Source organism: Balaenoptera ricei, chromosome 4 (genome assembly GCF_028023285.1).
Source record: "Balaenoptera ricei isolate mBalRic1 chromosome 4, mBalRic1.hap2, whole genome shotgun sequence".
Classification (NCBI taxonomy): Eukaryota; Metazoa; Chordata; class Mammalia; order Artiodactyla; family Balaenopteridae; genus Balaenoptera; species Balaenoptera ricei.
Window position 1 is genome coordinate 157,407,111 of NC_082642.1, and position 252,304 is coordinate 157,659,414.

Sequence of the window (252,304 nt, forward strand, 5' to 3'; positions counted from 1 at the left end):
CAAACATAAGTTTCAGGTTCAAATATGGCAGCAACCTGTGCCCTTGGGGCAGAGATATTAGCATTAAAACGAGGCAACGCTTACTCCAGGTTGGTGCCATCCAGGTACCTAGTTGAGTGACATCATAAGGGTCAGCAAAGGTCAGCGTCATCAATCCTTAGGCTCCAGTTAGCATGGTGGTTGAGCACTTAAGGGGGTCTGGATCCTGAAAAACAGCTCAAGAACATGCATCAGGCTGATCTTCACCTTTGGAACAGAACTGGGAGTCTTCGAGACTGATTCACTGTATCCGCTATGGTGACTTCTCTTGCCTGATAATAGTCATTTCTTTCTACGTTCATTGTTCCTTTAAAATCATTAATTACTGAGACCTACCCTTTGTTCCACGTGAAGACCTAGGAGGCCATGGTTTGTCTTTCTCCCAGTCATCAGTAAAAAGAACTCAAAAGGGTTCTGAAATACACTCTCTGGTTCTTAACTTCAGCTTGTGCAGCACAATGTTATTTAATTTCTCTTATCACCCGGTATTCACACACCCTGGTTTAACCCAACCCTCCCTTAACACTGTCCCACTAACACCAGCACTCCTGTTTTCACCTGCAGTTCCTACCTGAGCTAACCCTGCTGGGCTCCGGAGCGCAGGTGCCCCGACATGGGTTCCTGTGCCCCCTGGGGCTCCCCATCTGCTGAGCCTACGGCGGGGCAAGCCCCCCACCCCAGGGCCCCATCCCTCCTCCGGGAACTCACAGTACATGGGCCCTGTGGCGCTCTGAGTGGACAAGACACGATCGGTGACCACTGTTCAGTAAAAGGGCTGTATTGTTGAGACAATCCACCACGTCTTCAGGTAGGAAAAGCTGTGGTGAGGATTTGCTTCAATCGCAGAATTACGTGGCTGCTCACTTTTATTCATCAGGAAAATTGTCCAGAAACCCTCCTTTTGCAGGTCATGAGGCGAGTCTAGCCAGGCCACATTCTGCAAACTTTGGGCAGCAGCAGCTGTGTCCCCAGCACGATGCCAGGGATAGTGGGGCCATCCAGGACTGTGTGTGTTGATGTGTCAGCTTCCATGGAGAAACTGGAGGAAAAAAAGCGTGAAAAACGACTGAAAGGTGTGTGTGTGGAGGGTCGGCGACGGGCCTGTGTTCTGTAGGTCATCGGAAAAACAGGCAGAGAAGGAACATCTCTGAATGGCTGCATTTGGTGTTGGGAGAATACGCACACGTGCACCCACACTTGTTTTTGGTGTCTGTACCCAGAAGCCGTAATTCTAGGGAGGAATTTGAGGTCTACAGTAGAAAAAAGTCAGAAAATCTAAAATCAAATCAAAATCTACTAGTTATTGGTGACTCCAAACAACTCATCAAGTATATAAGCCTCGGTTTCCTCAAAATGTAAACCAGGAATAATCATTCTTGCCCCTGACCCCTGGAAAGATTGCTGAGACAATCCAATTGAATGAGGATTTTTTTAAACGTAAATCACTGTAAAAACGCAAGGTACTTATTCTTCCCCTGAAATAAAGAGAACATTAGCATACTTGGAGTCATGATATTCACTCTCTACTCCTAGGTTTTGTGATGGTGATGATATGCTGTAGATTGTATAGCCCCCTACAAAGCTTCATTAGACACTGATCAACGACCAAAAAACCTTTTTTCAAATATGTGATGTCTGAAAACAGCAAACTGTTTATTATAAAACCTAATAAATGCCTCTTTAGAAAGATAATCCAGAGTCTACCCATTTTCACGTGGCTATCGTGAGGCGCAGAGGACGTGGTGAAGCTGAGACCTTCTTTGAACTCTGGAAAGTTGTTGCTGGTGTCACTGGCCATGTGAACTGGGAAGTAGCACGTGGCCAGTTCTGAGTGCCACCGAAGGGAGATTCCAACGCCGCTGGAGGCTAAGGAATGACGAGGGGTGGGGGGACGGGATGATAGCCATGAGAAGGAGGAAGGTGGAAAGGAACGACGGGGGCAGAGAGCACAGAGGTTCCCTGGGCAGGAGAGGGCCTCTCCCCAGCCCCTGATGGATACCATTACCCTCGCCCCAACAGGACTCCAGCTGCACCTGAGCAGGGCACCCCTGGGCATCGGACAGGAGCATCTGGCCCCCCTGGCCCAGTGAAGGTCATGAAACATAGCATGTTCTGAGACACGTGTCCATCCTCAGCGGACACTGTCCAGCCATTAGGTCAGGGTCCTGAGGCTAGATGTTTGCCCGACTTCCTTCCTGATCTTTGAGACCAAAGCAGCTGCCAAACCTTGTCCTGGTTCTCACGTCTGCTTTCCATGGATGTGACTCTGCTGGCTGCACGCAGTGTCCCCTTTATGTCCTGGAGCACCTCATCAGGAGAGGATTGTGAAGCAGGTGACACCTGAGAGGGTGGGAGGGACAGCTGACACGCCCCCCGCCCCAGGAGCGGAGGACTTGTGGACACATTCCTGGGCGGGGGGTGGGAAGGGCCGCTGGGGCTCCCCAGAGCGGGTGTCTCTCCTGAAAGCACCCTTATTCTTCTTCTCCATCGTGGTCCCGCCGAGCAGGGAGGCCACAGCCCTGGATTATTAATTAATTAGTGTGGTAAAACTGGTATTTCCAGATGGCTCTGAGCCAGGTGTTAAACCAAGCAAATGAGGTCTCTGGGAGCAGGGTGTGGACAACACTGGCCTGACGGACCTCATTCCTGCGAACTGTGCTAGGGAACGGCCCCCCAGGGCTGTCCCGTCCCAACTGGCTCCATCCTGAGACGATCTGGAAGTCCATCTCCTCCAGAAGCAGGTCTCTGAGGACAGAAATTGACCCTGGTAATGAGGAGCTTGGTAGGTCACCGTTTGGGGAAAAAAGAAAATAAGCAGCTAAATAAGAGGTGTGGTTTCTTCAACTCCACTCCATTCTACAGCATTCACTTCCTCAGCCACTTGCTTCTGGGAATGTACTCACTAGTCTGGAAATACCCCCTCTCTGTTGTTCCTTGAAAACAAAGAACGGAAACACAAGAAAAACCCTTTCATTACCTGGTACAGTGTTACACACGGACACGAGACAGGGGGAGATCAAAGCGGGGTTTGTAGCAGCGAACAAAGAGGGATTCATTGACTCAGCTGCAAACAGGCAGGCACACAGCAGACAGACCAACCTGGGCCTTTTCTTTCTTCTTTTTTTTTTTTTTTCAAAATATTCTAGACAGGAAAAAAAAAGTTTGATTCAGGGAGAGGAAAAAGCAACCAGGGACTGAACGGATTCCAATGGATCTGAAATCCACATTTATATTCTTAAAAGGAACGCCGGGCACAGTCTCCCTGCCCACATAAGCAGGGGGCCCTGGAGAAAGTGAGCATTTGCCCCCAAGGGATTTCCCAAGAGGGACCTGATTATCAACTGGCCCAGGTGTTACTTGAACTGTTTTCAACGATTTCTTCAGCTGTGAAAGTGGATTGCAGACAAGACCCAGGCTAATCCCTTCCGCCCTGGAGCCCAAACCTACATGCTTAAGAGAAGGTGCTGGTGATGGCTGAGAACTGCCAAGCTCGCCGGATCTTCCAAACCTCTGTCCATTGATTAGGAAAGAGAACTATTTGCAGACGCAATGTGCTCCCAGGTGTATAAATTCCTATCATGGGATAAGCAACACCGTTCATTTTCCTCACACACAGGGCATTTCACGCGAGTTCCCTGACTGAGCTGCCTTGGCTGGAAGGGGGTGTGTGGAGAGGGGACAGGGGACAGGGCACAGAGGGGCCTGTGACCAAACCCCTCATCTGCAGGGCAAATGCACGGCTTCTCAGGTAGGGGACTGTCCCCCTGGAGAGCCTGCAGAGTCCCCCAAGATTAGGACCCTTGGGTTCCAAACCACATCCCCAGTGCCCGGAGACATTCACAGCAGCCCGTCTCAGCTGATGCTCTGGGCAGAACCCTCTTTTCTTTGTTCTAGAGGACTCTGTGCTGGGAAGGCCCAGGAGAAACCTTCGCCCACGAGAGCAGATGCCCAGGCGCTTGTGGCTTATGAGCCATCAATAGGTGGTCTGTTTGCTTGTGTGTGTGTGTGTGTGTGTGTGTGTGTGTGTGTGTAGGGTGTGTGTGTGTGTGCGTGTGTGCCGTATGCGGTGTGTGTGATGGCAGAGGGCAGGGGTCACTGTGGACTGGGGTGGTCGGGGAGCCTTCCAAGTGTGTTAGGACTTGTTGGCGCTCCCCAAACAGGAGGATGGGCAGAGCGCTGTCTGAACTGCTGTCAGGAAAGCCCACCCAGATCACTCTGGGCAACCAGATGCAGGGAGGTGAGTACTGGTTGGTGGGTAACTGACCCCGGATCCCAGATCTCCTCACCATAAGACACGATGATGTGAGAGTTAGGATGTGTGTAAAGCTCCTGTCAGGCAGCCAGAGCTCCAAAGAGTTGCAGAGAAGCCCTTAATGATATCGTTAACTGTGCCCTGCAATATTCTTATTTTAATATTGTAAAATATTCTTGCAGTAAAATATTGTATTCAGGCATTGGAATAATCTATCCTTCCTCTCCTCTAGAGACGTACAAGTAACAAAGCCCTGAGGCTTCCTTTAGGTTTGTATAGGGTTTTACGTTTTGCAAAATACCCTCAAATGAAAAATCATCTCATCCCAGTTACCTACCCACCACTTACTCTCCAGGCTCCTGCCCTAACCGTTTTGCACCCTAGTTTCTTCTTCTGTGAAACAGGGTTGATTGTTTATAAACAACTTAATAAAAGTAAAGCGTCTATACCTGTGTACACAGTGAGTTCCCAATAAATGTTAACCAGCCTCCCAAGCTGGTCTCCTGGGCAGGTTCTCTGCTCTACTTCAGATGCTTGGTCCTGAGGTTCCAGAGTCAGTCGGCCTGGTTGATAGAAGATACCCATGAAAGTGAACCTCAGAAAGCGACAAGTTCAAAAGGAAGAAGGAAGGGAGGGAGGAAGAGAGAGAGACAAAGAGAGAAAGGGAGGGAGGAAGATAGAGAAAGAGAGAAAGAGAGAAAGGAAGGAAGGGAGGGAGGGAGGGAGGGAGGAATGAAGAGAGAAAAAGAAAGAGAGAAGGAAAGAAGGAAAGAGAGGGGACCAGCCAGACCATGTATGGGAAAGGTAACCAGACCACAGATGGCTCCAAGTACAATGTAACATGTTTCCATTTTCCTCTTTGATTTCCTCCCCAGCAGAATTTCCCAGCATATAGAGTTGGGGCCAAATCCAACATCTTACTGTGTTGTCTCTGGCTAGAAGTATAATTGAAAACCATTTACTATGTCCACATCCAGATCTACTCACATTAACATATTTCAGAGTTTATGAATCTGAACTCCAAAACAACACAGTGACTTTTTTTTTTTACTGAAGTATAATTGACTTACAATATTATATTAGTTTCACATGTACAACATAGTGATTCAAAGTCTTTATAGATTATACTCCATTTAAAGTTGTTATCAAATATTGGCTATGTTCCCTGTGCTGTACAACATACACTTGTAGTTTATTTATTTTATACATAGTATTTTGTACCTCTTAATCCCCTACCCCTATCTTGCCCCTCCTCTCTTCCCTCTCTCCACTGGGAGCCACCAGTTTGTTCTCTATATCTGTGTCTGCCTCTGTTTTGTTATATTCATTTGTTTGTGTTTTTTTTTTTAGATTCCATATGTGGTAACATAAGGTATTTGTCTTTCTCTGTCTGACTTATTTTACTAAGTATAATACCCTCTAGGTCCATCCACGTTGTTGTAAATGGCAGAATTTCATTCATTTTTATGGCTGAGTTATATTCCATTGTATATATATATATATTTATTCCAGGGATGCAAAGATGGTTCAATATCTGCAAATCAATCAATGTGATACACCACATTAACAAAAGGAAAGATAAAAACCACATGATCATTTCAATGGACATGGAAAAAGCATTTGACAAAATTCAACATCCATTCATGATAAAAACTCTCATTAAAGTTGGTATAGAGGGAACATATCACAATGACTTTTTTAAAGGCATTTTAGCGCAAAACTATATAACATGGGAAATAGGTGTAGTAAGAAATAAATGGACTTAAAAGAATCATGCCTTAGAAAAGTGTTTAACATACATATATTCTGGGAATCAACTGGGTTTACATGACATGTGTAAGATAAGTTATATATATCCTAAATATTTAGTGACAGAAATGATGAAAAATTATCTCATCAATCTTTTGCCAAAAATTAGAAGCTTCAGTGCCCACTCACTTGAAAATGACTTAAACCCCCATGACATCATTTTTAATCAAAGTTTTATTTACTAGGATATTCTTGTTAATATCAGCAGAAACCAAACAAGAATTTTGATGTCCTCAGCTTGTTCTTCTAGCCTTTCCTTTAATATTTATTTTTATTGAAGTCTAGTTGATTTACAGTGTTGTGTTAGTTTCTGGTGTGCCGCAAAGTGATTGTTATACATAGTTTCCATTATAGTTTATTACAAGATATTGAATATAGTTCCCTGTGCCATACAGTAGGACTTTGTTATTTACTTCTAGCCTTTCCTTGATAGATGTTTCTCTTGGTCTGCACCCGGAGCGTCTCCCGCCCAGGAGAAGATGAAGAGTGGGTTACGACCACATGTCTTGGGCCCAAGGCACCGCCATTTTCATAGCTTAGTAGACAATTCAGCTCAACTAAGAACTAACACAGCCTCCCACTCACGAGAGCAATATCACTGGAGAGTGGTCAGCAGAGGTGACCCCAGCAGTGCCCCGAGTGCAGCCCACGGCGGCAGGAACCACATCAGCCAGGAGAATTTTTAAGGGCTACCCAGGCTGTAGGACATGCTGGGACTCTAGGAAGGAAGAGGGGCCCTGGGGGCAATTGTGGGACTCCTTCAATTCTTTCCTTCCCTCCTTTCTTCCTTCCCTCCTTCCTGCCTTCCCTCCTTCCTGCCTTCCCTCCTTCCTTCCTTCCTTCCTCCCTCCCTCCCCCCCCCTCCCTTCCTTCCTTCCTTCCTCCCGCAAATATGCACTGAGTACTTACAGCATGCGAACCTCTGTCCTAGGCATTTGAGATGTGTTAACAAACAAAATAGGCAAAGATTGCTGCCCATGTGGAGTTTATGAGCGGTGGGAGGGGGGTACGCAGGGAGATAGACAGTGAGCAGTAAAGAGCAAACAGAATGAGTGATTCATTTGTCTGGTTTGTTATAAAGTGGCAAGTGCTATGGGAAGAGAGAAAGAAGGAGGAAGGCAGGAAGGAGGGAGGGAGGAAGGAAGGGAGGGAAGGAGGGAGGAAGGAAGGAACTGAAGGAGGGATGGAGGGGAGGGAGAGAGGAAGGGGAGGGGAGGGAGGGAAAAGAAAGGAAGGCTGGAAGACAAAAAAGCAGAGGCAGGCAAGGGTCAGGGAGCACCTGGGCCAGTCTGGGGAGAAGGGGCTGGTTGTGACTAGGAATAGAGAGGTAGCCTCTGAGCAAGGGCTTGAAGGAAGTGAGGGCGTGCAGTGTGAAGCTGTCCAGAGGGAGAACACTCCAGAAGGAACAGGCAACAAAGAGCCCTAAGTGTGCAGCACATCTGAGCATTCCCTGGAATAGCAATGAGGCTGGATGCCCCGAGGTTTCCAGGAGGAGGGGCCTCCCCAGAGGGCCTCCCAAGTCAACTGCAAGACGTGAGCCCCTGGGAACCATTGCAGAGGTTTAAACAGAGGAGTGACACGATGTGACATATTTTAACAAGGTCACTGTGGCAGCTGGGCAGAGAACAGACTACGAGGACAGGTGTGACAGCCAGGAGACCAGCTGGGAGGCTAGGGCAGGTGGGAGATGATGGTGGCCCAGACCAGGGAGAAGTGGAGGAATGCGAAGTGGGTGGTCAGTTTCTCATAAATTTGGAAGGTGGAGTCAGATGATTCCTGATGTGTGCACGTGGGGTGCGAGGGAAAGAAAAATCAAGGGTGTCTCCTGAATTTGTGTTCTGAGCAACTAGAAGAATGGGTGGGGTATTAACTGAGGTGGAGAACACAGCATGTAGATGGTTTGGGGGAGGGGTGGAGGGGAAGGGTAATAAAGCAGAAGTTCGTTTTGATCATGTTGAACTTGGGATGTCTATTAAAAATCCCAGTGGATTGTCAAGGAGGCAGAGGCTCTAGGACCCTAGTGTTGGGAGTCAAGGAGAGGGCTGAGCTGGTACTGAAAACTGACGTGATATTTCAAGCCATGATCTGGGTGAGACCCCAAGGGCACAGGAGTGGACCAAGGACGGTACCCCGGGATCTCCAACACTAAAGGGTTGGGGAGGGAGGAACCAGAACCTGAGAAGGAGAGAACAGGGAGAATAGAGGAAAAGCAGGGGAGAGATGGCAGAGAGATCAGTAGGAGTGAAGGTGGAAAGGTCAGCCCTGAATCAAACGCTTCTGAGGGCCCAGGTCAGATGGGACCTGAGAACTCACCAACTCCCTGCTGGGGCTCAGAGCCAAAGATCATTTTCATACCCTTGATTGTCCTTCCTGGGTTGTGCAAGATCGTCCCTAGGGTTCATGCTTGGTTTTCATCAAGGGACTCCATGAAGTTCAATGTCCAATGTGGTGAAAACAAGACTCAAGGATAGGAGCTTATTTATTTAGCCTTGAGCTTCGAGTACAAAATGCCCCAGCCCAAGGTTATCGCAAAGAGCTCGAAAAAGAAAACCGTTGCAGCCATCACATCCCCAAGCAGAAAGGCAAGTTCACCACCCTCATTCGTAAATAGAAAGCCACCAGCCTTCAAGACCCGATAAGGCAAGGGTGCTTCCATTTCACGGGGTGGAGGTGGGGAGAGCTTGGCGCCACGACACCCTGATAAACTGCAGATGCGTTAAGAGTAGTTTCTTTCAAAACCAAATAAAAGCTTCACTCAGATGGAACTAATCTACAGGTATTGATGAAAGAAAAGCCTAAGGAAATATATTGCCCTCAAATTCTTCCTGAAGCTATGCAGTGAATCTGTTACTCCAGCCCGGGGGCCAACATCCTCTCCACCTTCCATGTGGCGAGTTCCTTAACTTGTCGGGGTCTCCATTGCCTCACCTGTAAACTGGGGGTGATAATGTTCACTGCCCACTGTTGCTTAAGGATTCAATGAGATAAAGTGTGTAAAAGCCTGGCATATGGCGGCTGATGAATAGTAACTATTATAATGGTGATTGTCTGGCTTTAAACACTTCCCAAGAAGACAAGTTTCGCCAGAGGTCCTCATCCCCCAAGCCCCCAGGAAGCCCCGAAGTCCAGTACTGACAGCTCTGGATCCACCCTCCCTGACCAAGACCCCTGAGTGACTCTTACGGGAGGGTAACCCGGGTGAGAACACCTGGCCCCCAGGTGTGTGGGAGAGGTCGCTCTTGACCTTTTCTCCTCTTCATGCAGGGAAGTAAGGCCCTTTGCAGGAGTTTGGCCGGCTGAAGGGAGCTCCTGAGTGCACTGTTGGCTTGTGATTCAAATCCTATTCTTGTGGTTTAAAAACGAATAGTTACCATCTCACTCTGTACACAGATCTACATCCTGCTTTTTGCCGGGAGGCAGAAGTCTCTTGTGACTTTCTTTTTCAGGTGCTTTCTTGTTGGCTGTAGGCTTGGCCCCCAGCCACCTGAGGGGGAGAGGCCCCAACTTCCCAGAAAAAAGCAAACAAACTCCATCCTCCAGACCCAACCCAAGCCAGTCAGCCTGGCCAGGTCCACCTGCCTGGCTCACTCAGGGACAGGGCACCACACCCGCCTGCCCCAGGTCTTTAGAAAGGGATTTCCTCCACAGGACGCCATGGGGCACAGGTTTGTCACCAGGGCAGGAGTGTCAATATTCCAAACCCAGAGTATACGTTGAAAGGGTTTCTGGTAAGTTTTTATAATGGCATAAATGAAGTTCTACGTTTTTAAATTAAAAAAAAAAAAGTTTAAACATGGTTGAACCTGTATTTTTCTATCACATCAATAATAATAATCATTGTTATTCATTAAAATAAAAGCTAGTGACTATCAAGCAATTAAAATGTGCTAGCTCGGATGAAGTGATTGGCATTTGTTATGTACTAATTTCATCGTCTCCAGTGAAGTGGGTTTTCTCTCCCATTTTACAGATAAGGAAGGTAAGGCAGTGTGAAGATGGGACACAGTAGTGGATCCAGGATTCAGTCCTTGTTGTGGGACCCAGGGCATCTCCCCTCTCTCCTCAAGTAACCCTTCCCACACCCCCTCCCACCATCTCCACCCTAACCCAGGCTAGACCCCTTCCCCCTCATCCCCGCCCTACCCCTCCCCGCCTAAATGAAAGAGCTTGGCGAAATAATCAGGACACTGGGTTCTCGGTTTCTGAGCGGTTTTATTTTTTCACATCCTGCCTCCTCTGCTTCAAGAATCCTTCCTCAACAATTGCGTTAAGCCTTTCAGTCCTATTCTCAACAGCTGTTCAGATTCAGCTCTGAGTTTTACTGTATCACTGGTCACTGTCTCTTATACACTGCGCCTTCCTTTTCTTGAATTCCTCCTTCTAATTCATTTTTTCCGTTTGGTTGATGTATTTCATGAGTAAGATCTTTTTCAGAAATGGCACAGGAAGGCACACCGCACTCCCCGCTCCCTCCCAAAGGAAAGAGAATCCTGGTGTTACCAACAGGTCCCGCTGCTTACCACTCAAACATCAATCCTCGAGAGAGGCAAAAGTAGGTAGAAAGGGAGGTTGCTTTTAATCAGAAAGACAGCAATCTGGGGGGACGGTAGACTCAGTGTCTCCCAAAAAGCACCCCCGAAGATTCTGCTCGGCCATGAAAGCTTTTAAAGGGAAGCAAGGGGGGACTTCCCTGGTGGTCCAGTGGTTAATACTTTGCCTTCCAATGCAGGGGGTGCGGGTTTGACCCCTGGTCGGGGAGCTAAGATCCCACATGCCTCGTGGCCAAAACACCAAAACATAAACCAGAAGCAGTATTGTAACAAATTCAATAAAGACTTTAAAGAATGGTCCACATCAGAAAACAATCTTTAAAAAAAGCGGGGCCGGGTGGGGGGTGCTGCCCTGGTGGTGCAGTGGTTAAGAATCTGCCTGCCAGTGCAGGGGACACGGGTTCGAGCCCTGGTCCGGGAAGATCCCACATGCCGCGGAGCAACTAAGCCCGTGAGCCACAACTACTGAAGCCCGTGAGCCACAACTACTGAAGCCCACGTGCCTAGAGCCTGTGCTCCGCAACAAGAGAAGCCACCGCAATGAGAAGCCAGTGCACCTCAGTGAAGAGTAGACCCCACTCACCGCAACTAGAGAAAAGCCTGCGCGCAGCAACGAAGACCCAACGCAGCCAAAAATAAATAAATAAATAAATAAATAAATTAATTAATTAATTAAAAAGCAGGGGAAACGGAAGGAATCTCAGTTAATCATTGAGATGGGGGGTCAGAGCGATCGCCATCCCCCACGGTGCGCAGGCTTGTTGACTCCTTGTGGTCTTTCTTTAGATGCTGTCTTGTTCCTACAGTTTGTTCCTGAGACTACTGAAGGGGCAGCTAGGAAGAGATCTGGCCACCTGTTAATTACTTATTCTTCATTTCTACTTCTCTGATCTACAGAAAGAATCCAAGAGTTAGGCAAAGTATTGCGTGAGCAAAAGATCTGAAAAGTGCGCTCCAGTCTAAGATGAGTAGAGTATGGGGGTGCCTAGTTTAAGGTTAGTGACAAGACAGAGGGGCCTGGAGCAGAGAGCTCTTTCCTGACAAAAGCTGCTCACACTGGGACCAGCCCCGTGCACCTCGGATTGGTTGTTCTACCACCATTCAGTCTTCGGGAGACACTCCCCTGCCAGCCAGACACACAGTTTAAACAATTTCCTCTTTATCATTGAAATTCCTGAGTGTCCTTTTCAATAATTGCACCCAGTATTTGGTGAGGATTTTTGATCTGATGTCTTTAGCTCAAGGAATGTTTGTATCTTTAGTCTTTGCTTCTCCTCCATCATTTCAGTTCTACCTTCCTGAAACTTGTGACATGACAGTGAAAGTCCCCTAGATCCCCTTCCCCATAAATCTATCCTTTCGTGGTCCGCACCTCTTCATCTCTTTACTCTGGGGCTGCCAATCATTACCTGACCTACACTGAGCCGCTCATTTACACCTCAGATTTCAGCTCTGCCCCTTTTGCCATGTACTGCCTCTCTGAGTTTTTCTTTTATTCTCAAAAATTATGTTTTTATCTCCAAGAATTCTTTTTTGAGCTCCACTTGCATTTTTTTTTTTTTTTAAACAGTTAAAGCTCTTATTTCCTTCTTAGAATAGCTCCTGAAATTTCCCTCAGGAAAAAAGCCTTAGAATTCTGTGTTAAGTTCTCCACTGCCCCCTCCGATCAGTGGCTCCCCTTCAGTTGCTGGCTCTCCTCGTGTGTCTGGGAACTTCTCACTGTCTGCACGTATTGGGAAGTGAAAGCTAAGACTGATGAATCTTGGTAGTAGCGCAGGCTCTCTGTAGCCAGTTTAGTGGGAGTCCTTGGAAGAGGAGAGAATGGGATGGGGGCCGGGTGTCAGCTGATGTGCTTCCTCTTGGGGATGGAGCAGGGGCAGGATGGGCGCAGGTGCCCAGACCTAAGAACCAGGGTGCAGGGGGTGGTGCCATTTTGAGCCGGGGATGGGGGATGGGCAGTGCCGAGGGGGTCCTTGAGCCTGCAGGCCACAGCTGGACAGTCACCCTATATGTGACGCTCTGGTGGAGTTTCTGAGATTTTTAATGAGTTCTCCCATAACTGCTCTGGGTTTGCCCACCCCATTTCCAGCGTCTCTGCTGGTGGGATTTTATTGGTGTCTCTGCAGTGTCAAGACAAGGGCCTGGGAGCTCAGGGCAGGGGCGGGCATGCTTGGGCACTCCACTGCTGCCTGGAGCCCTGCTCCCACCTTTGACAATGGCATCCTACAAGGAAATGCAGCACTGCCCTCCGGGTCCCCACTGTCTGCTAGGACCTTGCCAGACCAGGTGTCCCACATCACACAGCAGGCCACCCATGGGGGCAATCTGAGGTCAAGTGCCAGGGTTAGCTGCTGTTTGGAGACGAAGGGCCTTTCTGATTATTTGCCTCTTGGGGTCCTTTGCCTTCACTCCTCCAGCCCCACCCCAATGTCTCACATGGGCTGCTGCACCCTGGGCTTGCGGGGAAGGGCAGTAGGGAGGGCATTCTGTGCCCCGAGCTTGAGAGAGAGGGTGGTTTCTGGGGCCCATGTTGCTTTTTTCTCCTGTGCGAGATGAAGCTGATCTGATTTAAACTGGACCAGCCAGGGGCTCTGAAACTCCACTGGGCACGGGAATCTGCTGGGAGGGGGAGGGGTAGATGATGCGGTTTCCCAGCCGTTCCCCACACCCACTGCAGTCTGACTCACATTTTCTCCTGCCCTTTCTTCCTTATTCTTTCTCCTTCACTCCCTCCCTTCTTCATGCTTTTACTTTTTTCCTCCCACAAACTCATAAATCCACATAAAAGACAGCCCCATTCTCTAAATGGCCCCTGTCAAAACAGATGCTTTTGCAGGCGCTAGCTTGAATTTGTCTTCCTCCAGACTTCTACCAGGAAAGGGAAGCGATTAAGTCTTTCAGACGGTGACCGAAGTAAAAACAGCACATTAAAGAAGACATTCGTGCAGAGAATGAGTCGGTCTGTGGCCGGCAACCCACTTCTGATTTCACCACTCAAGGACTCTGCCTGCATTGGCACGAATATTAATTAATTACGATGATGTAAAAGTCACCGAACTTGAAGGACCTCTGAACTCCAGAGCTTCGCTGAATGCGGCGAAGATTCCACCCTCTCACCTGTGCCATCATAACCAAAGGAGTCCCGGTCTCTTGAATGAGAAATGGAAACCGTTCCTAGTGCAATGGGAAAGAGCAGCGAAGTTGCAGAGGGGGAGAAAGGGCATCCCAACCACACCTTAGAGCCGAGTGACAGTGAAGGTGGGCACTCCCCCAAATCCCAGATACACACAGCCAAGGGGACCCAGTCTTGAAATCCAAGACAACATTTTCGGGAAAGGTACAGCATCTCTTGAGTGGCTACTGTGTAGCAAAGACTTCCACAAGTGTTGTCAATTTCACCAAGTCTAATCATAGTAAGATGCACACCTCAGCGGAAACAACCACTATTTCATGCAACACTGAGGAAAAAAAAAATGTTACCCTTAAATCATTATACGATACTTTCTTAGCACTTAGGTATTTTGTGTAATGCCTAGAAAAGAGGTTTTCGGCCCAATTTAGGTATTGCTGTATAGACATAAAATATAGGTGAAATAAGTTGGTAAGTTATTCTTAAAATTTTTCATACTCCAGCCAACTCTCCTGAATCCTTTTTGGACTCACAGTCATCAATATCTGCGTTTTTCCCTACAATATCAATCTCTGTGCCATTAAAGTATGAAGTGATACAGTTTCCTAAGAGTGGTGTGTTGGTTTCCTACTGCTGCTGTAACAAATGACCACAAACTTGGTGGCTTAAAACAGCATGAATTTTATTATCTTAAACTTCTAAAGGTCACAGAGTCTGACTTGGATCTCACTGGGCTAGAATCAAAGTGCCAACAGGGCTGCTTTCCTTTCTGGTGCCTCTGAAGGAGAATATCTCCTTGCCTTTACAACTTTCTCAGGTCACCTGAATTCCTTGGCTTGTGGCCCCCCCTCCTCCGTCTTCCAAGCTAGCAACATTGCATCTTTCTGACAGTTCTTCTGTAATCATGGCTCCCTCTGACCACAGCTAGGAAATTGGGATAATCCAGGCTGTTCCCCCAAGCTCAAGGGCCTTAATTTAATCAGGTTTGCAAAGTCCCTTCTGTCATATAAGGTAACTTATTCACAGGTTCCAGGGACAAGGACATGGACATCTTTAGGGGACCATTATCCTGCCACCACAGGGGTTTCCTACTGTGGTCCCCAGGAATCCCCCAGCCCCTGACACCTTTTTGCAAGCACTTATGCTGGGCTTTCTGGACGTTAACAGCAGAAAGTTTTAGACAATCCCAAGACTCATACACCTTTCTCAAATGATCCTTAAGTGGTTTGGCAACTGAAATGCCAAGGACAGTGGTTTCCACTCGTGGCATAGGAATCATAACCAAATGCATGCCTTTTCAGGCGACTAGCATCTGCATCCTGGCTTTGGAGCAGTTACAATGTGAACAAAGAGAATCAAGGGAGCCTAATAAAGCAAGCAAAACCACACTGATACACAACTCCAGGGGGCGCCATTCATGCTGATTTGATGAAAACACGCCCCTGGAGGAGGGTGTTTCCTTAGAAACCAAGGCTCAGAGAGCAGAAGAAAGTTGTCTGAGGACGTTCCAGTGGTCTGTGGCAGAAGTTGATCCCAGGTCTCTGGGCTCAGAGTCTTTGTGCCTTCCTTTGGCTGTTACCTCTGCACTCATTCAAAGAGCAGGGCTGGCAGTGGACAAACATTTGGAATCCTCCACGAGTCTGGCAGCCTACTTTTCTAGGTAGAGCCTTGCCTAGGCGGAACCCAGCTGATGTAATATAATACTGATGGGCCTTATTTATCCAAGTGATGTGTTCCTGAAAGTGTACATGGCTTTCTGTAAAGCCATGACCTGTTTTAAATGCATGAGGGAAGGTTGGTATAAGGAAGTCGGAAGTGAGCCCTTACTTCCCTGTGTCCCAAGATCTGCCTGATGAGTCATTTTAAGAAGACAATGTATAAAATAATGACATTTGCAGCAACATGGATGGACCTAGAGATGATCATACTAAGCGAAGTAAGTCAGAAAGAGAAAAGCAAATACCGTATGATATCACTTATATGTGGAATCTAAAATATGACACAAATGAGCATATCTACAAAACAGAAACAGACTCACAGACATAGAGAACAGACTTGTGGTTGCCAAGGGGGGGGGGGGGAGGGGGAGGGAAGGATTGGGAGTTTGGGATCAGCAGATGCAAACTAGTATATATAGAATGGATAAACAACAAGGGCCTACTGTAGAGCACAGGGAACTATATTCAATATCCTGTGATAAACCATAATGGAAAAGAATATTTTTTAAAAATGTATATATATGTATAACTGAATCACTTTGCTGTACGGCAGAAATTAACACAACCTTGTAAATCAATTATACTTCAATAAAATTAAAAAAAATAAAGAAGGCAACATGGTTTAGGAAAAAGAACACAGGCTTGGGCAGTTTATGGACCGGATTCATATCAGGTTGGCTATTTACTGGCCGTGATCTCAGGCTGACCTTCGACTCTGCCTGGGTGCCCTCCTCCATGGCCTGAGCACAGGATGCCCACCTCGGAGAATAAGTCAGAGGATGTGAATTAGAGCTAAGAGCGTCCAGGATGTGGTGGGAGCTCAGTGCTCCTGTCCCTCAACGTCCCCTCATAAACAGGGACATCCGCCACCCCCGCCTCCCACTGTTTGAGGATCAAGGTGAGATGGGATTTGTGGCTCAGCTCTGAAAGTTGACGGGCACCAGCCGCGGGCAGACAGAAGCAATGATAACACAGATGTCTGTATACTGTGTCCTAACGTGAGCCCTATCATCCTTCTTCCCTATGTGGCGCAGGTTTAACTTCTCAACATGAAACGCTAAACCCTCCTTTTCAGCGCCCATTGCCATCTTCCTCATGGACTCCTGCCATGACCTCCAAATTGGTCTCCGTCTCCAGGCTCACCACCCCCAACTCTCCTCCACCCAGAAGCGGGAGTGGTGTCTCCAAAAAAGAAGTATACTTACAGTCTGTCTGTGGTCTCTGATGGAAGGGGCTGTCTGGTCTTATTGGTCCATGTGGCTCTGGCTGTAATGTGGCATCTGACACAGAGGGGCACTCAACATATGTCTTTTAAAGGAGCGATGTGGATCTGTGGACGCTGTTGGTAGGCTCTCCCCGGCAGGTGTTCCTCTGGAGGTCCTTCCCAGCTCGACCATCCTGTGATCTTCAGAAAATCCACATCAAAGGGGTGGCCCAAGCCCCGTGACGAACAGCACAGGATCTGAAATCAGAGCTCAGATTTTGAATCTGTGCCTCGGCTGTCATCTGTAAAATGGCAATAATAATGATGCCTGTGGATACGGTTAGTTATTAGGATTATCTGTTTCACTGAGAACCCTGCCTGGTACTTTCCCCACCAACCCATATTATTTTGAAACAAACCTCATTTCTTTCGTAAACACTGCAGCATATGCCCCCACTAGATGAGAACTCTACACACACACACACATACACACACACACACACACACATGCCATTATTACATCTAAAATGTTAATAATTCCACAACATCATCCAACTAGTGTTCAAATATCTCTGTCTCATAAGTAACTTTTTCAATATGTTCAAATCAGGATCCAAATAAAGTCCCTAAATTGCAGTTGATTGATAAGGGTCTTGGGACTCTTGTGATCTAGAGCAGGGTTGGCAGACTTTGTCTATAAAGGGTTAGGCAGTAAATATTTTAGGTTTTAAGGGCCATACAGTCTCTGTTGCAACTACTTCAGCAAATAGGTGTGGCTGTGTTTCAACAAAGCCTTATTTACCGAAACAGGCAGCAGGCCAGATCTGGCTCCCAGGATATGGTTTGCCAACCTGTGGTCTAGAGGCTTAATCAGATTCAGGTTTGATGTTTTGACCAGAACATTTCACAGGCAGCATGGTGGCCTTCCATCAGGAGGCACCGAATGCTGTGTGGTGTTACCAGCTGTGTACGCTCAGTGCCTCGATCCATTAATTCTTTAGGGGCTGCAGAATGACAACAGTCTAATTCAATCATTCCTTCACTTCTTAGCTGCAATATTTCTATAAAGAGAAATTTCCCTTCATCAGTTATTTGGTTCCACTGAGGCATGGTTTGTACAAGAAAGTCAAGATAATAAATGCTTGATTCTTCTCCTTTCTCTGCCAGTTTTTAAAAACAATGAATTGGGTTCCTTAGCATTCTTCAAAGATAAACAATGGACTTTTTAAAAGAACATTATGAACGAATAAGTTTCAAGATAATTGAAGTGTTCTGAGCCATTGCAATTACTACTTTTAATGATGTTTAAATTGTTGCAGCTCTGCCCCAGCTCTTGATAGGACCTCAGGAATCTTTGATAACATCCTTAACTTTCTGGTATGACAAAATGTCCCAGGGTCATGTTGTTGGGTTTCTGTTCCAAGCCTGGAGTCAGCCTTCTCCAAGGAGGCCTGGTGTAGAGGGAAATGATATTTAGAAACCCTAATTCAGGCACTGGGGATGCTCACTTTTTCTAGGTCTTTTCAGTCAACACAGCAAGGAATCGTTTTTTTTAAATATGAAAGACCTCAGGGATGCATGCTGAAATTTCCAAATCAATTCAGGATTATGAGGGCACTGAGCCTCTTCAATCTGACATTTTATCCCATTTCTCCCAGGCTCAAATTCCAGATTCTCCTGGAAGCTTTGAAAACTAGCAATTCTGGAGCCCTGCCTCAAGGCGCAGGCAGGAAGAGTCAGGCTTGAAAATGCCAGGCGTGGATGAAGAGCCCAGTGTGCAATGCTGCCAAGGGGGTGGGTAGGGATAAGGATGGAGAATTGTCCACAGGGACAGAGCCTGTCAATGCGTGGGCAGAGAGTTGTAGGTGAGGAGTGAGTGGGGGAGGGGAGGAAGTTGGGATGAGGGGTGCAGGCAGCAGTTTCAGTGGGAGGGGCGTCAGAAGCAGTAGCCGCAGAAGGGCAGGATCAGGACAGGTTTAAAAAGCGAGAGAAGAGGAGCCTTAAACTTTCATAAGTTGCTGAGAAGGAGCCTGGGGGCAGGTGGGAAATGAAGCTGCAGGAGAATGAAGAGATAAATCCACAAGCTTCCTCTGGGCTGCAGGTGGCCTGGGTCCCCCTCCTGCTAAGTCTGGGGGGGGGGGGCTGCCGCTAGGATAAAAGAAAAGTGCCCCTCGATCTAGTGTGCAAACTTAAGGACCAGCTCTTATTTTGCCTTTTCCTCCCAGTTGACACAGTGCCTGGTACAAAGGACTCTTTGTATGTTGAAAAGGACTTAAGATGCAAACATAGAAACCAAAGAAAGCTAGTGCAAAACAACAGTTCTCAAAGTGTGGTCTGACCCTTCAGGGGGTCCTTTAGCTCAAAACTCTTTTTATGATAATACAAAAATGTTATTTGCCTTGTTCACGCTCATTCTCTCCTGTCTGTTGGTAGAATTTTCTAGAGACTTCGTAATAGACTGAATGTACCGTAGAAGCGGATATGAGAATCCAGCTGCCTCCTATTAAGGCAGAGAGAAATGTGCAAAAGTGCAAAATAATGTCACTCCTAATTTTTCTCAGAAGTTAGTTGTCATTAAAATGTTATTGATGTTGCTGTGTGATGGGTTTGTTATTATGATTTTTACATGAATTACTACATATTGTTAAAATGTCTCAGTTCTGTTTCCTTATTTGGTGACTATTGATAGATATGATCCACATAAACAAAAGCTCTTTGGGGGTCCTCAATTTTTAAGAGTGTAAAGGGGGTCTGAGACCAAAAAGTCTGAGAACTGCTGGTATAAAAGGAACTCAGAGCTAGTCGTCAGAGCCAGGGAACATCAACATAAGCATCAATGACAAGCTTTCTGGCCAAGCGTGCCTCGTATTCCTGGAAGGAATCCCTGGTGAGCTCCCTGGGCTGGAGGGTGAGACCCTTCCTCACCTCCTGCTGTCCAGGGACACGATGATGGTGTTTGCTCTTTGCAAGGAGGGAGGGCCCATCTCACTGTAGGGCTTTGGTTTTCCTGAATGGACCAAGGGAGTGTATGGCTGAAAATGGAGGTGCTCAGTCTGGAGGGAGGAAGGGGAGGAGGAGGAGAAGGGGGGAGAAGGAGGGGGAGGGGAGGAGGGGGGTAGGCTATGGGTGTGGTGAGGGAGCATGGGCCAGTCTGGAGAGGATGCGGGGCTGCTATCAAGGAGTGAGGGGGTCACCTCCTCCCTCCCCACTGCATTGGTCACCAACACCATGGAAAGTGGCTTCTTTCTTGGAGAAGCCCTTCAAGGATGCTGTAAAAGAAACCCGAAGCCGGCCAACGGGAAGACTGCCACATATGATTTCAGTTAAAACACCTGGGAGGCAAAATGATTGTTTCCCAAATCCAGCCAGCACCATAGTTCTGAGTAGGGATCAAGAACTCTAAGACCATTCATAAAAACAGAGACCACAATGGGTCATCAGATGGTGTCCCTTCTGCCTGCATCATTTTCTGATGCGGCAGCTCTGCCCTCCATTAAAACTGCACAAGTTTCTCTGTGACTATACCTTACTGCACTTGTTTACTCACAAACCTAAACTAGCCCTCTTAAAATGAAAAGCTCATGAACACTCATACTAGATGGGGTCAGGAGTTTCCTGAAGGACAAACCTTAATTAGACTGGATTTTTAAAAACTTCTCTTGTGCTGTTTAATTACTAGAGCAAATGTCTCTAATGTTGCAACTTATATGTCATGTAGCCCATATGTCAATGTCCTTAATAAATTTCATGGGCTTTTTACAAGGTTACAATCTTCTGAGAGCTGTCAGATGTCTTTGGAAACCCCTCAAGACTGGACACTGAGGAGTATAAATAACCATTTAAAAAAAAAATTACACTTCTTCTACAACCTTGAATTCGAAATGTGAATATATGAATGTAATAGTTCTGGCATAACTATGCAGATTTATGGGGAATATCAGCTGAGGTTATATCACGGGACCCAACCAGGCCTTCCTCTGTGTGGCTGGGGATTTGTTAAAGTTGGGATATAGTTTGGGGAAATGTGATTTATAGTTAAAGCCATCTGAAAATCAATACAGCTGAAGATCTCTGACATAAGGGTCCCTTGCAGAGCTAGACCTGATTCTAAAATTGGGAAGACAGCAATAAAAATCAAATCTTGAGTAGAAGTAACTGGAAACTGCAAGGAGGAGGGAAGCTTTCCTCCAGCCTCCCCGCTGTTTGAAGATGGGCTTGTTTTTTTTTTTTTAAACAGCCAACGCAATTCAGCTGGAGGAGGTAGAGTTTTCTACTCCTTGTTTCCGTAGAAATCGATGGACTTTAGCTTATGGAATTGTCCCCCCTGCGTTTCGTATCTAAAATAAAATAATAACCCTCGTGGCTCGCATTACTGAATGCATTTCTGGGTCTTGGTGTCTGTGGCTAAACAAGTATTAATTAGATAATCCGCGGAGAGCCCGGGGGAAGCGGGAAGGGGTGAGGGGTGGGGGGTGGGGTGGGGGGAATGGAGGCAGAGCTGTAAATTCTATGGCCCTGATTTTGGATGATGACTGCAACTTGCTGGGTGGACTGAGGGAGTCCTGGGGCAGGTGAAGGAGCAGCTACTGGCAGCATCGCATCTGCATTACGATCGAGCAGGGGGCGGAGAAGCCCAGGCTCAATGCCAGCTGCGGATGCCACCTCCCCGGCTCAAACGGTGGGCGCAAAGGGAGAACCGAGGCTGGTGCAGCTACAGCAGCCAAGCCCCCTACCTCCCCCAGATTTCTAGAGAGAAGTCTCCAAGGCTCTCGCGTCCTCCCCGGGCTTCCCGCAACCCTTGCCTCTCCCAGCCTCCACTCAGACCTCTTCAAAATCACTCAGGGGCCCCCGAAGTGGGGACGGGGAATGGGCAGGAACGGGGGTTTGGGGGGGGGGTGGGCACAGGAGAGGCCCCGAGAAGCAGAAGGACCCCAGCGGGGGTGGGGGGGGCTGCAGGGCTGTAGGGACGTACTTGGCGAGGGGAGGCGCAGACTCTTTCACTCCTAGAGATGCTCGCGGCTTTTCTGCGTTTCCCTACGCTTCCCGCTGACCCCCACGTCACCCCTGGAAGTCCCCGCCACTAGGGGGCCAGGGAGCACCGGCGGGGCAGCCGGGCGCGCGCGGCCAGGGAGCCGGTTCAGGCCCTCGCTGCCCCTTTAAGGGTTCCCGAAACTTTCCCCCCTGGTATCCGATGAGTCTCGTCACATCCGTTGGCCGTGGCAGCCGGGGCGCGTTCCGAGGAAACTGGGGACTCGAGTTTCCCGGGGAAGAGGCGCGGCCCGAGACGAGCGAGGGTGAACAGGGGAGGCCTGGGTGGACCCGGGCGGACCCCGCGCCTCGCTTTGACCTTGGCCGGGGAGGAGGGAGGGGCCCGGCCCTTGCGGGGCAGCCGCTGCCCGCCAGAGGGGGCAGCGGCGACCAACTTGCTTAACTTGGCGCGGGCTGGAGCGGCTCCGGCGCCTCCTCCTCCTGCCGCACCTCCTCCCCGGTCCTCCTCCCGCCCGCCGCCGCCGCCGGCGGCCCCGCTGCGCGCCCAGCCCGACCCCGCAGCCCAGCGCGCCGCAGAGTCGCTGAGCCGCTGTCGCCGGACGGGACGGGCCCGGCCAGGCGCGCCCCCCGAGCCCCGCCGCGGGCATGGGCGCGCTGGCCCGGGCGCTGCTGCTGCCGCTGCTGGCCCAGTGGCTGCTGCGCGCGGCCCCGGCGCCGGCCCCCGCGCCCTTCACGCTGCCTCTCCGGGTGGCATCGGCCAGCAGCCGCGGGGCGGCGCCCACCCCTGGGCCCGGACCCCCCGCCGAGCCCCGCGCGGACGGCCTGGCGCTCGCCCTGGAGCCCGCCGGGGGTGCAGCCAACTTCTTGGCCATGGTGGATAACCTGCAGGGGGACTCTGGCCGCGGCTACTACCTGGAGATGCTGATCGGGACGCCCCCGCAGAAGGTAGGTCGGTGCGCGCTCGCCAGCCCTCTCGGACCGGGCGCCCTGCAGCCGGGGGCTCTTGGGGTCACCCAGCTGTGCCTCCACGCAGCTTAGCGTCGCCCCCAAAACAGCAGCTGTCCCCGGAGAGCAGATCTTGGGGACGCAGAGGGGCTCCGGGCCGGGAGCCGGGGCGCGCGCACTCGGGGCGCGGAGCGGTGGCAGTCCTGCCCCGGGCGCAGCCGGGGGTGTGTGCAAGCGCTTCGGAACTTGTTAAGCTCTCCCTCTCCGTGTGGCTGCGAGGCGAGAGACCTGTAACTTGCCTCTAATGGGATTGCCTTCTGGCGAGCGACGCGTCTTCTCAGCGAGGAGACCTGGCGGTGGGCCCAGGGAGCGGTACTGCTGTTACCGGGGGAATCACTGAGCGTTAATACTCCCGCCCGTACCCCCGCGCTGTCTCGTCGCTAAGGAGGCTCGTGGACGGCCTCCACAGGCGTAGTACCCTTTCAAAGGGATTCTTGCTTTATCTCAGCTCAAAGCAACCCTGTCCAAGGAGGCTCGCTCGCCGGCCGCCCGCGGAGGGAGCAGCGTCTCCCCAGCTCCACTTTCCTCTCTCGGAGTTGGCTGGTCAGCTTCCTCCGGGCTGGCCCTGCTGCTCAGCCCCTCTGCGCCGATCAAAGAGTCTACACACGTGTGGCGAACGTGTTAAATGCAGTAAAAGGACTGGGAAAAAAAAAAAAATACGCTGAGCCAGGCTTCCGGGGACCAAGAGGTCTCCCGGTGACAAAATAAAAATAAAATCAAACAGCGATCTTACCCTCATTTTCAATTATTAGCACTTTTTGTAGCAAGAAACAAATGTGCCCAGGTCCGGTCATCTTAAGAAAAACAAAATCCCAGGAGTTGGTTTGGCCTCCCTCCTCCTTCCAAACTGCCTAATCTGTGCGTTGAAGTCAAGTTTCTCTTATCCATTGAATACGGTGTCTGAAGATACTTTATTTTTAACATTGTCATTTGGGTTTTAACTCAGCCATGATTCCCCCATAAATAGCACATACTCATGACTTTGGTGTAATTCTAATTAAATTATTCAAGACTTTCTTAAGAGGAAAGACATGCCATGCTAATCTCTTTAAAAAAAGAAACTCTACTGACTAACTTCTATACTTGTTTAATTAGTTTAAAAAAGAAAAGCCTTCAAAAATGTATTTCGGCTCAAAACTTTGATTCTGGTTGCCTTTCATCTAAGCGCTGTCTTTGGCATCTCCTCGGGTGGATAGTGGCTGGAGAGCAGGGGGGAGGGCCGGGGGGAGAGAGTCAGCTGAGGAAGCTTAACTTGACAAGAGGTTGGAGCTGGTAAAAGCCACCACGTGAGAACACGCGCTGGGTGGTGAGAACCTGGTGCATTTCACTTTTCACAAGATTTCATGAGATAGTATGAACCTCTTTTTGTGGCCTAAGGATAATCTTTTGGAACAGGCCTTAAATCATTCACCACTTGGGAAATGTGTGCCTGGATGTTTTGAGTGGAAGGGAATTCTCTCAACTAAAGTAAATTTGGGCAGTTTGGGTCCTGACGCCTGTCTTCCTCCAGAGAAGAGGGGAAGGGAAAAAAGCATCTAGAAGAATGAGAAAATATTTCTCTTGGGCTTGCAAAAAAACAAACAACTTTCCTAAATAATAGTTTGTCTTTATTAATTAATCCAATGACCTTTACTCTAAAATAATGAAGTTTAATGAATTAACAAGAATGTATTGAGTATCTTATGCTGATATCTTTACCTTGGCCAAGGAAATAGTTCATTCAAGGTTAGTTCTCAGTTACACAGTCGCATGTTTCCAGGGAGGGCTGTTTTTAACAATCCAGATTTAATTTTTACTTTTGACGGGAAGTGAAATATTCTGTGCCTCCTTCTTGACCTGATTTAGTAATAAGCTGCTTTATAGCAGAATTCATGTGTGCGCTTTCCAAATGCCTACTGTAAACTCTCAGGTGTTAATGACGAGTGCATCAGGATTCATTTCTTGCCTACCTCCCCCTGAAACATCTCCGACCACCGGCCAGGTATTTGCAGCAGGCAAGAGGGGACAGTCATAGGGTGACTTCTGAACTTGAAGGAAGTTTTTTCCTGCTCTGTTAATCGCCAAGAGTCATGCATATGTTCTCTGCTGATTCTCTGAAGCCTAAAATAAAACTTGCTTAGGTGGAGAGAAAAATGGAATTGTACATTCAAGCAGTAAATAATCAAGAATCTTTTGAAAATTAAATAATAGTCATAGCTAGTGTGGAGGGCTCCCCTTTTGGCTAGCACTGTGCCGTGTGCCTTACATGTGCCATTGCAGGAAATCCTCACAACAGCTCCAAGTTCTTACCCCGATTTAGGGGATGGGACAACTGAAACTTGGAGAGGTTGAATGACTTTCCCAGGGCAACGGGACAAGAAAAAAGGAAAGCACCAGAAGTTGAACCCAGGCAGCTGGACTCCAGAACCCAAGTTCTCAATGACCTGGCAGATACCTGGTCCCTTCCCTTCCTCCCTTCTGACTTCTTTTCTTTGGTTTTTGGCCTCCTATCACCCTTTTCAGCCAGAGATCCCTGAACCGTACACCCCAAGGTATTAGGAACTTAACACGTGACACAAACTGGACTCTCCCAGCCCCTGCCGTTCCCTCCATTGGGTCCCCTTCCTTCCAGGCAAAGCTGAAGGCTCAGCATCATGAATAATTGGATCAGAGCCCCACCATCCCTGCTCTCCCATGGGAAAGGCAACTCTTGGAAATGTGGTCATTCCCTGAAGGCTTTAATCAAGAACGGGAGTCCTGAGCTTTGGAGCAATAATCCAACATCAAAGGCTTTATTATGGAGGACTGTGAAAGGCCAAGCCAAGGAATCCGCTCCAAACAACTTGGAGAGACAGAGTCTGAGAAATCGTTAACAACTGTGTATTAATAGCTATAACCTTGATTTCAGGCTTATCGGGTTCTGGACACCATGCTAAGCATTTTGCCTGGATCACTTCATTTTCTCTTCACCACAGCATGTACATGCTGAAGTACGTACGGTTATTTGACTTAGTTTTCAGATGGGGAAACTGAGGCTCAGAGAGGCCAAGTCATTTGTCCCAAGTCACACTGATGAGTGCCTGAGCGGGCTTATCCATCAGGTCTGCCCCAGTCCACAGTCTAAGCACTTCACCGCTCTGCATGCTGCTATTTGAGTCGCAGTGACTTTTTTTCTTAAAGAACCATCTTTATTTATCTGTGAATGACTTGGGGGTAGTGGGAAGCGTCCTGGACCCACTGCAGGGTCCCAGATCCTAGTGGCATTACATACTTGACGATGGGCAGGTGACAACCTCCCCATGCTTCCTTTTCCCCATTGGTTGAAGATCTTTTAAGTTCTTCTTAGTTTCCTGCAGCTGATGTAATGAATGACCACAAACTAGGTGACTTAAAACAATAGAAACATACTCTGTCACAGTTCTGGACGCCAGGAGTCCAAAGCCAAGGTGTCTGTGGGGCTGCGCTCCCTCTGAAGGCTCTCGTATCAAGACAGGAACTGGGGTTTAGGACTTCAGCATCCCTTTTTTTTTGGCAGGGTTCGGGGGGACACAATTAACCCATAACAAGTTCATTCTAAGTTTATCATTCTGTGGATTTTTTTTCTTTCATTCTATCCCATCTTTTAATTGCCGATAATTTTAATTTGGAATTCAAGTGTAGTTTTCATCAAAGGCAGCAGCACATGGTGGTTTTGGTGTTGTGTGACACAGAGTCTGTGACAAGATATTGTGCTGGGGACAGGGCCGGGGGTCGGGGAGGGGAGGGTTTGGGTTATTTTCTGTATTTCGGTACCGGTTTCCTCACTAGAGAGTAATCACTTAAATTTTTAAAATGTCTTTTGTCGTGCTGCATTCATTCTAGAATTGCTGCAATTATTGCATAACTTGGGAAAAGCCCACTTAGACAAGCTCAGATCACTGATATTTAAATACCTATGACTCACAAATACTCATGTTGAAAGCTTGTTTCATGTTTTAAAGACTTTGTAAGGCATCTGTCACCCCTTTTCAATGGAATCTGTTTGATATGAAACACACGCCTTTTCCCCTCAAGCATCTCCAGCATTTTCTTGACTTCTGCCTGACTTCCTTTGTTGTCGGTAGGTGGCTTGACCTCCTCTGGGCTTCCTGTTTCCTCCTAGAATGATTGCTGACCCCGTTCTAACTAAAACCAAAAGGGAAAGGTCAAGGTGAGCCATTGCGAGAGGGATTTCTCCTCCAGGGTGGGCTGTGTCAGAGCTGAGGAGAGGAATTCAGAGGCGGCATTTTCCCTTCCTCGGGGTGTGGGACAGCACGCCCTGGGGTTTATTTTATATCCCAGACGCTGAATGGAGCAGGTCAAGCCTCTGGCCCTGGATTCAGGGTCCACCTGGGCTGAGGACCGGGGTTGGTGGCTTTGGACTCTCGCCCCAGCCCCAAGCAGAGGGCAGCAGGGGTAGGCGCTGGGTCCCGTCTGATGGTGAGCAAGGCACTTCTCCCTCGAGCCTAAGAGCCTCCTTTTAGGACTAACAAAGGGCCTTCTCCTTACACTTGGCTCCCCTGCCATCTGTCACAGGTTTCTCCTTGCACTCCCTCTGTTCTGCTTGCCCAGCCCAGGCTGAATGTTGACAGAGGACCTCATTGTTTGTTAGTGACAACGGATACCACCTGGAAAACAGAACCCACCTGTGAGGCAGGTGGATGGCCCACCTCGGCTTCTGTGCCTCGTGCATGGATACTGAGGGGTACGGTGTGAGTTAGGGTGTGTGTCCCATATTCTGGGCCAGTTTCCCGGGCTGTGGAGAATGTGTGTGTGATGCCTGGTTGGACCGGCTTTCATGGGGCTCCCCTTCATCCTCTCCTGGCCCAGATGGACTATTTGATTTTTTTTGCCTATCGTACTCAATAAAAAAGTCGCTTTTTTGCTCTTGGAATTCTCAAAGAGGTAAAGCGACTCTTGGAGAGCCGACATCACCACAGGAAGGAAACAAAACTCGTAGGTTTGTTTCTGAGATAATGCTTGCTACCCCGCACAGGTCTCGGGTTGGACGTTTCCTAGTTTTATTATACGGCGCATCATATACCAGTACCTAGAAACACACAGTCTCAGCCCTGCCATTTTAGGAAGATGAAGAGGACTGCCTTCAGTGTAAAGGGGTGATGCCCTGGGACGGCTTCATCGTGCCCGCGAGCCGTAAAGGGCAGTGGAAAACCTCTCCCTCCATTTCACACTAGACTGAGGACACACGGGGGGAGGATTTATACCCGGCCCCCCCAAGGACCCTGCGCACCTCCAGCCCTCCCCAGCCCCGTGCCGGATAAATGCACTTCTTGGCAGTGGGCTGAGAACTACTTCAGTTTGTCTGCCCTGCAAACCCCCTGCCAGAAACCCAAGAGAACTACCCACAAGGCAGCCACCTCAGAAAGGGGCACCGTGGGGAAAAAGGGTGGAAAGCACTGAATCAAAAGGTTTTCCAGGTAGCCTAGGGAGGGCGGGATAATCAGGTCTGACCCCCTTTCAAGGCAGGATACACTGCCAGAAGGGAAGCTGCTGCTTTGTGAAGGGGGGCGTGGACTCCAAGCCCCAGAGGGGCATCCAGAGCCCTTTTCGCTACATCAAGCTGCCTCCTGGGGAAACTCATTAGCTTTCCCCAATCAGACAAGCCACCAAGGAGCAGGCAGGTCTGCGCGTTTGTCACAGCCTTTGGGAATTCGGCATTTCTGGTGCTGATCCCAGATGGGCTGCTTGCCAGATATTGATGTGGGCGAGCAAGTTCTTCAGCCTTTCGGGGCCTCAGTTTCCTCATCTGTAAACTGGGGATTTCACCGGGTAACCTGAGATGCTTCCTAGAAGCTCTGACACTCAGTGATTCTAATCCATTTTGTTGGTGAGAGCTTCCGATAGCCCTAATTTTCAGCAGCGGCATGCAGGTGCGTCACCCGGGGGTCTATTAAGATGCAGAATCTGGTTCAGGCTCTGGGGAGCCGGGGGAGGGGGGGGCGGGGGGGCTGGATGCTGCCGGCTCCGAGGGCAGAACTGGAGTCCTTGCTCCGCAAACCAGCTGGCTGCGGGGAGGACCGAGAACACCTTGTAGGGTTGGTTAAAAATACAGATTCCCAAGACCCGGGCCAGACTGACAGGGCGAGAGAGCCTGCACCGGGGCCTGAGAATCTGCATTTTATCACGTCTCTCAACTCCCTCCCCCACTTAAGCAGCAAGCCTGGCCCCGTCCCTTGGACACTATTTGAGGCCACGAAGAGGCCAGAGTCTCCTCTGCTGGGTGGTTTCCTGAACGCAATCGGTAGGTTCTTTCATCTTCCTAAAGGCTGTTGTCTGATTAAGTGTTAACTCTGCCCGTTTAGGAAATCCCTACCTCGAGCAGATTGGGTTCCAGAAGCTTCCTTGCACTTGGCAGGTTGGAAAGGTGGAGTGCGCATTCTCCAGAGCAAGAGCTCTAGGGCCGTGCTGTTCAAAGTCTCTGTGCTGATTGTGTCCTTTTGAAATTTCCAGTCTGTCCCGATCAGTCGTTTGTAAATCAATGAAAATGAATTACTAGGAAAAGGAAAGTTTAAAAGACATACACGTACAAGAGCCATATTTTAAATTATGAGCTTCAGCGGACGTCCCGTTTTCTGTTTGCGCTGATCTCAAAGTATCCAGGGCTTCCTCCCCCATCCTGTGGTTACCTTATTGCTGACACGTAACCATTTGTTTGTGGATGGGTGCCACCAGCGGGGCATTCGTGGAGTGCAAGTTAGAAGTTGTTACAAATGGTTCCAGTTACATTTGTTTTGCCACCTCCTGTCTTTAGCGGGACAGTGGTCATTTTCACTAAAGCAAACAGGAAATGTGAGTGTTGGGTTCTCGGCTTTCAGCCCTCTCAAGGGGGGGTGGGTATAGAGCTTTATCCTAGGGGTAGCAAGTAAGTCTAACTCAGCGGTTCCCGATCCAGGGAAATTGTATCCTCCAGGGGACATTGGGCACTCTCTGGAGACATTTTTGGTGTCACAGTTTGGGTGGTACCACTGGCATCTGGTGGGTGGATGTCCAGGGACATCCTACAATGCACAGGACAGAGCCCCTCACCCAACCAAAGATTACCTGCTCCCAAATGTCAGCAGTACCAGGGATCTGAAATCCTGCCCAGAGCAGGGAGGGAGGCTGTCCGTCACAAGCATCTGTGTGGGCACCAGTGGGGAGTGGCAGCAGGCCCACACCTGTGGGTCTCCGGATCTTTGCAATCCTGTCTTGTTCCAGTGCCGTGGTTCTTCTTGCCAGATGCAGTAAGGCACTTCTAACTCGAGTGATTGGGGATGAAAGAGGTGAAAGAATTTTGAACTAGACTCAAAGGATGAGCATGCTTTACTCCTTCATTCGGTGTATTTATTAAGCACCTGCTGTATGCCACGCCCTATCCTAAGCCCAGGGATGCAACAGTCAACTAGACGAAGATGGCCCTAGCTTTTCTAGAACCTGCGTGTTTGTTGGGAAGACAGATTGTAAAGAAAGTAAACAGATGTTTTGATGGGTACCGAGAGACAGTACAGCCTAGTGATGGGCGTGGGTAAAGACCCCTTTAGAAAGGGGGACCCATGTTCCAGGATGAAGCCAGGCAGGCAAAGCCTATACCAGGAGGGCATACAGCACCAGCACAGTGGGCCGCGGGGAGCCGCTGTGACATGCCCGGCTTTTGGAGCAGTTCCTTATTCATCTGCTTTAAAATTGTGCTTTGAGGTTCGATTTTATTAGAACCAAGGCCTTGCAAAGTGTGAAAACATTATGCTACATGCTTCTAGGTCACGTGTGTGCAGGGTGTGAGGAGTTGGGGGAGGGGAGTTAAGTATGGTTGTCAGGGGGAGTTTCTGAATAAGGAAGGAAAGTTAAACTCGGGGTGCCGGGGCAGGTGGGGTGCAGGAGACCACTTAGACTTGTGTCTTGGTTTGGGTTTCCCCAGAAACAGACTGAGACAAGGATGTGAGTTGGACAGTTCACTTGGAAGGGGATGGGGAAGTGTGGGTGAGGAAGAGGTTGCAGGCGTGGGCAGTGGGCTCAGTACCCTGGGATCTCTGAGAGGGAATGTCACCTAGACTCATCTGTCCCAGCGGAAGGGCAGAGGAGCTGGACATTTACCATCCACTCCGGTTGGTCCTGGGTGAGGGCTAAAGGGGGCACGTTTGTGGTCCTGCAGCTGCTGGCAAGAGAAGCCTGCAGGCAGAGTCCCAGGAGACTTTAGGGTCAGGGGCACAGAATTATTGGCATCAGCACAATGTACTGCGGCCATGGCATCCCTCCTGCCTGGAGCCATGGCTGGCCCAGGCTGGGCTAATATTTGAGGAATAAAAGAATGATTACTCTCTGCCACTGAATGTATTTGAGAGCATCATTTTGGCCCACGAGTCACAAAGCAGAGTTTTAAAGCTCTGCTTTAAAATCCTAACTTCCTGGAGTGTTCTAGAATCTAACTCACGAAAGCCTCTGTGAGTCAGTCCGGAGCGAGCCTCTCATTGCTGCGTGTACTTTGAACTTTTTTCTGGAAAAGGAAGATGTGATGTGTAAGCACTGGGAGAAAATGGTTGGGGGGCAAAGAGAGATTTCGTTTGAGGTTAAAAACAACCACAAAACCTCCTTTGAAAATCGAATGCTCTGAACATAAGGATTTTCAAAACCTTTTGAGTGGCTGGCGCCTTGTGATGTGGAAGAGCAGGCATGCAAAGGTCACAAAACTGCCAAGTTCCTGATCCAGGGACACTGACATGTCATCTAATCCATAACCACATTCACCCAAGTGTAGCTCCCCTGTGTGCGTAAGAATTTACTACCTAATAGTTTGCTTATAGTCTCCATAACATCAATTCTTCAGTATACACAAATTTCAAAAATATATAAAACACTTTTTGTTGTCCTTTGATCAGTAAGTGTATGTACATTTTGGCTCATTCACCCTGTAGGACGTGGGTGACTTCCATTTCCCCGCCTCCTTGGTTGCTTCACCCAGATAGGAGATGCTGCAGTGCCCATTCAGGCTGGGCTGGTGGTGGGGGTGGAGTCCTCACCTTCCTCTCCACGTCTGAGCAGGTCGTTCACTCGGAGCCTGCTCACCTCTGCGTCTTAGAATGCACGCCTTGTTGTCCTGGGTTTATGAACCGTGAGGCTGGCCGGAGAACTGAGAAATCCCAGTATTTGTGTTCAGGCTTCCGGCAGAGGCAGGGACCTGCTGAACCTCAAATCCGAGCCTCATGCCCCAGCCCAGCTTCACCAGAGCTCCGTGGGGGGCTCCTGGGGGTCAGTGGTGCCCTCTTCCCGTTTCCTGCCGGTCCTTCAGTCCGCACCACCTCCGATCCCCACCCAAGAGTGAGTGGAGACACAGGAACCGGGCGGTCCCGGCTCCTCTGGCCAACAGCACCTTGATGTATCCCTCAGAGACTTTTTTCTTTATTATTGAAGTATAGTTGATTTACAATACTATATTAGTTTCAGGTGTACAGCATAGTGATTCGGTAGTTTTATAGATTACACTCCGTTAAAAGTTACTACAAGAGAATGGCTATAATTCCCGGTGCTGTACAATATATCCTGTTGCTTATCTATTTTATGCATAGTAGTTTGTATCTCTTAATCCCCTCGCCGGATCTTGCCCCTCCCCCTTTCCTCTCTCCAACTGTATATACGCTTACTGCATCTTCTTTATCCATTACTATTGATGGACAGTTGGATTGCTTCCACATCTTGGCTATTGTAAATAGGGCTGCTATGAACATTGGGGTGCATGTGTTTTCTTATTCTTTGGCTATATACTCAGGAGTGGGATTGCTGGATCATATGGCAATCCTATTTTTAGTTTTCTGAGGAACCTCCATACTGTTCTCCATAGTGACTTCACCAATTTACATTTCCACCAACAGTGTAGGAACCTCAAAGCACAATTTTAAAGCAGATGAATAAGGAACTGCTCCAAAAGCCGGGCATGTCAGAGCAGCTCCTTTTCTCCTCATCCTCACCAGTGTTTGTTATTTGTAGACTTTTTGATAATGGCCATTCTAGCAGGTATGAGTTGATATCTCATTGTGGTTTTGATTTGTGTTTCTCTGATGATTAATGATGTTGAGCATCTTTTCATGTGCCTATTGGCCATCTATATCACTTCTTTGGAAAAATTTCTATTCAAGTCTCCTTCCAATTTTTTGATTGGGTTGTTTTTTTTGATATTGTGTTGTATGAGCTGTTTATGTATTTTGGATATTACCCCTTGTCAGTCATATCATTTGCAAACATTTTCTCCTATTCCAAGGGTTGTCTTTTCATTTTCTCAGTGGTTTCCTTTGCTGTGCAAAAGCTTTTAAGTTTAATTAGGCCCCATTTGTTTATTTTTTTGCCTTAGGAAACAGCCAAAAAAATATTGCTACGATTTATGTCAAAGAGTGTTTTGCCTATGTTCTCTTCTAGGAGTTTTCTGGTTTTAGGTCTTACATTTAAGTCTTTAAACCATTTTGACTTTATTTTTGTATATGGTAGGAGAAAATGTTCTAATTTCATTGTTTTACATGTAGCTGTCCAGTTTTCCCAACACCACTTGTTAGAGGCTGTCTTTCCTCCATTGTATTTTCTTGCCTCCTTTGTTATAGATTAATTGACCATAGGTGTGTGGGTTTATTTCTGGCTCTCTATTCTGTTCCATTGATCTATGTGTCTGTTTTTGTGTCAGTACCATGCTGTTTTTATTCCTGTAGCTTTGTAGTATAGTCTGAAGTCTGGGAGGGTGATACCTCCAGCTTTGTTCTTCTTTCTCAAGATTGCTTTGGCAATTCAGGGTCTTTTCTGGTTCCATATGAACTTTAGGATTATTTGTCCTAGTTTTGTGAAAAATGCCATGGGTATTTTGAGAGATTGCATTAAATCTGTAGATTGCTTTGGGTAGTATGGCCATTTTAACAATATTAATTCTTCCACTCCAAGAGCACAAGATATCTTTATATTTCTTAGTATCATCTTCAGTATCCTTCATCAATATTTATAGTTTTCAGAGTATTAAGTCTGAAAGGTGAGGTTAAGTTTGTTCCTAAGTATTTTATTCTTTTTAATGTGATTTAAAAACTTTCTCTTTCTGATAGTTCATTATTAGTATATAAAAGAGCAACAGATAACCAAATATTAATCCTGTATCCTGCAACTTTGCTGAATTTATTTATTAGTTCTAATAGTTTTTTGGTGGAGACTTTAGGGTTTTCTATGTAGAGTACCCTCAGTCTTGAAGCTAGTTTTACATTGTCATCTGCCTTCATGCTGTTGATAAGCCCAATGCCATTGTGATTTCTGATTTTTGTCTATGAACTGTATATGAACTATACATGAGATATTGTAAATGTGTTATTATTAGACCTGGTATTCTGAAACTTCATGATGATGTCTTTTTTTTTTTTTTTTTTATGCTGGTTGCTTGGTGAGTCTTTTCAGTCTAGAATTTCAAGACATTCAGTTCTGAGAAATTTTTTAGTAACTGTTCTCTCCTTTGGACCTCCTATTATCCAGATGCTGGGGCCATCCTGTGTGGTCTCTCCTATTTCCCATCTCTTTGTCTTTTGGTTCTACTTTCCATATTCATTTCTGCTATCTTAATTCTAATTTTCAAGAACACTTCTCTGAATGTTTCTCTTTTGATTGTGCCTTATTCTTGTTTCAAAGTTGCATACCTTCTATTACTCTGAGAAAATTATGACTTTTTTTTGAAGTTTTCTTTCAGCTTCCTGCCTTATCTTCTGAGTTCCTTTCCTCAGGGTGTTTGTCATGGTCTCTGTGTCTCACCTAGAGGCTTTTCTCAAATAGCTGGTGATTGTGGCTGTCTTTTTGTATTTAAAAGAGAAACATTACAAGGCTGATTGGAAGTTCAAGGCTGTATGTACACAGGGTATGGAGTATGTTCTCATTATGTGTGTCCATGTCTAGTTTTTGAAACATGGCAATGGTAATGATTCTGTTACCTGACCTGTGGCAGCTATTTTCAGTTGAGTGACCAGACTAAAACACCTTCTCCAGTCTCTTCTCTCCAGCCTGAATCTGTTCACTGGCGCATCCTTTGCGACTAAGGACGTAGCTGTGGACAATGGGATCTAAATGGGATCTCCTGCGGGATTTCAGGGAAAGTGTATGTTTTCCTGATAAAGGTGGCAGGTGTGGCTGGGATTATAATTTCTCCTCCCTCCTGTGTTTGATGCAAATGCAAGGCCTTCCACAGGGGCAACCAACTTCTGACCTTGAACAAGAGGTCAGGGGGAACAGCAGAGATCTGACACTGACTTTCCCTGAGATGTTTATCTAATACCAACTTTCTCAAGAGACTTCTTGATATGGAGAAAAATAAACCCCTACTTGTTTGGGCTACTCTAAATCTATAGTTTTCTGTTTACTTGCAGCCAAAAGCATTCCAAATGATGCATCATCATATCTTTGGGGAGAAATAATAGCTTAATAATAATTAAAAAATAGTTTAGGGCAATTTGTCCTTCTTTTCCTCTCCTTGAACTCTCCAAAGAAGAGAAGAACACGTCTAAAAATCTTGTCACTATTGTCTTTGTTGCTGTTATGGACAAGGCGCTTATTTCCAGTGATCAAGGTGTGTCCCTGTTACAGGAATCTAGGCTTTGGTCACCACAGAAGGAACCCCACAAGAGAGGACCACCAGAGGGAGTTTGTATGGGGTAGACCAGAGATCAGCCAACTAAGGCCTGTGGGCCACGTCTGCCCGTTTCCTTAATAAGGTTTTATTGGAACACAGCCATATGATTTGTTCACATGTCATGTGGGGCTGCTTTTGTGCTACAGTGGCGGAGTTGAGTGCATGAGACAGACACCATTTGCCAAAGTCTAAGATACTGACTATCTGGCTTTATACAAAAAAGTTGGCTGACCTCTGGGTTGGACTGTCAGGCGCTAGAGACTAAGGAGGGAGTAGAAAGGGCCAACTGACTAGCAGTGGGTTTCTGCCCACCGCAGGAAGCTGCAGGTGGGAGCCATCCGTGGTGGGGATGGGGAGGAGGAGACAGTGGTTCTAAGGAGCCCCCTGCATGTAGACATCAGCCACATCCAGAATCTACCATCCGTGAAGTCAAATAACAACGTTCCTGCCCCTTACCTTTCCACTCCCCCTGTTTCAGTCCTGGAGAAATCTGGGGCATCATTGTGATCAAGGTGGGGAAATAGAAATAAATCCAACCACACCTCCCCTTCCTCTCTGTATCTCTGAGCCTCAGGCAGGCCCATTATATTGGATGCCAGAAAGAAGCTTCGACGTTAAAGAGGACGGGACTTATAATACCTAAAAATAAATTTATTGCCAAAAAGCTATTAGAAAAATATAGCTTTGGCCAAGATTTCATTAAAGCATGGGGAAGAGCGATTTGCAGAGCTTGTTTGAAGGCATTTGTATGACAAGAGAAATGTCTATTAAAATGTTATCCCATCCTACAAAGGCTATGGAGGGGAGTTTAGAAATGTCTGGGCAAATTCATATGCATTTATCCTTTGGCTCAGAAAGCCACTCCTAGGAAATTACACAAAAGTTACATTGGGCAAAAATAGGAAAAGTAATTCACAAGGCTATTCTTTGGAATGTTACTTGTAATACCAAACGATTGGAAACAACCCAAATGCTCATGGGAAGGGGACTGGGGGTGTGAACCACGGCACATCTGTCCCGTGGAATGGGAGGCAGCTGCAAAGAAACGAGGATGCTCTTCAAAAGCTTCAAGTGAGGACAGCAAGGTGGAGAAAAGGGAGGACAGTGTGCATCTAAGAAAGTGGATCCAGCGCGTGCAGGTGCCTCTCTCTCGAGATTGTCCAGGGCAGAAGTCTCCAACATTGCGCAGATTCTGCAGCCATGTGAGCCCAGCCTCTGTTCCCGCGCACACTCCCCTTCTTACAGAGGCTGCCGTAGTTTTCAGGCTTCAGCACATCATTGGTCTGGTTTGTTTTTAAAGACAAGACCTCTGAAGATGAGTTACATGCCTTTGTTCCCCGGGAAGCCACAGTTCCAGATTTGCTGACCTTTATCGCAACTGCAAGTGGCCGTCAGCAGCATGCTACTTCATAGGTATTGAAAAAAAATAACAAATATAATTAAAACATGTCCTTTAAGGTGATACTTTATTTTATTTTTTTAAATATTTTAAAAAATTTATCTTGTTTATTCTTTTCTTTTTTTTTTTTTTTTTTGGCTGTGTTAGGCCTTCGTTGCTGCAAGCGGGCTTTCTGTAGTTGAGGCGAGCAGAGGCTACTCTTCATTGTGGTGCGCGGGCTTCTCACTGTGGTGGCTTCTCTTGTTGCAGAGCTTGGGCTCTAGGCGCACGGGCTTCAGTAGTTGTGGCACGCAGGCTCAGCACTTGTGGCTCATGGGCTCTAGAGCGCAGGCTCAGTAGTTGTGGCACACAGACTTAGTTGCTCCGGGGCATGTGGGATCTTCCCGGACCAGGGCTCGAACCCATGTACCCTGCATTGGCAGGTGGATTCTTAACCACTGTGCCACCAGGGAAGTCTTTAAGGTGATGTTTTAACCCTGAGCTGAGAACAGCTTTTCAACAGAAAAGCTATGGAGAGTCTTTTGAAGATGATATCTTTAAATGTCTCCATCATGATTTGGTTTCTACTACCAAAAATGATATAAGTTTGCTACCTATAAAAATAGTTTTGAACCCTTGACCTGGAAACTGAATTTTCTACCTGGGTAAAAATCTTCCAGAGAATTTCAGCTGTTCAAGAAAAATAACAACCTAGAGATAAGTTGTACCTTATGGTTGGTTTGCTGGAGCTACTTATTGACATTCGGGAAGATGAAAGGTTACCATCCACTGTCCCCATTTTACAGATGAGTATGCAGAGGCGCAGACAGTCACAGTGTTGAGGCAACACACTGCATGAGGCCAGAGCCAGGATTTCAAGATGAGTGAGCTGGTCCCAGACCGTGTGCTCTGAACCACTTCGCCAAGCTGCCTCTTAGCACATAAGTTATGGATAGACACACATTTAGAGACTGAATACTCAGATATATTTTCCTTGATGGAGCAGTTTATCCAAAAATTTCACTAGTCTATGGGAATTCAGGAGCCTTGTAAGGGAGGGTGGACCTGGTTTGATTCAAGAGAAACTGCCCATTGCTGAACTGAGCCAATGTGTCTGGTCCTCAGGCCAGTCCTTGGAAAAGCACAGATGCTCGGAAAATAGCCATTCATTTGTTCACTCTCCGGTCTGTCCCTGACACTTGGCCTTCTGGAGGATGGACCGGCTGCCTTCTTTAGTAAGCTCCTCCGCCAGAGCAGTCCCAGAATAGAATTAGACAATTGAAAGCTTTATCTAAACCATAAATATCAACTCCCAGCGGTGGTTGGTTACCAGGCGGTGCCTGTGTGTGCGTACTTACCCCTCTTTCCAACTAGCCTCTAGGAGTTACACGCCTGGAGTTTTAGCAGTGCCCACTTTTTTACGAGGCAGTCTCAGAAGTCAAGGTGGCATCTGCTCCGCTTTTTCCGCCTGTGTGTGTCGGGGGGAGGTGGGTTGGCTTCCAGTGGGAAGCAGAGGCCGGAGGAGGCCGGAGGAGGCCGGCGAGGAACAAGGTGCTGGAGACGCCTCTGTGGGTGGCGGGGGCCCTGCCGAGTGCACAGCAGGAGGCATCTGATCTGGGTGCCCGGATGAAAGCGGCATCACCCAGGGACTCGAGGGGTAGGGAGTTTTCCTGGGACGGCCCTTCTGTCCTCCATCAGGGTGGCCAGCTTCCGTAACTGGACCGCTCAAGCTCCCTTCTCTTCTGGCTTGGGATTGGGCTCCCGACCTGCCCTTCAAGCCAGGATGGGAAGGTTCCCACGGCTGCTGTTGGGTCCGGTGCAGGCCCATGCTGACCCTCGCCCCTGCCCCCCACTCCACGAGGGCCCTGCGTCCAGCCTCCTCCCATGGAGCCTGGAGCAGTGTCCCCTCTCCTGCTGGGCTCTGGTGGCGAGGACATCAGCGCAGCTGGTGATGACAGTGAGAGTGACACTTGTTTATGAGTCTGTCCTAATCTGTTGAGCCTTTATATTCAGGCCTCAGTTTATTTGGTTTGTACAGTTTATTTCAATAGACTGAGCTGCACACACTTAGCCAAGTGTCCAATCCGTCTTCACCGCCATCTCCTCCTGCTCTGGATTTGGACGTCAGTGTTCCCGTGCCCACAGGGTCTCGGATCGAAACTGCGTGGTCTGCAGGGTCTCAGGGCCTCATCCCCGCACTGTGCTGGCCTGGCCCCTGTTATGAGCTGAATTGTGTCCCCAAGATCCATACGTTGAAGCCCTGACCCCCAGTAACCTCAGACTGTGACTGCATTTGGGGGTACAGGGCCTCTGAAGAGTAATAAAATGAGGCTGTCAGGGTGGCCCTAATCCCGTCTGACTGGTGTCCTTTCAAAAAGAAGAGATGAGGATACACAGAGAGACCCTGGGGAGCCCGTGCACAGAGGGATGAGCGCATGAAGGGGCAGCAAGAGGGCTGACGTCTGCAAGCCAAGGAGAGCGGCTGCAGGAGAAACCAGCCCTGCTGACACCTTGATCTTGGACTTCCAGCCTCCAGAGCTGTGAGAAGATGAATTTCCGTCGCTTCAGCACCCAAGCCTGTCGTGTTTTCTTCTGGCCATCCCAGCAAACGAACACCTCCTGCTTATGTGCAGCTCCTCATGGGGGCGGAATGCACACGGCCGTTCCAGCCCTGGCCCCCGACCCCTCACTCAGATTCCACAGGTTTCCAGTGTCCCAGGCCCCCCACCCTTCCCGTCCCAACATCTCGGATCATTTTATGTTGGCAGGAATGAGGAGGGGAGGACCTTCCGGGCAAGAATCGTCCCTATGCTGTAAGATCCCATCTGGACCATAAAAAATACTTGTCCTGGAGGAGAGAAGATGGCGGAAGAGTAAGATGCGGAGATCACCTTCCTTCCCACAGATACAGTAGAAATACATCTACACGTGGAACTGCTCCTATAGAACACCCACTGAACGCTGGCAGAAAACGTCAGGCCTCCCAAAAGGCAAGAAACTCCCCCCGTACTTGGGTAGGGCAAAAGAAAAAAGAAATAACAGAGACAAAAGAATAGGGACGGCACCTGCACCAGTGGGAGGGAGCTGTGAAGGAGGAAAGGTTTCCACGCACTAGGAGCCCCTTCGCGGGCAGAGACTGCGGGTGGCAGAGGGGGGAAGCTTCGGAGCTACGGAGGAGAGCGCAGCCACAGAGGTGCGGAGGGCAAAGCGGAGAGATTCCCGCACTTCCCGCACGGAGGCTCGGCGCTGACCAGCACTCACCAGCCCGAGAGGCTTGTCTGCTCAGCCGCCGGGGCGGGCGGGGCTGGGAGCTGAGGCTCGGGCTTCGGTCGGATCGCAGGGAGAGGACTGGGGTTGGCGGCGTGAACACAGCCTGAAGGGGCTAGTGCACCACAGCTGGCCGGGAGGGAGTCTGGGAAAAAGACTGGAGCTGCCGAAGAGGCAAGAGACTTTTTCTTCCCTATTTCCTGGTGCGCGAGGAGAGGGGATTCAGAGCACTGCCTAAACGAACTTCAGAGACGGGCGCGAGCCGCAGCTAACAGCGCGGATCCCATAGCAACAGGGGCGCAGAGGGAAAAACGGAGAGACTCCCGCACAGAGGCTCGGCGCCGAACAGCGCTCACCAGCCCGAGAGGCTTGTCTGCTCAGCCGCCGGGGCAGGCGGGGCTGGGAGCGGAGGCTCGGGCTTCGGTCGGATCGCAGGGAGAGGACTGGGGTTGGCGGCAGGGAGAGGACTGGGGTTGGCGGCGTGAACACAGCCTGAAGGGGTTGGCGCACCACAGCTGGCTGGGAGGGAGACCGGGAAAAAGTCTGCAGCTGCCGAAGAGGCAAGAGACTTTTTCTTGCCTCTTTGTTTCGCGGCGCGCAAGGAGAGGGGATTCAGAGCGCCGCCTAAACGAACTCCAGAAACTGGCGCGAGCCGCGGCGATCAGCGCGGACCCCAGAGACGGGCGTGAGACGCTGGGGCTGCTGCTGCCGCCTCCAAGAAGCCTGTGTGCGAGCACAGGTCACTCTTCACACCGCCCCTCCCGGGAGCCCGTGAAGCCCGCCACTGCCAGGGTCCCGTGATCCAGGGACAACATCCCCCGGGAGAACGCACTGCGCGCCTCAGGCTGCTGCAACGTCACGCCGGCCTCTGACGCCGCAGGCTCGCCCCGCCTCCTCTGTACCCCTCCCTCCCCGCGGCCTGGGTGAGCCAGAGTCCCCGAAGCAGCTGCTCCTTTAACCCCGTCCTGTCTGGGCGGGGAACAGACGCCCTCAGGCGACCTACACGCAGAGGCGGGTCCAAATCCAAAGCTGATCCCCAGGAGCTGTGCGAACAGAGAAGAGGAGGGGAAATCTGTCCCAGCAGCCTCAGAAGAAGCGGATTAAAACTCCACAAACAACTTGATGTGCCTGCATCTGTTGAATACCTGAATAGACAACGAATCATCCCAAATTCAGGAGGTGGACTTTGGGAGCAGGATATATTAATTTTTCCCCTTTTCCTTTTTTTTTGTGAGTGTATATGTATATGCTTCTGGGGGAGATTTTGTCTGTATAGCTTTGCTTTACAATAGCTTTATTTTACTTCACTATATTATAGCTTCTTTCTTTCTTTCCTTTCTTTCTTTCTTTCCTTCCTTCCTTCCTTCCTTCCTTCCTCCTTCCTTCCTTCCTTCCTTCCTTCCTTTCTTTCTTTCTATTTTTTCTCCCTCTTACTCTGAGCCGTGTGGACGAAAGGCTCTTGGTGCTTCAGCCAGGCATCAGGGCCGTACCTCGGAGGTGGGAGAGCCAACTTCAGGACACTGGTCCACAAGAGACCTCCCAGCTCCACGTAATACCAAACGGCAAAAATCTCTCAGAGATCTCCATCTCAACATCAAGACCCAGCATCACTCAATGACCAGCAAGCTACAGTGCTGAACACCCTATGCCAAACAACTAGCAAGACAGGAACACAGCCTCATCCATTAGCAGAGAGGCTGCCTAAAATCATAATAAGGCCACAGACACCCCAAAATACACCACCAGACGTGGACGTGCCCACCAGAAAGACAAGATCCAGCCTCATCCACCAGAGCTCAGGCACTAGTTCCCTCCACCAGGAAGCCTACACAACCCACTGAACCAACCTTAGCCACTGGGGACAGATACCAAAAACAACGGGAACTACAAACCTGCAACCTGTGATAAGGAGACCCCAAACACAGTAAGATAAGCAAAATGAGACGACAGAAAAACACACAGCAGATGAAGGAGCAGGGTCAAAACACACTAGACTTAACAAATGAAGAGGAAATAGGTAGTCTACCTGAAAAAGAATTCAGAATAATGATAGTAAGGATGATCCAAAATCTTGGAAATAGAATAGACAAAATGCAAGAAGCATTTAACAAGGACGTAGAAGAACTAAAGAGGAATCAAGCAATGATGAAAAACACAATAAATGAAATTAAAAATACTCTAGATGGGATCAATAGCAGAATAACTGAGGCAGAAGAAAGGATAAGTGACCTGGAAGATAAAATGGTGGAAATAACTACTGCAGAGCAGGATAAAGAAAAAAGAATGAAAAGAACTGAGGACAGTCTCAGAGACCTCTGGGACAGCATTAAACGCACCAACATTCGAATTATAGGGGTCCCAGAAGAAGAAGAGAAAAAGAAAGGGACTGAGAAAATATTTGAAGAGATTATAGTTGAAAACTTCCCTAATATGGGAAAGGAAATAGTTAATCAAGTCCTGGAAGCACAGAGAGTCCCATACAGGATAAACCCAAGGAGAAACACGCCAAGACACATATTAATCAAACTGTCAAAAATTAAATATAAGGAAAACATATTAAAGGCAGCAAGGGAAAAAAAACAAATAACACACAAGGGAATCCCCATAAGGTTAACATCTGATCTTTCAGCAGAAACTCTGCAAGCCAGAAGGGAGTGGCAAGATATACTTAAAGTCATGAAGGAGAAGAACCTACAACCAAGATTACTCTACCCAGCAAGGATCTCATTCAAATGTGATGGCGAAATTAAAACCTTTACAGACAAGCAAAAGCTGAGAGAGTTCAGCACTACCAAACCAGCTTTACAACAAATGCTAAAGGAACTTCTCTAGGCAAGAAACACAAGAGAAGGAAAACACCTACAATAACAAACCCAAAACATTTAAGAAAATGGGAATAGGAACATACATATCGATAATTACCTTGAATGTAAATGGATTAAATGCTCCCACCAAAAGACACAGGCTGGCTGAATGGATACAAAAACAAGACCCATATATATGCTGTCTACAAGAGACCCACTTCAGACCTAGAGACACATACAGACTGAAAGTGAAGGGATGGAAAAAGATATTCCATGCAAATGGAAATCAAAAGAAAGCTGGAGTAGCAATTCTCATATCAGACAAAATAGACTTTAAAATAAAGACTATTACAAGAGACAAAGAAGGACACTATATAATGATCAAGGGATCGATCCAAGAGGAAGGTATAACAATTGTAAATATTTATGCACCCAACATAGGAGCACCTCAATACATAAGGCAAGTACTAACAGCCATAAAAGGGGAAATCGACAGCAACACAATCATAGTAGGGGACTTTAACACCCCACTTTCACCAATGGACAGATCATCCAAAATGAAAATAAATAAGGAAACACAAGCTTTAAATGATACATTAAACAAGATGGACTTAATTGATATTTATAGGACATTCCACCCAAAAACAACAGAATACACATTTTTCTCAAGTGCTCATGGAACATTCTCCAGGATAGATCATATCTTGGGTCACAAATCAAACCTTGGTAAATTTAAGAAAATTGAAATCGTATCAAGTATCTTTTCCGACCACAACGCTATGAGACTAGATATCAATTACAGGAAAAGATCTGTAAAAAATACAAACACATGGAGGCTACACAATACATTACTTAATAATGAAGTGATTACTGAAGAAATCAAAGGGGAAATCAAAAAATACCTAGAAATAAATGACAATGGAGATACGACGACCCAAAACCTATGGGACGCAGCAAAAGCAGTGCTAAGAGGGAAGTTTATAGCAATACAAGCCTACCTCAAGAAACAGGAAACATCTCGAATAAACAACCTAACCTTGCACCTAAAGCAATTAGAGAAAGAAGAACAAAAAAACCCCAAAGCCAGCAGAAGGAAAGAAATTATAAAGATCAGGTCAGAAATAAATGAAAAAGAAATGAAGGAAACAATAGCAAAAATCAATGAAACTAAAAGCTGGTTCTTTGAGAAGATAAACAAAATTGATAAACCATTAGCCAGACTCATCAAGAGAAAAAGGGAGAAGACTCAGATCAATAGAATTAGAAATGAAAAAGGAGAAATAACCACTGACACTGCAGAAATACAAACGATCATGAGAGATTACTACAAGCAACTCTATGCCAATAAAACGGACAACCTGGAAGAAATGGACAGATTCTTAGAAATGCACAAACTGCCGAGACTGAACCAGGAAGAAATAGAAAATATGAACAGACCAATCACAAGCACTGAAATTGAAACTGTGATTAAAAACCTTCCAACAAACAAAAGCCCAGGACCAGATGGCTTCACAGGTGAATTCTATCAAACATTTAGAGAAGAGCTAACACCTATCCTTCTCAAACTCTTCCAAAATATTGCAGAGGGAGGAACACTCCCAAACTCATTCTACGAGGCCACCATCACCCTGATACCAAAACCAGACAAAGATGTCACAAAGAAAGAAAACTACAGGCCAATATCACTGATGAACATAGATGCAAAAATCCTCAACAAAATACTAGCAAACAGAATCCAACAGCACATTAAAAGGATCATACACCATGATCAAGTGGGGTTTATCCCAGGAATGCAAGGATTCTTCAATATACGCAAATCAATCAATGTGATACACCATATTAACAAATTGAAGGAGAAAAACCATATGATCATCTCAATAGATGCAGAGAAAGCTTTCGACAAAATTCAACACCCATTTATGATAAAAGCCCTGCAGAAAGTAGGCATAGAGGGAACTTTCCTCAACATAATAAAGGCCATATATGACAAACCCACAGCCAACATTGTCCTCAATGGTGAAAAACTGAAACCATTTCCACTAAGATCAGGAACAAGACAAGGTTGCCCACTCTCACCACTATTATTCAACATAGTTTTGGAAGTGTTAGCCACAGCAATCAGAGAAGACAAAGAAATAAAAGGAATCCAAATCGGAAAAGAAGAAGTAAAGCTGTCACTATTTGCAGATGACATGATACTATACATAGAGAATCCTAAAGAGGCTACCAGAAAACTCCTAGAGCTAATCAATGAATTTGGTAAAGTAGCAGGATACAAAATTAATGCACAGAAATCGCTTGCATTTCTATACACTAATGACGAAAAATCTGAAAGGGAAATTAAGAAAACACTCCCGTTTACCATTGCAACAAAAAGAATAAGATATCTAGGAATAAACCTACCTAAGGAGACAAAAGACCTGTATGCAGAAAATTATAAGACACTGATGAAAGAAATTAAAGATGATACAAATAGATGGAGAGATATACCATGTTCCTGGATTGGAAGAATCAACATTGTGAAAATGACTCTACTACCCAAAGCAATCTACAGATTCAATGCAATCCCTATCAAACTACCACTGGCATTTTTCACAGAACTAGAACAAAAAATTTCACAATTTGTATGGAAACACAAAAGACCCCGAATAGCCAAAGCAATCTTGAGAACGAAAAATGGAGCTGGGGGAATCAGGCTCCCTGACTTCAGACTATACTACAAAGCTTCAGTAATCAAGACAGTTTGGTACTGGCACAAAAACAGAAATATAGATCAATGGAACAGGATAGAAAGCCCAGAGATAAACCCACACACATATGGTCACCTTATCTTTGATAAAGGAGGCAAGCATATACAGTGGAGAAAAGACAGCCTCTTCAATAAGTGGTGCTGGGAAAATTGGACAGGTACATGTAAAAGTATGAAATTAGAACACTCCCTGACACCATGCACAAAAATAAACTCCAAATGGATTAAAGACCTAAGTGTAAGGCCAGACACTATCAAACTCTTAGAGGAAAACATAGGCAGAACACTCTATGACATACATCACAGCAAGATTCTTTTTGACCCAGCTCCCAGAGAAATGGAAATAAGAACACAAATAAACAAATATGACCTAATGAAACTTAAAAGCTTTTGCACAGCAAAGGAAACCATAAACAAGACCAAAAGACAACCCTTAGAATGGGAGAAAATATTTGCAAATGAAGCAACTGACAAAGGATTAATCTCCAAGATTTACAAGCAGCTCATGCAGCTCAATAACAAAAAAACGAACAACCCAATCCAAAAATGGGCAGAAGACCTAAATAGACATTTCTCCAAAGAAGATATACAGATGGCCTACAGACACATGAAAGAATGCTCAACATCATTAATCATTAGAGAAATGCAAATCAAAACTACAATGAGATATCATCTCACACCAGTCAGAATGGCCATCATCAAAAAATCTAGAAACAATAAATGCTGGAGAGGGTGTGGAGGAAAGGGAACACTCTTGCACTGTTGGTGGGAATGTAAATTGATACAGCCACTATGGAGAACAGTATGGAGGTTCCTTAAAAAACTACAAATAGAACTACCATACGACCCAGCAATTCCACTACTGGGCATATACCCTGAGAAAACCATAGGTCAAAAAGTGTCATGTACCACAATGTTCATTGCAGCTCTATTTACAATAGCCAGGACATGGAAGCAACCTAAATGTCCATCGACAGACGAATGGATAAAGAAGATGTGGCACATATATACAATGGAATATTACTCAGCCATAAAAAGAAATGAAATGGAGGTATTTGTAATGAGGTGGATGGAGTTAGAGTCTGTCATACAGAGTGAAGTAAGTCAGAAAGAGAAAAACAAATACAGTATGCTAACACATATATACGGAATCTAAGGAAAAAAAAAAAGGCCATGAAGAACCTAGTGGCAAGACGGGAATAAAGACACAGACCTACTAGAGAATGGACTTGAGGATATGGGGAGGGGGTGGGGTGAGATGTGACAGGGTAAGAGAGTGTCATGGACATATATACACTACCAAATGTAAAATAGATAGCTAGTGGGAAGCAGCCGCATAGCCCAGGGAGATCAGCTCAGTGCTTTGTGACCACCTAGAGGGGTGGGATGGGGAGGGTGGGAGGGAGGGAGATGCAAGAGGGAAGAGAAATGGGAACATATTGTATATGTATAACTGATTCACTTTGTTATAAAGCAGAAGCTAACACACTATTGTAAGGCAATTATACTTCAATAAAGATGTTTAAAAAAAAAAAAAAAAATACTTGTCCTATTAAGTCTTATGTTCTTCAGTAAATGAATGTTAATATGACACAAACACACTGAACACCTACTGTGTGCCGGGCACTGTTCAGCTCTCTTCTTGCACTGAAGGTAGACCTACGAGAAACACATTTCATAGAGTTAAGTTTATTTGTTTTTCACAAATCAAGACACATCCAGTTGGGGCAAAATCGTGACATTTGGGTGAATCAGAAAATTGTGGCTTCTTTTATAGCCAGTTTTCCAAAGGCTAAGACCATCTCGCTGCCTGCCTTCTGAGCACTTGAAACCAAAAGGATTGGGATGTTTTGTACAAAACCTGGCACTTAAGCATCTGAGGCTTTCAGCTGTGACTCTTATGGTCTCATCTCCATCTGGGCAGTTCATTGATCTCCAAACCTGGCAGCCTCCTCCAGGGAGAGAAGATTTAAGACTGAGCAGCTCCAATCTCCCTTTTGTCCAGAAACCAAGAGGTGTGGCGGGTGCACTCGTTAGGCGCATATTAACGTTCGGTGGTAAGGCTGCGAGACTCTTCTTATAAATCAGAGTTCAGGAAATGGCGTGGGGAAATTTCTTTCCAAAGTCTGCACTCACACTCATTTCTGCAGGAAATCTATTTTGTCAGTGAAGGAGATAAAGTTTGAGGTAATTTTGGCAGTTTCAGACAGTAATCTATATTTTCCAAACTTGCAAGCCCAGCCTTTTTTAGGATTGTTGTCAAGGATTAAAACTTGATTGTTTTAAAACTTCAGTTGGCTGCTAACAGAGGCCCTGATTGGACAGAGCAGGGTGTATTGGAGCTCTAAAAGAATCTTTATCAAGTTCACATCCCACCTTTGTCCAATGTCGGCCTTTCTATAGTTTTTAACGTATTAGGGAACTGTGAAATCATGTAATACAAGTTTTCCTATGAATTATTTTCACAGGTCTTTGTGCTAAGTGGGCAGGTGTGACTGCAATTCAGTGTTTGTTGTGTGTATCACGGCGTGGGTAATGTTGAGTTGACATGTACGGAAATTGATCATTAGATGATTGATTAGTGGATTGTTGGAAGTTCGTGTGGAGGCTGGATGTTAGCTTTCAACGGGACCCTGAGAAGCTACCATGGTGGGGAAGGGGCAGGGAGTCAGGTCATGTGACCAAGGCTTGGAAGATTCCAGGGAGATAAACCTCCTGCCCACCCACCATCCCAGAGGAGGGGCGCCATAGGCTCTATGTAGGGCACGCTCCACCGCACTTCAGATATTCAACAAGCTGCTTCATGGAAGAGGGCATTGCTGCAGAGGGCAGGCCAGGTCTCCTGGGAAGCAGTGGGGACCGTGAACTATTTAGCTGACTGGAAACTCCCTGAGGACAGGCACCGAGTCCCTCTTGCTACCCCTTCATCCCAGGATGGGGTATCATGCCTGGCACAGGGTAGGGCCTTAAAAAAATATTTGCTGAATTAAACTGAGCAAGGAAGAGCGTTCCAAAATGAATACCCTGAACCTGTGACAAGTTAGGGCATAAGGTAATGAGCTTCCCATCTCTGAGGCATCCAGCAGAAACCTGACCACCTGTCAGGGTGGTTCTAGACAGCAGTGCTACGTTACGGGGAGGCTGGACCACATCGGTGGTCCCCATACCTGGCTGATCATTAGTCATCTTGTTAAGTGCATGAACTCCAGGCTTCATTCTCTGGATTGGAAATTCCGTATATTTTTTAATTCCTGGAGTGATTCCAGTGGACAAAACAATGACCCCCTAGGGTTCATTTCAATTCTTCAATTTTTGTGTTTCGTAATATCTAATCTAGTGGTTGAGTTTGGTTATTGTTTTGTTAAGGCAGTTACTATAATTCAGAAGTGACTAAACACATTCAATAAATATTTGATGTGCACTGAATACTTGCCTGGCCCTCTTCTAGGCACAGAGGCTACAGCAGTGAGACATGGTAACAAGAAATCCTGCTGCTTCGACTCTTACAACTTAGTGAGGAAAGACAGATCAAGTAAATGTACTGTATTTGGATGGTGGTAGAGGCTATGAAAAATATTAAAACATGGGCAAAGTCACGCTGAGAGTGTGACTAATTTGTATAGGATAGCTGGGGAAGGCACCTTTGACTTGGGAGCTGAGACCTAGAGAAAGAGGGAGTGAGGTACGTGGGGAAGGGTGTTCCCGTCAGGAGGAACAGCCAGTGCAAAGGCCCTTCTTGGGAAGAGGGTGTGCTTGTGTTAGGAGGAGCCCCAAGGAGTTTCCAGCGGCTTGTAGGAGAGGGGGTAAGAGAAAAGCGGGGGGTGGGATTGTTGTGGATGAGTGTGACATGCTTTACTAGGTAAATTAGGAGTTTAGTTTTGGAAAAGCCAAATTGAGATGCCTTTTGTAACATCCAAGGTGAGTGGTCCAGGAGCAGCTGAATCTGCGTCTGGAGTTCAAGCAAGAGGTCCCAGATGGAGACCTAAATTTGAGAGTCACTTGGGTAGAGGAGATGTGTACAGTCTTGAGATTGGATGCAATCCCCGTGGGGTGGGTCTAGACAGAGGAGGTGGGCTCCAAGGATGGGGACTGAGACACCCCAAAACCTAGAGGCTGGGGAGGGGAAGAGGGATCGGCCAGGGCCCTGAGAAGCCACAGGGATGGGAGGAGACTAGAAGATGGTGTGTCCGGAAGCCGAGGGAAGCAGAGTCGTGATCAGTGACAGATCCCACAACGGCCCCAGGGAGGGGGGGTCTAAGGGTTGACTTAGGCATGTGAGGATCATCGTGGTTGATGTAGGGAAGACCTGTTCCCACCGGGTGGTGGGTCCCAGTGGGAACAGGAGGAGAAGATTCGCCGTCAACTCTTTTAGGGGCTTTATTGTAAAAGGAGTGCAGAGAGATGGGGCCGAGGTGGGAGGAAGATGTGGGGTGAAGAAAGTTGTGTGTCATCTTTCTTAAGATGGGAAATATCACAACCTGCTTGTAAGGTGGATGTGGTCCTGGTAGAGGAGGGAAAAACTGACGATGTGGAGGAGGGATGGGGGAGTTGGGGGTGTGGGTCCACTGTCCATGGAAAAGGCTGGAATTAGGAAGAGGTGGATCTGTCTCTACTTCTTCAGCATCTGTCATATTTGATGGTGATACCCAAGGGCAGTCACATGTTTGTTGGAGATTTTGCCAAGGTTAATACATTGCAGGGTTTTTTTTGCTAGGTCTTAGTTTCTCCCATCTCCAAAATGTTCTGGAAGGTTTCCGTGTGGCTGTTCTGTACCCTAATTAGGAAAACATCTGTATTTTGCTGGCATAGACGCAAAAGAGAGATGCATCCATCATTTCTCTTCTGGGCTAGCATTCTTTCAAAATATCTGGATGCCATAAATAATGTGGAGATTTAATGTCTTTCCTGAGAGGAATTTACTTGGAAGGGCTTTTAAAAATCTTTCCAGCAGAGAATGATATCTTTGATCGCCATATGCCTATTAAAATATTTTTTTTTCCTCGTGGGTTTAATAAGAAGAAAAAAATACCAAAACCTTTTACGAACCACATAGAAATGTCTGTTTCTTAAATGGCTGGACTGAAATTAGCGAAGGGTAGCAAATCTGAAAACAATGGTACTTTTGTGTTATACATTCCAAGTTTGGGCCTATCAGATCAGCATGCAAAGAGGTTCTGTAAAATGGAGATGCCATTTTAGATTTTAAGAAGATGTCGTCCTAAAGGCTAGGTCACAGCATTTCACACAGAGGTGCACATGAGGAATCTTAGATTGTCCATCATTACCATTAACATACCCACGTACAGTCATGGCTGCTGCTAGAAGGTGTTTGTACCCTTGTGATACTTAGGACTTACATCACAATTTCTGCTTTCAAAGCACTTAATGATAGTATTGTACGTGTATTTTCACTACACGTACATGGAGTTTATTTCAAATAAACGCCGAGAGGCTAACCTCGAAAAGCTATTTGGCCAGGTCAGATTCAGTGCTGTTATGATGCAGTCATTTGTATGCTCAAATGTGAAATAATATGATTGGCAGTCCATTTCCCTATTAGGATATTTACTTTCCTAATTCTTTTGTGTTTTACACAGTGTTAAAATCGATTATAGTACCTTGATAAATATCATCATAAGCAGGGGGAGTTTTTTTTCTTTAAGAGTGTTGATTGGAGTGAGAAAGGGCTTAGAAATTAAACTTTTAATTCAGTGGAAAAACCTCAAATAAGTCAACTACAGTTATTTGTGCTTTATTCCTCACCAGTCCTATAGCCAATTCAACAGAGACTGAAACCCATTACAGAAGAGAAGGCTGGTCTTGGGTCTGAATGGTAGGTGATAAATTCCATAAGGGGCCCATATCTTCTGTCTCCATGGCCCCGGCATGTGGTCACCACTCACTAAATATTCACTGAAAAAAAATGAATCTTCCGAAGAAAACTGAAACAGGATTCCGAAGAGATATTTGTACACCTACATTCATAACAGCATTATTTACAGTAGCCAAAGTTGGAAGCAACCCAAGTGTCCATTGATGGATAAATGGACCAAAAACAAAGTGGAATATACATACAACGGAATGTTATTCAACCTTAGAAGGGAAGGAAATTCTGACACCTGCTACAACATGAATGAAACTTGAGGACATTTTGCAAAGTGAAATAAGCCAGGACAAATATTGGATTCCAGTTACATGAGGTCTGTAGAGGAGTCAAATCTATAGAGACAGAAAGTTGAATGGTGGTTGCCAGGGGCTGAGGGAGTGGGGAATAGAGAATTAGTTGTTTAGTGGGTACAGAGTTTCTTTTTTTCTTTTGATTTTATTTATTTATTTTTGGCTGCACCGCATAGGATGCGGGATCTTAGTTTCCCCACCAGGGATCGAACCCAGGTCCCCTGCAGTGGAAGAGCGGAATCTTAACCACTGGACCATCAGGGAAGTCCCTAGTGGGTACAGAGTTTCTGTTTGAGATGATGCAAAATTCTGGAGATGGATGGTGGTGATGGTTGTACAATAATGTGAATGTCTTAACTCTGCTGAACTGTACACTTAAAAGTGGTTAAGATGCTAAATTTCATGTTTTGTGTATTTTACTACAATTTACAAAATGAATCTTGATACCTAGAATAATAGTGAGGAGTAACCATTTTATAGTAATAGTAACTTGAAAATCTTGCCTGTTGCTGCAGTGAGTATATATGCTTTATCTTTATTTTTTTTCACATTTACTGAAAGTTGTAACAATATTTGAATGTTGGGAGCCAGGATGAAGTTAATCCCATGTCTTTTTTTCTGCAAGTTCAAATCTGAAATGGCTTTCCATTCAAAGTTATCAACTCTTGAGCAAAAGGGAAAATGTATTGCAACTCCAGAAAGGTCTTGAGGGTTAAGACATTACGCCTTTGTTGAGAATCTGTTTAACCTCTTTTGAAAAATGTGCATGAAGAACCGATTTTTAGCTAAAGTGATGTCTCCTAAAATCCCTGGAAATGTGTAGTGGGTTTTGGAGGGAGCGGCTGTAGTCATCTCTTTGGGGAAGAAAAGGTTGACTTGCCCTCTGTTAATAGCACTTTCCCTATTTAGCCCTTCCCCCCACAATCACCAAAATAAGGAGACAGACCTGCTTTTGTCCTTTTTAATAGTGCTTTCTGAGAAGTAGTTCGGCGCGAATTTTCCTTTCTGTGGGAAAAAGGATCATGTTTATTGGCATCAGTGAATGAGGTCCATCCAGCCTTGTGACTCTCATCCGTGTCTGTTTAAATATCAGCTTTCATTCTTCAATCGGTGGGATTGCATCCTGCCAGCAGGCAGACTGTGTAACCTCAGAGGCTGAGGGGAACTCCGCAGCCCAGGGAGGTCCCTGGGGCCCTGACATCCTCCATAGGAAGGGCGCCCCTTGTGTTCTTTCTCCGCCTCCCTAGCCCCCTCCCGAGTTTGCCTGCAAAGAGGGAGGGGCTGGCCAAGCAAGTGGAAGCATCCAGCCTACCTGTCTCTGAATTTCCCCTTGCAAACATCGAGGTACTTTCTGGCTTCCAGCTCTCACTTCCAGAAGCTTGGTGGACGCGAGGCTGCTTAGAGCAGACCCCCTTTAGTCCGTGATCCCTGGAGACTGTGCTGCCATGTGTAGCCCTTGGCAGACACCCAAATACCTTCTTCAGGTGTGATGGCAGCTACTCTGTGAGCTCTGAGCCCAGAGGTGAAGTGGCTCTGGGTTCTGGCCCTGGCTCTGCTGGACCAAGGGCAGCCCTGGATGTGTGATCACACCCTTGGACTTGAGTGCAGATGTTGTCTCTAATTCTCAGCAGCCTGAACGGATGGCTGGAGCCTTGGAATATTAAGGGAAACAAACCCAGGGTCAACTCTCACATGTAAGGATGAGACCTGACAATGGAGACCCCCAGGTGCAGCTTTGTTAGGGCAGTGGCCTTAGAGTATTGTTTTCTTTCTCAAGTGTACTCTAATGCTATTGCTAAACCACTGTTAAAAATTGTCCTCAGAGCCCAGGAGTCGCTGCGATTGGGAGACCCTGGAACTCACTAAAACCCCGGGGAGGGCTTGGACCCTGAGAAAACCCAGGCCGGAGAGAGCAGAAACTAACTGGACTTACGTCTCTTGCGACAGGGTGCCCTCAGTGATGTTTGGGCGCCATTCATTCATTCAGCAAGCTTTATTGAGCACTTACTGTGTGCCAGGCGCTGTGCTCAGAGCTAGCGACACAAAGACACTGGGGTGAGCCAGAGAGGTGGAAGGGGAGAGAGGAGCATGAACAGTTTTAGAAACATTCTGGAAGTAGAATAGATAGGACATACTGACTCCATGGTGGGGAAGAAAAGACAGGGTGAGTGAAAACTGCATTCCTGGCTTTGGGATTAGAGCGTTCCCGGATGGATCTGTGCCTAGTTCCGGCCAAGTGCAGGTGCTGCTGACACAGGGCACCCCCAAAGGTTTCAGTGCATGGCCACGCCCATCTCAGCATCACCTGCAGCAGGACCAGCCACGGTGCACGGGGAAAGGCTGCTAAACACACAGGGGTGCCAGTTCTGGAGCTTATGCACGTTACTTCTGGGCTGCGTCCACACTAGCTGCAGTGCGGAGACTTGGCGTGAAAGTCTGTTGGGGAGTTGGATGCATGTGATGTTTGGCACAGTGATGTATTTGAGAAGTCAGCCCTGTAGCAAGAGGAAAACAAGTCACGCTGCCCCTCTCCGAGGAATTGAAACACCCCAATGTGCCAGGCGCTGTTCTGGGTGTACCACACATACATGAGGGGCATCTCATGTGCCCCTTAAGGTTCCATGGCCAATAGGAGTGTCAACTGCAAAAAAAAAAAAAAAAAGCATAACATAAAAGTTGAGAGTTATGTTTTATTTGGCGGACAAAACTGAGGACTTAAGCCCAGGACACAGCATCTCAGGTCACTCTGAGGACCTGCTCTGAAGAGGCAAGGGGGGGGGGGGGCCCGGGATATACAGGAGGAGTTTTTGCAGCAAAGGCCAGGTAGTCAGAACATCAAAATATTATCGTTAATTAAAGAAAACCAGACATCTCAACTTAACGGATTTAGCGCTTTTCTATGTATGGGAAGATGCAAGAGTCTGGGTTCACTGAAATCATTCCTTTGATGTGCACCTCAGCTACCTGGGGCCATATCCTGTGCTTTCTCATCCTGAGTTTCCTCAGGGCTCACCATCAAGGAGGCTGTAATGTGATGGCTTGATGGCTATAACATCCTTTGTTTACTGATATGGCAGGTGGTATTTTTCATTCACAGGAGGCTAAGCCAGGGTTCAAATCCAGGTCTAACAGACGCTAAAGCTGATATTTTTCATGCCACTCTGCTTTAGAGAAAGTGCAGCGTGCATCCTGGGACCACAGGTAGAAAATGAACTTGAAACCAGCGTCCCATGAACGGACATAGTTGCAGCACATTTAAGGGCATCAGCTGTGGCGTGTGATGAAATCTCCTCCCCCCACCTTAGAAATCCAGCCTTTCTGCTCCTCCTGACAGGGATGGGTTGTTTGAAAAGTTAGAAAACTCAACCACAGAGCAGACCCTGCCTCCAGAAACTGCCCCATCACCCCGGTGACAGGTTTCAGCTGCAGAGGTAGTGGCAGCTCCCGTGTCCAGAAGGATTCTGATTTCGGGGTGACTTTTAGTTTCCTAGACCGCCGCACTTAACCTTCCTACAGCCTACCACCTCTGCAGCCGGCCTCAACCTGCCAAGCCCTAAGCATTCAGTGGAAAACTGCCACCACGTTCAGATCAGACAGCCAAGCTGGTGTCCCCCCTCCTGCACCAGCAGCCTTTCGGCAATTGAGGTTTCCCAGCAGCCGGGGAAACCATCCGCAGGTCTCTGGGCTGTGTTTTTCTAGCAAGAGCCCCATCTGTGAGAGGGAAGCACGTGCACGAACACACACACACACACACACACACACGCGCGCGCGCACAGAGCCTGAATAGATTGTATAATCAAGCCCCTCGTAGCTAACTTCGGTAACATCTGTTTGTGTGAAGTGGAGCCCTTTGAAAATGATTTTTTTTTTCCTTCTCTATAAAAACAACCTTAATTTTAGAACGTGGAGAAATGGCGCGTGGCAATTATTTTTGCTTCCTTCAACAAGGCGTGTTTAAGTAAATGAGATTCATTTCCAGAATTGAAGGCCCCAAGAGAACCTGATTAACGAGATCAGCACCTACAATCCCGTGTCACAACTGTGGGCACACAGCCCTGCAGAGCCAGGCCGCAAAGGACCCCACTAATGTGCGTTCTGCTTGCTGGCAGACTTCAGCAGATGGGTTGCTAATGTAATTAGGAATCGTTGTGTTAAATGAGCCATTCTTGAAATTATCTGCTAATTTTCCTATCTATTAACCTGCTGAAGAAGAGGCAGCGATATCTGAGGAATGTCAAGCTGCTAATCACTAACTAGACGCGGAACCAGTTCTTCTCCTTAATGCCACCTTTTTCCTTATTACGGCAATTAGCAAATGGCTTTCTGCGGGGTTATTGCCCAGTGCATCAACCGAGAATTGAGAACGGACAGTGGGAGCCGTGCACAGTCTGGAGGTTTCCACGGGTGGTGAACCTGTGGGGAGGGAGCTCCTCTGACGGATGTCTCATCTCTCTGGGGCACAGGAGGCAAGGCTTGTGTGAGTCAACCTTCCCTGTTCCTCTCTACCCGGAGACACTGGTCGGGGCAGGGCAGCAAGGCAGGAGGGAGGAGAAGACTAATGCAGGGCAGCGCTACAGGGGATCCTGGAGGTGGCGCACGGCGCACTCAGAGCCGTCCGCCCGGGGATCAGGACGTGGAAGTTTCATCCGTCAGCTGTGTATTTGGGGTTCAGGGCTGCGCCCAGCAGTGAGCGTTCATTCCTGGGCACTTCAGGCCTGACATGGATGCTGGAGGGCTTTTTTTTCTTTCTTTTTTTTTTTTTGGCAGGTATGACTAGGGCTTTACTGGGAATCAGACAGGGCTGGGAAGGAACCACACTGCACCCTGGATGCTGGAAGAGCCCCAGCAGCTGGAGTGAGTGTGGTGCCAGGTGGAGGGCACCAACAAACTCCCCCCACCCCATCATCTTGTTCCTACCTCTGGTTAGCCTTGGATATTTAAGAGGAAGCGTGTGATCATATAGCAACTGGGAAGTTAAGTTAGCCACCCTAGCCAATTCTAGAAAAGCTAAATAAAGTCTGTGCACAAATGTATCAGGAGTTTGGCCCGGTGAATTCTCTCCAGCTTCTTGGCAGGCTTACCTTCTTTATCAGCTTTCCACTCCTAGGTGGAGTTCATGTGTATTTCCTCCCTATCTTAGGGACCAGGTGATTATCGAATTCCTATCAAAGGTAGTCATTATGGAGATTGTTCCAAAGACTAAGAAAAAGGGCTTTGCCCTCAAGCAACTTACAAGCTCACTGAGAGGAAACCTGTGCACCTTGGAGAAATGAGAGGCCAGTAAAAGGCATCAGACAAGGGAGGGGGCTGAAAATCAGGGCACGGCTGTCGGAGGAGAGGAATGGATCAGGGCCGCCACTGAAAGGCCCTTTGGAGGATGTAGGACTGCCTGGGTCTCAAAGACAGCACTATGTGTGGTTTGTAATTAACCTCCGCTCGCTGGCAGAGAGCATGAGAGGTGGCTCATAGTTGCATCAAAACGAAAGGAGGAAAATAAAACCCCATAAGATGTGCCATTTTAAAAACAAGTAAGCAGCTTCCCTGGTGGCGCAGTGGTTAAGAATCCGCCTGCCAATGCAGGGGACATGGGTTCGAGCCCTGGTCCGGGAAGATCCCACATGCCGCGGAGCAACTAAGACCGTGCACCACAACTACTGAGCCCGCGTGCCACAACTACTGAAGCCCATGCGCCTACAGCCCGTGCTCTGCAACAAGAGAAGCCCCCTCAATGAGAAGCCCGCGCACTGCAACAAAGAGTAGCCCCCACTCACCGCAACTAGAGAAAACCCGCGCGCAGCAACAAAGAACCAATGCAGCCAAAAGTAAAAATAAAAAATAAATTTAAAACAAACAGAAAAAACAAGTAAGCTTTGTCTAGGCAGAGCAGGGCATGGCGATATAGAGTCCTGACTGTCCCCTAAAGGAATCTTCCTGGAGAATCTGTTAGCTTCAAATTGCTCCAGAACCGGCCCTGGCCAGAGGTTCCTTGGAGTGTCATGGAGTTTGTGTCAATGGCCACCGATGACTGACCTGTCTCCCCACCTCCTGCTGAAAGTTGCGTGTGTGATCAGCACTGACATTTATTACTCGCTTCATATGACTGCATTTCCTCTTCACAGGCATCCTGTGAAAGAGGTCAGCCGCCCCCTTCCTGCATGAGGGGGCAGAGGGACAGGACAGGAGGAGGACTTGGTCTTGGTCCCAGGCCTTGTGTGCTCTGTCACTGCCCAGCAACATGAAGAGCCACAGTGACGTGAGGACAGGACTGCCCTCCTGACATGGAGAAAAATCTGTCCACCATCAAAAGCTGTCCGGTTCCCACCCAGCAGTAACTCGTGAATAATGGCTGTCCTTGTTTCGTGATTATTTTATCAAATTTCGTTCTGCAGGTTTGAGTGGGACTTCTAAAATTGGGGAATATTGTCAAAGAAGCATCCTTCAATGAAGAAAGTCTTCACTTAGAGGGTAATGGGATTTTCACACCTTGTCTTTCTTGTCTTCTGGAAAAGGTCATCTAAGATCTTTTGCCCTCTCCACATTTTGTGTAGAATTGGTCAGTGCACCATGCAGGTTGCTTTTATAAGTCAATAAACACATTCCGTTTGTCCGGACTGTGCATTTTTCCTATTTATTTATTTTTAACATCTTTATTGGAGTATAATTGCTTTACATTGTTGTGCTAGTTTCTGCTGTATAACAAAGTGAATCAGCTGTACATATACATACATCCCCATATCTCTTCCCTCTTGCGTCTCCCTCCCACTCTCCCTATCCCACCCCTCTAGGTGGTCACAAAGCACCGAGCTGATCTCCCTGTGCTATGCGGCTGCTTTCCGCTAGCTATCTATGTTACATGTGGTAATCTCCATTCAGTGGAAGTCTCTCAGTCCCCTACTTTTTCATTTATTCAACAGCTGTTCATTGAGCACCTAGGTCACCCTGGGCACTGTCCAAGGTGCTGGATGGAGAAAGGCTGCCGAACCGCGCGTGGACCCCACTCGCATGGGGGTTCCCTGTGCTTGGATATTCTCTGGAGAAGACAGGCTCCAGTGTGTACATGGTGCACAGTGGGGACCCCCTTCTTCCATAAAAGAGCCCTGAGGTTGGCAAAAAGATGGGAGCGGTGAAAAGCCAGTGACCATCAGAATACAGGACGTTTGCTCCTTGTGGAGACAGATTTTTGTCTGCGTTCCTGAATTCTGGAAGAAATGGCATGTGGGTTCTACAGGAGGCTGCTTAGTGTAGGGAAGGAAGTGGGGACTTCCAGCTCTCGGCGGCCTTTCTGCATTTCTTGTTGTAAAGCAAGGATGATGTTTCTTACACGCTTCTGAATCATTTTCAGTTGTGCTTCGAAAGTGCAAAGCATATCCCGATTTTGTATGGATTTTCAGTGTCCCTTTATGGGGCTGAACGACTTGCTCTGTGGTTAGACTGTTGTGTGTACTTGGAGCTGAACCCAAGGAGACAGGAAATGATGTTGGAAATTCCCGGGATAAGGACGCAGCAGGGGATGTTCAGTGAGTGGAGTAGGGGTGAGACATCCAGAAGAATTCTCCACCCTGAGCCTTTGCCTGTCAGTGGTTTCAGGGTGGATCCTGCAAAATTTATAGGGCAAGCGACTGTATTTTTTTTTCCTTTGCAGTTGAGACTAGGACTTGCAAGGGAAAATCATGGCCCTGGCGAGAAGTCAATGTGAGAAAAGTCCGTTTCCAGGTCATCGCACAGAAAAAAGGTGTTGGCAGCTCAGAAACATTACTTGAAGCCCAACTCAGAGCATTTACTGCTCTCTAGAAATCCATTCCTTACCTGGCTTTGTGGCTGCCTCATTTATCTGGGCCATCTCTCGCCTCAAATCTTATCCTCTAGGAACAGCCGAGGTGGTGACCAACTTGGTCGAGCCATGACTCCAAATTGAATTTTCTTGAAAGCTGGCTTCTGCTGAAACAGCTGGGGAGTATGGCTATGCCAAACGTCTGGCAGTTAGGAGTCTTCTGTGTAAAATAACGCCGTCTGTGTTTGGGTGTAACTTTCTGTTTTGTGTCGCCTGCCTCTGCGAGGAGGGATAATGTGCAGCGTGGCAGAAGTGAGGACGGGAGTGTATAAGAGGACTTGGTTCTGATGTGCGATGCGGAGGCTGTAGGTGGGATTCCACACCCAGGAGAGCAGAGTGAAATGTCTGCAGAGAATGGGGCCATTATGCCCAGGACAGTGGTCCTGTGTCTGCTTTGCCTGGGACTGGTTGTGCAGGAACATTGTGTGTGGATGTGGAATGCCAACCTGGGAATCGGCTGTCAGGTGGCCTGGCCTTTCCACAGGCATCCTGCTGGGCTGTTGGGTGCGTGTTTGCCAGTGAGACCCAGGAAAGGCTTGTTAAAACGGCCTGCTTTCATGACTGCCGTGAGCCTGGAATTCTGGGCTTTTTGGGTTTTTCTCCTTTCTTCTTCATCTCTCTACTACTTTCACCAAAGCAACTTGAAAAGCTCATCTTGCCTTCAGGAACCTTTTAAATCCAGGACATGGAGACGGCACTGAGGACGCAAGGCCATGTGAGTTACATATATTATTAGGTCAGCTTGGACTACATCTGCTGTCAAGACAATGAGCTTCATTCCAATGGTGGGTGAGGTTCCGGACCTTGCTGATTTCCCATTGTCCATATGTGATATTGTGATTTATATGAAGAAACACACATTTATACAAAGAAATATGTATTTGGTCTTTGTCCCAGTTCCTGGCTCAGGGCTCCTGAAACCCTTGGGACTTCCTCGGTGATAAGGGTGATAAAGGTGTCTTTTGTTTTTCATAACAAGTCCCTTTCAACCACACCTGCGTTATGTCAGTGAGCTGGCTTTTGGAAAGCCCTGAAGGATGGGGAACCAACCCTGAGAGTAGAGAGATGGAACTTTCAGCCTCATTTCCAGGGAGGGGAGAGGGGTTGGAGGTTGAATCAGTCACCAATGGCTAATGATTTAATCAATCATCGCTACAGATGAGGCCTCCATAAAAATCCTAAGTGGCAGGATTAAAACAGAAAATGTGACAGAGGAAGTGATAGGATTAAGAAAAATGTGTACAATTGGATGCAAATGAGATAAACCCAACTCTTAAAAGAATTGAAGTTAAGGAGATTTTTTTAAAAACATGCAGAGATTCTGATATGAGCGCCCACTGAAAATTAGAGCATTTAGGAGCAGAAAGAAGGGAGAACTCTGCCTGGTATGACTATCTGGCCCAGCCCCATGGACCTGCAGACAGATCTCCACCTAATTTTCCTTGTTACCAACTGTTCAGTGGTGCACGTGAGGATTCCTCGGCATCCCAACTCCCCTCCCGTAAAATCCAAGTTCATGCAGATTTAGTTGGTGCCCTTGGAATGTTTATGTGAAATTCAGGTGAAACCCAATCCAATCCAAGTTGTGGCTTGGGAGCTCGGGCTGTTGAACATCAAATATTTGAATGGAGAACAAGATAATCTAATTTTTTAATTGCATTCTGTCTGAAATCAATCCAAACATCTCTGTAGTGAGGCCCTGCAACTTTTCTAGTGACTGTGTTCGTAAAGGGAATTAAGAATTCATTTCCTAAAGCTACGAGGCATGAAGGGGCATGTATCGTCTCTCTATTCAGTGTGAGAAGCCCCAAAACATGTTGAGCAGAAGAAGGCAGACCTTCCTCTCGCTCCCCTGACAAAAACCCCACATGATTCCATTCAGATAATGTCCAGGAACCGGTGAAATCAGTCCCTGGTAATAGGATTCAGAAAGTGGTTGCCTCTGAGAAACAGGAGGGATTGACTGGAAAGGGGCATAAAGGGACCTTCGGGGAATGAGAGGAATTCCTGTATCTTGGTTTGGGAGAACACCATGCCAGAACTCACCAGTGGAAAATCCAAGATCTTCCGTTTTTATTTGTGTGTAAATGATAACTCATTAAAACTAAAAAAAAAAAAAAAAAAAAAAGTGGTACCTCTGACAGGTGTTCCCAGGGGCTGTGCAGCAGAGATGAGGGACACCTGCTGCCAGGAGGAGTCTGGGAAAGCGTCCTGGATGTGTGAAGGGAGAGGAGGGGGTGCATGAGGATTTCCAAGTGAGATTGGAAAGGCAGGAGGAGGGCCACCCCAGCCAAGTGACAAACCCGGCCAAGAGCTCAGGGTGAGAAAGGGCTCTGCTTGGTTACCAAGTACCAGCGGCTGAAAAAGGAAACCCCACTTATTCCACTGAATTTACCTTCTTTTAAGGTTTAGTGTCTATCTGAGGCTAAACTGATTCCACCTCGCCCATGCAAGCTTCACGACAGACTGTGTTCAGGGTTCAGTTTTCTAACAGCTTTTTAAAAATATTTCTAATCGATATAAGTTTTTTCCAAGTAATGCATTGTTCTTGGTACTTAATTTTTAAAAGAAGTAGTCAAGAGTGTTGCCTTATTCAAGTAACCTGATGGTTTCTCTGTTTTTCCCTTAAAAATAAAAGCTGCAGATACTTGTTGACACTGGAAGCAGCAACTTCGCCGTGGCCGGGGCCCCACATCCCTTCGTCGACTCATACTTTGACACGGAGAGGTGAGTGATGGGTCCGTGCCTGGCATGGCCGGGCTTGGGGGCACCACATGAACACTTCAGAACACACGGGGAGAAAGTCACCAAAACGCTCTTTCATTTTGAGGGGGATATATTCATGTATATATTTGTGTTTGTGTGTATGTGCATACAGTGGTCTGTATATATGTATGTATTTGTGTATGTGGAGGTATCTGTGTGTACGTGCACATGGTGGTGTGTATATTTGTGTGTGGTGTGCACGTGTGGCACGTGTATATGCATACGTACATGTATACATCCATTCCAGATGAATCCACAGGAGGATTCTCCTAATAGCCTTGGTGTGTTCTCATGAGCCCCACTTTATAGAAACTCAATCAGACAGCAGTTTTGTCGTCAGACCCGAGTTGCAGGGAGCAGGTGACGCTTTGATGTTTGTTGGGCCCCTCTAGTCCTAACTTGGAGGTGCGCCTGAGCGGGGCAGGGGACATTGGAGGTGAGTGTGAGACGTTCAGGCAGCAGCCTGGCGTTGCTTGGAAAGCCACCTTTGCATCGCCCTGAAGATTGGTGGCGTCGGTCAAGGTGCGGTTCACTGAAACAATTTCTGTGCCAGGAGGTGTTTATGACGAGAGGAATCCATGACTCACTTGGAAAGGATGTATTGTGAACACAAAGCACTCAGGCCTGAGGCAGGGCTGCAAGCGAGCAGCTGTGGGCAGGGGTGTGAGGAAGGGTGGAGCCCAGATAGAAGTCTCTGGAATAAGTCCAGTGTGCGTGTCCAGGCCCTGGGACTCGTGTGTGTCACTGTTCGTCTCTGGAGGGGCCCGTGGGGTCAGAGTCACTATCCCCCGGGTATCTATTGCTGCCCTAATGCTGTGCACATTTTAATTTCACATCTATTTTTGTGACCCTAGAATTTAAACGAAACAGATAAGACAAGTCAGCTGACGTGTGGTTTGCTTTTTAGGGTCATGAGCTGGCATATCACATTTCCCTGCTGCAAATCTTCTTCGTGTCTTTCCTTTCTCACTTTCCCTACCCACAGTCTTTGGTTCCGGGGAATAAACCCCAACTTCAGTTGGGGGGGGGGAAAAAAAAAAGGAAGGAAACATACGAGGGCAAGTAACAACTGGGAAGGTTCAGCAAATCCCGGCAGCATCAATAAGGCAGGAGACGTTATACAGAAGTGCTCACCTCTCTTCTGCCCGTGCATCTTGGTCTCCATTTTGGTGGCACAAAGAGGTATGGTCTCCTGTGTGTCCAGCTGGAGGGAGTGGTAGTTGGTGCTACATGGGCCCCTGCGGTTACAGTGATATCTGGCTGGCCCCTCCTTCAAGGAATCTGTAGCTTAGTTTATGACTCAGCGTGTTGATAACCTTTAATCACTGAAATTCTGGATGAAACTCCTGGCTTGTGATTGCTTTGTGAAGACCAGTATGTGCCCTGAAGTTGTTACTGTGACCTCAGATGCCTGTAAATTGGGGCAAGGGGTGTGCAGCCAGGGGGGAAGGAGGTTGACTTTTGATCGCTGGCTGACCTTTGCCCTTTCCCACTCAAACTGTGGTTCGTCCAAATCCTCTGCCCCAAACAGCCCGCTCCCCTCACCCACTTCATCATGGAACAGAAGTCAGTCCAAACCTCTCATTTTTATTCATGTAGCACAGGAGGTCCAGGAACCAAGAGATTGGCCCAGGTTCAGGCTTCTAGGACAAGAGGTCCCAAACTTGAGCCCTGGCACCCCCTCTTTAGAGTGAGTGCTTTGTAATGCCCTGACCTGAAACGCAAAGGTAGTGTAACTTATCTTCATATGTAATTCCAAACGCACTGATGCAATATGCAGGGGTTTGGGGGTGCGGGGTAAAAGGAGGGAATTCACAGGAAGGTGATGAGTACCTCAATGTGTAAACACCCTGGGTAGGATACACGTGAAGTTGGAGGATGCCTGAGGCTGTGAACATCACCCCAGACATGCGGCGCCCAGTGCAGACTGACAGATCGGATTAAAATAGACTCAGACACCCAAAGCAGCTTGGTTTGGTGATGTGAATTTCCCAGATTGGTGAAGAATCTTAGTAAAGTTTCCCCCTGAAAATATCACCTTCCTCAATTTACACAGTAGTTGCATTCCTAGAAAACGCAGTGTATGTTAAACTATGTCAAAGATGTTTATCCTGGTGGCAAGGCAATTCCAGCTCTATGTTTTTTCCACTCTATGTTTTTTTCCTAGTCTATACATTCACGCAGTTTCCCCACGCCTACTGGGGGCTCTGCCTGCCGTAGAGACAGAACAGACATCCCTGGAGCTCAGTTACATCTTTAACAGTTTTCCTCCCCAGAGCAATTTTGTTTTCCATCACACATCTGTGGACACATGATACGATAAAGCAACAGTACAGCACAGTAAAGCCAAGTTCTGGGTCATGTGTATATCCACTTTATAGATTTAAATGTGTAAATCTAACACCGTGGGTGGATATTTCCTTCCCAGGTGGTAAGTGGCACAGCCAGGGGTCAATAAAGGTCAGAGTGTGCTTTCAACCCGGTTACCCTTTTGCTATGCAGATGCAGTTATGGAAATGTACAAGGGTAAATAATAGTCAACATTACAAATATTGTGTACAGTGTCATTTAATAAGTGTACAATATATATTTTTAAAATTTTATTTATTTATTTTATTTATGGCTGTGTTGGGTCTTCGTTTCTGTGCGAGGGCCCTCTCCAGTTGTGGCAAGTGGGGGCCACTCTTCATCGCGGTGCGCGGGCCTCTCACTGTCGCGGCCTCTCTTGTTGCAGAGCACAGGCTCCAGACGCGCAGGCTCAGTAATTGTGGCTCATGGGCCCAGCTGCTCTGTGGCATGTGGGATCTTCCCAGACCAGGGCTCGAACCCGTGTCCCCTGCATTGGCAGGCAGATTCTCAACCGCTGCGCCACCAGGGAAGCCCAAGTGTACAATATTTAATCGATGGTAGACAACTGGGTGTCTTTCTCATTTGCCTTCTACTTTGTTCGTTGTTGTGTTGAACCATGGTTCTCTTTCAGCCTTCAGTGGGACACGTCCTTCTAAGCTTCCTGCTAGCCAGTTTTGGGTTCAGGTGGCAGATGGCTTTTGTCTTTCATACTTAAAGGTTGAGCTCCTTTGGCTCTTTTGCACCTGATTTAATGTGAAGCCTCCTGGGAACACGCATAGCTCCCATGATGGCTAGGCCTGCCCTCCTGCTAATCCCACAGAAGAATTCAGGGCTCCCTCCCAGCTTTCTGAGCACTCAAGGTTCTCATCTATTTCTCCTTTCTGAGCAAATAAAGAGAGACGTAGCAGAACCTGCCAGCATTCAGGAGAAGCCCCCGACTCCCCTGCATTGTCAGTTTCATCCCATTGGCACCTCCATCATTCAGACTTCAACCTGCCTCCCTCATTTGCAAGTATGGTTGAAATTTACATAGTACCTTTAAAGCATGACCCATTTTGGACCTCTAGCCCTGGTACTGCCTTTCCTTTAAGGAGAGCTCTTCTTCAATAGGGCTATCAGGTTTCTTCTTAACTGAATCAAATGTAAAACATCGCATTTCTGAATTCTAGGCAAGTTCTGTTCCTAAACATCATCCCTACTAACACGTGTGTTTCGTAGGCTAAATACTTGCTTAAATTTATAGTAACCTTTCTTTCTCTCCTTTCCTCTGTTTTTTTCTCTGCGCTTCTCATAGGCTTCTGTCAACACAGATTTATTATTATAAAGTCCTGAACTATAATTTACATAGTAAATTATGTACGATTAATTTGTCTGATGCTCTCAGATAACTTTAGAGTTGGCCTAAGGTGCACCTTCCACCACTGTATTTGATGGAAGCCGAGGGAACGTTCTACGTCCTTTCTCAATTTTTGACAAAGGTTTCTTTTCTGAGATGTAGCTCCCTGCCTTGTGATGTTTCTGTATTTGCTTGCCCCTCTGATCTCTCTTAGTTATAATAAGGTTTCTGGTTGGGTTTGTCAGCCTCTGATTCAAGTCCCCCAGTCTCTGGATATTCAGGTTTAATGCTTCCTGAAACATGTCCCAGTAATTGGAGATTTGACTTGGGGTACTTTGACAGGATCTCTTTGATTTATGGAATCAGACATCAGGTTACCATTCGTCATTTGTGTAGCTTTGTCCCACCAGAAGCCCTCTTTTCATGGTGGTGAATGTTCCAATGAATTACTATATAGCAAAAAGACTATCATGTATTTTTTTTAGATGTACTTCTTTTTTAGCCAGTAAAATAGCCTCCAGTCAGTTGGCTTCATGAGAGAGTCAATAGACTCATTCCCCCTGACCTTATACTAATCTATTCAGGAAATAGATGACCCTCCAGGATGGACGGAAGCCCCTGGGCTGTCAATGGCCCCATTTACTCTGATCTGGTCACTTCCAGACCTTAGAAGAGCAAAAAGGGTATCTGGTCGCCTGGTCCAGACCAGCTATCCCCAAAGGTAGACCCAAAACTCTGAAATGTGCGGAAGAGCCCCGGGGAAGTCTCGGGCAGAGTTTTTCAGGAGTCTCAGCATTCTCTGGGTGGAGTGGCTTGTGGGAACCAGAGCCGACCCCAGGATTCAACTCTTTTGAATTCTGCCCTTTCACCTTTTCACTGTATGTTCTCTGGGTTTCTTTAAAATAATAAAATGTTCTGTGGTTCTTTTCTCCTCAGTTCGATTGATTTCATTTTTCAATCCTGCATTCCCTGAACACTCTTATCAGAGGCAGAATGTCTCCTGAATTTGGTTCAAAGTGATTTTATTGCTGTGAGTGGACTTTTTCCTGGCTACTCACATCCTTCATGGGTGGCTGTTTCTGTGCACCCAGAATTGATGCTGCAAAGAAGCAGTCAATCTGGGGTTCGCTCTCGATAGAGTTAATTAATATGCAGAACAGTTGAGAGCCAAAGCATTTTAGTGCCAAGAGGTGGGATGTTAGAACATAAAGATGGACGGATGCACTTTTCTAAAAAGTCTACTCCTGGAAACTGTACATTAATAACCCTCAGAATTGCTTATGGTTCATCTCTGGGGTTTCTGCTCTTTGAGGTTTAGTTCAAGGAGCCCAGTGAGTATGAGCTAAGAATTAACTTTTTTCTCACATTATCTGGAACTGTGCTTTCTACAAGGGTAGCTACTAGTCACATGTGGCTATTTAAATTTTTTTTTAACATCTTTATTGGAGTATAATTGCTTTACAGTGGTGTGTTAGTTTCTGCTGTATAAGAAAGTGAATCAGCTATACATATACATATATCCGCAAATCTCCTCCTTCTTGCGTCTCCCTCCCACCCTCCCTATCCCACCCCTCTAGGTGGTCACAAAGCACCGAGCTGATCTCCCTCTGCTATGCGGCTGCTTCCCACTAGCTATCTATCTTACATTTGGTAGTGTATATATGTCCACGCCACTCTCTCACTTCGTCCCAGCTTACCCTTCCCCCTCCCCGTGTCCCCAGGTCCATTCTCTACATCTGCATCTTTATTCCTGTCCTGCCCCTAGGTTCTTCAGAACCATTTTTTTTTTTTTTTTTTTAGATTCCATGTATATGTGTTAGCATATGGTATTTGTTTTTCTCTTTCTGACTTACTTCACTCTGTGTGACAGACTCTAACTCCATCTACCTCACTACAAATAACTCCATTTCATTTCTTTTTATGGCTGAGTAATATTCCATTGTATATATGTGCCACATCTTCTTTATCCGATGATGGACATTTAGGTTGCTTCCATGTCCTGGCTATTGTAAATAGTGCTGTAGTAAACATTGTAGTACATGACTCCTTTTGAATTATGGTTTTCTCAGGGTATATGCCCAATAGTGGGATTGCTGGGTCATATGGTAGTTCTATTTTTAGTTTTTTAAGGAACCTCCATACTGTTCTCCATAGTGGCTGTATCAATTTACATTCCCACCAACAGTGCAAGAGGGTTCCCTTTTCTCCACACCCTCTCCAGCATTTATTGTTTGTAGATTTTTGATGATGGCCATTCTGATGGGTGTGAGGTGATACCTCATTGTAGTTTTGATTTGCATTTCTCTACTGATTAGTGATGTTGAGCATCCTTTCATATGTTTGTTGGCAATCTGTATATCTTCTTTGGAGAAATGTCTATTTAGGTCTTCTTCCCATTTTTGGATTCGGTTGTTTGTTTTTTTGATATTGAGCTGCATGAACTGCTTGTATATTTTGGAGATTAATCCTTTGTCAGTTGCTTTGTTTGCAAATATTTTCTGCCATTCTGAGGGTTGTCTTTTCGTGTTGTTTATGTTTTCCTTTGCTGTGCAAAAGCTTTGAAGTTTCATTAGGTCCCATTTGTTTATTTTTGTTTTTATTTCCATTTCTCTAGGAGGTGGGTCAAAAAGGATCTTGCTGTGACGATGTCATAGAGTGTTCTGCCTGTGTTTTTCCTCTAAGAGTTTTATAGTGTCTAGCCTTACATTTAGGTCTTTAATCCATTTTGAGTTTATATTTGTGTATGGTGTTAGGCAGTGTTCTAATTTCATTCTTTTACATGTAGCTGTCCAGTTTTCCCAGCACCACTTAGTGAAGAGGCTGTCTTTTCTCCATGGTATGTTCTTGCCTCCTTTGTCAAAAATAAGGTGACCATATGCGCATGGGTTTATCTCTGGGCTTTCTATTCTGTTCCATTGACCTATACTTCTGTTTTTGTGCCAGTACCACACTCTCGTGATTACTGTAGCTTTGTAGTATGGTCTGAAGTCAGAGAGCCTGATTCCTCCAGCTCCGTTTTTCTTTCTCAAGATTGCTTTGGCTATTCGGGGTCTTCTGTGTTTCCATACAAATTGTGAAATTTTTTGTTCTAGTTCTATGAAAACTGCCATTGGTAGTTTGATAGGGATTGCATTGAATCTGTAGATGGCTTTGGGCAGTATAGTCATTTTCACAATGTTGATGCTTCCAATCCAAGAACATGGTATATCTCTCCATCTGTTTGTATCATCTTTAATTTCTTTCATCAGTGTCTTACAATTTTCTGCATACAGGTCTTTTGTCTCCTTAGGTAGGTTTATTCCTAGGTATTTTATTCTTTTTGTTGCAGTGGTAAATGGGAGTGTTTCCTTAATTTCTCTTTCAGATTTTTCATCATTCGTGTATAGGAATGCAAGAGATTTCTGTGCATTAATTTTGTATCCTGCTACTTTACCAAATTCATTGATTAGCTCTAGTAGTTTTCTGGTAGCATCTTTAGGATTCTCTACGTATAGTATCATGTCATCTGCGAACAGTGACAGTTTTACTTCTTCTTTTCCGATTTGGATTCCTTTTATTTCTTTTTCTTCTCTGATTGCTGTGACTAAAACTTCCAAAACTATGTTGAATAATAGTGGCGAGAGTGGGCAACCTTGTCTTGTTCCTGATCTTAGAGGAAATGGTTTCAGTTTTTCACCATTGAGAACGATGTTGGCTGTGGGTTTGTCATATATGGCCTTTATTAGGTTGAGGCAAGTCCCCTCTGTGCCTACTGTCTGAAGAGTTTTTATCATAAATGGGTGTTGAATTTTGCTGAAAGCTTTTTATGCATCTATTGAGATTATCATATGGTTTTTATCCTTCAGTTTGTTAATATGGTGTGTCACATTGATTGATTTGCATATATTGAAGAATCCTTGCATTCCTGGGATAAACCCCACTTGATCATGGTGTATGGTCTATTTAATGTGCTGTTGGATTCTGTTTGCTAGCATTTTGTTGAGGATTTTTGCATATATGTTCATCAGAGATATTGGCCTGTAGTTTTCTTTTTTTGTGACATGTCTGGTTTTGGTATCAGGGTGGCCTCGTAGAATGAGTTTGGGAGTGTTCCTCCCTCTGGTATATTTTGGAAGAGTTTGAGAAGGATAGGTGTTAGCTCTTCTCTAAATATTTGATAGATTTTGCCTGTGAAGCCATCTGGTCCTGGGCTTTTGTTTGTTGGAAGATTTTTAATCACGGTCTGAATTTCAGTGCTTGTGATTGGTCTGTTTATATTTTCTATTTCTTCCTGGTTCAGTCTCAGAAGATTGTGCTTTTCTAAGAATTTGTCCATTTCTTCCAGGTTGTCCATTTTATTGGCATATAGTTGCTTGTAGTAATCTCTCATGATCCTTTATATTTCTGCAGTGTCAGTTGTTACTTCTCCTTTTTCATTTCTAATTCTATTGATTTGAGTCCTCTCCCTTTTTTTGTTGATGAGTCTGGCTAATGGTTTATCAATTTTGTTTATCTTCTCAAAGAACCAGCTTTTGGTTTTACTGATATTTGCTATTGTTTTCTTCATTTATTTTTCATTTATTTCTGATCTGATCTTTATGATTTCTTTCTTCTGCTAACCTTGAGGTTTTTTTGTTCTTCGTTCTCTAATTGCTTTAGGTGTAAGGTTAGGTTGTTTAGTTGAGATGTTTCTTGTTTCTTGAGGTAGGACTGTATTGCTGTAAACTTCCCTCTTAGAACTGCTTTTGCTGCATCCCATAGGTTTTGGGTCATCGTGTTTTCATTGTCATTTATTTCTACATATGATTTGCTTTCCCCTTTGATTTCTTCAGTGATCTCTTGGTTATTTAGTAGCGTATTGTTTAGCCTCCATGTGTTTGTATTTTTTACAGTTATTTCCCTGTAATTGATATCTAGTCTCACAGCTTTGTTGTCAGAAAAGATACTTGATACGATTTCAAGTTTCTTAAATTTGCCAAGGCTTGATTTGTGACCCAAGATATGATCTATCCTGGAGAATGTTCCATAAGCACTTGAGAAGAAAGTGTTTTCTGTTGTTTTTGGATGGAATGTCCTATAAATATCAATTAAATCCATCTTGTTTAATGTGTCATTTAAAGCAGTGTTTCCTTATTTATTTTCATTTTGGTTGATCTGCCCATTGGTGAAAGTGGGGTGTTAAAGTCCCCTACTATGATTGTGTTACTGTTGATTTCCCCTTTTATGGCTATTAGCATTTGCCTTATGTATTGAGGTGCTCCTATGTTGGGTGCATAAATATTTACAATTGTTATATCTTCTTCTTGGATTGATCCCTTGATCATTATGTAGTGTCCTTCTTTGTCTCTTTTAATAGTCTTTGTTTTAAAGTCTATTTTGTCTGATATGAGAATTGCTACTCCAGCTTTCTTTTGATTTCCATTTGCATGGAATATCTTTTTCCATCCCCTCACTTTCAGCCAGTATGTGTCCCTAGGCCTGAAATGGGTCTCTTATAGACAGCATATATACAGGTCTTGTTTTTGTATCCATTCAGCCAGTCTGTGTCTTTTGGTTGGAGTGTTTAATCCATTTACATTCAAGGTAATTATCGATATGTATGTTCCTATTACCATTTTCTTAATTATTTTGGGTTTGTTATTGTAAGTCTTTTCCTTCTCTTGTGTTTCCTGCCTAGAGAAGTTCCTTTAGCATTTGTTGTAAAGCTGGTTTGGTGGTGCTGAATTCTCTTAGCTTTTGCTTGTCTGTAAAGATTTTCATTTCTCCGTCGAATCTGAATGGAATCCTTGCTGGGTAGAGTAATCTTGGTTGTAGGTTTTCCCCTTTCATCACTTTAAATATGTCCTGTCACTCCCTTCTGGCTTGCAGAGTTTCTGCTGAAAGATCAGCTGTTAACCTTATGGGGATTCCTTTGTATGTTAGTTGTTGCCTTTCCCTTGCTGCTTTCAATATTTTTTCTTTGTATTTATTTTTTGATAGTTTGATTAATATGTGTCTTGGTGTGTTTCTCCTGTATTTCTCCTTGGATTTATCCTGTATGGGATTCTCTGTGCTTCCTGGACTTGAGTGACTATTTCCTTTCCCATATTAGGGAAGTTTTCAACTATAATCTCTTCAAATATTTTCTCAGTTCCTTTCTTTTTCTCTAATTCTTCTGGGACCCCTATAATTTGAATGTCGGTGTGTTTAATGTTGTCCCAGAGGTCTCTGAGACTGTCCTCAATTCTTTTCATTCTTTTTTCTTTATTCTGCTCTGTGGTAGTTATTTCCACTATTTTATCTTCTAGGTCACTTATCCGTTCTTCTGCCTCAGTTATTCTGCTATTGATTCCTTCTAGAGAATTTTTAATTTCATTTATTGTGTTGTTCATCATTGTTTGTTTGCTCTTTAGTTCTTCTAGGTCCTTATTAAACGTTTCTTGTATTTTCTCCATTGTATTTCCAAGGTTTTGGATATCTTTACTATCATTACTCTGAATTCTTTTTCAGGTAGACTGCCTATTTCCTCTTCATTTGTTTGGTCTGGTGGGTTTTTACCTTGCTCCTTCATCTGCTGCGTATTTCTCTGTCTTCTCGTTTTGCTTAACTTACTGTGTTTGGGGTCTCCTTTACGCAGGCTGCAGGTTCGTAGTTCCCGTTGTTTTTGGTGTCTGCCCCCAGTGGATAAGCTTGGTTCAGTAGGTTGTGTAGGCTTCCTGGTGGAGGGGACTGATACCTGTGTTCTGGTGGATGAGGCTGGATCTTTTCTTTCTGGTGGGCAGGACCATGTCTGGTGGTGTGTTTTGTGGTGTCTGTGAAATTATTATGATTTTAGGCAGCCTCTCTGCTAATGGGTGGGGTTGTGTTCCTGTCTTGCTAGTTGTTTGGCATGGGGTGTAGAGCACTGGAGCTTGCTGGTCGTTGAGTGGAGTTGGGTCTTAGCATTGAGACGGGGATCTCTGGGAGAGCTCTCACCGATTGATATTACATGGGGCTGGGAGGTCTCTGGTGGCCTAATGTCCTGAACTCAGCTCTCCCACCTCAGAGGCTCAGGCCTGACACCTGGCTGGAGCACCAAGACCCTGTCAGCCACATGGCTCAGAAGAAAAGGGAGAAAAAAAAAAGAAAGAAAGAAAAAAATAAAATAAAATAAAGTTACTAAAATAAAAAGTTTTAAAAATATATTATTAAAATAAAAAAATTAAAAATTAATTAAAAAAGAAAAGAAAAAAAAAGAAGAGAGCAACCAAACCAATAAAGGAATCCACCAATGATAACAAGCGCTAAAAAATAAACTAAGGTAAACATAAAAATCAGAAACTGGTCAGTCACAGACAGCAAACCCCAAGTCTACAGTTGCCCTAAAGTCCACCTCCTCAATTTTGGGATGATTTGTTGTCTATTCAGGTATTCCACAGATGCAGGCACATCAAGTTGTTTGTGGAGTTTTAATCCGCTGCTTCTGAGGCTGCTGGGAGAGATTTCCCTTTCTCTTCTTTGTTCGCACAGCTCCCAGGGTTCAGCTTTGGATTTGGCCCCGCCTCTGCATGTAGGTCGCCTGAGGGCGTCTGTTCTTCCGCTCACACAGGATGGGGTTAAAGGAGCAGCTGCTTCAGGGGCTCTGGCTCACTCAGGCCGGGGGGAGGGAGGGGTACGGAGGAGGCGGGGCGAGCCTGCGGCGGCAGAGGCGTCGTGACGTTGCAGCAGCCCGAGGCGCGCCGTGAGTTCTCCCGGGGAAGTTGTCCCTGGATCACGGGACCCTGGCAGTGGCGGGCTGCACAGGCTCCGGGAGGGGCGGTGTGGATAGAGACCTGGGCTCGCACACGGGCTTCTTGGTGGCGGCAGCAGCAGCCTTAGCATCTCGCGCCCGTCTCTGGGGTCCGCGCTGATAGCCGCGGCTCACGCCCGTCTCTGGAGCTCGTTTAGGCGGCGCTCTGAATCCCCTCTCCTTGCGCGCCGTGAAACAAAGAGGTAAGAAAAAGTCTCTTGCCTCTTCGGCAGCTGCAGACTTTTTCCCGGACTCCCTCCTGGCTAGCCGTGGCACACTAGCCCCTTCAGGCTGTGTTCACGCCGCCAGCCCCAGTCCTCTCCCTGCGATCCGACTGAAGCCCGAGCCTCAGCTCCCAGCCCCGCCCACCCCAGCGGGGGAGCAGACAAGCTTCTCAGGCTGGTGAGTGCTACTCGGCGCCGAGCCTCCGTGTGGGAATCTCTCCGTGTGGGAATCTCTCCGCTTTGCCCTCCGCACCCCTGTGGCTGTGCTCTCCTCCGTGGCTCCGAAGCTCCCCCCTCCGCCACCTGCAGTCTCCGCCCGCAAAGGGGCTCCTAGTGTGTGGACACCTTTCTTCCTTCACGGCTCCCTCCCACTGGCGCAGGTCCCGTCCCTATTCTTTTGTCTGTTTTTTCTTTTTTCTTTTGCCCTATCCAGGTACGTGGGGAGTTTCTTGCTTTTTGGGAGGTCTGAGGTCTTCTGCCAGCGTTCAGTGGGTGTTCTGTCGGAGTTGTTCCACATGTAGATGTATTTCTGATGTATTTGTGGGGAGGAAGGCGATCTCCACATCTTACTCCTCCACCATCTTGAAGGTCCTCATGGCTATTTAAATTTAAATTAATTAATGTTAAATAAAGAGTCGTTCTTTAGTCAAACTGTCCAGACGGTCCCGGACTTATGATCGTTTGACTGATGATTTTTCAGCTTGACAGTGGTGCAAAAGCAATGCACGTTCAGTAGAAACTGTACTTTGGATTCTGAATTTTGATCTTCTCCCAAGCTGGCAATATGCTGGACGATCCTCTCTTGTGATGCTGGGCAGCGACAGCCATAGCTCCCTGTCAGCCACACAGTCATGAGGGTAAACAGCTGCACACTGATAACCACGCTGCACCCAGACGACCACTCTGTTTTTCGCTTTCAGTATAATATTCAATAACTTACAGGAGATATTCAATATTTCATTATAAAATAGGCTTTGTGTTGGATGATTTTGCCCAACTGTCGGCTAATATAAGTGTTCTGAGCACGGTTAAGGTAGGCTAGGCTAAGCTGGGATGTTCAGTAGGTTAGGTGTATTAAATGCATTTTCAACTTAATGATAATTTCAACTTACAAGGGTTTATCAGGATGTAACCCCATCGTATGTTGAGGAAGATCTACAGTCACATTTCAGGTTGGCTACTGTATTGGAAGCATAGGTAGAGAATATTTCTGTCATTGCAGACGTTCTATTGGACAGCCCTGGTCCAGAACACAGAAGAGCTCCATCTTTTAGAAACCTAGAAGGTTCCTCCCCTCCCTGGACCATTTTAACCAAATCTTACCCAAGACTTGCCCCTTTTCCTGGAGGTTGTTGGACTTCAGAATGAGACAGTTTTGGATATTCAGAAAGAGTATCTCTATAGGAACATTTTCTAGAAAAAATATCTTACATTTTCTAATAGCAGTCCATAGATTGAATAAAGGTAGCAAGCGATTAGATAATTATAATAATAGCAGCTATTTTTGTTGTGTACCTGCTGTGTTCCAGGGTTTTGTTCTAAATGGTTTACAGTATTAACTCTCTTAATCCTTAGTATTAACCCCATGAGGTATGGTACTGTACTTGTCCCGACTTTTTAGTTGAGGAAACTGAGGTACAGAGAAGTTAATTAACTTGACTTAGGGTCACACATGGCTCCCAAGTGGTTGAAGTACTATTTGACAGCAGGCGGTGTAACTCCAACTGCCTCTCATCTCTCTGTAAATGGCACCGAAACATCCAGAATGTTCACCCATGAGGGAAATAGCAAGCTGGTCAGTACACTACAGAGGACATGCTACTTAGATGGTCAGCCTGGTCCATCTTATCAGTAACATTGGCAGATTCTAATGAGTTTTCTGTAGTCTGGACAGAGTAAAAATAAAAAAACTTCTCAAAAGAAAGTCATGGTACTATAGAATGTTTGGGGAGATAATAATCTTCTAGATCAGGAGTTGGCAAACTAGGGCTGACAGGCCACATCCAACCTGCTGCCTGTGTTTGTAAATAAAGTTTTATTGGAACACAGACACACACGTTTGTTTATCTGTCACATGTGGCTGCTTCTTCACTAGCAGAGTGGAGTAGTAACAGAAATCATGTGACCCACGAAAACTGAAAGATTTGTTTTCTGGCCCTTTACAGAAAAAATTTGCCAACCCTGTGCTAGATCACATTCTCTAAGCCTTTCAAAATAATTAGCCTCTTCCATTAGCAGTAGTGTTTTGCAGTCAAATGCTCTACCACTGATCTATACGCCCAGCAGTAGTGCAGTTTTAAACTTGAGGAATGACCGCAAACTGTCAAAAGGGACTGACAATTTAGTATTTTAATTGCTTTTCATCCTAAATGTGTGCAACCCCTGCTGTGTGCCAAGCATCACTGAATTGATGCTGGCACTAAAACTTGGCACTAAAACACCAACCCTCAAGTGCCTGCATTTCAATGACCTGACTATGCGCTTTATATGTGTAATTTCTGATGGGTTCCTTAGAGCTCCATGTGCCCGGGGTCCATCCACACTTACTTTTTGGTCTGTGCCTGCCCTTGTCAGAAGACGTCTGTACATAAAATGTTCGCTTAATGCTGCTCTCTTTTTAAGATCATGGTGGAGTTAGCTAAAATAGAAAATGTTAAAATTAAATATTCTTCATATTTCATATCCCATTATGATGTTAGAATAAATTAAATTTCTCCAAAATGTGTCTGCCAGACATTTTAAAAATAACCTTTTTTCCCTGATTATAAAAAGTTATATATGCAGAAAATATGGAAGGATCTAACCACAAGAATGAGAGTTTCCCCCACAAAACCCCACCACCCAGAGGTAGCGCTGCTAATATTGGAGTGTATTAAATTTTTTTGAAGAAGGTTCTGCCACATATACGAATGTTTCTTTTACCTTATTTTTTTTTACTATGTCATTGAAAATGTCTTACTCAACAGCATTTTTCAGAGCTACTTAATATTCCATCATATGGATGTACTATAATTTACTAAACTATTTCCTTTTTACTGGGCATTTAGGTTGTTTCCAACTGTTTGCTGTTATAAATAAAACATAATGACTGTCTTTGTTCATGAATCTCTGTTTGCATCATGGGTGTTTTCTTAGGATCAGATTCTGAGAAGTGCAATTACTGAATTAAAGACTGTTACCATTTTTAAAGCTTATGAGACGTACCGAAAAAAAGTCATATCATCCCTGACTTAACTTTCTCCCTGACTCCCAAAAAGACCATATAATCCATACCGCAAATTCATATAATCCTATAGCAAACACTTAGTAACATGTATTAATGTTCAGAGATTTAATGTTAAAACAAAATGAAATGAAAACTGCAGACAAACAGGAACACTTTACAATGATGTGTTTGGTGATTTGGCACTTCTCTTAGGAATCTGCTCATTTTCCTAGGGGAAGCCTGGTTTGAATGCCCAGATATTTGCTCAGAGATGTCCCTTGGGTTCCTGCCTATAGTCAACAGAGTTTTCAAGCTCCATTAGGTATAAGAATGACCTCCCAGGATTGGACACCCCAGGGCCTTGACACCTACTGTTCTCTCTCCAGGAGGCCCCTCCCCAGAGAGCCCCGTGGCTCGTTGTCTTCAGGCAGGTCTCACACAAATGTCCTCTTTCAGAGAGGCCTCAGTGACCACCCTCCCCTCACCCTGCTCTCTTCTCTGGGTGACTCATCACTCTATCATCGCCTGGAATTCTAGGGGTTCAGTTGTTTACTGTCTGTCTCTGAAATCCCGAGAGCAGGATTTCCATCTACCCCACCTGTTGTCTGGCCGTGTTCATGTTATTCTGTCTCAGTAACGCTTACCCTTAGGGGTTGTGGGGTTGTCACAGTGACTTGCGTCACAGTGACTTGTCATCAGCGTCCTCCTTCATGTTTTGATATGAGTAGAATCAGCTTGGGGCACAGGGACGAACTTGAGAAGGAACCTGTGACCCCAGGAGGTCGTGCGGGCCCTGAGCAGGGACAGCCCTGGTACTGGGGGTGTGTGGCTTGATCTTTATTCATCACGTTGGCTGTTTGTGTGAATCTGAACCCCAGGCCACAAGCTGGTGGCCCCTCTTTCTGGGCTGCCAGCCCCTCCCTTTGTCACAGAGTAGCAGTGCAGGGTCCCCACAGAGCCAGAGGGCCAGGCGGGGCCCACACACAGTTGTGGCGTCCCAGGCCAATGCAGTTAAGTACAACACCTGGCTTAACGGGGCAGGACTTGGGCGGAGGGAAGAGTTAAATTCGGGGCTACACGTTGACCCCAGTACTCCCTTACGCGTGGCGCAGAAGACGCCATTACCCAAATGTTAGCGATTATTTTTTATGGGAAATGTCACCTTGTGAGCGTGAAGAGTCTTAATTATGAAGAATTGCTTATGCAGACCTTCTGGGCGTAGGGCCGCTGTCTTTGCAGCCATGACCGCCATGTGGTCAGAACAGGGACAGGGGGACGGGATACAGGACACAATGCCTCTTCTCTTTTTCCAGGTCCAGCACCTACCGCCCCAAGGGCTTTGACGTCACCGTGAAGTACACGCAAGGGAGCTGGACTGGCTTCGTTGGAGAGGACGTTGTCACCATCCCAAAAGGCTTCAACAGTTCTTTTCTGGTCAACATTGCCACCATCTTTGAGTCAGAGAATTTCTTTTTGCCTGGGATTAAATGGAATGGGATACTTGGACTGGCTTATGCTACCCTGGCCAAGGTAAGAATAATGGGTGGATCTAAGGAAATTGAGTGATGGGACAAGATTCTGAAGCCAGTCATTGGAGGGGCCAACAGATGGGTCCAGCTGTCCGAGACAGTCAGTGAGAATCACATGGTTGAAAGATCAGTGTTCGCACAATTAAGTTTATCTCTAAGCATTTTTAAAATTTAAGATGAATGGTGACATTCTTTGAACCTTTCTACAAGGTACACTCATAACATCAATTTTTTCATTTGCCTTTCGTTTATTTTACTTGTATAGTTGACAGGTGTTAACAGAAGCTGAATCACTTTGATTATGGTGTTTGTTTAGGGGTTTTTGTTTGGGCAGGATTAAGAGTAAACACATTTATTAAATTCATACATTCACATGAAGACGTGACACTGGAACCTCGGCAGGAAGAGGTGTCCCTCCAGGCAGAGAAAGCATCGTGCTGCCTTTCCCTCACTCTGGAGTTGAGAGCACAGGCAGCCTTCAAGCGCGCCCTGGGGATCGCCAGCCCCTGGAATTAGCGATGCAGCGAGGAGAGATGGTGGGACCCTCGCTCCCATCAGCGTCAGAACCTTCACAAAACAGGGAAAGACAGGACTGAATGTTCTCCAGTTATCTGCCCTTGATCCCACCCAAAGGAAGTAGTGTTCATGAGCAGGAGGAGTGAGGTGGGCTGGGAAATGTCCACCCGGAAGGGATGCCAGGGGCAGGCGGATCCGACACCCGTGGGTCCCCTGGGCTCCGGGAGACCAGGGCAGGTGAGCATACACTTGAGGAGAGGTTGCCCCTCCTGGCCTGTAAACGGGCACCCCGGCTCGGCCTCTCCTTGTTCAGAGTTAGGCTTCCAGCCAGAGCTAAGTGTGGAACAAAGAATCGTGGGTGCAGAAAGGCCTGTTTTCTCTCCATAAGGACATTTGTTCCAGCTCAAGTTTACTAGCAAGCGATGCAGGGCAGCGATGTGAGGGGGTGGAGATGGGCCAGTAGGCAGGGGCCGCTTTCCAACACTGTGGCTTCTCAAGGACAAAAAATAGCCCGTGAAGCCCTAGGCTGAGACCATTGCAAGGTGTCTTGAGACCATTGCAAGGTGTCTGAGACCTCTCCACAAGGCAGACTTTGTAGGCCCCTGTTATCCCCATTTTAGAGATGTGTGGACTGAGGGTCAGAGAGGTTTACCCCTTGCCTAGGGCTGTCAGAGCCCAGAGCCCCCTCTACGGAGCCCAGATGGCTTCTGGAGCCATTTTTTTGCTCAGCACTGTAGGAAAAGCTTAATATGAGTTCCCAAACTCGTAGCAACTTACATTCCTAGATACTTTTCACTGACCATGTGACCTCAGGCAAAATGTTTCATCTTCTCGTGACTCTGAAAATAAAATATGTATGATTGATTTGATGCTGGTTATTTAGAGGATGGTAGCATAAAGCTAAATTATCTGGAATTAATAATATGTAAAACTTCCTTGAGAATAGACTGCTTTGGGGTCCTTTTGGGTGTCCAGACTCCCCACGTGACTTTTTATCTTTTCACCTATGAAATTCCAAGATTGCCGACAATTGTCTTCACTTCCTAGGTTTGGGGAGACAGTAACAGGATTTGTAGGACATGGGGCACGGCTAGAAACAGGACTGGCAGGGCGGTCTGGGTTGGTGGCCCAAAGGTGTTTCTGAAATAGGTTCCCCGAGCACCCAGTGGGGTCATAGTGTGTGGTGGCCCCCGGCCGATGCCAGGTGCCTCTCATCAAGGATGTGGTCAGAACCACCTGCGGGGTCTCTCGCACTACAGTTGCCTGCACCCAGCAGCATCCCTGCTGAATCAGGTCCTCTTGGGCTGGTCCTGGGCAGCTGTGTGCTTTTAAACCTTAAAGGATCCCGAGTCCTACTGAAGAATGACCTGGCAGAATAATAATAGATCCCATCCCGTGTGCCAGGCACTATTCCAAGCACTCTGTGTGTACTGACCCATTTAAGCCCCAGAAGAGCTCTGGGATGCGACTATGATCCCCATTTTACAGATAAGGAAACAAAGGAACAAGTCACACGGTTAGCAGGTGGGTGGTGGAGCCAGGATTCAATTCCAGGCAGTGTTTATCTCACTGCCTCTCAAGAAGATTGACACAGACTGGGTCATCACCAGAGCCAGCCTGTTTCAAAAGGGGGCTTCGTCTCATTCCTTGACCCAAACACAAAGTATTTAGACAAGGTTACATGTAGAGATTGTACTGAATTCTGCAAGAGAGTCCACAGCGGCTGGGATAGAAGCAGATAGGAGGCCAAATACAAATGAACTAAAGAAATGGGAAGGTTTCTGTCTGTCTGATAACTCTCCTCTCACTCCCTCTAGAAGTAGAGTTTTAGTTCTTACAGCTTATAAATAATCCTTCCTTATATTAACCGTAGATGCTCAGAATATGCCAAGAGCATCTATGCTGCCACAGTTGTTTTCATCAAGAACGAACCATTCGTAGTAACCAACTCTAATCTGTCCCAGTTGTCAAAGCCAAAATCGAAACATAGGTCTATGACCTTCCTTCCTGACCACCAGCACCTGTGACCCACCCCCAGCTAAGACCTGTTCACAGACCATCCCTCCTTTTCAGTCCTGGAGAAATACAGCTGGTCTCTGAAGGTGTGGTTACATGTAACAGAAGCACAGAGGACATTATTGACATACGGCAATGGGGAATAATGAGCTTTTAAACTGCAGGAGAATAGCATCGTTCCTTTCCCGGTTGCCAGAGTTCAGTAGACAGCCGGCAGAGCTAAGCCGCCTCCCAGGGTCCGGGATCTGGGATGTGACCTGTCCTCATGGGTCAGGCACCTGTCATTTGCATGATGGATGACTACAGCTGAAAAAAAACTTACTGAAGCTGCAAAGGCAGCTCCTGGAGACGCTGTTCTCTCCTTACTCTGAAATGTCTAAGATTAGAATCCACCACCTACCTGGGTAACCCACTTCCACATCTTCTCACGCCTGCCTCACAAGGCAGTCAGGATGGTAAATGGGGCAGCCTCTTAACAGCTTCCGGAAATACTATCTTATTTTTCCAACAGAGCCGCCATCCCAAAAGGAAAAAATACCAAGTCTTAGGGAGTTCTGTTGGAGGTTTCTGAATCAGTGTACTTAATAATAAGCTTGTTTATTCCTTAGCCTTGAAAATATTGACTATAAAGAAATGCCATGTTGTATACCATGCCTGGTGCCTGCATGGGGTCACTCCTTGTCTCCACTGCGAGTCCTGAAGCAGCTGTGCTCTTTCCCATCCCTCCTGCAGCCATCAAGTTCTCTGGAGACATTCTTTGATTCCCTCGTGGCACAAGCAAAGATCCCCAATGTTTTCTCCATGCAGATGTGTGGGGCTGGATTGCCAGTCGCTGGATCTGGTACCAACGGAGGTAGTCTTGTGGGTATCTTTTCATCTTAAAGGGGGAACATCAGAGATCAGTGGGGCTGCTCTTTTCTGCTTTATTAAGACCCTGATAGAAATATTAGACATGTAGGCATACATAGGTACTGTCAAATATTAATAATCCTTGTTTGAGAGCCCTTAAAAATGGATAAAACTAGGTATTATTTTTATCTTTCCTAATCATCCTGCCATCTCATAAGATGATTCTCATTGCTTCCCCAAATTCCTTTATTTTTTTTTATCCCCATACCTTTTTTTTCAATTGGGGTATAGTTGTCTTACACTGTTGCGTTAGTCAAATTCCTTTAAAGCTTTTTAAAAAAATGTTCCTTTGAAAGGTAACTGTTTTTGTTGGGTGTGGCAGGGGCACATGAGGACCAGTGGGGTGGGGTGGCAGGTGGGCCTTAACTCTGGGGAGGGGGGGCAAAGGGGGAGGACTGTGATTGCATAAATTTGGTGGGGAGACGGGGACACCTGTACATCATTTCTCTCGCTCTCAACACACACACACACACACACACACACACACACACACACACACACATACACATGCACGCACATACACAGCTATACAGACATACACATACACACACTTATATACACACGCATACACACACATGCACATACACAGCACACACATAGTGAAGCAGAATCGACACTGTGAACATGCCATAACCCAAGTGTCCCCTTGATGGGCCCTGCGCCCCGACGTCTAAAGTAGGAGGTGATGGGGAGAATGTACATGAAGGGCCCCCGCCAGGTTGGATGATGTTGACCCCTTTGCTCTCCAGCTATGAGAAGTAGGCTCATCTACTTTGATTGCTAACAATACACCTGCTCTCAACACCTTTTTTTATCACCTTTTCAGGGGAGAGGGTAGCCTAGATTTGTGGGGTGATGCTATACAGATGTGCAAAATGAAGTTTTGGTTAGGGAAGCTCTTTTGTTCTGCTTTCCATGCAAATGTGCAGGGCAGGAAGTCATTCTCTGTCTTCTGAGGAACTAAATTTTTGCCAGTCTGTATGGTTTACAATTTTATTGCATTTCTTTGCCAGTGGCCGGGGTGGGGGCCGGAGGGGAGGATCTCAATATCATGGAGCTGGTACTGTATGTACTAACTTTAGGTAAGGGAAACCATCAAAGCATCCTGATTAGACTAGGGTATAAAAGTCTTTGATCTTTGGATACATGGCCCCAGAATGTTCCCTGTTTAATTTTAAGGTGTATGTATTTATTTATAACATCCCAATAAATTGAAAGTACTAATTCTAGTGAAGTTTTGCCTTATAAGAGCACGCTTCTCTGTGTAACTTGTTACATGCCTGTATATTTTTTTCTCTTATACCTGTAAATATTTTCCATCCCAGGTCCTGGGTGGAATTGAACCAACCTTGTACAAAGGAGACATCTGGTATACCCCTATTAAGGAGGAGTGGTATTATCAGATAGAAATTCTGAAATTGGAAATCGGAGGCCAGAGCCTTAATCTGGACTGCAGAGAGGTATTTCCACTCTGTGATCTCTTTGTGTCTACCTGTCTGTATGTGCCTGGGTCACTTAAATATTACAGCTGGGACCTGAATATGAACTCTGAGGGTACATTACATTGCAAGACAAATCAAAAGTTCATGACATTAAAAGTTACAGGGCCTTTTTGTAGATGATTGTATACCAATGATCCCCCCCCCAAAAAATTGCTTCCCTTCAACTGCTTCTCTTAATAGAGAGGAATTAGCCTAAAATGGTGAGTGAAGAGAACTATCCAGAACTATCCATATTATCTTGGCCTGATGGTCCCTGATCTCTGTTCAAGACAACGAGAAGTAAGCAGGGTTTTATCAGTGTAAAAGGGGACTGAAAATAAGCAAAATGAAACCAGAAGTAAATCATCAGCTTTCCCCTCCATTCACAGCTAATCCCCCTTCCCCCCCAGTATACAATTCTCACTCGAAGAAACATGTGCTCTAAAGATGTGCATGGCTTTTGATGGTGCTCAAAGGAGGCACATGTGCAGAGCTGGGAAACCACGTCTCTCGTTAACCTCGTTCACACCCTCTCGCTGCAGTTTGGCTTGTTTGTGGCACATAATGACATGATTATGAGGATCTGAGGGAGACTTGGTCCTCTACAATATTTTCAGAATGGTTTACAAAAACCACCAGCATTTCATCAGCATTCATTGTACTCTTACCTGTCATCACTGCCTTTCAGTTTAACCATCACATTGTACCATAAGTTCTCATATACACAGATGCCTCTGAAAAAACAGTCAAAGCTTGATTAAAGGGAAGGTCCATTGCATTGGAATGGTGTTTCAGTCCTAAGTCCACAAATCTGTTTATTGTCAAGAGGCATTTACTTGCCATTGAAGAGTCCAATGATAGAATCAGATGGGAGGGCCTAAAATAAAGCACAGACTCCGCACGTGTGTGTGTGTGCGCGTGTGCGTGTGTATGTGTTTGTGTGTGAGAGTGTGTGTTGGAGAGTGTAAGCATTTATTTGGAGCTTTGATTCTCGTATTCCTGGTTCTTTTCTGCCCCCCCACAATCAGCCAAGCTTGCCACACAGAGCAAACAACAAAACCCAGAACATTCCACCCCCCAGCATTTCAGTATGCAAGCTTTTCTTACACATGCAAGTGCGAACAAACTAGATTATTTAAATTAACTTTGTTTCTAAACTGAAATTCGTTTTACATTTGAAAAAATATGAATCAGTTGCTGTGTTTCAATTTCTCAAAATTCTTCACTCCTCCCACCTGCTACCTAAACAAATCCTTATTTCCTTTTGACCTGCTTGGTGTATTTGGTCCTATGACTCATGGATTTGCCGTAGAAGCAAGAGGATTAAATTGCCCACGACTCACTCCATTCCTGGGCAGCCTTGATCGTACAGTTATGTCCCTAGAGGTTGGGTGACTACTCTGGTCTTGGCCCACTGACCTCCATTCTTCCCATTCGGCCACATAAAGAATGACAGAGGCGGGGTCAGGGCTGGGACTGCCTCTGTGTGTGTGAGATTCTCTTACTGAATGTGGCTTTGGTTCCATTCTAAATGCAAATATGGGGTGGCTATTGAAAAACTGTCCTTCCCCGTCTTTCTCCACTAGCAGGGTAATAGAGAGTTGATTTTTCATGATTTGTATAAATGACATTTAATGTATCATTTCAACCTCTAAAGACAAATGGGTCTTCCCTCTTTGGGGGATCCTTGACAGAATCTGGCCACTGCTGAGTAAGAGAAAAGCCCTGCATTAGGCTGTTGATTTTGGTCAATGTCACTGCCCTTTCCTGGCCTCGGTTTCTTTATCTATAATGAGAACATTGGGCAAGGAAGTTCTCGGTTCCCAAGTTCTGAGAAGATGAAATGAATTGTAGCCACCAAGGAGGTACCGTGACTGCCGAATGTGTGTATCACAGGTCCACGGTGACGGCGGGCTGGAGCCGTGCATTGATGTGGGTGCCCTGTCGCTCAGTGCTTTCTCCCCACCCCCTCTCCCCGTTCTAGTATAATGCGGACAAGGCCATCGTGGACAGCGGCACCACGCTGCTGCGCCTGCCCCAGAAGGTGTTTGATGCCGTGATCGAGGCAGTGGCCCGCACGTCTCTGGTGAGTCTTCAGGATGGTGGATGAATCTCAGAGGTCACACCAGGTCATGACCGCATACTGGGGAATACCACCACGTAGTCTAACGGTCTCCGTCTAAGGACTTTGAGGTTGTTTTATTTTAATGATTACTTATTAAGTTCACAATCTTATTCTTTGATATTAACCAGCAAATAATTCCTTCACTTTAACCTCAGAGGACTTGGATCTGAAGGTGCAATGCTTTTTAGTATTTCAAATAACATTGTAGTTAGCATAGCGCTTTTTTAATCTAAGGGGGAAAAGAACCACTTGGTGATATACTATATTAAAGTAAATAGTAAACCAGGAATACGTTTGTAGCCTTTAAAACAAACCAAAAATTGTACTCCTTTTTTGGCCTCCATCCAAGCTGTGCTGGGATTGTAATTCCCACTTCTGTAAAACAATGAGATTCACAGAAGACAAAGGGAAAATCCGCCAATGTAATAATTCTTTTATGGCCATGCTTTGAAATACAATTAGAATCATGGTCAAGGACAACATGCCTTTTGAGGGCTTGGTTAACAGTATTCCCAGTGTGACCCCTACTTTCCAGTTAGTTCAAGGCAACAGGATAGACCACAGGGCACTGAGTGGAAGGACCGCAGCCTTAAAGGGCAGATGGAATTGAATTTCATGTAGCTTCTGCCACTTAATAGCTGAGTGCCTGGAGAGGACTCTTGTGCCCCCTGAGAGTCTCCGGGTTCTTGTCGTGGGGCTGTGAGGAGGGTCGGGCGTACAAGCCTGGCACAATGTGCTCGGTCAAGAAGAGCTTCTATTTCATGTCCAAACCACAGTGCTACTACTGTTTGTCTCGACACAAGATAAACGTCTCTCTCGACTTCGTGGGTGTCTTCATAAGCATCTGTTCACGCAGGGCCACCCTGGCAGAGTGACCAAAAATGAGCGTTTCCCGCACAAAGTCTTTATATTGGCGCTGACCCCAGTTGGGGCTGACAGGCCCGCAACTCCACTGGGCTGGCCAAATCCAAGGAATGATGGATAGGAGATGCACAGCAGTTGCTTTGTTACAGGTGACAGCAGAACAGGGGAAGGAAGAGCAGGGTTTTGCTTGTCCTGGACCCAAACTTGAAAAGTCTGGAAGCGCTGTAGGAAAAGCAGCAGGCAAATCAAAAGAATACAGAGGGGAAAGCCGGAAGAAACAACACCGAGGTCCTCTGTGAACTGAAAGGTCCAGGGAGCCGCGGACAAGAAAGGCAGAGCAATGTCCGCCTTTTTTGTCCACTGCGTGTCTAATATCTGCTGAATCAGAAAAACATGGCCGGTAACATTTTTAGTGCCTTAAATTTAGAAAACTGGCTGAAGACCAGACTGTGCTAGAAATGCAGAGCAATATGCTGCTTTTTTTCAGGGTAAAAATGTCCTCAGTGAAATTAATACGAGCACCTTCAAATGTACTATTCTGAGCTCTAAGTGTTTTACAACCGTCCCAAGGACATTCTGGCAGCGTGAGCGTGTGACTCCAACAAGCCCGTGACCAGCCTGGGTCTCTGCAGAGTCCGTGACTTCAGCGGGGACCAGCAGGACTGTGGCAGAGGGGCGCTCGCACTCCCGAGGGCAGCACAGCATGTGTTCAGCAGTGCCTGACTGTAATTAAAGCACGAGAAGGAACGAGAGTGCAAAATTTGTTTGCCGAGTCTAAAATTATCCTCTGGTTTCAGTGCCTCCATCAGGAGGGAGAGGCCTGGGGAGGCTGTTTGTCTTGAGCAGGGAAAGCTCAGCAAGGGTGGAAACTGTCTGTGTCTCATTGTGCGTGGACCAGAGACGTGCGTGTTCTTTCTCTCTGCTAGGTTCATCTCAGCCGGCTCTCTTGCCTTGGGTTTTCTCTCTTAGTTAAGGAGAGGACAGGCTTTGAAGAGTTAAACACCGTACAGATGCCGTGCTCTGTCTCTGGGCCTAGATTCTTCAGATGGGATTTTAGAAATGAATGGTTTGTAGGTCCGTAGTTCTTTTTTATTATTGAAGTATAGTTAATTTGCAATGTTGTGTTACTTTCAGGTGTACAGCAAAGTGATTCAGTTATACATATATATGTATTCTTTTTCAGATTCTTTTCCGTTATAGGTTATTGCAAGATATTGAATATAGTTCCCTGTGCTATATGTAGGTCTGTATTTTTAAATGAGCCTGGTGGGGAGTTCTGTGTTTGGCGGGGACCTGGGCTTCCTTCCTGCCCAGCTGTGGCACCCTTGTTAGCTCAGGCCCAGTGCTTCTCCCTCTGTAAAACCCAGAAGTAGGATGACACCTGCTGTAAATTGACTTCTGACTTTCAACTCTATGATCTGAATGTCCAAACTCTCCCCCAGGACACAAGGCTTGGCCCCCAGGACACAAGGCTTGGCCCCCAGGACACAAGGCTTGGCCCCCAGGGAGGCTTTCCAGACCTGCAGGCACCTCTTTGGAGGCAGACGGTCCCCCATCCAGTCCTGAGCTGTGCCTCTTAGGCAAGTTACTTGGCCCCTCTGAGCCTCATTCTTCAGCTGGAAATTGGAGCTAGTGCCCTCTGTGCAGCCCTAGTCACGCTTCACTTTTCCTGGAATCCAGCAAAATGACTGCCCCACCCCTTCTCAACTCATCCAGCAAGGGGTTCTTCCCTGTGATACGTATTTCAAGCTGGCTTCATTCTTATAAAATGTACAAATCTATGAAGGCCAGCATTAGAGACTTTGCAAGTCGGCCCTGACAGTTTCAGTGGAGAACCTATGATGGGTGAAGAGGCCGCAGGGAATTCCTCCCGGTTGTCTGCCCCGAGGGCGGTGGCACGTGCCTGCGAGGTCCTGAGCAGGCAGCTCTCACTCCGTATTCGTCCAGGGACTCCCAGTTTTCTCACGTCCTATCCTCCTTGACCTCTGCAGCGCCCCTGCTCACCTCCCTTACCTGTCCTCTCAGCTTCCGTCACACCCTCCTCCCAGGACCTCTTCTCATCCCTGTGTTCCTCTTCATGGGGGTCTCCTTTGCTGGTCCCTGTCTCAGGGTGGGTCCTGCACCCCTCTCTTCTCCCTGTACCCTCTCCTAAGCGATCCCATCCATGGCCACACCATCACTTCCCACCCATTGGTCACTGACTTTCAAATGCATCTGTCCAGCCCAGGCTGACTCCCTGGAGGTTAGACTCAAAGAACCAGTGACCTACACAAATCCCGCTTGGATGCCTTAATCCCACCCCATGTGCCACAGTGCTCAGATCCCTGATAAATGATCTCTGATAAATGCACAGTGGTGCCCCTGGGTCCTTCCCAGCCTCATCTCCTGCCCCTTCCTGTTCTCAGTGCCAGCCTCCATGGCCATCACGTTGTCTCGTGGGACAGGTTCCATGCTCTGCCTGCTCTCCCCACCACGTCTCCCTGACGCCCACCTACCCCTCAACTCAGCTCATGTGCTTTCTTCCTCAGGGACCTTGACAGATACCCCTTCCTCCCAGTCAACACTCTTCCAGCTCCACCCCACATCCCCGTCTCATGCCCTCCTAGCTCCTCCCCATCACATGCCCTCCTAGCTCCTCCCCATCACATGCCCTCCTAGCTCCTCCCCGTCACATGCCCTCCTAGCTCCTCCCCATCACATGCCCTCCTAGCTCCTCCCCGTCACATGCCCTCCTAGCTCCTCCCCATCACATGCCCTCCTAGCTCCTCCCCGTCACATGCCCTCCTAGCTCCTCCACCATCACATGCCCTTCTAGCTCCTCCCCATCACATGCCCTCCTAGCTCCTCCCCGTCACATGCCCTCCTAGCTCCTCCCCATCATGTGCCCTCCTAGCTCCTCCCCCATCACATGCCCTCTTAGCTCCTCCCCATCACATGCCCTCCTAGTTCCGCCCCATCACATGTCCTCCTAGCTCCTCCCCCATCACATGCCCTCCTAGCTCTGCCCCATCACATGCCCCCTAGCTCCGCCCCATCACATGCCCTCCTAGCTCCTCCCCCATCACATGCTCCTCTAGTTCTGACCTGAGCAGTGCAGTGTGCTGGGTGTGTTAAAAGAGACACATCCAACATAGTCCTTCCCTCAGGGAGCTGGCAGGAACGGGGCAGACCTGCCCTGGAATCTTAACTCGACCTGCTGAGAAGGCACAGAAGTAATTTGTAATTAACTTGCAGATTCAACAGTTAGTGGATAAGCGTGGTCGGCATTGCCTTCTGGTCCCCGGATGAGAGGCACAGGTGAACAAACATTCTGTGTTCTCGGCCATTCATTTTTTTACCCACGAACATTCCCTGAGTCTTTCCTGTGGGCCAGGTGTTAAGGCTATGAGAAGGAGATGGGGGAGCAGACAGCACTCCTGTGTCCTTGGAAGAATCAGATTCTAGTGCAAGAAACGGAAGTTAACCAATCACACCAATAAATTTAAAATTAAAACTGCTACAAGGAGAAAGGCCAAGGAGGAGAGATATATGGTGGAGTACCAGCACTGTGGGGGGGCAGTCAAGGAGGGCTTCCTGGACAAGGTGGCATTGGAGCTGAGATCTGCGGGAGGAGAAAGATGTTCCAGAAGAGCAGAGAGCCCCCGCAGGGCTCTGCACCAGTAGGAAGCTTACTGGGCTCAGGGAATTTATAAGGAAGTTGATGCCCAAAAGGGCCTTGAGCACCACATTTAAGATCTGGTCTCTCTTCTAAAGGGTATTGCCTACTACAGTGTGACCTTGAGCGAGTTATTTCACTTCTCTGAGCGTTGGTTTCCTCATCCGTAAAGTGGAGGGGATGATGTTACTGCCCTGATGCGGGTGTTTGAGGATTAAAGTACTTAGTGCTGGGAAGTGCTCTTAGCGCTGCCTAATACCAGTAAGTCTTCCACATGCCTTGGTAATTTTAGTAATTGTGATTTTCTCATCACCATCACTCTTCCAGAGGACTGATGTCTTGCTTTGCATCCAAATTAAGCAGTGTTTATCGCCATGGGCATCTGGCAAGGTAATGAGAGAGTTGAGAGCTGCTTCCTGTTGTTGTGCCAGACTCGTCATTGTTTGTCATGTGATCTTGTTTTGTCTAGATTCCAGAATTCTCTGATGGTTTCTGGACGGGGTCCCAGCTGGCATGCTGGACAAATTCTGAAACACCTTGGTCTTATTTCCCTAAAATCTCCATCTACCTGAGAGACGAGAACTCTAGCAGATCATTCCGCATAACTATCCTGCCTCAGGTATGAACTTGGACTGTGTTTTCTCTTTTTAACATGGAACGTGCAAAAGTAAAGCACTTCATGCACAATGAGTGCATTTCGATATCACACCTGTATTAGGTAGCAATTGCCACGATAATGCTGCATAACAAACAACCACAAAATCCAGCGGCTTTAATCAGTGAGCTTATATTTCTGCTCGTGAGTCTGGGCAGGTCTGCTGATCTTGGCTGGCTTGCTCACATGGTCTCTGGTCAGCTGGTGGTTGGCCAGGGATAGGTTGGCCTTGGCTTAGGGTGATCTCCGAAGGCCGCACTTGTGTATCTGGTGGCTCGATTGGTGGAGAGATGGGGCCATTGTCTCTCACCACCCAGTAGCTGCCTCAGACAGTGGCAGCAGGATTCTGTGAGAGAGAAAAGAAACCTGCAGGTGCTCCTGAAGTCGAGGCCCTGGGACTGGCCACCACCTCTTGCACAATGTTTCCCAAACCAGGCCAGGGGCAGCCCAGATAACTGGGGTGGGGATGTAGACACCACCTCCCAATGGGAAAAGCTGCAAGGTCACATCACAACGGTGTGGCTACAAGTGAAGTTAAGAATTGAGGCCATTTTTGCAGAATCTACCACAACATCAATATATGTTTACTTCTGATTTATTTATGAATAGAGACTATAGCACTGGATACTCAGAGATGGAAACATCAGTTTTTCCGTATTCAGTAAATCGTTGATTCCTCCTTCATCCTCAGCATCTTGTTACATAGACCAAGTTCCATCTTCCCCCGTCATGTGTCTCACCTCTTCCTCCCCTTCTCCATGCCCAGAGCCTTCACTCACATCCCCTCTCACTACCACCTCAGGACCCTCCAGCATGCCCTCCACACAACCCCACCCTCTCCTCCTTCTAAAACTATCGCCAGATTCATCTTGCTAAGCCACAGCTCTCCACCCCACTACTGCAGTCCTGGAGGCCTCATTCGCCAGTGTGGCTTTCCGTGACCTCACGGGACCCATGCTGACTCCCCAGCGTATTTCCTGCCGCGCCCTTGACCCTCCACTCTTGGTGGCTCTCCTCCAGCACTGGGTGCCCGCTCCCGTCTCCTCGCCTTTGCTTCCACCAACCCCCCTGCCTGAAATGCCCCCTCCTCCCCACTCCATCTGTGTATCCACATTCTTTCCACCCTTTAGGACCCAGTGCAAACAACCCCTCTTTGTTGAACCTCTGCTGAGCAGAATGGCCCATTTGTGAGCTTGCCCTTCAAACTCATAATGCATGTTTTCTAGTCTACTCATCTGGCCCGGAATCATATCTTCAGGGTAGAGTTTATGCCCTTGGCTTTTTCATTTGACTTCTTTTTTCTCTAATCACACACACACTTATATTTCTTCCCCCATTAAATTCTTAATTCCTTGAAGATGAGAACCATGAGATTTAAAGATCATCCTTCCTTCCCTAGCACTGCCATGTGGTAGAGGGTGGTGCGTAATAATAACTGTTTGTTGAATGGACAGATCAATGTGTCTTTGTTGCAATTTGCTGAATTTGGGATAAAGGAGTGGGAATGGGGGACAGGGAAAGAGGAATAATTTCAGAAGAAAAAAGTAAATGATAATTTGGCTTTTCCCCATTCTCAGCTTTATATGGGGGGAAGTGCATTCCAGAAATGGAGAGCTGTAGGGGAAAGGATTGAAAGCTTTATGAGAAATACAGCCCAACAGAGGACACATATGCTGAGAGCCGGAAGCTTGAGTTATATTCTCAGCACTGCCCTTGACTCACACTATAACTTTGAACAAATCACTTAGCCCTTTCTGTGTCAGTCTCTTTAACTATAAAAGAGAAATAATAATACTTGCCAAAGACGTTTTCAGAAGAGTGCAATATCCTTGGATGAACAGCACTGCATAGAGTGATGTTAGAATGATATGTTTTCAGCATCTTTAAAATAATGTGCTCTTTGTGATTAAATTTTGGTCAGCCCAACAGCAAAATGTGGACATTATTTCATCAATGCGATTTGTAACTAAAGTTGAAATCCAGCTTGAGGACAAAGGTGAATGTGAACTGGAGAATAAATGGCATGTGGGTGAGTCGACAGTCAGGGACTCATAAGAAGTAGGAGGAAAGCAGGCATTCGGGGGAAATCTATAATTATGTCCAGGGCAGGCAGAGCTGAGGGTCCACTGGGGACCGTCAGCCACTTTCAGGGCTGAGCCCTGGGTGAGCGTGAAGATATAATGAGGGATGTTTGGGAGTATTGCATTTAATTTGCATAACTCTGGATAAGAATTCAGTTTTATTCTCACTTACAAGACTGTAGATATCTTTTGGTTAACTTTGACATGTCCACATTTTCACTTTTTAAAAATCTGCTTTCCCGTGTTTTCCTGATTTCTTATTCACCGTCCCAATCCCGTTTGCTTTCCATTGCCTTGTTGAGAAAGGATGGCAGTTATGAACCACTGCCCGATGAGAACTTCACAAGCAACACCCCTAGGAACAGCGCTGGGGGTCCCCTCCTAACACCCCAGCTCTGCCCAACTGAAGCCCTTCCTAACATTCAGGGCAATCATCAAGGCTCCTTGTCACCAAAGTTTTAGAATGAGGCCCCTACCCAGGACCGTTCAGGCATCAGCAGCAGTAGATGGGCAATTGATTGCTAGTGCAGAAGAGTCATGCCAAAAAACAGTGTGTCCATCCCCAAACTATTTTCCAGAAGCACATGGGCTGAATCCTATTTGGCCTGTCTAAAAAAGAAGCCCCCAAGCCCAGCCCACAGGCAAATTCTGATTTTTTTTTCATATAATCCTAAAAACGTAAATAGTTTCAGTCTAAATACCACCAGTTTGTCTATTTATGCTATTTTAGTTAGAAGGCAGGCATTTTATTCTGAGACCCAGCAATACTGGAGCTTTCCCAACATGTTACAAAATTTACAGTCTGGAATTTTTATTGGGATTCAACTGGCACACACACAGAAAGGACAGAGGGAAAGATACAAACTCAGTTTGCATCATGTTTGTATCAGTGTTATCGTTTGCATTTTATTTGGTGATTTTGGGGGGTTTCATTATGGAATTAGTTCATTCAAAGGTAGGAGTGTGTGTTTGTGTGTTCTAGGACCTGCTTACAGAGCCCTAAATGGAAGTGTTTCGGTGGTGGTAGCCTAGTGTATCTGCCACCTTTTCTTAATTTACGTTGACCCTCAGGAGAAGCTGTCTATTTCATCACACTGCTCAAGCTCATTCATTTAATACACATTTGCCGAGGCCCTACTATGTGCCCGGCATATACTAGACGCCTAGGTGCCAAGACTATAGTGAAGAATAGGATGATTCCTTGCCTTGAAGAAGGGTTTACAGACAGGCATCAGTCAGTGCAGGGTTCTAACTGCTGGACTCACCGCCTGGACATGGCAGCTGCTTGACGTCCAGCAGGTTATGACTCTGGGAACAATCCTGGCGTGTCCTTGCTCACCTTCATGCCTTGAGACCCCTTTCCCTCCGGTCTTCCCTGCACGTGGCAAGTGCACTGATGTTCATCTTCCTCACGTGTCAGTTTGATCATGCACGTTTTGATCATGCAGGGAGCATGTGCTGATATTCATCTTTGTATTGCTGGTACTGAGGACAGCGTCTAGACCTTAGTAAGTGCTCAGTAAGTGTTGAGCACGTAGACGACGGATGGATGGACGGACAGATAGACATCTCCTGGAGGGGCGCACCTGTGTACAGTCAGAGGTGGTGTGCATGTTCCTATCACTTCGGCAGTGTTTATCACCAGGCACATGGTCCCAGCCTCTGGACGGCAGGGCTGGTAACATCCCCTCCGTTCTCCGTAGCTCCCAGGGCGCCTCGGAGAGTCTGAGCACACGGCAGCCTCAACAGTTTTGTGACATTGCCTGATTCGTGTTTTTTCTTGTTTGCTCTTTCCTCTTCAACAGCTTTACATTCAGCCCATGATGGGGGCTGGCTTGAATTATGAATGTTACCGATTTGGCATTTCACCTTCCACAAACGCGCTGGTGATTGGTGCTACCGTGATGGAGGGCTTCTATGTGGTCTTTGACAGAGCTCGGAAGAGGGTGGGCTTCGCGGCCAGCCCCTGTGCAGGTAAGCGATGCTTGAATTGGACAGGGGGCCCTCACAAGAGCACCTGATGTCAGATAACTGACTTGGAAGCAGTTCTTGATGATGAATCAGTTGCCATTGAATTCTTTCACTCATGCCTATCTCAGACATCATAGTCTTATCCTCAAAGTGTACTGGGGGATTGTGGAGAGGAATAAGTGAGAATAACGCATGTCAGACTTTTAGTCCAGTGCTTGACACATGGCAAATGTGCAATAAATGTCAGTCCTTGCGGTTATCTCTCGTATTAAACTTAAGACGGCATCTCATACCAGGAATAAAAATACTCTGTGGGGCCTTGGGGATGAATTACAGTTTTTGGACAGTAAAAGCAAAATGAATAAAAAAGAAAATGCATCGATAAGCTGTGTGTATTTTCTTCCTCAAAGATATCCTCGTTATGAAATCAGAGGTAAGTGCCTGTCATTGCTATTTCTAGAAATCCTAAAATCGTGAGTGCATTTTTCTCATAGTATTTTTTTGAAGAGTTGCTATGAGGGTGACACACAGCATTATTCGGTGAAGTCTAGCTTGAGGATTGTGTGGGTCTTCAGAGAAACCAGGAGAGCACAATAAAGTTGATAGGATGGTTAAACCCCTTCCACTTGGAAATGTCACAGAGTCAGCAGCTTGCTTGAAATGAAGTGTTCCCACAGCACACGGTTTAGAGGGAGGTACTTCTGACTGATATAGCCCAAGCTAGCGAGGAGAAGGCAAATCACAGAAGTGGCAGGAGGTGGAGTCGCTGGAGGGATGGAGAAAGCGCGTGCACCAGGGCGGAGGCCGAGAGAGGTGCCGCGCTCAGGGTAGGGTTTCAGAGGACTGAAAATGTCCCAGTACATTGGATTTGGGGTCAGGAACAGAAGGGAATCCCCAAGTTGTACTGGTAACATGCTAAGGGGGAGAACAAGAAATGTGAGGTAGAAAAAGAACTGACAACAAAAAGATAAAACAGAAGAAAAGCAAGGGTTGTAGTGAAATACAAGACTGCCGTGTAGTGAAGGAAAGGGAATATGAATTTGAGGAAGAAAAAAGTCTTAGACAATTAGATGTAGTTGTACGACAGGCAGGGATGCTGGCTGACCATGCTGGTAGCCTGTACTCGGACCGGACCTTCACTCTGATCTAAAACCAGCTGAGGGGTTCGGAGGCAAGCAGGGGAGGTGAGGGTACACAGGCAAAATGCCAAATGATCACAGCTGATTTATTCAGGAGGTGAAGTTTCAGTTCTTATTTCTTACTACCTAAATTGTGGTCTTAAAATAGAGGCCCAGTAAATAAAGCAGGTAAGTGATGCTTCATATTCTTGTTTCAAAAAAAAAAAAAAAAAAAAAGTGTAGAGCTAGAATGTCTAATTCTAAAGAATTTCATGAAAAACTTGAAAATTTGAATAAATTTCTAAATTTAAATGTATTATTAAATATGTTATCAATGATAGTCTGATATGTCTGTCCTGGATGCTAAAATAGATCCAACTTAATAATTTTGGTAAATATTACTTAGCGCCAATGAAAAGGTTAGATACAAGATACATTTGGTATCCTTCAGTCTTGGTGTAATCTTTTGGACACTTTCTATAATAAGAAATATATTTATTATAGTGCTTCCACTGTATTCTATATGGGATATGCCATCTACCTAGATAGCTAAATATATAGAAGCAAGTGTAAGCATATATTGTTTGGTATTAGAGAATAAACTCTGCTTAAAATTACAACAGCTGAATAAAAATTTCACAAATAAAAAAAAAAACAACAACAAAAAAACACGCTGTCTATTCCCACGAAGTAAAATAACAATTTGGAGAACAGAAAAAGAGAAATATTCAATGGAAAAATTAAGTATTAGGCCAATTCATATTCTATATAAATAAAATCATCTAACTCCAGGTACATATTTGATATCTTGCAATATATCTCCTTAAATATCAGTGCAGATTTCTTTGTATTAGTGAACAGGGTTGGAATCCTTGAGACTTGACATTTTTTTTTATCTTAGTCATGAGTAAATGTTTACCTTTCAGCTGTGTATTAACTCTTTCAACCTGTTAGATTATCACTGAAAGAGAGCTTTCTCTGTAGCATTACCTGGGACTGTACAACCTGGAACACCACTGTATCTCCCAACTGTGACTCTTTCCCTTCTTCTAACCCAGAGGACCTGAGAACTACAGCAATTTCCCCACAATTTCTGTTCTCTTGTTAAATACCATTAAAGCAGAGGCTACCGATGGCAACAGCTGTTATATCGTCCACTTTACTTAATACCTCAGAGAGCTTAATCATCGTATGTTTCCCGAGTGAATTACTGTTGGAAATAGTTTAATATTAAGTGTCTCTATGCAGACCGTCTCTTGCACTTCATCATGAATTCTTTGTTAGGTGCTCTTATACAACTTCTTTGGGGCTATTTTTTTTAAAATGTACCTAAGGTCTTGGTACTTAAACATTAGATTTTACCAGCAGTGGGAATATACTCTGATATGTCTCCTCTTTAGTGCAAATTGTTTAGCCATTAAAGTAATTACTTCCCTCAGGGCAGCAATTAGGAGCTAGACAGTGGTCTAAATAAAGCACCACAGTAAGTGGAAGAGATACCCTGCCTTTCTTTTTCTTTTTAAAAGTGTTTATTTTTAAGTTATAGCATGTTTTAAATAACAAAATGTTTTCAATTGCAAGAAATCATGTTATTATGTACACACTTGGGAACACCCAGATCGAACAAATGCTAACATTTTGTTATGTTTTCTTCAAAAATTTTTCATAGAAATAAAAATAAATATAGCCCCATGCCAATTCCTTCCCCAGAATTACTCTTTATCCTGAAATTTGTGTATATTCTTCTCCTAATTACCGCACACTTATAATTTCACTTCGTGGTTATAACTACCTTGGATTAGTTATCCATTGCTGTATAACAATTACCCCCAATTTAGCAGCATTCCATGGCCTTGTGCAGGTGCCTAGGGTCAGGAATTGAGAGGGGGCGTAGCTGGTGGTTCTGGCCCATGGTCTCTTGTGAGGCTGCAGCCACCTGAAGGCTGGAGGGTCCACTTCCAAGTTCACCCACGTGGTTGTTGGCAGGAGTCCTCTTTCCTCACCATCTGGACCTCATCACTGGCCTGCCTGAATGTCCTCAAGGTAGGACACTGATCACCCCAGAGCAAGTGATCCCAGAGAGAGGGAGAGGGAGAGGGAGGGAGGGAGGGAGGGAGAAGGGGGAGAGAGAGAGAGAGAGAGAGAGAGAGAGAGAGCGAGCGAGCACGCAAAAGAGTCCCCAAGACAGAAGCCACAGCCCTTTTATAACCTAATCTCAGAAGTGCCGTGCTATCACTTCTGCCTGCTCTTCTGGTCACACAGAGCAACCCTGGTTCTGTACTACTTGGGAGGGGACTACACGGAGTAGATATCAGGCAGCAGGGATCACTGGGGGTCATTTTAGAACCTGCCTACTGTATACTTATAAATGAGTACCTATACCAAAACATAGGTTGGTTTGTTTTGGTGTTTTGGTATTTTTTAATTTATATGAATGCCTTAGTGCTGTGCATATTCCTTGTCAACTTGCCCTGATTGCTCAACTTTACATTTGGTAGAATTTCCATGTTGAAATGAGTACTAGGTCATTCATTTTGACTGCTGTGTAGTATTCCATTGTGAGAATATACCCAGATTATTTACCCACTCTGGCCTTGAGTAACATTTGGGTCGTTTCTGATATTTCAACTGCGTTGAACATCTTTGTGCACGTGAATGAGATCTTCTGGAAATGGAATTTCTAGGTGATTTGCTATGCCAGCCTTCAGTGTTACTGGCTGCTGACTAATTTGTCTTCCAAGTAGCTGGAACACCAAAGTTATACAAGAATTTTCATTCCCTCAGAGTATTATCATATTTGTTTTGTTTTGTTTTCTTTTTTGCCAATATGTGTGTGAAATAGTGCTACATTTTAATTAATTGCTCCTGAGATGACATAACTTTTGATATGTTTATGGGATGGTTAAGCTTTTTCTCTGATAGTGAATTTTTCTATTAACAGCTTGTGCACATTTTTCTAATTATTTTTTATTGACATACATAAGTTCTTTATATATTTTAGATACTAATTTTCTGGGTTATATGCATGGCACATATTTTCTCCTAATCTCTCTGGCTTTTCTTGGTTTTTGTGTCTTTTATTTACATTTTTAATTTAATGAAGTAAAATTTACTAATCCCTTTTTATAGCCTCTATTCTGTACTTTATTTGAGAAAGTCTTCCTTTCTCTAAAAAAATAGAGATTATTTTTCTTCTAAAGGTACTTTATACTTTTGTTTCATTTTCTTCTAAAATGTGAAGTGGGAATCTAATTTTTATGAGGCCACTGAATTTTCTCAGCATCATTTATTGAATATATGTTTTCCCACTTACTTTTTCAATATTTTCTTTTAAAAAAATTTAATATACAAAAAAGACTAAAAATAATACAGTAACGTCCTGCATACTGACCATCTAGACTTAATTTTAACATTTTGCCATGTATCAGTATGTGTATATGTATATATATATTTTTTGCTGAACCATTTGCAAATAAGTTGCAGATATCATGACATTTCACCCCTAAATATTTCATTGTTCATCTCTTAAAAATAAGTACATTCTCCTACCTAACCATAATATCAATATGACACCTAAAAAGGTAACAATATTTACCTAATATAATATCTAAGCCATATTCAAATTTCCCCAGTTGTCCCAAAAATGTTTTCCTTACCTTTTATTTTTTTTTGAAGGCCAGTTGTATTATAGAATGTATCATACTCAGATTCATCTGAGTATTTCCTGATGGTATCATTTAACATTTTTGTTTAATATCATATTCATATTTCCTGGAAACTTAGGACTAGAGGCTTGATTAGATTCAGGTTAAATATTTTTTGCAAGTTACCTACTGAATTTTAATAATTTCTTTGTCATGTATATATATCTGGGTCTATTTCTGAGCATTCTATCCTGTCCCAACAGGGATAGTTGTGTATCTCTGTGCTATAACATATGGTTTTAATTTCTGTAGTTTATAATAAGATTCAATATCTGGTAGGTGTTTGACTCTTCTCCTTATTCTTCTTTAAAATTGTCCTGGCTACTTTTATCCTGTTATTCAGCTTGTCAAGATCCCTGAAGAATCATATTGAGATTTTGATCAGAACTACATTGAATTTATAGATTAACTTGAGAAGACATCAAATTTGTACTGTATGAGTCTTTCCCCCATGAATGTGCTAAATCTCATTTGTTTAGGTCATCTTTGATGTCCTACAGCAAGGTCCTGTGGTTTTCTCTAAAAAGGTCTTACATGTATACTTATTACTAGATACCTCTTAGCGCTTACTGTTATTTTAGATGAGATTATTTAAAATTGTATTTTCTAATGGATTATTTGGTATACAGGCTTTCCATTTTATTGTGTAGTAATCTTCTACACAAGGCGTCCAGCCGCCTTGCTGAATTCTCCGTTTTTTAAAGTTGTTAGAATCACTTGGATTCTCTTTGGAAAGGTAGATGATCTGCAAATAATACGCTTTTTAGCATTTCTAATCTTTTATCTTTTAGTTATTTTTCTTTTTCTGATGCTTTTAGAGACACTATTGAACAGAAAATGGTGATGGACATTTCTCCTTACTTTAATGGGGGTGATTAAAATACTTCACCATTGAGCATAATGGATGGGTTGGGTTTGTGGAAGTCCCTTCCAATCCTCAATTAAGGGATTCCTAGTTGCTGACATTGTTTAGTATGAATTTTAAAAAGCTGCTCAACAGTTTCTACTAATGTTAAACATACTCCTACTCAGTGACCCAGCAAATTTCACTCTTAGCTATATGCAAAGGAGAAATGAATGTGTATGTCCACTGAAAGACTTGACCAGAAACAGCTTTATCCATAAAACTAACCAAAGTGCTGCACTCATGATACTTACATAAAACTATCATTTTCATCAAACTAAAAACAGTCCAAAGTCCTTCAAAGGAGAATGGATGAATAAATGGTCATCTTTCCATTCACTGGGACACTACACAGCAATTTTCTTTCTGCTGCAGAATGTACTTTAGGATTTCTCTTATAAAAGTCTGTGAAAGGTAATTTTTATTTTGCCACACCTCTTGAATCATAATTTAGCTGTGTGTGGAATTTAGGTCAACCGTTTTCCCTTAGTGTTCTGGAGATGCTGTTTCATTACTCTCCTGCTTCATAATTGCTGGTGAAAAGAGGCCAGTGAGTTTCAGTTGTTATACCTTTAAGGGTAATCTATTCCTTCTCTCTGGGTGCTGTTGAGACTTCTTTTATTTTAAATTTTTAGTGTTCTGAACTTTCACCATGATATATCTAGATATAGATTATTTTTTCATCTTGCTCAAGACTCATTGTGCACTCTGATTCTGATAACTCATGTTCTTTGTCATCAACCCTAGAAAATTCTCAGCTGTATCTCCACACCCATTCTTCTACTCTCGTCTAATCTCCTATGAAATAAATTTTGGGAGTTCTCGTTATTTCCTCCATAACCCTTGACCTTTCATTCATATTTTCTTTGCTGCGTTTTGTGTAGTTTCCTCAGGTACATCTTATATTGGTCTAGTTCTCTCTTCAGCTGTGTTCGATCTATTTAACCTATTCTGTGAGTTTTAAATTATATTGACCGTATTTTTCATTTTCAGAAATTCTATTTTGTACTTTCTCAAATGTACTAGTTTACTTTTCTGTAGTGTCCTGTAATAATTTTGTTGTGGCTTGTATTTCCTTTATCTCCTTTATCATTTTTTATTTAATTTTAAAAAACGGCTGGGTAATATTCAAAAGGTACAGTGATTTATACAGCACCCCACTCTCTCAGATTCAATCACATGAGTACATAAAATCTTCCCTCGTTATTACTTTTTTGAGCCTCATGATCTCCTATTGTATGAGTGTTTCCTAATTTGTTTAATTAATCCTTATTGATAGGCATTTATGTTGTTTCTAATCTTTTGTTGTTACAACAGTGCTGCAATGGATACCGTTTATATGTGTCTATTCACAGATAAGAAAGTATACTTCCAGGTTGGATAACTAGAAATAGAATTACTGGGTTGAAGGGTGTATCATTTGTAATCTTGGTGAATATTGTCACATTGCTTTCCATAGAGGTTATACTCGCTAATACCTGACTATACTAGTTCTCTAGCAATGTATGTGATGGCCTGTTTCTCCAGTCCGACTCACCAAAATAGTGACACACTTTGGGGAATTCTGCCAATCTGATAGGTGAAGAATGATTATCTCAGTGCAGTTTTAATTGTATTGCTTTATATGGGTGAGGTTGAGTTTCTTTTCATATATCTAAGGGTGTTTGTTTTTCCTTTTCTGTGATCTATGCACTCCTATCTTTTCCCCATTTTTTTCTGTTGGGTTTTTAGTTTTTGGTGTCAATTTTTAAGAGCTCTTTATGTCTTCATTTGTCTGGAGAAAGAAAAGCTAAAATTCATATCTCAATCGGAAATTATTTTTAAACTTTGCTTCTGATGAATTTTAGTGTAAAAAATGTTTACTTTTATGCATGTAAATATATCAGTCTTTTGCTTTAAGTTTCTTGGGTTTAATGTCCCTTTTAAAATTACCTTTCTCACTAAAATTATTTTGTGAGTTATTTAAGTATATACTTTTATGTTTGATTTCCCTTGGCATAGAATGTACAGATTAAATCTTTTCTCCCCAAGATGACTATCAGATTGTTTCTATAACATTTATCAAATGATCTATCTTTTCTTGACTAATTTGAAATCCCACTATTATTGCACACCAAATTCGAGTAAATATTTGGGAGATACATATTTATTTCTGGGTTCCCTATTTTGTTCCATTGGTATGTTGTATAGTATTAGTTTCCTTGTACTGTTCTTTTTTCAGAACTTCCCTGCTATTCTTAATTTTCTTTTCCTTTATGAAATTTTGAATCAGCTTGTTAGTTAAAGAAATAATCTTGTTGGTATTTTAGTGAGTTTTTAATCCCTTTAAACACAGCTGTTGTATAATGCAAGCAGATTGTTGTATTTTCTATCATTAATAGAGAACTGATCTCCTTGTTTTTGTGTCTGCTGACTGTTCTCTCCTGGTGGACTTTTTTTCTCACTTGGTTTGTAATTTTTTGTTGTGAGCTTATCTTTAGTGAGAGTGTTTTTTTGTTTTTTTGTTTTTTTCCCAATCTGAGAGAGTTCAGTGCACTTTGGGTTGTAAAAAATGTTCCTATAAAGCAATTTGCACTTTTCTGTTGAGTGTTTTTCAAACCATGAGAAGTATAGTGTTTCTACACCAAGTTGTGTAAATTTAGATGCCGGCCATGATTGAGGTATTGGTTTTGAGGTTCTGCTTCTCATGGGACAGTCTTTCTTGCCCTCAGCTTCCACCCTCCTCAAACCTCAGACAGAGTCAGGCTTCCTTGTTGGTAGAGTTTTCCTGGCTGCCTGTACTTATGGGCCAGACTTTTGCTGTCATGTCATCTCTAGCACCCCTGTCCTTGGTGCTGGGGTCAAGTCTTCTGCCCACCTCCAACTCGTTGGGAATTGGAACCCAGCCCTAGGGCCTATTTCTGAGCTCAGCTACAAATTTAAAATTAAGGGTTGTTTTTGTCCTCTTTTCTGTGTGTTATAGCAGGAGAAAGTTCTACCTTTGCACCAACCAGAACTTGAAAATCTTGGGGAGCTGCCCTTCTCCCCTAGTGTCTTTATTTTGGTTTTCATAATAATCTGTGTTTGTCAGACAACACTTAGCTTACGGGATTAGGCTTCTCTATAAGGGTTGGGGTGGGAAAGAAGGCAGTGAGTGGGAGCTCTTTGATTAGAATCTCCTGGGGAGCTTTTTAAACTATGCATGGTCTACATCCTCACCTCTTTTTTCAGCCAAGGTATACAAGAATGGTGGTGGGTGGGTGCGTGATGGGTATTTTGGAAAAAGATCCCCAGATGCTTCTCTTCTTCTGCCCCTGCTTCTCCTCAACTCACCCTCCACTCCTACGGACAGTCACTATTCTAGTCTCAGATCAGAGCCAGATAAACAAGGTGGCAGTCGTGGCGTGTCATGGAGATGGCCAGCCTGCGTCTGCAGCACATAGTCGCACGTACCTGGAACAGGTACCGGGGGCTGGAGCACATTCACCTGCCTCTGTTGCCTGGACCAAATGTCCTATAGCTAGGAAAATAGTAGCGTGTTAAAATTGACAACTTTCTCTTAATGTATCCAAAGCTTCTGAAACACCACCCATCTCTTTTTATAGATTGAGACATTTAGCACCCAAGAACTGTATAGATTTCAGCTTAGACAATTTGAGACACATCATGGATTGTGGCAGTCGTTTAACTGTGAATTTTCTTTGCGGCAGGTTGAAACTGGATATTCTGGTTCATGTTTAAAAATAGGAAAGTTAGCTGTTAAGAACAGAGTCTCAGAGATATGCCTCTGCCATCTACTTAGAGTACAACCAAAAGATGCCAAAGCCAAGGGCCCCCAAAGACATAGATTAGGCAGCCCTGCTTCCTCATTTTACAGAAAAGAACACTGAGGCTTTGGGATGGTAAGTGGCTTCACATGGTTGCAGAGCAAAACGGTACTGAATCCATTGCGCCGGTCCTATAATTCCAGGACACTCTTCCAAGTAAACCACGTCCACTCAGAAAGCATCTCAGTACCAACTAATCCATGGGAGGGGACGGGTCACTTCATTTTGTATGCTGTGGTGGAAAAGACCCGACCATCATAATTCTTATAGTTGGTAGAGGAGCTGTCTTCCTCAGGCACTCATTATCAGCTGGGTCCTGACCTTCTAGGAGACAAGACAGAAAATGCATAATTAAAATTTTAACCCAAGCCCTTGATGAAAGAATTTAATGTAACAGTGTATTAACAGCTGACATTTAGTAAACACTGACCTTAGTGCAGGCACCCTGCTGAGTGCTTAACTCCTATTGACTTGGTTATATACACAACAAGACTCTGCTATTATTGGCTTCACTTTACAGATGGGGAAACTGCGGGGCAAAGAAGTTCAGTAACTTGACCAAAATGACACAGCTCAGAAGCGGCAACTAGGACTTGCCCCCCAGGGACCATGCTCTTAGCCACAGCACACTATGGCCTCTCATAAATAGATCCAACGTGAAAAGTGAAAATCTGTTCTGTGACCACAGAATTAGTAGTATGTGTAATAAATGCACAGGCTTTTCAGTGAATGGCATTTCTAGAAAATACTCTTCAGAAGTAATTTTAAATCAACTTTCTGTTAACATTGGGTGGCTGGTTAGCAAATGTGAGAAGGCTGTTGTTTCCAGATAATACATTATGTCTGACAACCTTAAATTGGGGCTAGTTCTCAAAAACTTTTTAAAAAATACATAACTTTTCTGATTATAAAAATAATACATGTACATTAAAGAAAATTTGATGATGTTGGGTTTGTTTTTTTTTACTATTTTTATTGTATTTGTATATATGTACAGATGGTCCTAGATTTATGGTGGTTTGACTTGAGAGTTTTTGACTTTGTGATGGTGTGAAAGCCATATGCATTCAGTAGAAAGCTTACCTTGAGGTGTGGATTTTGATCTTCGGCTGAGCTAGCAATATGCTGTCGATGCTGTTGGGACGCTGGGCGGCGGCAGCCCCAGATGCCAGTCCGCCCCGCAATCTCCAGGGTAAACAACCGATGACACGCTTAGAACCATTCTGTACCCAGACAGCCATTCTGTTTTTCACTTTCAATACAGTAGTCAGTAAATTACAGGAGATATTCAACACCTTATTATAAAATAGGCTTTGTATCAGATGATTTTGCCCACCTGTAGGCTAATGTTAAGTGTTCTAATGTAAGTGTTCTGAGCACTGTTAAGGTAGGCTAGGCTCAGCTACGATGTTCAGTAGGTCAGGTGTATTAAATGCATTTTGACTTAATGATATTTTCAACTCATCATGGGTTTACTGGGCTGTAACCCCATCATAAATCTAGGCAGATGTGTGTGTGTCTCATATATGGAAACATGTATAAACTTGGGCGTTCCACTTGAAGAACAATACTAAAATACTAAAATCCCTAGGTACCTAGCAGAGCTGGCGTTGGTTTTGTTTTTCTTTTTTAACCTAAATGCAATCATTTCACATGTGTTATTCTTTGACATACTTTTTTGACTGCCTTGTTCTTTTGATTTTTTGAAAGCGTCATTGAGATATAATTGGTATGAAATGAGCCATTTGCGTTATAGGGTACAATTTGGTAAGTTTTACATTAGGTGTGCAACCTGAAAACCATCCCCACACACAAGATGATAAACATTTTCATCATGCCCCAAAGTTTCCTTGTACTTTTCTGTCCTTCCTGCCCCCCAGCCCTTGCTGCCTCCGACCCCAACCCCAGGTAGCCACTGATCTGCCTTCTGTCACTATAGATTACTTTTCACTTTTTAGAATATCATATAAATGGAATCATAGCATGCATTCCTTTTTGTCTGACTTCTTTCACTCAGCATAATTATTTTGAGATTGATTTCTTTTTTTCATGTATCAGTAGTTCATTCATGTTTATGCTGAGCAATGCTCAATTGCATAGATATATCATAATTGGTTTACCCCTGTCACCTGTTGAACTTTTGGGTTGTTTCCGGGTTTTTTTGGCTATTATAAATAAAGCTGCTCTGAAAATTAGTGTAGAAGCCCTTGGACATAATTTTCATTTCTCCTGAGTAAATACCTAGGAGTGGAATGGCTGAGTCATAGGAGAGGGATAGATTTCACTTCCTAAGAAATTGCCAAACTGTTTTTCAGAGATGGCTGTGTCATTTTCCATTTCCACCAGCTGTGTATGAGAGTTTCAGTGCCTCTACATCCTCACCAACATTTGATATGGTCCATCTTTTTCATTTTAATAGGTAGTTAGTTGTATCTTATTGTGGTTTAAATTTGCATTTCCCTAATGACTCATGGTCTTGAACATCTTTTCATGTGCTTATGTGCCATTTACACATTTTCTCTGGTGAAGTGTCTTTTCACATTTTCTTGCCCATTTTTGTATTGAGTTGTTTTCTTATTTTTGAGTTTTCAGAGTTCTTTATATTCAGAATACAAATCCTTTATCAAAAATGTGACTCGCAAATATTTTCTCCCAGTCTTTTCAGTCTCTTAATATTGTCTTTCAAAGAGGACAGGTTCTTAATTTTGATGAAATAAAATTTATCAGTATTTTTCTTTTATACATTGTGCTTTTTGGTGTTAGAGCTAAGAAATTTTTTGCCTACCTCAGTGACACAAAGATTTCCTCCTGTGTTTTTTCTAGACATTTTATAGTTTTAGAAATGTGTTATTTAGTTTCCAAATATTTAGGGATTTTCCAGCTATCTTTTAGTTGTTGATGTATAGTTCCACTGTTGCCAGAGAACATAGTATGAATTGAATCTTTTAAAATTTATTGAAACTTGTAGTGTGGCCCAGAATACGGTCTATCTTGGTAAATGTCCTATGTGCTCTTGAAAACAATGTATATACTGCTGTGTGGGTGGAGTATTCTGTAATTGTCAAATTGATTGATAGAATCGTTCAGGTTATCTGTATCCTTACTTATTTTCTGTCTCCTTGCTCTATTATTGAGAAAAGGATGTTGAAATCTCTGAGTATATTTGTGAAGTTGTCTATTCCTCCTTTTGCACTTTTACCATTCTTCTTTTACATATTTTGAAATTCTGTTGCTAGAGGCAGAAATTATGTCATATTTATGAATTGAACATTTTATCATTATGAAATTACCATGTTTATCTGATAATCCTCTGCTCTGGATCTACTCTGTCTGATACTAATATAGCCACTCTGGGTTTCTTTTTATCAGCGTTAGCATGATACATCTTTTTCCATCCTATGACTTTTAACATAATTGAGTATTTACATTTAAAGTAGGCTTCTTGTAAGCAGCCTATAGTTTGGTCTTGCTTTTTATCTAGTTTGACAATCTCAGTTTTTCAACTGGGGTGTTTAGACCAGACTTCAGCAAACAGCAACCAGCAGGCTATATCTGGCACGTAGCCTGCTTTTCTATGGCCCATGAACTAAGAATGGTTTTTACATTCTTAAAAGGTTGTTTAAAAAAATCGAAAGGAATATGTGATAGAAATCATGTATGACCCAAAAAACCTAACATGTTAACATGGTCCTTTATGGAAAAAGTCCACAAACCCCTAGTGTAGACTATTTATATTTAATGTGATGATTGATATGGTTTGGTTTAAGTCTGCAGTCTTGCTATGTGTTTTCTCTATCTTATCTGTTCTTTCTTTCCCTTTTTTCTCTTTCTGCCTTTTTTTTTTTTTTTTTTTTTGGCTGCATTGGGTCTTTGTTGCTGCATACAAGCTTTCTCTAGTTGCGGTAAGCGGGGGCTACTCTTCGTTGCGGTGCGCAGGCTTCTCATTGCAGTGGCTTCTCTTGTTGCAGAGCATGGGCTCTAGGCACACGGGCTTCAGTAGTTGTGGCACGTGGGCTCAGTAGTTGTGGCTCACGGGCTCTAGAGCACAGGCTCAGTAGTTGTGGCACACGGGCTTAGTTGCTCCGCAGCACGTGATATCTTCCTGTAGCAGGGCTTGAACCCATGTCCCCTGCATTGGCAGGTGGATTCTTAACCACTGCGCCGCCAGGGAAGCCCCTCTGCCTTCTTTTGAATTGAGCATTTTTTTCCCCTTGTTTATTAGCTATGACTCTTTGCTACGTTATTTTAGTGGCTCTAGGGTTTGTAGTATCCACATTTACCTTATCACATCTACCACTTCCTGAGTAAAAGAACCTACACAGTGTACTTCTCTTTCTCCCCTCTGTCATTTGTGCAGTTATTGTCATACATATTACTTAGATGTGTGTTACAAACCACCCAATATATTGTTCTTATTTTTGCTTTAATCAGTCAGTTATCTTTTTAAATATTTAAAGTTAGAAATGAAGATTTTACAATTGCCTACATAGTTACAATTTATAGTGTTTCCACCTGATATCATTTTTCTTCTGCTGGAAGGGTTTCCTTTAGTTTATTTTATAGTGGAGCTCTATGGTGATGATTTCTTTCTTTTTTTCAGCTTTATTGAGATATAATTGACAAATAAAACTTACACATATTTAAGGTATACAACTTGATGTTTTGATATATGTGTACATTGTGAAATGATTACCACACCCAAGCTAATTAACATGTTCATTGCCTCACATAGTAGTTTCTTTCTTTCTTCCTTTTTTTTTTTTTTTTTTTTTTTGGTAGTGGTAAGAACACTTAAGATACACCCTCTTAGCAAATTTCAAGTATACAGTATTGTTAACTATAATCACCATGCTGTACATTAGATCCCAGACTTATTCATCTTGCATAACTGCAACTTTGTGTGCCTTAACACCTCCCCATATGCCCACCCCGCCAGCCCCTAGCAACGACCATTCTACTCTCTGAAACTATGAGTTTGACTTTTTTAGATTTCACATGTAAGTGGATCATGCAGTATTTGTCATTTTGTGTCTGGCTAATTCCATTTAGCATAATGTCCTCCAGGCTCATCCATGTTACACAAATGGCAAGATCTCCTTATTTTTTAAGACTGAATAATCCTTCATTATGCATATGTGTGTGTGTGTTTGTGCACGCGCATGTGTGTGTCTGCCTATGATAAATTCTTTCCGCTCGTGTATGTCTGAAAACATCTTTTTTATCTTCACTTTTGAAAAATATTTTTGCTTTGTGTAGAATTCTAGGCTGGCAGGGTTTCTCCCCCTGGTATTCTAAAGATGTTGCCCCACTATCTTGTAGCTTGTATTATTTCTGACATGAAATCTTCTGTAATCCTTTTCTTTGTTCCTTTGTACATAATATTTCTTTTTCTCTCTGCTTTAAAGATTTTTCTCTTTATCACTGGTTTTCAGCAATTCACTGGTGTATTCATGTTTCTTATACTTGGGGTTCTTTGAGCCTCCTGGATCTGTGGGTTTATACTTTCTATCAAATTTGGAAAATTTTTGGTTACTATTTCTTCAAATATTTTTTCTGTCTCCCATCCTCTCCTCTCATTTAGGTGGTCCCATGGTTTACTGATTTTCTATTTTTTTCAGTATTTTGCTCTTTCTTTGTTTCATTTCGATAGTTCCTATTGGTATGTTTTCAAGTTCACTTGTCTTTTTTCTGCAGTGTATTATCTGCTATTAACACCATTCAGTGTATTTTTCATCTCACGTAATGCAGTTTTTAATCTCTAGAAGCTTGATGTAGGTCTTTTTTTTTTTATATATAGTTTGTATGTCTCTGTTTAACATGGCTAATACTTCCTCTAGTTTCCTGAGTGGAATAGAGTTATAATAACTGTCTTAATACCCTGTCTAATAATTCTATCACCTGTGTCATTTCTTGCTAAGTTTTAGTTGATTAGTTTTCCCCTGCTACGTATTGTGTTTTCCTCTTTCCTTGCATCTTGGTAATTTTGTATTGGATGCCAGACATTGTGAATGTTACCTTGTTGGGCACTGAATATGTTTGTATTCTCTAAAATACTCTTGAGATTTGTTCTGGGTCACAGTTAAGTTCCTTAGAAAGAGCTTGATCCTTTTTTGTCTTGCTTTTAAGCTTTATCAGAGGGATCAGAGCAGTGTTTAGTCTATGATTAATCTTTCCTATTACAGAGGAAAGACCCTTAGTGCTCTAAGTACCCTGTGAATTGAGTGAGTTTTTCTGGGTTTTTGTTTGTTTTTGTTTGTTTTTTTCACTGTGGGAAACAAGAGTGAACAGGAAATAATTGGCAATAGGCATTATTCTCAGCCCTGTGTGAACTCCAAGCACTGTTTCTTTTAATCCTTCCAAGTGGTTCTTTCACTGGCCTTCATTCATTTTAAGGTCAGCACTCAGCTGGAGGCTCAGGGGAGGTCCTCTGGAGATGTGCGGCATTTCTCTGTGTAGCTGTCTCCTCTGCACTTCTCTCCCTGCAAACTCTAACAGCCTTTGCTTCTCTGGATTTCTGCCTCTGTCTCCCCAACTTGGGGAGACCACCATACTCTGCCAGTGTAACCCTTCTCTGTGCCACAACCCAGGAACTCTCTCAAGGCAGTAAGAAGGGCACCTGTGTGGCTCACACCATCTGTTTCCCATCTCTCAGGATTTACTGTCTCTCCTTGTTCAAGTTTTAATATCTTCAGAGTCTTTTTTTCATGTTTTTTTTTTGTGTGTGTCTATTTTAGTTGTTTCAGGTGGGAGGGTAAATCTGGTTCCTCTTCCATCTTGTCTAGAAGCAGAAGTGGTTTCAAGTGATTTTTCATTTCTTTGTGCTTTGCTCTATTAAGATATTGTCTTTGCACTAAGCATGTTTCACTCTCACAATTGCATTTGTTAAAGTTTCTCTATTTACAAAGTAAATAAATCTTTGAAAAGACAAATGACCTACTGTGGAAAGACATTTGCAGCCAAAAAAAAGTTTTTTACCATATAAACGACTCTTACAAATCCATGAGAAAAAGATAGAAATTATAATAGAAATAGAAATGGCCAGTGAGTGTATTTTTCAAATAGTCCCCCAACTAGTAATCAGAGACTTGTAAACATTATGATCTTGGATTGAGGACCATCATTCTTCCTTATAGATGCTTCCTTATAGATGCTGGTGTGAGAGTGGGAAGTGGCACCCCCATCCTATGCTGGTGGGCATGTGTGCACAGTGGCTCAACCTTTCTTGTGGGCATGTTGTCAGCATATATCCAGATGCCTAAAAGTGAGCATACCTTGACCCATATTTTACTTTATTTATTCATTCTGAAACATAATAAGAATATGGGCAAAGATTTAGGTACAATATGTTTCATATGTCAGTGTTTATAATGGTGGAAATATTGAAAACCACTTAAATAGTCACAAATAGGGATTGATAAGCAAATTTGATACATCTATAGTTTGGTTTTTTGTGTAGTCATAAAAATAGCATTGTGGAAAATTAAGTGATATCAAAAGATTTTTATCACGTAATGTGAACATACAGTGTATGAAACAGCATGTGTTACATGATCCCATCTTTGTTTAAAAAATTGATGCCTATGATTATACTCTAAACTATGAATATTGATGTTTCTGGGTGGTGAATTTATGAGTTTTTATTTCCTTGTTTACTTATATTTTCAAATTTTCTACTATACGTATGTATCGCCTTTGTAATAAGAAGAGTGGAGTTATTTTTTGTTATTTAAAATGTTTGTTAAATGCTATAGGCCAGGTATTGGCAAACTTTTTCCACGAAGAGCCAGATAGTAAATATTTTAGGTTTTTGAGCCAGATGGTCTCTGTCACAACTGTCCCACCCTGCTGTTTTAGCACAAAAATAACCATAGACAATACATAAATGAATGAAAGTGGCTGTGTTCCAACAAAACTTGATTTTCAAAAGGACCTGGCAGGCTGCCGGTAGCTGAAGATGCTACAGGCACTTGGGTGTCTAGATTAACTGAAGGCCAGCATCCCTCTGTTCGTAGGTATTGCAGGCTCTGTCCCTTGCTTTTCTCTCCCAGCACACTTAGAAAAAGCCATGGATCCACATTTACAGAATCCACATTTGTAACAAGAAAATGTAACCTCTTTGCAAACTATTTGAGTTTGTCTTTTCCCACATTTTAAACCATACTTTTAACTATTATTCCATTGTTATTTTGACTTTCTCTTTCCTCAGTAAAAAAAAGATATTACTTGGCAGGTCTTAGGATCTTGAGGCTTTTCTTACAGGAAAATTAATGCTTAGCAGTGTTATTTTCTGGCACCTAAATATTCATTTCTGCAGTTAAATACAGATAAATGGGTCATGAGGCCTTTTTCTTTTTCCAGGTAAAACTTGAGATGCCAAGCAAATTCTATACTTCTGAAAGGAGCAGATCAGGCTAGTGTAGACAAATGAAATACTGGCAATCCCCAACCTGCTTCAGGAAATCACTTCAACTTCCTTCTCCAGGAAGAACATTTTTCAAGAGTCAGTTTGCAAAAGTCACGGGATGAATTGTAGCCGTGTTTTCTCTTGGTTACCAGTTATGTCCTGAATCTGCTGTTGCACTCACTAACCACTCTTGATTCTGGGTCCTGTGTACACTGGAGATGTGACATAGGACAGGAGTGCAATGGGGAAGGGTCTCCTGGGCCAGGCTTACCCAGCTGGTCTTGGAACCCATTAGGAATGTGGGTCAGGCTGATGTGAGCATGTTACCTACTGGGGAATCCACCACGGAGCATGCACTCAGGTTGACTCCACAGGGGAAATCCCTGTGATTCTGGCGGGTGCGGCTGAGTTTTCTGTTCTAGATGCTACTTCTCTTCCTATTTCCTGGCCCTACTCTTCCTTGCTCATCTCCACTGAGGAAGCAGGACCACACAGCTCCTAACAGGCTCTGACTGACACACTCTCACCTGCATAGCGCTCCAGCCTTGCCAGCCTCCACGAATCACCTGACGCTTCCGCATGGGCCCTTCTGCACATTACTCCCCACCATGTGGGTCCAACACCTGCAGACCTTGAAACATGCTGTCATTCCAGTGCGAAGGGGACCGGATCCTCTGAAGGGATACGGCCACCGAGACCTCCCTCGGTGCGTGCTCAGATGCCTGGGCCCTTGGAACCTGAGTGCCGATGTGACTTGACTTGGGCTGATAAAGCACAGGGTTATCTCTTTTGTCACGCGATAGAGATGGACTGCTCATTTCATAGCTGTGGATTTTCCCCCTTCTGTCTCCTCAGAAATCGCAGGTGCTCCAGTGTCTGAAATTTCTGGGCCTTTCTCAACAGAGGACATAGCCAGCAACTGCGTCCCTGCCCTGCCTTTGAATGAGCCCATTTTGTGGATCGTGTCCTATACTCTCATGAGCGTGTGTGGAATCATTCTTCTTATCTTAATTATCCTGCTGCTACTTCCGTTCCGGTGCCGGCATCTACCCCCAGATCCCGAGGTCGTCAATGATGAGTCCTCTCTCGTCCGGCATCGCTGGAAATGAAGAGAAAAGCCTAAACTCTAGCAACCTTGAACTCAAGGATTATGACAATTCAAGGGGCAGCAGGCAGGGGTTATAAGGCAAGGTTTCTTCCTGTGTCCATTAGTCTTAAGTCTCTGTTCTGCTCCCAGATGCCTTCCAGATTCACTGTATTTTGATTCTTGATTTTAAAGCTTCCTCCTACTCTCCTACTTCCAAGGAAAATGATAATAAAAGACACCTCATTCATAATCAAAACAGAGTGAATTGGGCTTCAGGCTTTATTAGCTGGTTATGCCAAACTATCTAGGTGTGCCACCCCCCCACCCCCCTCCCAAAAAAAAAGAAAAGAAAAGAAAACCAAGAGCCTTGCTTGTTTGGCTTGTTCTCTCCTCCCTCCTATCTCTGGAGAAATAAGTGCATATAGTTTATAATTCTTCTTAGCTAATGGGAAGCTTTTTGTATTCATCACATTTAAGGGTATTTTGTACCAGGCTCAGCCTGCGTCAACGTGGTACAAGAAGGCTCACAGTATGACAGCAGAAGAAGTCTGGGGCCTGATGGTATGACCATCCTGCCCCCTTCTGAGTTGGAAAAAGAGCAGCAGGCCCCTTTTCTGGGTCTCTCTGTGCTCTGAACGGGAGCTGGACTCTACTAGAGAGAGATGCTCACTTAAGTCTTCACCAGCCTCTTCTGAAGATGGAAGGCCTTCGAGTGGGAAGGAAACCTACTCTTTGTACTCAATACTTCCATAGTATTTTGGGTATAAAAGTAAAAACTACCTCTGTTGAGACTTTTTCCCAGGGTCCTGTGCCTGATGGGGGTGCAGGCAGCCTGGTTCCAGCCGCTGCCCTCACCTAAAGAATCCTCTTTCCAGCAGGCGAGACGTAATAGGTGCTGAACCAGACGTTCTGTCACCAAGCTGGTTACCATCACATAAGCTTACTCTTACTTAAAATGAACAAACACTGTATTAAGAAGAAAAACAAGTTCTCTTTCACTAGCTTAGTTGTTTCTTTTTCCAGTTCTCCTCTGAAGGTAGGTTGCTGATTATTCTTTTGGGAAATAGAGAAATGGCTAAATACCCATACTCCTGACCAGCTCTCCGAGGAAGGAAGGCACAAGACATGCAAAAGATGCTAGGGAATTTCTACTTTTTCCTGTGCTTTGGAACCACGTGCTTCTCTTTGCAGGACTCCCTAGACTCGAGCACACCCATCTGAAACAGCTTAACCAAGTCCGTTAACAGTTGACCTACATGCGTCTTCCCTTTGGAGTGTTCAGTCTTTGGTGATGAGTTGGGTGTGCCGTGGTATCCTTATTTGGGGAAATCCACACTTGCTGTCATTTATTTGAGGGCTTTGGCAAAAGAAAAGCAGACGACTTTAACATGATGTCATTAGAAGAAGGGTTTAAAGCCAATATCCCTTCTGTCACTGTGTGCCAAGTTCAGGGTTCCCTTTGCATTGCTATTGGGATGGGTTGGATATATACTACAACCCCACTGGAAGGGCTAACTGAAGTATCTCCTCTGGCTGGAGTGTTATGTGTGTTCAAAATAGGCTTCCTATGGATGTTTCAGCCACCTGCCCTGCACACTGTCTCCCCAGGTCACGTCCATATTGAGAAATAGGTGACCATGCCAAAGAGATGTGGAGCCACTTATACATGTCTTGTTGTCCTCACAGACTCTCCAGAAGCCACAAGAATCTGTGGGATTCTTGTGAAGAAGGTTTGAGTTGTGTCTTAGAACATGGACCTTCTGTGTTCTTCAAGATTCATTCAGGCATGGCCGTGGTGGGAACGATGCCCTCTTGAAATGGGATGATAGGAGGTTCTGTTATCAGAATCTCATTATCATTTCCACTCTCAGCTAATTGAGAGGTAATAGTTTCAAAATACATTTCAGAGATAGAAATCTCTGAAATTCCAATTCTCTTTTTGCCCTCTTGGCTTTTTCATGGGTTCCTATTCTGTGGGCCACTTTACCTAGATGTGAAGGCAACAACCCTAGACAGTGCCTTCCCCTTGGTATGAAAAATCCAAACCCCTGAAATAAAAGGAGGGAATTGCAAGTATGACCCGGTTAGTTTTGCTACTTATTTCTTCACTCAGGCGTCTTCTGTTTCATTTTCCCGTGTTCTGTTTCCAAGCTGGGTACCGTTTCTCTAGCTGCAGATTCGCAGGCACTGTTCCCAGAACACTTGATAACAGCAAGTTAGATTTCAAGCTTGGGTATTTGAATGAAGTTTGCTATAATGCTCTGTATTTCCTATCAAATTTCTCTACCTTTTCATCTGAGATGTCATTGGATGTGACATTTTAATGGAAATGCTTAAATTACAAAAGCATAACTTAGCAACAAGAATGAAATAGACAATTGAAAGTAGGACATTCTCCTGGCATACCTTGCTGCTGAAAATTGGACTTTGAGTCAAAACCCTGTTAGTGACACTCAACTCCTCCAGTTATGTAAATTGATACTTAGCTTGGCAGACCTTCAAGGAGGCTTGCTTTGAACAGGAAAGGGGGTAGCAATCCTTTGGGGGTGTCATTTTTACCTCACAGCACACTGGAAGGTTATGGAAGATGGTCCTCTCCTGAAAGATGAAAATTAGCATTAGGTTTTTGTCAAAATCTCGTCAACGCTCTGATGGGAAATGGACGCTTCTACATGAACAATGTTGTTTTTTTGTTTGTTTGTTTAATAGGCTGATGCTTTATATTCTTGATAAGTTATTCAGAAGCCTGAAATGAAATCCTGCCTTCAGAAACTGAAACTGTTTATGAAAAATAGTAATGGATGGGGATTGATTCTATTTTTTTCCTCTGGAATTTAAAAGAACCACAAGTGATTGGTGTCTGATCACTATGGCATTTACCATGGTGGGCAATTTTGTATTTCTCATGAACGAAAAAACAAGTACCTGGCATTAAAGAAACAGATTCCTTGTGTGTGACAATGGGGAAGGTCTCCCTGAACGCAGTCCACTCCCAAACTTCTGTAAGGATTTTTTTTTTTTACCTGATTCTGTGTAACACAGATGTTTAGGTCAGAGATAAATTGGGGGTCAATTACAGTTCAAAACTATGAAAGTAACTCACAGTAATGCAGCATTAACAACTTCACAGAGCTTTGGGGAGTAGATTTTGCAAAGCAGTTTTGATTTGGGGATTCTGTCATCTCCTTTAAGAGGAGAGGAAGGATTATTTCTTTATTTAATAGGTTCTCCTCTCAAATGGAAATTTGTTAAATCCCTCTTACCAAGTCCCCACCGGTGGAGTTGCCAGGCATGGTTCAGTTCCAAGTTCTGCCCTAGTGCCACTTGATGTCATTGGAAATAAATCCTTGCCCGACAGCCTGGTCCATAAACAACAATAATTGAGTTTCATAGACTTTATCCTTATTAGTAGAAACCAAATAATTGAGTGGAATCCCAGTGCATTTTTCTCTTGCAGAAACTTACTAGAATTTATTACAGAACTGTTCAGAGGGAAAACTTGCCACTGAGTGAGTTTGTTTTTTTTCTTTTTTAGGAAAAACAACTAAACACCATAAAATGTAAAATTATGGGTTTTGCCAAGAGGGATACTAGATTTCTAGTGCAAAGAAAGCTCCACACAACAGAAGTTACTGTGTACATTTCTAGTGGGTTTTAAGAATTTCAGATTTGAACTCATGGCAGTTTACCAATTAAATAGCAAGATGGAAAGATACATTTTGAGAGTGGGGAGGGAAGAATAAAAATATAATCGAAAGTATGCTAACAAAATAAGCAGAATTAGCTCTTTTGGAAAAGTAGCTTCAATTCCAGGAATCCTCAGATTTCTTTTACCCTTAAAGCTGCTGAAGCAGTTGGAGATGTGATTTATTTCACACAGCCGCAAACCCCAAACTTCAAGTACATTCAAGCTGGAGTCGTGTGTCAGATGTCAGCACGGAAACAGTGAGAAAAGGTGGTCCCTTACACTTACACCGATCCAGGTGAAGATTGGGGCATCCAAGGAGCACAGAGTAGGTGATGGTTGGGACTGGGAAAATTCTAGAACCTGGGAAGGGTGGTGGGGTAAGAAGTCGTATCCCTTGGTCAGCAGATGACTGCAAAGGTCTGGACAAACTGAGAACAACACAGGATGTAGCAGGAAACTCTCATTTCCCTGAGTTTTTGGCACGGCCTACATTTTTTAGGACTTTCCCAAAGGAACCCCTCAGGATGCGTAATTTGTCAAAGAGAAACTTGCTTTGCAGCCGTCACCTGTGTTCTAACAAAACTAGAGACACCTGAACTCCCAAGCAGGCCCCCCTGTCCTTAGGCTGTAGGTTCAAGGTTGTGCATTGGGAAGTTCATAGGGCAGGGTCAAGGGTCTGGAGCCAAAGGGAGGTTGGCAGAGTTTGGGATCTGAGCATCTGGGGGGGGCCTCCTGGCTGCAGCCACCCTGGTAGTTGCACTGAAAGCAAGAAAACTCAGACATGGCCATGTCCCCCCAGCCCTGCTGGCCAGCCCACTGACTCAGAAAGAGTCCTGCAGCTTCTTGACCATACTCCTTCTGTGGGGACACCTGCTGTCAGGGACACTTCCAGAAAGAAGGGCTTGAGGGCAGCAGGAGGCTCCCTTGGGACACTGCTGTCCCCGCTGACAGCCTGGGCACCAGCATCCTCGAGTGCACGCCAGTCCTCATCAGAATCCGTGCAGCTCCGGGCTCCCTGGGAGCCTTGGTGAGAATGCCTTCCCTGGGGCGGGGGCGGGGGCGGGGGGGGGGGCGGGTGGAAACAGCCTGATGCCCCAGGTCAGCAACCTTGTGAGATGTGGTCGTGAGAGCAAAGCCGGGCCTCCTGGTGATGCAGTGTGTCTGCAAAACCTCTAGTTAGTAGGATCAAGTAGGAGTGTCACAAGGACAAGATGTGACCAATCAGTACAGTGTTTTCCCCCCTGTCTCTCAGCTTTCTCTGGGTTTCTTATAATCAGATATTGCATACAGACGTCAGTGTTTCTAAACTACATGGTACCGTGTGACCTCACAGCACACGTGCTCTTAAAGGGCACCCAGGACCTAAAGGCTGGCCAGAGGCACATGAAGGTTCCGGATAAACTCAGATGCAGCCCACAGCACAGTCACAGAGTCACTCCACAGCACCTGACCTTTGGTGCTCAAGGGCGGCCTCCATGTGCCCCATAAAGCCTTCGGGTACTTGTTGGGACACCACTGGCAGAGCGGTGATTCTGGATGTGTCCAGCTAGTATCTCAGGATACAGGAGAGGGTGTGATGGTAAAATATCTGTCTCACCTCTAGATATCGGCTGGTCAGGACTTGCCAGTACCCTGGGAGCAGCAATGAGAAGTGGGCAGTTCTCTTTGCAGGTGGAGAGTTATTTGTAGAGGATCACCTGGGTAAAGTTTAAATTGCACGTAACACACAGGTGTACCCCACACATATCAGTCTGAATAGAATATTTTTTGCCAATGTAGATTTATAAATTATATAATTATAAATTATAGATTTATAAAATAGATTTTGAATACAAGCACAGCTGTCATACTAATGATATCACTAAAAGGAGAGATGAGGTCTTAAAAATCTTTGAAACCTAGCCTAATTTGACACTGATGTTTTTCCATACAATTTCCTTCCTTTTGGTTGGAATAATTGTATTTTTATTCATGATGCACGCATGGATCAGAATCGCGTGAGAAGGCAAGTGTCTCGAAGAGGGCTTATTTTTTCTTCTTTTTTAAACGCTCCATGTGAGGGTAGTTGAAAGTTTCCTAATAAAACTAAGGTTTCAGCTTGCTTCCTTTCACCTGTTGAAATAAAATTTCACCTGCGCCTCACGCCCTGGTAGTCAGCGCTTCTGAGTGAAAGCTAAGAAAACCTTCAAAAATTATCTCTGTGAGATAAAAAGTAAGCAAAGCTAATTAAGGATTTATTCACTTATAATGAAAATCACCAAAAATAAACTTCCATAACCCCAGTTTCTTTTACAGTTTTGTGTTCTTTGCTGCTAGCATTAACAACTTGGAATTGTTTTTTCTCATTTCCTAATTGTGGATGTAATGTTATACATTCTTATTAGTAAGGCTGGAAATTCTGTTTAGGGTTGGAATTAGCATAATGAGAGGGAAAAGAATGAATGAGATTTACCATGTGCTAATATAAGATGAATTTTTGTAATCTAGAATGATGTATTTCCTACTATATCTGTTAATTCGCACCGTTAAATATACTTAAAATGTAAAATCCCTATGTTCAGTCACTTAAAGCAGCCACTCATTTTTTTCTCAAAAAGGATGACTTTTCTGCACCAGCAGTTTCTCTTTTGGCTGAAGAGCTGCAAGCCTTGTATTCTAAAATAAAGTCCTGAAAGCAGTGCTTTAGAAAATGTATTTATGTGTGTATCTCACATTTACATCCTTTAATACACAATGCTTAAGTGTAACCCGTATTTCTGAAAATGCTTCAGGTTATTTTATATTTCCCTTTTGAAATTTTCCTCTATTTTTAGTATATCATGTTGATTTAAATCCAAGTCGTGATAGGACCAGGAGCTGGACTACAGAGGTATTCATGCTGTCTGAGAAGATGCTATCTTAGCTACTGACCAGTATCCAAATTGTTATGCACCTCAAAAGTGGAATTTTCTACAATAATCTTATTTTTCTACCTGTCTGTTTCAATTTGAGATATGTACCATTGAAAAGGAAATAAAAGAGTTTGGTTTGTTTGAATAAATAATACTTCCAACTTGTTGGGTTTGGGAATTATTTTAATACTTGGGTCAAGTCACACTTCTGAAATTGCTGTCGGTGACGTGTCACGCTCTGCCTACCTCCCCTACTTTAATGTGGGTTCCTGGAAAGTATCCAAGAGAAAACCGAATGAAGGCAGGGGCCAAGTCCAACCGTTAGTATACAACAGGCTGGAAATGGGAGAAGAGAACCGTCCCGGGGAGGAGTGGAGAGAAACCGCCTATAGAAAAGCCCCCCAATAAGCACATCTAAACAGTCTTGAGAATTTAACAGGGCTGTCAAACGGGGACTGAAAACGACCGGATTGGGAATGCTCCGGACCCACTCCCACAATCACCCAGCAAGGAGATGGCATTCTCCAAATTCTACAGATGAGAAACCAGCTCCAAGTCACATGCCCAGGAAAACACAAGCAAAGGGTTTGCCCTGGGAGTGGACCCAGCTTTGTCCACCTCCAAAAGCAAAGCTTCCTCTGCACTACACTCTCGCGCCCAGGTGCCGTGCTAAATCACACCCTCCAGAAGCCTAAGGATCCAGCCGATGGGTCAGTCTCTAGAGAGGGGTGTGCGCCAACTCAGGCGAAGCAGAAATACTTTATGGAGACGGACATCATCCCTGAGCCGTGAACAACGCTTGAAAAGTACACTTCTTTCAGTGACTAGACACTTTTTGGTTGACAATACCCAGACAAGGAAAAAAAAAAAAAAGAGGGTCAGACCATTAGGAGGGGAAGCAATAGTTACTGGAGAAACAGAATAGGAGGTATAATTTCTAATAATAAAGGAGATTATTTGATTTCAGTTTTCACTTTTTTCTATGCTAGATTCCCAGGTTTATCAGTTTTGCGATGCATCAGCTGTGGGTGGCATTGCAGATGTGATTTTTCATGCTTGCCACTAGGTGGTGCCGTTGTGAAACTTTGCGGAATGACGTTTGTGCCTTTATTTTTTTCATCCTGTGTGGCTTCACAGACGACTTTTATCCACTGTGTCTGTAATTAAACTACATCCAGCAACTATCAAGAGTATCCACTCCTCCATTTTTCTCCAAAATAGACTCTGCCAAATATACTGGCCAGATGTGCAGTAAATCATGGAGGCAGTCCCCAAATACACATCTCCTGCCGTGGCGGGACTACTTGGCTGTGTCACAGAGAAGTAAACCGAGTTAGGGAGATGCGGAAAAGTCCCCACGTGTGGTGGCAGAGTCCAGACTGGAAAAACCAGCTTGTCTGATTACCAGACCTATGATCTCAACCATTAAGCTACTGTTTCGGTAAGGTTAAAAATTGGAAATTGAAAGGAAAGTTATTTTTAAAAATTAAAAAGATGTATGCTAAGAAAAAATGCTACCAAGGAAAATATTGGGGAAAATATTTGTCACAAATACAAGGAGAGAAGCTAACATTTATTGAACAGCAAATTCTGGCATCTTAGATGCATTATGACATTTCATCCTCAGAACTCCCCATCAGGTACACATTGTTACTACAAAATATTGTAGGCAGGGGGCCCAGAGATCACAGATTCAGAGAAATCAAAGGGTACAGAGAAAGGAAGGTCTCAACCCAGTGTGTCATCGTGGTAAATAAATAAAACTGAAAAGGTCCTTCACATGTAAAAATTGCATACAAATAATCTAAATATTCTGATGCTTTGAAATCTGGGTGCTTGCTGACCCTGGAGAGACGGGACTCCCAGGGTTGGCCAACTCCCAGAGAGAGCAAGCAACTCACCTGCAAGCAAACAACTCACCTGGGTGTGTGTCTTTCAAATACAGAGCAACCAATCCAGAGCCTGCATCCCTAAGATCTCCTTTACCCTTTATGGACTGTCACACTCTGGGCCACCATCCACTGCCCTAATCACCCCAGGGTCAGGTACCAGACGATTAAGGACAGCCCCCATGCCCCAGAGCCTGCTGAAATTATTCAGTCTGGGCAGTCCTAAACCTATTTACCCTGCCTTGCCCATTGCTTCCTGTGGAAACTACAGTAAATGCTCGTGCTCTCTCCCTCCTCCCCCTTCTGCATGCTCCCTTGGCCTGGTGCTTCCCCGAGTGGCCCACACGGGACGCTGTGCCTCCTGTCTCTAGGGATCTGTGAGTAAAACAAACTTCTTCCTTCATGACAGTCATTTCTGCTGCTGTGTGTCTTACCTCATTAAAGCAAACCCAAGGTACCCTTAAGCACCAAAGAAAAAGAACATGAGCGCCCAGGAGAAAAATATGCAGAAGCTATGAACAAGAGCTGACAAATATGGTCAAGAAACCTGCAAGTGTCCAGTCTTAAGGATAAATGGTTAAGTAGCTAAAAATCAAATGAACAAAGTTTTCAATGACAAATAGCTGCCTAAGTGGTGAGCAATCTCCTCTTTTGCTGATGAGAAGTGTAAATTGGAAAAATCATTTGAGAGAGCCCTAAAACATCCAAGTCATGGCTGAATCAGTACTTCTTTTAGAAATCTATTCTAAAGAAACAGAAATGTGGGCAGACAAGGAAATAGTGTAGAGCGAGAAAAGCAATTTGCTGAATAATATGCCAATACGGCATCCATTTTTGAAGAGAAATATATTAATGTGAATGTGAGGGTATAAACTACGAGTCTAGGGAGTATATGAAATTCACACTAACCTGTTACCCCAAGAAGTGGGGATCATGAATGGAAAGGGATGGCTTAGGGGTTTTTTAATTAACTTTTATTTTAATTCAAGTAACACATTTACATCATTATTAAAAATTCAGATAATCTCAAGAGAGGCTTATCACAAAAAAACAGTGGTCACCTGCCTCACCCCTACCCACCTTTAGATGCTGCTTGCAGAGGTAGCCTTCAGTCTTGTTTGCCCTGGTACTTAACTTCCATGTTTCTAAACGATGTATTCATGCTGTGTTTGCTACATGATCAGCCAACAGACTTGATTCTGTTGATTGAGTAAGTGCCAACCTGAGCATTTTCTAAATTCCTACATTCACTAGGGCCATTTATGCCCCTTTCGGATTCTATGTGAGTATCTGCTTCCACACCTGTGCCCAGTGTTTTAGTTACTGTTGATGTGGTTTTAATACATAGGAGGAATAATATAATTAATTAACATTAAAATAGGATTAATATGTTATATCCTGCAGTTAGTCATCTCACATAATATTATCATATATTTAGTCTCCTAGATGTCCTTTAAAAATATTGGGTAATGTTTCTAAAGTCATCCTGTGGGGATCTGTTTTGGAATCATGCTAAATTTATGGATGAATTTAGGGAGAATCTACATTGTGCAAAACAGAGCCTTCGAATTCAATAGAATGGTGTAGTTCTATCTTTATCTGTCATCTATCACATCCCTCAGTAAAGTTTATTTCATGTAGATCCATGCCTATTTCTTGATAATTTAATTCCCAAGGGTTTTGAATTTTCTGTTGTCATTACGTGTGGGGTATTTTTTTTCTATAACTTTTTAAAATTGGTTATTGCTCATATATCTGAAAGTACCTATTTTTCTATGTCCTGTAATTGAACATAGAAAACTAGGTTAATGTTAGTAAACTATTGTTTCTAACAAGTTTTTTTCCCTGCTTTTATTTTCTGGGAGTTTCCAAGAAGAAAATGATGTCATCTGCAAATGATGGTAATCTTATCTCCTTTGTAATATGTGCACCTTTTATTTTCTGTTCCTTTCCTGTTTTTTTAATGCCTATCATGGCATATAGCACACTGTTTAAGCCAGTTTTTCTAACTTGATTTTTAATAGGTTATACATTTGCGAAGTTCAAAAATCAAAAAACACGTGGTGAAAAATCTCCTTCCCACTACTGACCCCTCATCTATCTAGTTTCAACCCCTTCCCCCCAACCTCTGCCAAGGTGATCTGTTATGAGTTTGTCATGTAGACTTTCAATTTACCTTTAGGCACTGATTGGCATATATTCTTATTTCCCTCTTTTTTCCATAAAACGGTAGCAAACTATATATGCTGGGCTGCTTTCTTTCAAAAGGAAGAAAAACTTCATGTAGTTTACCTTGGAGATCGCTCCATACATTTTTCCAGATGCATCATTCTCTGTTTAACCAGTGCCATGTTGACAACATCTGGGTTTCCCATCTTTGCTCCTACAAACGTTGCTGCAATGAATAACCTTATACAAACATCATTACATGTGCAGGTCCATCTGTAGTATTCATTTCCAGGAAGGGAACTGTGAATCAGAAGACACCTACATTTGTCATCCTTAAAAGCACTGTCCAATTGCCTTTCTAGGGATTGGTCCAGTTGACACTCCTACAAGTAATCGATGACTGAACCTTCTTCCCTGTTTTCTCGTCAGGAAGTTGAGTATTAAGCTTTCGAACGTTTGCCAAGCTAATAGGTGGAAAATGATATTTTAGTGAAGTTCTAATTTGCATATCTTTTATTATGAGCAACTTTAGACGTCTTCATATACGTAAGAGCCCATTGGAGTTCTTTTTTTATGAACTCTTCGAATCTCTTGCCCACTTTTCTGTTGGGCTGTTGGTCAATTTCTAGGGAATTCTATATATTGGTATACATGTTACAGGGTTCATATATGAAGGTCTCTTTGTACTAGCTCTCTGACCTCGGTAAATTACTTAACCTTTCCTGCTTGAATTTCCCAGTTGTGAAATGAGGTTAGTAATAATTCTCAGGGTTGGTGTACAGTTTAACTGAGCTGATCTTTTTAAGTGCTTAGTTCAATGCCTATCACATAAGAAGAACCGTATGTGATGATTAATTATTTTAAGGGGTATGATTATCAGTTGCAGTTTTTGTTTCCAGTTTGTCCTGTCCTCTGGCTTTGCTTATGTTGGTTTTGGGGTTTTCTTGTTTTTCTTTTTGCCTTTGAGAAAGGTGTATACACACGCATATTCAAATTTACTAAACATTTTTTACTGAGTCTTCTGGATTTGAGTCTGTTAGAAAAGCCTACTGAACTCCAACTTTATAAAGAAACTTATAAACATGTTTTCTTCTAGTGTGTTTATGGCTTGTTTTTTTAAACATTTAATCTTTAATCCATTTGGAGTATATGCTCGTGCAAGATGTGGGGTATGGTTTTTCTGTCGGATGGTTTACCCAGTTATGTCAACACTATCTATTAAATAGTTCATCATTTCCACTGGTTTAAAATGGCATCACATACTTAATTGTTGTGTGTATTTGGGTCTGTTTCTGAACTTTCTTCTTCCATTTATATTTCTTCTCCATTGGTCTGTCCCATCACTTGCTGGAACTCTGCTGTTTCAGGTGTTAAAACTTTAAACCTTTAACAGTTTTAATAGTCATCATGGCTACTTCATTCACATTACCCTTCTTTTTCAAAGTTATTTTTTCATATCAACACTGGAATCAGCTTATATAGATGCCCCACCCCAAAATACACATTAGGATTTGGTGGGGATCACACATAATTTATCTTAGGGAGAGTTGACACCTTTCTGATCTTGAGATAGCCTATCCAAGAAGAGGAAATGTGTTTCTATTTGTTAATTACATCTTTTTTGTTCCTTCAGAACATTTTTAAACTTCCTTGACATAGGTCTTGCCAATTTCTTATTAAATTTATTTCTAGGCATTTAATCTTTTTTGTTATTGCAAAAGAGATCTTTTCTCCCATTAAATCTTCTAACTGGTTGATTTTTTGTGAATATGAAACCTGATGGTTTCTGTGTATTAATTTTGTATCGTGCTATCTTCATGAATTCGTTTGAGCTTTTCAGGTGAGTATTTGGGGTTTGGCAGGTATACAATTAGTGATAGTATCATATCATTCTTTCCAATTTTACACCTCTATTTCCTTTCTCTTGTCTGACTACATTGTCCAGTACCTTTAGCAGAGAGCTAAATAGTAAAGCACATCCTTATTTTGTTCCCAATTTTAAAAACTGACACTAATGGCTGAGAAAGATACAGTTTATTATGTTGAGGAAGTATCTATCTCTGATGGTTAATTTTATGTGTCAGTGTTTCTATGAAGCTATTTTCAGGTGATATTAACATTTAAATCAGTGAATGCTGAGTAAAGCACATTACCCTCTGTAATGTGATTGGGCCCCATCCAATCAGTTGAAGGTCTTAAGAGAAAAAGACCGAGGTCCCAGGAGAAAGAGGGAACTCTGCCTCCAGACTGCCTTCGGACTTGAGCTGCAACATCAACTTTTCCCTGGGTCTCCAGCCTGCTGGCCTGCCCTGTAGATTTTGGACTTGCCAGCCTCTACAATCATGGGAGCCAATTCCTTAAATTAAATCTGTGTCCTGTTGGTTCTCTGAAGAACCCTGACTCACATACCATCTCTTCCTATTTTCTTGAGAACTTTATCATAAATCTTATAATTTTGTTAGGTGCCTTTTCATCATCTGTGGAGGATATCATGTCTTATCTCCTTAGATTTAACAACATTGTGAGTTATATTATGAGATTTCCTTATACTAAACCATTTGTGCTTCTGGAATCATCTTTATTTGATCATGATGTATTATTGCTTTAACGTGCTTTTATATTGTTTGATCATATTTTACTTAGCATTTTCTAGCCATATTCACAAGTGTAGTGGGTCTGTAGTTTTCTTTTTCTGCAGTTTGTCAGGTGTTATCATCAATGCCGCATTCACTTCTTAGAAAGAAATTTGATGTTTACCCTTTTTCCTGTGCTCAGGAAGAGCTTTTGTACAGAAATGGAGTATCTGCTCTTTAAGAATTTGGTAGTATTCTCTTAAGAAGTTCCCTGGGCATAGTGTTCTTTGAGGAGCTAGCACCTTGACAACTTTCTCTGTCTTCTATGGAAATACTCTGTTTAGATCTTCTCTCTCTACTAAAATGTTTTGATAAATTATATTTCATATAAAATTATCCACTATAATCCAAGTTTCCAAATTTTATTTAAAGCACCACAGTCTTATGATTCTTTTCCCCATTTCTCCTGTTTTTGTGGTCATTTTCCCCTTATTTCCTATTTTGTGTATTTGTGTTCTTTTGTAATATGTATCAGGTAGCTCATGCCCTATCCATTTTATTGTTTATTCTAAGGATTTATTTTTAAATAAGTTTTCATTGATTAGTTCTACTGTTTACTGCTCTTATTTATTTCCACTTTTAGTTTTATTAATCTCTCCCTCTTAGTTTTTGATTGATAATTTGTTTTCATTCTGTTTCCTTGATATAAGCAGTTATGGCAATAAATATTCCTCTGAGTGCCGACTTAATTATATTTCAGACATTCTGACATATAGTGTTATTATCATTATTTTCTAAAAGCTCTATAATTTTTCGATTTATTTCCTCTTTCACCAAAGGGAGTCAGAGAGATTTTTTTTTGAAATTTTCCAGTGGAATTGGCTTTTTGCTTTCTAATAGTTTCCTCTTTGGTTGCTCTGTGATCAGTCAGTTTTACCTGTAACACGTCCAGCCTTTGGAACTGACTGAGATTTTCTTTGTGGCTTAATACAGGCCAGTTTCCATGTTCTATGGGTGCCCGAAAAGACGATGCTTTTTTTCCCTCCTGGCAAACAATTTGAACTACATCCATCAATTCTACTTTACTAGGCTATGTGGGTTTTCACATCTTTCCTTTTTAAGAGAAGGTGTTACGGGCTGAATTGTGGTCCCCTCCCCAGCAAAATTCATATGTTGAAATCCCAGCCCCCAGCACCTCAGAATGTACCCGTATTTGGACATAAGGCCTTTACGGAAGTGATTATAACAAGATGAGGCCCCTGGAAGGGCCCTGACCCAGAATGGCTGGCATCCTTACAAGAAGAGGAAGAGACCCCAGGGGCACCCGTGTGCAGACGGACAACCATGTAAAGAGGCAGCAAGAGGGTGGCCGTCTGCAAGACAAGGAGAGCAGCCTCAGGAGAACCCAACTCTGCTGCCACCTTGATCTTGGACTTCTGGCCTCCAAAACTGTGAGAAAATAAATTTCTGTTGTTTAAGCCCCCCAGCCTGTGATATTTAGTTCTGGTGGCCCCAGCAAACTAATACAGGAGGACTTGAAGTCTCCTCTTCTATCTGTTTCCATAGAGCTCATCTAATCTGTTCTAGAAACGTTGCTACTGTCTTACTTTGTCCATAGGTACGATGTTATATATTCATTAGGAATTGTCCCTTTAACAAATAAGGCAAAGTGCTCCCTTTTATATCATTGAATGCCTTTTGGCTTAAATTCCTCCTTGACTGGTATTAAGACGCCAGACCTTATGTTATTATTTGCATAAGCCTCCTGGGAGGTGCCCAACCCTTATTTCCAACCTTTCCGAATCACCCACAAAGTGGAGTTTTTCTGTCTATCCGTTCAAGAAATCTTTAAAATAGATAAGCTAAGTCCATTTACGTTCATTCTCATGACAGTCATCTTGTATCTGTCTTACTATTATGTTTCATGTTCAATTCGTATCATTTTTCTTTTCCTCTATGCGTTTTTTTTTTTGGTTTTTTTTTGTTTTGTTTGAGGGGTTTGTGTGTGTGTGTGTGTGTGTGTGTGTGTGTGTGTGTGTGTGTATGTAGTTCTTTTATCCAGGAAAGCGTGTGCTTTTAGTATGGTGGTTACTTTTATACTTATAGCTTATATGATGGCAGAGAGAGAGAGAGTCCCTTAGTCTTACTTTTTTTTTTTAATTGGCGTATAGTTGTTTTACAATGTTGTGTTGGTTTCTGCTGTACGGCAAAGTGAATCAGCTGTATGTATACATACATCCCCTCCTTTTTGGATTTCCTTCCCATATAGGTCACCACAGAGCACTGAGTAGAGTTCCCTGTGCTATACAGAAGGTTCTCATTAGTTATCTATTTTATACATAGTAGTGTATATATGTCAGTCCCAATCTCCCGATTCATCCCACCCCCCCTCCCCCCACTTGGTGTCCATACATTTGTTCTCCACGTCTGTGTCTCCATTTCTGCTTTGCAAATAGGTTCATCTGTACCATTTTTCTAGATTCCACATATATGTGTTAATACATGATATTTGTTTTTCTCTTTCTGACTTACTTCACCCTGTGTGACAGTCTCTTGATCCATCCATGTCTCTGCAAATGGCACAATTTCGTTCCTTCTTATGGCTGAGTAATTTTCCATTGTATATATGTACCACATCTTCTTTATCCATTTCTCTATTGATGGACATTTAGCTCCCCTCCGTGGGCAACGATCAGATGAGCATTTCTTTCCTGCTCCCCAACCCCTGCCATCACCTGATTTTGCCAGTCGTAATATTCATCTTTGTACTGTGATGTATATGTACACTACTTTTGATTGACTTGCAGCTTTATTTGATGTCTTTTGGCTCTCAGCCATTGTAGATGAGAATCAATGAGTTTATTCCACCTCTTGCCTTGCTTCCTGCTCACTTCTCAGTTTTGTTAGTTTTATTGTTTCTGCCTTGTCCAGGACACATAAAAGCTACATTCTGTTCTGTCTCCCTAACCCTAACCCACACTCTGGGTGTTATCATTACAAAATACTGGGCTAAGTGTCACCACTTGCCTCTTGATTGGCTAAAGTTTTCTTCTGTTTCCTCAGAAAGGACTTAGAGAAACAATATTTCCTGAGTCCTTGCTGGTGAAAATTATTTGGCCAGGTATAAAAGCTTCATCTGGCCCTTCCTTGTCTTGAGCAGCCTGTGGCCTGGCACCACTGCCTTCTGGCTTTGAACAATGTTCGGGAGGAACTGAGGCCAGCTTTACATCCCCTCCCTACCACCTCCTCTTTTAAGTGATTTAATTTTTTTTACCAGCTGCCCAAAAGATTCTTTTTTTATCTTTAAAGCCCTGTAACTCAAGGATATGACTCATGCTGACCACTTGGGGTCAAACTTCCTGGCCCGAGGAAAGTTAACTCTTTCCTCTGATCCGTGGCTTTAGCCCCTCACTCTTTTTATGTGGACTTAAATTTTACATGTTAGATCAGCTTTGCTTTCATTCTCTAGCTATCATTATTATAGGATTTTAAAATATTCCTTTATTTCCATACATTTTTACTTGCCTCATTTCTTTTTTTAATTTTCATTGTTTTATATTTTTAATTTTTATTGGAGTATAGTTGATTTACAATGTTGTGTTAGTTTCAGGTGTACAGCAAAGTGAATCAGTTATACATATACATATATCCACTCTTTTTTAGATTCTTCTCTCATATAGGTCATTAGAGTGTTGAGTAGAGTTCCTTGTGCTATACACTAGGTCCTTATTAGTTATCTATTTTATATATAGTAGTGTGTATACGTCAATCCCAATCTCCCAGTTTATCCCTCCCCCCACTTCCCCTTGGTAACCATTAGTTCGTTTTCTAAGTCTCTGAGTCTGTTTCTGTTCTGTAAATAAGTTCATTTGTATCATTTTTTTTAGAGCCCACATATAAGTGATATCATATGATATTTGCCTTTGTCTGACTCACTTCACTTAGTATGATAATCTCCAGGTCCATTCATGTTGCTGCAAATGGCATTATTTCATTCTTTTTAATGGCTGAGTAATATTCCATTGTATATATGTACCACTTCTTCTTTATCCATTCATCTGTCGATGGACATTTAGGTTGTTTCCATGTATTGGCTACTGTAAACAGTGCTGCAATGAACATTGGGGTGCATGTATCCTTTTGAACCATGTTTTTCTCCAGATATATGCCCAGGAGTGAGATTGCTGGATCATATGGTAGCTCTCTTTTTAGGTTTTTAAGGAACCTCCGTACTGTTCTCCATAGTGGCTGCACCAATTTACATTCCCACCAACAGTGTAGGAGGGTTCCCTTTTCTCCACACCCTCTCCAGCATTTATTGTTTGTAGATTTTTTGATGATGGCCATTCTGACCGGTGTGAGGTGATATCTCATTGTAGTTTTGATTTGCATTTCTCTAATAATTAGTGATGGTGAGCCTCTTTTCATGTGATTTTTGGCCATCTGTATGTCTTCTTTGGAGAAATATCTACTTAGATCTTCTGCCCATTTTTTGATTGGGTTGTTTGTTTTTTTGATATTGAGCTACATGATCTGTTTGTATATTTTGGAGATTAATCCCTTGTTGGTTGCTTCGTTTGCAAATATTTTCTCCCATTCTGTGGGTTGTCTTTTCCTTTTGTTTATGGTTCCATTCACTGTGCAAAGGCTTTTAAGCTTAATTATGTCCCACTTGTTTATTTTTGTTTTTATTTTCATTACTCTAGGAGGTGGATCAAAAAAGATCTTGCTGTGATTTATGTCAGAGAGTGTTCTGCCTATGTTTTCCTTTAAGAGCTTTATAGTATCCAGTCTTACATTGAGGTCTTTAATCCAATTTGAGTTTACTTTTTTGTATGGTGTTAGAGAATGTTCTAATTTTATTCTTTTACATGTAGCTGTCCAGTTTTCCCAGCACCACTTATTGAAGAGACTGTCTTTTCTCCATTATATTCTTGCCTCCTTTGTCATACATTAGTGTGACCGTAGGTGCATGAGTTTATCTCTGGACTTTCTATTCTGTTCCATTGATCTGTATCTCTGTTTTTGTGCCAGAAACATACTGTTTTGATTACTGTAGCTTTGTAGTACAGTCTGAAGTCAGGGAGCCTGATTCCTCCAGCTTTGTTTGTCTTTCTCAAGATTGCTTTGGCCATTCAGGGTCTTTTGTGTTTCCATACAAACTGTAAATTTTTTGGTTCGAATTCTGTGAAAACGCTATTGGTAATTTGATAGGGATTGCATCAAATCTATAGATTACTTTGTGTAGTATAGCCATTGTGACAATATTGATTCTTCCAATGCAGGAACGTGGTATATCTCTCCATCTGTTTGTGTCATCTTTGATTTCTTTCATCAGTATCTTATAGTTTTCTGAGTTCAGGTCTTTTGCCTCCTTAGGTAAGTTTATTCTGAGGTATATTTTTCTTTTTGATGCAATGGTAAATGAGATCGTTTCCTTAATTTCTCTTTCTGGTCTTCCATTTATAGTATATAGGAATGCAAGAGATTTCTGTGCATTAATTTTGTATCCTGCAACTTTACCAAATTCATTGATGAGCTCTAGTAGTTTTCTGGTAACATCTTTAGGATTTTCTATGTATAGTATCATGTCATCTGCAAACAGTGACAGTTTTACTTCTTCTTTTCCAGTTTGGATTCCTTTTATTTCTTTTCCTTCTCTGAGTGCCATGGCTAGGACTTCCAAAATTATATTGAATAAAAGTGGTGAGAGTGGAAATCCTTGTCTTGTTCCTGATCTTAAAGAAAATGCTTTTAGTTTTTCACCACTGAGAATGATGTTTGCTGTGGGTTTGTCATATATGGCCTTTATTATGTTGAGGTATATTCCCTCTATGCCCACTTTCTGGAGAGTTTTTATCATAAGTGGGTGTTGAATTTTTCAGCATCTATTGAAATGATCATATGGTTTTTATTCTTCAGTTTGTTAATGTGATGTATCACATTGATTGATTTATGTATATTGAGGAATCCTTGCATTCATGGTATAAATCCCACTTGATCATGGTGTATGATCATTTTAATATGTTGTTGGATTCGGTTTGCTAGTATTTTATTGAGGATTTTTGTGTCTATGTTCCTCAATGATATTGGCCTGTAATTTTCTTTTTTTGTGATATCTTTGTCTGGCTTTGGTATCAAGGTAATGGTGGCCTTGTAGAATGAGCTTGGGAGTGTTCCTTCGTCTGCAATTTTTTGGAATTGTTTGAGAAGGATGGGTGTTAACTCTTCTCTAAATATTTGATAGAATTCGCCTGCTAGGCCTTCTGGTCCTGAACTTTTGCTTGTTGGAAGTTTTTTAATCACAGTTTCAATTTCAGTACTTGTGATTGGTCTTTATTTGAGACTTTTCTTGTTTCCTGAGGTAAGATTGTATTGCTATAAACTTCCCTCTTAGAACAGCTTTTGCTGCATCCCATAGGTTTTTGGATCGTGGTGTTTTCATTGTCATTTGTCTCTAGGTATTTTTTTTATTTCCTCTTTGATTTCTTCAGTGATCAATTGGTTGTTTAGTAACATATTGTTTAGCCTCCATGTGTTTGTGTTTTTTACAGTATTTTTTTTCCTGTAATTGATTTCTAATCTCATAGCATTGTGGTCGGAAAAGATGCTTGATATGATTTCAATTTTCTTAATATACCGAAGCTTGATTTGTGGCCCAAGAAGTGATCTATTCCTGGAGAATGTTCCATGTGCACTTGAGAAGAAATTGTATTCTGCTGCTTTTGGATGGAATGTCCTATAAATATCAATAAGTCTATCTGGTCTAATGTGTCATTTATGGCTTGTGTTTCCTTATTAATTTTCTGTCTTGATGATCTGCCCATTGGTGTAAGTGGGGTGTTAAAGTCCCCCACTATTATTGTTGATTTCCCCTTTTATGTCTGTTAGCATTTGCCTTATTGAGGTGCTCCTATGTTTGGTGCATACATATTTACAATTGTTCTATCTTCTTCTTGGATTGATCCCTTGATCATTGTGTAGTGTCCTTCCTTGTCTCCTGTAACAGTATTTTAAAGTCTATTTTGTTCGATATGTGTATTGCTACTCCAGCTTTCTTTTGATTTCCATTTTCATGGAATATTTTTTACCATCCCCTCACTTTCAGTCTGTATGTGTCCCTAGATCTGAAGTTGGTCTCTTGCAGACAGCATATATATGGGTCTTGTTTTTGTATCCATTCAGCCAGTCTATGTCTTTTGGTTGCAGCATTTAATACATTTACATTCAAGGTAATTATCAATATGAATGTTCCTATTGCCATTTTCTTAATTGTTTTGGGTTTGTTTTTGTAAGTCTTTTTTCTGCCGTGCCTCTTTTGTTCTCTTCTCTTGTGGTTTGATGACCATCTTTAGTGTTGTGTTTGGGTTGCTTTTTCTTTCACGTGTGTGTATCTATTGCAGTTTTTGGGTTTGCTGTTCCCATGAAGTTTTGATATAGCAGTCTATATATGTACAAGGTTGCTTTAAGTTGCTGGTCTCTTTGCTGCCTAGAGAAGTTCCAGCATTTGTTGTGAAGCTGGTTTGGTGTTGCTGAATTCTCTTAGCTTTTGCTTGTCTGTAAAGCTTTTGATTTCTCTGTAGAATTTGCATGACAGCCTTGCTGGGTAAAGTATTCTTTGTTGTAGTTTTTCCCTTTCATCACTTGAAATATATTGTGCCATTCCCTTCTGGCGTGCAGAGTTTCTGCTGAAAAATCAGCTGACAACCTTATGGGGATTCTCTTGTTGCTTTTAATATTTTTTCTTTGTCTTCAATTTTTGTCAGTTTGATTAATATGTGTCTCATCATGTTCCTCCTTGGGTTCATCCTATATGGGACTCTCTGAGCTTCCTGAACTTGAGTGAGTGTTTCCTTTCTCATGTTAGGGAAGTTTTGGGCTATAATATTTTCAAATATTTTCTCAGGCCCTTTCTCTTTCTCTTCTCCTGCTGGGACCCCTATAATGAGAATGTTGGTGCATTTAATGTTGTCCCAGAGGTCCCTGAGACTTTCCTCATTTCTTTTCATCCTTTTATCTTTATTCTGTTTTCTGGCATTGATTTCCACCACTCTGTCTTCCAGCTCACTTATTCGTTCTTCTGCCTCAGTTATTCTGCTATTGATTCCTTCTAGGGTATTTTTCATTTCGGTTGTTGTATTATTCATCTCTGTGTTCTTTAAATCTTCCCGCTCTTTGTTAAACATTTCTTGTGTCTTCCTGGTCTGTGTGTCCATTCTTTTTATGAGATTTTGGATCATCTTTACTATCATTACTCTGAAATCTTTTTCAGGTAGATCGCCTATCTCCTCTTCGTTCAGTTGTTCTTCTGGGTTTTTATCTTATTCCTTCGTTTGCAACATATTTCTCTGTCGTCTCATTTTGTCTAACTTTCTATGCTTCTGGTCTCCTTTCCACAGGCTGCAGGATTGTAGATCCTCTTGCTTCTGGTGTCTGCCCCCTTGTTGGTGAGGTTGGTCCAGGGGCTTGTGCAGGCTTCCTGGTGGGAGGGACTGGTGCCTGCCCTCTGGTGGATGGAGCTGGGTCTTGTCCCTCTGATGGTCAGGGCCGTGTCAAGGGGTGTGTTTTGAGGTGGCTGTGAACTCAGTACAACTTTATGCAGCTTGTCTTCTGATGGGTGGGGCTGTGTTGTTTGGCCTGAGGCTTTCCAGCAGTGGATCCTGCAGGTTGTTGGGTGTGGCCGGGTCTTGGTGCTGAAGTGTGGACCTCTGGGAGAGCTCACTCCAATCAGTATTCCCTGGGGCTTCCGCTATCAGTGTCCTTGCCCCAACAGTGAACTGTAGTCAACCTTTGCCTCCCCAGGAGACCCTCCCTAGGTAGGTGTAGCCCAGGTTCCTATGGAGGTACTGCTTTGTGCTGGGTCCCAGTGCACGTGAGACCTTGTGTGCACCCTCCAAGAGTGGAGTTTCTTTTTCCCCCAGCCCTGAGGATCTCCTTCCCTCAAGCCCTGCTGACCTTCAAGCTAAATGCTCTGGGGGTTCTTCCAGCCAATGCCAGACCCTCAGACTGTCTTGGAGGGCTATTTTTCTGTGGGAGTGTCCCTTTGTAGCCTGCGTGGATCTAATATGTTTTGGTGTGAGGGTTGTTTTTCCTATAGATGTCTGCCACCTCTTTCCTCCATGTATGCTGGCCATTATCCCCTCTGATAGGAGGTGTGACTGATGATGTGGTGACCAGAGCCTGCACTGGATATTGAACAGGGCCTCGCCTTTGCTCTGTGGTTGTCCCTGCCTGTCAGGGGCAGGGTCTGCTCCCTAGTTATTGGAGTAGAGGTCCTCAGATCTGTTTCTTAGCTGGGTTTCTGATCTGTGGTGCAAGGTAGTTGGGATTGGAGCACTCCCACTGGGAGAGAAGCCACTGTTCACCTGTGGGTGTGGTCTGTTGTATCACCTTTCACCCATTGTGCGAGCTCTCAGATTACACTGTTGTTGGCACTGCTCTCAGGCCCACCTTAACCATGGGCATGCCAGCAATTGGCCCTGGTGTCTCGCAGACGTTGCTTTCACCAGGCCACCAGCATAGCTCCACTGAAGTCAGGTCCCAGGATTGCAGTAATTATGGATCTGGACCCGCTGTGGGCACGGTGGGAGCATCTCAGACTCTGGCCTGGCCCAACTCTCATGTGTATGTGCCCACAAAGTCTACAGCTGTTAAAGCTAGACCCATCTTGGCTATGGGAGCACTCATTGTCCATTCAGATGTTCTGTAAGTGCTGGGTTTACAAAGCTGGTCACAGGGGTGTCAATTTGTGGTTTGCCCAGCTGCAAGGAGAGATTTCAGCTTTTCCTCCTTAGCTGCACAGCCCCTGGGGCTCAGCTGTGGTTTCAGCCCCACCTCTGAATGTGGGCCACCCACAGGGGTCTGTTCCCGAGGCTGCCACGGAGCACACAATTCCTCCCCGGCAAGGAGGGGACATGGAGGTGATGGTGGCTGGGTTGTGAGAGTGCCCGCTGTGGTGGGGACAGGCTTCAGAGGAGGAGGTGGCAGCAGCTGGGGTCACGGGAGCCCGGGTGGGGATGGGATGTGCCGGGGAGCCTGCAGCCATGGGCACAAGAGAGCAGGTCCTTCCTAGTGCCTGGGGAGGCAGCAGCCGGTGTGTGGGGAGAGGCTGCAGTGGCGGCCCCACCCCTTGCGCATCACTCAACAAAGGCACTTCACTTCTATGGCAGTCTGGGTTTCCTACACAAGCATTCCAGGTTGCAGAGCTCCGCACTCCCATCCCCTCAGGCTGTCTTCTTGCAGCCAACAGCAGTCCCCTCCCTGGGTCTGCTCTCCAAACCCCACGTTCCAGCACCCAGACCCTGTGCACACCAGCGGACACCCATCTCAGGCTGGGGCTCACAGGGCTGTGGCACGGACCATCTGTGTAGATCTCACTCTGCCCTGCCTGCCACAGACCAGTTGCTGCACTCTCCTCCGACTGCCGCCGAAGCTCCCATTCTGTCCCAACTGATCTCCCCGCTGGAGAGGGTCTTCCCCAGATGCAGGAACCTCTCCTCTCCTTCAGCTCCCTCCCACCAGGGGCGCAGGTCCTGTCGCACTTCCTCTCCTCTTCCTTTTCCCTTCTTCTTTCCTTTGTCCTGCCTGGTTATGCAGGGATCTTTTAGGTGTCCGAGGTTCTCTGCTGGTGTTCAGGCAGTGCTTTGTGAGAACTGTTCCATTTGTGGATGTATTCTTGATGCATTTGTGGGGAGATGAACTGCACATCCTCCGAGCCCTCCAACATCTTGACTCCTTTCTCACTTGCCTCATTTCCGTCTACTGTGTTCCTACTAGGTTTTCATAAGCATTTATTTTCTCTGGGGCTTCTCTGAGTGACTTCACCTTTTTCTTCCAGGTCTTTTCTTGAGTTTGGTCAGCTTGAATTTTATCTCCTCCAGTGATTTTGCTATTTCCCCTAATCTTTGCACATCTTCATATGGGCCTCCTTCATGGAAGGAATTGCTTCAATGAGTTGTTTTTGGTTTTTTTAAAAAAAAAATTTGTGATGAAACACATGCTTCTGTTCTCTACCTGCTTTCTGAAGACCTTTTTCTGGTGAGTGTTCTTCATTAGATGGTAAGTTTTGTTCCTCTTTTTCACGCTTTTTTAAAAAAAATAACACCTGCTCATAATTATGCTTGAGTTGCTTTTTTAGATCAGACACTCACTCACTCACCATGGAACTGTAGAACAGCTACTTGCTGGAGGTTCCAATGGAGCAGCAAGTGTAGGTTTCACCCAACCTCCGAGTCTCACAATTCTAATATACTCTCTTTCTCGGCTGCCAAATAAGTGGACTGTTTTCTGGAAATGTGGAATGTGTGTGTGCAGTTTCACAGCCCTGGTTCTTCTGATTCTCCCAGGAGTGCCATCAGCCCTGGTCCCTCTCCTTCCCTTTTCCCTTGTTGAAAAGAAGGAACGCTTTCACACTTCAGTGTGAGCCCCTCGTGTGGGGAAATGAATGTTTTCTGGTGCCTTCTGAGGCTGGGTGCTGCTGGAACCTGTAATCACTGGCCATCCTTTATCACTTCATTCCTTCCCCGTGGCCTCTGCCCCCTCTCAGCTACTTCTGGCAGCTTCTACACATTGTTTCCATCTGCAGCTTCTCTCTCCCTCCTACTTACACTGAAAATGCAGGGTTCAGGGCATGAAGTTCATTTTTTGTTTCATTTTTCTGGTTTCTCTTCTGTGACTTCCGAGAGAAGCAGGGAGGGTTGCTATCTAACATGCCCATGTTCATACTAGATGTCAGGTCTTCCAGGGTTTTTTTTTCCTTTTTCTTTCTTTTTTTTTTTTTTCCTTTGGTTGCACCACACGGCATGTGGGATCTTAGTTTCCCAACCAGGGGTTGAACCCGTGCCCCCTGCAGTAGAAGCATGGAGTCCTAACCACTGGAGCACCAGGGAATTCCAGGATCACTTTGCTGTACACCAGAAACTAACACAACACTGGAAATCAACTATACTTCAGTTTTAAAAAAAATTTAAGGAAGGGTAAAAAAGAGAGAGAGAGAGACCAAAGACTGGAAAAAAAAAAATGCACCAAAAAGTCAGAGAAGTTATTTCTAAAAGAACTCCAGGTGATTTACAATATTCTTTTTAAAATTCTTTGTTTTCTAAATATATATTACTTTTACAATGAGGAAAAATTATTGAAAAAGCAACTTGCTCATTATTTTCTCCCACTTGACCCTGTTCTTATTTCGTTCTCTGTCTCGGTGGATGGCAACCCCTCCAGCCACCACAAACTGGGCAGGAATCCTGAATCATCCCATGCCCTCCCTTTCCTTATTCCCCACCCCAAATCGCTTTTGGCCCTACCTCCTAAAGAGCTCAAACTCCCCCATCCTCACCAGGATTGTTGTAGCTCTCTGTCCTCTGGGCTCTTGAGTTGGTTCCCATATTCGTCTCCTCATCCCATCTTGAAACCACCTTCTGTATGAGCTGGACCACTCCCAGCCTAAACACTTCCATGGCTCATGGCAGCCGCAGAAGAAAAATCGGTATACAAGTGCTCAAGGCCAGCCCCAGTCTGACCTGACTCTACCTCCCAGGACACACCTGTCACACTCCAGTGTCTAGGTAGCCTGCATTCTGGCACAGTACCTGGAGGTAGGAACAATCATCAAATTATGTAATAACTGGCACACAACAGACTCCAAACAACCAGAGCACATGCCAGCCGTGCCAGCTGCGGTGGGCTGACTGGATCTTCCCTGCTGGGAATGGAACAGGTGTAATGCACGAAGCGTACAGGAAGGGATTCAGCCTGGCACCCAGTTCCAAAGAGAACCAGTTCTAAGCCATGCTAGAAAAATGATGATTTGTCCTGGTTTAGGAGTGTGAAAGGGTAGGAATCTCAGATTCCTACACGGCAACCGTGACAATATCCAATCCGTGTTTTGATTGTTTGAATAGCATTCGGTTTGAATAGCATTTTCTGGGTCACCTCTGCACTTTCACTATTTCCTTGGATTCTTTGGTCACCTGATCAAGACAGCTGGAGCAGATGACAGCCCCGTGTTGTAAAAAGCGGAGGGTCTGTCGGGTCAGGGCTTTGTTTGGATACTTTTCCAGTGAAGCTATTCAAATTCACACTCCACTCATCAGTGGATGAAATCAGTCACCTGACTGCTGTTAATATTATTATTTGTTAAATCCTTGCTAATTTTGGAGGCATCTGCTTATTTGTAAGATTCATCTTTTTCTTCTGTGTATCACACATTTTGTGAACTGTCGCTTCTTTTGTTTGGCCCATTTTTCCCTTGGGGTTTCACGTTTGCTCTGCCTTGAGAGCATTAGTGCTTTACATCACCCGGGATCTTGTTAAAATGCATGCTCTGATCCTGTAGGTCTGGGGCTGGGCCTCCTGACAAGCTCCCAGTGATGTGATGCTGTTCCGTGGGGCCCCTTAAGTAGCAAGGTCTAGATAACACCCTCTCCCCAAACCCCACCATCAGGAAACACCCTGCCTGGGTACTGCCTGTCCTTCAGGCCCCAGCCCGGCCTCATCTCCCCCTGGAAGGCCTCCAGGTCCCCCTGAGATGGGATAAAAACCAAGCACTCCCCCCCGATGATGTTGGTCAGCTCGGCCCATGTCCCGGCCTGACTGTCACCTGCCAGGAAGCAGGCAGTGGAGGGGGTCGGCACTGTTTCACCAGAATCCTGTGGCTTCCGGAAGAAAATAACTCTTTCCTGGATCCGTGAATGAATGGTTGCTTGCTTGTGTTTCTCTGTGCCTTTTACCATCTCATTAAAACATTTTGAATCCTCAGACAGTAAACATCTTAGGTGTACTAGGTGTGCGTGTTGAGAGCCATTTCTGTACCCGCGCTTGGCAAAAACCTGTCAGTTTTCAGAATTCCCTGGCGGTCCAGTGGTTGGGACTCCGGGCTTTCACTGCTGAGGGCCCAGCTTCAATCCCTGGTCAGGGAACTGAGATCCTGCAAGCCGTGCAGCACGGCCAAAATAAGAAAAAAGAGAAGAAAAACACATGTCAGTTTCACTCTTGGAGAGCTGCTGTGAGCTTCCGGTGAGCTCACCTACGCCCTCCAGCCCCTCCCAGGCGTCCGTCTGTGGACCGAGCAGGGAAAGCGCTTTGAACTTTTCTAGCCCCTCCAGGATGGAGACGGCCATGCGAGTGGGTCACACGTGCGGTGGCCCGGGCGGCTGGTCTCATGATTCCTGAGCCGGTCGGCCTTGCGTCACTCATCAGTAAGGCCTGTGTTTCCCTCGTCCCGTGAAATTAGCTCACGTGCTGAGCCTCAGGCCTGCTCTTCTAAGGCTTCCATGGGGCAGCTATGTGACCGATGTGGGCAGGGCCCCTCTGACAATCCCCTCCCTATAAGATCCGGATGCTAGCGGCCACCTGACCATGGGCACTCAGGTTTGCATGACACAGGCTATGCTTATCTTTCTGTCCCAGCACTTGCCGTGTTGCCTGACAGGTAGTAGTAACTCAGTTGATGTTCTTTCATTGAATATATGAACAAATGAATGAAAGCATTCACTAAGCTGAACTCTTCAAAGCAATAGGAGGTGTGAATAGCAGCAGTTTTTAACATCCTTAAAAGAGAAGAAAGTGACTCCAAGCAACAGAACTCCACCCCCCACCAGGAACAGCAAAATTGAGGCTTTCTTGTGGGTCCTTTATTGGGGAAACCTCAAGTAGATTTTTAAAAAGCAGGTAAATATACAGTCAATCAATTCATCACGAGGAGAGGAAGAAGGAAGAGGTATTCCCTGCAGCTACGGTTAAAACAAACACGGGGCTTATCTATTTGCTCGGTCATTTGTCCAGTCACTGAAGAAATATTTAGGAAGTGCCAGCTGTGACCGGGTCCTGTCCAAGGCCCTGGGGATTCCGCTGTGAACGGGTCAAGGGCCCTATCTATCGTCGCGGAACTTGTGGTCTGGCAGAGAGGATTACACTCCAGATGACAAGCCAGGTAACATGAAAATGCCTAAACTAGAGTAAGTCCCCTACACATGAATGAGTTCCGTTCCGAAAGCACAATCGTAAGTCCAATTTGTTCGCAAGTCCAGCAAAGTTAGCCTAGGTACCCAATCAACACAATCGGCTATAGAGTACTGTACTGTAATAGCCCTATTTGCAACAGTGCCCAGGTTGAATAACCCTACATACTAACTCAGTAGAACCTAGTTCTGTCTATACCCTGGAGCTACCTAGAGTTCTTCTAAAAATGTCAGTTCCTGGGCTCCTTTCTGGACAATGACATCAGAACCTCAGGGGTGAGGCCTTTTGGTTCTGCAGATGCGCCTTGTGATCCAATGTGCGTCCCCAGCTGAGAACAGCGGCCTCCACCAGCATCGACCGTAATGGTGGAAATCGTGGGCTGGGGAAGAAGGCTGGTATTTGGGGACTTTTTACATTTCTTGCTATTGCCCAGCATACATTTTTTTTCTAACACCGGCTGCCAGTGGCAGGGGCTGGAGCGGGGAGGAGCCTGAAGACAAAGCGCTTTTTGTGGTCTGCTCAGTGCCAGGGCCTCCCTCTGCGTGCTGGTGGTTTCCAACTCTGCCCTGGTGCCCAGGGAGCAGGCCAGGGCTCTCTTCTGCTCCCTTTCCAGAAGCCTCACTGGCCATTTACACTTGTCACTATTAGCTTCAAACCCCACAGGAACTGCAGGTGAGTTTTCATTTCATCTTTATGAAAACTATGGAGGTAGAGGGTTAATAATCATCATCAACATCATGCTGTCTTACAGGTGAGAAAACTAAGGGCTAGAAGAATTAGGGGAACTAGTTGGAAAAATGGCAGAGCTGGGATTGGAACGCAGAATTTATCAATTCAAATCCAATGCAGTCTTCACTTTATTCCATTGCTTTCCAGAGTCCATTTGTTCATTCATTCATTCATTTGTTCAGAAGGCAATGAAAATTTGCTCTGTACCAAGTATGGTTTTAGTTGTTGGATAAACAAGTCTTAGAGAGTTCCTGTCCTCAAGTAAAGGGAACAGATCATCGGGATACAGTGTGATAAATGCCCCCGGAGGAGCATCATGGAAGTCACAGGTCTGAGTAAGGGTCTGTTCATTCATTCACCGCTCTGTTAACATCTTGGGGGAGAGAAGGGAGGAAGGTGATGACCATGTGAACCCGAGTCAGTGAAAACTTCTCTTGTTTCCTTAGGAAGAAGGCAGACATTTTTATTAAACGGGTTTTTAAATTTTTTCTTGTCACCTCTTGAAAAACATGCGTGTGTGTGTGTGTGTGTTTAACTACTTGTCACTCCACTGGTCACTGTTAGACTTCATGAGGGAAAAGCAGCTTTTGGCTTTTAAAAGGGACGTTTCCATCACGAGAACAGAGTAAGCCAGGTTCCTTGGCACAATCGCTACAAGGCTATGCAACCAAGGAGGTTTTGCTTTGTATTCCTCACCAGGTATTCTGACTTTTTTTGCCGCCCTCTGAGGTCAAGAACTAACTGTGAGAATGATTTTTATGTTTTTATTTCTCTCAGGAAACCTCTCTTCTCCAGCCAGATCCTGTGTTGATCAAACACACCTTAGCTGTCAACACTGATGACTGCGATAACTGGAGATCCGATTCCTCTTCCTGATCCTGTGGCCTGAACTTGAATTACAGTTACTGCTAGGAGCCAAAAGCATTGTTTTATGGAATAAATGTCCATAAATACAAGCTTATTATCACTCCCAGTTGAATCCAGTTCGAGGCCCTTGAAGATCAGGCCTTCAAAGAGATAAGATTTGTACATAACACATAGGTGTGGAGACATTGCCATGGGCAAGTCACTGAACCCGTAAGTATCAACTTCCTTATCGGCAAGATAAGGGTTTGGAGAAGACCCCCCATAAGAGGTCTCCTTCCAGCTCCTGGAAGGGCGTGTAACCCCAGGTTTGGATTATCACTGCTTGTGTCCCCCCACCCCCCGTTCATATGTGGAAGCCCTAACCTACAGCATGATGGTGTTTGGACGTGGGATCCCTGGGGGTAACTGGGTCTAGATGAGGTCATGAGGGTGAAGCCTCCTGACGGGATCAGTGTTCTGATAAGAAGAGGAAGACACGCCAGAGGGCTCTCTCTCTCTCCGACACACACACACACACACACACACACACACACACACACACATGCACTCTCGGTCATGTGAGAGGTCAGCTGTCTGCAAGCCTAGAAGAGAGAACTCACCAAGAACCTAATCTGCAGGAACCTTGATCTTGGGCTTCCAGCCTTCAGAACTGTAAGAAAATACATTTCTATGATTGAAGCCCCCCCAGCCTGTGCTATTTTGTCACAGCAGCCCCAGATGACTTACACAACTGCACTGGGATTAAAATGCTCGGAGGGAGTTGAACTAAGTGAAGCCTGGACTTTTCACCTGCTCTGCATTTTCGGAGGCATCCATCCGTTCAACACATACTTTATTCCTGAGCGCTTCCTGGGTGCCCCACCTGTGCTGGGTGCTGGGGACGTAGAGAATAAACACAGTCCCAGCCTGCCAGGATCCTACAGGCCAGCAGGTGCGACAGCCATGGAAAGAAGCCATTAACCCGGCTTTATAACAAATAGAGAAAAGAACCGTGAGGGGCATGGGTCAGGAGAATGAAGGGGAGGTAGGGAGCATTTTCACAGAAACATTTTAATATGGAAGTTAATTCTAAAGCGCTTCAACCAGGGCTCCTCATACTTTTTTTTTTTTTTTAATGAAACATGATTATAAAGGGACAGAGGACCAAGTATAAAGGGACAGAGGACTGCAGTGGGGAAGCCAAGTCCTGAGGTGAAGAAGTGGCGAGGATTGTGCTGGTGGACAGAGCACTGAATGGGGGCTTTCTGGCTGAGGGAGCTCATACACTACACCTGAAGTGGGCCATTTCCAACATCCAGCCCTTTTATTTTTATTGAAGTGTAGTTGACTTACAGTGTAGTGGCAATCTCTGCTGTACAGCAAAGTGACTCAGTTATACTCATATAGACATTCTTTTTTTAATATTCTTTTCCATTATGTTTATCACAGGATATTGAGTATAGTTCCCTGTCCTATAGATTAGGACCTTGTTGTTTATCCATTCTCAATGTAATAGTCTGCATCTACCAACCCCAAACCCCCAGACCATCCATCTCCCTCCCCGCTTCCCCCTTGGCAACCACAAGTTCATAGCGACACAGGCCTTCATCAGAAAACAAGAAAAATCTCAACTAAACAACCTAACCTAGCACCTAAAAGAATTAGAAAAAGAAGAACAAACAAAATGTAGAGTCAGCAGAAGAAGGAAATAATAACGATCAGGGAGGAAATAAAATAGAGATTAAAAAAACAACAGAAAAAAATCAACAAAACCAAGAGCCGGTTCTTTGAAAAGGTAAACAAAATTGGCATACCTCTGGCTAAGCTCACCAAGAAGAAAAGAGAGAGAACCCAAATAAAATAAGAAATGAAAAAGGAGAAATCTCAACTGATACTGCAGAAATACAAAAAAACCATAAAAGAATATCATGAACAATTACACGCCAACAAATTTGACAACCTAGAAGAAATGGACAACCTTCTAGAAACATACAGCCCACCCTCTTTGAACGCACTCCCCTTCGCCGCGGGAACTTGGCTGTGGGCATCCCACGGAGCAGCCTCATTCGGTGGAGCAATTTCAGCAAACACAACCGCAGGCAACCCTAAGGGAGTGGAGGAGCCACCAGGCAGGGCCGCCTTAGGAAGGGCGCTGTGGGCTCCTGCTTCTCCCTGGGGTCTACCCGGCAGGGAAAATGGTGTGGGCCCAAGGGAGCGCGGGGAAGGGACAGGAAAGGCGGTGACGGAAGCCGGGGAACACGCGGGGAGGTGCGTGGGGGGCAGGAAAGGAGGTGATGGACGCAAAGGCCACACCCACAGCCGGCATCTGCGACGCGGAGAGGCGGTAGAGATGAGCGTTGCTTCACCTGGCGTCCGGCGGGAGGGGAAGCCCGCGCGGATTCGACGTGCGGCCCCGGAGCGGCGGGAGAGCCCGTGTAGACCCGGTCACGGGTACGCGGCGGTGGCGGGGATGGCGTGGGCGCGGCGCCGACTGCTCCCAGCGCGCGGAGACCAGAGGCGGCCAAGCGGTGAGACGGGGGGCGCCGCTCCGGGTCGGGAGGGGCCGGGGGCGGGGCGGGACGGAGGCGGGGGCGGGGTCAGGGCCGAAAGGAAACCCGGGAGGCGGGGCGGGGCGGGATGCTCTACGGGACGGGACCGCGGGGCCCGGGCCGGGGTCGGCTGGGACGCGGGCCGCCAAGCAGGCCGCCGAGGGTGGGAGCGGCACGCCAGGGGCTCTCAGGGACGAGCCCGAGGGTAGCGGCGCGGCTGATTTCCGGGGACGGAGAGCCTCACGTCGGAGATGCCCTGCAGGGGTCGGACTCCACTCCCCTGGCCCTCCTGCTCGGCGCGTGGGACACCTGCGCCCGCCTCCGTCCTCGTCCCCCGAGGGGGCCTGAGCGCGAACACCACTTGACCCAGGACCTCCCGGCTGGCTGCCACCTGCGCCCCCGACCCCACCTGAGCGGCCAGGGACCGCGCCCCCCAGCAGAGGCTTCCAGAAGCTGCCGCGGGGGAGGGCGAGCCTCTGCTGTTCCCCGAAAACATCTGCAGGCATGGGGATTCCCGGGGGGGGGGCGGGAAAAGCGGAAAGGAGGGGTGGCAGCAGGTAGGGGGACCAGTGAGGGCTGTCAGAGTGACGTCATGAGAACCGCGTGGCTCGGGGACCCCAGGGGATTCTGCGCTGGTGACTTCTGCAGGGTCTCGTCCCTCCCTTTTTTCACTCCGTATATCTTCGGTTCTCCAACAACTCCCCGAGGAAAAGTGTTCAAAACGTTGCGATTCCAAGCTTCAACCTGAGGCGACTCCTGGAAGCGCCCCGGGCCGGGTGGATGTCCGCAGGGCTGCGATCTGCACAGGAAAAAGGAGAAGAATAGCGGGTGCTGTGATCCCTGCGGGGGTCCAGGCAGTATGCTCTTGGCTTGATAAGGGGTGATTGGGGTTCAGGAAAGGAGAAGGGCGGTCCTACACAGCTGAGAGCTGTGAACATGTTGCAGCTCAGTCCATCTCACCAGTCTCTGAGTTTCAGAAATATTTTCCGTGTCGTTCCATTTAGCGGTTTTGGACTATTACGTACACATGCTGTTGAGATTTTTTGTTTAGTTTTCTTTCCCGAAGGATTTACATTTTTTCTCTTTGGAATATCCTAGGACAGCTGTCATACAGTGTTTCTTTGGTAGTCCCTTACGTCACTTTTTTCTAAATCAAAACTGAAATGCAGCTAGATTTTCTCTTGATCGCTTATGATAGTGAGAGACAAAATGACCCATGAAGATGATAATATCAACCATTTGTGGGATGCCTCTCCTGCATCCAGCATTGTTCTAGGTTCCTTCTCTATTCTGTCCTCTGAGGTGTTGTGCCCCCTCCCCCGCCATTGGCTCACACCCCAGACCACCCAGCTGCTGAGGGACAGAACTAGGACAACCGAGTCAGTCTGGTCCAGTTTCCATGCTCTTCCTCCTAAAGATTTCAGCCACTGAAGCCAAAAATAGTTTCATAAAGAGTGAACACCAGCAACAAAGGAAAGGAACTTGGGCGTTGGGTTTTTGTTCTTGTTTCTCACACGTCTTGCGCTCCAGGTGGGGTGCGTATAAGCAGAGAACTGATTCTCAGATGGCAGAAGGTCGAGGAGGGAGAGAGGCATGGCGTGTGGGTCCCACGGCCTCTGTGGTCAGTGCGTGCATGTGCATTTCCCCTCGACCCTCGAGGACCTGGTGACCTCGGTTTAGATACATCTTTATGAAAGGGGGCACGACGCTTCAGGAAGGCGGGAGCCCCGACTGCAGGGTCCCAGGTTCTAGCTTAGTGGCTGTGGACGACTATCGTCCACCTTGCGCACTCCAGCTGCCTCACCCTACAAGGGGGGCGGCCGGGGATCTGGCCTTGAGCACAGGATTTCACACTGCTCAGGGGGGCTTACAGCATTACCCACGCCAAGGACTAGACAATTAGATGCCCCTGTAAATTATAGTACTGGTGTATATTACACTTTTGGCCAGAACTTCTTTTCCAGTCTCCAGATGGACCCTCCCTTCAGCAAATGGGCAACAGTCACTCCAGCCTCCCCTAGGAGCTCATCACTCCCTTCTGTATCTATCACTCGAGTTCATGAAAATCGGGTGCTTTTTCTCCCCACAAACGAGTCACCTGTGAAGCCTAACTTCCGCTTCAGTTTCTCACTGTCTCGCTGTGTCAACCACGGCAGCGTGATGATGCCGAAAACATATAGGAAACATTTTAAACCGTGGGATAAAAACACCCCCAATCACAATTACAGGGATCAAAACAGTCGAAAACTTTGGACTTTTCCCAATACCTTAAGTGTTTCAAAGTGGATTTCTGCAGCGAAGGGCGGGACCCAGCTCTTGGTTTCTGCAGGCAAAACCTTTCCCAATGAAAACTCCAAGGTCACCACGGATTATCTGCACAAACACATCTGGGGCCTTTAGGAGACTGTCGGAGAAACAGTCTGCAAGTAACAACTTGACAACAAAAGCAAACAAGACCTGTTCCAAGTGTCCAGATGCACCGCTCTGGACACACCCACCAGTCCTTCCTACGAGCAGTGGCTGTTCATAAAGAAACCCCGGGTACGGTCAGCGTGGGACCTTCACGTGTGCGTTACCATCTGGCCCATCCAGGTTGCAACCCAGAACACAGGGGAGCAGCCCAGAATGGTGACGGAAAGGAGGTCAGAGGGGTGTCCTTACACTCTCGGTTCACCGTTCCCGGCTTCTTGTGGCCCCATTCAGACTCAGATGTCTACACCTTCTGCCAAACCAGAGTCCACAGACCCTGGATGGCTCTTCCTCCCTACCCATTGCAGACCAGGAAGCTGCTGACGGAGTTCTGATTAGGAAGAGGGTTGAAAGTTTTCGCCCAGGAGGTGCCTTCCCCAGCCTCAGGCTTCTTCCCTCGCCCTCCCTCTTCTTGCTCCAGGGCAGCCCGATGTCCCGCTTGTCTTCACCCCTAGCATCCCTGGCTCCGGCGTCCCGACATCACAGTGCCTCCCCACAGCACACTGCATGACCCCCTGCACAAGAGGCTTTACGGGTCACTGTACGTACTTGGCCGCTCTCCCTTGCCGAGAGTTTTCCTTTGGTCCTGCTCCTGTCTGCAGGTGGGTCCTCCCTAGGACCCTGTGTTGCTGCTTCACTTTTCATAACTTTGCACTAAAAGGTGAGCTGCCTAAGACCCAGGTCTTTGTCAGTTTTGTCCCCTGATGCATTTGGGGGGCTTAAATAGTGCCTGACATCTAGTAGATGCTTCATAAACATTTGGCGAATTGAATTGGATTGAACTGAGACCTGTAACTCCGCAGAGCTGCTCTGTCTGGGTTTCTGGCCCCTCGAGAGGTGAACACTTCCTCCCGCAAGGTTGGAAGAGCTCTGAAGGGTCAGCCCTTCCACCCTCTTATGGCCTTACAGGATGTGTTCCAGGACATGAAGAGCCTTTGCTTTTCTCGTAGTTGATCAGCTGGCCAGGGTCCTGAACTTCGCTCCCAACTCAGCCGAGTCTCTGGCTTCCTCAAAGCCCTATAGGACCAGGTGCAACATGCATAAATAATGAAATGTCCGGGTGCCTACTAGCTGCAGGTTGTCTGCGCTGGTACATTCCATGCCTTAGGTCACTTAATCGCAGCAGCTCTGAAAATGGTGTTATTCTTACCATTTCACAGATTAAAAATAAAACCCAGAGGGACTTTCCTGGTGGTCCAGTGGTTAAGACTCTGCACTCCCAATGCAGGGGGCCTGGGTTTGATCCCTGGTCAGGGAGCTAGATCCCGCATGCTGCAACTGAAGATCCCACGTGCCACAACTAAGACCTGGTGCAGCCAAATAAATTAATTAATTTAAAAAAACCAAAACCCTGAGGTTTAAGGATATTAAATTAGTTGCTCCAAATCCATTAGTGCAGTGTGGGACACTGGTGGAAACCCAGGTCTGTCTGACTCCAAATCCAGCATCTCTGGCCCTTTCATTTCTAAAGGGTCTGCTTAGTATTTTAGTCAGACAGCCTAAAGCAGCCATCCTCAAACTTTTTCTTCTCAAGACCCCTCTGTACACTTAAAAGTGACTGAAGACCCAGAAGAGTTTTGTTTCTGTAGGTTATGCATTTGAAATTAAAAGTGAGAACATTTAAAAATATTTGTTAACTGATTTAAAAATAACACTAGAGTATTGCATGTTAACATAAATGTTTTATGAAAAATAATTTTACTTTCCCAAACAAAATATCTAGTGAAAACAGTGGCATTGTTTTACACTTTTGCAAATCTCTTTAATGTCCTTAGCAGAAGACAGCTGGGTTCTCACAGCGCCTTTTGTATTCAGTCTGTTGCAATATGTTGTTTTGGTTGAAGGACTGGCAAAACTCTGGCCTCACATAGATATGTAGTCGGAACAGTGTGGAGTATCTTAATATCCTTCTCACATAATTGTGGACATCCTTCTTTGATACTATGCCAAAATCCAACAAATGGTAGTTTCTTAAAGATGAATTGCAACGTAGAATCTGAAAATGAATGTTTCTTACTCTGTTACATGAAAATGTACTGGTCTATTTGGCACTTGGAATGGGTCTTTTGCCCTTGCATGATTTTGTATCATTCTGTATCCATCATTTAGAAAATGCTGGTTCACTGAGTCATGCAGACCTTCTCAGTATACGGTGGAAAGCTCCACCATACACTCCTGGGAGGATGAGAATGGAAAAGGCAATTAATGTTATAGTGTATAAGTTTTGACCTTGCAAATTCCCTGAAGGGTCTCATGGACCCTCCAGGGGTCCCCTGACCATACTTTGAGAACTGCTGGTCTGTAGTATAAATTGAATGGTCATTGACCACAAAGCCCTGTGAGAGGACACAAAAGAAATAAAAAATTAAATCCAATGATCCTAACACTTAAAAAGAAAAGTATGTTTAATTCAGTATGTGAAATTAAGGAAAGGCAAAAAAAAAAAAAAAAAGTCAGTGAGCACTTAATTTTACAAAGCAGTACAAGAAACCAAAACACTCTGGGTCTCATTCTCTGTTTGTGTACATATGCGTGAGTAATGATGACCAATCTATGCAGCTACTCATGACCGCAAGTCACACCCATGCCATGGTTCCTAGACCAGCCTCCTGTGAGCGGAGCGGAGCTGGAGAGTCTGGGATGATGAGAAGCATGTGGGGAAGAGAGGCAGCAGCGAGGAAGAGAGGCTTGGTGGAGGCCTTGAAGGAAGAGCAGGATACAGTGTAGTGGGGGAGTGTGTCCAGGTTGAGACAGGACCACAAACTGTTCCCTCCAATCTCCCTGAAGAAAGGTGAACACAGCTTGCAGTGTGGGCAGCCAGTCAGAGCCAAGGGCAGGCTTCAGAGGGGGCCACTCCGGGTCTGAAATGGCACTGGACCAGGGTGGCTTGCATGTGCTGCGTTGGCCAGACTGAGCTGTAAATGTGCTTCTGTGGCACCGTCCAGCTCTGTCATCTCTCCCCTACAATAAACCTACTTCACTGAAGTATACTTTATATGCATAGAATACACACATAGCTCTATAACTTCCACCCAAATAAAGAACTTCTCCATCGCACCAGTAAGTTTTCCCCGTGCCCTTTCCCGTTGAATATCTTTCCACCCCTGTGCTCAGAGGAAACTACTATTCTATCTTTTTTCACTTTTTTCAGATTAGTTTTATCCACTCTTGAACTTCATCTAAATGTGATCAATCATTCAGTAGGTATGCATATTGTTTTTGAGAGTTATCCATGTTGTTGCACTTATCAGCAGTGCATTCTTTTTTTTTTTTTTAAATCAGTGAGTATTTTACCCTAAGTATACCACAATTTGTTCATCTGTTTTCCTGTTGATGGACTTTTGGGTTGTATCTGGGTTTTGACTATAATCTTCTGTGGATACTATGAACATAAATGCATGCAGTTTGTTTTCTAGGGGATAGCCTTGGGATAGAGTCGCTGCGTTGTATGCTAAGTGTATGTTTAACTTTATTGGAAACAACAGCAGAATACACATTCTTCTCAAGCTCACATGGAATGGTCACCAAGATAGAACACATTCTGGACCATAAAACACACTTTAACAAAGATAAAGTAATAGAAATTGTACAACATCTGTTGTCAGACTACGATGGAATTAAACTAAAACTCAATAACAGAAAGATATCTGGAAAATCCAAAAATACATGGAGATTAAACAACACACCTCTAAATAACACATGGGTCAAAGAAGAATTCTCAAGAGAAATTTTAAAATATTTTGAACCAAATGAAAATGAAAACACAACTTATCAAAATTTGTGGAATGCGGCCAAAGCAGTACTTAGACAACATTTATAACATTGAATGCATGTATTAGAAAAGAAGAAAGATCTAAAGTTAATAATCTAAGTTTCTACCTTAGGAAACTAGAAAATGAAAAGCAAATCAAATCCGAAGTAAGTACAAGAAAAGAAATAATAAGAATTAGAGCAGAAAAATAGAAAATAGGAAATCAATTAAACCAAAAACTAGTTCTTTGAAAAGATCAATAAAATTGATAAGCCTCTAATCAGACTAAGATAAAACAAGAGAGAACATAAATTACCAATATCAGAAATTAAATTGAAACCATCAGTACAGATCCTATGGACATTAAAAGGATAATAAAGGAATACTGTGAACAACTTCTGTGCCCACAAATTTCATACTCTAGATGAAATGGACGAATTCCTTAAAAGATACAATTTGCCAAAACTCACACCAGAAGAAATAGCCAATTTGAATCAGCCTATATTCATTAAAGAAATTGAATCAATAATTAATAACCTTCCAAAACAGAAAGTACCAGGCCCAAATGGGTTCACTGGTGAATTCTGACAAACATTTAAGGAAGAAATTATAATAATTCTCTACAATCTCTTTCAGAATACAGAGGGAATACTTCCAACTCATTCTGGGAGGCTAACATTACCCTATTATCAAAACCAGATAAAGACATTACTAGAAAAGAAAACTATAGACCAATATCTCTCATGAACATAAATGCAAAATTTCTCAACAAAATATTAGCAAATAAAATCCAACAATGTATAAAAAGAATTTTACACCACAACCACGCAGGCTTTATCTTAGCTATGCAGGAGTGAATCAATATTCAAAAATCAATTAATGTAATCCATCACATGAACAGGCTGAAAAAGACAAATCACATGATTGTATTAATAGATGCAGAAAAAGCATTTGACAAAATCCACCACACCCACAACACAGAGTTCATGATTAAAACTCTCAGGAAACTAGAAATAGAGAGGAGCTGCCTCAACTTGATAAAGAATATCTACAAAAAAACCTACAGCTAACATCGTATTTAATGGTGAGAAACTCGAGGCTTTCCCACGGAGATCAGGTACAAGGCACGGATGTCCCCCTCACTACTCCAGTACTGGACGTTCCATCTATTCAATAAGACTAATAAGCAAAAGAAAGAAAAGGTATACACATTGGGGAGGAAGAACTAAAACTGTCTTTGTTCACAGATGACATGATCATCTATGTAGAAAATCCAGAAGAATCAACAAAAAACTTTTGGAGCTAAGTGATTATAGCAAGGTTGCAGGATACAAAGTTTATCAATTTGACATAAAAATCCATCTTTTTTTATATATCAGCAATGAACAAGTGGAATTTGAAATTAAGAACACAATACCCTTTAATTAGCGCCCCCCAAAATGAAATACTTAGGTATAACTCTAACAAAAGGTGTACAAAATCTATATGAGGAAAACTACAGAACTCTGATGAACAAAATCAAAGAAAAACTGAATAAATGGAGAGATATTCTATGTTTGCAGACAGACTCAATATTTTGAAGATGTCAGTTCTTCCCAACTTGATCTATAGATTCAATGCCAACCCAATCAAAGCCCTTATTTTGTGCATGTTGGCAAACTGATTGTAAAGTTTATTTGTAGCGGCAAAAGACCCAGAATAACCAACACAATACTGAAGGAAAAGAACAAAGTCAGAAGACTGTCACTACCCGACTCCAATACTTATTGTAAAGCTACAATAATCAAGGCAGTGTGATATTGGTGAAAGAAAAGGCAAATAGATCAAGGGAACAGAATAGAGAGCTCAGAAATAGACCTGCATAAGTATAGTTAACTGATCTTTGACAAAGGAGCAAAGGCAATACAGTGGAACAAAGATAGTCTCTTTAACAAATGGTGCTGAACAATTGGACATTCACGTGCAAAAAATGAATCCAGACACAAATCTTATACCCTTTACAAAAATTAACTCAAAACTATAAAACTCCTAGAAGTTAGCGTGGGAGAAAACCTACATGGCCTTGGGTATGGTGATGCCTTTTTAGATGCAATGCCAAAGGTACCTTCCATGAAAGAAATCATTGATAAGCTGGACTTATTAAAATTGGATACTACTACCCTGAAAAAGACAATGTCTAGAGAATTGTAAGACAAACTGCAGACCTTTAGCAATCTGGTGAAGGACTGTTATCCAAAATATACAAAGAACTCAAAACTCAACAACAAGAATACAGACAACCTGTTAAAGTGGGCCAAAGACCTTACCAGACACCTCACCAAAGAAGATATACAGATGACAAATAAGCATAGGAAAAGATGCTCCACATCATATGTCATCAGGGAAATGCAAATTAAAACAAAAATAAGATACCAAAACACACCTATTTGAATGACCAAAATCTTGAACACTGACAACACCAAATGCTGACAAGGATGTGGAGTAACAGGAACTCTCATGCATTGCTGGTGGGAATGCAAAATGGTCCAGCCACTTTGGAAAATAGTTTGGCAGGTTCTTACAAAACTAAACATATGCTAACCATACGACCTAGCATTTGTACTGCTTTGTACTTACCCAAAGGACTTGAAAATTTATGTTCATATGAAAACCTGCACCCAGATGTTTATAGCAGCTTTATTAATAATTGCCAAAACTTGGAAGTAACCAAGATTTCCTTTAGTACGTGAGTGGATAAAGAAACTAGTAAGTTTAGACAATGGAATATTTCAGTGCTAAAAGGAAGTGAGCTATTAAGTCATAAAAAGATATGGAGGAACCTTAAATGTATAGTACTAAGTGACAAAAGCCAATCTGAGAAGACTATACACTGTATGGTTCCAACTACATGACATTCTGGAAAAGACAAAACTATGGAGACAATAAAAAATCAGTGGTTGCCAGGGAGTGGGATGGAAGGATGACTAGGCAGGGCAGAGGGGTTTTAACGCAGGGAAATTACTCTGTATGAGTCCATAATGATGAATATATGCCATTATACATTTGTGCAAACGTGTGCAAAACCGAGAGTGAGGTCTAATGTAAACTAGACTTTTGGTGTTTATGATGTGTCGGTTCATTGTAATGATGTGTATGTAGCTTCATCAGTTCTAACAAATATACGCTCTGGTGGGGATGTTGATAGTGCAGGACAGGAGATATATAGGAAAGTCTGTATCTTCCCCTCAATTTTGCTGTGAACCTAAAATGGCTCTAAAATTTTTGTGTTAATTAAAAAAAAAAAGACATCTAGTATGTGTAGGTCCCAAGACTTCAAGGTGTGGCTGAGACCATCCTCTGCTCCGAATGCCTTTCATTTTTAACCCTTGTTGGAAGAAGGAAACCAAGGTTGGTGAGGTTGGTCTTTATTACCTTTAATTGGATGATTCCTTCCCTGTTTCTGATCTTCCCCCTTCCCAGGGTCCTGTAGATCCTCCTGTTTCCTGGGCTCTGCCCCTTGAGCGGCCTTCTGGCCCCTCATCTCAGATCAGCTTCATAACCCCACTCCCCTCGCAGGGTGCTGCCCCCTCCTGACTTGCCGTCTCTTACCGTGGAATCAGTGGTTTGCACGTTATCCATGTGTTCACCAGAGACCTGTGAAGAAGCCCCTCTGTGTCAGGCTCTGTTCCAGGCGCTGGGGTCCCAGAGATGTTCACAGTGAGGCCCTGCCTTGGTGGAGCTTATATCCTGCTGAAGGAGACAGACAGTAAACAGCCCCCCAAACAAGGAAAAGAGTTTGGATGGGGAAAAGAGCAGTGAAGAAGGGCCATGGGGAGTGACGGGTGGGTCCAGGGAAGCCCTCTCGGAGGATCCCCCTTTGTGTGCAGATGTGACCGTCAGGAAGGAGACATTGATAGCCTCAATCACCGGTCTCAAGGGTAGTCTGAGGGCCTTTTGATGTCCTCTTCTCCGTATCTTTTACATCTCCTGCTTGTTTTCCTCTTTCACTGTACCGTCCTTCTAACACCCCAGCATCCTGGGGCTCTCCACCAGTCTGAACTCACCATCTCACTGTGCCCCCAGGGATGCGCCCCCCCCCAGCCCTGTGGAAGCGTACCAGGAAGCCACATTTTACCCAAAGGCACTTGTTAACCCCCCGAGTTAGAGCTAAGGAGTCTGACAGTAGACTCTCCACACTAAGTAATCGGGAGCCCAACTCCATTGACGTAGACGTTAACCTCAAGTGAACAGCTTGTGTTGAGTTATATCCTATTTGGAATTGACTGGGTTGTCCAGGGATTTTCAAGCCTTGAATATATACAATTTTAAAAGATGGTCCCGGTGTGGTAATGACTCAGACCCCTAGCAAAAGCAAACACAAATCTTTTCTGGAGAAAATTATTTTCACTAGCCTCAAGACAGTCCTCTATATAGTTTTTAAAATGCACTCTCCAGTGCACACCCAGGAAAACAGCTTCCAAGCATTTCAGACAAATCAGGATCATCAGAGGTAGGCTGTTTACTAGGTAGGCTGATTATGAGTAATGAACTAAAAGCAGTCTTTGAGATGCCTTCAGGAAACAGAATTTTATAAAAAGTCATTAACAGCTTTGAAAAAGAACCCAATAGAATTTCTAGAAATAAAAAAATACACAGTAACAACAGCAACAAACTCAAGGGACAGGTTTAGCAGCAGATTCCATAGAGCTGAACACATAATTAGTGAACTGGAGGGAAAGTCAGAAAAAGCTACACACGGAGCAAATAAAGACAAAGGGTGAGTGACGTTAGGGAGACCCGGTGATAAGGTCTCACAGCTGCGGAAGGAGAAGAGGGGAAGTTCGTTTCCAAAAATTTCTGGACATTTCAATGCATTTAATCTCCAGCTGTATGATAAATAAGAAAAAACAGAATTGACTTCATTGTAAAGACGTTAAATCTAATTATGTAAAAAAAATATTTTTAAGTCTTAGCATTTTATGTGCTACAGCTTTTTGAGATGGAGAATTAAACTTAGGAAGCAAGGTTATTCACAGACACAAGTAGATGGAACTTAGGGACCATGACTATTAAAGTACTATTATTAGAGGCCCTGGAGTTGTCCTGTTGCTGTGATTTAAGCGAGCAGATAAACTCACAGAGGGAGTAAGCGTGGAGTCACTTGGAATCCTGGAGAATCCTCGCTCACTAACTGATGAACTTTGTGACATTTGATGTTTCGCTTTGCCATTGGCAAAATGGTTCAGATGTCTTCCCTTTAGCCTATTGTGCAGTTGAAAAAGATTTCTCAGTGAAACGTCCGGAACAGAGCATGTCCCGTGGCGGGGGGGGGGGGGGGCTCCATGGCTGGAGGGCGATAACTGTCACAAACAGTCAGCTGACTTCAAAGTGCATGTGGAAAGTAAACATGAACTTATTTACAAAACAGAAACAGACTCAACAGACTTAGAGAACAGACTTATGGTTACCAGGGGGGAAGGTGGGGTGGAGGAGGGATAGATTGGGAGTTTGGGATTGACATGTACACACTGCTATATTTAAAATAGATAACCAACAAGGACCTACTGTATAGTACAGGGAACTCTGCTCAGTACTCTGTAATAACCTAACTGGGGAAAAAAAATTGAAAAAGAATAGATACATGTATATGGATAACTGAATCACTTTGCTGTACACCTGAAACTAACACAACATTGCTCATTAGTATACTAATTACTAATATACTCCAATATAAACTAAAAAATTTTTTTAAATATTAAAAAAAAAGTTCATGTGGAAAGTAAACATGCAAGAATCGCTAGGAAATACCTAAGCAGAAGGAAATAAGGCAGAAAGAACAGAATATAAAGTCAGACATGGACACGATTACACATGGGACTTAATATGAGGAAGGGGCATTTCAGATCAATGGAGGGAGATTTTCATTCAACAAACAGTGAACAACTGGCTGGCCAGCTGGAGGAAAATAAGTTTGGATTTCCATCCAAATTTAGTCCAGAGGGATCAAATATTTTAATTAAAAAATAAGAAAATATGGGGAAAGGGAGGGAGAAAAAGGCCTTTCTAAGCAAAACAAAGCTCAACAAACTGTAAAAAGAAAAATCAAAAAATTTTTAACTGCCTAGGGGGAAAAATTTCATACTCAAAAACAAACAGGGAAGAAGATTTTTTATTACCTACAATAAGGAACTAATAAGTATAGGATTGTAAAAGCTATAATACACAATTTAGAATTATATATCCATATGTACAGTAGATGTCCCTTTGTGTAGAAAGCAGGGGCACTTTACACTATATTTATATATGCGAGGGTGTCCCTTCCCTTCTCAGCTCCTTGCTATTTTGGTTGCTTCGCATCGAAGTGTTTTAAGGAAAGCCTCTTCTTTTTTTTCTTTTTTTTTTTTAAACACTCCACACTTCCAACACAAGGGGCACAGTTTTGATCCCTGGTAGGGGAACTAAGATCCCACATATCACATGGCATGGTTAAATAAAAAACAATAAAAGAAGAGAAAAAGAAAAAAAAAGAAAGAATGCTTAATTGAGACCTCAGAGTACCATCCCCTGACCAGCCGTGCCAACTTGAATTGATTTGTAGTGACTGTGGACACTGTATTGAAAAGGGTTCTATGATTTCATCCAGACTCAGTGGGAAAGATGCTCAGTTTGGAACTTCCCTGGTGGTGCAGTGGATAAGACTCCACTCTCCCAATGCAGGAGGTCCAGGTTCGATACCTGGTCAGGGAACTAGGTCCCACATGCATGCCGCAACTAAGTTTGCCTGCCACAACTAAGGAGACTGCGAGTCGCAACTAAGGAGCCCTGGAGCCACAACTAAGGAGCCACCTGCCACAGATAAGACTCGGCACAACCAAATAAATAAAAATCAATCAATTAATTAGTATTAAAAAAAAGAATCTTGTAAAAAAAAAAAAAAGAATTGCTCAGTTTCATTAATGATATCTGTCAGGGATAGGGAGGAGGTAGAGTGCAGTGGGAAGCATGGATCTATATGCCATCCATGCTATAGATCAGTGTCACCTGAGGGCTTGTTAAACCACAAACGGCTGTGTTTTAATAAGTCTGGGATGGGGGCCCCAAAATGTGCATTTTGGAAAGCCTCTTCTTAAACGGCAGTGCTTTCCCAAAGTAAGCAAGTAAGGTGAAAATCAAGCAGTAAAAAATTATCCTTGAAAAGCCTTTTTTTTTTTAATTTTAAAAATATATTTATTTATTTATTTATTGGCTGCTTTGGGTCTTCGTTGCTGTGCGCGGGCTTTCTCTAGTTGTGGCGAGCGGGGGATACTCTTTGTTGCAGTGCGCGGGCTTCTCGTTGCGGTGGCTTCTCTTTGTCGCAGAGCACAGGCTCTAGGTGTGCAGGCTTCAGTAGTTGTGGCATGTGGGCTCAGTAGTTGTGGCTCGTGGGCTCTAGAGCGCAGGCTTAGTAGTTGTGGTGCACGGGATCAGTTGCTCCGTGGCATGTGGGATCTTTGGGACCAGGGCTCGAACCCGTGTGCCCTGCATTGGCAGGCGGACTCTTTTTTTTTTTTAATATAAATTTATTTATTTATTTATTTTTGGCTGTGTTGGGTCTTTGTTGCTGCGCGCGGGCCTTCTCTAATTGCATTGAGCGGGGGCTACTCTTCACTGCAGTGCGTGGGCTTCTTGTTGCGGTGGGTTCTCTTGTTGCAGAGCACGGGCTCTAGGCGCGTGGGCTTCAGTAGTTGTGGCACGTGGGCTCAGTAGTTGTGGCACGCGGGCTTCAGTAGTTGTGGCTTTCAGGCTCTAGAGCGCAGGCTCAGTAGTTGTGGCTCACGGGCCTAGTTGCTCAGCGGCATGTGGGGTCTTCCAGGACCAGGGCTCGAACCCGTGTCCCCTGCATTGGCAGGCAGATTCTTAACCACTGCGCCACCAGGGAAGTCCCTGAAAAGCCTTTGAAATGAAACATGCACAAACACAGCTGGGGTGCAGGGGAGTGGGGTATGTCAGTGAATGCAACATCCATCTGGGTCTGTTTTGGCAAAATCTCAGGATTACCAGTAGACAAGCCCAGCAGTTCTTCTAGGAATTTATTTATTTACTTGTTTCACATAAGTGAAACATTCTATGTGAGAGGTTTTCATTACAGAGTAGTAGTCCTAAAAAAAGGTGGAAAAGAAACAGCTGGTAAATTGTGGTCCATCCTTGCTGTAGGATGCTCTGCAGGTGTGGAAAGAATGAAGAAGAGCTCCGTGTACACAGGCAGCTCACTCTCCAAGGTATCTTGAGAAGCAAGATGTGGGTCAGAGCGAGAGGACGTTACAGTTTGTTAAAGTGTGGGGGGAAGATACTCTTATTTGTTGAATATGTACAGAGAACTTCTGGAAGGACACCCAAGAAATGAATAACCTTGGTTCTCTATTGGATAGAGAGGATGCAGGAGTACGGAGGTGGTTTATCACTACCTACCTTTTAATATACGTTTAAAAATTGAACTATGTATATGTATTATCTAGTCCACAAATTATTTCTCGAGGCTACTATAATCAGAAAAAAAAGGCTAACAACTTAATAGAAAAATGGGCAACGTATGTGACTAGATAGTTCCTGGAAAAAGAAATATGCACAACATAGGGAACTCTACTCAATGCTCTGTGGTGACCTACATGAGAAGGAAATCCAAAAAATAGGGGATATATGTATTGCTGTACGTACAAACTAGCACAATATTGTAGAGCAACTATACTCCAATAAAAAAACAATAAAAAATTTAAAAAACAATAAAAAATTAAAAAAAGAAACAGACACAAATCACAAATGGCTTTTAAACTTATGAAAGCATGCCAAGGCCATCACTTTAATGAGCGAACCAATTAGAACAATACTAAGATTTTTTTTTCAATAATAGATTAGTATAGATCAAAAAGTTGGATAATACGGTGTGTTGGGAAGGGTATGAACAAATAGGCATTCTCATATGCTGATGGTGGGCGTGTAAACGGGTATAACTTCTCTGTTGAGCTGTGGGAAATATCTGATAAAATTCAGAATTCACATACCCTTTAATTCAGTAATTCACTTCTAGGAATTTGTTTTAAATCCACCCCAATATTTATGCCAAGATGAATGCACAAAGGTGTTTGTTGCGGCATTATTAATAGCAGAAAAGACTGAAAATAACCAAAAATGTCCTTCTGCAGCCTATTTAAAGAATAGGTTCATGCAACAATAAAATATGTGGTTAAAAGATCCACAATCCAACAGTAAAAGATGGTTCATCAAACAATAAAAGAATAGAATAATAAAAGAATAGAACAATAAAACAATAAAAGAATCCAGTGGTAGACTAGAATACAGGAGTCAAGTAGAGCAGGCCAAGTCTGTGTGTGCTTATGTACTATGCTCTCCGAGATATTATAAATAACGTAAAAGGTAAGTTGTGAAATACCATGTACAACATGATATCTTGTGTGTAAAACGGATGAGGGAAATATATATGGGCTTGCGTAAGCAGAGAATAGCTCTGAGGGCTTTAGGGACAGTGGCGGTCTCTGAGGAGGGAACTCTGGACCTGGGGGTGGGGGGCACGTACCTGTGGAGGGGACTCCTATGAAACAGGCTTGCTGCGGGGCGAGGGGCTGTTAGAGGAGAGCTTTGAAGATGAGCCAGTGGCCCAGGGAAACATGAGGTTGGGAGGGGGAGTGAAGCAGAGGGTATATTATTTTTCAGTGCACGTTCATTTTCAAAATTTTAAAAGTAATGTGGCTTTATAGTGTGCTCAGGGAAATGCAACAGCTTTTTCATTTTTATGTGTTTCCAGTCTTTTTATATGTATCAATGTCCACTGGATATTCCTGCTTTTTCACTTACATGCATTTCATGTATATTTTTCATGTGTATTACAAGTAATGTTTGCCCCTGATACCTATCATTTTATACACTGAGATATCACCCACATCCTTCAGGATGACTACTATAAAAGTTTTAAAGAACAGAAAATAGAGGGCTTCCCTGGTGGCGCAGTGGTTGAGAATCCACCTGCCAATGCAGGGCACACGGGTTCGAGCCCTGGTCTGGGAAGATCCCACATGCCGCGGAGCAACTAGGCCCGTGAGCCACAACTACTGAGCCTGAGCATCTGGAGCCTGTGCTCCGCAACAAGAGAGGCCACGATAGTGAGAGGCCTGCGCACCGCGATGAAGAGCGGCCCCCACTTGCCGCAACTAGAGAAAGCCCTCGCACAGAAACGAAGACCCAACACAGCCATAAAATAAAAATAAAAATAAATAAAAATAAGCAAAATTAAAAAAAAAAAAAAAGAACAGAAAATAATATGTTGGTGAGGATGTGGAGAAATTGGAACACTTGTGCACTGTTATTAGGAGTGTAAAATGGTGCAGCCACTATGGACAACGGTATGATGGTTCCTCAGAAAAATTAAAATAGAATTACCATATGATCCGGCAATCCCACTTCTGGTATATACCCAAAAGAACTGAAAAGATATTTACACACCCATGTTCACAGCGGCATTATTCACACTAGTTAAGTGGTGGAAACGACCCAAGTGTTCATCAAGGGATGAATGGAGAAACTAGATGTGGTCTATCTATACATGTAATGGAGTATTATTCAGCCTTAAAAAGGGTTGAAATCCTGTTACATGCTACAACATGGATGAACCTTGAGGACATTACACTAAGGGAAATAAGCCAGTCGTAACAAGACAAACAGTGCATGATTCCACTTACATGAGGCATCTGAAGTAGTCAAAGTCTGGAAAGAGAAAAGATAATGGTGGTTACCAGGTGCTGCGGGGAAGGAGATGGGGACTTGGTGATTAATAGGAGCAGAGTTTCAGTTTTGCAAGATGAAAAAGTTCTGGAGTTCTGTTGTGCAATAATGTGAATATCCTTAACACTACTGTACTGTACACTTAAAAGTGTATATTTTTTAATTTGGTAAAAGGTGATAAAGTTTATGTTACACACTTTTTGACCACGTTTAAAAAAAAAAAAAAACTGAAAGCAAACCCAGAGACAAAAGCTCCATCTCTGAAATGAAGTGAACTCAAGACAAAGGTGAGATTCTTGGCAGATGAAACCAACACTCCCTTTAAAGAGCTGATTCATGTGTTTAATGTAATTGCTAGGAATAGTTGGAGAATGACTCCTGAGTATTGCTGTAGAGCAGCTCAGGAAGGCATCCACACTGAAGCAAGCCACGCTCGGGCCGGGTACTGTTCTGAAGTCCTGGGGAAGGAGTCCCAATTGAGACCCCTCTCTTCTGTTCCCTCTATTTTAGAAGACAGCAGGCAGAGGGTGGCCTAGAAAAATAAGGCCACACCGTCCACAGGGCATGTGTCCCCAGGCCCCCTGGATGGCACCGGACGGGAGCTTCTCAGGAGGCCAAGACGGCGGTAGAGGGCGGGTCCCAACCAAGCCCCCCGTGACACCCCGGGGTACTTTGCGTCACTGTGGAAGCCTCTGGGCTTTTTCGGGGGAGCAGAACTGCAGGAGCCAGTGGACACCGAGGAAGGCGACCCTGCCTCTCTGGAACTCTTTTTCCACAAAAGTGACCAACTGCCCTTGGAGCCTTAACTTACCCTTGGGAGCCTGAGGCCTCTGTGATTACAGTGGCTTCAAAAGCTCTGTAAAAGCTGACGGATGTCTGCAATGCAAGCCCACATGTGGCGCGGAGAAGCAGCTGTTTGGACGTGGGCCATCCTCCGGGAAGCCTGACTCCCACCAGAGCCCGGCCTCCTGTAAACCCGAGGACCTGCAGGCCCGCCACCCTGACCACGGGGCCTGGGACCTCGTGCCGCCCTATGTTCCCTGATCAGCCAGGAGCACAGGAGGAAGCCCGCTGGGCTGTGCAAACAGCAGCGGGCAGGAAGTGAAACAGCCGTGGAACGGGGACCTGGACTTCGAACCTGGATTTCCCTGGGACTTGGCTTTGACGTCTCAGAGACTCAGAATATGCCTAATATGCCTATCTTGGCGGTCACTTGACTTTGTGAGACATTCGATTGGGGTCTGGGGCCGCCAACCGTAAAGGGACGACGGCGTCCTCCCTTCAGAGCAAAACCCGCCCGTTGTCGCTGGTCCCCAGGCAGCCTGGACCGCAGAGCCGGAGCTCGAGGGCGCCTGCAGCGCACCTGCCCCCGCGCACCTGCCCGCCCTCCCCGCCGCCGGCCTGCCCCCGGGGCGTGTCGCCCAGGGGTCCGCCCAGTCCTTGCGAGGCTGCCTCGGTCGCCCTGAGCTGCGGCCCAGGGTCCGGAGGGTCCGGAGGGTCCGGAGCCGCAGCTGGAAGATGCGCCCCGCGGCTGCCGGTGAGTGCGGGAGGAGGGAAGGGGGACCCGGCATGGGAGACTCGCCCCCTCGCCCTACCTGGCACCTGGCACGCTGAGCCAGAGGTGGAGGCGGCACGGGGCGGGAGGGGGGGTCCTCTCTTAGACCTGGGGTCAGGAAGGCGCCACGCGAATCCAGCAGGGGCAAATCGGCTGCGGTTTCCCGCCGCCCTCCTGCCGGGCGCCACTGCCCCAGCTGCGTGCAGGGCCGGGGTGCGGGCAGATCAGTGACTGTGGCGTTTTGCCTGGAAAGTAGGTGTTGGCTGAGCGCAGCTAGAACAGCACCCAGTGAGTCCCAGGGGGAGAAGGCGCCCTCCCGCCGAGCGCAGGTGCCGGCAGGGGCGCGCCCCGCCCCCATCTCCGACCTCCTGGGCCGGGATGGGGGCTGCCGGGCGCCGGTTAGAGGCACTTGTGGACTCCAGCTGGGGCTCCTCGGGCTGCCGTCAGAGGTCATTCGCCGCAGGGCCACCTGACCAGCCAAGGAAATGATGAAAAGTGCGGAGACAGGGGGACAACCCCTTGTAAGTCACCAGCCTGTGGGTGGGTGAGAAGTGGGGACTCATTAGCATGGACTGTCCCATTGTGCCTTATTATAACCGTTCCGGTAGCATCTTTTTATAAGGCTTCCCCCCCACACCATTCTATCAAACTACTTGAGCCTGAGAAGATTTGGGGGAAAAAAACAGGAAGGAGGAAAGAAAACCTCCGACTCTTTCCCGAGCCGTTTCATCTCCCAGTGCTCGCCTTCCTGACGGTGGCCTCCGTGTGCCTCTCCTGCCTGCCTGCCTGCCTGCGTAAGCAAGGCGCTCTGGGGTCCCGGAACCGACGGCCTCTGACACACATTCCCTTTCTAATTGGTTTTGCTGTTTCTTCCTATAATCTGAGGAATCTGGATTCCTCCCAGGGCAAGGCAGCGTATTGTGCAAAAATTAAAAGTTCAAAACTGGGAAGTTCTCTTGGCCTCTCTAGAGACCAGCTCCCCTCCTCTCAGTGGCAGGTCATTGCCTCCAGGTGTGTATTTGACTCTTCGGTCTCCTTCCTTCCTAAGTGGCGTTCTGGTTGTGTGGTCACACTGCAGAAAGTTCTGAGCACCCCCTTTCTGCTCCATCCCCAATGGGTAGGAAAGCCAAATTTTAAGACTTTTTATTTGTGTAAAATATTCAAGTTTTCTGCAAAACCATTTATTTGTGAACAGTACTGTCTCTGGTAACTTGTGTGCATCGTAGGATAAATGCAAGGAGATACGTATCTCTTCTCTTGGGAGAAAAGATCTCCCTTAGGGCACTGACTTTCTTTTTTTTTTTTTTTTTTTATTTTATTTATTTATTTATTTATTTATTTATGGCTGTGTTGGGTCTTCGTTTCTGTGCGAGGTCTTTCTCCAGTTGCGGCAAGTGGGGGCCACTCTTCATCGCGGTGCGCGGGCCTCTCACTGTCGCGGCCTCTCTTGTTGCGGAGCACAGGCTCCAGACGCGCAGGCTCCAGACGCGCAGGCTCAGTAATTGTGGCTCACGGGCCCAGCCTCTCCGCGGCATGTGGGATCCTCCCAGACCAGGGCTCGAACCCGTGTCCCCTGCATTGGCAGGCAGATTCTCAACCACTGCGCCACCAGGGAAGCCCAGGGCACTGACTTTCATTACAGCTATTTTGGAAGAATTTTTTTCATTATGCCTGTATTACATACTTACCGTCCAATTTTACTGCTCACTTAGTGGAAAACGCTGAATATGATCAGATGGCTTTCCCTGCACCCACAGCTTTTCCGCATGCAGCCTAGCGATTCATTTATGAGCTGTGTGGTCCTTTCACATCAAGGTTTGAGGTCACACCAGGTTTGCATGTATCCAGGTGCGTGGCTGTCAGAGAAATTACTCACAGAAGCTCAGGGCCACATCGCTTTTTTTTTTTTTTTTTTTTCACACACACACACACTGTATTTTATTTTTACAAGAGATAAATAGACTGACACCAAGCATTGTACATGGATGACCACAACAAAAGCCACAATGATTGCAATTACCAAACATGAAACACACTCATACTATGTCATAATATTGACATTCAGTCCAGTAATCCTCCACTGTAACAGCTCCTTTACTTTGCAGTGAAAATTGATTTGTATATTCTTTGCCTCTGAGTCCTTGTGGGATTTTTTTTTTTTTTAAATTCAGACAGAAAGTCACAAAAATTATACTCATCCTCATCAGTTCACTCAGTCCCATGTAATTAATTTTTTTTTTTCATCTTGATCTTTTGTTAGCACTTTTATGAGTTCATCAGTTTTTCATTAGAGTTCTGAAAATGCTTATTCATTCAGTTCAGCAGTACAGTCCGTTACCAGAAACCTGTACTTGTCAGAGTCTTTTCCATGAATTTCTTGAAGATGAAACCCTTTTATAGGAACATATTTGCAAAATCATCAGAGTACACCCAGAACTGTCTGTAAATGACAAAAGACTTAAAAATGACCACGGTTAAAGATTTGATGAAAGTTCATAATAATGCAGTTGACAAGAAAATTAGTTATTTCTGAGATATACATTTTAAAGTAATAACTAGGATTATTACTTATAACATTATACCAGAACATATAAGGTTTTTAGAAATTTCATGTAATGTCTGAAACATTTATATTAACATATTTCCATACATATTTCCATACAAATACAAATATAAGATTTTTAGAAATTTCATGTAATGTCTGAAACATTTATATTAACATATTTCCATACATATTTCCATACAAATACAAATATAAGATTTTTAGAAATTTCATGTAATGTCTGAAACATTTATATTAACATATTTCCATACAAATACAAATATAAGATTTTAGAAATTTCATGTAATGTCTGAAACATTTATATTAACATATTTCCATACAAATAACCCAATGAAAGTTTAGTATTAGTTGTTTTGTTTGTTTTTTTATACTGCAGGTTCTTATTAGGCATCAGTTTTATACACATCAGTGTATACATGTCAATCCCAATCGCCCAATTCAGCACACCACCATCCCCCCCCCACCGCAGTTTTCCCCCCTTGGTGTCCATATGTCCATTCTCTACATCTGTGTCTCAACTTCTGCCCTGCAAACTGGCTCATCTGTACCATTTTTCTAGGTTCCGCATACATGCATTAATATATGATATTTGTTTTTCTCTTTCTGACTTACTTCACTCTGTATGACAGTCTCTAGATCCATCCACGTCTCAACAAATGACTCAATTTCGTTCCTTTTTATGGCTGAGTAATATTCCATTGTATATATGTACCACATCTTCTTTATCCATTCCTCTGTTGATGGGCATTTAGGTTGCTTCCATGACCTGGCTATTGTAAATAGTGCTGCAATGAACATTCGGGTGCATGTGTCTTTTTGAATTACGGTTTTCTCTGGGTATATGCCCAGTAGTGGGATTGCTGGGTCATATGGTAATTCTATTTTTAGTTTTTTAAGGAACCTCCATATTGTTCTCCATAGTGGCTGTATCAATTTACATTCCCACCAACAGTGCAAGAGGTTTCCCTTTTCACCACACCCTCTCCAGCATTTGTTGTTTGTAGATTTTCTGATGATGCCCATTCTAACAGGAGTGAGGTGATACCTCATTGTAGTTTTGATTTGCATTTCTCTAATAATTAGTGATGTTGAGCATCTTTTCATGTGCTTCGTGGCCGTCTGTATGTCTTCTTTGGAGAAATGTCTATTTAGGTCTTCTGCCCATTTTTGGATTGGGGTGTTTGTTTCTTTGATATTGAGCTGAATGAGCTGTTTATATATTTTGGAGATTAATCCTTTGTCCGTTGATGCATTTGCAAATATTTTCTCCCATTCTGAGGGTTGTCTTTTCGTCTTGTTTATGGTTTCCTTTGCTGTGCAAAAGCTTTGAAGTTTCATTAGGTCCCACTTGTTTATTTTTGTTTTTATTTCCATTACTCTAGGAGGTGGATCAAAAAAGATCTTGCTGTGATTTATGTCAAAGAGTGTTCTTCCTATGTTTTCCTCTAAGAGTTTTATAGTGTCCAGTCTTATATTTAGGTCTCTAATCCATTTTGAGTTTATTTTTGTGTATGGTGTTAGGGAGTATTCTAATTTCATTCTTTTACATGTAGCTGTCCAGTTTTCCCAGCACCACTTATTGAAGAGACTGTCTTTTCTCCATTGTATATCTTTGCCTCCTTTGTCATAGATTAGTTGACCATAGGTGCGTGGGTTAATCTCTGGGCTTTCTATCTTGTTCCATTGATCTATGTTTCTGTTTTTGTGCCAGTACCATATTGTCTTGATTACTGTAGCTTTGTAGTATAGTCTGAAGTCAGGGAGTCTGATTCCTCCAGCTCCATTTTTTTGCCTCAAGACTGCTTTGGCTATTCGGGGTCTTTTGTGTCTCCATACAAATTTTAAGATGATTTGTTCTAGCTCCGTAAAAAATGCCATTGGTAATTTGATAGGGATTGCATTGAATCTGTAGATTGCTTTGGGTAGTATACTCATTTTCACAATGTTGATTCTTCCAATCCAAGAACATGGTATATCTCTCCATCTGTTGGTATCATCTTTAATTTCTTTCATCAGTGTCTTATAGTTTTCTGCATACAGGTCTTTTGTCTCCCTAGGTAGGTTTATTCCTAGGTATTTTATTCTTTTTGTTGCAATGGTAAATGGGAGTGTTTCCATAATTTCTCTTTCAGATTTTTCATCATTAGTGTATAGGAATGCAAGAGATTTCTGTGCATTAATTTTGTATCCTGCAACTTTACCATATTCATTAATTAGCTCTAGCAGTTTTCTGGTGGCATTTTTAGGATTCTCTATGTATAGTATCATGTCATCCGCAAACAGTGACAGTTTTACTTCTTCTTTTCCAATTTGTATTCCTTTTATTTCTTTTTCTTCTCTGATTGCCGTGGCTAGGACTTCCAAAACTATGTTGAGTAATAGTGGTGAGAGTGAACATCCTTGTCTCGTTCCTGATCTTAGAGGAAATGCTTTCAGTTTTTCACCATTGAGAATGATGTTTGCTGTGGGTTTGTCATATATGGCCTTTATTATGTTGAGGTAGGTTCCCTCTATGCCCACTCTCTGGAGAGTTTTTATCAGAAATGGGTGTTGAATTTTGTCAAAAGCTTTTTCTGCATCTATTGAGATGATCATATGGTTTTTATTCTTCAATTTGTTACTATGGTGTATCACATTGATTGATTTGCGTATATTGAAGAATCCTTGCATCCCTGGGATAAATCCCACTTGATCGTGGTGTATGATCCTTTTAATGTGTTGTTGGATTCTGTTTGCTAGTATTTTGTTGAGGATTTTTGCATCTATATTCATCAGTGATATTGGTCTGTAATTTTCTTTTTTTGTAGTGTCTTTGTCTGGTTTTGGTATCAGGGTGATGGTGGCCTCATAGAATGAGTTTGGGAGTGTTCCTTCCTCTGCAATTTTTTGGAAGAGTTTGAGAAGGATGGGTGTTAGCTCTTCTCTAAATGTTTGATAGAATTCACCTGTGAAGCCATCTGGTCCTGGACTTTTGTTTGTTGGAAGATTTTTAATCACAGTTTCAATTTCATTACTTGTGATTGGTCTGTTCATATTTTCTGTTTCTTCCTGGTTCAGTCTTGGGAGGTTACACCTTTCTAAGAATTTGTCCATTTCTTCCAGGTTGTCCATTTTATTGGCATAAAGTTGCTTGTAGTAGTCTCTTAGGATGCTTTGTATTTCTGCGGTGTCTGTTGTAACTTCTCCTTTTTCATTTCTGATTTTATTGATTTGAGTCCTCTCCCTCTTTTTCTTGATGAGTCTGGCTAATGGCTTATCAATTTTGTTTATCTTCTCAAAGAACCAACTTTTAGTTTTATTGATCTTGGCTATTGTTTTCTTTGTTTCTATTTCATTTATTTCTGCTCTGATCTTTATGATTTCTTTCCTTCTGCTAACTTTGGGTTTTGTTTGTTCTTCTTTCTCTAATTGCTTTAGGTGTAAGGTTAGGTTGTTTAGTTGAGATTTTTCTTGTTTCTTTAGGTAGGCTTGTATAGCTATAAACTTCCCTCTTAGAACCGCTTTTGCTGCATCCCATAGGTTTTGGGTCGTCATGTTTTCATTGTCATTTGTCTCTAGGTATTTTTTGATTTCCTCTTTGATTTCTTCAGTGATCTCTTGGTTATTTAGTAACGTATTGTTTAGCCTCCATGTGTTTGTCCTTTTTACGTTTTTTTCCCTGTAATTCATTTCTAATCTCATAGCGTTGTGGTCAGAAAAGATGCTTGATATGATTTCAATTTTCTTAAATTTACTGAGGCTTGATTTGTGACCCAAGATGTGATCTATCTTGGAGAATGTTCCGTGCGCACTTGAGAAGAACGTGTAATCTGCTGTTTTTGGATGGAATGTCCTATATATATCAATTAAATCTATCTGGTCTATTGTGTCATTTAAAGCTTCTGTTTCCTTATTTATTTTCATTTTGGATGATCTGTCCATTGGTGTAAGTGAGGTGTTAAAGTCCCCCACTATTATTGTGTTACTGTCGATTTCCTCTTTTATAGCTGTTAGCAGTTGCCTTATGTATTGAGGTGCTCCTATGTTGGGTGCATATATATTTATAATTGTTATATCTTCTTCTTGGATTGATCCCTGGATCATTATGTAGTGTCCTTCCTTGTCTCTTGTAACATTCTTTATTTTAAAGTCTATTTTATCTGATATGAGTATAGCTACTCCAGCTTTCTTTTGATTTCCATTTGCATGGAATATCTTTTTCCATCCCCTCACTTTCAGTCTGTATGTGTCCCTAGGTCTAAAGTGGGTCTCTTGTAGACAGCATATAGATGGGTCTTGTTTTTGTATCCATTCAGCCAGTCTATGTCTTTTGGTTGGGGCATTTAATCCATTCACGTTTAAGGTAATAATCGATATGTATGTTCCTATGACCATTTTCTTAATTGTTTTGGGTTTGTTTTTGTAGGTCCTTTTCTTCTCTTGTGTTTCCCACTTAGAGAAGTTCCTTTAGCATTTGTTGTAGAGCTGGTTTGGTGGTGCTGAATTCTCTTAGCTTTTGCTTGTCTGTAAAGCTTTTGATTTCTCCATCAAATCTAAATGAGATCCTTGCCGGGTAGAGTAATCTTGGTTGTAGGTTCTTCCCTTTCATCACTTTAAGTATATCATGCCACTCCCTTCTGGCTTGCAGAGTTTCTGCTGAGAAATCAGCTGTTAACCTTATGGGAGTTCCCTTGTATGTTATTTGTCGTTTTTCCCTTGCTGCTTTCAATAATTTTTCTTTGTCTTTAATTTTTGCCACTTTGATTACTATGTGTCTCGGCGTGTTTCTCCTTGGGTTTATTCTGTATGGGACTCTCTGCGCTTCCTGGACTTGGGTGGCTATTTCCTTTCCCATGTTAGGGAAGTTTTCAACTATAATCTCTTCAAATATTTTCTCTGGTCCTTTCTCTCTCTCTTCTCCTTCTGGGACCCCTATAATGCGAATGTTTTTGCGTTTAATGTTGTCCCAGAGGTCTCTTAGGCTGTCTTCATTTCTTTTCATTCTTTTTTCTTTAGTCTGTTCCGCAGCAGTGAATTCCATCATTCTGTCTTCCAGGTCACTTATCCGTTCTTCTGCCTCAGTTATTCTGCTATTGGTTCCTTCTAGTGTAGTTTTCATTTCAGTTATTGTATTGGTCATCTCTGTTTGTTTGTTCTTTAATTCTTCTAGGTCTTTGTTAATCATTTCTTGCATCTTCTCAATCTTTGCCTCCATTCTTATTCCAAGGTCCTGGATCATCTTCACTATCATTATTCTGAATTCTTTTTCTGGAAGGTTGCCTATCTCCACTTCATTTAGTTGTTTTTCTGGGGTTTTTTCTTGTTCCTTCATCTGGTACATAGCCCTCTGCCTTTTCATCTTCTCTATCTTTCTGTAACTGTGGTTTTTGGTCCACAGGCTGCAGGATTATAGTTTTTCTTGCTTCTGTTGTCTGCCCTCTGGTGGTTGAGGCTATCTAAGAGGCTTGATGGGAGGCTCTGGTGGTGGGTAGAGCTGACTGTTGCTGTGGCGGTCAGAGCTCAGTAAAACCTTAATCCACTTGACTGTTGATGGGTGGGGCTGGGTTCCCTCCCTGTTGCTGTGGCGGTCAGAGCTCAGTAAAACCTTAATCCACTTGACTGTTGATGGGTGGGGCTGGGTTCCCTCCCTGTTGGCTGTTTTGCCTGAGGCAACCCAACACTGGAGCCTACCCGTGCTCTTTGGTGGGGTTAATGGCAGACTCTGGGAGGGCTCACGCCAAGGAGAACTTCCCAGAACCTCTGCTGCCAGTGTCCTTATCCCCACGGTGAAACAGAGCCACCACTCGCCTCTGCAGGAGACCCCCCAACACCAGCAGGTAGGTCTGGTTCAGTCTTCCCCAGGGTCACTGCTCCTTCCCCTGGGTCCCGATGCACACATTACTTTGTGTGTGCCCTCCAAGAGTGGGGTCTTTGTTTCCCCCAGTCCTGTCAAAGTCCTGCAATCAATTCCCACTAGGCTTCAAAGTCTGATTCTCTAGGAATTCCTCCTCCCGTTGCCGGACCCCCAGGTTGGGAAGCCTGACGTGGGGCTCAGAACCTTTACTCCAGTGGGTGGACTTCTGTGGTATAAGTGTTCGCCAGTCTGTGAGTCACCCACCCAGCAGTTATGGGATTTGATTTTACTCTGATTGTGCCCCTCCTACCGTCTCACTGTGGCTTCTCCTGTGTCCTTGGACGTGGGGTATCCTCCTTGGTGAAGTCCAGGGTCTTCCTGTCAATGATTGTCCAGCAGCCAGTTGTGATTCTGGTGCTCTCGCAAGAGGGAGTGAGAGCACGTCCTTCTACTCCGCCATCTTGGTTAATCCGGTCCGCCACATCGCTTTTGATTCTGTGAGCTCAAGATTAGGTAACGCTCGTGGCAGCAGCGTTTCCCTCGATGCTTCAGTCAAGCCCCAGGTCTGTCCCAGGTAGGGACACAGCTCACAAGAAGGACATTCAGACTAAAGGGATGAAGTAAATTAAGCCACCGCCACCCTTCACAAGCTGGAGGAAGCTTCCCAGAGCAGTCACCCTAATTCCTCAAAATTAAGGGCGTTGGCATGTGAACTTTGGAAGGTGGGTTACCTTGCAAACCTGCTGAGGTGTTCAGCTGTGACACTTCCCAGCCCTACTGCCAAAAAGCCTCCGTCAGCAGGACAGGGACAACCGTGGACACTGGGGCCAGCAGAGCCTGGAGCCACAAAGCAGCTGCACCCCAAGTCTGGCTTATCCACCCCTCAGGGACGAGAGGTGCAGGTGTGGCCGCCTCAAGGCGGGGGAATGTGGGTTCCTGTGGGGAGGTGGCCAGTGACAAATCTCATCATCCACTTCATGTGGAAGGAAATCCCTCCAAAGTGTGTCCTTATGGGTTCAGAACGGCCCTCTGCAGCGCCCCTGGATTGGATGGGAGGGGGATCCCGGAACCCCCCCTTACCTGTAGCCTGCCTTCGTGTACACTGGCTTCAGGACTGCTTTGTCCTCCAGCCTAAGTGAAGTGTCAGGGCCAGCCTGAGACCCCCAAGAATCTGAGGGTGGAGTGAGGGTAGGATACACACACATGCGCCCTAAAAGAGAGCCTCTGGGGAGGGAGTTCCGGCTTCCTACCTGTGCTCGGGATTGGCCTTTGCTCTAATACTCACAGCGCCTGCTGGGTAGAAGTGCTTAGGATGTGTCCGTGGGCTGATGTCGACTTTATTACCTTATGAGAAAAGGCCGGATCCTGGTCACAGAGCCACAGAAGGTTCGCGGACTCTGTGTACTTCCTCTGCCTCCCCCCTCAACTCTGAAGCTGCTGGACCCCTTCTTCCAGGGCAGGCCCTCCCCCCACCACCTCCAGAGCTGTCTTAGCTGAGTCCCTGAGCCCTCGCCTTTCCCAAGACAAATCCTCCCCCGTGCCCGCCCCATCCCGGGTGCAGGGTCCACCGCCAGCCCGTGGCCCATCTTCTCACGCTGAACTGGTCCCAGTGCACGCTGCTGGGCCTGCCTCCCTCCCTCCCCGAGCTGGTTCTGGCTCCAGTCATGGCTTCCGCAGCCACGGCAGGAAACCTGGCCTGGGGGTCCGCCGCTGCGCCCCTCACCCGTGGCACAGACGCTTTGTAGCCTTCCCAGGAGCCCTGGAAAATGTCCAGGGAGGGGTGCCTGTGGTCCCAGAAGCCCGGGGTTCACAGTGCTCCTTGTGAGGACGCGGGGGCTTTTATTCTCTCCTCGTTGTCTTCCCTGTCACTTCCACCCATGTGTCCTTGTTCACCTGGGGACCAGACCATGCTTCCCTTGCATGCGGGGAGGAAGGTATCTGAGAGGTGACATCGTGCTCCCTTTCAGTCACCTCCGAATCAAAAGCAACTCTTCACTCAAAGATCTCACGTGTGACATTCAGAAGATCCATATAATCTCTGCTTTGCCAATTGTCTTCAAATACGACACTTGGATAAAATAGTCTGGCTGTGATTCAACACACAGGACACTGCACTATTGTCTTTGAACCTGAGACTCTTATCGATGCTGAATCCATGTTTCCAGCAGTCAGATCACACTGTTCACTCAGGGTGCCTCCAGCGGCGTTTTCCGGAACATCCTGTGACCCTCGCACCATCCTAGGTATGCGGGCACAGACCTGGAGGGGAGAGCCGTGGTGGGCAGCGCCGACAAGGCGTGTGAAGGGCTGACCTGAGGGTGCCTGTGCAGGCTTCACCCAGGAGGCCACAGAGCCGCACTGGAGTCCTTGAAGGAGGGGACAGATGGCCAGGGGTCTGGAGGAGAGCGCCCTGGGGGCAGAGGGACAAACTCGTACCCAGGGTACAGCAGGGAAGGGCAGCCACTGCGGCGGGTCACCACGGCTGGAGCACAGAGCACACAGGAATTTCCAGGACAGCACGCCGGCTTCACCTGCTGTTCTCACTGTGTTTTCTGTGGCTGGTTTTTCCAGCTCGGAGATGTCCCTCCATCCTAGGAACTGCAGTGGCCGCGCTGTCTCAGGCATTTCCCAGCAGGAAGCCATCTCTGCATTACATTCTAACCATCTTAGGGACTGCATAGTTTGGCAAAGAGAAAGAAATAATTGATGTTGAAATACGCACTTGAAAAAAGACCGAATGGTCCAGGTGAGACAGAGGCATCCCATTTCACCAGGATGACTACCGAAGCTAACCAGCCGCCCCCCAAGCACCAGCAAATACTGACCCGATATAACCTAACCAGTGGGGGGAACCTCTAGGTGCTAGGCATCAAGAGAGAGCCTAGATCCAGGGCTCAACACGGCCGGACTGACAGACAGAGGTTTGCGTTTCATCACCGCCCGGAGAGAGAGGACGCCCCGGGCTTGGTGCTGGAGGGCTGCGGCTGCACACTTGGAAAGGGGGCCGGGGAACACCCACTGGTCTCTGCTCAGGGCTCTGGGCGGGGAGACACCAGCCCTCTGACACCAACTGGGTGTCCAGCCATTCAGGTCAGCTCCGACACTCAACACCCACAATAAGCTCCAGAGACCAGGGGTTAAGGACAGTGCCCTCCACGAGCTGCCCTGTCTTCAGACGCCAGCCACGGGCTTCGGGGACCGCCTGCACTTCTGACCAGCTGGCTACAAATCTGGGGGTTCCCACGATTCCTGGGGGGTTCAATAATTTGCTAGAACAACTCACAGAAACACTGAAAGCATCACTCTGCTTAAGATTACAGTTGTATTCTAAAGGATACAAGTCAGGAGGACCAGCCAAATGCAGGGACGTACAGGGTGAAGAAGAGTTCCGTGCCCACAGCCCCGGGAATCAGGGCGCATCCCCCGCCTGGCTCACCAGTGTGTTCCCCACCAGGAAGCCCCCCAAGCTCCTGAGTCCCGAGTTTCATTGGGGGCTTGTTCTGTCATTGGTCACAGGACAGCTTGCCTGCCCTCTCCCCTCCTGGAGGTCGGGGGTGGGGCTGAGGTGTGGGCTGGGTCTTTCTGGGCTGGCTGGCCCCTCCCCGGAAGCTATCCTAGGCCCCACCCTGAGCCACCTCATTAGCATAAACTCAGGCGTGGCCGAAAGGGGCCCCTTATGAACAACAGCCCACACTCCTATCAGGAAATTCCAAGGGTTTTAGGAGTTCTGTGCCAGAAACTGGGATACAGATGAGATATAATCTTTATTCTACCCCTCTGATAGATAAGCACCCAACACGGGGAGCACGTAGGTTCTCTAGCAGCGAGAGAGAAGAGCTGAGATGCTGCGGGCCTGGGGAGACCGAGGCCGTAGAGATGAAGCAGAGTCTCTGGAGGTCACCCCAGCAAGACTGGCCGGTGGATCCCACTGAGGGCTGGCAGGGGGACGTATGGACTCAGGAAGAGGCCCGGACATCTGACCCTGTCCTGGGCAAGAGGTGGGGCAGGAACAGATTCGGGGAGCCGGGGAGAATCCAGGGTTTCATCTGGGATGTGCTGAGTGTCAGGCCCTGCGAGACATCCCGGGTGCTGAGAGGGGTCAGCAAGGGGACAGCTTGTCGGGAGCTCAGAGGATGGCCTGGGTCTCAGTTCATCGGGGATCCTGCGGAGAGACCCAGGCTGCACCGTGTGAGCGAAAAGCCAGCAGAGACAACGTGGGAGACACCCCCAGCCCGCCCTGGGAGGGTGGGTGCTGCCCAGGGGGGACATGGACGGGTCAGGACCGTCCTCGGGGGCCTGGGGCTGGCAGCCTGGAGGCTTTGGAGGCCTAGACCAGCACAGCTGCCCTGAGCCGTGGGTGGAAGGTGAGGCCTGGAGGCCGATCCAGAGGACGGTTGTTTCCAGATGCCTGGCCTGAGAGGGGACAGAAATGAGGCAGCCGAGGAGGGTGTGTGGTCAGGTGGGCGGGCTCTTCCTCTCCCCTCCCCTCCTCTTGTTTTACCCTCCTCCTTCCTTCCTTCCATCCATCCACCCATCCGTCCTCTTCTTATTTCTTGGGACTGGACATATCAGTACACAAACGCTGATGGGGCCATCCCTGAGGTCCCTTTACGCAGGGCCTTGGGCCATCCCTGAATCTTGGCAGTTTTGGTAATCCTGCACCGTCCTGATCTGTGAGCTATTTAAGGAGTAAAATCTGAAAGACCCGGGGGCAGATTGTCTGTGAAGGGACAGAGCTGTCGCCTAGGCCTCCTGTAACCCAGGAGCGGGGCAGTGCCTCTTCCTGCAGAATTGAGAGGCAGGTTCTGGAGTCGACAAATTCTCTGCAGGGACTTTCTGCCGCCAGGAGCCTTGGGTGTCCCCGCAGCCGTGTCTCTGAGGATACTGACAGTCTGGGGACCTTTTCCAGTGTCACGGGGCAGTTGTGTGCTCACGGGCACCAGGTACCATCCTCAGCACTGCTGACACAGCAGTAAACAAAACAGAGCTGCCCCCGCTGCCCCCCCAGAGCTTCCGTCTGCTTCCAGGAGCTTCCAGCGGCTCACGAGGGAAGGGCCGCTTCTGTCCTTAGGCCCCTGTCAGGGCCACCTGATGAGTCCTTGACCTGAGCCTTTGAGGAAGCTCTGAGACTCAACACAGCAGCAAATAGGGAACCTCGGCCTGGACCGCTTTCACATCCTGTTCTTGGTACCCGTTCTTGTGGCTCCACTGAGTGGCCCTGGGCCCTCACCAGCCCACCGCCTCCCGGGGTGATTCCCCTCAGGGCATCCTGCTGACACTGGTGCAGGGATGCCATCCAGGGAAGGCCGAGGAGGAGAGGGTCCGGAGGGGAGGCGCCCAACGTGTCTTGTCTCGTCTGTCCACAGGCACCCTGAAGGCAGTGTTCTTCATCTTCGCCTCCCTGTGTGCCTGGTATTCTGGGTACCTGCTGGCAGAGCTCATTCCAGATTTGCCCCTGTCCAGCGCCGTCTACAGCATCCGGAGCATCGGTGAGAGGCCTGTCCTCAAAGGTGGGTACCACAGTGGGGTCCAAGCAAGGACTCCCAGCCCAGCTGCTGTGGTGAGACTGGGCCCTGACCTCAGCTCTGCCCCTACTGGCCATTTATGTTGATGATGATGGGGAGAGGGAAGGGGAGGGAGAGGGGAGGGGAAGGAGGAGGGGGAGGGGAGGAGGGGGAGGGAGAGGAGGAGGGAGAGGGGGAGGGGAGGGGAAGGAAGAGGAAAAAGCCTCTCTGGTAGTTCCCATACTATTCCAAGGTAGGTACCCCTCCTCATGCCTCATGAGACCCGAAGGCAAACCATGATGTTAAGAAAACAAACTTTATGGGCAAGATGTGTTAAATAAAAATATGTGTTGGAATTAGGACTGAAGTAAATATAAAATATCCACTAAAAATTACACTGGAAAATGTGTGGGACCCTAAAGTAGTCATCTGCACCCTTTTTCACAATCTCATGGTAAATAAGTGTGTTAGTGTATTTTTAACACAGAAATAAACTATACAAAAGCAATTTGCACAAATATAAAGAACTGGGTAATGATTTTAAAAATTTGTAGAAAAACCATTTAATTACCTTTTGTATCCAGGAAAAAAAAAAAAAAGAACTTTCCAGAAATCGACTATGATTGGTGTTTTTATTTTAAATAAGGTTTTCACAGTGAATTTGCTTGTAATCAGATAGATTATTGCATATGGACTGTGGACGAGGCCCAGTACCGCGGGGGAGACCCCATGTGTGGAGGGCATGGGAGCTGCCCTCAAAGGGCTTGCTTTCTCATTGTCTCCATTTTTACACAAAAGGTGAACTTGGTCCTGGTTACAGGCTTGCCTCTAGGAGCTGCCTCTGACCTGATGATTTTAGAAGGACTCATTTACATGGTTTCTGATTCCCACCAGTGGGGGCCGGGGAGGACCTGTCACCCTCCCCCGTGACTGAAGCACATCAAGCTTTGGGAACCCAAGGGTGGTGGTGAGAGCCGGCCGTGACACTGCATCCTGACACCCGCTGGCTTGGGACCTCCACTCTGGGGGGACACGTGACTGCTTGGGGGCTGGACTCAGAGTTTGGAGGTTGAGTCTTTGATTCATACTCCAGTGCTCAGATGAACGAGAGGATAAAAGGGGACAGCGTGGTGCATGGGGCCAGGCTGGCTTTGCGGCCAGCCTTACCCCGTGCTGTCATCAGCAGTGTGGCCGGGGAGATGCTCCCCAGGGACATGTGCCCCTTATCCAGGTGCTGCCCCCCTCCTGTGCCTGCCAGACAGGCAGGAAGAGGGTGCTTTCCCCGTCTTGGGACCGGGCTCCAGGACGAGCTCAGCTTCTGCAGGCTGCAGGGCTCTGGATCCCCTCCGCTACTCCGGCCCTGCCCATTGTTCTACGTTTCTGCAGTCCCCCAGGCCACGTGCGGGGGACACATCCGCTCAGAATCGGAAGCAAAGGAAGGATCACGTTGAGACGTGAGATCAGTGTTGGGCTCTGAGCAAAATGAGCCTTGGATACCGAGGCTCTGAGCACTGAACCCCCGTGGCCAAGGCCCCCCCCGAGTGAGACGACCCACTCCCACCTCCTTGGGCTGGCCCCCCTTTATCCAGGTTTAGCTTTTTCCACTTCCTTATCTTTTCTCTTAAAATGGCCCATTTCTTGACTCAGCTGTGGAGGCCCTTGATCTTGGCTTCCGATTTCCATGAAGTTAACTCTTACCCTGCAAGTCCAGCTCTCCTGGGTTCACCCCGTCTGTCCATAGGTTGGATGTTGCCTCCCCTCCGTTTCCACGCGATTTTGCACTCATGGGCAAGTCCCACTGGCTCGTGCTCATTTTCTAGACGTGGCCCGACTCTTCCTGGTCAGGATCCTTGGGAGCTGCTGGAATCTGCGTGGGCACCAGCTCTCCCTGCTCTGGCCTCCCTGCCTCTCCCTGTTCCTCGTGTTTCATGGGGGGGGGATTAGGTCTCACATTCAGTCCCTCGACTTTGTGGAAGGTTCTGTGCTCACCGCCGGGAAAGGACAGACGCACGGTCTCCCTCCCCCGGCAGGGCTCAGCTTCCCAAGTCTCCCCTCCTCGGACTACCTCTCCCCCTTTTCTCCCCATTGGGCTGCCCCCCGCAGGCCTACAAGCCCTGCACTTGCCCAGCTTCAAGACCCAAGAAAGTGCCCAGAGTCAGTAACGCAGACATCATTGGTCTGGTGGATGCGGGAGCTTGCACGTCTGGAACGAGGTCCTGGAGCGACACCCCACTGTGGGCGCCAGAAGCGGGCAGGACCTGGCCGCAGTCTTTGCTCCTAGGGGCAGGGGGGAGTTTGGCAGTTACAGGGGAAATTGGCCTCACATTGGCTCATCGGTTACCAGGGAAACCGGCAGAGGGCCAGGCCCCTCACCGCCCCTCTGATAAGAACAATCACTAGCTGAGCCTGGGGCAAGCATGTAGGGAGGTCAGTCATGCGAGTGGGGTGTCGGTGAAGCAGGCCCTGGTCAAGCAGGGGATGGGCAGAGAGCAAGAGGACAGGCACCTCGAGTGGCCTGACCCCACTCCCGATTCTCACCTCTGTACCAGGGCTGGAGGCAACCTGCCTGCCACGCCATCACTGCCACGGCCCAAGCCTCCCTCATTTTGTTGATTTCTCCCTTTATCTCCACTTCCCTCTCTGACTTCTCTCCCAGCGCTCGGAGGCGTCTAAGGACACCTTTCTGTCTGAACACCTAGTTGCAGACCAGGCTGTCCTGTTCTGCCAGCCTGCATTCCGGTGCTCTTACAGACCTGGCTCTTGGTGTCACTCAGCGCCGTGCCCAGGGCCCCGTCGTGTTGTGGGTGCTTCTCCTCGGAAGCTGCTCACAGCTGCATCACGCCGGGGCACGGGTCCTCGCATTTTCCTCCTCTTTCCCTCCTGGGGGCTGGGAGACGGCTCCGCATTCCCTCTAGCTTATCACCACACAGGTGCTGTGCGGGGAACGCCCTCACAGGTCTCCCCGTGGACCTGGCTGAAACGTTCTTTGGGATTTACACACGCAGGAGTGCAGCCATGGCGTGCGTGTCACCTTCAGGTGACTCAGTCGAGCCCGACGCCTTTCCAGAATGGGCCTGCCTGCCAGGCTTGTGTCTCCCACCGTCCTCACCAACACTCGCGTGTCCCAGCTTTCTGAGTTTGCCAGTCGGACAGGCATAAAGTGGCAGCTCACTGCTGTGACGGGCATTTCTCAGGTTTCCAGTGAGTTTTGGAACACCAAGCCGGGTTGTGACTACTACAATCACCCCCCCCGCATCCATGGGGGATTGATTCCAGGACCCCCGCGGATATCAAAACACGGATGCTCAAGTGCCTTATATAAAGCGGCGCAATATTTGCACATAACCTACTCACATCCTCCCGTATACTTTATTTTTTTCTCTTCTTTTTTTCTTCCAATCTGATTGAGATATAATTGACATACAACGCTGTATAAGTTTAAGGCATACAGCATAATGATTTGACTTACAAACATCAGGAAATGACTATCACAAGTTTAGTGAATACCCGTCATCTCATATCGATAGAAAATTAAAGAAATAGAAAAAAAAATTTGTGATGAGAACTCAGAGGATTTACCCTCTTAACAAACCCCCCTGCACACTTCAAGTCATCTTAACAAACCCCCCTGCACACTTCAAGTCATCTCTAGATCACATACAATGCCTAATACAATGTAAATGCTATATAAATCGTTGCCTGCAGGATGCAAATTCAAATTCTGCTTTTTGGATCTTTCTGGAATTTTTTTGGAATCTTTTCAGTCCCTGGTTGGTTGAATCCAAGATGCAAACCCTCGGAAAGGAGGGAGGGCTGGGCATGTTTCTTTCTGACGGGCAGGAGGACGGACAAGGGACAGCTGAGCGGAAGAACCCAAACTCCCTGGAACCTCCGTGTGGCTTGATCCCGTTCCCTTTGTCTCCTCCGGCCACGCTTCCCCACCCCACCCCAGTTTGGAACCTGCTGCCCTGCCTTAGGCCCCTGTCCTGGAGGTGCACTTAGAGATCATACTCAGGGCTCACAAGGCCTGTTGGTCCCGGTGCCAAAGAAAGAAGGGCAAGTAATGAATGTCTGCAAGTTCAGCTTCACAGCTTATTTCTAGGCGAAACAAACTTTATATTGATGTGTGTGTGTGTGTGTGTGTGTGTGTGTGTGTGTGTGTGTGTGTATCACTGAATCACTTTGCTGTACACCTGAAATAAACATTACCTAGAAACCATATATCCAGGACTTCCCTGGTGGCGCAGTGGTTAAGAATCCGCCTGCCAACGCAGGGGACACGGGTTCGAGCCCTGGTCTGAGAGGATCCCACATGCCGTGGAGCAACTAAGCCTGTGCGCCACAACTACTGAGCCTGCGCTCTAGAGCCCGTGCTCTGCAACAAGAGAAGCCACCGCAGTGAGAAGCTCACCCACTGAAACGAAGAGCGGCCCCCGCTTGCCGCAGCCAGAGAAAGCCCACGTGCAGCAACAAAGACACAACACAGCCAAAAATAAATTTAAAAAATAAATAAATTTCTAAAAAAAGAAGCCATATATCCATGTATATATATATATATATATATAAAACTGAATCACTTTGCTGTACACCTGAAACCCACAAATATTCAATCAACTATCAGCTATACTTCAATAAAAAAGAAACCATTCACTTGCTATTTTTACAATATAGCGATATATTTTAGTATTATTTACATTATATTAAATATATAAAGCTCTTAATTGATATGTTTGCAGGCACAGCCCTTAGCTAAATCATAAAAATGCAGATTGTTTTCTAAAGCTTCCCAACATTTTTGCAAAGAAATGCTCTTTCGCCTTATGGCCCTCTGCTTCCCTGTTACTCAGAGGTTTAATTTCTCACCCAAGTTTAATTTCTCTCTGCTCTCTGAGTTGCGTCGTGTACTTACTGATCAGACCATGTGGCTAGCACAGGAGAGAGTCGGCACACAGGGTCAGTGGCTGGGAAGATGGATAGTTACACCTGTGTAGTCGTTCTTAACTGTTGAGCCTCAAAAGCAGCGTGGGTGGTGCTTAGCCGTGGCTCCGGAAGATATGCTGTCTCTCTCACCCCATGGGAATCTTTCTCCCACTCGTTGGCAATGTTAGCAGACCCTGTTTGCTTCTGTGTTTTCAGCTGGCTTAAAAATAGAGTAAAATACCCTTTCTGGTTTCCCTCCCTACCTCCCATACGAATCTGCTGTCATTCTGTCTCCAAACTACCGTGACCCGTGGGGGTCAGGCGGTACGCGGCGTCCTGGTGACCTTACCTTTTAAGCTCTGCTGGGGCCGGGGCTGTGTTAGACCATCCACCTCTGTGGGTCACAGCACACCTGTCTGCACGCCCAGCGCTCGGTGAGGACCGAGGTCGAAAGGGTCATGTAGCCAGGGCACTCTGACAGCATCGTGATGACGGCATAGGGCCTGGAAATAATGTCCTTCTCCAAGAGCAGGGAGCTGGTTCAGTGAAACTTGAAGGAGTCCTGCCAAGAACAGCAGGGGCCAGTGAGCAAGTCTGTGTGCCTGTCAGGGAAGGCTCGCCTACATTAAGGGAAATGCAGGTGGCAGGCAGAATGAGTGTGGATCCCACTTTAAGAGGGTTCTCTCTAGATTGAATACAGAGCTTTCTCCACTTATGATGGGGTTGCATCCCAATAAACCTATAATGAGTTGAAAATATCATAAGTTCAAAATGCATTTAATACACCTAACACACTGAACATCCTTGCTTAGCCTGGCCTACCTTAACCGTGCTCAGAACACGTACATTAGCCTACAGTTGGGCAACCTCGTCTATCACAAAGCCTATTTTCTAATTGTGTTGACTATATCCTGTAATTTACAGAATACTGTACTGAAAATGAAAAACAGAAGGGCTGTCTGGGTCCAGCATGGGTGTCAGGGTATCGGTTGTTCACCCTCCTGGTCCTGTAGCTGATGGGGAGCTGCAGCTGCCACTGCCCAGCATCACGAAGACATTGGACCACACATCGCTAGCTTGGGAAAGGATAAAAATTCACAATTCGAAGCACGGTTTTTGCTGAAAACATGTCCCTTTTGCACCATCATAAAGTAGAACCATCGTAAATCAAGCACCATCTGTATACATACTCAAGACATCTACAAACTCAGGAAACAGGGCACACCTAACTTTTAAACAGTATGTTAGTTACATTTTCAAGTACCATGCTCAGTGTGTTTTTAGGTAAATTACTTCTAAATTCAAAGTAATGAGCATTATCATTAAATTTTTTAAAAACTGAAATAAATACACGTCAGTGTTCAAAACCGGGAAAGATTGAGCAGATACCGTATTTATGGCACTTTTTCATATTAATGGTCGGACCCCTTGCTTTAAATTTAGGTAACTGGAGATTAAGAAAAAACATATTCAGTATATTATATGAAAATGTAAGTGAGGTAACATACTATTTGTATATGTTTAATCCATGTTTTCCAACATTGCAGATGCCCTCTGCAGGCATAGAAAAGTCTGGAAGGAAATATACCAAAAGGTAAAACCGTGAAGATTCTGTAGAGTGAATATACGTAGGATTTTCTTCCTTCCTTTTGCCTGTCTATTACTTTCAATTTTTTTCTTCAGAAACTAGATAAGAAAAGATAAAATCCCAAGGTCCTTTGATATTTAAAAAATTAGAATCCACAGGAGGAAAAATTGGTAAAAGTAGACCAGAGCTGCAGTAGCACGTGTGCAGAAAGCCCTGACTCAACGTCCCTCTTCCCTTTTGCAGGAGGGAGCAGGGTTCAGTGTCTCTGAGTTTTCTGCCAAAGTAGGTGCAGATCTCTGCCCCACGAGGGGCCAGATGTCCATTCATTCATTACTGAACTAAGCTTGAGTCTGCTCACCCGCTTGCAGTAAAGCCAGTCTACTGACACCTGGTCGTGGTGAAGGAAAGTGCAGTGTTTATTGCAGATGCCAAGCGAGGAGTGCAGGCAGCTAGTGCTCAAAAGACCAGAACTTCCTGATGGGTTTCAGGGAAGCATTTTTAAAGGCAAGGTGAGGGAGAGAGTCTTGGAGTACATGATCAGCTTGGGCAGAGTTCTCTGATTGGTTGATGGTGAGGTAAGGGGCAGGGTCACATTTTACCAATCCTCAGGCAGCAGTAGTTCTGGAGGCTATGTGCTCATGGTCATCGAGTAGTTAACTTCTTCCACTTGGTGATGGTTTTAGCACCCAAAAAACAACTCAGGAATATTTTTCAGATACTGTTATCCATGTTCTTCAGGGAGGAACTAAAGATTCTGTGATTGCCGTATGGCTGATTTACTATTTAAATTGTTGCCAGTTCTACTGACCCAACTGCTATTTTGGTCACTACATGTTCACATCCTTTCAATCATTAATTCTTTTTTTTCTCTTTTTCTTTTTATTTATTTTTTTAATGAAGTATCATTTATTTACAACGTTGTGTTAGTTTCTGCTGTACAGCACAGTGATTCAGTTATATATATATATATTCTTTTTCAGATTCTTTTCCATTATAGCTTATTATAAGATACTGAATGTAGTTCCCCATGCTATACAGTAAATCCTTCTTGATTATTTTATATATAGTAGAATGTATATGTTAATCCCAAACTGTAATTTACCCACACACACCCCGCCCCCCCCCACCATAGGGTAGCTTTATTTTTTTTCTCTTTTTTTAAACATCTTTTTTGGAGTATAATTGCTTTACAATGGTGTGTTAGTTTCTGCTTTATAACAAAGTGATTCAGCTATACGTATACATATATCCCTATAGCTCCTCCCTCTTGCATCTCCCTCCCTCCCACCCTCCCTATCCCACCCCTCTAGGTGGTCACAAAGCACTGAGTTGATCTCCCTGTGCTATGTGGCTGCTTCCCACTAGCTATCTATTTTACATTTGTTAGTGTATATATGTCCATGCCACTCTCTCACTTCGTCCCAGCTTACCCTTCCCCCTCCCCGTGTCCTCAAGTCCATTCTCTACATCTGCATCTTTATTCCTGTCCTGCCCCTAGGTTCTTCAGAACCATTTATTTTTTCAGATTCCATATATATGTGTTAGCATATGGTATTTGTTTTTCTCTTTCTGACTTACTTCACTCTGTATGACAGACTCTAGGTCCATCCACCTCACTACAAATAACTCAGTTTTGTTTCTTTTTATGGCTGAGTAATATTCCATTGTATATATGTGCCACATCTTCTTTATCCATTCATTTGTCGATGGATACTTAGGTTGCTTCCATGTCCTGGCTATTGTAAATAGAGCTGCAATGAACATTGTGGTACATGACTCTTTTGGAATTATGGTTTTCTCAGGGTATATGCCTAGTAGTGGGATTGCTGGGTCGTATGGTAGTTCTATTTTTAGTTTTTTAAGGAACCTCCATACTGTTCTCCATAATGGCTGTATCAATTTTCATTCCCACCAACAGTGCAAGAGGGTTCCCTTTTCTCCACACCCTCTCCAGCATTTATTGTTTGTAGATTTTTTGATGATGGCCATTCTGACAGGTGTGAGGTGATACCTCATTGTAGTACTGATTTGCATTTCTCTAATGATTAGTAATGTTGAGCGTCCTTTCATGTGTTTGTTGGCAATCTGTATATCTTCTTTGGAGAAATGTCTATTTAGGTCTCCTGCCCATTTTTGGATTGGGTTGTTTGTTTTCTTGATATTGAGCTGCATGAGCTGCGTGTATATTTTGGAGATTAATCCTTTGTCAGTTGCTTCATTTGCAAATATTATCTCCCATTCTGAGGGTTGTCTTTTCGTCTTATTTATGGTTTCCTTTGCTGTGCAAAAGCTTTCATGTTTCATTGGGTCCCATTTATTTATTTTTGTTTTTATTTCCATTTCTCTAGGAGGTGGGTCAAAAAAATCTTGCTGTGACGTATGTCATAGAGCGTTCTGCCTATGTTTTCCTCTGAGAGTTTTATAGTGTCTGGCCTTACATTTAGGTCTTTAATGCATTTTGAGTTTATTTTTGTGTATGGTGTTAGGAAGTGTTCTAATTTCATTCTTTTAGCTGTCCAGTAGCTGTCCAGTTTTCCCAGCACCACTTACTGAAGAGGCAGTCTTTTCTGCATTATATATTCTTGCCTCCTTTATCAAAAATAAGATGACCATATGTGCATGGGTTTATCTCTGGGCTTTCTATCCTGTTCCATTGATCTATGTTTCTATTTCTGTGCCAGTACCATACTGTCTTGATTACTGTAGCTTTGTAGTATAGTCTGAAGTCAGGGAGTCTGATCCTCCAGCTCCGTTTCTTTCCCTCAAGAATGCTTTGGTATTTTGAGGTCTTTTGTGTCTGCATACAAATTTTAAGATTTTTTGTTCTAGTTCTGTAAAAAATGCCACTCATAATTTGATAGGGATTGCATTGAATCTGTAGATTGTTTTGGGTAGTATAGCCATTTTCACAATGTTGATTCTTCCAATCCAAGGACGTGGTATATCTTTCCACCTGTTTGTATCATCTTTAATTTCTTTCATCAGTGTCTTACAGTTTTCTGCATACAGGTCTTTTGTCTCTTTAGGTAGGTTTATTCCTAGGTATTTTATTCTTTTTGTTGCAATGGTAAATGGGAGTGTTTCCTTAATTTCACTTTCAGATTTTTCATCATTAGTGTATAGGAATGCAAGAGATTTCTATGCATTAATTTTGTATCCTGCTACTTTACCAAATTCATTGATTAGCTCTAGCAGTTTTCTGGTAGCATCTTTAGGATTCTCTATGTATAGTATCATGTCATCTGCAAACAGCGACAGCTTTACTTCTTCTTTTCCAATTTGGATTCCTTTTACTTCTTTTTCTTCTCTGATTGCTGTGACTAAAACTTCCAAAACTATGTTGAATAATAGTGGCGAGAGTGGGCAACCTTGTCTTGTTCCTGATCTTAGAGGAAATGGTTTCAGTTTTTCACCATGGAGAACGATGTTGGCTGTGGGTTTGTCATATATGGCCTTTATTATGTTGAGGTAAGTTCCCTCTATGCCTACTTTCTGGAGGGTTTTTATCATAAATGGGTGTTGAATTTTTTCAAAAGCTTTTTCTGCATCTATTGAGATTATCATATGGTTTTTATCCTTCAGTTTGTTAATATGGTGTGTCACATTGATTGATTTGCATATATTGCAGAATCCTTGCATTCCTGGGATAAACCCCACTTGATCATGGTGTATGATGCTTTTAATGTTCTGTTGGATTCTGTTTGCTAGAATTTTGTTAAGGATTTTTGCATCTATGTTCATCAGTGATAATGGCCTGTAGTTTTCTTTCTTGGTGATATCTTTGTCTGGTTTTGGTATCAGGGTGATGATGGCCTCGTAGAATGAGTTTGGGAGTGTTCCTGCCTCTGCTATATTTTGGAAGAGTTTGAGAAGGATGGGTGTTAGCTCTTCTCTAAATGTTTGATAGAATTCGCCTGTGAAGCCATCTGGTCCTGGGCTTTTGTTTGTTGGAAGATTTTTAATCACAGTCTCAATTTCAGTGCTTGTGATTGGTCTGTTTATATTTTCTATTGCTTCCTGGTTCAGCCTCGGAAGGTTGTGCTTTTCTAAGGATTTGTCCATTTCTTCCTGGTTGTCCATTTTATTGGCATATAATTGCTTGTAGTAATCTCTCATGATCCTTTGTATTTGTGCAGTGTCACTTGTTACTGCTCCTTTTTCATTTCTAATTCTATTTATTTGAGTCTTCTCCCTTTTTTTTCTTGATGAGTCTGGCTAATGGTTTATCAATTTTGTTTATCTTCTCAAAGAACCAGCTTTTAGTTTTATTGATCTTTGCTATTGTTTTCTTCATTTATTTTTCATTTCTTTCTGATCCGATCTTTATGATTTCTTTCCTTCTGCTAACTTTGGGTTTTTTTTGTTCTTCTTTCTCTAATTGCTTTGGGTGTAAGGTTAAGTTTTTTAGTTGAGATGTTTCTTGAGGTAGGATTGTATTGCTCTAAACTTCCCTCTTAGAACTGCTTCTGCAGCATCCCATAGGTTTTGGGTCGTCATGTTTTCATTGTCATTTATTGCTAGGTATGTTTGGCTTTCCTCTTTGATTTCTTCAGTGATCTCTTGGTTATTTAGTAGTATATTGTTTAGTCTCCATGTGTTTGTATTTTTTACAGATTTTTTCCCTGTAATTGATATCCAGTCTCATAACGTTGTTGTTGGAGAAGATACTTGATACAATTTCAGTTTTCTTAAATTTACCAAGGCTTGATTTGTGACCCAAGATATGGTGTATCCTGGAGAATGTTCCATGAGCACTTGAGAAGAAAGTGTTTTCTGTTGTTTTTGGATGGAATGTCCTATAAATATTAATTAAGTCCATCTTGTTTTTATGTATCATTTAAAGCTTGTGTTTCCTTATTTATTTTCATTTTCGATGATCTGTCCATTGGTGAAAGTGGGGTGTTAAATTCCCTTACTATGTTTGTGTTACTGTCGATTTCCCCTTTTATGGCTGTTAGCATTTGCCTTATGTACTGAGGTGCTGCTTTGTTGGGTGCATAAATATTTACAATTGTTATATCTTCTTCTTGGACTGATCCCTTGACCATTATGTAGTGTCCTTCTTTGTCTCTTGTAATAGTCTTTATTATAAAGTCTATTTTGTCTGATATGAGAATTGCTACTCCAGCTTTCTTTTGATTTCCATTTGCATGGAATATCTTTTTCCATCCCCTCACTTTCAGCCTGTATATGTCCCTAGGTCTGAAATGGGTGTCTTATAGGCAGCATATATATAGGTCTTGTTTTTGTATCCATTCAGCCAGTCTGTGTCTTTTGGTTGGAGCATTTAATCCATTTACATTTAAAGTAGTTATCGATATGTATGTTCCTATTACCATTTTCTTAATTGTTTTGGGTTTGTTATTGTAGGTCTTTTCCTTCTCTTGTGTTTCCTGCCTAGAGAAGTTCCTTTAGCATTTGTTGTAAAGCTGGTTTGGTGGTGCTGAATTCTCTTAGCTTTTGCTTGTCTGTAAAGGTTTTAATGTCTCTGTCGAATCTGAATGAGATCCTTGCTGGGTAGAGTAATCTTGGTTGTAGGTTCTGCCTTTTCATCACTTTAAATATGTCCTGTGACTCCTTTCTGGCTTGCAGAGTTTCTGCTGAAAGATGAGCTGTTAACCTTATGGGGATTCCCTTGTATGTTATTTGTTGTTTTTCCCTTGTTGCTTTTAATATTTTTTCTTTGTATTTAATTTTTGATAGTTTGATTAATATGTGTCTTGGCATGTTTCTCCTTGGATTTATCCTGTATGGGACTCTCTGCACTTCCTGGACTTGTCAATTATTAATTCTTGAGCCAGGCTTTTGTGACTCAGGGGAGACCTGGGAGACTACAGCTTTTCTACAAACAAGAGGCAGGCAGAGGACTCTGTGGTGGCGGTGGGGGATCTCTCTCAGGAAGGCCCCATAGGGTCCTGCTCGGTTACACTTTTGTTCAACAACATTGATGGAGCAGCTGCTTGTGCTGCACACAGACTTGATGCTGGGGTTACAAAGTGAAAATAAATAGACAACATCCCTGTCCTTATGGAGAAGCTTTTAAAAGGGAAATTGTAGGATGTTAGGCAGTGATGAGGGCTATGAAAAAGAAAATAAATCAGGGCAAGCTGGGCAGCACAGGGTGGGTTGGGGCTTTGGTTAGTGATGGGGATGAGGTAGGTAAAGGGGAGGAAGATGTGAAGGGCTGAGTAAGCACGATGTTGGGATGCACAGGCCCCAAAAACTCTGTGTCCTCCTGGGCACCAGGACTGGGTGTGCACCCGCATCCCTGTGTTCACCAAGCAGTTCAGCCTCGGTCCAGCTCAACCCCCAGAGCACTCGGCCATCACAGCGCTACCTGTGTCCTGATTCCCCCCAACAGGGCCTTCCGGCCACTCTGCTGGCTGTGCTTCTAGCCAGATGTGCTAAAACAGAGGAGCGCAGCGATGCATGAAACAGCACGTCCCCAGTCAAACTGGGGGAGTGGGAGCACTTCCTGATTTTTTTTTTTCTGGAGACTCGGGATTTATACTGAACCCAGTGCAGGACAGTGGGTTCTGTGGGTGACAGAGGACAGCCACACCTGTGAAAGGGGGAGACATGAGTGGTAGTGATTGATTGGCAATGAGGCACCCAGCAGTGGGAGATACAGAGGGTACCCAGTGCCAGCTGACCCCAGTCCTCCCCAAGTGCTGACCCCTGTCACTGGGCATGACATCCCCAGGGCCTGCCAGCACTGACATAGCAGCCCAGGCAGAAAAGCTCAGCATCTCAAGCTCGAGGGAAAGGAGAGGGGTCAGCCATGGCTAGAGCGGTGGTCAGAGGTGTGTGTGTGTTTCAGGAGTGTAAATGCAGAAGCTGGATAGATGCTCCATAGGCTACTTCTTGGTTCACCAGCACTCTTAGACCCAACTAATCTTTCTTTAATTGGAATACAAAAGACTATGCCTTGCAATCCAAGAATGGCAGTCATGACGATCAAGAGTGATTCCCAACCCTTCCGAAATTGTTCCGCCTACTCAACATCCCCTCCCTTTGGCATATTTGCTATTTGAAGACAAAAGCAGGATAAATTAACTTTGTGTCTTCCCAGTTTTCCCCCACTGCTTCTGGGACTTGCTGGTGTGAAGTCTTGGGACAGAACAGCTGCCGTTCACAGTCAAGCAGTGGGTTCACCTGATCAATACCGCATGACGCTAACTGTTATATTCCTGTTCATTACAGCCCCAGCCCCGAAAAGGCAAAAATGTGACCACTGGACCCCGTGTCCCCCAAACACCTACGCCTACCGGTTGCTCAGTGGTGGTGGCAGGGACAAGTATGCCAAGATCTGCTTTGAGGATGAGGTGTAAGTACTACAGCGGGAAAAGAAAACCTAGCTCTCCCACTTGGTCCTTTCCCTTCTCTGAGGCTGAGCAAGCAGCAAGTCTGCCCCAGGAGAGAAAGCCATCTTCTTGACATCAGGCAGAGGCTGGGGGGCATCCGAGGGGAACTGAGAATGCCCGCCATGCCGAGGGTGGGGAGGTGGGACCCGTAGATTGGTTTTATGTGTCCCGTGTTGAACTTTCATTTGACAGCAGTTAGCAAAACCCTCAGTACATATTTTGTACTCTAGCCCTTCAAAGTCAGGGAAACATCAAAACTCAGAGGACACGGCTGTCCTTGCATTTGGGTTTTGATCCTCACCCTCACGGGTTAAAGCCGGTGTCATCTCTGCCTGCAGCCCCCACCCCCTACGTAGCTCGGTTCAGGCTCTGTGCGACTGCCTTATCCTTGACAGCCCAATAAACCCTGGCACTTGGAAGTGTCCTAGCCCAGTGTATTCCATGGCTAGGGTTGCCGTAACAAAGTACACAGACAGGGCATTTTAAACAAAAGACGTTCATTCTCTCTCAGTTCTGGAGGCCGGAAGTCAAGATCAAGGTGCGGGCAGGGCTGGTTCCTTCTGAGGCTGCAAGGGAAAGTCTGTCCCATGCTCCCTCCTTGGCTTGTAGATGCCGACTTTGCCCTGTGTCTTCACAGCGCCGTCCCTCTGTGTGTGTGTCTCGATCCAATTTTCCCCTTTTAAAAGGGACACCAGTCATTTTGGATTAGGGTCACTCTAAAGACCTCATTTTAACTCAGTCATCTCTTTAAAGGTCTATATCCAAATAAGGTCACATTCTGAGGTTCTCGGGGTTAGGACTTCACCATTTGAAATTTGAGGGAACACAGTGCAACTCACAACACCGAGTTTAAGGATGGTTTGGGTGATTAAGTAATTATTACAAATTTGAGAAAATGTGGTCTGTTCCTAACCCTGAGTAGGAAGTCATTCCCAATTATCCCACCATTTGCCCCAAACCAAAACCAGGCACACCTTCCCTTTTTTTGTTGGTTGGCTGTTGCCCACAGCACTTGGCACTTGCTGCATTTCCACCCCTCCACTCTCAGTCCCTGGGTCTCTGCACGTACCTTGTTCCCCCAAGGAGCGGGCAGCACGCTCAGAGAGGGGGTCGGATTCAGCTTCGTACACCTTACACAGTCCTGGCATATCCCCTCATTCAATATTTGGGAGTTAGGTAGAAAGAGCCCCTTCACTCTGCAGGTCCATCATGTCTCTAAGGCTCCCTTTGCTCCGCCGGACAGTTTATTGATAAACATTCATCCACCGATGAACTCCAGAGGGTGAGGCACTCAGCAGAGGGACCATGACATGGAACACGTGGCTCCTGCCCAAGGAGCTGACGTCACAGTTCAGGGTTCTCCGCCTCAACCCCATGGACACCCTGCATGGTAGGGGCTGCCCTGGGCATTTCAGGGTTAGCAGCACCCCTGGCCTCCACCCGCTAGATGCCAGAGAACACCCATCCTCCCCCCAGCTGTGACAACCACACAGGTCCCAGACATTGTCACACGTCCCCTAGGTGGCAAAATCCTACCCCTCACCCCATTAAGAACCAGTGGTATAGTTGGAGAGAACAAACAGAGTTTGCAAATGTCCATAGTAAATGCTATATGGTAAGTGTGTGTGTGTGTGTGTGTGTGTGTGTGTGTGTTTAATTTCAGAGGTGATGTCCTGATGAATGGGATTGTCAGTGAGGTACATTGAAAACTGAGCAGGATCCCTTGGCAAGGAAGAGGCGGGAAGACCTGGGAGGGGTGGGGACAGTGGGAGGGGGTCACTCATCCAGAATCACATCGCCAGAAGGGGATTATTCAAACTCAGATCCCAGAGCCCGGGATTTGCCCTGCTCCACAGTGCCTGACACCTTCTCCCGACCATGGCATAGGAGCTACTGCATCTTACCTGGTACAAACCAACTCACTTATACTTTAACTTCATAGAACTCTGTCTGAGGTAGGTACCATTATTATTCCCATGATACAGATAAGGCAACTGAGTCACAGAGAGGTTCAGTCACTTGCCCCTCATCACACAGCTGTTAGTGACAGAGCCAGGATTCCACCCTGGCAAACGTAGGGTCTGCCGGGTGGACCAACTTGAATCCAATAGTCTAAAGGAACAGCTAACCCTCTATATGAATGTGTAGAACCAAAGGTAGCTTGCCTGCTTCAAACAGTATTCTAGATGTTTTCCAGAATTCAGTGCAGAATAAAACAGGATAAGCACAAACAAAAGCAAATTAAAAGGAACAGGAATCAATGAGGCCAGATGCCAAGACACTTGCTGTGGCTTTAGCGTTGTGTTTTCTCCTAACAGGTCCCTGGAACAGAAAGTATAGGTTGCAGAGATCTCGTTGTTTTACAAATAAAATATACAGGTTTGGGAATTCCCTGGCAGTCCAGTAGTCAGGACTCCACGCTTTCACTGCCGAGGGCCCGGGTTTGAGCCCTGGTCAGGAAACTGATATCCCACAGACCACATTGTGGGGCCTTAAATACACACACACAGGTTTATGTAGAAAGACAAGAGGTTTTTTGCCATTTGCTTCATCCCTACAACCAGCATGTCCTGGGCACCTGCAAATGTACCTCACCCAGGGACAGCCCCCTCCATCTGTCAGCAGAGTCTCCCTACTCACTCACGCCCGTACCTCTAAACAGCGGGTTTACATTACAACTTCCTTGTTTCCCGTTTTCAGTATTATCTGCTGCCTTGCCCCTCGGGAGGTCAGCTCTTTTCCACTATCACACAATTCCTGTCCTCTTTCCTTACCATTGTCCTGATTAAGTTACTATACTGTCATCACGGTTTGAGCAAAATTCATCATTTACATGATTATGACTGTGAAAATAAAATTCAGAGAGTTTACTTGATAGGAATATTTTACCAAGGGAGAACCCAACTCCTGGCAAACAAGATTTCCAAATGGAAGGCGGTTAGGCGGCGTGGCGCTCCGTGGCCACGGCTCGGCTTATAAAGTTTGAGTAAGTACAGTGTTTTCTAGTGTGATTTGTTACTAGAAACTTATGTGCCTTTGCGTTGCATGAGCTGACTTGTTCATAACTGCAAGGTCATGCTGACATAAAGAAAGCTTAGGTTTTGTTTAAGGTCAGAGTCAGCATTTGGGGGACATCGGGGCAGTTTTAAGTTTTGGTTGTGTGACTGTGAGGGTCCATCTAGGGATATATTCAAACTGTGGCCTCCAGTTTCGTTTTTTTTTTTTAATACTTATTTAATTAATTAATTTATTTGGTTGCACCGGGTCTTAGTTGCGGCAGGCGGGCTCCTTAGTTTGTGGCATGCGAAATCTTAGTTTCGGCATGCATGTGGGATCTAGTTCCCTAACCACGGATCGAACCCGGGCCCCCTGCATTGGGAGCGCAAAGTCTTAACCACTGCGCCACCAGGGAAGTCCCTCCAGTTTGGTTTTTTTCTAACGGGACTAAGCAGAGGTTCTTCAACTGAAGCATGTTGTGTACAATAATTACGTTTTGTTCGTTTATTGTTGGCTCGCTTGGTTTTCCATGAACTTACATCAGTTTAATCCTTAAACTTTCCTCTGGTTAAAATAAATCTCTCACATCAGATATTTACCAACTTCACCTGTGAAGAAGCTTCTGTCCCTCTCCAATCAGCCAGGTTACCCTGCAGCTACTGTGCGGCTGTCACTCGGGGACCCCTCCCCACCACCACTCTGGGGGTGACCTTTGCCTCCCTCTCTGTTGTTGGAGTCCTTGTTTCCTGGATACGGCACCTTCCACTTTCTTAGTTTCCACCCTTGTTCTGCTGGAGCACATCTTCCAATAACATCCTGAGAAAAGGATACAGGGGGAGGTAATATTTTTAAAGATTCTTCATGTTTAAAATGTATTCATTCCCACCAACGATTAACTGATAGTTTGGCTGAGGACAGATTTCTCAATTATAAATAGCTCCCACTTTGAATTTTGAAGTCTTTGGCCTGGAATTAAATGACTCTCACTCTGGCAGTGTTCGAGTGTGGTGACCGTGAGAATGCACTTCTCAGGTTTCTAGTGGCAGGTAGTTCATTGACCAAGAGTTCCAGTTGCTGCACTGTGAAATCCATAGTAAGTTTGCTGGAGGCCCGGCTTCCCCTGGCTGCTCCTAGCCAGTGACTGAGACCTGTTACAGAAAAAATATTCATGACACTTCGTGCAAATGGTCAAGCCGACTTTATTCAAGGGGCAGTAAGTGTAGGGACCACTCCTGTGGGGTCTTGTAGGGGAGAGAGATTGGATTCAACTCCAGACACATCATGGGCAAGAATTTACAGCCAAGGAGCAGGGTGGAGATTGTGGATAGAAAATTACTAAGAGGAAGCATCAGGGTTGAGGGGATTCTGGCTAAACAGGTTAACAAGATTCTTGTTGAAGGCGGGACAGGGCAATCAGACACCACCTGGAGGGCGGAGGAGGATTAAGAAACTGATTGAATATGGATGGTGATCAAATATCAAAGGTGGGGCTTTCTGCTTAAACTGACTTAGCAGAGTTCTTGATAAAATTGGACAATGCAGAGATGAACAGAAGTCCAAAAGTCAGGTCTAGTTTAAAAAGAGCTTGAGGGGGCCTGAGTAGAGTTTGGTCAAGGAGAGAATCCTTATCAGAACCTTGAGATACCAGGCAGCCCCATTCCTGGGCCACACAGGCTCAGCTGAAGCCCAGCTTGCGTTCCAAGATGCCCAATGGCCTTGCCAAAGTCTCCTGAGACTGACTGGCAGCCTAGGACATGCCCAGCCCCAGCTTTTTCCCTCTCCTCCCCTTAGGGTCAGGCTTGAGTTGGGGTCTGACAACTCGCCCTGCTTAACCCCACCCCTCTCATCTTCTCTCATAGATATTTCCCCTAATAAAAATTCTAGTGCATTTAACCCTGTTTTGGCATCTGCTTTTCAGAGGACTCAGATTAACACAATGAGAATGACTGTTTCCTCACAGTCTGTCCAGCAAGGCATGTTGACTAATATTTTGATTTTTGCCATTCTGAGAGAAGAAAGTTAGTCTTCAGATTAGTGTTTTATTGCTCTTGCTGTGAGTGGATCCAGGGTCTTTTCATGCTAAGAACGGCTGTACAGTCGGCCCTCCTTCTCCATAGGCTCCACATGTGCGGATTCAACCAACCATGGATCACATACTATGTTTATGATCCACGGTTGGTTGAATCCACTGGTGCAGGTCTTACAGATACAGAGGGCCGGCTATGGAACTTGAGCACCCGTGGATTTTGGTATCCGTGGCAGGTCCTGCAGCCAATGTCCTGCAGATATGGAGGGATGACTATATTTATTTTCTGTGAACTGTTTATATCTCCTGCCCATTTTTGTTCCTATCACTGGCCTTTTTTAATTGATTTATAAGATTCTTTATGTATTAAGGTAGTTAGCCCTTTTGTGTTATAAAACTGTTCTCCATATTTTGTCTTTTCATTTTTTAGGTGACATTTTTAAATATGCTTATGCTTTAGTTAATACCTGACCTTTAACAAAGCAAAGAAAATACACACCATATAGTGAAAGCAAAAATTAAAAAACTTGAAAAGCAGCAAAACCAGAAAACAACCCAATTATGAAGGTATCACAAAGAACAAATATATCTCACATATATTAAGTGGCCTGTAAAAATGCCAATTAAAAGGAGGCAATTCTTAGATTGAATCACAGCACATAAACCCCAAATTATGCTGTATATTAAAAATGCATACATACAAGAGAATTGAGGTCACAGGGCAAACCACCACCCTGAAAACTGGAGAGACAGGCAGATTCATCAAATCACAGATCACCCGGAGCAGGGAGCTCAGCTGGATCCAGCGTCCGGTAGGAACCCTTAAAGGGTAAGTAACTAATTGCTGGAGACTGAGCTTGGATGAGCTTGAGAGACTAACTCCTGGAGGCCAAGCCCTGGAGGAGCTCCTACACCTTCCTGAGTTTCTCCTCCAGGAGCCCTACCAGGCTTTCAGAGGGAAGACTGAAGAAAAAAATCCCCTCGTGCTTCTGGCAGTGGTAATGGGAAAGTAGCCATTTTTGAAATACGTCCACAGTGTTCTGTTCTTCTTAGCAGGCCTGCCTTCAAGGGAAACTGTTTTACCAGAGTCTAACCAATGAAGGTTTTACCAAAGACTAGCCAACCTGGGAGAAGGAAATACCCAACTCCAGGCCCCTCTGGCCTTCCTGTCTCCCCTAAGGAGTGAAAGAAAAAAAAAAAAAAAGCCACTTGTGAAGGCCACAGCTCAGGGGCACAGGCTCACTAAAAGACTGAGACCTGATCACAGGACTATGGAACACTTCCTCATTCCTGATGTCTTACTACCACATAATAGGGCTCCTGTAAAATAACAAGGGATTACAGCTGAAAAGAACTGAAAGTCTCAAACCCAATGTAAAAGAGTCTATAGGGATACCCAAGACAGAGAGGAGAAATGTTAGCCTCTGACACCTACAGCAAATAGTAAACAGAGCCTAACTCCCGGCCACATGAACATAACATTCACACTAAAGACCTATTTACCAAGTATACCATGTCTGGCTTTCAACAAAAAATAACAAGACATACTAAAAGTAAAAAACCACAGTTTGAAGAGACAGGGAAAGCATCAGTACCTTGCCCAAATATGGCAGAAAGTTTGGAATTAGCATACCAGGAATATAAAACAGCTATGATTAATATGCTAAGAGCTGTAATAGAAAAAGTGGACAGAATACAAGAACAAATGAGTAATGTAAGCAGACAGATGGACACCCTAAGGAAGAATGAAAAAGAAATGGTGGAAATTAAAAACACCATGACAGAAATGAAGAACCCCTTTTATGGGCTCATTAGTAGACTGAACACAACCAAGGAAAGAATCATTGACCTTAAGGATATGGCAATAATACCTCCCATACTGAGAAAAGAGGAAGAAAAAAAAAGAATTAAAAACCTGAAAAATAAAAAAGAACAGAATATCCAAGAACTGTGGGACAACTACGAAAGGTATAATACATGTAATAAGAATACCAGAAAAAGGAAGAGAGAAAGAAGCAGAAATATTTGAAGTAATATTGTTGAGAACTTTTCAAAATTATCCACAGACCCCAAACCACAGATCCAGGAAGCTCAGAGAAAACCAAGCAGGATAAATACCCCAAAATGTACACCTAAGTAAATTGTATTCAAACTAGAGAAGATTAAAGACAAAGAGGAAATCTTGAAAGTAGCCAGAGGCAAAACCAACAACAACAACAAAATAAAACGAAACAAAAAAAACACTTTACTTATAAAAGAACAGGATAGGAATTACATCAGGCTTTTCTTCAGAAACCATGCAAGCAAGAAGAAAGTGGGGTAAAATATTTAAAGCAAAGTGGCTGTACCATTTTACATTCCTATAAGAGTATGAGAGTTTCAATTTATCTGCCACTATATTCACCAGCGCTTGGTATGGTCAGTCTTTCTAACTTTAGACATTCTAATAGGTAGGCAGCAGTATCTGACTGTGGTTTTATTTTGCATTTCTCTAATAACTAATGATGTTGAGCCTCTTTTCATGTGTTTACTTGCTGTATGTATATCTTACTTTGTTAAGTGCCTATTCAAATCTGTTCATTTTTAATTGGGTTGTTTTCTTATTATTAATTTTGAGGTTGGTTTATATGTTTTGTATTCAAGTTCTTTATTAAATATATGATTTTCATATAGATTCTCCCAGCTTGTTTCATGTGTTCTTCTTCTCTTAACAGTATTTATCAAAGAGCAGAAATTCTTAATTTTAATGAAGTCTAATTTATCAATTTTTTCCATTTATGGAGCATGTTTTTCATGTCATACCTAAGAACTTTTTGTCTAACCCACAAAATTTTTCTTCAAAGCTCTCCAAAGTTTCTTCCAAACTTCTAGAAGTTGGATAGTTTTAGGTTTTCCACTTTATATGATATACCCACTTTGAGTTAATTTTTGCAAATGGTGTGAAATATGAATTGTAGTCATTTAAAAACATGGCTACTTAATTGTTCTAGCACCATTTTTCATAATACTGTCTTTCTCTACTGAATTCTTTTTGCACCACTGGCAAAAATCAAGTGACCATATACGTGTATATCGAATTCTGGACCGTCTGTTCTCTTCCATTTATCTGTTTGTCTGTCTCTTCACTATATGCAGTAATTTTGATAACTATAACTTTACAGTAAATCTTGAAGTTCAATAATATAATTTCTTCAATTTTGTTCTTTTTTTTCAAAATTATTTTGACTATTCTAGATTCTATTTCCATATGAATTTTTGAATCAGCTTATAAATGCCTACACAAAAGCCTACTGGCTTTTTTCTTTTTTTTCTTTTTTTCTTCTTGAGATTGCATTAGATCTCTAGATAATTTGGGGAGAACTGACATCTTAGCAATATTGAGTCTTTTACTCACCTCAATTTATTTAAATCTGATTTGTCTCAGTAATGGTTTGTAGTATTCAATGTATGCATCTGCAGATACTTTTGCCATATTTATCACTAAGTATCTCATATTTTATGCTATTGTATATATTTTTTAATTTAAAATTTAAAAGTTAAAAAAATTAAGTTTAAAATTTCAATCGTTAGTTGCTAGTATATAGAAATACAATTGACTTTTATATAATGATCTTGTATCCTGCAACCTTGCTAACGTTCTAGTAGCTTTGTTGTAGACTCCACTGGATTTTCTACATAGGCAATCATGTCATCTACGAAAAAAGAAAAAAAGGCAGTCATAACACTTCTTTTCTAATCTGCATGCCTTTGACTTTTTATGAAGATAACGTATCATTGATTCTAAAACTTGACAGAGGTTGCATGCACTCATACAGATGCACACACACACACACACACACACACACACACACACACAAGATCTTCAGTAATATTTCACATTTCCAGGAAGGTCAATCTTCTTCCTGGTTTTAGGACACAATCCCCTTGAAGCTGGCATTTCATATTCTCCAATTTAAAAGTAAAAATTAAGTGAGGTAGTTTAAGGGATTTATTTAAGGAGATAAGCAGGGTTACATTTTGTGGTTGGATAAAAGCATCTCCAGGTGTCCGCAAAACCTCCATCAGAGCACTGATGGGGAGAGGACGCAAGGAAGCTGATACCAGATTTGGGTCAGACCCATCTCTTATTCATCCACCTCTTGTACCTCATTTTATTTCCAGCCAGCCGGTTTGAATGTGTCCTTCATGTTTGTCAACGCTTCTCTTGTGTTCCTCTCATCTCATCAATTGTCGAAGCCCAGCAAGTATACATCTTCAGTATCTCTTCACTTTGCCATCTCCTTTCTCATCCCACTTCTCATCTCCTTGTTCATGGTCTAGTAAGCTTCATCAGACTATGAAAGTAACTAGGTTGTGTGTGTGTGTGTGTGTGTGTGTGTGTGTGTGTGTGTGTGTGTTTGTCTCCAGACTTTCTGGCTCCTATTCCATTCTACTGGTTGTTGTACTCCATATTTATAAAGTGGGAGAATGAATGCCCACCCATGAGGAGCTTGAGGATTCAGTGAGAGAATGTTTGCAAAGAGCCTGTGCTAAACAAACACTGGTGTTTCTCTCCCTGGCCATTTGTATAAATTATAAGACTAAATGCAGTTTCCAGGTTCCCTGAGGGACTCAGGCTGTAGAGATGTGTGGGGATGGATGTGTGTGGAGCGAGTGTAGGGGTGACTTCCAAGGGAGCTGGGTCAAGGCCAGTGCGTATCTACAAGGAAATGGTAAGTGACAAAGGATGGACGGTGATTTTGCCAAGAGAGGATCTTACAGGGCAGGGAGGGCTACTCACTTCTTGGTGAGAAAGGAGTTCTTTGACCGATGCTTATCTACATTTCAGGCTCATAGGAGAAAAGACTGGGAATGTTGCAAGGGGAATAAATATTGCCATTGTCAACTGTAAGTTATTAAATGTTTTCTTTAAAACTCCTCTAAAAGCTCTGTGATTGGATATTCAGTGGTACCTTGGGTTTCTTTATGATTTTTGCACACGATCTAGTCTAGGTTTATATTTTAACGCATTTTAAGAGTATATATTTAACTATTTTTTACAGTGCCTCACTTTAGAGATTTGTGTTTCTACCAAAAAACTGAAATCAAATATAAACCGATTTTAAAAAAACAAAGAAGGACCTGCAGAAGTCAGGGCTAAAACCAGATCAGCAGACCTGGGGGTACAGACACCCTGGAGTTGGGCCTCACGTTTGCTCTGATTCCTGGTGGCCCAGCAGAAGGTGACACCAGTTCCTACCTTTGTCTGATAAAAGGGCCTCAGGGGAAGCACAGCCTGGCCTCCTCTTAGGCCTGGAGAAAGAAACATCTGTCACTGTTGCCAATGGCAATAGTAAGAACTGTAGCAGGTTTAGGGAAAGGGTTTCCCTTGGTGTCTGTCCCGATGAGCAAGGTGAGCACATAGCCCAGTGACAGAGGGCTGCAGGAACCTGAGGAAAATGTGCCTGGTCTGCAGGAAAAGCTACAGGGGGCAGCAGAAAGGGCTTCTTGCCCTTTCTGCCCACCTCCCTTTACTTTGCCCTGGTGTTTGTGGGAAGAGGCAGGTGCACTGGGAAAGAACGTGGGCGTGGATCCAACCGGAAGCAGGCGGGAGGGGTGCCCTGGGCAGCCGGTGTGAGCCCTGCCTTCCTGACCCGAATCAGTGGGGCCCCCTCCAGGGAAGGCGGTCCTTTCCTTCAGGTGGGACCACGGCGGTCATGCTTCCCGGGAAGAGAAAGACAAGGGACACGCTGTTTTCAGAATGTGCCCTGAGTCCCCACGTACCTTCTTTTAAAAACTGTTTCTCCCATTTCCAGATGTGACTGGGAAAGTGACAGCAACACAGTATTTTGATATGTACGAAGGAGGTAAGGAAACTCTTTTCCTCTTAAAATTAAAATGAATTATACACATAAATTAGGATTAAAAAAAAGCACAACCAAAAACGTCAATCATTCTTATTTTAGCTACCAAAAAATTTGCCGGAAGCAAATTTTTTCTAGAACTGTCTTACATAAATCCTCGTAGTCTCTGAGCTCACGTATTAAAGTTTGAAGGCATTATCTAGAAAACGTCTTTTCTTTGATCACACTTGTCCTGGGTCTTTTCCTTCTGCCCCTTCATCAGATGATGGGAAAGAGAAAACATCTCTTTCTTTTTTTAAACCAAACATGTAGAATAATGTGATCAGCATCCAGCCCTGAACGTCATCATAATTACTGCTGTGTTCACGGCGCTGGGCGTGGTACACACATTCCTGGAGCCCAGGGTGTCCATCCTCCTCCAACTGCCCCTCCATTCTGGACTCTGGATCTTGACTGCAGTTGCTTTTATTTAACACTGAGAATTATCTGAAACAAATCTTTATAAAGATAACGGAGAGGAGCAATTAGAAGTGCCCAGATGCACTCGGGAACGATGCCGTTAATCATAACTACAAATACAAGCCCCAGTGGTAAATAACAGGGTTTGAGCTGAGCCTTTATTTTCTCCCTGTGAGAAATTGAGGGTTCTCTTAGCAAGGACTTACCCATCCCGGTGTGGTCTGTATGTCTCATATTTCTCATCAGTGTCCTGGAGCCGCTCGGCTCTTAGAGAATCATGCCCAGGTCCGGTGCTTTCTTATTAATTGCAAAGAAAAGCCCACCTGTGTTGCCAAAGTCGTTGCCGGTTGGTTTCAAAGCTGATCACTAGAATCTTTATGATCCGATCATGCTGCTTGCCTCAAATTGCCCCACCGTGGAACCCACAGGCCATTTACTACGAAAGCGCTAAAGCATCATTTGCATGGTCGAGAGACAGTTCTAGAATCAGAGGATTCAGAGCCCAGGGCACAGAAGCTGAGAGCAGAAGCACAGCCTCTAGGGCCAGAGTGTCAGCTGACAGAGAAGGTCCTAAGACTGATTTGCATTGACCCGGCAGATAACTCTGGACCGATGACGAATTTTATTCAGAGCGCTCCCTCGAAGTCCCTTCTCTTCATGGTGACCCACGATGATGGTAGCAGCAGGTGAGCGCACAGACTTGTCACAGCAGGGGCGAGAGTCAGGGAAGCCAGCGGGGGGAGGGCAGAGCACCAGGCCTGTCAGGGTCCCTCAGTACATCATTTAGGAGAGGACAAAGCTCCAAGGAGCAGGATGCTTCTTCAAGGAAAAGGAACGGGAAACCATGATGAACAGACTGCATTTCTAGAAAAATGACAAGCTGGTGGAGCACATAAATCCTAGAAACTAAGGAATATTTCCAGGTAGCAAGACAAAGCCACCACTGACCATAAATAAAATAGCAAAGCTAACCCTTGGCCAAAGAGCTAAACCCAGGGTGGGACTTATACACACACACACACACGCACACATGCACGCACACACACATGCACACATACACAATGCTTTCACTAGGGGGAAAATGACCTGGTCAGTGCTTCTCCAAGTGTGCTCTCCTAAGCAAACGTGTGCGTCTTCACTGCCTAACTTCCGAGAACGTCAGAGTGCGTATTGGCATCGTGAATTTCCGAGGTGGGTCTACTGAACATGGCATTTCCCAGATTTGTTTGAATTCAGATCTTATTCTTTTTTTTTTTTTAAATTATTATTTATTTATTTATTTATTTTTGGCTGTGTTGGGTCTTCGTTTCTGTGCGAGGGCTTTCTCTAGTTGCGGCAAGCGGGGGCCACTCTTCATCGCGGTGCGCGGGCCTTTCACTATCGCAGCCTCTCTTGTTGCGGAGCACAGGCTCCAGACGCACAGGCTCAGTAGTTGTGGCTCACGGGCCTAGTTGCTCCGCGGCATGTGGGATCTTCCCAGACCAGGGCTCGAACCCATGTCCCCTGCATTAGCAGGCAGATTCTCAACCACTATGCCACCAGGGAAGCCCACAAATCTTATTCTTAAAAGAGCATCTTCCCAGATGGAAGTTCTTTGACATGTGCTTTGAAAGACTCAGATTTAACCCATTTAGGAAAATCTGAACTTATTTTTTCTTTTCCTTTCTGCCCATCTCCCTTTACTTTGCCCTGAATTGCACCTTTCTACAACGGTAGGATTCCTTAGGTTTTGTTTTTTCTTTTTTTCTTTTTTGCTACTGACTTTTCTGAATATGAAAGGGACAGTTTTGACATTTGTTTTCATCTTTCAGCAACTTCTGTCTGCTTTATTTTGTGGTCAGTAGACAGGAGAGCAGCAAGGACCAAAAACTATGTTGGCTGGGGATGAGGAAGACTGAACCCCAAGACCCAGGGCTTTTCAGAATCGAGAATTAAAACTCTGTGCCCCAAACTGAGTCTAAAAGAGTCCTGGAGGTGGCCTTATGTGTAACTAGAGATGTGACACACTCAGCCAGCGTGTGCGTTTCCCTTCTGCCTTGCACCCCAGGAGGGCAGGCGCTGCTTTAGAAACCTGTCCTAGGACAGACTGTGTCCTAGCACCACATACCCGAGTCTGCAGATGAGACATTCACATGCTTCCCCCTTTGCCCCGCAGACTGAAGGAGGACGCTAAGAGGGCCATAGAAGCCCTGGGAAGTAAAGAGATCAGGAACATGCGGTTCAGGTCGAGCTGGGTATTTCTTGCAGCAAAAGGCTTTGAACTTCCTGCAGGAATTCAGAGAGAAAAGGTGAGTGGTTGCTAAACATCCCTTCCTGAAAACCAGTTACCATATGTCCTAGCAATTCCACTAATAGATACATAGCCAAGAGAATGAAAACATACGTTCACACAAAAACTTGTACAAGAATGTGCTATTATTCATAACAGCAAAAAAGCAGAAACAACCCAAATGCCTGATTAATAGATTTTAAAATATATATATAAAATACGGTATATCCACACACTGGAATATTATTAAGGCACATACAGAAATGAAGTACTGATATATGCTATGACATGGACGAAACTTGAAAACACACTAAGTGAAGAAAACCAAACACAAAAGGACACATGTTGTATGATTCCATTTATATAAAATTTCTAGAATAGTCAAAATCCAGAGACAGAAAGTAGATTAGGGGCTGCCTAAAGGCTGTGGAAGATGGTGAGTAGATTCGAATGGGTATGTGCTTTCTTGTTCCCGGGATGAAAATGTTCTAAAATTGAGTGTGATGATGGCTGCATGTCTTTGTGAATATACTAAAAACCATTGAGTTGTACACTTTAAATGGGTGAATTTTATAGGATGTGAATTCTGTCTCAGCAAAGCTGTTATATTAAAAAGAGATATAAAACTAGAATTCCAAATTTAGAATGCACATTCTTATTCTTTTTAAGCATTAGTTTAAGGTGCTCCATTATCTGTGAAAGAATTGAAGATGGAAAGCCTTAAAGTCAAATCAATCTGAACAAGGAACAAGTGTTCCTTCTGAGCAAGGAACACTCCGATTACCCTGAAAAAAATATATAGTCCTTCTCCCAGAGAATTGAAAACCAGACTTGAGAGTTGTGCCGTCCCATATGGCAGCCACTCGCCAGATTTGCAGATTACATTTAAATTGATTCAAGTTAAATAGAATTTAAAATTCAGTTCATCAGTCACACTAGCCACATTTCAAGTATTCAGTAGCCAAATGTAGCTAGTGGCTACTCTGTTGGGCACGTGGATTAAAGGACACTTAAACCATTGCAGAAAGTCTTCCACGTGTTGAATCAAGTTGCTTCAAATATTGAGTCACATTGAGAGGCAATCACGTACCCTGAGTAGGTTGTAACACATCCCATCCTAGGAAGTGATTCTCTTTTGATGACTTTGCTCATAGCTGGCACACTAACCAGCTAGTTGATTAGATGAATGGATAAATTAAATCCTTTTCTTTCCTTTGCACAGGTCAACCACTCAGATAATGTGAAGAACAGGTATTCGGGCTGGCCCGCAGAGATCCAGGTAGAAGGCTGCATACCAAAAGGACCAAGCTAACGTTGCCCGGCCTCAATAAACGTGCTTTTTATAGACAAATGCATACCGAATGGACCACAACTCTTATCCAACTGTCAATATTTGATGAGTATTTTGGGTTTGTCGTCAACCAACCGACCAAAATATTTGCCAGTTGTGTAAAATCTTGTCACACAGACTTTTTTACGCCAGTGTTTATAGAGTGAAGGTAATGAGCCGGACAGCTGAAATCCATGGGAATTGTTCAAGGCGATGCAGTGACTTCACCTTGAAAGGACAGGACGGGGGGGAGCAGCCACTGCTTGTGCAGCTGTGGAGCCATTTTACGATTGGATCTTTGTTTGGCCCCTGTGGTCCAGACAGCTCTGCAGAGAGAAAACCTTTATTCCCCGATCACCGAGCACACCCTCCTTTCGGACGGTCACCTCTCAGGATAAGCAGCAGTCAGAGGGCTTAGCCACCTTCCTGGGTCAACCCCAGGTGAGCTCTTGAACTCCCCCTGCAGGTCCCTGAACTTATTCATTCCACAAATCTGGGTGCGCCTAACTCGGGCACCAGCGGTGCGATAGTGAGGAGATTCCGTGTCCGCCTCCATGCTGGGGTGTCACTCCAGTGGCCGGTGGGACCTTGTCTAACAGGGTGGGGGAGAAGGATCTCTGACAGGTGAGCAGGGTCTGCTCTCGGGAGAGCCACTGTACACCCCAGGCTTCCTAGGAGACACATCATAGATCTACGGACCAAGATACCCAGGGACTTGGGGTTAAGAGACTCAAGTCATTGCCAAGTGCCCATTCTAACCTCCCTCCCAAGCCTGGCTACCAGAAATGGTAGGAGACTTTGATACCAGCTTAAGAGTGCTTCTCTGAGCCTCCAGTTGCTCATCTATAAATAGAGGGATTGGGATAGACAAATGATTTTCAAGCACTTTTATCGGCAGGCCTCCTTTGAAAAACATGGTAGCACGTGGCACCCTGAATTTCAGCACCGTTGCAGGATCAAGCCACCCAGATCTCAGTGGCTGACAACAGCGCTGAGGTCTCACTCGTGGAGCAGGCGGCTCGCGGGGCAGCCGAGGCTCAGCTCTGGGTGCCCGGAGGCAGGCTGAAGGAGGGTCCATCCCAGGCATGGAAGCCAGAGAGAGCAGAAGTCCAGAGGTCCCCCAAAGCTCCTGCCAGGACACATGTGAACCCTCATCCTTGCACCCCTTTGCCAACCAGGGGGGACATCAACCTCGTGGCGGTGGGGGGTGACTGTCGGCCCCTCAGGGAGCCTGGGCCTCTCTCTTTGCAGAGGGGTCTGCAAACCACTGGATAGGATCTTGGCTGGGGCCCTATTATGGGCTAGATTCTGTTCCCCCCAAATTCATGAGTTGAGTCCTAACCACCAGTACCGCAAAATGTGACCTCATGTGGAAACAGGGTCATTGTAGGTGTCATAAGTTAAAGCAGGGTGACCCTCATTCAGTATGACTGGTGTCCTAACAAAAAGGAGATGTTTGGACACAGACAAGCAATCAGAGAGAACTCCTTTCCAGGTTCTGGATCACCTTGGAGGAGGCCTGGAAGAGGCGTCTGGAGAGCATTAGGGCATCGCTGAAAAGGCAGCAGCACGGAGACCCCTGAGGGGTGATCAGGAGGACCACAGAGGACTCTCCTCTGTAGGGGACTGTCACAGTGGCTGCATGTCATTACACGTTTGTCCAGACCCATTGGATGTATAACCCCGAGAGCAACCCCAACGTAAACCGTGGACTCCGGGTGACAGTGTGTGGTCGTGGATTGTGACAAATGTGCCCCTCGGGTACGGGGTGGTCAACAGTGGGGTAGGCTGTGCATGGGGGGAGGACAGGGCGTCTGGGGGAGCTCTCGGTACCTTCCCCTCAATTTTACTGGGAACCTAAAACTGCTCTAGAAAATAAAGTCTATTACCAGAAAACAAAACAAACCAGAAGTTGCCAAGGAAACCGAGCCTTAGATGGGCAACCACCCCTGAACATCTGTCCTCATTACACAGACCCCGGGGAGGTCCCTAAGCCCTCCCCGCCCCCGTGAGCTCTCCCAGGTGTGCAGACCTGCCCCTCCCCGCGGTGGGTTGGGGGGGGGGGCCCTGGAAGGGCAGCCCCTCCCACAGAGAGGGGAGGGCCTCTAGCCTCTGCCCTGGAAAAGGCAGGCACTTCTTGAGCTCTCAGCATCCCTATTTCCTAGATGCTTGGACTTCTGGCACCACAAAATCAGGAACACGGCTCGTTCCTGACAGGAAAGTGTGTCACCAGCTAGGACCCTCCATCGCGCTGCCCACCCCAGGCCTGTCCTCCTAGCATCTGCCCTGAGGTGGGTCACCATCGTCACCCCGATTGGAGAAGTTGGGGCCCAGACAGTGAAGAGTCAGGGGGTTTCCACCCCCAAGCGGCCTCTGCTACTTCGCCCCACTGGCACAAACACACACTTAAGACTCTTGTCTGTCCACAGACTCCTTGGTCCCTCCATCTCCTTAATCCATTAATCAGGGAGACATTGCATGGTCCCCTCTGTACGGCTGAGAAAGCAAACTCAGAAGGCTAGGTCTGGCTGAGGGTGGGTGCATTCTGGCTCCAGATGGCTCGGGGCTGTAAGAGCACCCAGGCCAGCCCTTCCTCAGAGGGTCAGTGGGCCGAGAGGGAGGAGGGGCTCTGGCCGGGGATCGTCATCAAGCTCCCCGCAGCTCGAGACCCCGCCCAGCACTTTGATGACGTCAGGATGAGGGGCGTGCCGAGCGGTTGCTGCTCTGGCCGGGGGTGCGGGGTCCTCCCGCTGCCTCCACGGAGGTGGGTGTCGCTCTGTGCGGTGCCTTCACTTGTAACCGTCCTGGAGCACAGACGCACCCGCCCTGTGACACAAGACATTGGCGGTGAAGTCGGCTGCCCAGTTCCTCCCTCCATCCTTCACCTCTGCCCAGGGCCTCTGGATGATCCGGGCAATAGATCCCGCAGGACACAGACCCCGGAGACCCTCCCTGTAACTTCCTAATGCCAGGGTTTGAAAACCATTTTCTTAGCCTCTAAATTTCTTCTTTAAAGGGAAATTTGCCTACAAGACAAGTGAATGAGCAAAGAACTGCTCAGGCTTTATTTTCTAATTTATAATATTATTTTTTGTTTTGGAAAGGATCGCGGGAGTGAAGCCGAAACTGAGTCCGGCTTTCCCCCGTCCTGCGCCAGCCCCGCATCTCGGGGGCTCCTCGGGGTTCCCCACACTCTGGTGATGGGAATGCCTGACTCATCCACCCCCCTTTAGTCACAGCGCCGCCACCGGCGCCGGGAGACCTTTGGGGCCCCCTGGGGTGCATGCCTGTAGTATTGCAGGTGAAGTAACCCCAACCTAGGACCAGAAAGTGGGGCTAGCTCAGGGCTGAGTTCCCAGCAAGAACTCTCCGAGAGCAGAGAGACCAACCGAGGAAGAGGGTACGCACTGCACAAGTGGGTTACTGCGGGGAGCTGGGGACGTCCCTTTTTGGCGTGTTCAGAGCTTAACACGGGGAGAGAGTGACAGCACAGAGAATCTCAGAAAGTCCTGCTGGAGAGCGCTGTGCTAAGTGACCGGATCTCCAAGGGTGTCCGGCTCCCACCTCTCTGAGAACATGTTAGCAAAGCAGAGTCTCGGGCATCTGATCCCGGGTGTGGGTGGCAGGGCAGCCCCCCGTGTGTTTACAAGCCCACCAGGAAACTCAGACGCAGACTGTCACCCGGAGTCTGAGGACAACTGCGTAAGTCACCAGGAAGCGCATTGAGTCTTCAGTTTCTTTTCTGTGGCGGGCCATTAGTTTCATTTCTCTTGCTGCTGGAAAAGGAGGAAGCAAGGGGAGGAGCCGTTTCTATAAAAGGGAAACGGAGGAAGGGAGAGAGATAGTGATTCGCCGGGTCTCCACTCTGCAGGTGCTCAGGTAAGAGCTGGGTCGGGGCAGGGAGGGATGCTTCACCACGTCTTCATGCAGCAGACACGCTTTCCTTTTGAAAGGATTTTCTGGTAAGCATAGCTTGGGCCAGAAGGCTGGAGACAGAAAGATAGGCGTCTGAAGCTGCCTGTGCTGGTGCTGGCCTCCAACCATCCCTGCAGGCAGAGAGCACGTTCTAGAAAGAGCAAGGGGGCCCGTCTCCCCAGATCTGGCCAAAGGCCTTGGGGACACAAAGAAGTGGCTTTGGGAACTTCCGTGGAAGGTACACATCTCGGGGTGGGGAGAGAGCTTTGTGCTCTGTGATGTTGTGATTTATAATAAGAAATATATTAACTATAGTCACCGTGCTGTACGTTACATCTCAGAGCTGATGACGCTGTATCGCATTTTTGAAAGTTGCTAAGAACGTAGATCTTAAAAGTCCTCATCACAAGAAAAAACTGTAAGTATGAGGGCAGATGTTAACTCGTCATGGTGACTATTTCACAATACCTACAACTGCAGGAAAAAAGAGAAATATATTATTTGGTCTGTGTCAGTTCCTGACACGGGGCTCCTAAAACCCTTGGGAGTGAAGAGAGCATTGTCTTCTGTTATGTTAATGAAGGGACTTCAGGTCGTAGTGTTATGTTAATGAGATGGGAGCCGGTTGCCTGGGGAAACGATCCTGTGACCTGAGGGCTGAAATTTTCAGTCCCACCCCCAGCCTCCGGGAAGGGAAGAGGGGCAGGAAGTTGAGTTCAGTCACTGACGGCCAATGATTTAATCAATCAGGTCTATGTAATGAAGCCTCCTTAAAACCCAAGCGGGTTTGGAGAGTTTCTGGTGAGCACGTGGAGATTTGGGAGCGTGGTGTTCACAGGGAGCATGGAAGCTCCCCACGCCTCCCATGCCTGCCCTCTGGGTCTTTCCATCTGGCTGTTCTTGAGTTAAATCCTTCTATAATAAGCCTGCGGTCTAGTAAGTAAAATGTTTCTCTGTGAGCCGCTCTAGCAGATTATTCAACTCCAAGGAGGGGGTCATTGGAACCTCCGATTGATCTATAGCCAGAAGCACAGGTGACAACCTGTACCTGCTAGCCATTGGCATCTGAAGTGGGCAGTGTCGACTGGGAAAAAAAAAACGCACAACGTGAGAGTTGTGAGTTAAGTTTTATTGGGGGCAGAATGAGGGCTATAGCCGACCGTCAGCGACTGCAGTGGAGGGTGACTTCATCCTTGTGGAGGCAGGTGGCAAGTGACAATTTGTAGCTGACAGCAGGATGGGGCGGGAGCTGTTGAGTAGGGCTGAGCCCCCTCTGATAGCCCTGTGACACCTGATGCCATGTCCTGGTAAACAGTATCAGAATTGAGTGAATTGCTTGGTGATATAGAAAAACACACGCATTGGAACCGGCATCAGAATTGAAGCCCCAGAGCCTGGCCTCAGAGCTTCAGGAGCCCTCTTGCCCATGGCAGTGGTGGCCACCCTCCGTGGTGTCCTGGAAAGCTGGCTCTTCTGAAGGGCGAGGACACCTGATTTCTAGCATTTGCTGATTCCCCTTGTAGCATGTGACGGTACATGATTATGCCTTCAGAGTTTTACTTGAAGAGAGACAGGTACTGATGCCAAGTCTACCCAGCAAAGAAACGTTATGTTAGTGCCCTAGGGCTGCCATGGCAAAGTACCCCAGACTGGTGGGCTTAAATATCAGAAATGTATTCTCTCCCAGGTCTGGAGGCTGGAAGCCTGAGGTCAAGGCCTCAGCAGTGTTGGTTCCTCCTGAGACACTGAACAGAATATCTCAGGATGCTGAGGTCACGCAGCCAGCAGGAAGAAATAATCCAGGCCACATGGTCAGCCGTGACCCATGACCCATTCTGGCAGATTTTACAGGACAAGCAGACATTGAGCTCTTTCCCGCCCGCTCACACGGAGCCAGGGGCTAAGCCAAGGGAAGGTTTAGACTTGGATCCGACAGTAATGACATCTTTCTTCCTCTTTCCTGGAAACTGTGACGAAATCTCAGTGAACCAGATTTTTGTTGTTGTATTCTGCTTTTAGGAGAAATTAATTTCTATTTACTAGGGAAGGAGATGAAATATCCCCACAGGTCTGCGTGAGGGGTCATACGGATTCAGCACAAATCTGTCAAAGGAGGAAGTTTTAAATGAATTGCAGGGTTCTCCACGACGCGGGCGTGAGCCTGCCCAGCTGTGGAACATCGCAGCAGGATCCAGGGCCGGTGCAGGTCCTGGAGGCCAGACCCAGGGGCCGGGGGATGGTCACAGGGAGCTGGGATCCAGGCTCCTGGGACCAGCGACTCCTCTGGGACTGACTGAAGCATGTAGAAAACTGGAAACACCGGAGAAGCAAAAACAGTCCCAAGGAAGAGGGCCAGGGAGGAGGGGCTGGTCTTCAAGATCGTGTTTCTGAACTCTACCCATGACTAACGGTAATGCTCTGCCTTGAGGTTTCAAAATCAGAATGGTGTTACTGTTTCCTCATTATCGAAGTAACACACTATTCATGAGAGTCCTGAGTCTGTGGGTTTCTAGCCGTGGGGCGGTGTCTCGGATGCTTAACTTGTCGGAACCTCACTTCCCGTCTTATAGAAAAATAGGGAAAACAGAAATGAAATCCGACAGCACGTGTGCACGTGAAGAGCACAAAGGAGACACCAGAGCGGTCGCCGAGCCCCTGGGAACTCCACCTGAGCCTCTTCCTGGCCTCGCTCCCTGCCCAGCCCTTCCCAGCCCGCCTGGCCATGTGTCTGGCCAGCTGTCCCATCACCCCGTCCCCATCCCCGACTCCTTCCTCAGCCTGTTTCCACCCACACCCACCCTCATGATGCTTCAGAATCTCCCCTTCGCTCTCATAGCAGATGTTGCCAAATTTTCTCCTTCCTGGGCACCCTGACTGTCTCAGTAATTGGTTCATGGTGCCCCGACCAACAGACACGCCTAATAGTTCTATTGATTCATGAGTTAGGTCCAAAGAACTCAGTAATAGTAGGTAACGTGGTGGCCAACAGACATCCCTGTGTATCCTGGGAAGTTCTGATGACCCCAAGTGTAGCTGCCGGTTTGCTGAGGTTCCCCAGGGTGCCTGGGCCCCCAGTTTGGGAACACAGTTTTACAACCTCGGCTAAGTCCCTTTTTTCACCTGTTCATCCCTCATGGGGCTTATCTGTGATGTTAGTAGTCTCATCACAATTTGGGGGTGTCTTCAACAGAGGGGGCGCCATCGCCATGGTCCCAGCTGTCCATGTTGGGGTGAATTCGCTCTCCCAGCTATTCCAGGGCTGGGTGGGCCGGAAGGTGGTCAGAAACGAGGGGATGGTCCAGTCTGGGGGGAGGTGGGAGACTGGGCTCGGCTGCACGGCTGTGCCGCTGTGTGTGGCCAGGCCGGCCGACAGCTCTGGGCTTCCTGACGTGTCCTCAGGTTGAGCCACAACCCCAGCTCTGCCCTGTGAGCGTCTTGCATCTGGCTGGGACTGAGTTACATCCTTTTGTAATAAACTGTCCTCTGCCGGGACGGAGATCAGCACAGCCTCCATCCTTGCAGGTGATGGAGGACACACAAAGGGGCCAGGGATGACTCACAGTGATACTCTCCTTCCCCTTCAGTGGTCCCTCCGACCATCTCCTCCTCCCATCTCCCTCCTCCCATCTCCTCCCATCTCCCTCCTCCCATCTCCTCCTCCCATCTCCTAGTCCCATCTCCCTCCTCCCATCTCCCTCCTCCCATCTCCTCCTCCCATCTCCTAGTCCCATCTCCCTCCCCACATCTCCCTCCTCCCATCTCCCTCCCCCCATCTCCTCCTCCCATCTCCCTCCTCCCATCTCCCTTCTCCCATCTCCCTCCTCCCATCTCCTCCTCCCATCTCCTAGTCCCATCTCCCTCCCCGCATCTCCCTCCTCCCATCTCCCTCCCCCCATCTCCTCCTCCCATCTCCCTCCTCCCATCTCCCTTCTCCCATCTCCCTCCTCCCATCCTCCTGCCGTGGTCCTCTCTGCCAGTCCACCCTTTGTCCACTCCTGGGCTGCTTCTTCCCCTGGGCTGCTGGTCACGCTCTCATACGTGGACACAGCCCTTTGCCCCTGCACAGATCTAGGTGGGGAGTAGGGGCAGGCAGGGTCCCTCTAGAGTGCTTTGGGTCCTGCCCCGTGAGAGGGAAGGCAGGAAACCCCCTCTCTGCAGCTGACCTCAGTGACACTCGTGTGGGACGGGCCACCTCTCTCCTGCCCACAGCTGCTCTTATGCCCTTAGCCTCTTATCTTTATATTATTAAAGAGAGCTCGGGGCCCGTCACTTGATATGATCCTGCTGCCCCATCCTGCCACACAGATGCCCTGACACCAATACTCCTCCACGCTGCACCTCCCAGCCTCTCTGTGGAACCACTGCCTCTTCAGCTGCAGCCTCTCCACACCCCCACCCTGGATCCTCCAACTCCCACCCCCTCCCCCCAGAAAAGGCAGAGGACATACAGACTCGCCGAGACTAGCTCTTTCACGCCCTGCTCTAAGTTGTTTTAAAAAGTGCCACAGTCAAACCATAACACTAGAATAATCTTTGTTAAGGCCTTGGGGACAGGAGCCAAGGCGCAAAGCCAAGCCAGAGGCAGCTAGGACCGCCCACAATTTGTCCTGAGCCTCCTGACTCCCAAGGCCAAGGTTGCGTGGGACAGATGGTCTCTTTCCCTCTTTGACAAAAAGAAGCACTCGATTCACCAGGAGAGCAAACTCCTCCAGCTGGGCCCTCTGCAAAGGAATCTCTTGAGTTTTTATATTAAGGAAGTTAATATAATTTTACTATAATTTCCTTATATTAAGGAGATTAAATAAATCCCTGGATATGTTCTTTTTTCTGGGGGGGGGGGGGGGGAGGGTGGGCCGTGCCACTCATCTCAGTTCCCCGACCAGGGATTGAACCTGGGACACAGCAGTGAAAGCACCGAATCCTAACCACTAGACCACCAGGGAACTCCGCTGGATATGTCCTTTAGGGCAATTTTATTAATTAAAAAAAAAAAAAGCAGAGATATTTTGCATGAGATCATATTTTCTCTTGATACTTGCTAGAAGGCTAGGTGTTTTGTAAAACGAATGATTTCACTGGGGAGTATGGTAGCGTGGGAGACTGTGAGATACGGAACACATCAAAGGCTAAACCTCAGGGACTCAGAGAAATGAAGAAGAACGGGAAGATGCAAAACAGCTGTAAAAAACCCAGATTTATTTTTGGTCCCCAACCAGAGGGAGGGGCTGTCTGAGAGCCTTTTCCACTAAAGCTGGCTTAGGCCATGGGGCACTCCAAGGGCTAGGTGCCAGCGGTTCCTGGCTGGGTAGTGCCTGCGTCATTCCCACGCAGCCCCGAACATCGGGATCGGCTGACGGGCTGGCTGTGAGGTTGGCCTTCCAACCAATTCCCTCATGAGTTTCTGCTGAGCGATCTCACTGCCCTTCATCCACAAGAGGGAACAGAAGTGCTGGCTTAGGATTTGAACACAGAGGTAAGGGCGCTCCTTCCACTTGACAGCCTTCGCAGGGCTCCCCAGGGAGCAGGGCCAAACCTGGGGATCCCCCTTCGCTTATAGTCTCCGGGTCAGTGGGGCTGACCACTCAGAAGAGTGCAGGTAGAAGACCTTCTCTGCCTTCTTCCAGCCCAAACCCAAGTGTCAGGTCCAGCCCTAACAATGCCAGGAAAGGCCAGGGCACAGCCCAGACAGGACGAGGCAGAGAGGCCAGCCCCCTCCCAAGAAAGGAGGTGCCCCTGGGCTGGGCTTTCTGAGCCCCCCAGGAGAAAGGGGTGCTTCTCCCAGTTCCCTGAGCTCATACTGACCTCAGGACATTTGCACTTATGTTTCCTCTGCCAGGAAGGCTCCTCCCAGGTCCTCAAATGTTTGCTCCTCTGCTCCTTCATTTCCTGTACACGGACACACCCTCAAACAGAACCCCTACCCCCTGACACCTGACCCCTGGCTCTATAAGCCACTACCTTTCTTCCAGACACTTCATCGTCACCTGGGATTATATCGTTGTTGGTTGGCTTATTTGTTTGGGGGGTGTCCCTGACAGAATGTATATACTAGAAGCAGGGACTTTATCTGGCTTGATCACCACTGTACCCCTATGGCAGGAACTACCTGGCACATAGTAGGTCCCTGTATTAGTTTGCTCAGGACACCATAACAAAGTGCCACAGGCTGGGCGACTTAGACAACAGAAATTTATTTTCTCACAGTCTGGAGGCCAAGAGTCCAAGATCAATGGGTCATTAGGGTTTGTTTCTCCTGAGGCCTCTCTCCTGGGTGTGTAGACGGCCGTCTTCTCCCCGTGTCTTCACGTGCTCTTTCCTCTGTGCACCTCTGGGTCCTAATCCCCTCTTTTCATAAAGACAGTCAGATTGGATTAGGACCCACCCTAGTGGCTTCATTTTACCTCAATCTCCCCTTTAAAGGCCATATCTCCAGTACAGACACACTCAGGTCCTGGGGGAATAGGACTCCAACATAGGAACTTGGGGACACAATTCAGCCCATATCAGTCCTCAAAGCATACTTGTTGAATGAATGAATGAATGAATGAACAAATCACCCTCATTTTTAAAAACAGGTCAGTGGCACACACAAAGTTGTGAATGTGCATATGTGCCGTCTGAGGAAGGCAAACTGTTAGGCCCAGCATTCAGAGATGATATAAAATATGAGAAGCTAGGTTAGGACCAAATTTTTTGAGAACTCTATTCTGAAAGAAAACATGACAGAGGTTTTTAGAAAGGGCAGTGACATGATGAGACCAGGGGTTTAGAAGGAAAAGGGCCACAATGTGTGCACAGGGGCCGCTGTCGCGTAGAGAGGACGGATGGAGGGCTGGACTGCAGGACCGCAGCTGGACACGGGATACAAGTGGACGCCCCAAAGGCCAGCTATGGGGGAGGGGCCACCTCAAGACTCCAATCCTCCCCACTGGTTAGTGCCCTGGGGCTGGCATAAAAAATTCCCCAAGTTGGGACGCATAAAACAAGACATTTATTCTCTCCTGGTTCTGGAGGCCGGAAGTTCCAGGTCGAGGCGTCGGCAGAATTAGTTCCTCCTGGAAGGGTGGGGGAGGATCCCTTCCAGGCCTCTATCCCAGCTTCTGGGGTTCCTGCCCCCCTTGGGGTTCCTCGGCTTGGGGCAGCATCCCTCCAATGTCTGCCTCTGTCTCCCTCTGGCCGTGGGTCTCTGGGTCTCAAATCCTCTCTGCCTGTCTCTTCTTGGATTTCGGGCCCACCCTCATCTCCAAATTCTTATCAGTTACATCTGCAAGTGGCCTTTTTCAAATAAGGTCACATTCATGTGTCCAGGTGGACATGCATTTGGTAGGGGGGGTGGAGCCATTCAACTCACTGTATCCACTCTGCTCCCAGTGGAGGTCATAGCAGGAAAGGGTTCATGACCCAGAGTTGCTGGCTGGTCTCTGGGCCCTGACTTAGGCCAGTAACTGGACCTCTGCGCTTCAGCTTCTTGACCTGGAAAAATGAAGATTAGGAGCTAACACGTAGGGTTGTTGTGAAAATGAAATGAGCATCTTAGAGCAGCGCTGGGTGAGGCCGGCACTCAATACCGCCAGCTCTTTCTAGGGTGCTGACTACCTGATTATAGGCCCCATGGAAAAGCAAGAGACCCAAACAACCATTTCTCCCAAGCTTCCCAGCAGGCTGACCTAGTCTGTGTGGGAAAGAGTGATGGCAGGGCAGAGATTGGCTTCAAACGGACCCAGGAGGGGCTGCCTGTCATCTCTCCGCGTCTTACAGTCTCCTGCCCAGTCCTGAACCTCAGGTGACACGGAGCCCATCAGAAGTGACAGCGGGACATTCAAACTCTCCCGTGGAGGGCTTCCCTGGTGGCGCAGTGGTTGAGAGTCTGCCTGCCAATGCAGGGGACACGGGTTCGAGCCCTGGTCTGGGAAGATCCCACATGCCGCGGAGCAACTGGGCCCGTGAGCCACAACTACTGAGCCTGCGCGTCTGAAGCCTGTGCTCCGCAACAAGAGAGGCAACGATAGCGAGGGGCCCACGCACCGCGATGAAGAGTGGCCCCCGCTCGCCGCAACTGGAGAAAGCCCTCGCACAGAAACGAAGACCCAACACAGCCATAAATAAATAAATAAATAAATAAATAAATAATAAAAATAAAGGAATTCCTTTAAAAAAAAAAAAAAAACACACTCTCCCGTGGAAGCGTGGAGTTCGCTTGTCCCCAGGCCCTGGGGGCCCATGGAGACCCCTCTTGTGCTCTGCGCCTGCATGTTGCCATCCGCCCCTCCTGTGCTGGGCTACCGGCCTCCCCTGTGTGCAGAGGATGGGTTGTACGGGGCTGGGCAAGGCAGAGCTGGAAAAAATGCAGCCCTGGGGAGGTCTGCTGGGGGACGTTTGGGCCACGTTCCCAACTTGTGTCTTTGTAGAGCTTGCCAGGAAGATCGGAGGCGCTGAGCAGTGGTGACCGCACCCATCAGCTCCCCGGGCGACAGCTGGTGCCTGAGCCCTACGTGCAGCCCAGGTTCCTCCCAACACCGTCCAAAAGAAGAAATGAATTCCTTCCAGCAGCAGCCACTACGGCCACCGGGCGCAGCACCTGGACAGGTGACGTACCCGCCAAACTGGCAGGGGGGAGGGACGGACCCGGTTTTCCTCGCCAAGGACTTCAATGTGCTGAATTTGAACCATCAGCAGCCAGGAGGAAACAGGGACCAGCAGATGTCCAAGGTAAGTCGGGTGCAGGTATGGTCAGGAAGGGCGCATCCCAGCACCCCCCGGGGGTTGGCGGGGGCGGGGAAAGGCGGGAAATAAAACCTGCAAGTCTGGTCCAGCCCCAGGAGCACAACTGGGGTCCCCCTCTCTCCTGGGCACTTCCAACAAGCACCAGGGACAGACGCAGTCTCTGCGGGCAGCAGTGGCCTTCCTGGACGTGAGTCTGGGGGCTCCTTCCTGGGAGCTTTGCCTCCAGCTATGACTAACGCTGTCATCACTGCCAGCCTGCCACCCCCACCCTACCCCAGCTCGGCAGCCGCGGGCCCGATCCTCTCCTCCCTCCGGCTGGGAACGCCTGCCCCTTGGCGCCACATGGCCTGCTCAGACGGGCACCTCCATCTCCAGCCCCAGCCAGATATTCCCCCCAGCAGCGGAAGCAAAGCCTCCACAGGAAGAGAGCACGGGGACCTCCCTGCAGGCACATCCAGATCCACCCCTCATCCCTCCTGTTTCTAACCCAACATCAGTAGATCCATCAATTCGGCCACAAATTCCCGAAGGTGGTGGGAGCCCCATCAGAGGCCAAGACTGTGAAGTCTGTTGTGACTCTTCCAGGGGCCCGAGAACAACCTGTACAGCCAGTACGAGGAGAAGGTGCGGCCCTGCATAGACCTCATTGACTCCCTGCGGGCCCTGGGCGTGGAGCAGGACCTGGCCCTGCCCGCCATCGCTGTCATTGGGGACCAGAGCTCGGGCAAGAGCTCCGTGCTGGAGGCTCTGTCGGGGGTCGCCCTTCCCAGAGGCAGCGGTAAGCTCTGCCGGGCCAGCCTCCTGCAAGCCACAAGGCATCCCGGGGACCAGTGGGCTCAGGGGAGGTCGCTGGGAAGGCCCCCGGGAGGGGGAGCTCCCACAGGTCCTGGACGGCTGCGTCTGGAGTGCATTGTGTGGGCAGGGGGCCGGGCGGCAGGGCCCTGGATGTTCCTGCTGCCCGTAGTTTCTGAGTCCTCTTTCCCCTGTCAGTAGCCATCGCTGGGCCTGTATCAGTCGGTTTCTTTCTAGTTATCTTTCTAAGAGCGTAGAAGCATTTCTTCTTTGCTCTTGTTAATTTGTGAGTTTCAGGTAACATGTGAAGTCTTTTTGAAGAATTTTCTCAACACTTTGAGAAGCTATTAGCCAGGATCATGGTGTGATAAGACACAATGTTTCCTTTAAAAATTTTTTTTTGTTTGGCCATGCTGTGCAGCACGCAGGATCTAGTTCCCCAACCAGGGATCGAACCCACGCTCCCTGCGTTGGGAGTGCAGAGTCTTAACCACTGGACCGCCAGGGAAGTCCCTGTTTCCTTTAAACATTTTTTAAGTGTGTGTAGAGTTTAAAAGCTGTTGTACATTTCTGATTGAATAAAATAATTATAAAGGAAAAAAAGAAGGAAAGAGATGGCATCCTGTAGTGGGTAGAAGTTCCCCTGTCCTGGTTCCCTCCCTCATTCCCATCTCCTGCAAGCACTGCCCATCGGCAAAACCCAACCAGAACCCGGGGGGGCCAGGGCTGCCTCCTGGGCACAGAGGAGGGAGTGGGGATGCCGGAGGGCTGCCTGGGCCCTACACAGCCGCCAGTGAGAGCGCCTCGGCCGGTGCCTCCTCCCGACCACGGGCAGCTGGTCCTTTTCTCCAGAGTCTCCTGTGAGTTTCCCACCAGCCCCAGTGCCTGACACGTGATGGAGTCAGAGTGGGGACAGGGCTCTTCCTCTCTGCCCTGGGTTCAGCATTTTGGGGAGAGAAACAACAGAGCAGAGAGTCTGGAGGCCAGTGTGGCCATGGCAGTCTTGTGAGGCAGGCAGGTGGCCCTGGGCATACCCGCCTCGTAGGACAGTGCTGTGTGCTCCCTCCACCCCCGAACGGGAGAGGCTTGGAGGGGCCGGACAGGGTCAGGCAGATCCCGCCGCTTCACATCCTGCCTGTCCTGGCCCCGGGCTTCCACCTGGACCACGCCCCAGGCCTTTCTATGGCCTGGGGGAAAGTGTTGGGGTTTGGACTAGGCCCTAGAGATTTCAGACGAGGCCTCTGGGGCACCGGGGAGAATAAGAGCAAAGGGCACCTGTGAACGCTTCTTTTTAAGGGAAACTTAGGATGTTTGGGAAACTCTCTCTCAGGAATCATAACCAGGTGTCCGCTGGTGCTGAAACTGACAAAGCAGGAGTTCAGGTGGGCCGGGAAAATCAGCTACCGGAAGACGGAGCTCCAGTTGCAAGACCCCTCACAGGTGGAGAGGGAAATACGTAAAGGTAGGGCCCCGCGGGCGGCTACAGGTGGGCTCCTTCTAACCCAGTCATCGTCGGTCATCGGGGCCTCTCCAGCTCCACAGCAAGCACCCGCCACTTCTTTCCAGGCTTTTCCATGTGCCAGCCCCCCTGCCTCAAATGCCGTCCCTCACATGCTGTCCCTCCTCCTTGCCTGCCTAATTCCTACTCTTTCTTTGGGTCTCAGTTTACCTGCCCCTCCTCTGGGAAGTGTCCCCTACAGGACCCCCCGCCCCAGCTACCCTGGTCACTGCTGGGTGTGTGTGTCCCAAGGAGCTGCTCTAACCTAACGTGGCTGGGTGCCTGTGGCCACGTCCCTGTCCCCGTCCGATGCAGCTTCCCCCAGCGCTGACCCCCCCCCCCCCATCATTTCTGGAAGCATAGCCAACACTTGAGATTAGGCTTAGGTAACCACAGAATGATCAAAAGGCTCAGTTGCTCCTGGAATCCACTTCCGTACCTGCTCAGAGGGGACCCTGGAGGTCACCCCCTCGCAACCGTGCCCCCCAGGTCCCTGAGCATGCCCACCCCCTCCCCCAGGCTTCTCCCCCTTCCTGCTCTCAAGCAGGGCTCAGCCAGGCAGGCGAAAATTAACACTGATCATAACAGGAAACTCTGCAGCCACAGCTTCCGTTCCAGGGAGATGGGCTTCTTCCTTACTAAGCAATAAACTTAGCATCTGAGGCTGGGGTTTTCACATGACTCTGCGGGCTCAGCACCCCGAGAATCCTGTTGTCTCAGCTGGCTCACCAGAGGGATCCCTCCCAAAACAGAGAAGTACTGCCCCAATTCTAGCATCCACCCCTCAAAACAGAACCTTCTTGAGACCCTCAAGTGGCAAGTTTCCTAGCTTCAAATGATAAAAGCTCTGCACCCTCTGTGCCGGCCATGCCTGTCCTGGGATGCCTCGTGCCCGGCACATCCTGCAGCCCTGTCGAGATCTGCCCAGACTCTCTCTAGCCATGAGCTCTGTGGGCAGGACTAGGAGGGCACCATGGGTGCCAGCTTGGGTGAACATTCTGTGTAAGGATGTACAATGAGCATCTTTAGAATAGTGTCTTGGAACTCTGGTCCACTGCTGGTGGGAGGGTAAGTTGCTGTAACCACTTTGGAAAACTGGCACAATATCCACTAAGGCTGGAGGTGTGCACACCCCATGATGCCCAAAAACTCCGGTCCTGAGTATATCCCCAGCCAAAAGGTGTACCAAAAGTCAGGTTCCAGAATTTTCATAGCAGCACTCTTGCGATCACCCCCCACCCCGCCCCCCATTGGAAACCACCCAATGTCCATCAACAGTAGACTGGATCAAGGCACAGGGTGTAATAACACATGGTAATGAAAAGGAAGAGCCCTCAGCTATAAGCACCAATATAGGGTCCAGCCTGTGAAACTCACCAAGCCACGTGCCTAAGACAATGGGTACTTTCCTGTACGTACGGTACACTTCAGTACAAAGTTACAAAATCATATCTTAGGTAGTGACCCCGAATGATAATTAAGGCAGGAAAGGTTTACAAAGGAACAGGCTGGTTGTCATCTCCCCGACCCCAACTTCTATCTCTAAAGAATTAGGCAATTAATCAGGGCTGTGCCCTAAGTTGCCTGCCTATTTCTCACATCAGGGCTGTCCCCAAATATGGGTGAAATATGTAGCTGCCCACAGGTTTCACTGCTTCTGCTAGGTTGGGTTGTTCATTTGGACTCTCGGTTTTTCTCCTCTCGGTCTCTGTAGCCCAGGATGTCATAGCTGGGAATGGAGTTGGCATTAGCCACGAGCTCATTAGTCTGGAGATCACCTCCCCTGAGGTTCCAGATCTGACCCTCATTGATCTTCCCGGCATCACCAGGGTGGCTGTGGGAAACCAGCCCCATGATATCGGACTGCAGGTGAGCCTTTCTGGAACTTGGGAATGGGTCCCACGCTAAGTTGGGGAGACTTCTGAGGTCTCTGCTGGCAGCCCCAAGGGCTCTGGCGCACCTTCCCAGCCCTCACTCTGAGTAGTTGGGGAGGAGACTGGGGTAGGACCATCTAGGGTTGGGGCCTCATACTCAGATTCTGACAAGGGCCTGGCAGGTCATGGAAACAGGCAAAGTTGACTCAGTGGCACGGGAGGTGTATAGGCGTTGACGCCCTGCCCAATGTTGTCCTGTGAGAATGCTGGCCCAGTGTTACCACTATCCCGATATTTAAAAGAAGCCGGAAATTGGATTTTTACATGGGATCTGCCAATTTTAGCAACAGTTTTTTAAACTAGCGCTACCTAAGTCAATCGGAACACAGACTGTTATCTCTGATCAGGGGCAGAAAGGCCACCACAATGCACAGAAATAAGAACTGCAGACCAGCAGTGACCCAGTACAAACCGACAGCCGCTGAGCCTTGGGCTTCTTTGCCAAAGACCTTCCCCCCTAAGGTTGCCTGAGGACACAGTCGTCACTGGGATGCCAGAGTCACACATGATCTTTGGGCTGGGTTCACCCCAAGAGCAGCCTTGTCAAGCTTTGCCAGGTCAGCTCACATAGAGGCCAAGGAGACAAGGATGGTCTCAGGAGCGGGGTTGGGGTCCAGGGTGTAAAGGGACAAGGTGGAGGACGGGGAGAAGATGATACCCTCCTGCCCTAGGACTGGGGTCACTTAACTGCGCTCTTCCTTTTTATGGGAGGCACTTCCAGTGTTGGGAACTCAACCATAGCCCAACTAGGATTGTGTCAGTCCCTTCTGGATGGGGTCTCTGCTAGCTCCACTGTCTTGGGCAGTTAAATTACTCTTTCTTCCTATATCCAAATCACCATTCTCTGTCTCTCTAGGAGCAGTGTAGTTAGGTCATTTCCCTTACTGCGTTAAGGGACTAATTCCACACTTCTTACCCCGCTTCATTCAGCAAACGGGTGGGACTTCCTAGGGTGTGAGGAAGATGCTTGCCTGGGCTCAGAGCACATTGCTTCTTCCTGCCATAATCTCAGGAGCATCACAGGGAAGGTCTGTCGATGAAGGAGGGCTCTCATCTAGCCATAGGAATCAGGGAGTCTTTGAGAAAGAAGAAATATCAGTGATGAGCTTTGGAGGATAAGTAGGACATCAACAGAGAGCTCAATAAGGGCAAGTGGGTGGACATTCCAGAGGAAGGGGACAGGCTAAGCCAAAGCCCAGAAGTGTAACAACTGGGTCATGCTCTGGGATGTCTAGCCGTGCTCTTGGGTGACCAGAGACGTGTTCTTCCTTTGTGATTCCTTGGCATCAGATCAAGGCACTCATCAAAAAGTACATCCAGAGGCAGCAGACAATCAACTTAGTGGTGGTCCCCTGCAACGTGGACATCGCCACCACGGAGGCGCTGAGCATGGCTCAGGAGGTGGACCCCGATGGAGACAGGACCATAGGTAAGAAGAAAGAACCAAGCTTCTAGAGGACAGGAAGCCAGGGAGAGACCCCTTATGTATTTAGAAGGTCCTGGAATGTAGCTCTGTTAGAGGCGCCCACATCCTGCCTTAGATCCAAGTGCTGTTCCCAGGGAAGCTCCACGGGCTCGGGGTGAAGTCGAGCACAGCAGGTGGGCCACCCTCACTGACAGTCAGGGTTAGATGTGTGGCCAACATTTGGAGGTTCTTTGCCCTCCTTCCTATTGTCCCTTATTTGCATTCTTGAACCATTCTGGATGGGGGAGGAGAAATGCCTTATTTGCTCTCCCACAATGGTCCAGAAAGGAGAAAGTGGCCCATCAGCTCTGCAATTCCACAGGTAAAGTTCTTGTGAGTCCTTGGTGCATGGAAAAGACTTTCCCAGGGCCTGTATGAACATACTCAGGGAACATACTTCCAGGCTTACATTGGAGCACAGGTGTCTGCAGAATTTATATTCAAGCAGAACGCTTCCTGGTGCAGATGGGTTCCCTTAAATTTCTTTTTTTTTTTTTAAAGTCACTCTGGAAGGCATTATAGGGGACTTGGTTTAAGAGCACAGACTGCCTGGGTTTGAATCCTTGTTCTACCACTTACTGGCTACATATCCTTGGGCAAATAATAGCTGCTATTTAAAAATTTTTAATATTATTATTCAATATCACTTCTCTCCCAATCACTTCACCTACCCGTCGAGTTTGCCTTCCTGAAAATTTGCAAGTCATTTTCCTCGACTAAATGGATACTCAGTAAATCATTGCCTTTTCCACTTTTTCCTCAACAAATGCCTAGTTTTCCAGTAAGGATCAAAATAACGCTAGGGGAATACAGCTCAAGTGTAATGTGTTATTATATGCCAGACTACACTTGTGCCCTGTTAGCTGCTGACTTCTACAGGTGTCTAGAACACATTGAACCAGAGAGAAAACGCAGGTTTTGGGTCACCAGTCATCGTGCAGTTATAAGTCATTAGGGATGTCTTATTGATGACCACAAAAGATAATATCATCTGTTCAGTAGACTGATCTATTTGGATATCAGTGTCTCCATAGAAATTGAGTAACACCAGTAGTAGTTTTCTGTTCTTCTCATTAGCCACAAACTCTAATAACCAAAAGTTCTTGCTAAATATTAGCTATTATTGTTATAAATTCAGCTAAGTACTATAACCATAGAGTATACACGATCTGGCCTTAGTATATTCCAAGCAGCATTATAACATCAATGCAAACTTTCCATGCATTCTAGGTCAAGTACAGAAATAGAGAACAGTGTGCTAGGTTTAAAAAGGAAATGGAATATACACTCACGTACACAGCAGCCTTATTCACAACAGCCAAAATGTGGAAGCAAACCAAGTGTCCATCAAGAACACAGTCACTTGGAAATCAAAGCTTTTAGTCCAATGTGAGCAGGAAGGAGTGAGGGCAGGAACATGAGAGAGGAAGGCAGGGAAGATATCAAAGGAGGTACCCAACCAGAAGGGGCAGAGTGAGTCTGTGACAGGAGACATTAGAGAGAGGGCACAGACCCTCCTTACAGTAAGGGATGACGTGTTTTTGGAAGCATAGTGACGGAGTGGGTTGGTTCCGATGATGTATGCTGCCTAAGTGTCTGGCACCCAGCAGGCACCCAAGAGACATTTGTTACATAAATTACACAAGGCAGTAAATGAGTTGAGTGAATGGGTGAGTGAAGAAAAGTACAAGTAAGAGGAGTGACGATGGAATGAATGAATGAATGAATCGGCTGTCAGGCGCTGGGCAATCAAGGCTGCAGGAGGCTTTGCTGGTCATGGCCAATAAAAGATCCCGTAGCCTAGCAGCATTCAATATATTTGAGTAGAGAACCAACCTCTCCAGTGCCCTTCTCTAATCACCTCACAGGAATCCTGACCAAACCAGATCTAGTGGACAAGGGCACTGAGAAAGGTGTCCTGAAAGTCATGCAGAACCTCACATACCGTCTCAAGAAAGGCTATATGATAGTGAAGTGCCGGGGTCAGCAGGAGGTCACGAACAAGCTGAGCTTGGCCGAAGCAACCAAGAAGGAAATGATGTTCTTTCAAACACATCCGTACTTCAGGTAAGATTCTTTAGGACAACCTTGGACTCCATGGAAAGCAGCCCCGCCTACCAGAATTGGCCTAGATGATTACCAAATTATATATAAAAATTATACAATTAGCATAACCTACCCTCGTCTTTATTTCGGTGTTAAATTTATTGGTGTTAAATTTACTTAAACCAGTTTTTCTTGGACTCTGATGATGACACTGATTAAAAATTGTAATAGGGTATTTCATAAGGCAGAGCACACTTTGGTTTCTCAAAATGTTCTCACTTGCTATCTCATTTTGAGTCCCACAAAATCTTGAAAAACACTGGGATTTTTCCCGTTGAATCGGGTACTTCTTTCCTTTCACTTTATTTAGGAACTTGCTGTTCCTGAACAGCAAGTTCAGGGGGGAGAAGGGTAATAAGATATAGAGGTCACTCCTGCTTTAAGGAGAGACAGTGGGAAAATGGTGAATTTTTGCAGACCAGGTTTGCTACTTGCTCTGTGCCCTTGGGAGATGGCTCAGCCTCTCTGAGCTTTTGCTTTCTCATCCTGCTAATGCTTCACAGGATTGCGATTAGGATTAAATAATATGGCACACGCACATGTTCTGGCCAGCACTCTGTAGATACCACCCTGGTTCCTTGTTTCTCTCTGCTCCTGCCCTGAATGGAAGAAACAGATCATTTTCAGTAGTGTTAGGGGTCACAGGGAGAGAAAACTCTGCTCACCAAGCAGAGAGAAGATTCTGTAACAATCAGATACCCATGGTTCTCAACCCTGAGGGAGCAGTGGAATCTGCAAGAGAGTTTGTTAAAATCCAGCTGGCTGTGCCCTGTCCCAGAGTCTCTGAGGTCTGGGGTGTGGCCCCAGAATTTATGTTTCTAACAAGTTCCCAGTTGAGGTCGACGTTGCTGACCCAGGGACCACACTTTGAAAACCACTGTTCAAGGTCTCTGGGAAAGTTAAGTCTTGGATAAAAAAGTGTGCTGAAGGGCTTTGTTGTTGAACATCTGAGATTTAATCCTTGTGTGCCCACATGCTGGGACTCAGCCCTTGCAGGAAAGGCACTCACAGTAGCACTGGAAAAATGATCCTACTGGGTCCTTCGTGAATTTGTGTTAACAGCAAACGCTTAGCAACCAGACCACCTGGTGTGCGACCCTGGGCGAGGTACTTAACCTTCTGGTGCATTAGCCTTTCTTTAAAATTGGTTGTTCAGGGGCTTCCCTGGTGGCGCAGTGGTTGAGAGTCTGCCTGCCAGTGCAGGGGACATGGGTTCGAGCCCTGGTCTGGGAAGATCCCACATGCCGCGGAGCGACTGGGCCCGTGAGCCACAACTACTGAGCCTGCGCGTCTGGAGCCTGTGCTCCGCAACAAGAGAGGCCGCGATAGTGAGAGGCCCGGGCACCGCGATGAAGAGTGGTCCCCACTTGCCGCAACTAGAGAAAGCCCTCGCACAGAAACGAAGACCCAACACAGCCAAAAATAAATAAATAAATAAAATTTAAAAAAAAAAATTGGTTGTTCAGTGATTAAATATTTGTAAAGCCCTTAGCATCATGTAGGTGCTTAGTAAGCACCGTGTAAACGTTTTTTAAAATTTAATTTTATTGTGGAAAAAACATTTATCATGAGGTCCACCCTCCTAACAAATGTCTAAGTGAACAATGCAGTATTGTTAACTATTGGCACAATATTTTTCAGCAGAGCTCTGGAACTTATTTATCTTCCATAACAGAAACTTTTTGCTCTTTGGTTAGCAACTCCTCATTTCTTCCTCCCCCCAACACCTGGCAACCACCATTCCCACTCTCTGATTGCATGAGTTTTAGATAGCTCACATGAATGGAATCATGTAGTATTTGTCTTTCTGTGACTGGCTTATTTCACTTAGCATAATGTTCTCAAGGTTCATTCATGTTGTCACATATTGCAAAATTTCCTTCTTTTTAAAGGCTGAATTATATTCTATTGCATATATCTACCACATTTTTTATCCATTTATCTTTCCATGAACATTTAGGTGTTTCCACATCTTGGCTATTGTGAATGGTGCTACAATGAACATAGGAGTGCTAATATCTCTTTGAGATCTTGATTTCAATTCTTTTGAATAAATGCCCAGAAGTGAGATTGCTGGATCATATGGTAGTCCCATTTTTAATTTTTTAAGGTACTTTCTTACTGCTTTCCATAGTGGCTGCACCATTTTGAATTCCCATCAACAGTATACAAGGGTTCCAATTTCTCCACATCTTTGCCAACACTTGTCTTTTGTTTTTTTGATAACACCATCCTAAAAGATGTGAAGTAATATCTCATTGCAGTTTTGATTTGCATTTCCCGGATGAGTAGCTGAGCATCTTTCCATGTGCCTGTTGGCCATCTGTATGTCTTTGAAGAAATCTCTATTCGAATCATTAGCCCATTTTTAAATTGGGTTATTAGGGTTTATTTGCTATTGAATTGTAGAGTTCCTTATATAGTTTGGAGATTACCCCCTTACCAGTTAGATGGTTTGCAAATATTTTCTCTCATTTTGTAGGTTGCCTTTTCCTCTGTTGATTGTTTACTTGTTGTGCTGAAGTTTTTAGTCTGATGTCATCCTACTTGTCTATTTTTACTTTCGTTGCCAGTGTTTTTGGTGTCATATCCATGAAATCATTTCCAAGATCAATATGATGAAGATGTTCCCTCATGTTTTCTTCTAGGAGTTTTACAGTTTCAGGTCTTACATTTAACCCTTTAATCAATTTTCAGTTGACTTTGTGTCTGGTGTAAGATAAGGATCCAATTTCATTCTTTTGCATGTGGATATCCAATTTTCCCAATACCACTTGTTGAAGAGATTATCCTTTTCCCATTGTGTATTCTTGTCACTATTGCCAAAAATCAGTTAACTGTATAGGCATGGATTTATTTCTGGGCTTGCTATTCTGTCCCATAGGTCCATATGTCTGTCTTTATGCTAGCATCATACTGCTTTAATTACAGTAGCTTTGTAATATATTTGAAAACAGGAACTATGATGCCTCCAGTTTTCTTCTTTATCAAGATTGATATTGCTATTCAGGGATAAATATTTGCTATAAGAAAGAAAATACTAATTTGGGCAAGTCACTTAACCTCTATGATGTTATATTTGTTTTGCTTTACCTGAAAAGATAACTTACCTCATGAGTTTATTGGGATGACAAAAAGAGAAAATAAATGTAACCTTCCCAGCACTGTGCTTGCCTAGGTATGAGCTTGCTCCATAATTATCAACTGTCCACATTCGCTGCCTGGCTTTTCTGACGGCGTGTGTTGCCCCAAGGAGCTGAGCTCACCTATCCACTTACAAAGCCCAGTATTGGAAAATGATCATATGGACCCTTTATAAATTCATGTGTGCTCTGTCTGGTTTCAGAGTTCTCCTGGAGGAAGGAAAGGCCACGGTGCCCTGTCTGGCAGAAAGACTGACCACCGAGCTCATCTTGCACATCAATGTGAGTCAATGGGTTGAGTTGCAAGCTATAAAAATGGCAGCCTGTCCAGGTCACTTTCTTAGTCATGGGTTGACTAAGACACGCCAGTGAACTGTCCAAACCAGCAGACAATAAGCACATTCTGAAAACCAAATCTCTCCTGGTCAAAGGCTCATGAGAGAGTCCCTGAAATGGGAAAGCAATAACTGCATAACTTTGAAACAAAGAGTTGAATCTGTCAATTTGGGGGAAGCAAAGAAAGAAGGAGGAAAACTCTAATACCAGGTTAGCTGTGTAAAAAGGAGTGAATGCTGAGTTAGCAAATTTTTAAATAGGTTGTTAACAATTCACAGTATAAAAAACATTTTCCCAGCTTCAAACTTATGGGAAATAAATGTTCAGTTTTCACCGATTCTCAAAGATAGACAACCACAAAGTTCTCATGATGTCATTGAAGATAGGGGAACCGTGGCTGAGTGCTTATTGAGAAGGAGAATATTTGCAGCCACCACCCCTACCGTCGCGGGCTCTGGGAGCGTGTGACAGCCGCCATATCTGCACACCCCCTATGAAGAGGATAATGGCCAGGACACACTGAGGAAAGAGGCAGCAGGCATCCATACTAAAAACAGCCCTTGCACCAAAAATATTAACCCTGCACAAACTACACAAGGACGCTTTCACATATAATTAGCCCTCCAAGACCTCAGTAGATAATCATTTCTCCTAAACTCACAGAGTAAGAGAAACATAAGTAAAATGAAGAAGGAGAGGAACCATTCCCACTTAAAAGACCAAGAGAATTCCCCTAAAGGAACAAACAATGAAACAGACCTGTTCAGTCTAATAGACACTGAGTTCAAAATGGAGGTAATGAAAATACTGAAGGAACTAAGAAAGGCTGTCGACAGAAGTGCAGATTACTGTAAAAAGGAACTCGAAACTATAAGGAGGAGCCAAGAAAAATTAGAAAATTCATTTGCCAAGACAAAAGCTGAGCTCAAGGCAATGAATAGCAGAATGAATAGTGCCAAAGAATAACTAAGTGACCTGGAAGATAGAAAAATGGGAATCACCCAATCAGAACAGTAGACAGAAAGCCAAATGAGAAACAGAATATTTGTCATGCTTGCTTCAACCTTTTACATGAGGTAGAACAACATGAGAAGATGGAAAATTAACCCTTAGAGCAGAGATGATCCCAGGGGCTGGACTCCAGTCCATGCTAAATTGCATGCATGCCATGCAAAAACAATGCATTCTTTTGAACCAGAAAACACATACCAAAGAATATTTGGTTGCAAGGGGCCAGTGGTTCTCAAACTGTGTGTGCACAAAAGTTACCTGGAAAGTTTGTTTAAATTCAGCTTCCTGGACCCCTGGCTGAGTTTCGGAGTCAGTGGGTCTGGCGGGGGCAGGGCCCGTGAATTTGCTTTTCTCAGCTCCCAGATGATCTGGGGAACACACTTTGAGGAGCACTGAGTCTAGTGGAATCCCCTCAGTTTGCAGCAGACAATTCTGAAAGACATATCCCTGTCTAAAACATATATCCCCTGTCTAACTGAGAAAAACATCTTTTTTGCAAAAACACTTTGCATTTTGATCATTTTTTTATAACATAGCTCTCAACATTTAAATATTTCATTTTAAATTTTGAACTTAAGTTTTGTACTATTTTAAATTAACTTTAAAAATTTATATCAAGACTTAATTATGATAATTTGACATATCAGGGAAAAAATTACTACATTTCTGCCTAGAGATACAAGTACAAACTGGAGAGAGAGAGAGAGAGAAAGAGAGGCTGAGACCTTATCAACTTCTTGGTACCCTAATCCACAAACTGCCTCTAAATCTCAATGAGCTCCTCCTGCCTGGCTGGCTGCACCAACGTCATTCACACAGGTGTCTTTACCTGCAGTGTTTACCTGCTCGGGCTGTACAGGTGGTGAGCGGGATGTGAAGTGGAGCTGTACTGCTTACCAGCTCAGCAATGATATCAAGCAGTTTGGCTCTCTGAGCCTAAGGTTCCTCTCTTGTGAAAAAGAGGCAATGAAGACACATGCTTTGTACCGCAGTGCAGGGCTTCACTGCGATGTGAAGGGCTTGGAATGATGCTTGGCCCGAAGATAACCCTCCTTGGTGCCCCTCTGCATCCTTCCTGCTCCTCCTCTTTGTTAAATTGTTGTTAGCAATGTTGACTGCTTAGGACTGTACCCAGCCTGACAGCGACACACAGACATAGCCTCTACCAAAGCACCATTTATCAGTTTGTAATGCTCAAATGACCACCAACATAATATTTTACTAAAGAAATCTTCCATTATATTCAAGCATCAACTACAAATTGGCACTTGCCATCTACTTCTACAAGGATTAAATCATGCGCTGCTGCAGCTGCTGTCTTTGGACACCCCCTGAAAGGAGTTCAGGGTGGAGATCAGGAATGATGCCCTCTGTGCTCTGGGAAAAACTGGCAGAACAGGTCTTCAGATAGTTAGATATTCTCAGAAGATTTTATGAGCCCAATTCTGGCATCTCCTCATATCTAGAAAGGCACTAAAATCCTTCATGGTGACGTCTGCTCCTTGTGACTAGCAGTAACCTTCACGAGACTAGCAGAACCTTCTGCAAAAAATATGTGCTTGATGGCATGGACTCCCCCTTCACCAGAATCACATATATACTGACCTTCCCCCCTAACTCTTTGGAGCAGTTTGTCAGAGCTATCTGAGATGCTATCTCCCAGGCTATAGTCCTCATTTTGCCCCAAATAAAACTTAACTCACATTGTTCATGTTGTGCATTTTTTAAAGTCAGCACAAGGATACTTTTTCTCTCAATGAAAAGCACTGAGCCAAACAAAACAAAAAAACAAAAACAAAAACTGACCCGCATCTGATTCCAACCCGCCCTGGTCACTTGACAGAACTGCAAAATTCTTGACACTAGACGGTTCAAGCTGTAGTGCATAACATTGCATCCAAAGCCCTTCTTGAGCTCTTAACAGGGGTCCATCTCAACAAGCTTCACAAAATAATAGAAATTCCGGATCCCCTTCAATGTTTTCAAATGAGACTCTGCCCATACACCTAAGAAATTTGTCAGCTAATTTCATCAAGCTGCAGCGTTTCATTGTTTGCTCTTCTTTTGTTCAGAAATCGCTCCCTTTGTTAGAGAATCAACTAAAGGAGAGTCACCAGAGGGCGACAGAGGAGCTGCGCCAGTGTGGAGACAACATCCCCAGCAATGAAGCCGATAAAATGTTCTTTCTGATTGAGGTGAGGATTACTGGGGACCCCATGTGACCCTCAGACACAGAAACTGGCTTCTCCTTAGATGGTCGCATCCTTCCTGGTGGCCCTGCACATCTTGAGGTGGCCCTCCCTATATGTGAGCTTCCCCGCCTGTGGCTTGTGGGAGCCCTGCCCTGCCCTCCCTGGGTCTCACCTGGGAGATGAAGTGGCTGGTGGGTCATCGGACCCCCTTGAAGCCCCAGCTCCCACACCACACTCAGCTGTCCCAGATCCCAGCTCTGTAATATGATTACAGCCCAGAATGATGCTTTTATCTCATTTTTCAGAAAATTAAGGTGTTTAATCAGGACATTGAAAAGTTAATAGAAGGAGAAGAAATTGTAAAGGAGAAAGAGTCCCGTTTATATAACAAAATCAGAGAGGAGTTTAAAAACTGGATACTCGTACTTGCAGCCAATACCCAAAAAGGTAATTCTGGGGACAGGGCTCCCGCAAAAGCAGCATCATGTTTACGAAGACCAGAAGCTACTTCCGGCACATGAAAAGTGTGCGAAGAGCTGACTGTGCCCACACGAGGGACCCCTTAGTATCTATAACAGCTTCCCACCCATCAGTGTGGTGCGCTGACCTCACCAATTCAACAGAAGACGATTCCACCACCTACTTCCAGCTTTCTTCTTGCTCCTTTGCTCTGAGGCGAGGCAATTTCACTTACCCCGTCTCTTCCCTCCTCTTCACCCTTAATCCAAGACCAGAGAGGTCAATGCTTTGACAAGAAACTCCTTGCTTCCCCAGGCAGAATTCCAACTTCCATTCTGCTGCAGCCCAAATGCCAATAGGGTGTGTGCCCATGGTGTGTGTGTGCGTGTGTGCGTGTGTGTGTGTGCGTGTGTGTGTGTGCACGCATGTGTGTGTGCATCTTTGTTTTGGCACTTGATAAAAACAGCACTATTCCTTCCACGGTAGGAGTCCTCCAGCTGTAGTCTGGATGTATTCTTGGGAGAGCTGTAAGTGCCATAAGAATTTTTGAGTTTCTATTTTCATTTAATTAATCAGATTTTTTTCCTACCAATTATAAACATTCAACTTCTTTCTTGGGTTGATGACTCTCAACTGAAACACGTTTGAATAGAATAAAATTTTGGTTCTTAAAAGTCAGTATTTCTCAAACTGGCATCATCAGACCATGAATATTTTTTTCATTATAAAAAAAACTCTGTTTAGAAACATTGTCATACGGTTCATTGGGTAATCAAGACTTGAGGAAAAGTCCCTATCTTTAAAATGTCCATGAAATTATTAGAATTTACCCTGGTGGTTTGTTTTATGTTGCAGTTAAGAATATCATTCATGAAGAAGTCTCAAAATATGACAAGCAGTATCGAGGCAAGGAACTTCTCGGATTTGTCAGCTACAAGACGTTTGAGACCATCATGAAGCAGTATCTCGAACAACTGGTAGACCCAGCACTCGCACTACTCCAGAAGGCCGTTGGTGAGGAACTCTCATAAGTGCCTTTCAAATGATCATCCCAGTACCTCCCATAGTCTCAATGCCTTGAGGGAGAGATTGGAATGGAATTACCAAACACAGCCTGCAGATGCTTGCCCATCTGGGGGGAGGACAAGAGTGTGTATGAACTTCATCTACCTCATACCTAAGCCTGGACGCCGCTGTATGAGGAACAGTCTGTTGCTAACCCTGTAGAGAACACATACCCAGGAAAGGACCAGAAATTGATAGGACCTGCTCAGGGTGGTGGTGCATTTGGCATCTCCCTTTATGGGGATTATGTACCATCCCCACCTTCTCTCTTGGTCTGTAGATCTGGGGAGCTCGGCCCTAGAATGGGGTCATTGTATCATTATGTATCCTCCCTGTGTCTTTAACCCATTTCATTCCTGCTTGCATTTTACTGATGCTTTGTTCTTTCCTTGATCAGAAATTATATGGCAAACTTTCACTGACACAGCCCAAAAAAGTTTTGGTGGATTTTACAACCTTAATCACACAGTCCAGGTAAGTGCCCACAGCTTACTTGTTGGTAGCCTGTACTACTGGCTGATTTATCTGGGTTTAACCTTTGAAAGAAGCTGGATATTTACTATCATTTGGAAACATAAGGCCAGGGTTATAATGGCACGGTTGCTGGGCTGGTGACTCCAGGAGCATCTGTCATTTTGCTTCTGCTCCGGAGAAATGCCTGGGAGAAATGAAACGGAGCACGTGACCTGGTTACCCTTTCTGCAAGATCTTCTGCAGCCTGGCAGGACATAGGCTGGATGGCGATGACCATACCTAGTGATGGGCTGGTATTTTTGAATCTTATTCTTGCACAAAGGACTAGTCTTACTCCAAAATCTTTATACGTTTGACTTAAAATATTGCCACAGCTGTGTGGGTTTTCACTTAGCAAGTTAGTTATTGAACCCTTCCCTCAGGAAAGGGAAGAGAGGGGTGTTTGGCTCCCACCTGGGCTTAGATAAAAATCGTCTTCCACCCAGGCCTAGACGGATGCGTCAGAAGCTCATTCCACGGGCTCAGGAGAACAAGAAAAAACATTTGTCATTTTTTCTATAACAAAAGAGTTTCTCCTTTCACCTCTTTGGCCAGTTGGTGGAAAACAAATCACACCTCTCCAACTATCCCAGGGGCTGTGTCTGAGTCCTGGGCTGGGTGACGTGCCTGGTCCTTGATCACCATTTCTCCAGGCTGGCAGCTTTCAGGATGTATGTGTCCTTCCTGGGCCTTAGTGGTTGGTCCCCTGGGTGCCCCATGCTCCTGACTACAGGACTGGTCCTCGTGAACGCCTCCCCAGCCCTGCCAGGGCGCAGAGCACTCTGATGCAAACACAGGCTGTTCTGTGGCCGAGGAAAGTCCAAGGGCCTCTGCCCCCTGTGCCATCCTGGGATGAATAAGGTCTGGGCACGGCTACCCGACACCCACCCAGACGCACTCCCCCTGGGTCTGTACCCTGTTCTCCTGAGCCACATCAGAACCAAGGGTCTTGTGTCCTCCCGTGAAACTCCTCTTGGGAAGTGATGCATAGCCCGCTTCTACTCTCAGGCCCCAAATCTGCAAGGTGGGGTGTGGTGTGGTTTGTCACGTACGTGGTTTTGGCCACATACACTCCTAAAAAAGAAGGAAAACCTGCCCTTGTGAAGCTCACAATTTCTCCCTTCTCTCAAATTACTGTCTCTGCCTTCAATGCACAAAAGTCTGTTTGAAACTCAAAAGCCAAGAAGTGAACCCATTCCACTATGTCCTCTCTCCCTTTCCCGGGATGCCTTTGACCGTGTAGGTGACATGGGAGTCGCAGGATTTCTGGGAAACACGGATATGGAGCTGTTATCCCACTGTGCTCATTAGCCCTGGAGACATTCTTGAATGCTTGGATTCAAGCCAACTGCAGAAACAAGAGTGATGGGCATGAAAATGTAGAATAAACCATAACTGAGGAAGCAGAAATACGGGGATGTGGGAGGAGATGAAGGTCGGGGCAGAGAAAAAGAACAGGCGTGTGATCCCTTTGGCAGCACGTATACTAAACAAACAAACACACACACAGATCGGCAGTAGAGAAGGTGAGCCTGGCACAGGCAAGGGGCAGAGTCACAAGATAGGACAGGTGAGGAAGGCAGCAGAGGGTGAAGGGGGACCTCCTGAAAATCGCCATTTAAAAGTCTCAGGCCTTCTTTGACCTCGGATTATTTTTAACTCCGTGTTCAACATAATAGTACTTCCTAGGCTGTTTAAACAACGGGGGGTGGGGGGGGGGGGAGAAAAAGAGAAGTAATATGTTTCTCTTTCTTATTCAATCAGAGCAGGATTGAAGACATAAAAACAAAACAAGCGGAAACAGCAGAAAATCTGATCCGGCTTCAGTTCAGGATGGAGCAAATGATTTATTGTCAAGATCAGATTTACAGCGTGGTTCTGAGCAAAATGCGAGAAGAGATTTTTAACCCAGTGGAAAAGCCTCCACAGAATCTTCAGTCGAAATCATCCCTTTTACATGATCCGCCTTCAGTTTCCTCCATTGTTGAGATTTGGGTCCACCTGAATGCGTATTTCTCGGTGAGCATGTAGGGGGTACAGGGACAGTGCACTGTGGTTCCTGCCGAGCAGAGAGCGGGGTAACCGTGTTGACAGCTGCTTAGCTGAGCAAAGAGGGAGAGGCCACTGCTGTGTACCAAGCCCTTTGGCTGTGAAAAACTACTCATATATAATCTCATTATAGTTTTATCGTAATCTTACCAAAGCACTTTTAATTTGCCCCCAAATCAGGTTTCCCGTGTAGCAGAGAATGCACTCAAAATTAATTCCATCTCCAAAGTTCTTTGTATTTTGTGCTATGCATAAATTACAAAATTACTATCATCAGAATACAACAAAGCACTAACTTGACTGGTTATAGTTTAGCTTCCCTTCATAGTTCAGAAGGCACTCAGCTCTTGAAGTGCCTCAAACTTGCGAGTTCCACAAAGTGGGAATGAAAAAGGCTTTCCCCTAGATTTTGCGACCCAGACGGCTTCATGGTTTCTAACACTCCATCCGTGGACTAAAGTATTAGGGCACATAGAGAAGGAGGTAGCTTTTAAACTGCAAAGAAGCCCAACTCCTGAAGCCCTTTCTTGATCCGAATAGAAAGTAGAGTTACCCAGGTGTGGGGTCCAGCTGTCAGGCAAACTGGAGATGCTGATGAAAGGAGGGAATGAGGCGAGCGCTGACACAGGTCCCGATCGGCTCCCACATGGGACCCAGGGTTCACAGCTGGGAGGTCTCTCCAGGGAGGAGAAGCGGGAGTGGGGGTGGAGCTCCCAGAAGGGCTGGGATGTCCAGAACGTGGTATGGGTTTGCGAGCCTTCAGGTGGGTTCTTCGTGCCAGAGGGAATACCTGGGCAGGGAAAACTGGGCGACCCAAATCGATCTTTCCCTTGGTTTGGTACTGACCACTGGCGTGGAGGTGGACGGGACATCAGGACTCAGTAAGTAGACCATGCATGCATCCAAGAACTTTTCTCTGCAGCCACAGGCCTTGGGCCCAGACCCCTCCAGCTGACCCTTCTTATCCCCTCTTCCAGGAAACCAGCAAACGTCTCGCCAACCAGATCCCATTCATAATTCAGTATTTTATGCTCCGAGAGAATGGTGATTACTTGCAGAAAGCCATGATGCAGATACTACAGGAAAAACAGCACTATACCTGGCTGCTTCAAGAACAGGGTGACACGACAGCCAAGAGGAAATTGCTTCAGGAGAAAATTTACCGGCTGGTTCAGGCACGGCGAGCTCTCTATGAATTCCCCCATTTAAAGGGGTAAATTCCAAAAGAACACCAGTGCTGCTGGGTTTTGCTATGCGCATGATTGTAAGGGAGTTGGTACAGGAAGTGGTTTCTCATTTGGGGCCAGACTTTTCTGTTGCTGTCTGTGTCCATCTTCACTGTGCTGCACTCAGCACCTGAGTTTATATCTGAAGTCCCGTAACCCACAGAGCTGTCACCTCCACCAGGAGGTCTTCCTCGTCCTCTGTGAAGAGGGGGCTCTCCAGCCCTTGGGCCCCAGAGCCCCCAGTTACAGCATTCTTAAATACTGCTGTCATTCTTTGTTAATTTTTCACCCCTCTGCGTTAGACTATGAGACCTCAGAAAGGTAAGGTCAGTTCATATTCTTTTGTATTTTCAGAATCTGGCATGGTGCCTGGCACATAGTAGCCACTTAATAAATATCTCATTGAACCAATGAATGATGGAGATTACCTGAGGCTATGGCTTAAATCCAGACTTTGGTTGTTTGGAATGGTGTCCCTTAGCTGGTCACTTTCTGATAAATTCAGTCATGCCACCTGCTTCCCCTCATTTGCTGTGATGGTGTTTCCCAGCCCCTGGGGAGAAAAGAGGCTGAGTGATTATTATTTTTAATTTGTAGTTTCTCTAATTGCAGTGAACTCCATTGCTGTGTTAAGTCTTAAAGAGAAATTCAATAAGGAAAAACATTTTTTTTAAAAACATAGAGATTCACACCAGTGGTCATCTCTAGATTGGAGGATTATGGTTAATTTTATTTTCTTCTTCAAACTAAGCTAATGACCTCACAGGAATTTTAGGAAGGTTAAGTGAAACCATTTCTACAAACTATGTGTCCCAAAGCAGGTGTTCAAAAATGCCAGCAATTTTTCCCTCCAACAAAGACCTCTTTTTTTCTTTACCTCTAGGTCTGTAGAGAAGCCCTCAATTCTAAAGCTCTTCCAGCCAGTTCTTATGTTTAGTTCTTTGATACTTTTTGACAATTTTTGTATATGGTGTTAGATAAGAGTCCTTTTGCGTATGCATATCCAGTTTGCCCAGCACCATTTTTTGAAACGACTGTTCTTTCCCTATTAATCTTGGCACTCTTGTCAAAAATCATTTGACCATGTATGCAAGGACTTGTTTCTGGGCTCTGTTCTATTGCATTGGTCTATATGACTGTCTTTATGACATTACCACACTGTTTTGATAATTGTAGATTTGTTGTAAGTTTTGAAATCAGGACATGTGAGTCCTCCAGCTTTGTTCTTTTTCTCATGGTTTTTTTTTTTTTTTTGGCTATTCAGGGTCTCTTGAAATTCCATATGAATTTTAGGATGAGTTTTTCTATCTTTGCAAAAAAATGTCATTGGAATTTTGATAGAAATTGCACTGAATCCATAGATAGCTTTGGGTAGTATTTGCATCTTAACAGTATTAAGTCTTTCAATCCATGAACATAGGATGTCTTTCCATTTATTTGTGTCTTCTTTAATTTCTTTAAGCAATATTTCATAGTTTTCAGTGTACAAGTCTTTCAATTCCTTAGTTAGTTACCAAGTATTTTGTTCTTTTTGATGCTATTGTAAATGAAATTGCTTTCTTAATTTCCTTTTCAGATTGTTCATTGTTAGTTTACATATATGCAACTCATTTTTATGTGTTGATTTTATATCTTGCTACTTTGTTGAATTCATTACTAGTTATAACAGTTTTTGTGAACTATTTATGGTTTTCTACATATAAGGTCATATCATCTGTGAACAGAGATTATTTCACTCCTTCATTTCTGACTTGGATGCCTTTTATTTCTGTATCTTGCCTAACTGCTCTGGCTAGAACTTCCAATACTATGTTGAATAAAAGTGGCAAAAGTGGGAATCCTTGTCTCACAAAGTTACTCTGATTTTAAAGAAATTTGTAATATTGAACCTAAAGATTATGAGAAGACAATTTAAAAGACAAAACACTGATTTCACTTTAGGTGTCATACTTTTTTTCTTTTTGGCTTTTCCCCCTCATTTTATGAATTGGGTCACATGTACAAATAGTAGCAGAGCTGAAGGTAAGAATCAAATCCCTTCATATAATAAATGCTGTTGTGAACAATCAATTCTGAGAAAAATAAAATCTGATGTTTATTATTTGTTTCATAAATTGTATAGTCAAAGCTTCCCCTAAATGTTTAATACATTTCACTCATGTGTACACATACACAGCCTCAACCAAAGCTTCTCATTTACCACCTCAGGACTGACCCCAAAACCCAGGTGTGAGGCATCCAGGGAAGATGCTTGGAGCCAGGTGTATGAGTTTCCTGGGGCTGCGATACAAAGTACCACAAACTGGATGGCTTAAAACAACAGAAGTTTGTTCTCTCCTGCTAAATGCACACAATACCTTGTCTGACCTGTTGATTCTTTCCCTAGATTAAAAGAAGTAGGAATGAAGAATTATGTAGTTAGAGAATGACTAGCTCTCTACCTCCAGCAGGCAGACCACTTGGGCAAGATGACATATGAAGAAAGATCATGAGGCGTCAGCCAGCCTGCACGCAATGGAAAATGATGCAGAGCTTGACTTCCTGCCTTGATGATTCACTGAGATTCTTTCCCCTTTTTCCCTTTAAAAACTGTCATGGCTGAGCAGAATCTTCAGAGTTGGTTTTGGGGACATGAGCCCACCTTCTCCCCAGATTGCTGGGTTTTCTGATTAAAGCAACTTTCCTTTCTGCCAATATTTGCCTCTTGAATATTGACTTCTGAGCAGTGAGCAGCCAAATCTGAGTTCAGTAACAAAGCTACTACACTTGGCTTTCCAACAGGTCAAAGCATGGAGCTAACTTCTCGACAAACACCTTAAGATCTCCACAGCTTAACACAATCCAAGGGTGTTTCCTGCTCACATCACAGTGATCCAAGGTGGCTTGGCAGGGTTCGGAGCCACGTTGTCCCTTAGGGCACCAGCCTCCTTCCACCTAGTGACCCCACCATCTCAGTGGCCTTTGATCCTCCACCACACCCTCTACATCTGGCCAGCAGGTGAGGCAAGAGAGATATGTGAGGATTGCAAGGAAGGTTTCCAGGAGCTAGGCTTGGGAGTAGTGTACATCACTATTCCTACCCTCTATGGGCAGATGTCAGGCCTGTGGCCACACCTAACTGCAAGGCAGGCTGGGAAATGTGGTCCAGCTAAGCAGGAGGAGGAGCAAACAGGATTTGGACGTTGCCACACCCATCCCTACATTGATGGAGAATACTCCTTGAACAAAACACAGGAGTAAAGAAATAGACATGTTCCCTGCTCTTCCTTCTTATCCCAGGCTCACTCACACACACTCACACACACTCACACACACACACACACACACACACACTTGTTTCCTCCTCCAATGCTACTGTGGATCTGGGGTTTGTTCATAACAAATGTGGAAATAAAGGAAGACTACCCAAATGAGAATGTTGATGAAAAAAAAAAAAAGCACAACCTAAAAGTTGAGAGTTATGTTTTATTTGGTGGACATTCTTAGGACTTCAACCCTGGAGAGACAGCATCTCAGATAAAGGCTGAGAAAACTGTTCCGAGGAGGTGAGGGGGAAACCAGGATATATAGGACTTTTCACAACAAAGGGCAGGTAGTTGGAACGTCAAAAGATTGTTAATTAAAGAAAACCAGATATCTCAAGTTAAGGAATTTAGCTTTTTTCTTTGTATGGGAAGAGGCAAGGGGCTAGGCTCACTGAAATCATTCCCTTGATATGCACCTCAGCTATCTGGGGCCAGCGTCCTGTGTTTTCTCATTCATCCTGCGTTTCCACAAGCTGCACTGTCGGATGGCTGCAGTCGGATGACTGCTAGATGGGGGGCATTTCTCGTTTCCATCCTGAGTTCCTTTGGGGCTCACCGTTGGGGTGGCTGCAATCGCTGATGACTGTGACATCCTTTGTTTACTGATGGCAGGCAGCATTCTTAGTCCACAAGAACTAGCAAAGTTACTTATTCACAGCTGGCTATAGCAAGAGGGCCCACCACCAGGGCTTACATTTTGTCAGAGACTCAACGGGCAGGCAGAGGAGTGGGAAAGCTTTATAGTGGAAAAAAAGGAAGGCTCAGATTGCTCTGAGAAACTGCTCCAAAGAGGTAAAGGAGGAGCCAGGATATTTGTGAACATTTTTTGCTGGGAAAAACATGTCATCAAGCATAAAAGGATTACTGCTAATCACAAAGGACAGACATCTTAAGTTAATGATCTCAGTGCTGTTCTATGTATGGGAAGATGCAAGAATCTGGGGTCATTGAAATTTTTCCTTAGATAGGTATCTTAACTCTCTAAGGGCTGGTATATCCAAAGCACAGTATGCCTCCTGTTTTTCTCCATCCTGAATTCCCCTCAGGTGCACTGTGGGTGGGCAACCACGGGGACCAACGAACGGCTTGATCCTTGTAGAACTGGAATGGCAGGCAACATTTTTTTCTTTAGAGTCCTAAATTAAAAGTAAGGACAAAAAAGTAGGGACTCGGGCTTCCCTGGTGGCGCAGTGGTTGAGAATCTGCCTGTCAATGCAGGTGACACGGGTTCGAGCCCTGGTCTGGGAAGATCCCACATGCTGCGGAGCAACTAGGCCCGTGAGCCACAAATGCTGAGCCTGTGCGTCTGGAGCCTGTGCTCCGCAACAAGAGAGGCCGCGATAGTGAGAGGCCTGTGCATCGCGATGAAGAGTGGCCCCCGCTTGCCGCAACTAGAGAAAGCCCTCGCACAGAAACGAAGACCCAACACAGTCAAAAAAAAAAAAAAAAAAAAAAAAAAAGTAGGGACTCTATTTGATAGGGACAGAGTAAAAGGACAAAGTAGGTGCTTAAATAGCTAATCCTACTAGGGGATTATAAGTAAAGAAAAAAGTATGGGAGACCCCTGTAAGTTAATGATCAATCAAGAAAGTAGGTTTTCTTTTTTTGTTTTTAACTTTATTTATTTATTTTTAAATTTATTTATTTTTGACTGTGTTGGGTCTTTGTTGCTGCACGTGGGCTTTCTCTAGTTGCAGCGAGCAGGGGCTACTCTTCCTTGTGGTGCGTGGACTTCTCATTGCAGTGGCTTCTCTTGTTGCGGAGCACGGGCTCTAGGCACACGGGCTTCAGTAGTTGTGGCATGCAGGCTTAGTAGTTGTGGCACACAGGCTTAATAGTTGTGGCATGCAGGCTCAGTAGTTGTGGCTCGTGGGCTCTAGAGCGCAGGCTCAGTAGTTGTGGCACACGGGCTTAGTTGCTCCACTGCATGTGGGATCTTCCCGGACCAGGGCTCGAACCCATGTCCCCTGCATTGGCAGGTGGATTCTTAACCACTGCGCCACCAGGGAAGCCCAAGAAAGCAGGTTTTCTTAACCACAAAACCAAGTATGCTTGCTTAGCAACAAAACCATGCAACAGAAGCATGAGACGTGCCCCCAAACAATAAAACAATGGTGGAATAAGACCCACATCCTGCACAGTGAGCTCAGTAACTTAATGATTCCTAGGACATGCTCCTCTGCACACACTAAAAACAAAAATATAGGGAAAAAGTGACATTATACTAAAACCTGAGATGATTTACCATTTTTAGCATATGTTACTGCCTTTTTCATCATTTCCCTTGTGCCATGACAGTCCTGGCTTGACCATGTAGGGACAAGAAAACTACCCCACCTGACATGGAGGAGGAGTTGATGATGGAAGCACGACACCTACTCAAGAATGAGGAAGAAGGTGGCCTTTTCCCCCTCCCACTTTTCCTATGATCATAAAACTGTAGCCCACTAACTTCTTGGGGACGCAGAATGCTCTCACCCACCTGCTCGTGAGCCTCACAAGTGTCCTATTCTAATGCATCACTTCTTACCTATCACTTTGCCTCTGGCTGAATTCTTTCTGTGCTGAGACATAAAGAACCAGAGCTCCTCGGAGCCCCCCAGACACCACCTAGCAGTTTCATATTAACCAAATTGAAACCATGCCCCCCTAGATTTGACAGAAACTGCTAACTAACAGGAATTCTTGAGCCTGCCTTGCAGAACAACAGATAGGGGGTAGCTTGTAAAAACCCCTCAGCTTGTAAACTGCCTTCACCAATTAAGCTCCCTTTAGTTTTCTTCCTTCCTTCCTCCCTCCCTCCCTTTCTTTCTTTTTCTCTTTGATTGCACACCTTCCCAGCTACACATAGCCCAGTTCTACTGGAACTTGGCTCAGGTCCTGTACAGCGTGAGCCAGCTAAGGCTGGTTGGGACCACTGACCCTAAACCTGGGCTTGTGCAGGTGTCCAACATATGGCCTTTTGAGGCCAGAGGGCTGGAAAACTCCACCCTCCCATCATGTTATGCGCCTCCATTGTGAATACGCAGAAGCCAGTGATAAATGGAATATTTGTTGTCCTGTCAGGAAACAAAGGGTGTCACAGTCATCAGCAATTGCAGCTACAGCCTATGGTGAGCTGGTGAGCCCTGAGGGAACTCAGGAAGGAAAGAATACCTGCCATCTAGCAGCCATCAGACTGCAGCCACTCCCGAAGGTGAACGCTAAGGAAACTCAGGATATAAAACACAGGATACTGGCCCCAAATAGCTGAGGTGCAAATCAAAGGAATGATTTCAGTGAGTCCAGACTCTTGCATCTTCCTATACATATAAAAGCACTAAATTCCTTAACTTGAGATATCTAGTTTTCTTTTATTAACAGTAATCCTTTGTTCCTACTACCTGTCCTTTGTTGCAAAACTCCTATATATCCTAGCTCCCCACTCACCTCCTTGGAGCAGTTCTCTCAGGGTTACTTGAGTTGCTGCCTCCCAGGCGTGAAGTTCTAAAACTTCCTGCCGAATAAAACATAACGCTCAACTTTTAGGTTCTGAATAATTTCATAGTCGACACATGTAACCCAGATGCGCCTGCGCAAGACACTGATTACCTCACCTTTTCCCCCACCTCCAATCACCTTTCCCCAACTCTAAGACCACCCTGCTTATCCCATAAATATCTCAACCTCCACGTCTTCTGGGAGGCAGGTCTGAGACTTGTTCTCCCTTCCCCACGCTTGACTGCCTTGTGAATAAACTCTTTCTCTGCTGCAAACAGACCTGGTCCCGGTAAAAAACCCCGGTCCTTTGGGGCTAATTGTTACAGGAGTTATTGTTTGACTTCCTGGATTGTTGGTAGATAGCTATCTGACTTCCTACACATTGGCCTAAGGCAAGCTATCTTCCTTGGTTGGCTACTGTTAACAATGGATTGGTTTCCTGGGCAGGTTGCTTCAGCCTGTTCTGTTTTCAGACTTCTGTTTTCATAGATGATCTGACCATTGACTGTGTGTATATTAAGTGTCTCACAGCATACCTTACCTGTGGGACCTTCCTTTCTCCTCTGCCTCTGGGCACTGCAGATCTGCTCCTACAGGTGAAACCTGCTTTGATCAAAGTCTGGGGATCTGCCTGTGCTTGAATACGATCCCTCCTGAAGCCGAATCCAGCTTCTCTACCCCAACACTGAATTAATTTTTGAAGACAGAGTTTTGGGTGAAGTAGAAAAGAACAGGTTTATTGCTTTGCCAGGCAAAGTGGGCCACAGCGGGCTAATGCCCTCAAAACTGTGTATCCCAACCTGGAGGGGGTAGTGAGAAGTTTTATAGTAATGGTTCAAAGTGGGCGTGATCAGCTGGTGGACATTCTTCTGATTGGTTGGTGGTGAGGTAAGTGGGAATCAGCATCACCAACCTTCTGGTTCCAACAGGTCTGGGGTCTACATGCTTGTGGGCAGCACACAGTTAACTTCTCCCACCTGCTGGGGGTCTCAGTATCTGCAAAACAGCTGGAAGATACTGTTGTGTGTATCTCTTGATGGGAACCAGGACCCTGCCCCAAGGCTGCACTATTGTTTCTCTTGACTGTTCCTCCCTTGTCTCACAACCCCTCCCTTCCCTAATTAGCATCTGTTTGAACCTGCCCAGTTGGAACTCAGGGAAGGTCATGGAGGCTGAATGAAACCTGTTTTCTGTAATCAAGAAATGGGGGACACAGAAAGGCTTTTGTGCCCAGGAGCTCCACAGTGCCCTGCTCCATATCACTCCCTCCCCTCCCTTCCCCTGAGATTCCACACTGGGGTGGAGGTGGGGTGGGGGAGGGATATTCTCTCCAATCAATGGTGCAGTGATAATGCAACAGAGAAGAACAAAATCTGACTCCAGGTTGGATCTGTTTCTTTTACTTTGACCTTTGCTTTCCACTGCTTTTGTTCTGCCTAAAGCTATAGGCATACATAAGGGCCTGCCTCAGGGAACCCTGCCCCTTGCCTGAATGTTAAACCACAGTGACTTTGGTCAGCTCACAGGGAGACACCCTGACCTGTCCACCTGTGGATGGCTGCAGAAAAGAAGAAATTAACACATCCCTCCCCAAGGCTGGCCAAACCAGGAGATGTTTTGCAAGACCTAGGGCCTTTTTACTTCACTTCCTCACCTACTCCCCCTCTCTGTTCTATAAAAGAAACTGGCATCCAGACCCCGGGAAGATGGTTTTCTGGGGACACTAATCCACCATCTTCTGGGTCTGCCTGCTTTCCGAATAAAGTTCCTATTCCTTGCCTCAGCATCTTGTCTCCCAATTTATTGGCCTGTCGTGCATGCGAGCAGAGCGAGCTTGGACTCGGTAACGCTTCCTGACTACACACGCACAGAAAGGCTCCTCGGGGGTCAAAAAGGGAGGGAGACGGCATCCCAAAGTAGTGATGTCATCCTACCCATAGGCCTCTTTGCTAGAATCCATCTTGGCTAAGAGATGCACCAAATACGGTCTCAGAGCCAGGCAAAGCAAGATGATTGGCCAGAGGAAACCCGGAAGAAATGCCCCATGTAAGTGATTCAAACTAGCACTAGGGCGCAACTCTCTCTCTGAGCCCGCAAGTGTGTGCCTATTCACGCGTACTCTTTTTCCTCCTAATAAACACTTTTCTTGTTTCACTACTTTCCGCCTCTTTGTGGAAATTTATTTCTACAAAGCCAACGGTCCAGGGGCCTTTTCACTGGCCACTGGCCCTTGTGGTCTAGTGGCTAGGATTTCAGGGGTCTCACTGTCACGGCCTGACTTCAGTCTCTGGACAGGGAACCAAAATCCTGCTTCAAGCCGTGGCGGGCTGAGGCCACCCGAGATCAAGTCCATCTCTCTGAGCTCCATTTACTATTTGATTTATTTTTGCAATATTAGAGATCATATGTGTAGAGAAACTAGCCCAGTGCCTGACATGGTCACTCCACAGGTGCTCCATAACCAAGACATGACAGTTTTAACACAGAGATACTGTGTTGGGCTCCCTCCGCTTCCTATTCCATAAAACACGGAGCTTAGCTGCAGGCAGAGGAGGAATGAGCAGCCTGGGTTGGAATTTGAAGAACTGGTGGACAGAACAGCCTGGGCCACTTCCTGTTACCCCCTGGGAGAGGTCCTGGGAAGGCAGGGAACACGTGCTGTTGCCTCCTTCATCGTTAAAGCAAACTTTCACCAAGTGTTGATCACCGGACGAATGCCAGACAGACAGCTGACCCTTATCCAGGAAAAAGTGATTTTGGAATGGCCCCATGTACACTAACCCTGGTCCCAGGGCCACCAGCTCAGCTCCAGCAGAGTGACGGACGGACCCTGTGTTCCTAACAAGCTCCAAGGTGAAGCCAACACTGCTCGCCCCGGAACCAGCCTTTGTGAAGCCGGGTCTATGTCGCCAGCACAGAAGAGAAAACAAAACGCGGCAGTGACGCCAGACACTCGCGCTTCAGGCGGGACTGAGGGGGCGCTTGGCCGGGGAGCGCAGCTCTGCGCTTCGGCCCGGGCAGCGTCAGACCCGGGAGCATTACCCCGGCGGTTCCCGGTTACCCCGCAGCCCTGCGTGCCACTGGGCTCCGGAAGACCTGCGTCCGGGCCTGATGCAACGTCCCAGCAGCAGCGCAGCGCACCCAGCGGCGTGCGGGCTCGACGCCTTGGCCGGCCCGGGGGCGGACCCCTAACACCGCCCCTCCCCCTAGGCGCCACCCCTTGCCCCGGCGCCGCCCCCTCCTCCTCACGCGGCGTCCTCCGCTCCAACGCGCTCCGCCCCCTCCCGGTACCGCCCCCTCCTCCTCCGGGCTCCGCCCCCGCCTCTCCCGCCCCTGGATTCTAGAGTGGCGGCCGCTGGACTTTCCTTTCTCGGAGCAAAGAAACCGAAACCGAGCTTGAATTGACTGGGAAACGCCAGATCAGAAACTGAGCGGCTTAGGGTAACTCTCCGAGGTCACGTGAGGACCACGTCTGCAAGACCAGAGCCAGTCCTCCGACTCATCATTCTTTCATTCATTCTAGAAACATTGAAATACTATGTACCAGGAACTGTGCTGGACCCCAAGTACGACAGCAAACATCACGAACTTGTCCGCGCCCTTGACGGCGTGGTGGCAGACAGGGCGTTCAAAATGGCCAAGACAGTGTGACAAGGCCATGGTCCTGGGGAAGAGGGGAGTTGGGGCGTGGGGCTCCCAGAAAGCAAGTGCACTAGGCCTGGAGAAGGACGGAGGCAGGCTGCTTTCTGGGAAGAAGCCCAGCGCGCAGGTGGAGGAGGAGCGCCCTGCATTGGAAGCTCTTGCATAGTGAGGCGGCGTCGCATTCAGGCAATGGGCCACGCCAAGCTGAGCGCGCTGGAATACCTCCACCCCTCCCATCCGTGCAGTGGGACACCCTGAGGCACAGGGCGCCGCTCGCTTCCCACAGGTGTCTGAGTAAATGCACCGGTTTGCAGGTGGGGAGCCATGCCTGGAAGCTTGTCGGGCCTGGTTTCCCATAAGCACCAGCTCACCTCTCTTCTGCAAGGCCAGGCCAAGCAGGTGATGAGAGGGCTGGACAAGGACCAGAGAGACCTGCAGAGCCCGGGGCACCCGTGACTGCACAGGCAGCAGGAGTTCTGGGGTCAGTGTGATTGTTTGGCCCCTGATATGCTCTCCTGTGGATGCTGTGTTTTTGCCAGACACGTTTTAATGGAGTTAAGAAACGTTAGTAAGAGGGTAGGGCCAGGCGCGTGCTATGGTGGGATCCCCAGGGGCTGAGATGGCTGTGCTCAGTCCAGTTAAACTCAGCCTATGATTACTAAGCACCTACTGTTGCTGGGTGGTAGGCACTGGAGGTGCCAAGCTTGATGAGAACTTTGTCGAGGTGACAGCCCCACCGAGGAGGTGGCTACACGCTCCACTATTTAGAACATCCATCTGAGACGCAAAGCATCTTTGCCTGAGCTAAGCCAGGGGAAGCGGAGGCTGGAAGAGGTGTGACCCAGGCTTAGAAGGAGCTCCCTAGGGCAGCTGCAGAGACAGGGAACATGCCGCTGGGACTTAGCAAGGGAGGAAAATGTCTCCAGGAGCCCAGGGGGACAGATAGGCCAGCAGAAGTGGGGTGCTGAGCCTGGAGGACAATTCTCAAGGGCTAAGAGTTTGACACTTATCTGTTAGAATATAGAGTCATCAATGTCTCTTTAGTAGGGAAAGAATCATCAGCAATTCAGGTGAAAGGCTGTGAGCTTCCTGAGAACAGGAGCTGCATCTTGTCGATTTTAGCATGGAGAGAAGGTGCTACAGAGCACAGGCTTGGGAATAAAAGCCTAGATTGCAATCTTAGCTCCCCCACTTCCTAGCCGAGGGGCCTAGCAGTAACCTACTTCCTTGGCCTCAGTCTCCTCATATGTAAAATGGGCCTGTCAATCTTACTTCCCTCACAGGGTGGTGGTGAAGGTGAGCTAGTCTCTCAGGCTGGCACCCAACACATACTATGGCCTGGTGCATATGAGCTATTACTGTGTTATTATTCAATTATACCCCAAACACGCCCCTGGGCTCTTGAGGGAACTGCCATCTAATGTGCATATTGGAAGCAGCAGGTACCAAATCCCTGGCTGGGAGGCAAGAGCGGGAGGAGTGTGAAGCAACTGGGCACCAACATTAAGGATGCACTTGACCTACTGAGAGTGAGCAGCTCCTTAAACCCTGCACCCCAGGCACCTCACTCACTCACCTGCCCCTAGTCCTGGCCCTGGCGCTGGCTTTGGCCCCAGCCAGTTTTCACTTTTGCTAGTGGCTCTTTCTGAATTCATGCCCAAACAGGAATCACAGGGAGAGCCTCATGTGGTTTCAGGAAGTAGGATCATTCCTCAGAGTTAAGTCTTCACTCTTCTTTATAACTAGGAAGTAACCGAGGCCTGGACAGGTAAGCAGCCAGGCAAGTGTTCCTGGATAATTATTGGGGAAGCGTGTGTTCTCCCATCAGACCACCCTGGGTGGGATTGCCCAGACCCCAGCAGTGGGCCCTACAGAGCACGGCAGCTGTCAGGCCAGGGAGCTGCTCTGTGGGGCCTCCTCCCCTCCTTTTGGGTGCCACCATATTGAATTTGGTTCCATCCAAGCTTTCCCTG

The 252,304-nt window shown here is 45.5% G+C and overlaps 3 protein-coding genes and 1 long non-coding RNA gene across 10 annotated transcripts; 3 read left to right on the forward strand and 1 right to left on the reverse strand.

Moving 5' to 3' along the window:
• Positions 1-3,377: 3,377 nt before the first annotated feature.
• On the reverse strand, positions 3,378-16,970 carry LOC132365000 (uncharacterized). The gene is made up of 3 exons (XR_009503018.1): positions 16,704-16,970; positions 4,741-4,854; positions 3,378-3,612 (listed from the first exon to the last, which is right to left on the reverse strand). It is a non-coding gene; the product is annotated as an uncharacterized LOC132365000 (long non-coding RNA).
• A 5,366-nt stretch (positions 16,971-22,336) lies between these two features.
• Positions 22,337-144,404, forward strand: BACE2 (beta-secretase 2). Of its 2 annotated transcripts, none has more exons than XM_059921595.1 (9): positions 22,337-22,636; positions 62,169-62,257; positions 78,450-78,666; positions 81,930-82,058; positions 83,432-83,566; positions 85,572-85,673; positions 90,701-90,850; positions 94,773-94,941; positions 143,636-144,404. In XM_059921595.1, exons 1-9 carry the CDS (start codon positions 22,337-22,339, stop codon positions 143,695-143,697), a joined length of 1,353 nt encoding a protein of 450 aa, XP_059777578.1. In that variant the 3' UTR covers positions 143,698-144,404. The 2 variants fall into 2 exon arrangements, with proteins under 2 accessions (XP_059777578.1, XP_059777577.1); XM_059921594.1 differs by lacking the exon at positions 143,636-144,404 and adding an exon at positions 113,730-114,217.
• A 1,635-nt stretch (positions 144,405-146,039) lies between these two features.
• FAM3B (FAM3 metabolism regulating signaling molecule B) lies at positions 146,040-207,501 on the forward strand. 2 transcript variants are annotated; one of them, XM_059921596.1, is made up of 8 exons: positions 146,040-146,232; positions 178,543-178,686; positions 192,392-192,515; positions 202,404-202,462; positions 203,371-203,421; positions 204,476-204,563; positions 206,033-206,165; positions 207,369-207,501. In XM_059921596.1, the coding sequence occupies exons 1-8, from the start codon at positions 146,055-146,057 to the stop codon at positions 207,456-207,458; spliced, it is 867 nt and encodes a 288-aa protein (XP_059777579.1). In that variant the 5' UTR covers positions 146,040-146,054; the 3' UTR covers positions 207,459-207,501. The 2 variants fall into 2 exon arrangements, with proteins under 2 accessions (XP_059777579.1, XP_059777580.1); XM_059921597.1 differs by lacking the exon at positions 146,040-146,232 and adding an exon at positions 164,402-164,762.
• Positions 207,502-211,279: 3,778 nt separating this feature from the next.
• On the forward strand, positions 211,280-241,975 carry MX2 (MX dynamin like GTPase 2). 5 transcript variants are annotated; one of them, XM_059921601.1, is made up of 15 exons: positions 211,390-211,438; positions 219,800-219,977; positions 220,065-220,100; positions 220,701-220,893; positions 222,238-222,369; positions 224,120-224,274; positions 225,630-225,768; positions 227,673-227,871; positions 231,257-231,335; positions 234,473-234,595; positions 234,898-235,039; positions 235,907-236,065; positions 236,514-236,590; positions 238,394-238,648; positions 239,656-241,975. In XM_059921601.1, exons 2-15 carry the CDS (start codon positions 219,924-219,926, stop codon positions 239,893-239,895), a joined length of 1,983 nt encoding a protein of 660 aa, XP_059777584.1. In that variant the 5' UTR covers positions 211,390-211,438; positions 219,800-219,923; the 3' UTR covers positions 239,896-241,975. The 5 variants fall into 5 exon arrangements, with proteins under 5 accessions (XP_059777582.1, XP_059777584.1, XP_059777585.1 ...); XM_059921602.1 differs by having other exon boundaries at positions 220,068-220,100; XM_059921599.1 differs by lacking the exon at positions 211,390-211,438 and adding an exon at positions 211,280-211,355 and having other exon boundaries at positions 219,800-220,100.
• The last annotated feature ends 10,329 nt before the right edge of the window (positions 241,976-252,304 follow it).

Bases quoted from the DNA above. Each gene is read 5' to 3' on its own strand.
- BACE2 (XM_059921594.1), top strand. From the start codon at position 22,337: ATGGGCGCGCTGGCCCGGGCGCTGCTGCTGCCGCTGCTGGCCCAGTGG. The intron at 62,258-78,449 runs GTGAGTGATGGG...CTCTTTTTCCAG, and splicing joins TCATACTTTGACACGGAGAG to GTCCAGCACCTACCGCCCCA. The intron at 90,851-94,772 runs GTATGAACTTGG...CCTCTTCAACAG, and splicing joins GCATAACTATCCTGCCTCAG to CTTTACATTCAGCCCATGAT.
- FAM3B (XM_059921596.1), top strand. From the start codon at position 146,055: ATGAGCGTTGCTTCACCTGGCGTCCGGCGGGAGGGGAAGCCCGCGCGG. The intron at 192,516-202,403 runs GTAAGTACTACA...TCTACATTTCAG, and splicing joins ATCTGCTTTGAGGATGAGGT to GCTCATAGGAGAAAAGACTG. The intron at 202,463-203,370 runs GTAAGTTATTAA...TCCCATTTCCAG, and splicing joins AAATATTGCCATTGTCAACT to ATGTGACTGGGAAAGTGACA.
- MX2 (XM_059921599.1), top strand. From the start codon at position 219,924: ATGAATTCCTTCCAGCAGCAGCCACTACGGCCACCGGGCGCAGCACCT. The intron at 220,894-222,237 runs GTAAGCTCTGCC...ACTCTCTCTCAG, and splicing joins CGCCCTTCCCAGAGGCAGCG to GAATCATAACCAGGTGTCCG. The intron at 236,066-236,513 runs GTGAGGAACTCT...TTCCTTGATCAG, and splicing joins ACTACTCCAGAAGGCCGTTG to AAATTATATGGCAAACTTTC.